Source organism: Phoxinus phoxinus (genome assembly GCF_949152265.1).
Source record: "Phoxinus phoxinus genome assembly, chromosome: 24".
NCBI classification, from domain to species: domain Eukaryota; kingdom Metazoa; phylum Chordata; class Actinopteri; order Cypriniformes; family Leuciscidae; genus Phoxinus; species Phoxinus phoxinus.
Window position 1 is genome coordinate 9,105,196 of NC_136899.1, and position 262,543 is coordinate 9,367,738.

Below are 262,543 nucleotides of genomic sequence, written 5' to 3' on the forward strand. Positions count from 1 at the left end.
ATTTAAGCAAAAGCTGCTGATTTGAGAAATTACAAGTATGAAGACATGAGGCAGATTTAGATAAACATTTCAGTCACTTATAATGAATGCATGCACAACACATTTGAAATGGTTTAGAGAAATGGCTGATGAAATTTAAATGAGATTAGATCAGCTCACGCTGGTGGTCCTCACCTGTTCTGGGCCGTCTGGAGTGGTTGATCATATTCAACGTATCCTTCAATAACCCGCAGTCCATCTGCCCCCAGCATATGGGCCCAGGGGGACTCCTGTTACCACACTCCTCCAATGTTACACAAGAGCAATTAGTTAGTCCAATTGTGTGCAAAAGTAGTTAACAACTGAAAGCTTTCGGGTTTTCTTTTTTTAGTGGTTGAAATATATACATGGCGACATTTGGTGAGAAACATTATACTTTATAAATGTTGTGGCAGAACTAATAGACAAGGTTCCCACACTTTTAGGCCATGACTTTCCCAATACTTTTCTAGTCTGTCATTATACTGGAGGGACATGTCTCCCCTACTTCTTGTGAAATAATCACTTTAGAAATAAAACATTATACCCGGCCACATGGTCTTTAAGACCAAGAAATAGTCTTTACAGTCGCTTTGGGCTGCATGAACATGCAACCAGTAAGTGGTAATCTGCTATGGGTAGCACTCACTTACTTTCAGTTGGGACTACATCAACTAATTAATATTCATGAACCAAGCTGATAAGGTATTCAATCTGTATTTAAAAAGAAGTTATAATAATTTTATGGATATTGCACTTGCAAAGTGAAATTTATAACAATTTTTTTTTTTTTATCTGAACAAATAGAAAACATTTTAACACTGAAATAAGATTCTTTGCATTAAGAGTGCATCATAAGCAAACTATCACGAACCAATAATACACCACATTTTTTGACATTTATTAATCTAGGTTAGTGTTAATTTATTCACTGTTAATTATGTTCATTAATTTATGCCTACTGAAATGCTAAAAAATATTTACTATTAAAATTGTCTTTTACTTTGTTTAAGATTTTATTTATTTCTATGTATTATCCAGCCCTAGAAATCTCATTGTCTATGTTCATTTCCAGTTTTTCCATGATTGTGAGAAGCCTGAATAGAATGCAAGAGACTCTGAAACAAAGACATCAGGGCTAAATAATGATACCTACATCCTCATATTGGCCTCTTCCCTTATTTTTAAGTTTCCCTGAATAAATCCCCATGAAACTGATGTGCCCACCCATCCACCCCTATCTGTATACAGGCCTCCTCTTCCACCTCACTGGTATGAAACAATGTCTACATTCACACAATGTACAGGGGGGTCGAGGCATACAGTGTGTGTATGTGTGAAGGGAAGCCACCATGCAGCAGTTTCAGCGAGGTCAAGTCTTCCTGGCCTCTGGTTCAGCTTTGGTTCCAGGTCTGCTGCGCTGGACCAAAACTCCCCACCTGTGTTTGTCATTTCTGTCAGCAGCCCCTGAGGCATGGCGTCTGGAATGTGCCACCACGCCCCTTGTTTCTTCGGGTCAGTTTGGGTCTGTATACTTATTCTCCAATCTTGGGGCCACGGGAGGCTTGTCTGCTTGAGGGTACAGAGGGAGAAAAATTAACCAGAACCACAAGTTAAGAGACCAACACGAAGAAAAAAAAAGAATCTGAAACCTGCAGTCCTTTTTTTTAGGTTCCACCTTGGTGGATAAACACAGTGCTCACATCACTAACATCCCTGTCACTGCCAAGGACAAAACTCTCATGAGAAACAAGCTAGGACATTTGGAAGAGAATAGAGCGAGACTGTTTGCTAATAAGGGTGTGTTAGCCAGATTTTACAATTCTGCTTTCCCCTCCATTATCTTTATCTGAAAAGGACAAAGGTGTACATAGAATCTTCAAAGCACAGTACAGCTCTTAATGTGGAGTTTGTCAAGGCCAAACTGGATCAGAGACATCAATAATGGCAGTGTTTTAAACCAAAGACAAATCTTTTCATGAACTGAGGCATAATGCAGTTGCCACTCAAATAGAGGACAAAGAGTGCTATAAACTATGTTAGCCTCAAACTGCGTTTAACCTTCCCACAGACAAGTTTAACGTGCAACTGAAAAAGAGATTGTTCAAACATTGTTGTTATGTCAGATATATCATCATCTGAATCCACAGCTGTTTATTGTGTTAACAGGTAGATCAGGTAGCATCTTTATTTGCTTACGAGGAGGGAGAGGCACAGAAACGTATGTGAACTGAGAAAATACTTTGTTTACCAAGGATTGGGAATTCAGAACAAGTAATTATTCAAAACTGGTTTTATTTGTTTAAATACTGAACGCAAATGATTTTCCTAATGTCAATGGAGATATAAAGCAACATATTGATATATAAATTTACAATTATGAGATTAAGATAAATTCACAGTGTGTGGTATTTATGGCTAAATCCCAGTTTCAAGAAATTGTCACAGTTTGTAAGCATAAAGTTGCAATTATGGGAAATACAATCAAACCTCTTTTTTATCTTTTATCTTTTTTTTTTTTTGCTGTCTTGGGAATTTAGAGGTTTTTAGAATAGAGGGTTTGTATCTTTGATCAAAATATGGTCTGTGGAGAACTGCTTTAAAAGATGTTCTCACTTTGTTTTACAAAATTAATAAATATGACAAAAATCCAACATCACCATTCTAAAAGCCCATTACATTTCCAGAGGGGACCATGAGGTTCGAAAATATCGCGAAACATGGTTACGGTATGCCTACATTTTTAAACGGCCCCACTCACTCAACAGAAATCCCTTATTCCTGTACTTAGCGCTCGCTGAGAGGCTTTGTCTTATTAATACATCCTGACCCGCGGATGCATTTCAGATTTTCAGATTTGCGAACCGAACACGGTGATGGCTCACGGAGTCACGTGACACAGCTTTACACCCCATTGTGACCTCTGGTAGAAGGTGAGATATAAGGCTTACATTTAATACCTGAATGTGAGCAAATCTTGGTAAGTGGTCTGCCTTAAGTTTGTTTACATCCACAGACCACAGTATCAACCAGTATCACATCCAGGTCCATAACCACCATTGATGGAGACACAGTATAATAAAGAAAGAATAAGTGATTACATCATCATTCTATGGGTTGTTTGCATGAATATGAGTGCTTATTACATGGATGGACACATTTAACTTATTATGCACAAATCGCTGTTACTTGCTGTAGGCCTATTGCTTTTTTTAGATGTACTTACCAAATCAAGATCAATGACTTCTGCTTAGATGAAAGACAAAAGACTTGGGTGTACACACATTTCACACTCACACTGGCCTTTGTGTGCGTATATCTTTACAGACATACAGCAGACTATCATCTAGGGCCACTTTGCAGGGATTAGTGATAATTCCCATTTCGTCTAGTGATCCTCTTCCAGTCAGTCAGTAATTCCTAGGTCCCGGGGTTTTGGGCCCAATAATCACTTTTATGATGTGTTTCCAAACGTAAGATGGATGACAGACGGGTACTTGCATCTAGCAGTCTGGTAAGATACAGACAGCCTCTTAATAATTTCGAGATGGTTCTCAATGAGTTACTCATTTGGCCCTCATTGGACTACATATGAAAAATAAGACACTTTTGTAATCAGCTTAACTTGAGCTCTCTATACCAAATTTCCATATTGTAGGCTACTATCTGTTCTAAATAGTATATCAGATTAGAATTAGTATGTCCCAAATCATAATATGCTGATAATTGGAATGAGCTTATAGTCTTGTTTGACCTAGAAAAATAATCCCAAATAATATAATAAATATAAAATAATAAAAATTGTCCTAAATAATAATTTGATAGACATTTAGGCAACAGGTATTAACTATATTCATGTATAGTTTTATTATATAGCATACTAAGTTTGTAGTAATTAAGATTTGTGTGTGTTTTTGTTATGTTAACCAAGGCTACATGTATTTGATAGAACATTGTGAAATATTATTACAATTTAAAGAACCTTTTTCTTTTTGAATATATTTTTTAAAAATATGATCAATTTAATGCATCCTTGCTGAATGAAAAATTCTCTGTTAAATCTTACTTACCTCAAACTGTTTTTAACATTGCTAATATTAAGAAATGTTTCTTGCGCACCAAATCAGCATATTAGAATGTGTGAAGGAGACTGGAGTAATGATCCTGAAAATCCAGCTTTTAAAATATAATCAGATTGTAAAGTTCTTTTAAATTGTAATAATCCTTCAGAATATTAGTTTTTACTGTCTATTTGATCAAACAAATGCAGCCTTGGTGAGCATAAAATATTTAGTTAAAAATTAACAATCACAACAATTATTACATATATTCTTACACATGTAGTTTATAATCTGCAGTTGCTTATTTTGTTTGTGACAATGACAGATTGCTGTAGATTCACTTAGATTAGTAGCCGTAATGATTTATTGTATTCTCATATAATCACTTATAAGTAAATATGACCTTTGACCTGCTCTTTGACATCACATTAACCTTTTGAGTTTCTCCTAACTAACCCCCCCCCACAATCGACCAGACCGCACATGGGACACTTGTGTGTAGGGCATCTCTGTAGTCATACTTCATTCTGGACAGCATCTATCTTTTCACCCTTCAAGATAACAAGTGACATGGAACAAAAGTTGAGTCTGAACACATGAAAAAAAAAATCACAAGTCTATCAGCTCTTTATTTAATCTTTTCTTCTTAGTGCTATTGACATCCTTTAAAAAATGAACAAACAAACAAAAAAATATTTCTTTTAAAATGTAGATGATGACTGAAATAACATTTAAATTGACAGATATAACAATGAATTTAGTAAGGGATCCACCTCTGAATTCCTTCTTTTCCATTTATCTCTTTGATGGCACATGAGTGCAGTGCCATCACGTAGAGTAAACAAATGCGCACATGGGCGCGCACACACACACACACACACACACACACACACACACACACACACACACGCACACACGCACACACACACACATCAGCAAACATACTTCATCTTTCTCAGTACTGAATATACAAATATTATATTATCCTGCTTAATTCCTTAATTCTCAAAAATCAAGTCCTCAAGTGTTCTTAGCAGGTCATTCTGGCCACTCCAAACTCCAAGGTGACCACGGTTGGCTCATTCTTGGGACCGAAGGACCCTGGCAGATCTCCATAACCATTCTCTGTGGCACTGCTGCCCTCTACAGTCCGTTCTCCTCCAGTACTGGCCGGAGGATCCTCCAGAGCCTCCTCTCCAAACACCTCCTCGTCTTCCTCCTGCTGTACTTCCTTCCGACTGAGAAGAGGAGCTCCCAGAATGAGGGACCGAGGCCGGGGAGGGAGACTGCGCTCGGTTGGGGGTGTTTTGGGCTTCAGTGGAGACGTGCTCACCCCGAACTTCTGCAGCTTCTGTGGAAACACAGAGAAACAGGAGAGTGAAGAATGAGGGGGGTAAAACTCCTTTATAATAATAATAACATTGTTATTTATATTATATATAATTAATATTATACATTATTACAATTATTATATTATTACTGTTGCTGTAATAATAAGTAAACAATTAAATTATTATTACTTTTAAAATAATAATAACATTGTTATTTATATTATATATTATTGTTATTAAAAAATATTTCATTAATTATTACAATTATTATATTATTATTGTTTCAGTAATACTAAATTAAACATAATGAAATAATTATTACTTTTATAATACCAAAAACATTGTTATTTATATTATATATTATTAATATTATATATTATTAATATAAATGTAATATTTTTTTTAAATTAATATATGATTATTGTCTAACCATTATAATTAAATTAAAATAAACAGTACAACACTTAATATATTAAACAATTATTATTAATAATTAGTATTATACATTATAATACGTTTTATAATTCTTTATTCTATAATTCTTCATGAGATCATTTAATGGTTTAATTCATTTTTATATTAATTAAATTTTATGAATTAAACAGCTCATAAGCATACTTTATCATTAGAAAAAACGGAACGTGTAAGTGTTATGCAATAATTAAAGACATTTCGCCCTACATAGCACCTTTTTGCCTTTATAGAAAATAGAGCCTTTTCTTCTAAGAGATGTTAAGATGTTAAGACAATATAACATGTTACTTCACTCTGTACAACAACTGTACTTCACTCATTTTTATCCTTCAGAGGAAACTTAGTGGTAATTGCAACACACAAATCCATGACGACTACTTTTTCATGGGAAGCGAGCGTTCAAGGCTTAATTTTTATCCGGTAACCAAATTCCTGAGGTAAACTCACAGTCTTCAGGGCTTGCACTGTGGCCTCAAGCTCTCGGTTGTTTTCCTTCAAGGTGAGGACTTGTTTGAGAATGGACTGCCGAGGGTGCATGGAACGGTCATACTGATGGTACATGTTTCTCCAGAACCTGCAAAACAAACCGGTTACTGATTAAACCGTTGCAGAGTCTAAATAAAGGAGGAGTCTTTAATAAAGAGAAGTGGTTAGTCATTTGTACTTGAAGTGGTAGGCTTGGGTGGATGGCTCCAAAACCGGGTGTGATTCTGCAAAGCTCGGGCTGTACAGTGGGTTCAAGTAGAGCTGCTTTTCATTTAGCAGGTGAGCCCATAATGAATATGTCCTCTCCTTCAACCTTTAATGATAGACAAATGCATTAAGGGCTTTGAGATGACGGGAAGGAAAGGAATTCAGGTGTGTTTGACTCACTGAAGGTCCTCTCTCTGTCGTTGGTTGTTGCCCAGGAAGTTGCCAAACTGGCAGGAATGGATGTGCTCGTGGATCTGAATGAGGAACCACTCACTGAACTCGAAAGCCTGAGGAAACTGTTCAGTCAGCTGCCATACGCACTCCAGGAACTGCGTGAATATGGGCGACACCTCTTTAGGGTCGATGTACAATTGATCGCACCTACGGGGAAACGGAAGGCAAGGTTATTCTTATTTCAGACTCTTCAAGCAACTAAAGTCAAGAACCAAACTAAGAATCATGCTAACCTGTCTGCAAACTTATGTCCAAAGGAAATCCAGTCTTTTTCAATAAGTACCTGAGAACAAGAGGAAGATATATTAGAAGGTGAAAAAAGACGAACGATAATGTCAGCTTGAACACACAAAAGGCTCCTACCATGAAACCTTTAATGGTACGATAGTTCGGATCCATCAATAGAGAGCCTAGAGCGCAGACCTGAGCCGTCCGATCCCATCCATCAGAGCAGTGCACTAGGACACTAGCGCCTTCCACAGTCACAGCCTGGTATAACACAACATTTATGACAAATCTGCTGACAAATCCTATTATTAGGCGCATATTCAAGTGTTCGTGCGGAGCATGGAAGCTAAAGTATTAGTGTGCTTACTGCATGACATGGAAAAAAACTTAAAACAGGCAACTCCTTCATTTATGCTCATACGCATAAGAGTAATACGTCATTAGAAAGTGTAAAGGACAATTACTTTTATTTCTGTAAACTCCTAATAACAACAAAATGTAAAATAAACAAAACAAACAGGGTGCACTTTCTGCCGTCTCGTTCTCTGTGAACTAGATCACGTCACAAAAATGACCCGAAACTCATGGTACTTGCCTCACAGACATGAGAAAATCTACAGAAAGCTTGAAATGTCTACTTTTAAACAAATACTGTAATTCGTATGAAAGGTGCAGTTCTCTCTAAAGACGCGTTCACTATACAGCAGAGATGAGTCAGCATCGTCAACTTCAGAAAACTCCGAAAACTAAAGTTTATTTACAACAAATTAAAATGTCTCCTTGCTATTTTTTCCAACACATTCATAATCATTACTTTTCCCAGTGCTTTGCGGCAAGCTTTATGTGTGTGCTTGAGCGCAAAATAGGCCCATTAGGGTTTAGTATAAAAATGTAAGTAATTAAATTAATAGAAACGTGCGATTAGTCGACTAATGGAATAAATTAACGACTACTAGTTGATTAGAAAAATCTTTAGTCAAGGGCAGCCCTAATGAATACTGAAGAACCAGCAGCAAAATACCACATAAAAAGAGTTTTACCTTGGCAAGGAATATTGCTGCATCCATTATGGCTTTGATATGACGCAACCATCCACTGTTTTCCAGTCCGACCAGATAATCTGGCATTGAAAGGGAGCGCGTTCCCACCACTATGAAAGATACAAATAACAGAGATGTTGACGATCCACAAAATGAGATGAGGATGAACCAAAAATTCATACTTCAGCATCTCAGACCTTCCAGAAGCTTCTGCAAACTTCCCCTCATCACATGGATGTTCTCAATGCCCACAAACTGGAAGCGGATATTAGAGTAGTTGTCTTCATTCTCATAGCCTTTCCCTGCCGCACGATTCGCCAATGCGTTTAACTACGAAAAAAAAAAAAAAACAGTGCTTAAGGAACCTGTTATCATCAAGGAACTGGCTTGAAGAACAATAAAACTCCATGACGTTCTACCTTAGGCCGTGTGTCCATCACGTATATATATCGGCTGTTGTGATTGGCCTTGCTGATGGCCTGAAGCATGTGCTCGTCCTCCAAACAGCGAGCGCTGAAGCCGGAGAGAGGCTGACTGCACCGACACACTGCCGCCTGGAGACATGACACAAACAAATATAAATGTTCACCATCCTGGAGAACAATATAAAAGCAGAGTAAATAAGTTTACAAAGCCAGTGCAGATGCTGGGAAGAAGCCACTGGCATACAGCCCTGATTTGCCAGTAAAACTACTGTTTAACTTAATCAGAAGCCTCTGTGTGCCGACAAGCCATTACCCGTTTACCATCTCATTCCTCTTATCTAACACAGCAGAAGCAACTAATGGTCATTACAATGTCAACAGAGACTATTTTCTTAATGATTGACAAAGGCCTAATATTCTTCATATATCAGCCACTGGCTTCCTTTTCTCATTAGTAGAGAATAAACCATTCTTACCTTCTTCTCCTGGTAGAAGTATGTAAGAACAGGAAAACGGCCTTTGCTTCTGAACTTGGAGCTTCCGACTATAATGGGTTTACTGGCCGTAATGGGTACGTATAAGTCTCTTGGATATGTCTTACACACCTAAGCACAGAATGTATAGTCAGACACATTTACAATACACAAAAGAAACAATTACTGCATTTTAAACACTGAAGTACCAGTCAAAACTATGGGCACACTTCATTGAATTTATGTTTCTCTTGATCTAAAGACTTATGCTTAAATGCTTAGTTAGTTCAAAAGTGTTATTTTAGTATTGTTTATATACTTAATTCAGTATTTATTCATATTTTGAAAAAGATTTTATTTTTTATATTTCTGTTTAGCTTTAATTTATTTAATTTTTATTTCAGTTTTGGTTTTTGCTATTTTAGTAGTGTCTTAAGACTTTTCGTACCATGAATGAATCACTGAATCATTCACTCAAACGATTTGTTAATAAACAGAGCCATTCCACGACTAAAGCACATCAGATTCATTTACAAATAAAACGCTACTAACTCATATTGGCTTGGCCTGGGGTTTGTTTATCTGACTAAATCCTAGTTTTATTCCAACTACATTACTGTAATACTAGTCTTGAAGGACACTACGCTCTAATTTAGGTTGCTTGACAGACTCACGGGAACCAAGTATAGATCAAACACATCCTGAATCAGATTCAACAATGCTGGTTTAAAGAACTAGAAAGTGACGTTGAATTGTTTCACAAATTAACTCTCACATCAAACCTTGTACTCCCTGTTAACATCGGTCATTTGCCACTGGTCACATGGCACACCCATCCGTTCAAACTCAGCTGCGAGGTCTATGAGTTGCCAGCCCTCCTCTCTCTGTTGGTCATTCTGCTTTGGGTTGTAGGAGAACGCGTACAGCTCATCATATGACACTGGAGTACAAAAAAAAAGATTCAACTTAAAACTTTACAAAAGGTGAAAATGAAAGTCATACTATTCAGGAGACCATCTGGAGTTCGTACTGATGCGCACATGTTGACCTCGAGCATGACCACCATACCTGTCATCCGGTCACTGAACAGAGGGTGACCAGGACTTAATGGTCTCCTCTCAGGAAACTCTTTCAATATGCAGTCTATTTATTTTTGATGAGGGCAGACATGTGAGTTTACCCACCTGGTCTCAGTAGCCTGAGCAGAGAGCTGTAGATGTCATGGCAGTCACGCTCTCTAGGAATCACAAAGTGGACAAGACGGAAGTTCCGGCACTGAATGAGGAGCGGGCAGCCACTGGTTGTGAGCGACAGTTTCTCCACGGAGGCGATGTGATGGTGCAGGATCTGAACACACAAAAGGTGCGTTTAAGTAAGGTCGGAAAGATCGTATTTATGAGTTGAACGCACATAAACGTCACCACAAAGTCGTAATTATGAGTAGGAAGCTCAGGATTTTCTTTAAGCCCAGAGTTTACGAGTTGAGGGCGTATCAGTGAGAAATGTGGATACTTGGGTATTTAGAAGTGACATTGTCAGGCTTTTTTATTTACAACAAAACATGCTAACTGGTAAATATAATAACATTGTAATATAATATGCAACACAGTTAATAGTGGCTTAATTAATTAATTAAAAACAAAAAAAGCAAAACACGTGACCCGATGCACATTCTTTGTTCTTCTAGAAGTAGAGTATAAAAACCTTGATCTATTTTGGTGTAGTTAATCAAGAGAAGGTACATCGCCATCTTTCTCCAATGAAAGTGTTTTGAACGCACCTGTCGTCGTAAACATGACTTCCCAAATCATTACCAACTTTCCAGGAGGACTTGAACTTATCAATACATGCTAAATGCATTTAAAAAAATTCAACTATAGAGAAAGGATTTGGACAGTTAAGCTACATTAAAAAAATATTAAACACCATTGCATTAATTACAGCACTTTTCATGTAAAGTAGGCATGTATTGATAATTCTGGCCGATATCATTTTTAAAACTGATAAATTGCATTCAATATTAAAATTCAATACTATTTTGTCTAAATAAATAAAAACTAAAATAAATCCATTTAAATGCTACATGTGAATTTAGACATCAAAACATTATAATACACAGTATATGAAAAATTGAGTCTTTACTAAAGACTTTAACAGTGTAATTAAAGAGTGAATTAAACTCTTCTGTTTTTAAGGTTACACTTTATTTTAAGGTGCCATTGTTGCAGTTTATTTATATATTTAAGTACTGAGTAATATTAAGCAACTATATGTACTTACTATAGGGATAGGGTAGGATTAGGATTTGGTTGAGGGTTAGTTGCATGTAATTATGCATAATTGAATGTTACTACTATGGTAAGTACATGTAACATATGTAACAAGGACACTGTAAAATAAAGAGTTACCGTTTTAAAATATTAAAGGAATAGTTCACTTAAAAATTATTTACTCACCCTCAAATTGTTTAATCCAAACCTGTATACATTTCTTTCTTCTGCTGAACACAAAGGAAGATATTTTGAAGAATTTCGGTAACCAAACTATGGAAGTCAACTGTTTGATTTCTGACATTCTTCAAAATATCTTCTTTTGTGTTTCATACAGGTTTGAAACAACTTGAGGTGAGTAAATGATGACAGAAGAATTTTCATTTTTTCAACACTTTGAGTGTTAGATGAAGGCAAAGGCAATCTAAATGTAAAAATAGATTAATGAGCATACAAAATTATGATATAAAATATTGTTTAATGCAGATAATTTTAAAATGTCAAATATCGCCTGATAACAAATATATTGTGCAAAACATTTTTACAGAAATAAGCTTGTTATGATTAAAATGACAAAACATTCATATATTCACTGTTTAAAATGAAAAAGTATTTGTGGTTGTCAAACACCAGGGAACGTGTTATTGTGATGAACTATCTAAATACTGCATTACTACATCAACTAATCTCAAAAATGGTCTGGATCCTTTTTTTTTTTTTAACATGTTGAAACATCCTTTTTATTCTTCTTCCTCTTCTGCTGTTCCTCTATCGTTAAGACGAATGTAATGTGCATGACCAGGAGAATTCACTGCACACACGATTACCATATTCAACTAACTACACAGCAGTTCGGAAGGTCAAAATCAAGGTCAAAAGCATTTCCATTTGCACCGTGACTCAGGGTGCTGTTGTCATTGATCACTGAAGTGTGTTATATAATGCATAATGCATAAGGACCAGAAGGCAGTACTACAAACAGACAGAGAGACGTTTTGTCAGAGCTAGTCTTGAGAATGAAGAAGCAACACATGAGGATGCAGACTGTCATGTAAACATCTGTTACTCCAACCAGTCAGCTAGTTTTTAAAAAGTCCTGGAACAAAGTCTCTAAAAATGTGCTACTGAGGCCAGATCTCATCTGCTCGTAAACTTAAATGAGATCAAGGATGCCCCTGTAAACACGGGCTAAAACTGCTTGTATAAACAGAATTTAATATATACCTAATTATGCATTGCGTATATAACCTCAAACAATTTGTACTATAGTTTTCTGGAAAAAAAGTCTGCATTATTCGATTAAAAAACAAAACAATAAAAACGTTACAATTTACGTGTCTATTTTCATATATTTTTTTTAATGTAATTTATTCCTGTGATGGCAAAGCTGAAGAAATCAGAAATCTTTCTAATACTGATTTGGAGCTCAATAAACATTTCTTATTATTATTTTCATAAACAGTTGTGCTACTTAATATTTTTGTGGAAACCCTAATACATTTATTTAATTAAGAAATTGATTTATTTAAGAAAAATTATAATCATACTGACACCACACATGCTGTCTGTTTATATATATATATATATACACACACGCACACACACACGAGTGCAGTCAAATAAATTCATCGCATCTAACATAAGTTTTTGTTTACATAATATATGCGTGTGTGTGTGTGTGTGAGACAGTGTGTGTGTATATGTATACACTGTACATACACAGACACACGCATATATATAATATATATAAATATAATATATACACACATATATATTAAATAAACACAAACATTTACGTTAGGTGCGATTAATCGATTTCACGCACATATTATATGAGTTGTTATATACACACACATACAAATATATTACCGGTATTTATATATATATATATATAATACATTTTAAATTAAGTTAAGTAATCCAATGCTTGCCTGAACAATTGCTAGCGTATTCTATTCTGTGTTGATATGCAGTTACTAGTTTGTTATGGGTGGTTGGTTACTTACTGGCCCAAATCAAAAGAACCTTCTCAAAGTCTTGCAGGTAATCTATGGGACTGTTTCACAAGTTTTATCATCATTCAGGCAAAAATCGTAAGTTCAATCAATTAGATAACTAATAGCCTAAAAGCAATAACCTCTCAAGAGTGTATTATAATAATAAACTTTGTTTGTCAGTGTTAGCACCTGCTCCGACCTGCGTCCCGTCCGGAGAAGATGGTGAGATACGGATATTCATCTTGCGATACACGCTCACACACTGAGAAAGACAGATCAGTGGCTCAGACTCAGTGGCAGATCACGTCTTGAGCTATGTGGGTCATTGGTATTCATGTCCTCTCCTGGCCTCCCCTACACTCTCGTATTCGCTTGGCCTTAAGGGCGAGTTTAGCCCACAGGTTTCCACAGCAACAATGCCTACCGCCAACATGAAGAACTAGTAACCTCATTCCCATGATCTAATTCACTATTATCCTGTACACAAAAAGAGTGGCTTAGTTGTACTATACACCCAAGCTAAACCCTGCCGGACACACAGGAATTCTTTATCACATCATGACAGATCGTTTAGAGACGGTTAAGGGTGGCTGTTCATACCCATATCTCCTGGGCACTGGCCGAATTACTCTCCACGAAGATCAGATGTGTGGCAGTCAGATGCAGGGTTCCTGTGACAGACTTGTTGCTAAAGCGATCCAGCAGCTTCACTTGTTCTACCTGTGGAAGAAAGAAAAACAGTTAACTTTTTGAATTCTTTGAGATTAACTGTGAAAGAGTGAAGTCAAAATATCTTCCACCATGTAAATCATGAGCAATTTAGGCATACTCCAAAATGAATGGCAGGACCAAGCAGAATCCACTGATGTTTATCACATTTTCTGCATATTTAATTTTAGGGACAACATGGCAAAATCTGTTAAACTGAGCCAGCTTGTAGCTTAAAGTATAATAAAATTACGAAAATGCAAAGAGTGGGGAATTTGTGTTCATGTGTGTCGCATTATATATATATATATATATATCACATAATTTTTAAGCTGATAAACCATCAGTACAACAGACTCCTAGTCATTACAGTTAAAGGGTTAGATCACCCAAAAATTCAGTAAATTCTGTCAAGACTTTTAAAGCATGAAAGTGGAAGGACATAAAGCTCTCCGATTTCATCAAAAAGATCTTCATTTGTGTTCAGAAGATGACCAGTCTTACAGGTTTGGAACGACATGACATGAGAGTGAGTAATTAATGAATCTAAATAATTTTCTTTTTTGGGTGAACTAGCTACCCCTCTAAATAACTTTGTATTATGTTAACATCACACTAACTGGATATTAACAATATCCTCTTGGCCGAAATCATACACAAATCATACAATCAAATCTACCACGTATTTTGACATACAGTAAGACAGGAAACATGATTAGAGAATCCATTTAGTAAAAATTAAAAATAATAAAATGCCTGCTGAGACACTGAACACAGACATCAATAGACATCCATTCATATTATCTAAAACTACTGTTTATTACAATTAGGTCTGGCTGTTTCCCGGCAACTGGTCTGCAGCTAAGCAACACACTTTCTGTGATTGCAATAAAATCTGCAGACATCACAAAACAAACAGCGAGTGAGATTTTTAAGAGGAATTTGACAAAAGTGTAGAAACTTTAAACAGTTGTTTATACTGTAGTTCAGATATCAAACGCAAAAATCAGACATATTCTACATGAGTGGGATGAGATAACTTTACAGACAGAGATATACAGTATCAGTCAAAAGTTTGGAAACATTGCTATTTTTAACGTTTTTGAAAGAAATCTCTTGTGCTCATCAAGCCTGCATTTATTTGATCAAAAACACAGAAAAAAACATTTTAAAATAATGTTTTTCAATTTTGAATATACTTTAAAAATATTCATTTATTTCTGTGACGCAAAGCTGAATTTTCAGCATCATTACTCCAGTCTTCCAGAATTTATTCTAATTTGCGGATTTATTATTAATGTCGGAAACAGGTGTGTTGCTTATTATGTTTTTTTTTTTTTTATAACCTGTGATACTTTTACAGGATTCTTTGCTGTACTTTTTATTCATCATTTATTTGAAATAGAATATTTTGTAACAATATACACTATAATTTTTTTCTTTCTTTTTTGAAAGAAATTAATACTTCTATTCTGCAAGGATATGTTAAATTGATAAAAAAGGTGATAAATATATTATATATATATATATATATATATATATATATATGGAAAAGGAGAAAAAGATACAGTTCAGTAAACTGACACTAAAGTTACTGTAGTACTAAAGTGATACATTTGGTCACAACAACAAAAAAGACAATAGAGTTACAAAGAAAGCTGTTTTGGGAGCATACAAATGCAGAATCAGCCTCTAAGGCCTAAAGCTGTCAGGACAATCCAGTTCTGCACAGCTTTTGAAATCTGTCAAAATGGCCACATAGGCAAAGAACATCCACATACGGATCACCGGTAACATTGTTAGATTCAAGTGCATTCGTCTCAAATAAGGCCAGAAGATATAAATGACCAGAAACACTGATGAGAGCCGCGCGGCATATTTATATAATGAAACCACGTTTAGATACATAGATACATAAATTCAATGACATTTAACAAGTGTTTGTGACTTTGAAATCATGACTGATTCTGCCATACCAGGACAGATCTCGCAGAATTCTTGTATTTAGTCAATTCTACCTTTGGTGTGCGGATGTGCTCCATGATGCCGCTGTTTTTCGCCTGGTCAGCACAAGGAATGGATGACAATATCCAAAATAGCTGCGTTCACACATCGGATGAATGAGTGAAGAATAAATCCTTTACGTTTGAAGCCACGTTCAAAACATCTCTTCAACTAGCAGCTAACAGTTTCTGCTGCTCTACTCAGCACTTCCTTCATGGGGCGTGTCTGTGTGAAAAACAGACGGGTGCATTCTGGGAAATGTAGTTTTATAACCTCTATGTAAGGTCAACAAGTTACCATTTATCCTTATAATTAGAGAAAGGGGTTTCAATCTTTTAGATGCCACCTACCCCCAAAATAAAAGTACCCCCTAAAATTTGTTAAGGAGCTATATATTTTAATGTATAATTTATACTCTGAAATATTTATATTATAAATCATTTTTTTCTATTAACTACTAATTTTACTACTGTTAGATTTATTTTTGTTTATTTTATATTTTTTTCCTTTAAACGTTTGTTTACTTAATATTTGTATTGTATTTTTGTTTAATTTTTAATTAATTGTTTATTTAGCTTTAGCTTTATTTAATACTTTAAAAAAATATATACTTTTCCACTAACCACCTTGGATCCCAAATTCCTTGTATTATATCTAGAATTCCCTCCATTTGATTTATCCATATATATATATATATTTTTTTTTATTCATTAAAAAGATTAGCGACACTGTCATGATTTGGGTGAATCACTGAATCATTCACTCGAATTATTCTTTAACCATTTTTTCCCCTCACCATCAGCAACAAAGCAGATTTATTGTTTTCATTAATTTCTGTTAGATTCTGTGAATATTTTAATTGCTTTTTGCATGTTGTGTTGTGCTATTTGTGTAATCATAATTCTTGCACAAGGTTCATTTAAAAGATTAATTCGCGAATGCAACATCACTAAAATATCATCAGGACTAAAAAGTATTTTGACATTTGCTGTAATAAATTGTGACAATATGCCTGTAAAGGTGGACAGAATAAGAGAAAGTTAATTCAACACATCATCACACTGCATTTAAAATGCACCTGCATGGACTCTCCAAGCCAGTAGGTGGCAATCAGACGGCGTAGCAAATAATGTTTGAACTTTACAGTAAAACCAAAGAAACAGAAGAAGAGAGGAGCTTTTGCGCGGAAACACGAAGCAGCAACATTTTCAATATTTAGAAACTCATAACGTTTGTCGTTTTAAAAAACAACAAAGTAGGCCTTGGCCACCTAGTCTTTTATTTCTATTTTCTCCATACGCTTCAGAATGTTGTGCTAGTTGCCTTTATTATGTTGCGTATGTCCTAGGTAGTGTGTTTAGGGCCTCCACGAGGTCGGACCCGATTGATTTGATTGTTAAGTTTTGGGGATTTAAGTCCAGAATGTCCGGCTTTAACTTCGGCAGTACCCTCGGGTCCAGCGCCACCGGCGGGGGCTTCTCTTTTGGAGCTCCGACCAGGTATGACCATGTCAGCTTTCAACATTGTGCTCAGTTTAAACGAGTTATGCTCAACTAACTATGTGTAAAACATCAACACGTATTAACTTGAATTGGCTGGTCAATTACAATTTGGTGTTTACAATGCAAGCTCACAAGTAAGAATTGGTTCCACTGGCGTACAAAAAAAGTGTATTTCCTAAATGGTTCTCTAAATGTTTCCCTAAATGTATTGTTTAACGTTAAATGTTTAAAACACAGAAGTTCTGTAATCAAATTCTGTCATTGTCAAACTCTATAGCTGTTAGCTTAAAGTCAACGAGTTATTTAGTTTGTCTCCTTTTGTGTTCATCAACAGATTTAGAAGAATGTATAGGCTACACACATACACGCATCTCTCTCTCTCTCTCTCTCTCTCTCTCTCTCTCTCTCTCTCTCTCTCTCTCTCTCTCTCTCTCTCTCTCTCTCACACATTTATACACACACGATTTGAGTGATCTGTCGCTTTAAGGTGCAGGTATATATTTAATACCATTAAGTAACAGTTGTAATACAAATGTTTAAAATGTCTGATATATCCTTTTCCAGCACACCTGCTGCAGGCACGGGTGGATTCACACTCGGAGGTTTTGGCACGCCGTCCTCCGCACCGGCCGCTACTAGTACCACCTCCACACTGGGATTTGGGTCCAGTGTATTTGCACAGAAACCAACAACTGGATTCTCCTTTAACACACCTGCCTCAGGTTGCTGGCTGCTCTTATTACATAAACACTGATTTACTTAACATTGTTCTAATTTGGTAGCTTAATTCTAAATTCTTTAATTCACCATCTTTTTAACACTTTTAGGAGCTGCTCCTTCCACTACTGGCCTTACTTTAGGTAAGCAGTTCTTCAAGAAAATAACTAGAAATGTAATCATTTATATATCACTTTATTCCGTTGCTTTTTTATATCACTTTATTCCAGTGGATCTCAACCTTTCTGACTTCAATGCTGCCCTCCCAAATTGTCAACAGCAATATTATTTTAAATATAAAATGTAATTAATATTTAAAACAAAAATGTGTGTATTTTTTTTACTCACTATTTCTAAACTCTTTATAACTGAAGCATTTTTAATTAGATTGTTAGTTTTAACCCTGTGAGAAACCTTTTTTTTATTCAGTTAACTCTTTTGAAGAAATGTTTTACTTTTAAACCATATACAGTTTGAGTTTTTAGCAAAAATATTTTTTTCTCACCATGAAAATAGCCATAGAAGCTGGCATGATGTTAAAAAACAAACAAACTCACTGTTTCTAAAATATTGTAGAGCTTGGCACATCTAGTAGATATTTGTTACAGGAAGTGAGACTGGAATTGCTGATGACTTATTGATGTATTTTATAATCGATTCTTTCTTTTAGGAGACAATAACTTTATATGTCATGTACTGAAAAGGGGATTCTGTTAAATAAAATCTCTTCCTTTGTTGTGGACTTTGACCTTTGGAACCTTGCAGATCTTTTTTAATGCTCAAACAGCAACATTACATGCTACCTAAAGTTAAAAAAATAAAATAAAAGCATAATAGGACGCATTCAATATTCAAAAACTCATAATAGGGGCACTTTAAAAATAGGCTTCCTCATATTCTGGGTTTCCAAGACTGTTTGAACCCTGGTTCTTCAAAGAAAAACTTATTGTTGAAGGGAGAATATAAATTAGAAATATCTTGATTTTTATATTAACTTATTTTATTTCTACTTTTGTCTGATTTTAAATCATCATAAAGCCCCTTGGACATTTGCTGAGGCCCCCTGTTTGAGAACCACCGGTTTAGTCTGTCAGTCATGCTTTACTCATTTTTACTTTTTGTTTTTTGCCTGTCCTTAGGGAGTCTTACCACCTCTACTGCTGGATCCACTGGGTTCAGCCTGGGTTTCGGCAAGCCAGCGGCCTCTGCTGCACCATTCTCTCTGACCACCACCACCTCTGCACCTCCAGGCACAGGCCTGACTCTGGGCTCCGTCCTCTCCTCCACAGCCCCTCAGACCAGCTCCACTGGCTTCTCCCTTAACTTGGGAGGAGCAACCACCACTTCATCTGCACCTGCCCCGGGTTTTTCCTTTAGTTCCAGTCTCTTTTCCAACCCTACCTTGACAGGTCAGTCTTTTTTCGCTCTGTGATCATGTTATATTCAGTTTAAACTAGTATTTTTGCTCTCTTACTTATTTATTGTGTGTTTCAGGGTTGGGACAGTCTACATTAGGTGGAGCTCTGAGTCTGGGTGGTTTAGTCTCTTCCTCTATCGCAGCCACCTCTGTCCAAGCACCCAATCTCGGCCTGGGTGGAGTGGACTTCAGCACTTCCTCTGAAAAGAATACTGACAAATTATCCAGTACTAGACCAGAGTAAGAACCACACCACAATAACCTTTTGACTCATCATAGGGTATTATATTATTGTCCTTACCCTGCTGTTTATCTCTACAGGGACAGCAAAGCCCTCAAAGAGGAAAACCTCCCAGGTCCGATTTGTCAAGATGTGGATAACTTTCAGTGAGTTCACCACTTTTTGGGCTGATCGCAAGTTGATCTGGTGCTTAGTCACGATGAAATCAAAGTTAACAATTCATATTTTTTAATGAAATATTGCATTTTATATAAATTGTTGTTTATTTTAACAAAAATTACTCCTTCCTACCTGCATGACTTCTTTTCTCTGATGATGTTTTTGACAATAGTTAACCTAATATTAGTTTTTGCTGAAGTATCAATAACTGAGATTTCAATGATATTTAAAATGTACTCATATCGTGAAATAAGACTGATCATATCGCCCAACAATAATCGTGTTAAATAATTGTGATTTCAATATTGGCCAAAAATAATCGTGATTATAATTTTTTGCCATAATCGAGCAGCCCTAAGTGATTATATTTAATTTATGCAGTGAAGACTGTAGTGTTATTTTTCCATTTGATTATTCATTTTTGGCACTTTTTTTTTTCATTTGAATCTTTTTCCTATTGTATTTGTGTGCTTGTAATTTGTTTATTATATCTTATTTATCTATGCCTATTCACTCCCCTACAAAACCAACCCAAATCAATCTAGAATGATTACCGGTAATTATTTCCAAAGAGATCTGTTCATCTGGTGAAACTGTTTTCATATCACAATATATCACAGAAAAACAAAATATCGCAATGTCAGTTTTTTCCAATATTGTGCAGCCCTAATCACAACTTCTGTTTCATGCAAACTTTAATATCTGTTGTTTCTCAGGAAGTTTGTCAAGGAACAGAAGCAAGTCCAGGAAGAGATCAGCAGAATGTCCTCTAAAGCCATTGTCAAAGTGCAGGAGGACATCAAGACGCTCCGACAGCTCCTCTCTGTCTGTGCCAGCGGGCTGCAGAGAAATTCACTCTCCATAGACAAACTGAAGTTGGAAACTTCTCAGGTTAGACAAATATCCTTTAGACCATTGCAAACAGTTCAGCTAAGCATTGTTCAATCTTGTAATCCATCTTTTTCTTCATCCAGGAATTGAAGAATGCTGATATCGCACTTCGCACCCAGAAGACCCCTCCTGGACTCCAACATGAAAACACAGCACCGTCTGAGTGAGTGAATTACTGTGCTTCTACTACTGAAGACCATTGATGACAGTAAAAGTTGCTTACTATTAATTCTCCACCAACGTGCTATCCATCTCTCCCTCCAGTTATTTCCGGTCTCTGGTGGAGCAATTTGAGGTGCAGTTACAGCAGTACCGTCAGCAGATTGAAGAACTCGAGAATCATCTGACCACCCAGAGCAGTGGCTCCCACATCACACCTCAAGGTCTTAATCTGCACTATGCTATCTGTCAACTAAATAAAACACTGCCCACATTCACACTTGTATCCTAGTGACTTTATGATGTCATCTATCATGTAGATTTGTCCTTGGCCATGCAGAGACTCTACCAGACTTTTGTTGCACTTGCTGCACAGTTGCATGCAGTTCATGAGAATGTTAAGGTAAGTTTCTTATATGGGACAATTTAATATTGAAAATATATATATTTAATTTAAATATAAACACACAGTACTGTTCAAAAAAAGGTCACTAAGATTTGTTTCATGTTTTTGAAAGTCTGTTCACCAAGGCTGCTTTTGTTTGATAAAAAATATTGTGAAATTTGTGGAAACAGTAGCTACGTTTAATCCTAATCTGATTGAAATCGGGCTAGTAGCACAGTTGGAATAAAAAAAGTCTCCTCAAATTTAATTCGGTTTGTTAAGGGTGGTTTAAACCTTTAAATCTAATCCGATCAAGAGAACATGTAAACAATTGATCGGATTGAAAACCGTAACTGGAAACTGGAATGTAAACGTAGCTAGTGATACATTTTCTGAAGAGTCTTTGTTGAATAGGAAGTTCATCATTTATTTGAAACATAAATATTTTATATCATAAATTATTTTACTGTCATTTAATGCTTAAAGGTATTATTTACTTTTCAAAAACAACTTTGACCCCAAACTTTTAAATGGTTGTCTATTATACACATTCTTTAGAATAAACTGCACTAATAACTCAAGCACAGTAATTTATCAATACATATAGATGTCATGATAGAATTAAAGCAGAATTATTGTGTTTGAAAAAGTATTTTCCCTTGTTCTCTGTAGACTCTCAAACATCAGTACCTGGGCTACAGGCGAGCCTTCCTCGATGACTCCTCTGACGTGTTCGAGTCGAAGCGTGTTGCCGGCAAGAAATGGCAGAGCTCTCTGCATGTCACCACAGGCCCCGCCCCCTTCGGCAGCGTTCCCAACGCAGCAGCCGTTGCCATGGCTGCCACTCTCACTCAGCAGCAGCAGCCGGCTCCAGGTCTGACCGCCTTCAAGTTCTAGACATCTTGACCTCTAGACTGATAGAATGACGAGGGAAGGGATGAATAGAAAGATGAGGGAGGGGGGAAATGTCGGAGGAAGGCAGAGCAGACAAAAGAATTCAAGAATAAACCGTAAATTCAGTCAGTGCCATGTCTGTTTTTATTTTATATATTTTTAAACTGTCTCTCTTGTAGATATGGAGCAACAGGGTTATTTTAACATACATCAGGGTTCTTTTAACATGCATCATGTGACTACGTGTGCCAACTAGTGTTGTGAGATTTTAGATGCTGACTGTCTTGCCCACTTCCATTTTCTTTTACTCTCTTTTCCTCTTTCAAGAAAAAAAACAAGATGTAAACCTGTAGCATCAAATGCTATTTTGATACAGCCCATAAGTTTTACCCATAGTTAAATGGGCACATTCCAAATCAAGTAAAGGTTTAGAAGGGGGGTTGCCATCTTGAGGTGGTCTGTTTGTGTTTTGGAGGGACGAGTGGTACCGAACGTCATCGGATTTGATATCTGATATTCCAACAGCACTAATGTAGCCACACTACAAGCCAAGCTCTTAGTAGAGTAGACTCATACCCGCTACGCACGGATTGAAACACTTTTATAATTATCAACTAAACCTATATTCCATGGAAGATATGAAAGTTGATATTTTGAAGTGCCAACATACACTTTTCTGCCAACACAACAGCTGTGGCTAAGGCATTCTGAGCAATATGTTGTTTTTAGATGGCGATATACAGATACAAGCTGTGTAATTCTGTTAAAAAGGAACAAGCTTATGCAGGAAAGAGATAGGCGTACCTCAGGACAGGAACACATTTAGTTCTTTCTATATTTTTCTCAGTTGGTGGCATTCTACTGCTAACATGCATTTTGTTAGCTGCATACAAAGCTCTTCTTGAATAATGTTCATAATTAATAGTTTTAAAGGAAAGCTTTTTGCATGACCTTCCACATCTCATCTGCGATCGATAGGTTTAAATACAGAAAACGCGCATTGTAACTCCTTGATCTGTCAGAACAGCAATTAGGTACTTGTTTGGTTTATTGACGATGTCAGGCGGTTTTATTCCCTAATATATACATTCACTTTCTTTTTGTGGTTGTGGTGATTTGAATTAACTGGATTTCCGTGAGGTTTGCTTTGCATATGCATTTGTAGATATGTATCAAGGGAGTGTGTAAGCTACTGACTCGGAGGTGCATTAAGGTCATTTACTGTTTCATTCGACAGCTCAGTGAATATGACACAATTTGTGTGTGTATTTTATTCTTGATTGAAGTTTCCTTTGCTTTGGTGACACCCTCGATCCTTCTGTAACCATGGTTGCATTTGTGGTTTCCATGGAGACTTGCTGGCAATAATAGCAGATTGGAGGTGTGAGAGATAGTGTTGGATGTTCCACTTCCAATGTCACAGAATCTGGGTTCTCAGTCTATTGAGAAGAATCAAGTTACAGACATTTTTTTATTTGTGATTTTACTAGAAATAAGTCGACAAAAGGGCTTAATCAGTGTGATGCATTAACCAAAATCATTTGACTGAAAACTTGACTGTTCCTCATTCACATTTTGTCGTTTTCCCAATATATAGATTTTTTTTTAATGGACGTTGCCTTTGTGCCTAAGAAGGTCTAGGCTGTTGTGATTTTGCATATTATATTAATTGTAAATATGTAGTGCGCTAAACCAATGGCATGGCTTATTTAGTTGCACAGTGTATATATACACAGCACTAGTTGTGAGAGATAATTATTTGTATTTCCTTATAGAATCAGCCCAATCATAAATGGCTATAAGACACAGAGAAAAGTCTGATAAAGATCAAAATCGTACACAAACGCTAGTTGTTGTTCATACTGTAAAAAGTGATCAGTTGACTTAACGTAAAAAAAAGCAAGGAAACCAGTTGCCTTAAAATTAAATGAACTTCATGAGTGATTAAATAAACTAGCCTAAGTTATGTGACAATTCCACAGCTTAATTTTACAATTCCGCATGAAGTTTATTTACTTGATAATAAGGCAACTGTTTTCCTCACTTTTAGTAAAGTCAACTGTTCCTTTTACAGTGCATGGTCTCACTTTATTTAAGGGCTACAGCGTTCAAGCCTTCAGTTTGAGTGAACTTGCTGCTTTATGGGACCGTTGAGGGTCCACGGTGAAGGATTGTGCCAAACTTCAGTATTCAGAACTGCCGTTTTTGTGATTCTCAGCCTTTTGGTGGCTCAAAGCTGCTATTTCATGCTTGAATCCATCTTTCTCTACCATGGCTGTCATAACTTAAAGGTCTGAGTAATAGTAGAGGTGGTAATGCCTTTTCTAACACAGTTTCGAATAACTTTTCTTACTAAAGCGACACACTTTCCACTTTGTGGGAAAGATGTGAGAGTCAGATCAGATAGTCCGCTTATAGACATCCTCTACAGGCCATTGTGAAATTTTAGAGGCTTACAGGCTTTCTTTTGCTTTTAATTGCCAATCTACTATACAAACAAATGATCTTACTGCATGTCATGGTTTTAAAAACGCTTTTAGGAAGTTGTGGCTTTTGTGTGTTGGTACTTTATCAAAGCTCTTACACAGGATGTCTGTTTATAGACATGTCTGAATCTCGGTATACGTTTCCATTCCTTGGAACAAATATGGGGCTTATTATTTTGGTTGTTTACAAATAGTATCATAGTGAATTCTATAATCTAACTTATAATTTGATTTCTTAATTTTGTTTTGTTTTGATTATGCTTGTTGATGCATATGAAATTGTGTGCCTTTTGGATACAGCATTTAGTCCTAACCATTGTTTGAAATGCATTTTTGGCACAGGTTGGCTTTAATCGTTTTGAACAGTGTTAATGCCATAGCTACTACTAGGAATCAGTTTGTGCTCAATTGTCTGTCATGTTTAATGTAATTTGAATTGACAATAAATCAGTTTTTTTTATAAAAAAAAGCCCTTGTCTTTGTTTCTTTTTGACTGATAAATTATTGATATTTGTCAATGAATTGGATAAAAAGACTGCATTTGAGATGCTGATTTATCACATCTCTAAATTAAAAATGTAATCAAATTTAAACCAGCTAAAAGGAAACGAGACAGGAGCACATTTTATGCATTAAGTAGCAGCAGGTTCAGCAGAACTAGTTTAGGAAAAAGTAACTTTTGTCCCAAATTAAGTTATTTAGTTAATCCATCAAAATAAGAACACAAGTGTTGCTCCAAGGTAAGTAAAATCGAAACTAGAAGCGGATTAGTGCGTAAATTGAAAAAAGATTGAAATCGCAACCAGTAGCGGCTATTTTTTTATATTGTAGTTTGCATTTGCTCCATCATAATGTGCAGTAATTCAGATGATGCTTTTGTGTAGCTCTTATTTGTTAATTAAAAACCACACTGTGCCACTTCCTTTCAATAAGGACTGTGTCCAAAAGATGCTTTCAAAGCATGTGCTTCTCTCACAAGGCTGTGATTCATTTTTTTTTTTTTTTTTTTTGCTCATTGATAATATGGATCTGATATATGAGAGTGCATGAGAGTAAGTTCCTCTGCTCTCTTTCTTTGTCCCAGGACCTCAGGCGCCCTTGGGGGCCAGTTTTGGCACTCCATTTTCCTCGGGTATTGGCACTAGCATGGGCTCATCAAGCCTCGGAGGTACTTCCTGTAATATACCTCTCCTCTCCCTTTCCATCTCTACACTCTTCACAAGTCTTTCACTCTCATTCAGTCTTTAAAGGGATAATTCACCCCAAAATGAAAATCCTTATTGTTTATTCACCCTCATGCTACACTGAACAATGACAGTTCATAGTGAGCTTTGCTGTTAAGCGCCAAAATAATACAAAATACTGCATAAAGCGACATAAATATGGTCCATGCACTTTATTTAAGGTCCTTGCACACAGTCCGAAGTTTTCGTATGCGTTTTTTCGTATTTGTCATTCGGTGGCTCAGTATTGACAAAACACCTTTCAAAATGTTTGCTATGGATGTGAAAAATGCACACACAAAAAGTAGAACCTGGTCCAAAATGTATGACTGCCGAAAGTTTCGAAGGCAATGTGTAAACCTGATTGACAACGTGAGGTATTTATTTTTAAAATGCAAAAAACTTTGGGGCGACAATTTCTGACTCTGTGCAAGGACCTTAAGTCTTCTGAAGTTATACAATAACTTTGTGTACAGTTATTTACTGATAATCTTCCCCTCCAGTTTTCTGTTATCTCAAGAATTGCCGTGACGGTCATTATTGAGGCAATGCATGAGTAAATTCGGTCTTTAGAGTTAGTTCTTTTAGTGAGAGATGGTGTGTCCTGTTCACAAATTGTAGTAAACTATTAAATCACTTGAGGGAAAGATTGTCTTACATTTTGGTCTAAAAAAAAAAAAAAAAAAAACCTTCTGAACATGTTGAATATAGTGCGTAAGTAATTTAGACAAGTCTTGATATGCAAGCATGATCTATAGTGTTTTATTGCAAAAACGGGTTTTAATTTACTTTGAATAAATGTCAAAAAAATTTACTGAGTGCACAATTCCTTCAAGGATGTCAGGACTCTTGTTTTGTCGTAATAATGCAAAGATGATTAGGTTATATATAGAAACTTGTATTTTTCATATTTCCTTCATGTTTTTCCTTCATGATTTTTTTTTTTAGTTAATCTCAAATATAACTCATCATTCATTCCTAGCCCCCATTCCCCTGCCCTATGACTGCGAGGTTATCTCTGGTGTATATGTAGTAGTAACGCCTAAATGCCCCCCCTCTGTCTCTCGGCAGCGTTTGGTAGCGGCCCTGGGTTTGGGGGCGCAACAGGAGGTTTGTCGTTCGGGTTTTCCTCTAGCAAGCCATCTGGAGGGAGCCTGAGCGCAGGTGTGTTTGTTAGCACCCTCCTCCCTCTTCTCCGCTTTCATCAACACTAACCATTACCAACAGCTCCCCCTTAAATCTAATCTCCCTTTTCCCCCAGAATGCATTAACATCATGCTGCTTAAGGGCAAGCACTGCATATCAGAGAAACTGAAATGTAAAATTTGCATGGTTTAACTGCAGTCATGTGGCTTGCTTAAATGTCCAGTAATGCTTGTCGTAATCAGTAAAAGTTGATCTTTTTTTTTACCGCTCTCATTTTAAACTCTATTTCTTTATCAGGGTTTGGAACATCTAACACCTCGGGCTTCAACTTCAGTAACCCAGGCATCAATGCATCGGCTGGGTTGACCTTTGGCGTTTCCAACACACAAACTCCTGGATTTGGGGCAGGTGGGCCACTGCTACAGCTCAAAAAACCACCAGCGGGAAACAAGAGGGGCAAGAGATAAAACAGCAAGTTGTTGTGGGGTAAAGGGAAATGTCACGAGGTAAAGATGATGTGTCTCTCAGATCTTTATTTTTATATATATATATGTGTGTGTGTGTGCATACATGTTTTCTCTGTTGAATGCCATTAAAGGATTTGTTCGGCTCTCCCTTTTACCCTTGTGACTGCTGTGTTCTCTTGTTTACCATTTTCCGATGAATTGCATAAGAGCTAACAGATGCACAGAACACCCGTGAAGGAATTTTGATGTAGATGCTCTTGGTATTGAAGATACTTTTGAACTAAGTTTACCTGTGTCAGTGGCTTTATTTTAAACCACATGCGCTGTGATTGTAAATGTCAACCCATTCTATTAAGATGACCTATGTAATCGGTTTCCTGGTTAATTGTACCAAATAGATGTCAACCTGTATAAGAATGTTAAGTTTGTATACCCCATTTTTGTTTGTCTCTTTGTTACCAAATAGTGAAAAAAATTCTGACTTTGTGCAAACATGTATTTTTCGACAAGTTTGTGTTATTAAAAGAAGCGACAATTATATTGTTTTGAGTCTCTTTTTGTATGCATCAGCAGTGTGTATGAAGAATGCATTTGGTAATTGCTGTGTATATATTACAAATTGTTTATAAGATATATATGTAGTGTAAGTGTATTCATATTTTTACTCATTTTACTAATAATTAAGTACGTGTGCATTTGAAAAGGCAATACTCCAATTTCTGTTTTGACTGTTCTGTCTGACTTGTTCTGGACTTTAACCTAGCCTAAAATGCTTCCATACACGCAAAAACACTGCCCATGCCAAGCGCGTGAAATTTACAAAAATTACGTGTGATAGAAATTTGAGGCTGAATCCGAAATCACCCCCATACTCTCAAATAGGGCGCTTTTGTAGTGGTGTACGAAACCATAGTGGACGTTAAGTGCATTCATTAAATCCCACATTGCACCGCAATAACGTGCGTAGTACAACCAATGTACGCTCGACGGCTGTCCGAATTCGCTCACTCGTTTTAATTCACTCCTTCAAGTGAACAGTACTGGACTAATGTAGGGAATAGTGAATGACTTTGGATTCAGATTAATATAGTCGTGCGGAACTGCGGATGTTGCTTGGTAAACTTCCCGGGCGTCGAGGTATGTAACCTTATCAATATTAAGCAGCGAGCCATTTAATTCGCCAGTAGACTGGCACCCGCTTAGCAACGTCTGGTTTACAGCCAATCAGATAGGTCTACTGGGTTAATGTCGTGCAACGTCATGAATATTCATAAGTCAGTCGTTACCGTAGTACTGCAAAGTTGAGGCGGCGCAAAGGCGGAGCCGAACCGCCGATGTTGGTGGGGCACGGAGAAGGGTATTCCTGCACAACGGGAGTGGCTGCAGTTTCAGGACCCCAGTTTTAGGACCCCAGTTTTAGGACCCTAGTTTATTGTGACAGCGCCACCTACAGAACTGGATTACCAAAAACACAAATTTAACCCCTTTCGCGGCAAAGATAAAAGATCACATTGTTGATCACAACAGATTGTTGTTCAACATTCATTACTCGTTAAAACATCACACTCTTACTTATTTTATCTGGACAAACTGAGCATCATTAGAAAGATTTAAGACTCGATAGTGTTTATGATAAAACTCAAACAGCGAACACAGAGATCTGGGTCTCCTCTTCCTGATTTGCGTCAGTAATGTACGCAAGTCTCATTCGCTGTACAGCTGTCAATCATCTCACGTTCAACGTGACAATAATCCTGCCCTTCTGCATGACGCGGTCCTGTTATCCGTGATAACAAAGCTAAGACACATCTCTTCACCTGAAACAAGAAGCTAATAAATGCACGATTTCGAGTATATGTGGTTTGTGTGTGATTTTCGTGCAATTTTGGGTATTTTCATATGAATTAAGAATGTTTACAGTATTGCCAAGCAAGGTGTAGCCATTAGCTGCATATAAATTGCTTTATTATACCATATTTCAACATCTTTTTATGACTTAAAACCATTTTAAACCGCGACCGGAATATGGTACAAATATCCTATCTTACTCGATGGTGGTTTAAGTGAGCTTTAAGTAAAAGTTTAATATTAATCTTTTAAATTGTGTCGTGTAGCTTGATGCTACTTGCTCTATTCCATAATCTTATTTGTTAAAATATATATATATTTTCTAATGAGACTTAGGATCAAGGTGGATCTTGATGTACAAACTAAACCACCTGGATCCTAGAACTGCGGTCCTGAAACAGCAGCCGCCGCTATATCATCCAGTTCGGTAGGTGGCGCTGTCACAAAAAACTAGGGTCCTAAAACTGCGGTCCTAAAACTGGGGTCCTAAAACTGCAGCCTCCGGTTGTGCAGGAATATACTACTGGGGGCACGGGTGGACGGATAACATCATCCCTCCCTTTCCCGTCTTTTGTAGTCAAGGAAGAAGAAAAATGGCGCCTACACATGTACTGAGATGCTGCCAGAGGGGTCTGGCGTGGATACCGGTGATATTTATTGCCTTAGTTGTGTGCTGGTCGTATTATGCCTACGTGGTGGAGCTGTGTATATGTAAGTGCGCTTTATTTTCCACACCAGGCGGGCACACGCCTACCGGAAGTCACTGAACTGAAACCTCAATGAATGATTTGTTTACATAAACTGGCTTATTGATTTCAAACTGGAAACAAAACAACAAGACTTATGGTTTTAATGTGGTTTTGGAACATATATATTGTGCGGTGTAGCGTTCGGTAGTGTTTGTGGACACTAAGATGACTAAGTTACCTTATTTGTTTAATTTACAGTTCATTTGAATGTAAATATTTATGTTAAATAGCCAAACAGTATAGAAAAAAATATATATATATATATATTCCCTAGTGTTACAGTAGGAAACCCATAAATATTTCTTCACGCGTCCCTGTTTATTCAATGTCCAGAGCAGACATCAGACACCAGGTTGTTGAGTTTCTAACTGAAATAATAGCACACATTGTATTTTCAATATGGACAAGCTGCTTATTATAAGTTTATAAGTAGACATGTTCAGAAGTCCCTGACAGAGTCAAGCCTCAAGTCTTCTGTCACATGTCCAATTGAAGTATGTTGTAAATCCATATCTCAACAATGTTCATAGAAGCAGAAGTGTGATTAATAAGGCAGATGTGCCATGACATGAGTCACAATTCTGCTAAACAGTTTCTTTCTCTCTGTTTTTATTTTCTCTGCAGTAACTATTCCAAGCATTGGCGAAAAATGTGAGTAAAACTTTTACCCGAGGAATAATGTACAATCATGATGTTTCATCACTTTTGAGGTGTATATGACCTGTATATATATATATGGTCTTTACCAATCAGAATCAAGTATTCCAAAGAGCCTAGTGAAAATCTTCTTAAATTCACGCACCAAATAACTATTCTGTGTTTTTAAGAGTTACAGATATTTGTATGTATGTATGTTTATAAAAGTACAAAGCCACTTTGGCACAGCTGTCAGGCTTCGTTCGGTCCGTGCTTGTGCTGACTTGCCCTTCAGCACAGTCAGACTGCATTAGTAATCACAAACGCCTAAAGAGACTGATTTATACTCCGACTGTTTCTGGCATGCTTCTCAGCAGGCAGTCTTGTTGTTAATAACTGTATACTGTTTATTCCTTTCAGGCATCTACCTGGTTGTGTTTCACCTGTCATTCGTCATGTTTGTGTGGTCGTACTGGAAAACCATCTTTACAAGACCAGCAAACCCTTCCAAAGAGGTACAGCAAGTATAAAACAAACAGTTGTGTATTTGTTTTGGACATTCAGTCCATGGCAACCAACATGCCACATATTAACATCATGTTAATGTTATTTCAGCCATTATAAATAAATGCACAAAATATGTATTTGTTTCTATGGAGTGTGCTTTTTATGTATCATTTTACACACTGTTGTTGTTTAAAATGGAATATGCTGCTGATATATCACACAATGAGCGGATTGTATTGTATTGTATTGTGTCTTAGTTCTGTCTACCTAAATCTGAGAAGGAACAGTATGAGAAGGAACAGCGTCCAGAGACTCAGCAGGAGATCCTGAAGAGAGTGGCCACCAGCCTGCCCCTCTACACCCGCACCGGGGCAGGAGGTTAGAGACTGACTTTACACCCTCAAACGCATAGAATATTTAACCAAATATGACCCACTAGCTTCTACCTCAAGGGCACGAGTACTAGATTTTGTCAAACACAGGCTTAGCTTCTTTTCTTTTTCTTTTTTTTTTGAGTGAGACGTGTTTTTATTTTTAAATGATGTACTTTAATAATTTAATTGTCAACAGTGATTAACTTTAAACTATCTGCACAAACAGCCTGTTTAAGTTTTTAGTTTAGCTGGCAATCAATTTGATAGGCATCCAAGATTACCACCCTAGTTAAGTGTAAATGATCAGTATTTATAGGCCTACATCGATTCATTAATTATGGAACTCTTTAAAGTTTTACCAGTTTTACAATAGAATGTATGTCAAATTTCAAATAAAATGGTCTTGTATGGACTTTATTGTAAACTTTAAAAAAAAAAACGTCTGTCTTTCTGTCCGTCTGTCTATCTGTCCGATCTCATAACTGATTATGCTCGCAGTTCATTTTGGTAGAAATACAATAAGAAACTGAAGAAAAAACACAATATAATGTAATTTTAATATTATATCTTTTTTTGTTATTATAATTTTATTTCAGTACTGTAACAGCCACAATAGATTGTTATGAGAAGTTTTTCAGCATGAATCAGCAGTGTGTGAAGCTTCAAGATTTTCTGTAATTTCTTGTTGTTTTCTTGTTCTTTTTCTGATGTCAGTCAGGACAGTTAATAAAGTGCCTATCCTCTAATTTCTGACATAATTGTATCATATTTGAGGGTTGTTTGTTGGTTGTTTGCTCACTCAAAGCCACTTTAAGACCATCTCTGGCTCACTCCGCAGATCTGAAATCCCTCTGAATCTATCTTTTATTATTATCTATTTATTGTTATTTTTGTTTCCGGTATAATCTGTTCATTATTATTTTATTACCTATTTATTATTACCTTTTTTATTATTATTAATACATTTTTACCTTTTGTTATTTTGCCATAAAAAACAGAAACTGGCATGATTTTTTTCCCCCCCCTCTTCTTGTAGCTATCCGGTACTGTGACCGCTGCCAGATCATCAAGCCAGACAGATGTCATCATTGTTCTGCGTGTGACATGTAAGTTACTGTAGTGCCTCATGGTCAGTTCTGAAGGCATTTCATTTCAATTTGTGTAATTTTAGCGACTTCTTCCTTCTAAATGCTTGTACTTGTTTCTGACAGGTGTGTGCTGAAGATGGATCATCACTGTCCGTGGTGAGTGAGATACAAGTTGTTGACACTGAAATTTAATTAGTAGCTAACATCTCTCTTTCCCTCCATTATCCACAGGGTAAATAACTGTGTGGGTTTCTCCAACTACAAGTTCTTCATCCTGTTCCTGACCTACTCGCTTGTTTACTGCTTATTCATCGCAGCCTCTGTCCTCCAATACTTCATTAAGTTCTGGACAGTGAGTAGATCCCTCACCTTTCATCATACTCATTCGTGTACCCTTCCTTGTACGTAAAAGTTTTGATTGTCATATGTGGGATGGATATGTGATCTCGGCGGTTTCCTCCATGTGCAAGTCATGCATCAGTTTATTTCCTATCTACCAACCTTGTCCACTCTGTCACCCTCATACTACTGTTGTGCTGTCCTTTCTATTTCATCTGCTTGTTTTACTTACACTACTCAGGTTAAAATCAGCTAAATAAATTAATACTTATATTTAGCAAAGATGCGTTAAATTGATTAAAAGTGACATTGAAGACATTTTAAATGTTACAAAAGATTTATATTTAAAATAAATGCTGTTCTTTTGAACTGTCTGTTCATCAAAATCCTAAAAAAAAAATCATGGTTTCCACAGAAATATTAAGAAGCCCAGATATTTTCAACATTGATAAATATGAAATGTTTCTTTAGCAGCAAATCAGCATATTAGAATGATTTCTGAAGGATCATGTGACACTGAAGACTGGAGTAATGATGCGGAAAATACAGCTTTGCCATCACAGGAATAAATACATTTTTTAATAGATTAAAATAGAAAATGGTTATTTTAAATTGTAATACAATATTACTGTATTCAAGTAAATCCAGCCTTGTTGAGCATAAAATACTTATTTTATAAGCATAAAAAAAAATCATAATAATGTCAAACTTTTGAACAGTAGTGTATATGTTTCGACAAGCACTTGTACGCTGCTTTAAACCCTTCTTCTCGTCAGCTTTTGCTCTCCTGCTGTGTTCTTCCTGTGTCTAACAGTCTGTCTCTGTTTGCAATAAGCTTTGCCGGAGGAAATCGGCAGAGAATTGTCCAAAGGTAATCCCTCACAGTGTTTAGTAAACGTGCCATTGAGTTACGTTGACTGTTTTTTGTCGTTTTATCCCCGTGACCCTAACGTACCCGTCAGGTTGTGTCGGAGTGACATGTTGCCCATGTCTTGCTCGTTGTTGATCTCTGTCTCACAGCTCTCCTTTCTCTCTCCCCCCTCTCTCAGAATGACCTGCCAGAGTCTCACGCCAAATTCCATGTCTTGTTTCTCTTTTTTGTGGCGGCCATGTTCTGCATCAGCATTCTTTCACTCTTCACTTACCACTTGTGGCTTGTGGGAAAAAACAGGTCCACCATAGGTAACACACCTGACCATACTCACTTCTCTGTATCTTTGTCTACATGTACTGGTGTAGATAGATTCACGTTTCTAACAAAGCTGTCATGCCTGTGTAGACAATTTGCTCAATGTAGTTACCATAGCAACAACAGTAGGCCTGCTGTGCACAAGCAAAACCTTGTTCAGATTTATTTCGGTAAACTGGTCTTTCAAATTTCCATGTGTTGACCAAATCAATCAAGCAGTCTTTGAAGCAATTTCCTGCTTGTTTTCCCATCAGCCCCTGTAATTTATAGCATAAATCCACTCAGTCAGCTTCAGTCACAAGAGCTAAATGATTTCATGTTGTGATTTTTCATGCATTTACTCTGCGTTCAAAAGTTTGGAATGGGTAAGATTTTAAAAAATGTTTTTGAAAGAAGTGTCATATGTTCACCAAGGCTGCATTTATTTGATCAAAAATACAGTAAGAACCGTATTATTGTGAAATATTATTACAATTTAATAGAACTGTTTTCTATTTTAATATATTTTAAAAATGTAATTTATTCCTGTGATGCAAAGCTCAATTGTCAGCATCATCACTCCAGTCTTCAGTCACATGATCTAATATGAAGATTTGGTTCTTATTATTTTATTATTACCAGTGTTGAAAACAGTTGTGCTGCCTTTTTGGTGAAAACTGTGATACGTTTTATTCAGGATTATTTGATGAATAGAAAGTTCAAAAGAAAAGCCTTTATTTGAAATAAAAATCTTATGTAACATTTTACCATCACATTTGTTACATCCTTGCTAAATAAAAGTAGTAATTTATTTATTTATTTTTTAAACCTTACTGACCCCAAACTTTTGAACGGCATTTTAAACCTTTTTTGGATTGTTCTTTATGTTCAGAAGCGTTCAGAGCCCCGGTCTTCAGAAACGGCCCTGATAAAAGTGGATTTTCCCTGGGCTTCAGCAAGAACATTGCTCAGGTGTTTGGGGACCAGAAGAAATACTGGCTACTTCCTGTCTTTACCAGGTGAATTTGAATATTAATGTTTGTTTAGTGCTGCTTGCTAAGGCAATATTTTGGCTCATACATGGGGTCATGGCTTTGAAAAACAGGATTACATTTTGGTGCTTTTTTGTTTTTACACTTTGGTACTACAGTGCTACCACATAGCACATAGCAACACATTACAAACCACTCTGAATACCTTAGTAACCACATAGCAAAGCCCTGGTAACCACTCACAACACCTTAGCGTCCTACACTACCGTTGAAAAGTTTGAGGTTAGTAAGAATTGTTTGTTGTTTTTTCTTTTGAAATAAGTACATTTATTCAGCAAGTACAGATTCAATCCTGAATAAAATATGTCACTGTGTCCACAAAATATTAAGCAGGACAGCTGTTTTGAACATTAATAATAAGAAATGTTTACTGAGCACCAAATTAGCATATTAGAATGATTTCTGAAGGATCATGTGACACTGAAGACTGGAGTAATGATGCTGAAAATAAATTACATTCAAATAGAAAATAGTTTTTTTAATTTGCCATAATATTTCACAATATTGCTGTTTTTACTGTATTTTTTTATCAAATTAATGCAGCCTTGGTGAGCATAAGAATTCTTTCAAAAATCTTCTTACCAAAGTATCCTTAAAATCAAGTTCAATATTGTAATATTTGACTTGTAGAGATAAAGTATACTTTTCTCTGTTATAGTCAAGGAGACGGCCTTTCTTTTCCTACACGGTTGGTCACTGTTGATCCAGAACAGCCCACTGAATGTCCCCAGCCTGGCGGGTTGGACAAATGGTGAGGTGCCGTTTCCTCTCCCACCATTGAGTGGCAGTGTTTGTGGAAAACCAACCAAAAAAGGATGAATACAATAGCGGTAACTCTCAGTGTGGTTCATTCCCACAGTGCTGTAGAAGGACCTGCTGAGCAAACCAGCCCTCTTAGTGAATCCCAAAACCACCTGTTAGGCAAGGATTACCACAGTGAAGAAGATCATAAAGAGAGAGATTTCTTAAAGTCTGGTACGTTGCATTTTTTTGCTTCATTCTAGCAGGCCTAAGTGGAAAAATTGTTGACAATATCCTTCATCTTGCCTTTCAGATGAAAGTGAGGCCATCACTATCTCTATTGAGAGCGAGTCATAGCTAGGTAAGGGTATTTCACACTAAGCATTGATATATAATATATGCAATATATGCTACACTACATTTTTAAAAGTTTAGTGTCAAGGCCTGTTTAAACAAAGAAGATATTACTATAACGATAAAGATATAGTTATAAAAATTATTCTAAATATAAAAGAATAGCAGAGTTCACACCACAACTATAACGATAACAGCACCGAGAAATGTCATGGTTGGAATCAATTTCAGAACTTTTTTTTTTTTTGATAAATGATAAAAACAACCAATCAGAATCCACCCTATTTTAGAGCTGGGACATTTAAAAGCGGCAGATGACAAAACTGAATAAACAGAACAATATCATGCACAGGTGTGGATTCTAATATAGATATCTTGTTATCATTCTTGGTGCCAACGGGCCTTTAGTAAAAATTTTTTTAAAAGAAATATATACTTTTATTCAACTTTTATGCATCAAATTGATCAAAAGTAAAGACTTATAATTGTATGTTATTTCTGTTTCAAATAAACACTGTTCTTTTAAACTTTCTATTCATCAGAGAATCCTGAACAAAAATGTATCACAGTTTACACAGCAATTGATAATAATAATTTTTTTTACTTGATTTCTGAAGGATCATGTGACACTGAAGACTGAAGTAATGATACTTTGCCATCACAGGAATAAATGGCATTTTAAAATATATTACAATAGAAACCGATTGTAATATTATTTCACAATATTACGTTTATAAAAATATTAGCACAATTTATTAATGTATTTTTGATCAAATAAATGTAGCCTTGCTAAGCATAACTGATGTCATTTCCTTCCCTAGGACTGAAGCTGGTGAGGGATGAGTCCTCAGCGGTTTCGTGCCTTTGACTCCCAGTACTGTTGAGGAGAATCACAGCCATCAAAGCTGATGCCTTAAACAGCTCTTTTTCTCTGAAAGCTCCTGAACACTTTCCACTTCCCATTGCTTACGGAGCATCCCAAATCTGTGCTGTACATCATGTCTATAAAATGACTCCCAGTCCCAATTCAACTATAGTAGCTGCACTCTTTTAACAAAGATTTGCACGCATGTCTTTTCGCATCCATCGTTTTTTTTGCACAGTAAACCGTTTTGTTGCTCAGGTCTGCAAAGACCCCACAAGACATGCAGATTTCACTTGTGAATTGATACAGGCGAGACAGATTTTTCTCTTTCTGTTCCCCAAGTGTTTACCAGGAAATGCACCACATCTGGAACCAACTGCTGTTTACGTGAAGCGTGTTTTTTATTTTTTATTTTTCTGGATCCGTGCCAAGTAACTGGTCTGACTGAGCGCCACAGAGTGTCACCGGCTGGACACGATGGCACGATGGCTCATTCGCACTTTTAAATTCATCACTAAAGAGTTTTTTTGTTTTTGGAATATACTTTCTTTTTTTTTTTACTTCATTGACGTTCATCTAAGATATAAACACACGTGTTCACAAAGTGCGACAGAGTGTGACCAGGCAGAGGACGCCTGCAAAAGACCCTTTTTGTGTATTCTTAAGCTGCTCCACTTGTATGGTGACTATTATTTTCTTTTGCCAGTCTTGAGATGATTCTGGTGTGAAATGTTGTGCACACGTCGGCCACTTTACGTATGCCAAATAAAGGGCTTATTACCAGAGCTCTGAACTCAACAGGAGTGTTTACAAAATGTGAGTAATACCTCTCTGCTCTTGCAGTGTAGCCAGTGTCACTTTGGAAACCAAATGAAAATCTTTGTAGGTTCCTCCTGCAGTATCAGAACTGGCCAGCAGGCGGCATTTACACTGCTTGATATTGTATTGCGCGGTCAGTGGTCTTTGGTATTGTATCACCAGATTTTTGTTCTCAATCCTCGATTAAAGGGTTAGTTCACACAAAAATGATATTTCTGTCATTAATTACTCGCCCTCGTGTCGTGGGTGTTTCCTTTGTTGATCTTCGGAACATGAATTAAGATATTTTTCATATGAAATCCAAAAGCTTTACACAAAAAGTGGTTATGATGTTGCTGTCTATAGGGGGTCAGAAAGCTCTCGGATTTCATCAAAAATATCTTAATTTGTGTTTCGAAGATCAACAAAGGAAACACCCACGACACGAGGGTGAGTAATTAATGACAGAAATTAATTTTTTTTGTGAACTAACCCTTTAAATTATGTTTTTACCTTTTTTCCTCCCCTTATATTTTATACATAAGCTTTGTGAATAGCTCTTCTTCAGATTCAAAATGCAAATTTTTTTTTTAGCCATTTTTGCAAAGCTGTAAAAGTGAAACTTTTTTTTCTCTATTTATATTTGTCGCAAGTTAGCATTTGTTAACTTTGGTCCAGCGTGGAATAATAATTGTGTCCGTCGGCTGTGACTGTAGCGTGAGCTAACGTGGAACTGATGTGTGGAAATCCAGATGTGTTTTATGTATCGCAGTATAGCTTCATTTGTGTTCTGACGTATCTAAAGAAATGACAAATCAAGACATTCATGCGAACACGCATTAGAGTGCCACTGTTCTGGAGTGTGTGTTGTTAATGAGGGTGAATCAAGTAAATAAACCAGTAAAAAGAGATTTTATTATGGAACGATGTACTGTTTCAAATCTGGAATGGCTTCTGGTAAGTATTACCAGATGAAGGGTTTGGTTTTTGAAGAGATCTTTGACTGTTTATGTGTTGAGAAAATCTAAGTTTGTCATCATTTTTACCATCAGTGACTACACATTGAAGATTGCTACTGGTTTTGAAGTAATGTTTTATGTGAAATAAATGGTATAGCTGTTTTGTGATCTTAAGGAATGCATATAGTGGTACAGAATGGGTTTAGAGATTGTTTTTGTCTTTTAAACAGCTTTCTTATAGGTATGAATTACACAGCCTTGATGAAATTAAAAAAGATGTTTTATGGTGTATCTCAGTTCTGTTTCAAAGCATGGCCCTAAAGCCATTTTTTATTTTATTTACAGAAAAAAAGTGCTGTCTTTCATTACATTTTATACTTTATTAATAAGTTACAAGTAAACATGAAGCCATAATGAAATTATTATAGAATATTTGTTGGTGTCTTTGTACCATTTTCTTTATTTCTGTTTCAATCAGATAAAAAACTGAAGCATTGTGCTTCAATGCATGGCAAACACAGCTACATATTTGATCTACTGATGTGAAAGTCTGGATTAAATGTTTTAAAATGCATATGGTACAGATAATGTAAAAAGAAATACATATTTTTTAATTTTGTGAACAAAGTACATATATGTAACAAGTAACAATAAATGTCAATTTTGTAAAAATCAAAACTGTGTTTCTGCAACATTTATACTCTACAGATTTGACTTGAGTTCCGTGGAAAAATGCCATTAATCTGATAGATAAAACGATGGAAGTTTATGAGTTGTTCTCATTAATAATCAAACGTGTGTGTGTGTTGGTTTCAAGGGCTGTTCTCAACCCTGAACTCTGTCCAGCTCATTAGCACTGAGGCCATTCAACTCTTGCAAATCACAAGTTAAACATACTATTCTCACACTCCTTTTGAGTTTAACCATCTTTGTAAAAATGCGTGTGTGTTGTCAGACTTTTATGTGAACTTTGGTCTGTCTGATCTTGTAACATAAACCCTCCCAGTTAAATGCTTGTATAACAAACGTTCTCAAGTCACAGTTTAGTTTCGCTATTGTACTATAGGCTACTACTCTAGTCTTTTTTTAAGTGAATTAAGTGCCTATCCGCAACATTTCCCGCATATTTTGTTCACTCACTTCTCTGGCTCACTCACTTCGCATATATGATAAAATCATCCCGCAGAAGCCATTCACGTGTGCTTGTGTGACACCATTGCGCATGCGCAGTGTAGTCGGATGAAAGAGTCGCATTTTCATTGGTCAGTGATCCATCACTATTTCCCCCGTGTATGGGCAGTCCCGCCCCTTTAACAAGTGCTGGGATTTCTCTACACAGTCTACTACAGAACCAATCTGCTTTCTCCTCAGTTTATTGGTTTCACGCATGCTGAAACCAACAGGTGTTTCGGGCAGTGGGGTTTGCACGGATTACAGTTTGCACTGGCTCTTATAAACAAACGGTGACTGAAGATGGACAACTCAAATTTCACACTTTTTGATCCGAGATGCAGACAAGATGCTCCGTTCTCTATCGATGTCATTATGCGTAAGTATATATGTGTTGCTTTTCCTTAAAGTTGCTCCCTGATGTTTATTTCCGTAACACGGAATGTGTTTTAGGACAGCTGTCAATTATAAAGTTGCTTTCACTGGATAGTTTTGTTGTTGATAGTGTAGATGCGTAAAGATTAACTATATTTTACTTAATTTCCGTATATCCACCATTCTGCCGTATTCACCATTTATCAAAAAGACAGTTTCTGGATTTTTTTTAGACCATTTTAAGAAGACTATTACTAATATTTGTATTAATATTATTATTAATAATACATACAATTATATATTTTAGTAACTCTAGGTGATAACTATGGAGAAATTCTAGTCTCCATTTTTACATAAATTACAGTGGTCATAGGCCTATTTTAATATTTTTCTTGAACCTGGAATATTTTCATATTTTAATATTTGTGAGATAATAAACTCTTCTATGATAGTACAACAATGTAGCCTATAATCAACCATACGAATATTGTGGAATATTATTTTTTGATGTATTCAACAAAGTTAAGTTAAGATATTTTGTTCATTATTACAGTTACTTTTGAATTTGACATTTGAGGGCTACACCCATAATTATTCAGATAAAATTGTCGATTGATAAATGGTTGTAAAAAAAACTCAACTAGGTAAAAAAAAAATGCCCCTGAAAACACAAGTTAATATCTTACGCTGCTTCCCACTCATTGTTGATAAGAAGTGATTATCCTGAGGTTCAGTGCACTTCGTACACATAGCATGATAATGTTGAATGGCACTAATGTGGATTCTTTCCAGGTGTCACCCTCAACTACTGTAGACTATACTGTAGCTACGTGTGTCAAACTCGCATTCTTGTTTTAATAGTTCTCATCTTTACTTAAACTTGCAATCGAGGTTTAGGTTTCTGGAGTAACAGCAGTGATTGTAAATGTAAGGGTTGATTTGTCATCATGTACGGTGTACATTCACAATTGTTAGGCAGATGTGCTCTTGTTAAAATGACTTGCAGGAAAGTGCATGAATGCTTTAGCAACACAAATTAGATAATGAAACTTCACATCTGTGAACAACAGAATAAAAATGTTGACGCCTGGTCTGTGTTAAACTACACAGCAGTAATGTGTAAACAAGAACTGCTCATTGCCACGGAGCACAACATTTGGGTGTGTGTGTGTGTGTGTGTGTGTGTGTTTGAGAAAGCTGTGTAACCGTTATTCCTGAAATTCTAAGGAAAACCCTGACTAGATTTCTCTAGCTTCATTCTGATTGAAAACACATGGATAGTTAGGAAGTGATGTATATGGTTTCAAAAGGATATAGTGGTTTTAAAAGAGTTTGGACATTTTTTTAATTGTTTACCTCTATAAGACTAGAGTTGTCCTTTTACTCCATCCGATGTGCCTTTTATTTTATTGCTTCAATTGGTCCAAATAGTTGAAATAGTCTTTAAAGACCTAGTAAAGTGGGACAACTAAACTTAATATTGTATCATTATATGTATATTTTTCCACTATTAAACAATACGCATTAAGTACTGCTATTTACGAGTGCTGTCAAATTGATTAATTGCATCAAACATAAAAGTTGATATATGTATATATATATATATATATATATATATGGATATGTGTGTGTGTGTGTTTATATATATATATACAATCTATCACACACACATATTATGTATTTACAAACTTTTAATCACGATTAATTGATTTGACAGCTCTACTATTTATATAATATTTTAGTATGTATCAGTATTTTGAATTGGCTTTTACTTTTTTTTAGTTTTCATTTTAGTTTAAGTTTTAAAGGGATAGTTCACCCAAAAATGAAAATTTTGTCATCACTTACTCCCTCAAATTGTTCCAAACCTGTATGAGTTTATTTCTGCTGTTGAACACAAAATAAGATATTTTAAGGAGTTTTACAGGTAGTAAATAACCAGACAGACACTGACTTCCATAGTAGGAAAAAATGACTATAGAAATCAATGGCTACTGTCAACTGTCTGGTTACCAAGTTTCCAACATTCTTTAAAATATCTTCTTCTTTTTTTTTGGTGAACTATCCCTTTAACAATTTTGTTTTTGTCATTTTTATTAGTTTTAGTCATTTTAGTACTACAACTTAAGTTTTTCAAGTGTACGTTTTTCATCTAATACTTAGATTCCACCAAACCTACAACCCTACAACAAATACTAAGTTAGTGACGAGTAATGATTTAGCCATTTGGATCATATTTTTAAAATAACAAATAATTGTTAAGTGTCCCTAAATGATCCCCATATGTCAGATATGGAAGCTTGTTTCACTTCAAAGTAAACAGAAAAAAACGAAAAAAAAACGTTAGAAATAAATTTGTAAATACAAGAAATGAAGTGTATTGTGTTTATAGTTACTTTCCAACGCTGTGGACCAACCCGTGTTTGTGCTTGTGTTTCTCAGAGTTGGATATATTTGGCATAGTCCTCTTCTCTGTGCTGACTTTAATGGCCACGGTGTCTATGCTGGTTTTCCTTGAAGAATGCATCTACATCTATAAGAAAGTACCGCCAAATAAGAAAAGCATAATCATCTGGGTAACCGGAGCAGCACCAGTGAGTTCAATAATTTGTCCTATCCGTTATGTCCCTCCCTGTTTTCTGGTGTGTTTTTTTTAAAATAAATCTTTCCTAATAACTCCTAATAAGAACTAACATGTCAAATATGAGATGTATCTGTAAACCCAGATGGAAACTGAGGCAATGGTACGTTTAGTAATGTCTAGTGCGTGACTGCCTAGATGAGTGATTATGAGTCTCAAGTTCATCTTGGCTTCTGAGGCATTATGTTTATCTCTCTGTTTTTCAGGTCATTGCTACCATGTCTTGTTTGGGCATGTGGGTTCCAAGGGCCACGATGTTCACTGATATGACATCAGCCACGTGAGTTCACCATTAGTGCTCTACTTTTGTCCGGTGTAGTAACTGTAATTCTGTAAACCATTAGTAACTGTAATTCAGTTTTGTTTTTTACTTTTTGTTTCACACACAAAAGCAGCAAGTTATAACATTAACATATATCTCTGACTCAATTGGCAGATACTTTGCAGTTGTGGTCTTCAAGTTCCTGATTCTCATGATTGAAGAGGTCGGAGGGGACGATGCTTTTCTCAGGCGCTGCAAGAAACAGTCGTTTAAGATCAGCACAGGACCTTGTTGCTGCTGCTGCCCATGCCTGCCTAATGTCCCCATCACACGGTAATCAAACCTTAAAGTGTGCTTGCCGTCAGACCCAGGAGGATTTTACCTGTGCAGAAATCACTACCACAATGCTATGCTGCTAGGTGGTTGCTAGGGTGTTGCTAGGGCATTCTAAGTGTTCTAGGAGTGCATTGCTTTTGGGTTTTGGAGTTGGAGTTGCATGGGTTTTTTGGCTGGTTGCTAGGTGATCGTTTATTGGCCCAAATCAAAATAGCCAATCCTGAAGTATCTATGACAGTGGTTCTTAACCTAGGGCCCAGACTTAGAATTATTTAACAAATCTTTAAAACTCCATGGGCGTTTTTTTATAATGAATTAATTTTTCTAGTTATGCAAGGCTCTAAAATATTTAATCAGGTAAAAATGTTTTTAAAATTTTACAATGAAAATTAGAACACCTCTAATAATTTGGTAAATTCTTAGTAGTCTGAATTTTTTAATAGTTGCTGAATTGCACCTCTTTCTTACTAACAAACATTGAAATTAGCATCTGAAATTTTGGTCAGTGTGCCATTAATTGCCCATATCTTCGACTGAATGTCAACAGGATGAGTGAACCTCTGGCCATTCAACTCTTCTGCAAATATGAGGTCTTTATCATGCTTAGTGCATAACTTAAAATGGGCACCTCTGGGCCATTGCACCCTTTGCTATCTGGAAGAAAGGAGTAGTCTGTGGCTCCTGGAACCATTGGCTTTACTCTATATCAGTGTTATGCAAGACTTCCAATATCAAACTCAACATAAACAGTCGAATGCAATATAATCCTACTTCATGAGATACCTGTGGGTGGGATCATGTGACCTGGAATTTAACAGATTTTTTTTTTTTAAACTGTGCCTTGATTTTTCAGACGATCTCTGTTTATATTGAAACTGGGGTCCTACCAGTTTGCGCTCCTGAAGTTAGTCTTCACCATCCTCTCTATAGTCCTTTGGACGAATGGCAACTTTAATTTATCTGATGTAAGTATTGACTGTGCAAGTATTTCAATAGCTATTTTTGTTTATGAACTTGAGAAAGACGTGCAGAGTGACTCTATCTCTGTTCTTTAGGTTTCGGCAACTGGAGGAGCCATATGGATAAACTCGTTTGTAGGCGTTCTCACCATTATTGCTCTTTGGCCAGTTGCAATCATGTTCATGCATGTGCGAGAGGCTTTACGCACTCTAAAAATTATCCCTAAATATGCCATGTATCAGGTTTGTGTGTGTTTTGTACTTATTCCTTATATTTTAGAACATCATTGATCTTCAGTATTGCTAGAATTAATTAGGGCTGGGTTAATTGAGGGCTTGTCTCTCTGTAGGCAAGGGCGTAGGAAAATTCAACTGCAGTAGCCACCGTTCCACCTGAAGAGGGCAGCACTCAGACATTTTTACACCTTATATTGTAGAATTAAAACACTTTATACCCAAATGTCAAAAAAATTACTTGCATCAATGAACAGCATTAATAAAGCCCCAGTCTTACTGATCATTAACTAAAAAAAGTTGTTTTAGGGCTTAGTTACCCTTTAAAGGTACTTTGTTATTAACCGCTAGAGCGCCGAAAGTTCGCAAAATCTGTGTTTTACTTTTAGTCTATGCTGTTTTCAGTTAATGAATGAACAGAACATGTAGCAGGCCTGCTATCCAATAATTCGCAATAAGCTTTGTTACTTTTGATATGAAACGAAGTCCCAGATTTCAAATTCTGCCCATTTCATAACGAAACCGGCACTCTTTAATGTGGCGTGACAGACCGTTGACAGCCACCATTTAAATAAATTAATTGGAGTAGATACATAATCATGTAGTTATAAAGTTAGTATTATAACTTTATTATTATAAAAACTTCCTTGCGTGTAATTTAAGTGTTCGTATAGGTAATATACCTTCAATATTAGTAGTACCTGACTCCCTGTATCCTTGAGAAAATTGGCCTTGTATTGTACCTGATAGTGATATTTGTCCAAATAAATCAAATCAAATCGTGAGATTTGTGTCAGTACCCAGCCCTAGAATAAATGTTGCCCATGATTCATCAATTATATCTGCCCGTAGTTGGTGTTGATTCTTAGCCAGCTGCAAACTGCCATCATTAACATACTGGCAATGAACGGGACTATTGCCTGCGCACCACCCTACACCTCCCAGACCCGTGGATACTGTGAGTACCGCCATGTTGCAGAACATAACACAACAATCCTCTTAAATTATCATAGAGCACATGACTTAAAGGGATAGTTCACCCCTAAATTAAAATTGCAATAGTAAAAAAGAGAAAGAGAAGTTTAGCAGAATGAGCTGCTCTATTAATGAAAGTGGATGGGGACCCCCAGGGGTTATCAAGGCCCCAAAAACATCATACAACTTTCATAAAAGTAATACCCTCAATTTCTTTTCACAGTGATGAGTCAGCAGCTGTTGATCGTGGAGATGTTCATCATCACGCTAGTGACTCGTGTTTTATATAGACGCCCATATGACCCCATACCAGATGCGGACGGTGTTGAGGAGACAAAGACTGCCCTAACCGCAAAATATGTTGTCTGAGAATAACAGACTGTTGTGTGTGAATGAGATTGTGTTATATATTTGGGGCTTGTTGGGGGGGAAAAGTAATGTCAACAATGATGGTCATTAACTTTGTATTTTCTATATGCATGTACATGCTATTTCTAATATTTTGGTAGATATGTTTTATATTGAGGTTACTAGGCAGTGGAATTTGACTGTAGAGTCAACCATGACTTTGAGGGCCCTGGTATTGATGTTTACACTTTGTATTGGGTGCATCAATCTGGAGATTTACATCAAGTTTCTGTTCTTATTTGGAATGCTTGGTCTGTTTATTGGACCACAAAGCATAATAAATCTGTGAGTCACGGTGCACATTCCTGAGATGAAGTGAGATAAAGTCATCTCTATTGCATAATGATATGCTGCATAAAAGACTTTTGGAATTGTATAAAGGTCAGGATGTGTTTATGTTGCTAAATTGTATGTCGATATATATTACCCTTGTAAAATCTGTCACTGCATATTGTTGAATACAGATTTTTTTACAGTATTAATGTTATTTGTCTGTTGTTGTTGTTGTTAAATAAAAACTATAAAAAAGTTAGAAACAAAGCTGAAATAAAAAAATTATATTAAATGAAAAACTTAAAAAACTTAAATGACTAAAACTGAAATAATAAATTAACGATATACATATATAAATATATATATTTATAAATTAATCATGTCAAAAACATAACAAAATTACATAAATCGAAAAAATGAAAATAAAAACTAATTCAAAATGTTAATAAATACTATGAGTAGCCTAACGTTATAACCTCTTATATACTGTCTATGGTTATAACTTACTGTAAGTAGCGAAGCGGACGGGTCTTGAATCAGCCTGCAGGGGTTGTATTCACTATAACAAGCGCCTCGCTATTCATCATTACCCCGCTTATTACATGGCTACCTACCAAATAAATCAATAATTTGACACAAAATATTGATTTAAATAGGAGTTTATTGATTTAAAATATTGCTTCCGTTAAAGAACACCGTGTCCATGGCAACGCTCCGTTTTTCATGGCAACGGTGTGTTATACACATAGACTGTAAAAAAATAGGTTATACAGCGGTCTGTTATCAATAAATGATAACAGACCGCATTCTACAATAGAATTTAACCAAGCCATGTAATAAACTAAAATAACACTTTTGTCTGCACACGCAACAATAAATGTAAATGCAACCTTTGGCCTTCAGTTGGTCAGACTGGGAGACCAGCTTAACCATTCTAAATCAGCTAGCTAGACCATGCTGTTTTTTTTAAATATATTTATATATAAATATATTTTAAAATATATTGAAAATATATTTTAAACACACACAGAATGTAAATACACATCAATTCAATTTTCAACAACAACAACTTGTACCCGCTGTTCTGCAACCTAACTGCCAACAAAGAGGTGTGGAAAATAAATAGACCAATCATAAAGCACCGTCTTTTTCCGGGCTCTTCTCAGCAAATCACAGTGATCGCTGTTTAAATCATGGTTGGTTGTGTGTTCGCTGCTTCGCTCTTGTCTACGTGCTGTTTAGCGCAACCTTTATATACTGTCTATGAGCGCAACAGTGGCCGTGCTAAAAAAAACACAAGACACTGACATTTAATGCAGTGGCCTGTTATACTAATAATAATATGAAACGGAGGTAAATATTCGGATACGGATGTTGCTGTCAGCTCTACGTTACTCTTTGGACGACCCCTGCCATGATCTCAATATAAAGAACAGCCTTGCCTCGGTCGTTTCACAGTTTCCCTCACAATGAGACTGTACGCATTTCTTCTGAATAACCATTTACCAAAGATAGAATATTATTCAAGGTTTTCACCATCGCCCTTGTCAATTAAACAGTTTCTGGAATTTGGTAAGTGCGAGCGCATCCATCACATGCACACTGACAGACACTGACAGCGGAACTATTCAGCATGATTATGTCGATCGTCTCATACATTGTTTTTATAAACGATTTTATTTTATAATCATTGTGTTTAGTGTTAATCTGTCCTGATTGTAAATGCGACAAATGACGTGATCTGGTAGACACGAACTTCGAAAACAATCGACGTTTGTATTTTGTATTAGTGAGGTAACTTAACGTAAGGTTAATGGTTCTGTTTTTATGACTATGCAAGGCATGTCACCTAATGACTTACAAAGTTTTTTTTTTTAACACAGAGATTGTTTGGTTTGCCATGTAGGCCTATGCCTAGAAAATTTGCCAACTCTATGCCCTTATTTAATGTATGTTATTTGCTAACGTCATAAACTTGTTTGCATACTATAATGATATTAAATAATTGTCCGTTAATCTAACAGTATTCATTCTAAGCAAAAGGGGGATGCTTTTGGTTTACAATATTGGTATACAAAATGCTTTTGCAAACAATATTCAGTGTGTGATATGAATACAATTGTCTACACCTAGGTGAGTCAAACGCAAAAATTAGTCATAATAAATAGTTTTACTCATTTACTCATATATTATTCCAAACTGTATGACTTTCTTTTTTTCGCGGGTCAATACAACTTTTAACAATCACATTAATTGCACATAATGGACTGTCATAATGGCATGTGTCAGAAGAAATGCTAATGCAACCAGTATAATTATGATATTAGTTACAACCTTGAATAAATTATTATAGGGATAATGAGTTAAATGATTATAGGGATAGTTAAACCTGCTTGTGATGTTTCAATTAAACCTATTGGTGCACTATGAAGGAGTGAATATTTGCCACATAAATTAAGTCACTAAGTTTTATTTGTATAGCACTTTTCACAAAGAAAATTGTATCAATGTATCAAAGCAGCTTTACAAAAAATCGGCAAATCGTTAAATATGGAAGTTGTGATAGTCTTTTATGCGCTATTGTGACGGTATGTCTTGTTTGTGGTATTTTAATATCTTCATTACTTATAGTTGCCTTTTCCGGTGTAGATTTCATTTTGCGATGACATAAACAATCAAGCAGTTGCTATTTAGTATACCGTTTAAATGGCTTTTTTTTTTGGCTTATGTTCAGTCTGATTAATGAGTTGTTTTTCAATCCTATGCAGGTTTCTCAGGTTTCATGTGTGGATGATAAAGCATTTTTTTGTTGCTTTTCCCTCCTGCATTCGCAGTTGTTTACGTTTCTGGTTGCCTGATTTTCAGGTAGGGATAATGCATGTGAGAAGACGTCTTACATGTTCCTGCGGAAGGAGCTGCCGGTGCGCTTGGCTAACACTATGAGAGAGGTCAATCTGCTGCCTGACAAGCTCCTCAGTCAACCTTCAGTCAAACTGGTGCAGAAATGGTGAGTATAAATGAGTTTGAAGCGGAGTACATGCTTAATTGAAGCCTGTCCTGAGCTGTGCCAATCTCTCCACAGGTACTTGCAAAGTTTTTTAGAACTTCTAGAGTTTGAGAAAAGGAAGCCAGAAGACCCACATGCCCTGAATGAGTGAGTAGGACTTGTGTTTTTTTAGCTTTTTGTGAGACATCTAGATGGTCTTGTTTTTCAGGCTGTTGCACGGCATGCTATTATATTTCATGCGAGGTGAATTCAGGCTAGAGTTTACAACTGAGTAATACAATTGGTAACTGAAAGCCACCCTGACAGAGCAAATATGCACGCTGGGTCAGCGAAAAACAGAGAAAGAATCCTAATCGCATACCATTTCTACATACAATGGCATTTATTATTGATACAGACCACTGTAAAAGATCTGAATAATGGACGATCTGTGAAGACATCGTCGACTAGACTGCCATCGGCACAGATCCTCATCGAAGATCAAGCGAACCAGTCCTCTGCACAGACTCTATGGCCAGCTTCAACTCCTCCCTCCATATGCTGGCGTGATATTCTGGATGATACCAATCCTCAATCTGACTTGTGTGAAACAGCCTGGAATTAAACCACATCAATATTATTGACTTTGAAATCAGTTTTCTCCAGATCTGCTTTATAGATGAAACTGAACTCATTCCATCATTTTACAACAGTTATTGAACTAAACTGAATTAACACTGAACCGATTAACTGAATAATGGCTGTTTAACTATTCTGTGTTTCTGTATAACAAAATGTGTTTTCTAATCTTCTGTACCTAAAGCTTCTTGGAGACTCTTATTGAGATCAGGAATAGACACAATGATGTGGTCCCGACCATGGCCCAGGGTGTGATCGAATATAAGGAGAAGTTTGGCTTCGATCCGTTCGTCAGCTCCAACATCCAGTACTTTTTGGACCGTTTTTACACTAACCGAATCTCCTTTCGCATGCTCATAAACCAGCACAGTACGTCATCCAAAAAAAAAAGACAGTCACCACATATTGGACAACAGCTTTATCGTAATTGCTTTTCTCTTTATTACAGCTCTCCTTTTTGGCAATGACATCAACCCAGCCCATCCCAAACACATTGGCAGTATTGATCCCAACTGCAATGTTGCAGAGGTGGTGACTGGCAAGTTTGCTTTTATTTAATTTTTTGTTCTGTTACACACCGTTCAAAAGTTTGACGTCAGTACGATTGAAAAATAAAAAATAATTATATTTTATTCAGCAAGGGCATATTAAATTGATCAAAAGTGACAGTTAAGACAACTATGTTACAAAATAATTATATTTCAAATAAATGCCGTTCATTTGAACTTTCTATTCATCAAAGAATCCTGAACAAAAAAATTTATGTTTCTACAAAAGTATTCAACAGCACAACTGTTTTCAACATTTATAATAATAAGAAAGTGAGCAGCAAATTAGCATATTAAAATGATTTCTAAAGGATCATGTGACACTGAAGAGCATTAAGAGACTTCTTTCTCTACCAAACCTCAAACTTTTCAGCAATAGTGTAGAAAATGCTTGGAATCTTTAGTTTGGATTTTGTTCCCTACTAATCAAATGCGATGTTGTTTTCAGATGCTTACGAGACCGCCAAGATGGTGTGTGAGCAATATTATCAAGCTGCCCCTGAATTGAAGACAGAGGAATTCAATGGTGGTACTTTTTCTTTTTATTCTCTCTCAAAACTCAATACATCATGTTTGTTTCAGAGTTCATTCATTTCTAATTCATGTAACTCAATTTCTGGAGTTAGCATTTCTCAAAAATGCTATAAATATTTAACTTTTCTGTGCAGCCAAGGCTCCTCAAAAACCCATCCAGGCTGTGTATGTTCCCTCCCACCTATTCCACATGCTGTTTGAATTGTTTAAGGTATGTTTCTAAAACTTGCACACACATGCATATTGAATTTGATACATCAAAGTGCTTGCATCTGCTACGCAATTCAGATTTCAGCAGCCCTCATCTTTGTGCTTTTCCCGAGGCCCTGACGTATTGCTGTAACAGCTTGTGTTTGTGTTTTCAGAACGCAATGCGGGCCACCAATGAGCTCCACGAGGGTAGTAAAGAGGGTCTTCCTCTTATAAAAGCAAAAGTGACCCTGGGGAAGGAAGATCTCTCTGTGAAGGTCAGTTTGTTTGCGAGCCTACACGTACAAATGACGTGCCTTGATCCTAAACTTCCTGTTATTTTCATCATAGATCAGTGACAGGGGAGGGGGCGTGGCTTTACGGAAGATTGACAGGCTGTTCAACTACACCTACTCGACTGCACCAACACCCAGTATGGACTCTAAACGCGTGCCATTGGTAAAAAAGAAGTGTGGCTACAGTATTCTTACAGCATCGTGTCATCACTTAGTTACCCTTATGTGTATACGAACCGCCAGTTTAACTTTTTATGAGATTGTGGAACACAAATGGAGACATTTAGCAGAATGTTAACGCTGCTCTTGGGCTTTCAAACTCTAAAAGGACACAAAACACCATGTATTGAAAATTAATTTAAATTGTCCTTTGAAGTCAAGCAGAGCCAGATTTAAGTTGTTATTTGTCAAAAGTCTTCCATTCCACCGCCACACTTAAAGGGATAGTTCACCTAAAAATGTTATGTTGTTCCAAACCTGCATGAGTTTCTTTCTTCTGTTAAACACAAAAGAAAAAATGTATAGAATGTTGGTAACCAGACAGCTGGTGGGCACCCATTGTGGGGAAAAAAATACTATGGAAGTCTTTGGGTGCCATCAACTGTCTGGTTAACATTCTTTAAAAAAAATCTTTTGTATTTAATAAAAGAAAGAAACTGTTTGGAACAACATGAGGGTGAGTACATAATGACGAACTTTTCATTTTTGTGTTAACTATCCCTTTAAATCTATTTTGTTCATCCACATATTCAACCTTGCTATGTCACAGTCATTCGAGTGACAAGGACTCAAACCTGGCATTTTTATATTTTAATATAATTTCAGTCTGTTCCTCAATGAAAGCTATTGTATTATTCCAGTACCAGTGTTGAAAGAAAGTAAGCCATAATGGTTTGGAACGACTTGAGGGTGAGTAAACGATGACACGATTTTAGGTGAATCATCGAACTTTAACCTTGAACAGCAGCTCTGAATGTAGCATGGTCCTCTGTAACCTGATCTCCATGCGTCTGCAGGCTGGTTTTGGACATGGTTTGCCTATATCCAGACTGTACGCCCGCTACTTTCAAGGAGACCTGAAACTGTACTCGATGGAAGGCGTGGGGACCGATGCCGTCATCTACTTGAAGGTAACAACAGCAGCTCTCAATTTGCACTTTAGTTAATCGTTTCACTGATAGGTTTTCAATGACATCCACCCCATCACCTTCTCTGACCAGGCCCTCTCCAGTGAATCATTTGAGCGTCTGCCCGTCTTTAACAAATCTGCTTGGCGGCACTACCAAGGAGGCCCAGGAGCGGATGACTGGAGCAACCCGAGCAAAGAGCCCAGAGATACCTCAAAATACAAGGCCAAAAGATAATTGCACTCACCCCATCCGTGTCCCACTGCACCCATTACAGACCTTTCCGTCTTTAGTCTAGCTTCAGTTGCCATGGCAACATCACATCGATGCTGAGTGTTCTATACTTGTTAGCATTTCCAGAGCAGAACGTCTGATGATGCAAGTGTCATTGAGTCTCTGCTCCTTCCTCCTTTGTGCAGCTACAGACGTAAGACACAGAGTCTCGATTAAGCGTCTTCCAGGGCGGTGAGAGGAAAGGGTGAGCATTTGTGTCCAGGGTGTAAGATAGTTTTTTTTTTAATTGTGCCGCACAGTAGCTCGCCTGTTTCATTTTCTATAGCAGTCAGAGAAGGAAGCCTGGAGTTTGAGATGGTCAAAAAAGAGCATTTCTTTCACTGCCATTCAAAAATGTGCAGGCAATAGAGAGAGGGAGGGAGAGAGAGAGAGTTTGTCCTCAGTTTCTGTGGCTTCCACTTTGATTTTCTTGGCTGTGAACTAATGGAGAACACTTTTGAAAAGGCTGAGGAGAAACTCAAAATCTCATGAAATCTCAAACTTGTTGAGGTTATTTTTCACCCCAAAATAAAAGAAAGAAAAATGTATATTTTGCATAAAGAAAATGAAGTTTTGTAGTACAATTAGTATACTACTGTTATTATACTATAATTATACTATAATACTTTGTAGTACAATAATGTAGTATATTTAAATAGTAATTTAAGTTGTTATATTGCATTATATATATATATATTATAAATAATATACATAAATATATGTTATAAATATAAGTAAAGATAACTACATACATAAATAACATAAGTAATACATATATTATTATGTGTAAATGTATATATTAGTGCTGTCAAATAGATTAATCGAAATGTATAATGTGTATATTTTTAGTTTGATGTGATTTATGTGATTAATCGATTTGACAGCATTATATATATATACACACAGTAATATATGTCCTAGTTATGTTTATATATTTATTTATAATAAAATATATACAGTCATATATTTATAATTTTTTTTGTTATTTAATTAAATGTATGCTGATTTTAATTGAAAAATGCAATTGTATAACTGTAGTGAGAATTTGAGGAGGAACATGTGGTTAGTTCTCCTGAAAAATATTACAATGCAAACAATTTCAGTGGTCCTAAAAATAATTTTCTTAATGCAAAATCGTTCTTAATTTTATTTTATTTTTTTAAATGTGCGCAGGACATTTCCTGGTTAGATGCGTCCAAATGTTTTTGGGGTCAGGGAGTATGCTGATGAACTGATGTTTCCAAGCATGCAGGAATGCACTTTTAAACAAATCAATGTAGTTTCAAACATGTATTTATTTATTTATTTGACCCCAATTTATTTAGCTTTTCCCCCCCCCAAGACTCTGAGCTGGGCCTCGGTCTTTAAGTGCGAGTAACAGAAGTACATCTCCTATATTCACTTATAGATCAACAATACAGAGCTTCCTAATGTAAATGCTGAGAGACTGTGATAAACTTTAAAGAAGAATGCACCACAATAGCCTATTATAGCATTAGTGCGATTATTTGTCTTGTAAAAGCAGATACTGCTTTCACGACATTATAGCCCCTGCATGGTGATATTTGATAGTTGATAGAAAGATATTTGCTTGCAGACTTCGATGGACCAGAAAGTTTAGATGTTTAGATTTCAGCAGCAATGTGATCGAGAGAGAAAGTGCATAGCTAGGTATAAACTCATAGATGTAACTCCATGAAATGGCTGACTTTTGGTTTAGATTTTTAGCTACATTTATTTTTATTATACCACTACCTCTCAGTCATTTCTTGTTTTCTAGAGAACCTCATCTTAAAATAATTCCTGACGTGTATACGATTTGGGACCGTTTGAGTGCAGTGATTCTTTGACATTAGATGAAATACAGGGCAGCTTGTCTGGTTTACAGGAACCAATGCTTAACTACAAGCGTAACTTTGCCCAGGCTAGTGAGTTAGTCTGTTACCCTGTCATTGATCACTTGAAAGATTCTTTTGTACGCACAAGTATATTTAGGCGAACCTGAATGATATTTCAATAGGATGAACTTTGTGTTTTTACTGCAACACTCCAGGATGAATCTCACGAAACCGGTCAGTGCACCACGTCTGAATCATATTTTATCCTAAAAAAAAATCTTCTGCATAAGAAAAATAAATCCTATTTTTACAATGAGATTTCTGTGCATTACAGTACTTGAGAATTGAGGAATAAATTCTCATGATAATAGTATTACGTTTCAAAAGACCTTAATGGTCCTAAAGTAAGCTTTCCTCTTTAATCAAAATGTAATTTTATTTTTGGATTTTGAGATGATAAAATATGATTTTCCCCATGATGTTGTTTTTTACAGAGCAGACCGATTGTATATCCGTCAGCTGATGTTCTGTTTCTGTTCCACATGTCATAATCTTTTCATAGAAATCCCACAAAACCATCTACATGTCTTAATGCTGGTTTGTGATGTCCTCAAGGGAACTTTTTTTTCCCCAAGTGCATACAGTACCTTATATTTTCTCGTTATTGAAGCGTAGATTTCAGTATTTATTTAAATATGTTTTTAAAATGATTTGTTAGTTTTTATGTTTAAGTTAATAAAGAATGCACTTTGATGCCTTGAATTCAGAGCGTTCAGAAGAGCAGACTGAAGTATGCAAGCATTTTCCTGTGAAACCAAGCCTTGTCGTCGTCAAGCTCAAAGTCTTTGATTTTGCTAGTATACTCTCGTTTATGCATGCGTAAGGTCTGTTCATGCACAACACATTAGGAAAAACATTTACCTACAATGAAATATCTTAGATGATATTCTAGTGTTGACATACAACCATCTTGTATCTGCATAATGGACATTTTTGTGTGACTATTGTTGTTTTTAGCTTGTTTTATTGTTCTTTTCAAGTAAAACACTCCTTTTAGATAAATGCTGTTTGAAACAAAATACAAAATGTGTTAGATGATTTTGTGTGAGGCTGACATTCACACATAAATCATCACGATGAAGATATTGATCTATTGACATTCCATCTGAAGTACTTGTATAAAAGAAGAACAATAAAGAGATCTTCCAGTACTATCATTCATTTTGTGTACTTGAATTTGTAATGAATCTCGTAGCTGGCAATTGTTGTTCTCAGTTTATTATTTACATTTTATGCTAGTTTTAATGTAAAAGAAAACATATACAAACCAAATAAAGACTTTTTTTTTTACAAAGTACAGATTATGTAAATTGACGTGGCTCTTGCATACATATAATGGCATAACTAGACAAGACGGGAGGAATTACATGTAAATTGAGCTGCACAGATTAATGTGATATCCCTCATTTTCATGATTTTTTTTTTTTTCATTTTATTACCATTTATCTAAAAGCTACTAGACCTTTTGGCTGTATTATTCTTAAGACAATTCTTGATCGTACCACAACATGTGCAAAGAAATTGCTTTATTTTGTGGTAAAAGCTGCAGTAACACAAGTTAATGACTGTTAATGAGAATTAAACACATTCATGCACAGACAATTTAGTGAATGCTAGCGGCCTCCTCATTGGTGCACTGATACATATTCATGAGGTGGATCAGACATTTTTCTTGAAAACAAGGAACAGGGATTGGTGTATTTACAGTATGTTACAGTAGGGCAGTCCTGAGCAATAGACGACAGAATCAGTCCTCATCCTTTTAAACATTTGGGGCGAATTCACTAAAGTTGTGGCACTTTTGCTCAGTGTCAGTCTATTTCACCAACCGCACTTTTTTTGGCCACTACTCTTGTCATTAACCTAATTAAAGTAAACTTAAAATAAGCAAATAACAATGTTTTCTTGTTATAGCTGATAGCTGATACTAACTCTATACTTAATTTTGTATGTTTTATTTCTATACTATATTTTGTCTAAATAAAAAACTAAACTAACATTATAATGTACAGTATGACAAATAGACATTTATTTTGAGATTTGCTCAAGATCAAGTTATTAAATTATGATTGCATTAAATATGAAATTTAAGTGTGTGTTAGACAATGACAAAGGTAATTTCAATTTAAAAACACACAATTAAATATCCAATAAATTCTAATATCATCCAAACAAATGTTATACTGATATCCCTGTTGATTTGCATTCATGTTTAGGGATTTGGGTGCGAAACCCTCACACGTCCTGTTCAAATGTGGCCACAATTTATTCAGTGAATCCCCCCCCCCTCTGTTTACTAAATCTCCTCTCAGGATCTGTTCAGGGCTGCAATGGCTTTTTTTGCTGTAATACCAGCACAACTAAACAGGACTTCAACAACCCTGCGCTGTGTACAGTACTTTAAAATTTTCTCATGAGGGTAGTTGACCTGTCATTGCTGCCAGTGTGTGTTATGTGTGTGACGTGTGAATGGGTAAAGTGCAGTCTATTCTGTGTGTGATGGGCCACTTTTCACTTCTCATCCTCGTCTCCCTCGCTCATGCTGCTGATGGAGGCTGAAGCACCCTTCGGGGACGAGGGCGGTGAGGTTCTGGGCATGGCCCAGCGGGAGGGGGGTGACGGGGAGCGGGATGGGGAAAATTCCCTTGGTGGGCTGTTGCTGGGCGAACCGCGCGGAGATAACGCCTGGATCATTCGTCCACTACGATCCTGAAACATCTGCTTCTGGAAAAATGAAAAGGTCATACTATATACATATACACCATTCAAAAGTTTAGGGTCAGCAGGTTTTTTTATTTTTTATTAAAGAAATTAGTTAGAATGATTTCTGAAGGATCATGTGACACTGAAGACTGGAGTAATGATGCTGAAAAATCAGCATTTTAAATATAATAAAATAGAAAGCAGTTCTTTTACATTTAAATAGCATTTCAGTTTTTACTATATTTTTGATTAAATAAATGATCCCCGTGTGAGCACAAGAGTCTTCATTCAAAACCATTTCACATTTTTACTGACCCCTTTTGAACGGTAAAGTGTGTGTATATATATATATATATACACACAAATAAATACATATTTGCTTACCCATGTCCCATCTGGGCCAAATAGCTCCAGGAAGTTCCCGATGAACTCTCGTGATTTCTCCTCCCACTTCTGGATAAGATCATGGCTCTTCTCTTCCACTCTATATACAAAGTGCTTGGACTTCTCCTCCACCGTCCGCACTTTCTCTTTCATCTTGTCCACCTGATTCTGCAGACGGTACTTTTTTTCCTGTCCAGAAACAGTTCAGCGTCAGTTCAGCAATGGCATTCAAAACACACTTTACTTTTGTAATGTTTCGTACTTCAAAGAAAATTTTTATTTTCAATGAGAACGTTTTATTGATTTTAATTATGGACCAAATTATGCAACACTGTGTAATGAAATGTTTTTGGTCTATTTTTGTATCTTTTTTTTTTCAAAACTATTTAAACATTCATATTCTCACTATATTTATATTTTCAGTATAGTGACCCAAATACATCCCTCTATGATGATCATGTTTAAATTTATTTATGAATTAAAATGTATTTAGATATATATATATTTTAGTTCAGGTTGTAACATGCTGTGATTTGACCCTAAAAAAATGTTTCTCTAAAAAATGGTTAAGAAAAATATGTTGATTCATTTATTTCTGAAATTAATGTTTTATTTATTAAAATAAACTGAAATTGGATTCAACATTTAAATACATTAAGTTCACTTTCTTACATTAATATAACTGACATTCAGTTCTTTAGCGGTGTAGCCCCTCTGCAAGTTGCGTCTAGCGTACACGTCATAGTCTCTCACTATCCGGGTGATCAGGTCGGACGTTGAGATCCCTTCGGTCCTTTTAGTGGGCACAAACATACCTGAGACACTCACACATGTTAGACCTGGTCTGAAGCACAAACATACACATGCTCTCAAGTGACGAATGCTTTTCTTTACCTGCCTCCTTAATATGCTTGTACACGTCCTCAGATCCAGCAGAGGAGTATGGGATGTCATCATGTGCCACAAAGTCAATCTAGAGAATAGGAACCAGAGGGTTAATCACAGGGAATTATGGGTACGGTACTGTGCTTAAGATTTGACTAACCTTGTGTTTTTCTAAAAAATCTGGGGTAAGAGTCCAGGGCGCATCACGCAAAATCTCATCGACGTAGCGGCAGTGTCTCAACGCCTCGTACCGCTCGTCTTCTGTCATTACGGTGAAACCCTTGAACTTGTGAGTGAGTTCATCACTGCATACTTAACATACACACACACAAACACACACAGATACATATTTCATCAGTTTAGGACCACATGATTCTTAATTCAACATCTCCTACAGAATACTGGATCAGTAAATTAAGTGTGTCTGTACCTCCAACTATAAGGTAGGCGTTTGGGAACAGATTCTTAGCCTGCATCAGGGCGCGAGCGTGTCCAGAATGAAAAAGATCGAAGATGCCATCTGCATAGATTCGCACCGGCCGGTCCACTGAGAATGGGAAATTCAAGACACGTTTAGAAATTATTACAAAATTTCCTGAACATACACAACAAAATTGGTTTATACATTAACGTTCAGAAGTTTTGGGTCACCAAGTTTATTTATTTTTTAAAGAAATAAATACTTATTCAGCAAGGATGCATTAAACTGATGATAAGTACCAGTAAAGACATTTAGGCCCGGTTTCACAGACATGGCTTAGATTAAGCCAGGATTAGGCCTCAGTTCAATTAGGGCGTTTAAGTGGCTTTTATAAACGTGCCTTAGAAAAAACCTTACTGGTGTGCATATTGAGACAAAACAATGACATATTTTAAGATAAGTGCAAGTTGCTTTCAGTTAAAACAGCTCAAATATGCATCTTAGTCTGGGACTAGGCTTAAGCCTTGTCTGTGAAACCGGGGGCAAGAATGTTACAAAATATTTATTTCTCAAATAAATGCTGTTATTCTGAACTTTGAATTCATCAAAGTATCCTGAAAAAAATATTAAGCAGCATAAACTTTTTCAACTGATAATAATAAGAAATGTTTTTGAGCAGCAAATCAGCATATTAGAATGATTTCTGAAGGATCATGTGACACTAAAGACTGGAGTAATGATGCTGAAAATTCAGCTTTGCCATCACAGGAATTGAAATAAAATATATTTAAATAGAAAACAGTTATTTACATTGTTACTATGTTTACTGTAATTTTGATCAAATAAATGTAGCCTTAGTGAGCATAAAAGACTTAATAAAATAATTTTTTTTAAATTATTGACCCCAAAGTTTGAACGGTAATAACCGCCTTTAAGATGGTCATGTTCAACTTTTTCCTCAGTTTTACCTTCCACAAACTTAGTTAAAATAGTCCTTAAGGGCATCCACAACCTTTCACCCCTTCTCCTTTGGTCTCTTCTTCACTGTAGCCGAGCTCAGTTATCACTGCCCAGCAGAACTGTGGTGTGTGTGAGCTTTGTGACTGTGAGAATCTGGGTCACACAATGAACAGGGAATCCCTGAATCTAGTCTCGCTATGTCTGATCCCAGTGGTGGGCTATTCTACAAGCACTGCATTTTCCTCTGCCACTGATATGGGATCAGTTTAAGTAGCTTAACATATCAATGTTTGATAGGATTAGTGAAAAGGGTCCAAAATATAAAAGTAAACTTGTTCTTTTCCAGAAAATAACTTTTAAATGTTTTTTTTGCATGTGTGTGTACACTTACACATTTATCAATTTTTTTGTCACTTTTTAGTAAATCAACTACCACAGGTCTTAGACTTAAAGCCTTACTTGTCTTTGGATTGTGTCAATAATTATGCATTCATATACATATATATATATATACTGTACATACATACATACATATATGTGTGTGTATGCATGTATGCATGTTTGTGTATATATATATATACATACATATAGCTTAGGTTTCACCGTTAATATTCTTGCAATTATACAATAAATCAAGATATAATGGATGAAGTTATGCACTTTAATAAAGTTAAGTTTTAGTTACTATTTAAGAGCTTGAGATAGCATATTTCTGAGTGTGTTACACCAGTTACTACTTCATAACATAAGCATATTCATTTTCTTAGGTTATAGCATAACAGGACATATTACAAAAGCATTTTTTTTAACTAGTGTGTATCGTTTTGTAATGATAAATAAAGTGTGAAGAGAGAAATTACAGACTGACCGGGCGTTCCGAGTCGAGCTTGCTCTACAGTCAGCTTCTCATGTGGCGCCCGACACTTACAACTCGTCTCGGGGGTAAATAAGGCTGGCTCTATAAGAGTCTGAAGAGAAGAATGAAGAACATATTGATTTGAGAGAAATTATGAGAAATATATGGACATTGTAGCTTACCAAATAAAATACTGTTTAGGTTAAACAAGCCTAGATCCTGCTGACTTGACATCCTATTTAATCTTCTCAAAAATGTTTCTCTTTTTGTACTAATACAGGTTATTATCTGACGTATTGATTTCAAGACAATCTGTGTAACAGTGTAACGCAGAATATTGATTTGTCCAGTAGAGGCTTCTCTGATATCGTTGACTAAAGACAAATCATTCGTCCACAGCAGCACAGAGTGGGGGAGATAGACACAGACAGATATTTCAATCTATTCAAACCTCCTAGAGGCTTATTGCATAAACAGAGAACAAAAGGTCTGCAGAGACTGTGACAACACATGGCATTTCAATGTATAGCAAGGCAGCAGGGATACACTTCATTTTTTGGCATCTTTCAGTTTAAATGTGGGGAAGAATGGGGTTAGTTATATTGAATATTGGCTAAAAATGAAATGAAAATGGAATTTAAAAAATATGAAATATTATCGTGTTAAAAACATTGTCCACTTCAAGTCTGTATTATATTAATAGCTGGAGCATATGCATATATAATATTTACTGAATAATTCATGAAAAAAATTAAATAAAACGTAACATACAAAAATATCAAATTGTTTTATTTTGCTCACTTTTTTACCCAACATCTAGCAAACTATTTAATATTTATTTAAAAATATTTTATTTAAAACTTTTTTTTAAAGTATTCTAATTTAAGACAGATTTGAATTTGATCTTTTGAAACAAATGTTATATTTATTGGGTTTTTGTTTAATAAAAACATTGACCACTTCAAGTCTGTATTATATTAATAATATTATATTATAATTCATTTTATATTTTGATATATTACATAAAATATATTGTTAGACAATGGGGTTCTGCCTAATAAAAACATCATCCACTTCAAGTCTTACATTATATTGTATTTTATATATTATATTATACATCAATTATTTAATGTTTTTATAATATAATCTTTAATAATATATATAATAATTTCAAATATAATGTTTTCTATTTGGGATTTTGCTTCATTTAAAGAGTAAAATAAACATCATTAAAAACAACAAAATGAAAAAGAAAAATATCAAACCATTAAATTGCGTTTTTTGGAGTTCACTTGTTTATTTCTCAACAGTACATTTCTAAAAAAAAATTTGCATTATTCTAATTTAAGACCATTTTGACCTTGGTGTTGAAATCCAATACAAAACCTTTGCTACAGAATTGTTTTTATTTATGAAATCAAGAGATATCAAGTTTATAGTCTATAGGCCTTTGACTTAAAACTTTGTAGTTACAGAGATATTATCCTAATGCCAACCTTCTAGTGTGACAACTAGCCCCGATCTGTTTCCATAAATGTGGGCGGAGCCAGCAGATGCTGCTTAAATAAATACTAGGCAAACACATTACAGAAATGTTAAAGAATATTTTCTGTTTTAACCTTCCATTAACTTTTAGGACCTTTGGGACAATGGTGACCATCTGTCCTTTCAGGAAATCCCCAGTGAGAGCTTCTTCCTGCCGGTCAACAGGAAACAGCTGGTACATATGCATTTACATTTTACAATGAAGATATGCAATGTAGGAGTGATATGGAGGAAAGATCTCCATGGAGCAATGCATGATTCATTCCCATAGCAACGGAGACGGTGCTTCGAAGGATGCTGGGTACCTTTCCCAGAATTCTATACAAGGTGAAGAGGAGGAGCAACATCACAAAAGGGCAACCTGCAGATAAATGCCATCTGGATGGTGTCTGTAACATTAGCCCTGCAGCATCCAACCAAAGTGTTGGCACTCTCACTAAAAAAAACAACATCTGCTAGATGCAAAGGATTAAAAGAGCTGATAGCAGCATTATGACATGGCATTAGCACAAACACACACACAGTCAGTACAAAACACCTCACTTTAACTGCAGTTTCACAAGCTCAGCGTCACCCAGACAGCAGGACAATAAAAAGGGCAGATGAAAACAAAGAAAAAGTGATCCAGCCTCCTTTCAACGTTTCACGGATGCCCTCGACGACAACAAAACGCATATATCTCACCGTTCGTGGCAGTGGACAGGTATGTTCCAGCTCCTCCATGATTTCTGGAGGGTCCAAGCCAAACAGGATGTGACTCCACCTGTACCTGACTCAGCATCAGTCTGGAGGCGCTTTTCTAGCCGTTAGCCGAGCCTCGGTCAGGGATGCTCTACTCTCCAGCCTGTGTCTAGATCCCGCCCACTCGCTCTTCTCTTCCTCTCAGCCCCTCCCTGCGCACACACACACACACACAGGACCTCTATGATGGCACAACAACAACAAGGAAGAGAGTCTGTTGATGAGGGCAGTGGCAAGTGTGGGGAGGACCAATCAGCAAACATGCCCTCCTACCTAATTTACATACGAGAGTGTGATTGGCTGAGCTGGCTATAGCACCATCACTGTGAACCCACTGCTGAGTATCTCTGAGTGCTCTTCATCTTGCTTCCTCATTGTGGTGGATCACAAAGGCTTGCTGAAAGAGACAACAATACAGTTAAGTTGGGATAGTAACATAGATTTCTCATCTGATCCCCATTTATCAGCCCTTAAGTGTAAGGCATTTGTAGCAATTTGTAGTCATTTTTCTTTTCATACCATTAAAAACAACCATGCAGTTATATTTTAGATTTAAAAATAAAGATATTTTATATTTATTAGAACGATTTTGTTTGCTTTACTCTAACATAGCATTAAATTAAGTTTGCTAACATAGTTTCAATCATAGGTTTAACCATTTTAAGCCATGCAAAACAAAGACCTTAGCTGAATTTTTTTATACATTTTGTGTAGTTCGGAAAACATTTACTACTTGAATTTGATCATATTTTTATATGCAGATTCGCAATTATTTTTTCAAAAACAGGAAAAATATATAAAACAATTAAATGATTGATGATTATAGATAATAACCTAATAATATAGTTTATTATAATATTTATTGTAATATAAATATATTTATGGTAATCTAATTAATATACAATGATTGAACAGTCATCTATTAAAGCTTATTACCGTTCTGTGCTATTTTTGTTTATTTATTAAATTGCTTTAATTTAATGTTTAATTTTTTTTTCATAAAATGGGGATTTAATAGATTACATACTATACATCACACACACACACACACACACACACACACACACACACACACACACACACACACACACACACACACACACACACACACACACACACGAGCATGAAGAATAATTTTCATACATGAAGTGCTAGAGGAAACTTTACAGAGTGCTTGACTCTTGCATCATCAATACAAGATTTTGACCAAACATTTATGCAATGTTGTGATGTCATTTCCATCAAGAGTTGCATAAATTTTTGGTCAAGATCTTGTATTGACGATGCAAGAGTCAAGCACTCTGTAAAGTTTCCTCTAGCACTTCATGTGTGAAAATGATTCTAATCTTCATGCTCCTTCCCAACCATTCTTTCACAATTTGAGCCTGATGAATCTTGACATTGTCATCCTGGAATATGGCCATGATGTGTCTTCATAAATTTCCAAACATATAACATGCTAGAAACATAATAATCAATAATGATCCAATCATAGAATCTTAAGCATTTGCCTAATCCAAAAAGCGACTTTTTTTTTTTTTTTTTGGCCAGACAGCATATCTAATAAACCCGCAAAATACTGGTATTATGTTTTGTTTTTCACTGGGATTTATTTCCAGTTCAGAAAACATTTTGAGAACTGTTCAGTTGTTATCCACTTGGTGGCACCATTGTTTCAATTTTCTTTTTACAATCTATGGTTTGAACATGGCACAAAGTGGTTATTTAAAATAGTTACAAGATGCTACCGCATAAAACAAGGGTTGGAAATCGGACATTCAGTATTTGTTCACATTTTCCCATACAGCTTTCATCCAACAAAACTGATCATTCAGTTTCTTAAAATTAGTTGACAATGTTTCATGATAAACAGGATCAAGAGAATAACAGTAGCTCCATTCAGCACAAACTTTTCCTCTGACAGCCTTTTCCCTGAACATGTCCTGTGTGCATCTCTCCATTGAGTGCCAGTGTTGCTTTCATTCGGTCTACTCATTCAGTAGGTCATTATTTCAGTCACAGGACAGAACAGAAGTGCTTTGAAGAACCACCCCCTGTGTGGTCCAGGAGAGCTGGCGAGAGATTCGATATCCTCTTATGTGTTTTCTGTGAGCTCCTCTCCTCATCAGCATGAAGACAGAGTCTCATTTTCCTCTTAGACTGGGGGTATGTATGTACTTTTGACTGCTGTATCCCCAGAGACTCAGAGGGCAACAGTACTGTGAATAACACTTCCATCGGTCGGGCCGTAGCTAATAGATTCAACTCTCACGGCTTGTGAAGCAGCTGCGCTCCAGCTCAAAAAGGTTATCGGTCTGTGTCATAATCAAATAGAGAATAAACAGGAAGATCCTTGACAAAGAGAAGAGACTCTTCCCTCCAAGGCGTTGAGAGGGTCTGGCAAAAAAAAAACACTTCCTTTTTGAGACAATTGCAATGTGATATAAGTGTGCTGATTCAAGGTTAAGGATGTTCTTTTATCTCTCTTGAATACTGAGATTCCCCTGAGAATTGTTTGACGTAATCTGCCTAAGTAACTTCTTTTTAAGTGACATTAATTTCATTCTGGCCTTGCAAACAAACTAATTAATTTTTCATTTTCACAGACATGCAAAATAATACACTGCAAGGGAAATGCATGCTTATTTACTTCCTAATCAATTTAAATGTTAATCAGCATCCACTGTAGCATCCTTGCTAAATGAGTACATTCATGCAAGACACACCTTAGGAACATTTCATGCTAAAACATTTCATATTAGTTTTAAAAGAATAGTTCACTGGAGAAAAGAAAATCATTATTTATTCATAAGCATGAACATAAGTATGAAGATATTTTTTAATAATCAATGAGTTACTATGCTAGAATTCGATTAGCTATTTAGACAAACTTCTCATTGTTTGTATCACTTGTCTTTTTTTTTTTTTGCAAGCTCCTCCAGACTGACTGTCGGTCTGGGCTGCGTAGCCTGCGTTTCACAAAAGCATCATGACTACGGTAGGTTGATCGTAGAGACCATTGGTTGCTGGCAATGGCTAGACATCGTTCTGCCAGTAGGTGGCGGAGTGATGGTGCATTGAATCATTCACAAAACCGATTCGCTCAAAGTGTGCAGAGTGATGTCATCCAAATTATTGAAGTGAGAGACTAAGTTTTGAATACCTATCTTCTAAATGCGAATTTTGGCATTATTTTGGAGCACACTAGCTTATAGACAACAGTAAGGCTATCAAATTCATATTAAAAGCCAAAAAAAAAAAAAAAATCTAATTTGTTAGCCGTTGGCTAGCGTTTGTTAGCGTGTGCAATTCATGGATCTGCACTTCGGATTCTAACGGTAAAAAGATCATCCGGGATGATTATCTTTGAAATGCTTATCACAACATACTACGATTTGTGACACTAATAGTTCGACTAATGTCGAATACTATTTATTTATTTAGTAACTTACGGATAGTATGCGAATTTTGACGCAGTGTTGTTCGGAGAGGCGCAACGGTCTCTTCTGTTGTAGTTTTGTTTGGAACTGTGTTCGTCGGAGCAGCAAAGAGTCGAAGCAACTGCCGATATTGACGGTATCTTAAACGTAAGTAGCTCAATTACAACAACTTTTTAACGAGCCATTTTTATGGAAATATCACTCACCTCTGGTGGTAGTGGGTTGTAGAGTGGAAATAAGGAGGTTGTGCCGAGTGCCTGATGCGTTCATGGCACGCAGAACTATTTAAACATAATTTCTCGAATTCACTTAACAAGTGCAGTGCGCATAACTTGCATTTACATAATTTTGGCACGAGGCAGGTCTCTGTTTCCTGTTTTCTCTGTTTACCACTTTCAGCGGCTTTCCTCGCTAACAGCACGGGAAAACATGCACCTGCCCTGTGTAACTTAGCCTAACGTTAGTCCGATAACGACTCACGAACAAATTACTCGTCCCTAAAACCCTTTTTTACTGAGGCACCAGCATAGACTGTAAAAAAAATACAGGCCCCAGGGGCACCAGGCACGGGCGAGCCCCAGTGAAATATTAGTAACTTAGGCTAATGAGTAAAAAAAAATAATTCCCCCTGATAGTACTTCATAAATTAAAAACAGTTTAAAATAAAAATGTTCAATGCGCAGGTAGTTCCAGTCAGTAAATCACCGTTCTAATCGGAGATTGTTTGTACACAGTCTGCACTATGCACACATAAAAACGATGATGGAGCAGAAGCTTTTTATTAACGCAGCCAGTGACTTTTAGTAATAAAAAAACCTTTGCTACTGAATCGCTACATTATATTTTTCAGTAATGAGGGGTAACATTGTTGTTGTTACGTTTGCATAAACGTAGGTTCATTATGGACCCTTTTCACATTTCCGGGTTTCTCGGAAGCGGTAGTCGTCATACTTGGGTCAACTTCTGTAGCGGTGAATGAGAGACTACATCAAATATATTGTTTGTGTTCCCATTTGGTCAAATAGCAAAAGAAAAAAATCCACAATAGTGTTTTTAAAACTTACAAAAAAGAGGAAACAAATTGAGAGTGATTGATTATAATGGTTGTTATAGAAGAGAGAAAGATGTAAATTTGACCATCGCTCCCACAGCAGTGTTAACTAGGTTTTTTTTAGGGGGGTTTTGATGCAAAGGTAATATAATACAAAGTATAGTGTTTATGGATATAGCCTACATTAAAAAAAAAAAAATGAAAATATAAAAACCTTGCCGTATTTATGATGTTGATGACTGTTAAAATGCGTCATCAGTCTGTGAAAGGGGTCTATTTCTATTTGTAGGAAAATGCTGAAGACGGAGGTAATTCACACACATCTCTCTCTCTCTCTCTCTCTCTCTCTCTCTCTCTCTCTCTCTCTCTCTCTCTCTCTCTCTCTCTCTCTCTCTCTCTCTCTCTCTCTCTCTCTCTCTCTCTCTTCTCAATAATTAATTCAAATAAATGATCAAATTAACAAATTATCACCCTACGTTGTTATACCTGTCGGTGTCATTTAAAGTGGCCAGAATAGACCTAACGAGTTGTAACTGACGAAAGTGACGGAAGTGAATCAATCAAAACTAACTTTAGCTGGAAAATATCTTTATTCAAGAACCGCTATAAAGCCAAAACAATCCGTTATCTTAAATTATCCGTTTATCACTGCAAAGCTGCTTTGAAACAATCTACATTGTTAAAAGCGCTATATAAATGAAGATGACGAAAATAACCCAGATTTTTTTCACCCATCCAGTCAAATATTGCACTGCAACATCAACAGCTTTAACTTGTTGTTAACTTGGCAAATGACCACGGTATAAGCAGGATAATCCACTGCTAGCTGTGTGTTAAACCATTTGAATGCACTCCGCTTCGCAACTACCCATATTCACTTCGCAACGGGTGGTTATTCGCCTCCACTTGGGCATTAAAATTGTTTAATGCACCACTAGTGGTGGATTATCCCTTATGTATTCCTTTAAAATGTCTTCTTTTTTTGACAATGCAGTTATGTGGGAGACTATTGCAGGAAAAATCTGGAGAAAGCTGATGTCAGAGTATTATGATGTGAATTCATGCTGACATGCATGTCAACAATAGAGTGCCTTGATTCCCATTGTTTTGTCAGACCTATGTATAGCTATTCAGGCAATATATATTTAGAGTGAAAAAGCTTAAGCCACAAGGGCTTTCTCAGTTTGAAAAACGCTGCGTGAAACGCGCTCAGGACAATTGATGTAGTTATGGATCACAGCTAGTTGCAATAAACTAATTAACTTGCCCGATATAGAGCCTTTGAAATAAAATTCATGTCACAGCAGGAGCAATTTCCTGACTATTAGGGCCTGATCATCACACATGCTCTGTGTGATAATAAAGCCTAATTATGTCCGACATCTGGCTTGCATAGTTAAGAATTTTCATATGATAAAACGACAAACAAAGCATCACATACTATTTGTTTGATGAGGACCCCAAAGCTACACAGCATCCATCTATTCGTTTACTTTAGATAGCTTACAGGTGTGTGCAGAATCTTGTTACAGCACCCAAAGCTGTGATTCTGGATTTAACAATGTCAACAGATCACCGAATGGCACCGTTTTATTTTGGGCATCACTAATTACACCCGGTATTGAAGGCTTCCTGTGAAAGTCAAGCTTCTGACAGCTATGGAAATGAGAATAGGAATGACGCTCTCGTGTTTGCCTGCAGGTAGTGTGACTGCGAGAATTTTAATGAGAGGCGAGCGCAATATTAACAGTCGCAAACCGTTTTTGTTTAGGTCCTCGTGTGAAGTCCCATCTTCTGTTGTTCCAGCAGTTTCCATCACTGCTGGTTGTTTGATGACGCACGCAAAGAAGTTGGTTATCGCGAAGGGTTATTGAGTGCTTGTTTTGTAATCGGAGCACGCATGTGTTTTGTTTAGTGAATTTATTTGTTATTGCAGTCTTTGAGTTACCAAGATGTGAAGACGAATCACTGTTAAATTTCCCTAAGGCTTTCCGAGCGTTATTTTATCGGATGTATCATGGCCTTAAAGTTCAGTAATATTTCCGCAGCAAAACATGATCAGTTTTGAGAACGCACATGTAGGCTACCTGAAGGTCACGCTGTCATTGTGTCGGTGGTGGGAGTGATCAGGCTCTCCCTGTAACACTTTCTGACTGGTTGCACCTTCGGTGATCCATGAATCATGAAACGGGAGAGACCGACATTTCCTAAATGGAAGGTAAAGTGTTGTTGTGTTGGCCATCCACTTCTCAGGGAGATTGCTGTTGACCTGTCACAAACAGAGGGCATGATGGGCAGAGAAGGGAAGCTAACAAAAGGGCAATGATTTCATGCCCATCTGACTTAATCCAAGTGACCATATAAAGAAAGACGCTCAGTTGGTCGTGTTCTTGTATTTTTAGTCCAGTGTTATATAAATGAAACAGACCCACTTTGCCTGGGACATCCAATTATGTGGAATCACATGGAGGGAAAACTGTGTCAGGAGGAAGTCCACAGACCGTGATTTCCCGCTGAATCATATTTGTCCCGTCGACTAAGGGGATTCATTGGAGCAACCGGTTCAAGGTGTCACAAAAATAATGTTTTTAATAAAGAGTCACATTACAAACACTTGGCCATCAAACATGAACATGAGCAATGATTTTTTTTTTGTCTAAATTGCTTATGAATGCATTGTTGCATTGAATTGAACGTGACAATTTACATAAGAATGGTTATACAAATAAATCCCATTTATTTAATAAAAATAATAAACTGGATCGGAGGGTCACATTATTTAACTCAGCATATTGTGTAATGAGAGAAACTATCTTTTTATTCTGAAAAGTTTTTATCAAGATGTGTCCATTCACAACCAATTTCTGACATCATACAGTATTTAAAGGAGTGACATCATTTTTGACCACATGGTTAAAATGTGTTTCAGAATATTTGTAGTAACCTTGATTTAGTAGTAGGCTAACCTTTTTTTTAAAAAAATCCCCAAAATACCACAAATTTACACCGTTCCCAGAATATAAATTCAGAAAAAAAGCAGATTCCACTTGCTTAGCTAAAAAAACAACTTGTATGGTCAAAAATGCATAACTAAAATTATATAACAATGATATGAATGATATAATAACAAAGCAATATATTTTCCTTTGTGATTAGAGGTTACTCTATACATTTATTTATTTGATATGAAATGGTTTTCCATATAAAACCACTCTGGAAAAATGAAAATAACATCTGAATCCTTCCTAAGAAAGACTGATAACCACTTCAATACATAGCTCCAGTCTTCCCTCACATGATGATGTGATGTTGCGTGTTTCGTAGGGTATTCTCACATGATCAGATATGAGATGGAAGAGACTCTGGCCACATTTGCCATGGCTAACATTCTGCACGATCTGGCTGGTATCCTAGAAAATCCCAGCATGCGAGCTTGCGTCCTTGAAATTACATTCCAAGGTTTTTCTAATAATTTTTTCATCCATCCAGGACATGCTGCTACAGCAGGAAGTCATGCGCTTCCATGCTGTGGCCTGGACTAACTATAAAGGCAAGCCGCATTAATCGCAGAGGTCATCCCTAACCCCTCCACCATTCAAGGCCTCATTAAAAAAACAGTGACATCATTCACCAAGCTCAATATTTTAGCCACAAGACAAATTGTCACTTTTTTCCTACTTTTCTCTGTTCTCAAACACTGTGACTAATCTCCACAGTGTCAATAAACCTGAGAAATCAGACTATTATTACCCAAGCTTGTCAAAAAGCTCAGGGCTAAATTCTTTTTATATTCTCATAATCTCAGCCAGAGTGCAAGACAAAATGGAAATATCATGCATGCAAATATTCGGTGTTTGCCTCTGGGAACAGAGCCCACAGAAATTCCCTTTGAAGTGCCAAACGTGCTGATCCAAAGATCCAGGCAGGAGGTCATAAGCTCTCTTTATTAATTGCTCTTTAATTGGAGTATGACCAGGTTGTAATTTGACCAATGAAATATAATTAAACAGTGATGTAGTTACAGCATCTAACAGCAGGGGATAAACCATAGGGCTAAACGGACTATGCTAACCAAACAAACCCTGAGCTGTAAAGTGTGTAGCTGTGTATTTGTGCCAAACAATCACCAATAATAATAAATTAAAAAAAAATAATAATAAAAAAAGTTTTTTTCTTAGAATACCATTAATAATTGATTGCAACAAAACTATTACAATTAATTTGTTTCTTTAATTACAATGGTTCCGGATCATTTTGAATCGGAGTTCGGACATATCAAAAATAGATTTGCAGTTCAGTGCGGGAACTTGGTAACGTCTCTGAATGAGTCAATGACTGAGTGAAGCTGATGTAAATATAAATATAATACTTTCATTTAAAGGGGTGGTGGATTATTTCACTTTTTTAACTTTAGTTAGTGTGTAATGCTGCTGTTTGAGCTTTAACAACATCTGCAAAGTTACGAAGCTCAAAGTTCAAAGCAAAGGGAGATATTTGCTTTTAAAGAAATTGCTTTTTAGGGACTACACGACATTCCTCCAGGGTTAGTGACATCACCAACCCTAGAATTAACATAATCCCCCACCCCCTGAACAAGATTTATAAATTATCAAGACAGAATATGCTAATCAATGACTAGAAGATAAATACACATAAGCTACATAAATTCATCAACTAACCATTCAGAAATGTCCTGTTGCATTCTGTTCAATGCATCTCAAGCTGTTGTAGCTCCGCCCTCTGTGCCAGCAGCTCATTTGCATTTAAAGGAACAGACACAAAACGGTGCGTTTTTGCTCACTCTCAAAAAGGGACAATTTTACCATGCTATATAAAAATATCTGTTGGGTATTTTGAGCTAAAACTTCACATACACACTCTGGGGACATCAAAGACTTATTTTACATCTTGTGAAAAGGGCATTATACCACCCCTTAAAAAAAAAAATGAGTGTACATTTCTAACACTTCTATTACCATGTTATATTTTCACTCCGCAATAAATTTTAGGGGAGTTTCTAATACAGCTGCTGTAGGAGTTACTCTAAATTTGACGTCTTTCACTCTTCTCTATTTTTTTTTTCAATGAGAAACTGAGAATGCAAAAATAATATTTTCTGCAATGTCCCATGTACCTCTAAAGAAGTTAGCGACCATTTTAGTTGCTGACTCCTAATATTAAACACTTAGTTAGCGTCTTGTTAGTGGGCAAAAAGATCTGATTGAGTTGTGCGCAATTATGCGAAGATGTCATTTTAACTCAATGGATCTAAATGAGAGGTTGGGCGGTTTGAGAGTTTTAAACATCTAATTGGTCGTCAGCACACCCTCTTCTGACACTATGTGAACTGACAGAGTACGACCGCTGGGAACAGGCAAATCTGAAAGAAATTACTTCTCACCAAATCTGCATTTGACAAGTGACAAATTAGCCTTTTGAGAGATGTTCTGAGGCCATTACAGCGGTTCTCGTATCCCAAGGGGCTGCTTACAAAGTGACGTTCACCCTACACTACATCCAAATTTGTGCAAAGCTGCTTCAAGTATGGAGACAGTTTGATTGTGACTTTTCATTAAGTCATTGCAGTCCTAATGAAAAAAAAAAACTCTTTTCATGTATAAACAACCTTTGAGGGTTTGAAAAGTGCAGTATTTCAACTCTTGTTAGACCATCTGTTAATTTATGTGATGACTTGAAAGTGACTAACATCAGAAAAAAAAAAAATTCAAAGTGTGAAAGACTGTTGATACCTCATCAGCAAGCTAATTTTAAGGCAGAAGCCCGTATGGAGTTGAGCCCAAAGAATTTTAACCCTTTGCAGCGAGAATGATCTATTTTAACACGCTTACCGAGCTAATTAAACAGCATATTTTTCACAAAACTCCCACACAGCTGGAGTTTGGTTACATGGACTGGCGACACCCCTGCAAACGCAGTGCTATGTGACAAGCCTGACCTTTTTCAATTTCTTTGTGCTCTCCAACATGTCAGGCACGCACCTGCCTGCATGTAAACGCGATTATGTGCTACTGAGTACGTAGAAAGAATCCCTCTGAACGACTCGCAGTTTCTTGATATAAAAACACAGTTAATACCAGTCAGAGTTCAGTAGTCAGTAGTCAAATCGCTCACACAATGCAGCAATTATTCCCAGTGGCTGCCAAGCGTTATTGTCGCACTTCCATGTCACCTGTGATATTCTGGCACCAAATATTCCAGATCAGTTGCTGGCAGTGATTAATGTAAGGTGTAATGCTCTTGGCTGAGACAAGCCGCCACATTTGCTAACTTGCTGAACCGTCTGTTTCATTGAGCATGAAAGCTTCCGAACTGTGTAAAATCCAGTGCCACTCTGGTTTGCCATAAATAATTTAAATTATGTGTACGCAAGACATCCTGCTATGCAAATGACACCTTCAACTTATTTCATTTTTCAAAATTAGATTAGAGAGCTAAAAACAGAAATCGGGTGCTGCGAGCTTCACTTTTGTGGAATGCGTAGCCCTTTAATGCCTCACCTTTATATCTAAGAATAGTTGAAGATCACACATTATTTAATTAGCTGGTGTTTCCTGGTTGCAGTGATAATTGATAATAAAAAGTGGTCACTGAAGCTCTCAAAGAATGGGAGATGCCATACAGTATGTATTAAATCTTAGAAAGCATCACTTTTACTGTTGCTCATATGATTAAGCTACAAATTATGCTGCCGTTGCAGAGTGTTATTTTAGTATTATTTATACTATTATTTATATACAACTTGTGGCACTATGTAACAACTAACCTTGATTGTGGCTTCTTTTTTTTTCAGAAAATGTAAAAATCTAGTTTAATAATATAATTTATTAATGTGAATGCCTCTCATTAAAAAGTCTCCAGCCTGGCTGCACTTGTTTGTTCCTGCTTTAAATGGTCAAAGCCCATACAATTTGTGATTGGGAAAAGTTGGGGGTTCTTAAACCTCTTGGTGCAGTTAGAGAATAAAGAGCTGTCCTGCCAGCAGACCTGCAATTAAAACAAGGGGAAGTCACTAGGATAATTTGGAATATGTCTCAAATCAGATTTTCTGTTGTAATGTTGAGTGCTAAAGAAGAGTTTTGGATGAACGGCAAACTGACCCCTGCCATGGTTCTGTTTTATAATTGGCTTCCAACTAAATTAAGCTCAAGTTTAGAAAAAGTCACTTAAAGATTGTCATCCCAGATATGGCAGGAAGATAACATCAAGTGCTGAAAAGGTCTCGGGCTGTCTCTCCTGCTGCAAATGACCTTATGATTCAGTAAACCCATAACAACAAAAAAAGAGCAGTGAAATCTTTGAGGGATAAATAAATTCACCACAGCTTCAATTACCCCAGACAACATGTGATAAATTTAGTGCTCGATAATAGTTGATATGTTTTGAATAATCATGTCATATAATGCAGTCACCCCAAAAAGTAATTTGTACATTTAAGCCATATTATAAAATGAATGTCTTTCTTTGCATTATATCTCTTTTGCTCACAGAGGCTGCATTTGATAAAAAATACTGTAATTTATGTTTTCTATTTTAATATATTTAAATTTTTTATTAATTCCTGTGATGCAAAGCTTAATTTTTAGGTGCCATTACTCCAGTCTTCAGTGTCACATGTTGCTTCAGAAATCATTCTAATATACTGATTTGCTGCTTAAAAAACATTCCTTATAATTATCAATGTTGAAAACAGTTGTGTTGTCTAATAATTTTGTGGAAACCCTGTACCATGATTACACGATTCTTTGGTGAATGAAAAGTTGAAAAGAACACCATTTATTTCAAATTTAAACTTAACTCTTTCCGCGCCAGCATTTTTTGAAAAGAATTGCCAGACAGCGCCAGCATTTTTGATAATTTCTACAAAAGTTTTGTGGCCCCCAGAATATTTTGTTGTATGAATATCTGAACATGCAATATATCAAAAGAACAAAAAGTTCCAGCTTCAAGCATACTTCATGCATACTTTTTTTTTATTAACAGTTGGTTGTGGGTAAGTTTCATAAAAAAGCACAATTTTGAGCAAAAAGCTGAGAAAATCAAAGACTATGTCTGGGTCGGATTCAGAACGATGATAAAAACATAGAATAGATCGAGTCCATCGAACACCCCCAAAGCTTGCACTGTCCTATAGTTCGTAAGTCGACATTTCAGTCAGTGACGTAAGGCAGTTTTGATTTATATGATGTTTAATGTTGATGATCGTGGTATTTTACATATGCATAATTACATATGATATCGGTTGTTACTTGTTTCTGCTGTGTTTTGATCCAGAGATTCTGTACTCTTTCAGAAGATGCGTACAGTGCTCCCTACTGTTTAACAGTGTATGACTTCTGTATCCTGTATCGCTATTCTTTATCAAAGTAATTTATCACTAAAATGTTTTACAATTCTTCATCAAAACAAATTGAACATTTTAAATTCACAATTACAACTTATTATGAGCAATACAAATTTCCACCATGAATCTTTAATTGACACACCCCCAGCTCAGAAATTGGGCTTATTGAGTTTCATCTGCTCTCATCCCGTAATAAGATCATCCAGCACAACTTAATTGCATCTTAATTCTGCTCCTGTCCTTGGCTTATTATAATAATATCATTGTGCAATATTCTGACAGTCGTACTGTTAAACTTATTTTTTCAACTGAAATGCGTCTTTGTATTGAAAGCAGCAGTTGCACACGATGCATCATGTTCTTCTGTCCAACCACACCAGCCTGTAGACGTACTTAACACATTCTTTGGCATTACAGCAAGAAGACAATGAACTGATCTCCAGGTGTCGGTGACGTTACGATGGGCGGCGAGCGACGTTTCGAGGATGGGGTGATTAATGCTCTGTCAAGGGTTCAGGAGAGAACGTGGTGATGGCTGCGGCATCTGATTTGCATATCTACTCTAAATAAAAGCTGGTGAGTCATTGCTTTGAAGAGTGTTGAGAGGCTCCATGTGTCAACTCCTGTTGTGCTTTATAGATACCATTATGAGCTCCTGGGAAAGCCACTGCGGTGGATTCACGTTTACATTGTTGCACTGCTCTAGAGGTGGTTGGCAGCAATGGCCAGGGGCAAAGCATGCTTGATTTCTCTCTGGCTTCTTCATTCTGGGTTGTGGGATGACTGCTTTTAAACTTCAGGTTGAAATAAACATCACAGCTCACCTGTTTTTCTGTTAGTTTAGATCATTTAAAACTGAAAGGAATGTTTGCATTTTGGGCTGAACTATCCCTTTAAGAGAATCAAATTAAGGAAACCTGATGTTATATTGGAAAACAGTGTATGTACAGTCCAGTAGTCCTGTGGCAATATACTGTGTTTCTTGCCCATGAGTCATGACTTCACTTCCGCTATTGTTCTTTTGAGTCTTTCCTCGATATTGCCAACGGAGTCGTTTAGGTTGCAGCTCACTGAACGGAGATAATCATGAGAAATCGACAACCTAAACTTTAATTACTCTGCAGCTCTATAAAACTTGATGCACATTGAAGCAGAGCTCTAAAAACCAAACTTCTACAAGACAACTTCCGAGACTTGACTGCTTGAAAAGTAAAGGCTTTTTTAGATACAAGGCAATTCACCAGGAGGCGTGGATTCACCAATCACGAAAGCTGGAGTGGAATTTTGTTCCTCCTTGTACATGGCACATGAAACAAATGTCGCATTATGATGCACACGTACAGCTTTTCCTCAGGGCAAGAATATGCAGAGGTGTTTTCTGTCCCATGAGCATGGGAATAAAGCCGTGCAATTCTTTGGCTTACAAATTTCTGGAATATATGGAATAAATGAAACTATTTTAGGGCCGTTTTGAACGTGAGCTTGATTTAAATTCTTCTAACATCAAATCAAATCTGGTCCCTACAGACCAAAGCATCATGAATACATCTCTTTTTCCAACTACGTCAGAATATGAAAACGGTTCTTCAGGAAGAATTACAAGGACACACAAAGCGTACTTTTCTGTCATTTCAGTACTTTGTGGAAAGATTTTTAAAGCAGCCAGTCTGTTCTCTGAGAACACATTGACCTGTCGAGTTTAAAAAAAAGGGGAATTGGAGCAAAGATCCTTTTCGAAAAGTTACTTTGTACTGAATTTTAGATTTATTTATTTTTTGATTTTGAAAGTCAGTTTCTGTATAGAAACATAGTGGACCAGTAGCAGGGCATGTTGTCACAATGACAACCTGTATTAAACAGGCTATTAAATGGCTTTCAGCAATAATAATGAATATTAATTGATCTCAAAACTATACATACATGTAGGTGAAAATTATAATATACAGGTGAAAATCGAAAAATGTGAATATCGTGCAAAAGTTACTTTATTTCAGTAATTCAACTTAAAAGGTGAAACCAATATATTATATAGACTCATTACATGCAAATATTTCAAGCCTTTATTTGTTATAATTTTTTATCTTTATTTGTTACAACTTATGAAAACCTTTTCCCAATATTCTAATTTTGAATTGGGGGTTTTCATAAGCTGTAAGCCATAATCATCAAAATTATAACAAATAAAGGCTTGAAATATCTCACTTTGCATGCAATGAGTCTAGCCTATATAATATATTAGTTTCACCTTCAAAGTTGAATTACTGAAATAAATGAACTTTTGCACGATATTCAAATTTTTCGAGTTTCACCTGTATAGCCTATGCCTATACAATCTTAAAGTCAATACATTGTAAAGTATTCAAGATTTTAAATTTATAATTAGTAGATATGTATAAGAATTTTATTGTATAAAATTACAGCATTTGTGACAAGTCAACCTGCCTTGTGTGACAACTAGCCCTCCCCCCCCCCTTATTTTTAAAATCATAGTCTAATTAATATATGCATCTGCTAAGTTTTTATTATAAATTAATAGTTCAGGTTTTTCTAATTCAAATGGATTATTATTGCTCATTAATGCGTGTTGTGACATGTTTGCACTAAATGCAATAAACAACATCTCCATTAATTGCTCTAATGAACTGCTAATGTGCAGCGTGAAAATACAATTACGACAAAACCGAGCTTCTTGTTTTTACATCGGCAACACGCCGTCCTCGCTCAGTAATGACATAAACCGATATAATAAAGCTTAAGGTGTGTGCTTCAGAGAGAATGCCGGCTCTCCTGAGACGCTGGAGACTTTCTCAATTTTTAGACACGTCAAAGGAAAATTCAATCCACTGTATTTATTTCCTTCATTTTCAGAGACTGGAGGAGATTCTTTTTAGCGGATCGACATTTTTATTGATTCAGTGCCATATTCTGTCCTCATTTCAGAGAGAACATCAAGCTGTGTTTTTTCCCCTCTTGATGTTAAAAGTTGGAAGGAGGCCTGGAGAGGGAACACTTTTTAAGCCTAAACTATAAAGATACGTGCGCCACTCCCTTGAGAGAAGCTGACTCATCCGATGAGCGCCTGTAACTCACATATCGATAAATTCCACTGCACCATCGCATGGCATCTCCTTCTAATTGATCACGGACATCTGTTGTCATTCAGTCCCAAACAAGATGTCAGCTTTGTTGACTGCAATCACTTACGCTGATGACTTCTCTCAACAAGTGAAAAATAAACAGTACACTTACTGCAATGAGAGGTTGGCCGAGCATCTCAATATCTTCGCCTCTCCGCGCCCTTAAATTAAGCTTCTTTTTCTTTTGCTAAGAGGTGTCTTCTGATTTATGTTCACATAGAATTGACTGATGATGAATGACCATGTGTCTGTGTAAATCAACAACGTTTAATTAAGCAAATTCAGAGGTGTCTCTCAACATTGGTTTCGGATAGGAATTCATTTTTGTACATCCCCTGCCTCGAGCGCGTGAATGAAACATGATTTGACTGCGAAGAGTCGTTTGACGCACAGCGGAGCTTTACGTACGTTCTTTTTGCACAATTAGCAACTTTAATGATGGTGATTAATTAACAGGGTAAATCAAACTGATTGATGGGTGCAATCCTCTGATTCAGTCTGAGATTCGCAGAGAGAGCTCAAAGTATCAACCTTGGAGCTAATGAACACCAATTAGTGCAGTGGATGACTTTGGTACGCCTTTGTTTAGGCTCGCACTCGCGGTCCCTAATGAAAAAAGTACAACCGTGTTTTGAAATATCCACATAATGATGTGGATGGAGATGACCAAGGAGACCTTTTCACACACCAATTAGACAATTCTTTAATGGCATTGTTCTAAGAATTCTTTTTTTAGCCTTCCACATTCATCTATAGGAAGTGAAACTTTTGCCCGAGGTAATTATTCCTCTGGATTTTTAAAGCTGGATGTGTACTCTCTGTGACTTATTATGAAATTTCACAGTTTTAAGTTGACGTTTCTCAGATGGTATTTCTGTGCATCGTAGCATCGCTGCTTGATTATCTGCTCTGAGGGATGCACACTTCTGCATTCATCGGAAAGATGCAATTGGCCACTGATTATGTAAATAACACAATGCTGAATAAAGCATGAAGATGTTTTACTGATCAGTCACGTGGACTCCATGTGCTTATATGCCCATTAAATTGATAGTTCACCCGAAAATGAAAATTCAGTCATTACGTACTCACTGTCATGTCGTTCCAAATCTGTACAAGTTTCTTTCTTCTGTGGAACGAAATATATACAAGAGATATATCCAGAAGATTTTTTGAAAAATGTCTGGGGGGTTTTTGTCAGTGAAAGTCAATAGTGTCAATTGTTGTATTGGACCCTATTGACTCGTACACTGTAAAAAGATGCTACAGCAAAAAACCTAATTGGTTACATGTAAGTTATCTTATCATATAAGGTGAAAAACTGTAAATGTTTTAACATTGCATTATATGTAATTTTACTGTAAAATACAAGCACATTTAGTTTTAGCAAGTAAATATATTAATTATTATAATTTATTTTGCATTGGTGGACACAGTACTGTATACACACATAAAGTACTTGAGTAAAAGTATTGAGATATTTTATTCAAAAACTGTTTCCCCAACTGCCTTCCTGACTCTGATATCAGTTTTTCACCCTTGACCATAAATGGCTGATATCTACACTTTATGGCAAAATATGTTCCTTATCCCAATATTCCACTGACTCTCAAGGAGCGCTTTACCATTTCCTAGAATCAGTACAGTACAGTACAGTATGTTTTGGACTTGCCCGGTGATAATATTGTTCTGACATTTTTAAAACTCTTTTGCAGACATTCAAAACTATTGTCCCTAACCCCCTTAAATGCTCTGTTTGGGTTCTTCACGTTTCTGATTATACCTACTACAACGGGCCGTGTTATTACCCTTACAACATTGCCATATGTGCCATTCTCCTCAAATGGAAACACTCTTCCCCACCAACGCATGAGTAGTGAATATGAGAGGTATTACAGTGCATCCAATTTAAAAAATTGAGATCCTCTCTGAAGGGATCCTTGAGCTCTTTTCATATGACCTGGAACCCTTTACTTGCTTTTATTGATGGTCTTATTAATGGGCCAGATAATAAAGTGGACAGGACCTGCTGATTAGAGGGCTCTGGAGAGAGGTTTGATCTTCTGTCCTAATGTATTATTTATTTACTTGTTTATTTTTCTTTTCTTTTTCCCTTTTTCGTATGTAGCTGGGATGAAGGGGGTTTGACTGTTTTGTGTACTACTACTTAATATATTTTTCTTGTCAGGTGCCTTGTTTTATTGTGTAACAGTTGCCATATCTTTTATAAGTCTTCAATAAAAAGATGTGGAATATAGAAATCACCAATGAAGTGAGAACGTTTTTGGTCAAGCTCTTGCAAGAACAGTTTGGAAATGTGCATAATCATGTTAGACAACACACTGGGATGAAAAGCCATAAGAATGGAGTGGAGTAAATATGGTGTGTGTGTGTGTGTGTGTGTGTGTGTGTGTGTGTGTGTGTGTGTGTGTGTGTGTGTGTGTGTGTGTGTGTGTGTGTGTGTGTGTGTGTGTGTGTGTGTGTGTGTGTGTGTGTGTGTGTGTGTGTGTGTGTGTGTGTGGGGGGGGGGGCATTGACAGGGCAAAGCTGTACGCTCTGTGTGGTCACGGAGGAAAAGGCCACAAGTCATTGATTCTGTGTCACTGAAACATGATCAAGGATCGTCCAGAAACATTCCCACGGGATCGAATGCCCTATCTGGAGAAGACACCAAATGAGTTGAACGGTGGTCACATTTGCTTAATGATAAATCAAGAGAAGTCGGGATATTTGATATTCATGCATGTTCTGTTTTAAGGTTTACAAAATAAACACATTTTGTTTTTCACCCTAAATTATGAAGGTGTTGTGTTGAAAAGCCTTTAAATGCGATCAATTACTACTAACACATACTTTAAAAAGTGACTGTGCAGTGTGCAACTACTTCTACCTGACCTGACCCTTAAAATTGCTTTCATTGGTGTTACTTAATGTAGCCTGATTGATTCAGCCGTATTGAATAATGTATTTGAGTTGAATAAAACTTATATATTTATGTTACCTAACAAAAAAGAGTGACGTTTTTCTTACGAAACTGCCCTGAACAAAACGTGTTTTACAGTGCAATGCCATGTCTCCAAAGCATTTTATTTTAAAAGCTGCTGCACAAAAGAAAATTAAGTACACTTTGGTTAAAATATTCATGGAATTGCACTTAGGTAGTGCAGTTAGTTGGCAAGGTCCTTCAGTAAACAATCATTGCGTGCAGTACAAGATTTGACCTGCTTGATATGATTTTAATAATATGTTGATGCATTTTCAGGTTTACTAATAACCATATTCTGCAGTATCTAAATTATAAATTTATAAACTGAAATGCCTGTAAATAACATACACTTTTTGCATACTTTTTATTGGGGTGCTTACAGACATATTTAATGCTGCAAGCTCTTCTTTAAATCTTAAACTCCTTATAACAAATTCAGAGGGGCTGGAAGCCAGCAGCAAGCCCTAAAGGTATTCTTAAGAAAAAAAAGGCACCTTGACGTACAAAGAGACAAAAAGCTATGATGTGTTTTGTTTCAACAGGGATTTTTAAAGTGATGCTTCACCCCATATGTTGTCAAACTCCAATTAAGTTGGAGATCACGATTTCTGTCCATGACAAATCTTAAATTGGGATTCACAGTTTAATGTCATCAGGGATATTATAAGTTCACATACATTTTTTTGCTCTGATGTTTTCTTCTAGTGTTCCCAGAGGAGTGGGTCTTCAGATGCTTCTTGAAGATTGCAATGGATTCTGCTGTTCAGGTGAAGTTTATTCCAACTAAGGATGCTAACGATTAATCGGCGATTGGTTAATTGTCAATAATAACTGAATCGATAAAAAGGTAATCTCTCACATACGCAAACATGCAGCAGACACAAGAAAAATGACGCGAGCACGCCGTACCTGTCAATCTGAGCTATTAAACAAATCCAAACACGCTCCAGCTGTAAAACAGTTTCCGATTGGTCTCTACACATCGTCCCTAACGACTATACCCGAGATCCAGTTTCCTTTAGCCAAGCAGCTTGTCATGTCACTCTGTGAACTACGCATTGTCTTATGTTGTGTTTGGGCTCATTTGAGACCACCTGCTCTAAAAAAAGAAATGCAATCTACTATGGTTTACTAATGTTTTGCGAAGTTACAAACCAAAACGTGGCACAAAAGCATCATATGTATAGCCTGTTAACGGGCCTCGGCAGGCGCTATTTCATACAAATACTTGGTATAATTTGGTTTCTGACTGAAACCAACGCCTGTTGTATTCTGACCTTTTCAACGATATAGTCTATCTGTTATGTAATATGATTTTACAGTTCACATTTACATAGCTTATTTTTTCACGGATAGAGCACTTCTAATATGTACAGTAAGCAAATTTAAAAGCTCTTGCTAAGTGATGGTCATATTTGCTATAATCACTGTAAAGCCAAGCTTCTTTTTGTGTTGGTCAAGCCAGTGGTTGTTGAGTAACATGATAACTAGCGCCAGTCACTTTGGATTTAAGAAGTTAAAGGGTTAGTTCACCCAAAAACGAAAATTGAGCTTCTGGGTTGTACGTCAGAACACAGGCTCACTATTGGCCGACGCTGGTCATGTGTGATGCTGGCCAATAGTAAGCCTACGTTTTGACGTACAACCCAGAAGCGCTGCGCTGTTACACTACGTGAACTCACTCAGAGGCCCAACAGAAGAAAATGAATAGTTGAATAAAGTCATTATTTTTGTCTCGTCACTTGATAAACTTATGGTTGAGCCACTCTAGTCACTTGGACTATTTTAATGATGTTTTACTAACTTTCTGGGCTGGCAAGTTTCAATTACAATAGAAGCCTATGGAGGAGTGAGACAGCTCTCAGATTTAATCAAAAATATCTTAATAATTTGTGTTCCAAAGATGAACGGGGTGGAACAACATGAGGGTGAGTATTTGACAGAATTTTCATTTTTGGGTGAACTAACCCTTTAAGGTTAATGATTAATCGATTATTGATTGTTAATTTTAATAATGATCGATTATGGGAATGTCAATGTACATCCTTAATGCACTTTTTAATAGCAAATTGGTAGTATTATAAAATAACCCTCACTTGCATAGAAAAAGAGGCATGTTTACTTTGAAACTGATGATAATGATGATGGTATTTCAGCACAATTCCGGCACATTCAGTGTTTGGTGACACTGGATAGTTGGTGGTTTGTGAATATGATAAGGTTTTTGCAACCGGTGTAACTGTTTAGTGAATACACCTGTTTGTTTCTATCCTCCGATCTCCTGCTAAAAGTAAAAATGTTAGTATTAAAGACAAGAAGGACCTGAGGACTTAAGTTTACAGGATATCTCAGCTTTATAAAGATGTCAGTGCAGTTGACTTAAAAGTATGATTGATTCTCATGCCAAACCCAAAGTCTTCTCATGAGGGCTACTCATGTCATGTCATATCAATCACATCACAAACAAGTAGAGAATGTGTTGGCAGAACTGTCAGAAAAAGGTAAAAGACAGGGATCCTACACTGTCTGTGACGGGTACTCAAAACTGGAAGAGTTTAATAAAACCAGAAAGGGACAAGTGCAATAAAGCATGGCATTTCTGGAAGAATATCTGTGCTTTCTCATTATCTCAAGGTGATTCAACAACAAAGGCCAGCAGTGAAGAGTGTGAAAAGTTACATTTGAACTTTGAAAAATATTTGGTTCATTCAGAGTAAGTTTAAAAGGAATTTCTACAAAATAATGCCCTGAATATGTATTTGGGCAAGTGTTCTGTCAAATTAAATATTATACGAGCAGTTTTATGTCATTTTATCTGTATTTATTTTATATTTATTTATTGGAATATTACATTTATTTACAATATTTGCAAAATTGTCTAAATGCATCAGTGATTTTCCCCCCTAGCAGTGTTATGACTGCTTTTAAAAAAGATATATAAACCATTCAAAATAACAGTGCGTAAAATAGCAAGATAGAACTCATCATTCATGAGTAAAATAACTACTGCACATTGTATTCATATTTGCTGTAAACTAATACATTTCTTAATGAACAGACCTGTGGGTGGCAGAACAAAAGATACATTTCAGTTCTTGTGTAAGACACACTGTTCAGCTTTTGAATTTTAAATCAAGACAATCCTTTGTTCCTTCCCCATAGGCATATGCCTTCGCAAAATATCCATCAATTTAACAAAGCGTCCCATCGCAGAACAACACGCTTCAAATTATCAATTGAAAACTTAATTAGGCCCAGAAATGCAAAGTAACAAATCAAAGATGCATGCGGAGCAGAGGAGACCATCACCTCTCACTCACTCATGAATAAATAAGCCAGATGATATTTTGCTCATGATAGACGTTGTGTGTGATTTTGGCTTCTCTGTGCTGATCCAGTTGGATTTAGAGTATCGTGGCCCGAGGAGGTCATCTGACCTCATCTGCTCTCCCTGTCAGGCAAGAGCTCCTTGTATTTTAAGAGACCTAATGGACTCGCTGCTGCCAATGAAATGTCCAAATAGAGCAGATTTTGCGTGCACCTAAAGGACGGTCGCCTGATGGGGTTGCAGTAACATGATTTTGGAGCTCTCCATTTTTATTTTTATAACTTTCCACTGGTTGGACTATAATCCTGGATGACATTTACAAACCCATGAGCAATTGGATTTTAACAAGCTTATTAAAACTTATATGGTACAGCTGATGAATTCAGACGGTCAGACAATGAAGTCTCCGCCGTATTTGCATTATGATTCAATTCATTTGAGATTTAAGACTAGCACAGTCTTTATATTGTTGGCAGTGAAGTGTGCAACAACTGGACACTTTGCTATCCCATAAGCCCACCAGAGCTGAGGGGGCCATCGGATAATAAAAAACAGTGCACTGTGAGCCAGGGAGATCTTTTCAAGTGGCATTCAAAAATCATTAGTCGAGAAGCGAGCTCTTCATCAGATTCAGTACGCACTATGATAGTATACAGACAATTATTCCATAAAAAATATTGAACATAATATTGATTTACAGTTATTGATTTTACTTTTCGATAAATTAAAATATATATTAAAGACATAAATATATATGTATGTTAAGTAAAAGTGCCATAGGCAAATATTTAAATATTAATATTAAATAAAATAAAACGTTTATATAAAATATGAATGTTTTATTTTTAATGATTTTAAATAATAAATAAAGTGCTATAGGTGCGACAAAAGTTCAATGATTGACATTCAAGAAGTAAGTTCAAATTCAGTAAATACTATAAATGTATACAGGATTTCGGACACTAAAATTGGATAGTACAGTTTAGTCTTTCACTTAACATCAGTATGGTGTCTATAAACATCTGAGTGTGCTGTCTTTAAACATCTCTGCATGGCACCATTAATAATACGTGTCTGAAATCCAGGAGGGAGCCAATATTGTGAGTTTTAGGTTCAATTAAAGACACCAATTCATATCAGCAAACACCCCATTGAGAAGACCGATGAGCCTTTCTATTGAGTCAGGCCACAGTCTATTTGAAGCAGGGAGATCAGCAGGCTCTCTGAGCCTCTTTATACTCGTTTCTAGTATACTGACAACCTTTATTGATATCTCCTCGCAGTTGACCAGAATAGACTATATCTGTTGATGACGGTGCGCAGCTTAACGGCGTCATTGTTAACAGCGCTTCCGTAATCCGATGCAATTACAAGGATGAAAGTAAAGTGTTTTATGTAGATGAGAGGAACATATGAGGTAAAGAGTTGAATGAACTTTTTGTTACGCTTATCAAGAGCTAGATTTAATGGTTCAGTTACTCTTTGATGCGTGTCAGTCTTTAGAGCCTCTGGTAAACAGCATATGCCTTCTGATTCTCATTAGTCAACAGACACCGGTGGAAACCACATTCAGCGCGTGTATGGATTCAGTGTGATGGGCCTACGGCACTTCCTGTGTTTCGTCACGTGGCATGTTTTGTGATCCACTTACAGACGTTGATTTGAAATCGTAGTGACATCGATGACCACAAGCGAATCTGCGAATTGTACAGCGAGGTGGTACGTTGGATTTTGCGTCAGAAAGCAGCCGCATGTCATGATGGGACTTGACACCGGGCCCGAAGGGAGACGGAAAATTGCTCTACTTTATTTTGCGGAGAAACGCTTAAGCTTTTGACCTCATCATTTGTTTGAATGCTTCATACAATCAGTCAGAATGAAAACTCCCACGCAGTGGAACAAGTATTCAGTCTAAAACATCAATGAATGTCAGGATTTGCTTCATAAAGGTGTTTTGTCTAACTTTTTGGATCACACAGACGGCTGCGCAACGTGGGGCAAATATAATAATAATTAATTTACCGAGTGAATCACCGGCGTAAATTTAAGTGGATTAGGGACTAGGTGCTTTGAGGAGCTGGAAATAGAACCAAGATGTCTGCCACCTTCTTCATCTGTCAGCTTTATCGTAGATGGATGCAGTCATTATCCATAATAACGTTATTCTTGGGATGAATCCACTCTTCTTGTTAACCGTCAGCCTTTTTCCCTTGAGCCTTCCCCATCCCACATATCATAAATGTAATGGCACTTTCCACAAATAGGGTGCAAATTGGCGCCCCATAACTTTTTTTAAAAATTGCACAAATCCCATGCTTTTATTGTAAGAACTATTGGATGCGATAAGCATGAAATGTTGACTAAATATCTGTATCACTCCTTAGAATGGTGGTTTTGGTGATTTATTTTATTTCACGATTATATCCAAAAATGTAAATCCCACAACAATGTCCTAATTTTGATCTAATATGTTGAATTGATATGAATTTTATTGTAGTTTTTTAAAATATAGAATAAAACACTGAATACACTGGAGGATTTCACAATTATTTACAGAGAAATGGCAAGGGACGATGAATTTTGATGTAGAAAGAGTGATATTGTATTTTCTTGTAAAACTAATAATATTTAATTTACAACTTTGAAAAATATTTTTTGTTGAATATTTAGTTCTTAGGTTAACAGCTAGCATCTTCTGAAGGGTAAGCACCTCTTTTCACTGCCATTTGTAGAGAGAAAAAGAAAGCAATAGAGTTCAACCGTTCCCGCCCACTTTTCCTCCTGGTTCCGGAAGTATTTTTTCCATAAATTTTTCCCCATAGGTCTTTCTTTTTAAGTCTGCGTTTAAGAGGTGTAAGCCATGAACCAAGCCAATCAGCTACAAGGTGAATCATAACATTAGAAGCAAAAAAAAACGTTTTCAACAATTGGACAAAATGACAAAGGTAAACACTGTGTAAAGAACTACAATCCCATGAAGCATTGTGAACAGCATAATCAAATTAAAACCGATAGGGAAATATAAAACTTCTCATGTACACATGTTGATTACATATAAACAATATATTTTACATTTCTTGCAAAATATGCATATGAATACAAATATTGAAGTATTTTAAGAGCTTAGAGAGATTAACTTGGTGTAATATGCAGTGCTTAAAGGGGTCATATTATGCTGTTCCACTTTTTCAACTTTAGTTAGTGTGTAATGTTGCTGTTTGAGTATAAAAAAGTTCTGCAAGGTGACAAAGCTCAAAGTCCAAAGGGAGATATTTTATTTAACAGAATCCCCTTTTTAAGAACTACAAAGAACGACTCTTCTGGACTACAACGCGATTTTTCCGGATCTTATGAAGTCACAATAGTATCATCCAAGAGACGCTGTTTTTTCCACAACATTTCTAAAACTCATTTGTTTGACCTTCCTAATGCCGACGAACTTGGTTACAACTTATTTTTAACACTGTTCATGTTCTCTGTTCAACATTATTACCACAACGTTTATGCTGCACATTTGATGAAGAACAGCTTGTTCTCTGTTGCTTTTGTAAGCTCTCGCTTTTGTAAGACAAAATGACAAAAAAATATACCACTCTGAAACGTCCCGTGAAATCCGTGCTCGCAAAGCCTGTGCATGAAATGTGTTCTGCACAGGCCTCTTGTTTGTTAACATTGTCAGGGTCTAAATTGGGCTTGAATTGGTTCGAAATTACACTAGAGCAGAACTCACTGTTACACTAAAAAATGCTGGGTTGTTTCAACCCAATTTCGGGTAAAATATGGACAAACCCAAACATTGGGTTAAAAATGTAATGTAAAAATTTAACCCAACGGCTGGGTTTGTCCATATTTTACCCAAAATTGGGTTGAAACAACCCAGCATTTTTTAGAGTGTATGGAGGGGCGGGACATTTCCCGAACACACATTAAGAGCTAACCAATCACAGCACATTTCATATTTTGGAAGGAGGGGCTTCATCGAAATCGGATGTTTGAGTCAGACTTGGGAGAGAGGTGCTGTAATATGTAAAATAATGTGTTTTTTGAACAATCAAGCATGACAACATATTACACCTCAAAAACAAAATCAAGACTTCGTAAAAGGGCATAATAGGACCCCTTTAATGAAAGTGGGTGGAGCTACAGAGTTATTTTTGAACATGTTGCTTTTCTCGACTCACTGATTGGTGTAATTTTCTGTAAACAGCATCATGGGTAATGTTGCTTTTCACTAGGAATTCTGCTGTTAAATATGATTATATAAGCTGATAATCTGAATTATCGCAGGCTGACGGTTTCGAAAAAAGCAAATACCATGGATTAACAGCCTCGTAGCTGGAGTTTTAACTTCCGTAACCCGACTGTTGCACTCTATTTTAGACCTCGTTTTATCCTATCCTTCCTATGCCTAATAATTACTTCTATTTTTGCATGTTTCTTTAGTGGATAACCCACATGACTGGATGAAACGACAAAGCATCAATGTGGAATTTCCATTCAAATCTATTGGGAAATAAGTATCCTCTGTTTCATTACATGTTAGCATGTATTGTCTAGAAGCTGATTGGGATGCCATCTGATTGGCATTCTGAAAGCAGGTGTGAAGGGGCTTGAGCCAAGTGTTCCATCTCCCAGCCTCCCTCATGGCCAGAGCAGAGAGAGGGGGGAGGACAGCACTTGACAGCAGTGACTGCGAGAGTGACGTGGTCCTGCCGCTGCGCATCTGTAATCGCCGGGACCCAAAGCTCTGTCTGTGCTGTCTGGATAAGTGACACCCACTAGATAGAACATTGCCCGAAGTTTACCACGCCTGCGTGGCTGTGTCTGCAACAATTTAACAACCTGCGGTTTAGCGTGACGTATTTGATGATGATTTTAAGGAGGGAACAACCTGGACTGTGACCAAGGAATTGACTACTGCAGTTACACCACATTAAAATGCATCTGAGATGAATAAGCAATAAGCAGAGATCACAATGTAACCGAATATTCAAAACCAGTTAATGACCTACATTGGTCAAAAACGCTGCATTTAAAGGGATAGTTCACCCAAAAATTAACATTCTGTCATCATTTATTAGCCTAACCCTCAAGTTGTTCCAAACCTGGAAGACTTATTTTTCTTCTGCTGAACACAAAAAATATAGTTTGAAAAAATGTTGGTAACAAAACAGTTGATGGCTTCCAGTTCCATAGAAAATACTATGGAATAAAATGGGGCCCATCAACTGTTTGGTTGCAGACATTCTTCAAAATATCTTCTTCTGTGTTCAGCAGTAGAAAGAAATTCATTCAGGTTTGGAACAATATATTTTTGCGATTAACTATCCCTTTAAGTAAAGATTATGAATTCATAGCAGAAAATAATAAAAGTATTCAATACGAATTGATCAGTGTTTGTATTATTCAAGTCAGTTGACGTTTGTCTCGCGCACACCAAATAGGCCAATTTGGCGCCAATTATAGTTAACTGTCTTAAGGCATTTTAAACTAAACACTAAACACTTTTGTAATATATTTGTGATATGTAAACTTGTAATAAAGTGTGAAATGAAAACAATACTAATGTTTTGTCGACGTACCATCCCATAGTGATCATAACGGGAAGCACTCAAGCAGCGGATTGTTGCCATGGTTACTTAGTCATTCGAACGGGACTTTTCTTTCCTACATCTTTTTAGTGCATTCTGCTTTACTTGAAATTTAACTTTTATGGAACTTGGGTTAAATAAACTATGTAGCCTACTTTTAAGACACTCATCTTAAACTTTTGTCTTGACTTCCTTTGGGGGTTCAAGTGGAGCCTCTTAATTCGAACAAAGTGTTTTATAGCCCATATTTTTCAAGGTAATCTTACAAAATAGTTAGAAGACATCGTCTTACATTTCATTCATTAAAAAGAAGAAAATATAAATATAAAGGATCATAAATACCGTTGTTTTATGCATCTTCTCTCATACACAGACATACACTCAATGACACACATACACACACACACCGGCTCGATGACTCATTCAAACCGAAAACTGTTCACTTACGTTCATTCAAGTCCGCTCTCTCTCTCCTCTGCGCAGACGCAAGCTACTTAATGCGTGACACTTGTCGCTGACCGTGCCTATATAAATGCAAACTCCAGCCTTCCTTTGAAGAAGTCCTAAAAGTAACTTGATAGGCAACAACTGGAAGAGCACCTCGCAAAGTTCAAAAACCATCCAAGGATATACCAATTACGCACAGGTACGCAACATCTTGTTTAAAATAAGACAGTTTGTATTGAGGTAGCTTAAACTTTAGCAAATTACATGTTACACTGGTAATCTTTATTATAATCAGTTTTGTATTGCTATGGATGCGTCCTCGTGTTTTGCGCACAATGAGGCACCCATCTATCCAATTTTAAGGCGCGCGTAAATGCCCAAGTGGACTTCAAAATATACAATTGTGCAATTTAAATGTTCAGTAAGGTCTCTTTAAAAAAAATAAAACCATCATGAATGTCATGAATTGAGCTTTGTCTCAGAGTGCGCAAACAGTTTTTGAAAAGTTGAATTCGTGCGCATAATTGACTCACTTCTCCCACAGATTCTCCTCGCCACTTTTTGACATGAAGCTCAATTTTCTCGTCACCACCGTGGCTCTGCTCGTTGCCTTTCCACCGCCGTATGAATGTAGAGCTATCGAAAGCAGCTCCAACCAGCCAGCAACGGACCCCGATGGAGAGCGACAGTCCCCGCCGGTTTTGGCACGCTTAGGGGAGGAGTACTTCATCCGGCTCGGTAACAGAAACCAGAATTCTCCCCGATTCCCAGCCGACATCTTCTCCGAGACATCCCAGTACTCCAAAAGAGCACTGCAGCTCCAGTTAACGCAGCGTCTGTTGGAGGGGAAAGTTGGAAACATCGGCCGTTTGGATGGCAGTTACGCGCTCCGGGCGCTCGACTCAATGGAGAGAGAGCGCAGGTCGGAGGAGCCACCGATTTCCCTGGATCTGACCTTTCATCTGCTACGAGAAGTACTGGAGATGGCCAGAGCCGAGCAAATGGCCCAGCAAGCTCACAGCAACCGCAAAATGATGGAAATATTCGGGAAGTAACATGAGCAAACCCATCAGCCAAAGATATTTTTACATTTAGCACAAACATGAATATTCTGTACCATAGTGCTGCTTTTCCATCATGATCTATTTATACCGGTGACTTATTTATTTGTAGATATTTCAACGAAGGCGAATAGAGTACAGTAGGTGTATATGAATCAAAGTGTTCAGAAGCGCAAAACTGTCATCACTCTCCATCAATGTTATTGTATAAGTGATCATTCAAAACTGTAGATAAAGAAAACGTTTGGGTTTCTTTAAAAAAAAAAAAACAACAACAATATTTTCCAGTACTGCATTATTTTATCTGACAGACTTGAGTTTCATTGTAACATACAGTACATTGTTTAAGTTTGTTAATAAACTAATGAGCAACCATTAATTTTTGTTGTGCAAGAGAATGTCTTATATTTATATTTTTCAATAAAAATTTGAAAGCCAGTTTGACACCTCTTGTCTAGATTATTGACATGGAAAAAGTTATTAAAAAAATCTATATTTCACAATCACTACATGTATACATATTTATAAATACAATCATGTTATCAATAAAACTGCAAATCTTATTATGGTATTAAGGATCAATGAATGAGTGAGATCATTGACATGTATCTTGTCATATTTAAAATACCCCAAGAATTGAATCCATTATTTCAGTAACAATTAAAAGGGTAAATGTGACCATACAACACTAGAAGGTTCATTTTTACCACCTACCTTCAGATATCCTAGTAATTAAAAACAGCTAAAAAACAAGTCATAAACACATAACCTCAGAGTATATTGCACATACACACTGAATTATTAATCAACATACTTGCTTGCAATATACTTAATTTTTCAAAAAGGACATTGAATTCTATCTGGATTTGGCAGCATGTCTCCAAAAAAATAAATTCACTTTATTTGGACAAAATGTTACTGGATTAAAAAAAAAAACAGTAGCCATGCATATTATGAAAAAGAACACTGTTTAGATTGCAGTATAAACACTGGTGCTGACTGAAATGTTTCACACCAGACCAAACAACTGACGTGTGGTGACTCATTCCATCTATGCTGCAACTAGAAAAACCATGGGTGTAGAGTTTCACTGAACCATGTCCTAAATTTGATGGTTGAAGCACATCTATATCGATCAAAACTCAGATGCGAACTAAGAACATTTCCGTTCGCTTAAACCTCATGTTTTATGCAGCACCACAAAAAGATCCACTCTTTGCCAGAGGTGGAATCCACACATGTTTTGGGGTTGTGCTCCCTGGGCCTCATTATGTTCGTCGTAGACGTTCTCTGTGTGAATCCAGCCGCAGATGCACATCCTGTCACTGATCATCCTCCACTGGGCCAGAATATATGGATTACACAATGTCCTGGCATTGTTATTTCAGCCCGACCGCCGAGACGTGTGAACAACACTTGTTTACTCTTCGCCTGCAAAACCAGGGGTAGACGATCCTGTGAGCGATGAGATGTGGAGATTACTTTCACGCCTAGCTATGGATGTTCCTTCAAGTAGACCGGGCGTCTACTGTATGTGTGATAAACCAATGCTTTCAGTCCAAATTGAACTGACTTGAATGTTGGTTTAAATGAAATATGCTACAAATGATCCCACTACATAAGCGTAACCTTTTATTCGTCGTTGACATTAATATGAAATCCAGAACATTTATAGCAAATCATAACTCAAATACCACTGCTGTGCCAACGTGAACACTCCCTAGGCAGTAAACAACACCACAAATCTTGGAAGGGTTTCTTAAGTCGTCTACATTTATATTTAGTCATGTACTGACTTATCTAAAGCAGTAACTGAAACGAAAACAAACAAAAAAACAGTACCAGCATCTGAAATTCACTGGTTTGTGAGTGTTATGAAGAGGTCGCAAAAAGATCGTAAATGTGTGTTGGCATGTGCACTGTGTGAAGTTAGGATGATGTGGCGGGTGTGCGTGCGCTCAGGGGTTGTGGGGGCAGAAGGGTTTCATTCAACTGGCCCAGTGAGTCGGCATCTCCCGAGGCTGTCTGCCCTGCCCGGCCGTCCACATCGATGCCCACATCATCCTCGTCCTCCTCTTCATCATCATCATCATCTGCAAAAGATGAGAGTATAAAGGGTCATTCACACAGAACACGTTTTTGCATTCCACTGTGCTGCTTTTCCATTGATCGTCTATGCAAACATGCTCTATTTTGTAAACACGGACGCATTTTCTTTTGCGGCGTCTCTCGCATAAACGCATTCTAAAAATGCGGCGCTCAAGATAAAAGAAGTTCAACGTTTCCTTTGTAACCGCAAAAACATGTTCTAGTAGTTTCAAATGGAAAATTTCAATTCTCTCAACACATTCTCAAGTGTGAAGATACCATCAACCCCATACTGATGATCATATACAGATCATATACAGACTGACAGTTTTTAGCACCATCCAGGTGGATTTTGTATAAAATTGGCTTTCAAATCTGATTAATACACTGAAAAAGCCAGGGAGGCTTTTGAACTGGTTGCCCATTGAGTTGCAATTTGAAAACATGCTTAGAGAGACTTCTGAATGGCACATGAAAACGTTATTTTCATACAGTAATCAGTTCAACAAGCTAACTTGATTTAAACCCACGTGTTGATAGTCAAAAGTTAATGAGCATTTTAGGCGAGCCGTACCTCTGGCGAAGTCGATATTGCGTAGGGCCATGCACTCTTTCTTGAAGCTCACAGAGTAAAGATCCGTGTTCTCATAGCCGCGCTCAACTCTCTCCAGGTGCGAGGTATTCGATGCCTCTGCAATTCTTGCAAACAAGAAACCAATTCAGGGGATGTACAAAACGTGAAATACGCATTAACGTTGCAGAAAGGATCAACACTTACTTTTGAAAGAGGGGTTTGGAACTCTGAATGGCATGTATGAGAGAGAAAGAAGTTTATTTTACGACAAGATAACGTAAAAATTATGTATAAAATATATTGAATTTCTACAGGGTTCCCACTCATCAATTTTCATGATCTTGTTCATTGCTGGCATAGATTTTCATGCCATTCATAGATTTAAATAATTATGCTTAATAGTGTACGAATGATTCGAATAAGCAGACAGAATGATATTTTCACACTAGCTTGGGGGCAAGTTTTTTCTCTCGAAACATTTACAAATATTTCAGAGCAAAGCAAAACTAGGAAATAGTATATTTCTCATTTCCATAAATTTTCTAGGCTTTAAAAAATTACGATTTGTTTTTAAATATTCTAAAAAAAGAGAGAGAGAAAGTTTTCCATTATTGTGGTAACCGTGTTTCTATAATTAATCTTAAAGGACCTGTAAGAAAACAGCCATCTCAGGTTCTTCCAGTGTCTGTGTTCCTGTCTCCATGATTTTGGTCATGGTCTCCAGATGATCTCCATACTTCCTTGTAAGGCCACGTATGTAATTCAGTTTCTCTTCCTGTTCAGCATTCACTTTCAGGTTCATCTCTCTCTTCCTGTCCTCCAGGATAGTGTACAAGTGGTCAAACTTTTCGCACACATTGGACTTCTGTCGACTGCCATTTTCCTGTAAATATACAAATAATATACAGGTAAATATGAATGTGTCCCTTAAAAAAAAACACATGTCCCTTAGAGTCGAAACAACATTCATATTTATAAATGTACAGTATATAATAGATCAAAGTATATGTATATTATGTACACAACTGTTCAAACGTGTTAGTGTTACTTTTAATCAGCATAAAAGTTATCTAAAGTTACACTTCTTTTGAACATTTTATACTTTCCAAGAATCCTGAAAAAGGGTATCATGGTTTCCACAATAATATTAAGCAGCACAACTGTTTTCAACATTGATAATAATAAGAATGTTTCTTGAGAAGCAAACCAGCATAATAGAATGATTTCTGAAGGATCATGTGACACTGAAGACTGGAGTAATAATGCCCGAAAATGCAGCTTTGCCATCACAGGAATAAATTATTATTATTATTTTATATATATATATATAGAAATAGAAGCCAGTAATAATATTTAACAATATTACTGTTTTCTTCTTCTTCAAATAAATGCAGCCATGGTGAGCATAAGAGACTTCTTTCAAAATCTTACCAACCACTTTTGAGTGCTAGTGTACAGTATATAATGTATCTATATGTAATCAGTCCTTCTAAACCCACTCCGAGTGGGATCCGAACCGTCTCCAGAGTGGGCCGCTCGCGCGCTTCTTGAGGACAGGGGAGTGAGGTTTACAAGCACAGATCTTACTGGCCTACTTCCATTACACTCATCCCCCTAAACCTCACTCCCATCCGGGTCACGGCACCAAATGTAACCGGTCCTATTCGACCCGCTCCAAGCGGGATTCAAACCGGGGTCTCCAGTGTGCGAGGTTGGCGCGCTTATAAGGACACTAAAGACCGCAGCTTCTAGCATCAGTCGCTAGCGTGCCTCGTGAGGCTAGGGGGGTGATGTTTACACACACAGCTCTTACCGGCCTCTGTCTGTTACATATAGCATAATCTGTGCATATAATTGTACTAAAGAACGTCACTTCATGGATACTATTGGGTGATTGGAACACACCTTCAGTGTGTAACTATGGCTCATCATAGTTTTTTTAAAGATTAAGGTTTGAAACTTTCACCTTGCAAATCAATAGTTTGACAACCTGTTTATTTCCTTCGACCGCATCTAACCCTCAACCTTGCTCACAATGACTTTCTGTCAGAGGAGCCATATGCTCAAGAGAGACGGCTCATTTCTGCTTGCTTGTCAATCATGGAGCCTCTGTGAACGCAACTGTGAGGTCTGGAGAGAATCCAGCTTCCTGCCTGCCTGCTCGTCCATGCCAAGAGCGCGTGTATCTTTTGTCAGAGGAAGCGTTCTTACGTTCCTCATCAATAATCCTGTTCTTATGCCAGGCTTTTGGGAGGGAGAAGCCCCCACACAGGGAGACTAACCTCTATGGTTCTGCAGGTCTCCTCCAACTGACTGATGATGCCTTGGATTCTGTCATTATTGCCCACCATCATTGATATTCCATCCGTGAGCTCTGTCTGGAGATGAGGACGTGGGTAAGCATATTAACACACACACACACACACTGTAAAAATATATGCTGCGCAGACAAACGCATGCACGCTGACGCAAATTCTGTCGTACTTATGCAGACAATCATAAATATTAATAGATTTTTTACCTTTTGCGTCTGGTAAATACTGTTAAGAGGGGCCACTTCACAGTCCTTATGGGAGCCGAACACTTTACACATTGAACAAGTGGGGACGCTGCAGGTCAGACAGTATATGTTGATTTTCTCGTCCTCATGGATCTCACACATCGGCTGGTCATCCTTCCTCTCAGGAGACGATCTGCTGCTGTGGAGAATTACAGATCCATGAGTATCAATGTCTGATATCTGAGGTTAACACACAACAAGTCAGAGTTTTACTTTTCAAAGGTTTGAAACCTCTCGGCATTGCCTCAGATAAGGACAGGAGTTCATAACAACGCTTACTGAAATAACTAGGGTTCACAAGGCCATATTGAAGGCCTGTGATGTGTGTCAGTATGCTAGGAGACTAAACACTGAGCAGTGGACCTAAAAATAAGTTTGCTGCCCTTAGCCTTCTGACCTGTCTGAGTCACAGGTCTTGGAAGTCACATGGACACCGAGGAATCTGTCTGTACACACTGACAGACACTGACTGAATTATAAAGCTATAAAAGACAAACCTCTTATCCAAAACAAGCTATTTTTGAATTCATAAAGTGAAACGCTTAAGTGCTATGCAAAGTGACGGGGCGGTAGATAACTTAATAGTTCAACCCTGGGGAATTTCATTCTTAAAAGCATGTCTGCTCTTATTTTGAGTTTCTTCAGGTTTCTTAATTTCATGCACTTTACTAAAAGGATAAAGGATTATTACACTGTAGCCTGCAATTATTACTTTAAACAGCTGTTTTAAACTCAAAAAATGTGTTTGCTGTTATGAATTAATATTTAGGTTGATTCAATATACCTTTTTCAGTATTCCTCAACAAAAGAGGTACCTATGAAAGCCCATTTCCACCACATGAGAGAAAAAAAAAATCATTCTGTAGTAATTCATGATTATGACAAGGCCATAATTATTACATAAAAGTCTAAATGAATTATGAGATAAGAAGTCAAAATTCAGACAAATAAAGATTGACGAAAATACTTTTTAATGTCATAATTTCGCTGTTTTAATGTCATAATTATGACTTATTTCATTATTATGACTTTTTATGTCAATTTCAACTTTTTGTTATAATTTCAACTTTTTGTCTCATAATTATATATTTTTGTCTCGGTTTCACAGACAGGGTTTAGATTAAGCCTTAGTTAAATTAGGACAAGTAGCTTTTAAATCGTGCCTTAGAAAAAAAACATTACTGATGTGCATCTTGAAACAAAACAAAATCACTGGCATATTTTAAGACATGCCAGAGCCAGTTGCTTTCAGTTAAAACAGCTCAAACATTAATTTTAGCCTGGGACTAGCTTAAACCTTGTCTGTGAAACCGAGTGTTTATGTCATCACTGTGATTTATTTACCAAACTGAAAATGACTCGTGGTTCAAGAGTCATTTGTGCACTCTGTAACGATTCAACCTACTTCATTCTGTATTACACAAGGGATCTTGTTAAACCACATGGACATCCTATTAGAGCTTCCTGAGGTGTCCGTTTCCCAGATCTAACCTGATGTACTCCTGTTTGTACATGTCAATGATGTTTTCCACCAAAAGGTTTCTCTGCAGACCGTAGACACCATGGCGGTCCAGCACAACTTCATGCCTGCAGGATGGACACCTGAAACGGCCCCCGGATGTCACGGAGCCTCCTCTGGTGGGAAGGTATGGATTTGAGGACTGTATGGGGAGTGTGTAAAGGACAGCAAATTAAGGAAACATTAAAAATAAAAATAATATTTGACTGTTTATTGAAAATATTTTAGCTTTCTGTGTAAGGTACATCCCAAAAAAAGCCAATTTGTTTCAAAATAAGTGAATGAGCAGTAGCAACACTGATAACTAATGTTAAAACTACAGAAATATAAATTATAATACAAATCACAGTTAATATTTTAAAATGTTCAAAATAATTTATGAAAACATCCACACCGTTAAAACAATGTATTAAGTTTTAAAAAATAATTTTTGTGTGATAAATGATGTTGACAAACAAAAAAAAATATTGAAACTGTACCTGGAAAATGTCATTAGCACATTTCCGGCAGAGATTGTGTTGACAAGGAAGAATCACAACCGGTTTCGTGAACATTTCCAGACAAATGGGACAAATAAGTTGCTTCTCCAAGCTGTCCATCCTGATTTGACGAGGAACGGCTCCAATGAAGTTGAGAATGAGACTGTTGTTGATCGAGGAAATTAAATCGTCCCAATTCTTGTGAACGGGGTGAACTCAGGCCCTCGCCATTGCCCAACCGCCTGTCTGTACCCTCTGTAATGAGGCTTGGCATTCCCCCACGCCAGGGCCCAAACAGCGAGCGCTGTTTTTAGAAGCCGCACGTCAGAGGATGCCATGTTTACTTGGCCATATATGAAAATGATACTGTTGACTGTTGCATCTCTTATTAAACGTAACAGGGAACTCATAGAAACATCGAATTTAAACATATTTAATATGTTTAAAAAAAAGACATAATTCAACTTAAATATAAATGTAATTTTAGTACTGGAATGCTAATAGGTTATGACAGACGTGTAATGAAAACATGCTATTCAATGCATCATGCAGTAATTTAGTAGCCTATGCCAAGTGCCAAGAAAAAAAAAACATAACGCAACATTTTTAAACGTTGTTATAGACTTTACAATATACCTTTTAACATAATTCAGGTAAGATAATATTTACAGTACAATGATGGCAACGCTGTTAGATAAAAGGTCTGGAGAATGCGGGCATCGATCCCGCTACCTCTCGCATGCTAAGCGAGCGCTCTACCATTTGAGCTAATTCCCCATATGATACAATGCTACGGCTAGGTCCAAGAAAATGACGAAACTGCTGCGAGTGCGAATATCTGGATTGAGTTTACTTGACAGATTACTTCTATTATGTGGTAATAACATAGGGTAATAGCATACTGTCTATGGGTAATAGTTTACCATCATCATGTATCAATGTATTTAAATGTTGCACTTTCGTGATAGTATTTGTAGGCTGATGTTGAACATGGTTAGCCTACATTATTTTTGCCTTTCAGTTTTGTTAGATGATCCCTTTTAGTCTAGAAATGACACATTGTAAAAAATTAACGACGCAAACCACTGCATTATTTCCTGGGCTTCTTTTACAGAAATGTACATTTGAGTAAACTGATTTTCAGTTAAAAAGATCTTATCTGTTATATCTAGCGTAGCCAGAATAGAGATGCGTGTGCATAAGAAAAGCTGTGTGTGCCAAATTTGTTGTCAGATTAATGTAAAAAAAAAAAACACACACAAAAAAAAAAACAACGACTAACTTTAAAGTTATCATCACTAACTTTACAGAATAGACTGGGCTGATGTGTAAAACTATACTCAGTCTAGCCACATAACCATAATACTTCTAGCTATATAAAATATAACGCAGGGCTCGCTTGTCCAAATCGGCCATTCACTTGTCCAAGTAGAAAATGCGCTTGTCCAGAAAAAAAAAAGATTTTTGTGTGTGTTGTAGGTTAAATATAATTTATTCTGAAACAATATTCTCATCAGTGTTCAGTCAGCTTTGACATTTAAATCTGCATATTCATGATATTTTAACCTTTAAAAAGGGCATTTTTCCCTGATCGTTTTAAATATATGCTTAATCTTTCATTTTAAATTCTTACATTTGATCAATAAATTAATTAGAATAAGACACTATGGCTGTTAACAATCAAATTAAATAATTTACACAGACAAATTACTACTGCATTAAATAATATTATGAGATTGTTTCAAATAGTTTTGGAATATACAAATATGTAATATCGGAAAGAATGATACTCTCATCCTGGTCACAAACTTTTCAACCTTCTCCCTTCTGGTAGACGATATAAGGCACTGTATGCCAGAACCACCCGACACAAAGTCAGCTTCTATCCCCAAGCAGTCACTTTGCTGAATACTCAGAAACTGCCCTTACCCTTGTACTGGACATAGTCAACCAATATTATTCTATTCATCTACCTCATGCAAACTTCAATCTTTCTATTGAATGCACTAATTCATATATTATCATTGTACAGACCTGCACTGCTCTATTTTACTTTACTTAAAATTCCAAGACAATACTGATATTGCACTATCCCCCTCCTGCACTTTGTAATCTACACTGTATTGTCAGCACTAAATATACTAGTATTCTGTTTTTAACATACATTTCCTACTCTCTGTTTATATGTCAAGTGAGTGTTGTTGACTGTTGCAGTCAATGAGTGTTGTAATTTGAGAGCCTTGTTTTTGTTACCAAGTCAAATTTCTAGTTAATTGTCTCTGCAAACATGGCCAATAAAGCTGATTCTGATACTTTGGAATACGAAACTAAACCACCAGTAGGTGGCGGCAGGTGACCATCTTAATAAGTGAGTCATTGAGCCATTTATTCAAACGATTCGTTCAAACGGCTGATTCGTTCAGGATTGAGGCAGTTTAATTGGTCGTTGAATCTTTGACTCAACCGATTCGTTCAAGACGCTGAATCATTCAATGAAAACACGGTTATGTGTTCCGGTAAGATGCGTTTGGTTCTGCTATTATCTTTGTTTGGAACTATTTTCGCTGCTGAAATAGAAGAAAACAACAATCAATATTGTGTCTAAAATGTAAGTGACTTAATATTAATTACTTTGAACTATCATATGAAATCTGTCACATTTTCAATCGTGAACTCTCGGTCCTGTGATGTGCTTAACTCAACTGTATCATATTTCATATGTTATAACAGTTAAATATAAAAACTCATGAATTTTTTGCCGCTTTTATGTTCACTTAGTTTCTTTGTGTGAGCCGCGCTCATTTGTTTCCATTTCTCCTCATGAGGCGCCGCGCGAGCCTCAACTATAGACAGTATAAGGGCCTCAACAGCACAACCGTGGCACCGTCAGCGGCTGTTTACGGATTGGTTGGCAGTCCGAATGTCGGCAGATTTTTTTTTTTTACGATAATAATTCAAAAATTAAATACAATTTTAAACTAACAAATATTGTAAGTAAACAACAACAACAGCCCAAGTTTAGATTTTTTTATTAAGTCCTTAAGAAAAATAATTCTGCAACTATTTTTCCATGTAATCATTTAGAATTCAGTAACAGTCTGTATGTTTGACTACAAAACCCGGAGATCGAACCCCATATAACGGGTTCCTTCGATAGCTCAGTTGGTAGAGCGGAGGACTGTAGAGGTTTCACTGTAATCCTTAGGTCGCTGGTTCGAATCCGGCTCGAAGGAAACAAAGTTTTTCATTTTTGAAAATAGTAGCCTACTTTTGTTTTGTATTTACACTCAGTGGAGTTGCAGTGGATAAAATATTCGTTCAATTGCAAATCAAAATCAAGTCAAAACCTCTGAAAGACAGACCAAAGGTCTCTGTGCACATTATTATATTGCATGAAGATTTTTTGAAACAAGAAAGACCCCAATCTATATTCAAGCTATATAAATATCTGCATTCTTATTTTGAAAACCTATACGACATACATTTATTATTTAAAGGAAACCATTCATCATTTTTTTAATCACATTATCTCTTTTAATTGCACATTAAGCATAAGAATAATAATATCTGTTATTTACAGACAGCAAATGACTAAACTATGCTTAAGAAGGTGAGTATTTTTTGCTTTCTCTGTCCTAAAATAAGCAGTATATTGTAAAATACATCGATATATTCAAAAAGAATTTTAAAATTAGTATCTATCAATAACTCGTTTGCATTTAGGTGTATGTTCTGTGTCCATCACCGATCAGCTGGGTCTTCTCACTAGCATTGGTTGGCTGCAGCACAATCGGAGTGTCGCCATCTGAAAACAAAATACAAAATAAATCACAGGTAAAAGAGGTCACTTATGATCATCAATATGGATTAAACAAGAGGTTACTCTGTCTAATGTAATGCCATTTCACACTCCTAATTGAACTTCCTGCTGAAATGAAAAGTGTTTTGTACGCTTCAAGGACGTCCCAGCAATCTGCCGTTAGCCTGCCCCTGCTGGCTGCACTTTTATGACCTCATCGAGCTGGCGCTGTAACACTGGTTTGAAGGGCAGCCCACTGTCCACTGACTTACCTAATGCTGAAAAAATAAGATTCTAAGACCACATGGGTGGATTTTTAGAGACTACCTGAGCAGGATATGACTTGGGCATGACTTGCACTGCACTAATATAAATGCTATAAAACAGGTGCCTGCACGCTATCATGGAGTTTCCGCAACAGACTAAAAAAGAAAAATGTAATTGCAACTTTTTAGCTCACAATTCTGACTTTTTTTTTTCTTGAAATTGCAACTTTATATCTTACGATTTGGACTTTATAACTTGCATTTGTGAGTTTATCCCCCGGTTTTCAAGACTTAAGCATGTTCGATTAAAATGCATGTTCGAGCAGTTTGATCTAAAAGCAACTTCAAATCTTAAAATAAGTCATAGCCATTGTTTTGTTTCAAGAATTCATACCAATAATATTTTTTTCGAATGCACATTTATAAAAGTCCTAATTTCACTAAGGCCTAATCCTGGCTTAATCTAAGCCTTGTCTGTAAAACTAGCAAAATATCTAAATAATAATAATAAGGATAATAAAAAAAGAATTGAGAGATATAAACTCTGACTTTATAACTTGCAATTCTGACTTTTTGGGGGGAATTGTGAGATTTAAAAATTGAAAAAAAGTAAATTTATAAAAAGATATAAACTAGCACCTGAGAAAAAAGGTCAGAATTGCAAATTATAACCTTGGAATTGTGAAAAAATATTGTCATATTTTACAATTTCAAGTTTATTAGTCGGAATTCTAACTTTAATTTTTCTAGAATTGTGAGATATAAAAGTCGCAAGTTATTAAGTCCATACTGTGAGATTTAAACTCAGTTTGTATGAACTCACTATTAAAAAAAAACGTCATTGCGACTATTTCTCTCACGATTCTGACTTTTTTTGCAACTTTATTTATTGCGAATTCATATCTTGAGAGTTTATATAAACTTGTGAAAAAAAGTCAGAATTGTGAGATAAAAAGTTGCAATAACCTTTTATTTTTTACCAATATTTTTTATTCCGTGGTGGAAACAAGTTTCCATACACTATACTTTATTAATATTAAAAAGCAGGATATTGTGCCCTTTGTGTTCTCAGGTTGTTTATGTGAATGCAAGTCAACTAAAACTAAAAGTGTATTTTTACATGGAAGACAAAAAGGCATTTGTATCATTACCATCTTGCATGCCACCTTTGAAATGCAAGGAAAGAAAACATTGTTTATTTTTATTGTGAGAATGCTATAAAAAACTAGTATGCAAACACACTTTGAGAAATGACTCAGACGGCAATTATCACTTTTGTGAGGGACTACAGCACAAGATGTATAAAAAAAAAAAACCTCCTACAGCTCACTGGCAGAGGAATCTGCCATTTTATCCAAACATCTGGCTCAGAAGTATCAATTCTATTTATTTTTGGGTGACTTATTACGTTAAAAGCTCTTCCCTCAGCAGATAAGCCATGATCTGCTACATCAAAGCCTATTTTTCTGTTTAAATATTTCTTGAAGTTTTTTAATTACCGGTAGTAAATTATCAAATAAAGCTTTTTTAAAATTATTATAGGAAGATTTAGTTGCATAATATCATATTTGAAGTCTTTATGAAGTCTTTCCGCTTTCCATAGAAGAATCTATTTTGAAGATTACCAGCAGTACATTCACAATTAAGACATGAAGAAGATGTGGTTATCGAGAACTAAATGTGATGCTGTTTTAATCATTTTTATCCACTTTTTTTTTCTGGCTGTAGAGTGACTGAGGATTGTTCTGTACTCGTATACCATTTCAAAACTGAGTGTGACCACCTGAAGAACACATCTAAAGTGTTTGCGCATGTCCTTTTACCTCTCTCGTTGTCCGTACGGATCTGCTCCTCCAGGTCTTCAGGAGACACATAGCACTCAGTGTCCTCTTCTCCAGGTGTGTGCGGTTTGCACTTTCCACAACAGCAGTTGAAACAGCAGCACAGACAACAACAGAAATAGCAACCTGTCAGCAAGCCGCAGATGGCAAACAGACCCTATAAATGAGAATGTTCAAAATCAGACAGGCACACAGCGGCATGGTTTAGTTCAGATAAAAATGCATTCAAAATATCTACATTACAGTGTCCATATTATATAATATTATGTTACAAAGTTATACAAGTATATATATACATATATATGTGTGTGTATGAAGTTACACAACTTATAATAGCAATATTTATTAAGCCAAGTTTTTAAAAAAAAAATATTACAGTAGATACATGTAGTTTAGTAGTATTTCTCGGTAAACACATAATTATGCTGTAACAGAATACTATAATGTAAATATAAAATATATCTTTAAAGTCAGTAGTTGCATTTGCATAAACAATATTTAAAAGTACCCCTGAGGTGAAAATCAAGCTTTTAATGTTGTTTATATGTCTATGTGGTGTTTTTAATGTGCTTTAAGACAAACCATGTGCAAATTCATAAGTAACACCATTGCTGAGTAATTTCTCCTTAAAACTGCAGTGAAACAAAGACCGTCTCAGAAAAACGGTTTGAAATCGCTGGTGTTTCTGACGTCACAAACTACCTTGCAACAACGTCAACGTGTGATCGTCAACGAGTGGATCTCTGAGCTGGTGAGTGAGTGGAGGCGGGGCCTATTTGCATATTCATAGAACAGTAGAGTTACATTTAAGCTATTTTTTTTAAGGCATTAAGTAGGACTTTTTTTTTTTTCAGTGATCAAAGGAGTTTTAAGGGATATAATTATTGACTACAGGGGGAATTTAATTAAGGTACATCTTATTTTTGTTCCAGCATTAAAAGTCACCATGAATTTTTTTTTTTTTTATGGAATAGTGCACTATTTATTATAAATCTTTATCCGCGCACATCTTTTTTATTTTTTTATTTGCGTGCCCTCATAATCTTTAATCAAAATAACTTGCAATGACACCTTCTCGGATTGCATGTTTTTTGACATGAGGGCGGGATCAACCTGTCACTCACACGACATCACAGCAATAGTGAACCACAAAGATCGAACGATCCAATCAATTCCTGATGGATAAAATCAAGTCCCGCCTACATTTTTTTTGTCCGAGAAGCCGCTTCACTCGGATTTACGTCACAAAGAAGAAGATTGCTTATTTTACATTCTAATATTATTTCTATTCCATCTTTTAAAGTAAAAAATTACTATAAATAATGTACAAATATTTGAACATGGTTTCAAGTATATACAGTAAAAAATGCAAGAATAAAAGAGACAATAGCAACAACAACAACAACAAAAAAATTGGCAGCAAAAATATTATCTATTTAATATGACTAATAGTATTGTTTACATGATATATAATTAAAATAATTGATTGTGTAGATTACACCAACAAGATAATTTTTTAAGTATCAGGTCATATAATAATAGCTCCTTAAAAGTAAAAAAAAAAATCTGTATAGAAATAAGACTGATACCGCACCTTTGCCCACCAGCTGGAGAGCATGAAGTACGTGTTCACATTCTCCTCCCCGAACTGCTGCGACACATACAGACCCAGGGAGCCGTACTTGTCATAAATGTTCCTCTTAGTGACGTCAGACAGCACCGCATGGGCATTGTTGAGCTCTTTAAATTTGTCAGTGGCATCGGGGTTCTCGGGGTTCTTGTCAGGATGATATTTCAAAGCGAGCTTCCTAAAAAATAAAAAAGTTGAGGACATTTTAAAGATGAACATTTTCCTTGAAACATGCAATGCAAAAAGCATAACTGACCTGAGGATCATAAAGACATTTTAGGAATGAAACTGAAGAGCATATGTAAAATCGGGAAATATATTTAAATGACCTCAGAAATACAATGTGCCCTTTGTATGCACCTAATGAAAGTGGCATACAACAACCGTTAGTTTATAAAAGGAAACGCAAATACTTTTGGTCTCACACACAGTGAGAGAAGACTCATTACCATGTGGCCAGTTTAAAATGCTGTCTGTCTGTTTGATGATCTCAGCAGGGTGTGATCTTTAGCGGCTAGCTGTCTTCTGCGCGCGCTGCTTGACCTGTCTGTGTGTCGGCAAGACCGCAGACCCCATTAGCGCCTCGGCACACGAGGGGTGGTGAAGAGAGGAACGTCACCAAGGTTGACATTTTTTCCCATTAGAACCAGCAGTGCATTGCAAGTGTCTCTGTCTCTGACTCAGTTCAGGTCTGCGCTGAATGAATGCCAGCATGTCCAAACTCTGCGCAACACTTTTCAAAACTCTCTGCAGCAACAAGGAAGAGTTTGACATTTTATAATGCTGTGAAATGCAATATCCTTCAGCTCCAAATGGTTGTGGATGATCGAATATCAAACTATAAATATTTATAGTAGTTTGTAAAAGCCAGAGAGCAGTATAATATTAATACCATTTCAAAATAGCCAAGAGTTTGAATCTTAAAAACATTACATGAACATAGTCTCTATTTTTTTTTTTACATCTTTTGTTGTTGCTGAACCAAAAAAATTAATGTATAATTTATAATTCTCCGAGCACGCTCGCTTGTTAATTTTTGATTAAGCCAATGCCGCCTGCAAGAGTTGTGATGATTATATATTCATTAACAGCAAACAAGTGCTGTTAAAATGCTAACCATTTAAATGCCTCCTTGAACAACGTGTAAATTAGAGCAATTAGATTCTATGATTGTTGGAACATCAGTATGGCGTTTGAAACACACTTGTCTAATGAAGCTCTCCTACTTCATGTTTTAGTGTACAAGATACAGAAGAAGCTGTGCAGCCACAGACATGGGGAAAAAAAAAATTCATTCATTCATATACAGTATATATATTCTCTTATAAGTATGGAAAAATTTATTCTTTTAATATTTTATTTCCCCTGCAGCATTACGTTATGTGCAGTTTTTATAACCAATAAGTGAAGGCTACAAGTTATGATATTAAACGTCAAGATATTACTCTCAAATTCAAGGCTGTCGCGTTTCCATGCCGCTATCTAACTTATAGTGGAGAATCATTCATGCACTACACACGTCGTGAACATGCTCTCGTATGTGAGATTATTTCGTCATTCCTGATCCCAGTAAAATAAAGGATGCCATCTGTTCAGCATAATGAATATTTCAGTTTTGTGGAAGTCATATTATATTCATGCAGCTCCAGTGCAACTGATGGCTGAGATTATAGAGGAACGTGTCGCAGTTTGGCACTTTCTCCATCTTTTGCTCCCTCGTTCACCCCCGTCTTCCTACATGCAGTATCTGAACTTCTTACCTAGCAACCAGAACCCAAAGTAAGTGCATCTCGGGACAAATAAGAGTGTGAATCACGTCTTACCGGTAGGATCTCTTGATGTCATCATGGGTGCTGCTCTTGTCGAGGCCAAGAACCTGGTACAGAGCCTCTCCTGATGTGGACAGGGCCCGTTGCCTTTGCTCAGCCATGATCTTAAACCATTACCTTAACATCAAAAGAACAAATCAACCATCAATAAATTGTTTAAGACAGGAGGTCAGGTCCGGTTCTCCTGTGTGGTGAACAAGATACAAATGACGTTTGGTTTGAGACTTACAACGTCACTCTTTCCACAACAACCCAGACCTGGTTGACTTTTTGTTTACATAAGTTTGCAAGCAATCCCTCTCTTTGTAAGAAAAGACTTCCATTGAAAGGTTATTGCAGAGAATATATACCTGTCTGTCCAAAACAACCTCAAACCCCCACTCCTTTCCCACATCTTTCATAATGAGCCTTCATTGAATATTAAATAGTTCTAAAAAATTATACAGCCTTCATATTTCTGTTGAGCTTTACATTGCCTGACTGCTAAAACGTGAGAAGTAAAAATGGGGCAATCAGAGCAAAGCTGCTCTTAATCCCAAAGAAGATCATTCGTTTTCTTACCTGTTAACAGACTCCAAACCTAAATCCTTCCCCAGGGCAGGTATACAGGCTAATGGAGTCAGGTTCCTTCTCTGAAGGTGAGTAGATTACTGAGGAGATAAATTATACATGGAACTAGTCATGAGCTCAGGTAACTTTAGGCCAGTTTAACATGGTTACCAACCAGGTGCATTAGGTTTCAGCGCCTGGTGTTCGATGGAAGATGTTTGATGACCATTTGACCACTGTCTGGTTTCTGAGTATGGACACACACTACCTGCCATAAATTACTTTTAAACCTCCATGCTTGAGGACTGAGTAGGATAAAAATGTTAGGTTTCGTGTCTATACGGTTGAATCAGCTAGACTAGTCTTGCATTGTGTGCGTGCATGAATGTGCTTTACGCATTTCCTTTCTGAAGCAAGTTCGCCATCTTGCGGCGCCTTTCTGCAAACGCAGTGACGTCCAAATGCACACACACACACACACACACACAAAAGAAAACTACTTTACTCGTACAAAAAATGTATAACAGGGGTCTTATAATTAGTTTGGTCTCAAGTTATAAAAAGTAATCTGAATTATAAGCATAACCGCAACATGAACTCACGTCAGAAGATGTGCGCATGCGCTGCTCAACTATTAAAGGGTTTTTGAGGGATGACAAACTTCATTTTTGGATGAACCATCCTACAAGTGTATCAACACCTACAAGTGTACATTTTGAAGAGTAAACATGACATAGAAGGTTAGCTAATTCAACTTTATTTAAACTGGATATGGTACTAATCAAATTGCACTTCCAAAAGTCATACATTTGTGAGGGGGAAAAAAACATTATACATGGAGTGACTACGTTAACTAGAATGAGCAGACATGAGAAAATATAGCAAAGAAACGAATGATACGACAAATCAAAGGAAAAATAAACAGGTGTGCAAGCGGCTAGGTTACAAAAAAAAATTATTCTCTGTGCCTTTCCAAAAAAACATTAAAGGGATACTCCACTTTTTTTGGAAACAGGCTCATTTTACAGCTCCCCCAGAGTTAAACAGTTGAGTTTTACCGTTTTCGAATCCATTCAGCCGAACTCCGGTTCTGACGGTACCACTTTTAGCATAGCTTAGATCATTGATTCTAATGGGACCATTAGCATTTCTTTCCAAATGACCAACGAGTTTCAATATTTTTCCTATTTAAAACTTGACTCTTCTGTAGTTAAACCGTGTACTAAGATCGACGGAAAATGAAAAGTTGCGATTTTACAAGCCTATATGGCTAGGAACTACTCTCATTCCGGCGTAAGAATCAAGGAACTGTGCGGCCGTACCATGGGTGCAGCAGGCGTAATGATATGACGAAGCACTTGCCGTCAACAAACCAACGTGACAACCTGCTTGCACAGGGAGCGTGCTTTGTAGCATGGAGACATTTGTGAGAGACGATTTAGAGAACATCTAAACAGACCCGAACACCATACAATGGTTAATTAAACTATACGCTGACAGTGACAGTGGGAAATCCATATTTACCTTTTGAATGTTGAGCGCGTTATTAACTTTTGAATAAAAGCTGACGCGGGACAAAATGCCCGATTTCCCAACGCGTTGAACTGAGCAATGCCATTGTGCCATTTTAATAGGCTACTTTTAAACGCATATAATGTCAGTTTTATGTATTTGCTGAGAGGGGGCGGGGTTTTTGTTGGGAAAGTCGGAGAGACGCACACTTTGATTAGACTGGATAAACACATGCAGCATCTTAATTGTTAAGAAAATGAAACGAAATAAATGAATAAATCAGCCTTTATTAAAAAACACTAGGCGATATCATACAGCATTCAGAAAAATGCGCACCCCTAGTTCCGTCTATGGCCCATATGACGCTACGATGAGCATTTACTAGCTACTTTAAAAAAAAAAACGCGGATCGGGTACAATATTTTCTTTCTTTTTTTTCCCGGTCCGAGTTGCGGACGGGTTAGTTGAAAACGTCGGTCGGGTGCGGGTTGTTTATACATTGACCCGCGCATCGCTGGTACTTACAGCCATGGGTGATGATGATGATGCACTTGGACCTGTCTGTACATTGAAGATTGTTGGGATGGCTGTATCCTTAGACGCTGTACCGTACTGTCCGTGTTTTCTTTATAGTCATCTGGTCCAAAATGCTTTCAGCAAACACGCCATTTTTTGATAGATTCTATCGGTGTTTTTAGATCAATGTTCAGAGCACCATTGATTTTTTTAGTTTCTTTTTGTTCGTTGGTATTCGGTGTAACATTACGGTAGAATATACCTTCGCCTTACTATCACAGCCCTTTACTACGCACAGAACCATGACTAATCGCACAGGAAACCTAATTTGCCGCCTAAAAACTACACAAACTTAGTCCCGGTCATGTTGGAAGTTACCGAGCTGCGGACTATTTTCAGGTGCTTCGTCATATCATTACGCCTGCTGCACCCATGGTACGGCCGCACAGTTCCTTGATTCTTACGCCGGAATGAGAGTAGTTCCTAGCCATATAGGCTTGGAAAATCGCAACTTTTCATTTTCCGTCGATCTTAGTACACGGTTTAACTACAGAAGAGTCAAGTTTTAAATAGGAAAAATATTGAAACTCGTTGGTCATTTGGAAAGAAATGCTAATGGTCCCATCAGAATCAATGATCTATGCTAAGCTATGCTAAAAGTGGTACCGTCAGAACCGGAGTTCGGCTGAATGGATTCGAAAACGGTAAAAGTCAACTGTTTAACTCTGGGGGAGCTGTAAAATGAGCCTATTTCCCAAAAAAGTGGAGTATCCCTTTAACGTGCAACAAGTAGGCTACGCGTTAAGTCGTTGCCTGTTCAATGAGTGCTGAAATCAATTGCTCATCGTTAAAGTAATTTTGGCTTCATTATGGCTAATAACTTTTGGGTTTAAGTTTAATATTTGTCATACCTGACCAAAAGATGTTCAAATAAATGTCACATTAGACAAGGAAGTTGTAGGTTGTGTTTGAATAATTACGTATCTTTTTAGCTGAGGTAAATTAAACACAATTCTCACGTATCCTTGCTTGATGTGGATGAGTGAGATGACCCATCGGGCGGTTCAAATTTAAAAGGCTGATTTTCGCGCTTCAGGGCAGGGACTGTCCAGACACCATAGGCACAATGGCCCTGAACGGTGGTTCAATGTTAACATTGTGACTGTGACAACGCTGTAACAACCTTCACCACACAACGTAGTTATAACAACCCTTTGGCCATGTTGTTTAAACGTTGTTAGAAGGTTGGTTACGTTGTGCCAACGTTCTGTGTTTGCTGGGTAGGTCTTCAATTGATCGACTCTGACCATTTTTTATGTTTTAAAACATTTTATGTAAATATAGGCTACATTTTTCATTGAATAAGTAAATGCATTTCTAGAACGATACTTAAAGGGCTGGTAAAATGACCTTTTCACAAGATGTCCCCATAGTGTGTGTGTGTGTGTGGAGGTTTAGCACAAAATACCCCACAGATATTTTATATAGTATGTTAAAGTTGTCATTTTTTGAGGGTTTGCAAAAACGCACTGTTTTGTGCCTGGCCCCTTAAATGCAAATGAGCTGCTGCAGAGGGTGGGGTTTCAAGAGCTTGTGTGTGTTAGCAGCTGTGATTACCTCACGCAGACACACTAAAATGACAGAAACTGTTCTGCCTTTAATGTTAAAACGGAGTCAGACAAAGATGGAGAGACTCAAGAAGAAGTGACAACATGTAGAATGCAATCGGATGTCTCTGAATGGTTATTTAGTTGATGAATTTATGTTGCTGATGTGGAGTTAACTATCTTCAATTAAGATATTCTGTCATGGTAATCTATAAATCGCTCGTATGCACACAGAGTGACTTTCTATTGCATGTGAAAAGATGGATGCTAAAGTTTGAGCTGACTCACAAACGTACTCTTATACAACAACTGTTCCTTTTCTCAACAAAGACTGCGTGTTCCCGGGGGAGGGGTTTATGTACATTTTAGGGTTGGTGATGTCACTCATAGATATACATAATTAAGGCCTTTATTATGAATATCTATGATGTCACTAACCTGGGAGGAATGTCATGTAGTCCCTACCAGCCATTTGTTGTAGTCCTTTTAAAAAAAACAGCAAATATCTCCCTTTGCTTTGAAATTTGAGCGTTGTAACTGCAGATGTTGTTTAAGCTCAAACAGCTACATTACACACTAACTAAAGTTAGAAAAGTGAAATCATACTCAACCACTCCTTTATAGAGTAGGCCTACAAAATTTGTACTAAAGATATCCTTGAACATTAATTTTGTAACTCTATAGGGATACAAAAAATTAAAATGATTAGAACAGAGATGATGCCAAACATAACACCAATTTATTCACTGAGCTATATTTTATCCACACATTTTTTGTTGTTGTATTGCGAGGGACCACATTCTATATTTTAAAAGCCAGCTATATATTTGCATGTAGCCTATAAAGACCCAATTTATACAGGGAAAAATGAACATCATAAATATTAGAAAATATTTAGTTTCTATTGTTACGTTATTACTTTTTTCTACTTACTATAGTACTGTACTATTAGATGTAATGTTTACTTATTTATTTAAAAATATATTTTAATAATTGTTATAATTGTTATTAGTTTGATTTTTTCTCTACATTTTTACACTCCCTTGCGGAGCCCTGAAAATCCCTGTTGTGAAGCAAAAAAAATCTAGCACTTATCTTGTATCACCACAAGATGGCATATGAGCACAAATTTTTATTCTACTTAATGAGAAAAAAAGTTACTTTTCTATAACACTCCTTTTACTCACCCTTTTAAAAATGTAAAATGCTAAACGATTTCATATTCCTACATCTTTTTTAATTATGCATAGACGTTTTATGGAAAATATGACAAAACTAATCACATATTCCCAATGCCAAACACATGCAGCAGTCAAAATCATCAGTGGGCCGACTGACGTCAACCAGCAGTATGGAATTATGAGCTCCCCTTGTTTATGATCTCCTGATCGCTGCTCGTGTTGCAAGTGGATACGAGTCTCGAGGGGAATTAAGCAGGTGTGCTGCTCGCCACCCCTCATCATTGTCTCCTCGGGAGGCTGTTCCTGCAAAGCACGTCTGCCTGGGGAATGGCATTTGTGGCAAATTAAGCCTCAGAAGCAAACCATTAATGAAATGATTGCCCCTCAGTCAGGAAATGTGAGACTCCCAAATGAGCAGCACGCTGGGCCACCGGTAGTGGACGGGAAGCAGTCCTTGACACTGATTAAACGGTATTGTAAAAGTAAATGAATGAACAGATCCGCTAATAACTACACTGGCAGATAGGCATGATGCCAGACGTCTTATCTTAAGTGTGTTGTTTGCTTTCTCTGTTTGGTCCCGATGTTTAATTCTTTCTAGCAAAATTTTTGATTTAAAGAGTGAAGGAATGAAAGGGATACTTCACCCAAAAATTTAAATTGTGTCATTACTTATTCCCCCTCATGTTGTTCCAAACCTGTATAAGTTTCTTTCTTCTTTTGAACACAAAAGAAGATATTTTGACGGCACCCATTGACTTCCTGGTAGGAAAAAAATACTATGGAAGTCAATGGGTGCCGTCAACTGTCTGGTTACAACATTCTTTAAAATATCTTTTGTGATCAACAGGAGAAAGAAACTCATACAGGTTTGGAATAACATGAGGGTGAGTAAATGATGACACATTTTTGGGCGAAGTATCCCTTTAAGCACTTTCATGTACACTCTTAAAAATAAACGGTCTTTATTGGCATCAATAGATCAAGAAGAACCTTTAATCTTTCCATTGCACAAAAGGTTCTAGTGGGGAAAAAAAGGTTCTTCAGAGTATTAAAAAAATGGTTCTTCAATTGCATCATACACAAACCTCCCTTTGGAACCTTTATTTTTAAGAGTGTAGCGACCACATAGATCACACTAGAACATATATCAACATTAGTTATATCAACAATGCATTTTTTTCTAGAAAAATAATAATAATTTAAATTTCAATGCTTTTATATCATATTTCTAAGAAGTTCACCGGCGTAAAGCAATCTGGTAATCTGTGTGCTTTGGCACCGTTTATTCAGGATGCCTAGAAACGGATTAGGACTGCATGGTGTTGGGTTTGGTTCTGTCGAATTGTATTGTGAGCGACGGGGAGGGGGTGGGATGGAGCAATTATACTCACTACTGGCATATGGCCTCTGTTGCCATGGCACAGTTCACTATTGTGCCCCTGGTCTCCAGCAACTCGAGTTAAAACATTTGCTAACATTGCAAAAGCTTTACGACTTAAATTGATGAATTAAAGAGAGTGAGTCGAACTTGCACAGATTATTTCCCCTCTATAGGTAAAAATAGGCACTACTTATGTGATTGCAAAAGAAAGGATAACTGTACAAAATGGCATAACATGTATTACTACACTATTTGGCCCACACAATCACCACGAGGGTGAATTTCAGTTGGTAAACGTAAGTTTCTGCTTATTCACTTTAATAGTTTTATTGAAACTGGAACAAGCCTTAGTTCATGATGATGACTTTGAAGTGCGTTTCCATGCAAATTGTACCTCAGCACACAATGTGATACTTAGAGACTGCTATTGACTAGTGTTGTCATGCAATTACCTGGTAATGCCTGAGAGCACTCTTATTGTTTAAACTTACAAGGTTCTCTAGGAAGCCTCACACAAAAATTAAAATTATGCCATAATTTACTTAACCTCAAGCCATCAGGTATATATGACTTTCTTCTTTCAGCCAAACACAATCGGATTTATATATATAAAAAATCCTGGTTCTTCCCAGCTTTATAATGGGAGTAAATGGTACCATTTTCTCAAGCCCAAAGCGCATCCATCCATTATAAAAGTAATCCATACAGCTCCAGGGGGTTAATAAAGAGCTTCTGAAGTGAAGCAATGCGTTTTTGTAAAAAAAAAAAAAAAAAAATCCATATTTATAACTTTAATAACTGGCTTCCAGTAACGGCTGTACGCAAGTCTAGTTCAGGTGTAGAGTGACCTCTGATCCGGCGTATGGATAAACATGTAGGCGCAGAAATCAAAACACCGGGCACGAATTAGAAGTCTAAAACGAGAATTTATAAAGATAAATGTCGGAGGAGTTTGAGTTTGTTGCCCAGCCCTATTAGTTTGAATCGCGAGAGGCGTATTCTCACCTAAACTTATGCTATGCCTACGTCATATGCCGGAACTACTTTCTTGTGAAAGTGCGGATAGACGTTACCGGAAGCTAGTGATTACAGTTAAAAAAGTTATAGCCTAATTATGGATTTTTTTTTTTTTTACCAAATCACTTTGCTTTGCTTCAGAAGGCCTTTATTAACCCACTGGAGCCGTATGGATGGATGCACTTTTTTGGCCTTCACATTTATTTTTACCATTCACTCCTATTATAAAGCTTGGAAGACCCAGGATAATTAAAAACAATATATATATATATCTCTGTGTTTGGCTGAAAGAAGAAAGTCATATACCTGGGATGGCTTGAGGGTGAGTAAATTATTATTTTTGGGTGAACTAACCCTTTAAGCAAACAAAATCTAAAGGCAAAACTGGAAGAAAGAAGCAAGTTTATTTGTATATCACATACATCTGCTATTTATAGGTACTATAACATATAGCCTAAATATGACATTTAGTTAACTGGATTATATACTTTTTATTGGCAGGTTTATATACCCTGCTGGGCCTAAGATGGGTTTTAGCTGGTCTCCCGGTGTGGTTTTAGGCACCCTTTAGTCAGTTGGTCTTGGTGATCAGCTAACCAGCTGAACACTAGCTTGATCAGGTTATGAAAGCAACTTAGGTTGGTTTAAGATATGTTTATTAGCAGGGTCCTTTAAATTGTTTTAAAAAGAAGAAGAAGAAAAAAACGTTTACTCATGAGTTTTATTATTGAGAGAAGTTAACAGTGGCTCATTGCTCACGAATAACTGGATGACTCATACAGAGAAAAGGTAATCACTGGCAATGATGTAGACCGGCTGCAGGGCAAACCCCGTTGTAGTGGAATACCCTTGTTGAGGTCCGTACAGTCACTGAACGAGTGCATAAATGATTCTTGAAAGCATCGCCAATGAGATTCGCCGTCTCAATAGCGCTGTACGATTTAGTCCAATGGGAAGCGGCCTTACATGAACTGCTGCACGCCTATTGGCTCATGAAGACGAGGACGTTTTGCGAACGCTTTCTGTACAACCCCATCTCTTTCGCAGGTGGTGCATGTTCGGAAACAGCTTACAATGTTCAGGACGATCTGAGACTGTCGTATGTAATCCTTGTAATTTATTTCACGTTTTGCGTTTTCTTTTTGACACTGACCGAACAGCATGTGCCAACACACGCACGGCGTAGTCGCGGGGCGTGTTTTTATTGCACCCAGGCCACTTTTTTCTGGTTGATATACAGTGCTGCATTGAGTGTGTGTTGAATTACGGGTGCTATCTGTGTGTCTGCACTGAGGAAAAAAGACAGAGCGAGAATAAATGTTCATGCACCGCAAAGCTTGAATGAAATCCGTCGTTAAACGGATACAACTTCACGTACATTTATTGACATATATTCGCAGGATCTCTCTGTTTTCTACAAGCATCGGGATGTGAAGTGGTCATGCCTTTTGTTTTAATTTGGGAGACGAGACTGCGGAGCCATTTGCACGATGATGATGATGATGATTCACGACTGGACGGAGTTTAAAAAATGAGGAAGCATTTTTTTCTAAAGATACTAAAAAGATAGAGGAGAGGCCTCGTCGTTCCGCAGGCCGTGATCTGTGCATGGGAAAAGGGAGAAGAAAGGAAGAAAACGAGCCTGATGAATAAAAATCGAGTGAAATGGAGCACGAGACACGCGCGTGGGGAAATATGGACCATATCAATAACGACGGCGGTGTGCGCGAGAACCAGATAGATCCGAACAAAATGAAGCACTTCGCCTCTTGAGCATTTAAACTGATATTTTTTTATTTGCAATTTAAAAGAGAGGGGATTCCCGTGCTTTTTGAGAGTTGCAAACAGCGCTCAAGTTCCATGCAAGTTCTCCCCTCCGCCTTCTTTTGATTTCTTTGATTTGACTACTTTTTTCAGCGGGTTTGAATTATTTTTGATCCGGATCCATAGCGTTGATATTATTCAATGGAATTATGTTATCAGTTACCGGTTTTGCCTCTAGACAGGCCGGTTCCCAAACATGTTCTCAGCCGGAGGGGAGCCATTAGTTTCAGCTCCAGTTCCTCTTTATTCGGAGCCCCCGACCCGAGGCAGCTGTCACAGGTAAAGAACAAAACATTTGGGCTGTGTGTCAACCTAGCGAGCTGTCTACCTAGAGAATCAGACGCGCGTTCCGAACGTTCGTTCGAATCATCTTGGAGCATAACAAATATTCGAATGTTCGGAACGTTCAAACGATGCTCATATTTTTCCTGTGTAACGTTAGTAGTAGTAGTAGGAATTTGTCAATTAATGTTACGAATTCGATTCGTTAATGGTTCAACTAACGATTCTGCTAGTATTCTTTGAAGAAATATTTTGGAAAAAGTGTAATTCATGCTGCTTTTACTGCTTTGTCATCAAATGACTCTTATGAATGGTAATACGTTTCATTCGTTCATAAAATATTGTCAATATCTTTGGCTACTCGTTGTCATATATCAACTAGTCAGTAACAGTCTCTGATGCCTTAAGTACAACAGAATTCGTTTTTTTTTTCCGAGGCGAAATCGCCTATTCAGCAACGGCTCCGACTGATTCTTAAGTAGGCTACTTTTGATTCAAAAAAAGAACCGGATCACAAGAGTCATTCTTTTGGGAATTGGACTGCTCTAGTCATACTGTATGTTTCACGATGCAGATTTAGGAAACGTAGACTATTTCAGCAAAGTGTAGGCTACCTTGCAAAGTGCACATTCGTGGACCATTAACGCAACCGAACGTCATTACAATTGATCCAGTTGTGGTATTTTTAATAAAGCAACTGATTCTCTGCGCTCAACCCTACAGTATGTAGGCAGCTCACAAGGTTTTGAGACGAGGCCCAATTTCTATTTCTATGCTTAATTATTCTTGTACTTGTTCAGGGTCTTGATTTATTTACTCAGATTCTCAGATGTCCGCAAGTGTCAGGGCTTGACAAGAGACCGCGTTATTTTCCCTAATTGTCTGTTGTCGCTGTCATACTGCGGTGTTGGCAACACAAAATATGTTTTGTTGTCCCTTTGGGCCACATGCTGACAGTCTTTTCAGGCTGAAAGTGTGTCACACTCCCCCTCACACACACAATGTTTGAATTTGTTGGGGATTCTCTTGGACAGCCCTCTTGCAACTTGTTACTCCGTGTCCATTGGGGAGATTGTATATGTTTCTCTGCTTTTAACCATGTAAAGCCTGATGTATTAAATAATAGTGTTGTATATATATATATATATATATATATATATATATTAAAACTGGAACAGTTTATAGAACCTATAGACAAAATAATAATAAAAGACCTCAAATATACACACAAAATTAATATATAAAAATAACGTTTTTTATGGTTTGTATCATATTTGCATTGGCCTGCATGACCCAGTATGATATAGTGAGAATATGGATCTCTCACTCTCAAAGTCATATATATGCAATCTGGTGCAGATGTTACGTATATGGCTAAAAAAAAGTAATATGAAATTCTGATGCAGTGATGATTGAGAGATGCAAATAAACAATCCTCAAACACCGGCTCTATCATATTTGAGACACGGCCTACATTTTAACATTATTTTCCAAAAAAGACAGTGAAAGAAACCTTGCTTCAGTCGAGTAAATGTTCAATTTAAAACATGTCTAACAACTTAAGTTATACAAAACCATTAAAGATTTCACAACCAAGATACACAAGTACTAAAATGACACTAAAGGGTCTATGAACTATCAATCAGAGGGCAAAAGGCATAGATGGTGTGCAAAAGGTTTTTTCAGCAGTTTTAATTATGTTAATAAATAATGCATGTATCAAATATGATACAGTAGGCTTTATATGGTTATAGCATTTCATCTTTCAACCATGTTAAAATGGGTATAATAAAGTATTTCTTGCTTTTTAAAATTGGTAGTATGTGATGAAACTGAAAACAGTTGCTTGCACATTGAGTAATACAATGCTATCATGTGAGATATATAGTATAAAGGCAGTGCATGTATAAGCGATGCTTTTAACATGAACTGTAGTCTTTAGCGGCCTGTACTTAATCTTTAATAAGAGATAATGCATATCTCCAGGTCAAAGGATTGTTACTCACTGTACTTGATAAATTTACTAGTCTTGCAGCAAGCTCACACAGTGGGAGATAACATGCTTCGCCAGTGAAAGAAGCCCTGCAGGGCTCCGAGGCCTAGAATTTAAGATGTAGTCAGTCAATAATAAGGGTCATGTCACCAAGCAACCGCTTGTATTGAGAGTTAGATTAGATAACCCCTCTGTCCAGTGTATTGCCTCAACTGCCCCTGGTTGTCTGATGCTATCAGTATCTCTAAAGTCAAACATATGCAAATGTATTTGGCTGCTGCTTTTCTAGTCAAACTTGCAACTGCTGAATGTTTTGGATTATGACGAACGACAGTGTCCACATTATATCATAGATTTTCTGACTTGCTCTCTATCATAACAGGTGTTTTGCCAGCAGACAAATGGTTTCCCTGGGTTTTTAATAAAATTTCAGGTCCATTGGGAGTTTGACCCAGAATGCATTGAGACCTATTTGCCTCTCTTAATGGCATTGCTTTGGCAAGCTTTGTGCAAAAAGCATTTGTCTCTTATCCCTGTCTGTTAGGCTGCATGCATGAAAGCCCAGCAGCTACAACCGCCTTCTCTAAAAACACAATGCCTGACTAAGTGCCTCCCAGAGAGCTTGCTCTAAAACCCAGCAAAGCTCTGCCTGGATTTTCGCTGGAATTTCATCCGTGGGTGGAATGTGGGATAGACCCGGAGCGGCTGTTGGCCCTCAGTCTTGACAAGTCCAGGCCTTTGTGCTCCCTCCGTATGGAAGGGACTCATATTCTGGATTTCTGTAGTGAGGAATAAGCTGGTAACATTCGCCAGCCTGTTCTTTGCCCAGCTTTCAGTGCAGCGGCTTAGAGCAACATTATCATGAAAGGATGACATCAGCACAGTGTAGCACAGCTTTCCACCAAGTTAGGGTCACTATTTCTGGTCCTGTCAATGTCATACGTATTTTCATTTGAAATCATTCTAGACCCTGTGAAATTGCTTGACATGCTCCGTTTTCTTTCTTGAGTTGTTGTAGGCTTTAGTAACGTGATGTTACATTCATTGCCATTACTCGTTGGCCATTAAAGGGCATTTTATTGCAATACGATTTTTTCTACAGTATACATTCGATGCAAATAATAGCCTAACAGTTAGGAACGAAAATGTTTATTGTTGTTATTTATTATTAGTATATATTTTAAGTCTAGTCAATTAATAATAACAGTAGAAATATGAAGTATTAATATTATCAATATTAATATAAATAATCATCATAAGTGGCAAAAAATATGTATTTTTTATATTTTATGCAAATAACTACAGTAAAAATTAGAAACTAAAATAATAATTATTAGTATACATTTTATGCAGTTAAAATAATAATATAATTATTATTATTGAAATCAATTTTAATATAATTTTAAAAGGCATTGTGTAACATTTTACAATATATTTAATGTGCTATTATATTATTGTACTTTATATTTAATGCAAACAAATACAATAGTAATAATTACAAAAATGAAATGTATTATTATTACTACTAGTAGTAGTTGTAGTCGGGGGTGGGTGATATGGCAAAAATATTATCAGGCAGGATTACGATCCACAATCTTATCACAATTCTTTTTCATGTAGAGTTTGTAAGACTATTTTGCAAGAAAGTACAGCTAATTTAGTTTAATAAAAATAAAATAAAATAAAAAACACTTTAAAATGAGCCTATTAAAAAAATAGCCTTACAATGTAACAAAAGAAAAGTAAATAATTTAGGACAAAATAGGAGTGGGCGATCGATACGACCAAATTCTTATTATTATTTTATCTTTTTTTTTAAACAAGAACAAAGATGCAAATGACAAATAATAGGACATTCAATATAATACACAAATTAAATAAAGAGTGCATTAATATTTTCAGCTACAGTAGATGTATTTACTGTAACTAGCATTTAAGTAAGAAATTGAATAAACAAATGTAAAAATAAAACACTAGACTTCACTGTATGAATTAAATGTACACTGATTCTTATTAAAGCTACTAAAGTTACTCAGTCAAGAGTGATTTTTCTCTTTGTCTTTTGTTGTTTGATTAACATTGGCACAGACAGCAGCAGATTTATTAGGCGGCTGTCACTTTAAGACCGAATGCACGGATCTGAATTGATACACCTCTGAACTTTGTGCATTCTCTTAAGATATAGACGACTGTTTTTGTAAACCTTGAGTGTATTTGACAATTGAAACGCATTTAGACGTAAAACGCAAAAGAGAACTTAGTTCAGTACTCACACGTATAGTGACAGACTTTTAGTGTGTCCGTGCTTTGGATTTTCGTGCTCAAAGCTTATGTCAGAACAGCGTGCAAATAAAACGCTTAACTGCCAAGGATTTAATACGTATGCAAATAATACATTTTCGTTTGTCATGTGAGCATAACCCTACTGGCTATTGCTAAACATGTAATCTTGAACAGTATATACTAGGGCTGAACGATACATCGAATTTTCATCGTCATCGCGATATGAACTCCCGCGATGAACACATCGCAACAGATAGCCTGACACGATGAATAATGCCTGGTTCAGATTAGCACTAACTTACACGTTTTTGACTCCTAAAATCTTGTCGTGGACAAGAAACATGTCAGACTACACGTTGCTTTCCGACCAGTCATCGCGTGCCGTCACACACACACATTCACTCGCACGCACGCACAGACACACACACTCACTGTCCCTCGCTCACTCACGCACACACACACACGCTCACTGGCGCACACACACACTCACTGTTGCACTCACGTCTCGCCTCGCTCACATATATTTAACCCGTCGTGGAGGACCGTTAAATAATTAAACATGCTATAGTCTTTCTGTCGTGAAGCATCGCAGACGCGACGTAGGTTGTCGCCCACTATGACACACTATACGAGATGAAACGATCGAATCTTGCGTCCAGACGCCCGTTGTCTTTATTACGAATCTCCACGACACCCATACGTCAAACGGATCTTGCCAAAATCGCATTAAAATCGTGTATTCTGAACCAGGCAGGTAATAAACGTTTGACCTATCACGCAAAGAACCTATTAAAGCACTAAGATATGGAAACAGTATAGTTAACAATCACATTTATCGCAAGTCATATCGTCATCGCAATATTAAACAATGTTATCGCACATCGCAGCTTTTCCTCATATCGTGCAGCCCTAGTATATACTTAAATTAATTTGTTCAATTTTTAGAAGTATACCATCAGCAATATGGATGGCATCAAAACAGACTAAAAGCTACACAACTCAATTTTATTTTCATGGTTTTAAAGCTCCAAACAGTTTGTCCTGTGCCAAAACCATGTTGGGCCGTTCAAACAGAATAACGTTGAAAGCCACAACGTTCTTTTTACTAAAATTAGTTTCTGCACAGATAAGGGAGAGTGTCATCAGCTTTAAAGCCTGTCGTTCAACAGATTGCTGAATGTCACAAACGGTGCCTCAGAGTTGGAGCAGTAATGTTTCAGAAGGTTATATGCACACTTTGCAGCCTTGTAGAGGCAGGGCAATTATCTTTTTGTAAACACTGAGTTTTTGTGTTTGTGCAGTCATAAAACATAAGTGACTGTTGCAGCGCTTGTGTGTGTAGCTGCCCCTCGCTGCTGTGTTTGTTAGGCTTCCATTGCAGAGGGAGGTAGTTAAGCATGTGCCTGGACTCAGGGGGCAGTGGTTTGGGCTCCAGCCAACATCACAGATGGCCAGGATCTCGCGCTCTCTATCGTCATTCTTCTCTTCACTCTTTTTCCCCTCTCAACTTCTCCCACACTTGTTTTTCTCAAACGCGCTTTTTGTAAATGAACAAAACGAACGTCTTCCCAAAAGCTGAGGGTGTTGCGTTGTGTTATCAGTCACACAGTCTATGTGTTACACATGAATGCGCCTGAAAGAACAAAGACCTGGGAAAGAAAAAAACGCCGTTCTCATTTTGTTTAGTGTTGCAACATGTGTTTTCAAGAATCTCGTGCCAGATTATGACGTGCTTTCTAGCAGGTTAAGGCAGCTGTACGGCGCATGTGAATGTTTCCCTCCCGTGTCTCTGATGTGCGTGCGCTCGTGAATCACACACTTCTTCATGTGCTGCATTACTTTACTGCGTCAATGACTTATCAGCAGGTCGACAGCATGTTTTTGCCATTTAGGCAGAGCAGCCTGTTCCCGAGCGCCATGTGAAGCATTGCGGCTCTCCGGTGTGTCCTCTATATCTGTGGGCTCTCGCTGACACCATTGGCATCTAGTTTGCGAGTGGAGAGCCAAAGGTAGATCACATCATTGTGTGTGTGTGTGTGTGTAGCTGGAAGGCCGACATGCTTGCTTGAAGTGCATTTGTTGGAGGTCATATCAGCCGTGTTTGGTGGTGCAGACAGAGGAGGAGTTTTTTTTTTTGGAAGGAGTTTGTTTGTCTCACTCATGCGATAAGGTTTTTTTTTGTGCCATGTTGTTAGACTGACGTAGTTTCAGGATGTGGTAAGAATGTGGAGGGAGCTGTTCGGTTTTCAGTATTTCACAACTTGCTGCTGGTGTGTGTAAATGTGTGAGAGTAACCCTTGCACTGCCGAGAGTGCTTTCACATTCACCATTAACATTCAGTTGCTTTTGTTTAAAGTTTTTGGTTAATGGTTTTTTTTGCTAGTTTTTTGCCGTTCAGGTCAGTGAGTTTTAAAAGATGCTTTTTGAATGCAGGCACATCAGGGTGGCGGATCTTGTGCATTAAAGTATTGTGTTTATTTAGAAGTGGCGCAAATCTCCACCCTTGTTGACAGGCTTTCAGCGTCTCAAAGATTTTCTTCTGCCTCCTTGATGTCATTTCCCTTACGTATGGGGCTCTGAGATATGTAGTTTGGGTGGATGTTTGGGTGGCATTTCTACGAAAATGTACAGCACACTGTACTTTCTTGTGCAATTCTTATTTATGATGTCACTCATTACTCCAAATTAGAATAATGGTTGTAGGTTTTTCTATAAGAAGTTCAATTTAAGTGTTTTATATCTGTATAATATAAGATATATTTAATTTAAATGTAAAAAATAATAATATTGAATTACATATATTTATGTTGATTATTAATCGATTAATATATAAATAAAAAACTCTTTGATCATATTTATTATGGGTGGATGTTCGGGAAGCATTTTTGAAAAAACGATCCCTTGCGTTGTGCTCTGCTCTGGTTTGGTTTGTCGACTCCATTGTTGCCTCAACGCCATGACCATTGAATGTCATGTCACAATATAACACTGATTCACTTCCTGTCACATTAATCCTCGTTACACCACAAACCGAAAAAGAGAGACTACTGGATGTGACATTGAGAACACTGAGATCTGTTACACAACGCGTTGAGAAGTTTAACTCTATAGTAGGGAAAGGCAACCACATGATGTTTCGCATTCTGTCTACTGGTATTGCTTAATAGTTCACACGAAAATGTCATAATTTACTCGCCACCATTTTGTTCCAAAACTGTATGGCATTATTCCTTCTGCAGAACTCAAAATATGGAATTTTGAAGACTTTCAACAAAAAATATTGTCATACAATAAATGTCATTGGGGCCCTAAACAACTTTGGACCCCATTGACGTTCATTGTATGAAAAAAAAAAAAAGATTTCTAGAAGGAAGTCCTACATATTTGGAACAGCATGAAGTGCGTGCAGGTGTACTTAAGTAATACGTTAGTTTATGTTGCGACCTGACCAGCTCTATAACCTGTGCAGTAAAAACAGCGTTTATGGCTTGGCACTTACAGGAATGTGCACTACCGTTATCCAGCATTTCACAGCATGGTGCTATAACTCATGAGGACGCTTTGAATTTATGAGCCCTCTCCGAGGCCTGTTCCTTTAATCTGAGTGAGTTTAGAAGTACAATGTCGGATAAGGTTTAATGGGAATCAGTCTGGCTTCCTCTTTTGTTTCCTTGTACTGTCATGAACCCACTCCCTTTTTGTTTTTCTCGGCCGCAATTAGACATGAGGAAGAAATAAGTTGACTATAAACTGACCGTTATCGCTTTTGGAAAAATTGGAAACGTGCTGGGGGAGAAAAGAAAAAAACACCGCAACCCTGTGGCACACCCGAGATGACCTTATGCTGGCCTTTGTTTAATTTCAAACGAGTTGCATCAATATGAAATAAAACCTGTGAATCATATTTAAGCAAAGAAAATTTGATTCCATAATAAGTAGACATTTACACCTGTCAGGGACCATGGGACCATAGTGTCAAAACATGTGGATTATTTCATACAAGGACTTTAATTCAAGTTTGATATAAACACATTTTATTAACATTGTTCCATTAAAATTGAGCAGTCTGTTCTTGAGTAATTACTTAAAATTCTAAATGGTATAATGGTTGTAGATGATAGTAATTTTTCCATTGATATACATTTATTTTGAGAGATTAGGGCTGCGCGATTAATCGTATTTAAATCGCGATAACGATATCTGCCTCTCTCGATTCATTTTAAATAATCGTCGCTATATTTCCCTACTCGTTATAACTTATTTATCCTGAAAACGCCTTTTTTTTTTTTAGACATTTGCGTCAAGTCAAGACTAGCGTTGATGTTTGTAGTTGCCAGATGTAAATAGCTTAAATCCCCCAAAAAGAGCTTTTCTCTAACATGTTCTGCCCGGTGTTTTACTTAATCTGTGCAATCTGGCAACCCTACGCACACTCGCTCTACACTGAGGAAAAAGCACTGATGATCTGAAAACAAACATGCACTGGAGTTTAGCGATCTCCACAGCGATATTCTAACATGAAATTGCCCTACAGCCAATCTGTTACTTCACAAACCAAGTTTGTGTGAGTAAATCTGCCAATTAAACCTTCAGCGATTTATTTGGGAAAAATCAAAACATGGATCTCCCGTTTATTGTTTGGGATTAGGTTGGTAACGAACGCACGAAATGGCCGTTAGGCCTATTAGATTACCACTTTTGATAATTATGCAATTTATATACAAGTCTCTTCTCTTTCTCTATAATTCATGAAATGAGAATTATCGTGATTATCAGTTTAACCGTTATCTTGAGCCCTATAAGAGATTCACAAATTTTCACCCAAAAAGCATCTCAGACAGGAAGATTGTAAATGTGGTGCAGATAAGAGCTGATCGACAACAACTGTATTTAGACTTTGTGTGGCAGTCCTTGGAACAGAATCAAGATCACTCAGTAATGTTGAAAGGGGTTTTCTGTCCGAACAGGCTGTATTACTTTGACAAAAATGAAGCCAAGTATATAAACCCCTGACTCCCCTCATGACGTGCTGTCAGGGTTTTTTGTTTGGAGCTGAGAGCACAGGGTCAGGAACAGGAGCCTCATGAGGACCACGTCATGCTCTCCATCATTACACTTCCTGTGTTTGACTCAGGAATCCACAGCTGCGATGGCCCCTCTCTCAAGCGCTTGGCTCTTTTGCTCTCGAATGCAAATACGCACATCGTCAGCTGTGCTGTTTATTAGACATGTGACCCAGCGCGCAACTCCCATGTCATTGATCTCACATTTACATGAGTGCCAGTAAGTCTGTACTGGGAGAAACATTCAAAGCAGAGAGGATGTTGGGTTTTGGACACAGCGGTGGGGTTTTCCCGGGATGTTTAAATAGGAATGATATTCGATTGCGGTGCTCATTCCATGCATGCTATCAGCAGGGTCGAATGTGTCTCACTTCTACGAAACGGGGCCATTAGTGTCTTTGAGATGCAAGGAAAGTCTGTTTTCTGTGACTGTGGTTTGCGGGGGTTCAGCTCATCCAACTCTATTCGTTCTGCTATTTATGGAAATGCTTCTCCGCAGATAAATGTGGTGATGTCACTGCTAAGAGAGGCCAACTTTGGTCTGAGAGAGGGAGCTTGTGTTACACCTGTTCGTAAAATGAGTCCAAGCCACACTTAAAATCCAAAAACTTAAATCATTATGCTTTTGTCTCGTGCTTAATAGATTCACATTATTTTGGTAAATGACTCTATTATTCATTAAGGTCAACATGAAATGCTTTTTGCAACACATTTTATTATTGTATTGTGAATATTCAACCAAAAAGTTGGTTGGGACTTTTTTTGTGTGTGTGAAAATGAGAGCCTTGCACATATTTTGGGGGGCAGGTACTGACTTTGTTTGAATGAGTCATTGAATCATTGACTCGCCTGATTAGTTAAAAAACGGTGAATCATTCAAGAACGAAACAAGAGTTGCTAAGATATGCAACTTTTCTGCTTTCTTTTAATAATTGTCATTGGCAAAATACAGCACAAACAGTCAGAATTGACAACGTTGTCTCAAAATCGTCAATTTATATAATTAATGTATTGTTTATTTGAACTGTTATATAAAATTAATATCACATTTTGCAATCGTGCTGATATTCGAGAAAATAGCCGTATTGCTCATTTGATATTGCTTAAATATATTATGTTATAATTAAACAAAATACAAGACCTCATACGAAGGCAATTCATCTTGAAATTTGGTGGCATTTTTTTTACGTCAACGCCAATGGAGTGCTATTGTCTATTAAGTTAGGCTGGCAGTATTGAGATGTTTTAAAATTGTAATAGGTTTAATAGGTTGGTTTAATTTCACAGTGGTGACAAACATTGCCAAAGTTTAGGACCAACACAATCGTTACCTGACAATAAACAAACACAGAGTAATGTAGCCTGTTATTTGATTTAATGCAGCCAGGTTCTTATGAGAGGTGAGTCCTTGAGGACTGCAAATGAAAATGAATATGCTTCATGATAGTGAGCACATCTTTGATTACAAGGTGGCTGAGAAGTTTAGAAAATAAAGCATACAGTCTGCTCTCTGCACCGCTGATAAGGAGACTCGAACATGCTCTCCTGCTGCCAGCCCCTCCCATCATGTGCGTCAGTGGCTCTGCTGGTCTGGTTGGTTGTTGCTAGGTGGCTGTGTGTGAGTGTGTATGAGAGAGAGAAAGAGACATTTAGGGCTAACACGGACAGTTCGTTTAAGTGTGTGTGTGTACAACTAAGACAGCTGCACTAAGCTCAGCACACATTCTGTCTGGGCCTTGAGCTGGTCTCCGGTCATCTACAGTCGTGCACACATGCGAACACACGTACGCAAATCCATACACCCACACACTGACATACACTGCAACACCTGCACGAAAACTGACATAGAGACTATGATCCACAGTTTTCGCAAGGTCCAATGGGAATAGCTCTGGTTTGGTCTATAATCACGGTTCTTGTCAGATGGATTTTTTCTAAGGTAGGTTTGGGTGGGTTTCCTTGTTGGCTCAGCTTTTATTACACGATAACCTTTGACAACTGTTCGTCTGTTTTTTGAAACAAAAACCAACTGTGAATAGCCCCAAACTCTTCGTCTAGAAATTGAAGTGAATCAAGTTAAGATGCAGATCGTGACTTACAGAACTTCACTTCAGTTACTTGCGTGGGGCTCGCTTATCAAGTGATTATAAGTCAGTGAGGAAACCCCACCGAAATGCATACAAACCCTATCGCCATGGCTCAAGCCATAGCAGTCACCTTGGGCAGAGCAAATTAATTGTTTGGTTTTGAGTATTTGAGTTGCAGAATGTCTTACTCTTGCTTATACCACCATGAACATCTTGTGTAGACTAATCAAAACTATTTAGGCTTTTGAAGTTTAATTCTGATATGGTAAAATGTGTTATTTTGTTTCAGAAATAAACACGGAGGCAATGCTTGCAATGTGATATACATAGTTTTTTTTTTTTAGTTGTGTCCAAAGGGAGAGAACTTTTGCAACTTTAACAATTAACAAATGTCACCTTTAATTTGTCATTTGATAACTTGTTAAAGTTGCAATAAAACAGAAGTAGAGACAGATATTTTCTTCTGTATTGTGATGGACAAATGAAACGGATTATCGAAAAAGATGTAGGGTCAGGAGTCGGGACTTGGCGTTTCCATCGGTTGTTGATTGGATAATGGCAGATCTGGATGTGAGCGTGGGGTTGATTGTAAGAAAGGGGTGGGGCTTAAGCAAACAAAATGATTGGAGAAGTCCAGCTAACATCAAGTTTGTTGAAACAAGTCTGATTCACTGGGAGACAGATTTATGAGATTTTGATTAAGATTTTGATTTTGCATGGATGAATCATTCACATTGAGATTTACAACATTAGAAAATAAATAGGGTAATTTTTTTATTTATCTTTAACTACATCCTACCTATTGCACAGTGGATTATTCAATATTTTGGCTAATTACACTTTCATCTCAAAATGTACTATATCTGCTCTATTTTACCATATTTAAAATTATTTTCCTCCAAATTATGTGCTGAAGTTGACTACCTGACTAACCTAAGTGGAGGCGAAACTGTTACAGTTTGTGTAGTTCATTCTCATGTAGTTGCGTCTTGATTTATAGACATCTACACATGTTGGTCTATTTTAATAAATTAAAAAGTTCATCTTGAACTGTGTTTTTCTCAGGCGATCCATGCTGTAAACAAAGAGGAACAAAGTGCTTAATAATTGTCCCACTGCCTTTTCCTGGATTAGTTTAAAGGAAGTGGTGATGGTGTTTTCCCCTGTTTGAAGGCCTCAGTCGAACCTCCAGCGAGAGACGGCGGTGTGGAACTGAGTCCGCTGTGGTTGTGGCGTGTTACTGTGAAGTCTCTTGGTGAATTGATTGGGCTCCATCCCTCTTCGCACAAGCCTTTAACTTGTTTCGCATCCAAACGCTGTGTCAATAATTGGCTTGTAGGCCTGCTAACCTGTTCAAATAGACCCCTCAAAGCATTGCTAAAATTCCTCAAGAGCTTCATAAAAGGTGGCAATCGTGCCTTTTACCACCATCAAAGCAGTCCTTAGGTTAGCTGTAGCAAGAAGTACGTATATTTATTAGCTTTTGTACACACAGATTTGATAAATGGTGGTAATCAAGTGGAGTTGGTAACATAAAAGTTGAAGGATAACTTCCAAGCAATAGATGTTATAAAGTTGGCAGTTTCTGAGTAATCTTTGTTATCATACTGTGGTTCTTTTGAGCAGGACATCTGGTTGCCCAAATGGAACGATTAGCTGTAGTTGCACTACAGTCACTATAATCATTTTAGTTGCTTTGGAATAATAAAATTATTTCTTGAGTAATTGGATTAGTAGCGACTTGCAATGAAAGGGAAGTTGCAAAAAAAAAAAATTGTATTGTGATGTATATCCGAGCCTAACGTATGGAAGCTTATTTCCACCACTGAAAAAAAAAAAAAAAGATAATTGTGACTTTTATTTTCAGAAATGTGATAAACTAGAAATTTCGTGTTATAAAGTCAGAATTGACCTTTCGCAAAGACCCGCCCCCTTTAGTTACTGTCGCTATGTCCGACAAGCTACGCCACACCATGTTCTCACGTAGAGAAAAATACATCGCGGAGCAGAGAGGACACTGACAACGCTCTGACAGACAGGACAGAGCAGGTTACTTTTCGGTTACTTTTGATATGAAACATATTAAACAAAGTCTCACCTTTCAAATTTGGTCATTTAAAAAAATAAATTTAAACAATAAATACCATTTTGTGGCTCTTTAATGTGTCTGACAGATCACTGTTAGGCCTCAGTTAAAGCTGTTTGTGAACCGATCATCTCTTCCTTCTAGTTAATTTATAGCATCAAATAATCATGAGAGAACATAAGAAGGAATGTTGTTTTAACCGCGGAAAGGCGTCAGTACACTCCGTTTTTCAAGTTCAAATCCTCCAATGTTAATCTACCATCTCTCCTGACTGCTTTGTCGGACAAAATGGCGGATGGCGAAGTATGATTGGCCAGATCACCTGTCAATCAAGCTCCCTGCGAAGGGTCAATTGCGAGACATAAACTCGTAATTCTGACCTTTTTTATTTCTCGCAATTGCGAGTTTATATCTAAATTCTGAGGGGAAAAAAAGTCAGAATTGTGAAATGTAAACTTGCAATTGTGAGAAAAAAAAAGTCAGAATTGTGGAAAAAAACACGCAATTATCTTTTAAGTTTTTTTCCGTGGTGGAAACAAGCTTCCATAGTAACAGGTTATCGAAAAAGAAAAACTTTTGGGCAGCTACTTTTTTCCTTTGTTTGTTGTTGATTGGATATTTAGACGTGGCTGTTGCACCAAAAAAGAATGCGAGCTTGCAGTTGATTGTAGAAAAGGGCCTGGGAATTAAGCAGGGATAAATGATTTGAGAAATTCGGCATATGACACCAGAGAGAAGTCTGATGTTTCCTGGAAGATCGAGTTTTGATATTTTAATTAACAAGGTAAAAAAAGTATACATGGATAAATTTGTTCACAATAAAATCTATAACATGCATTTACAAAGTTGATGGGGTGAATCTTTATTTTATACCGAATGATACCAATACATTAAATAATGTTTGATAACTGTCATGGTCCTGATATATTTTGCATTTCTACATGAAAAATCTTTACAATAACAGTGGATCAGAGAATGCTGAAAGTGTAGTTGGAACTTAAAATGGCACGTCAAACGTTTGACAGTTACATATTAAAACTACGCAAATGGTGACAGCAGTTGTTTGTCCACATTGTGAAACCAAACATATCACAATAATCCATCTTGTAAACGGGAGAGTTAACACGCCCAGGATTCATTCTAGAGATAAAACACGAAATGTTTTGCTTTTACGTAATTGTAGATAAATGGCAGATGTTCTCAGATCTCATTTTCTTGACTGCTTGTCCAGTCATGTGCTTGTTTGTTTTATTACGATTAGATTGAAGCCCATTCATTTGCTTTGCAAAAGGCTAGTATCACGGAGAAGTAGGCGCGACGACAATGCATTTTAGAGGCACAAGATGTTGATCGTCTAAATAGTTTAGTTGAACATGATGTCTCAATGAGGTATTTAAGAAAGTTCATTGAATGACACATAAAAGAATGAATTGTTGAACAAACTAGCTGGATGGGTTTGAGTTTCAGGTTGGCCTCAGGCAATGGAGAGTCTTGTGTCAGACAGACGCGACAGTGTTTAGGCGGCTTTTTGAAACCAATTATAAATTAGGCAACATAATATGGTTCAGTGCAGATTTTTGTGGCTAATATGTAATACATATATTTGAAAGAAACTAGTAATATAATTAAAAGTCTTTAATGTACAGAAGCATAAAATCTAGGCTCTGGTATTATACTTCTGCCCAGTTATTTGTTTAAAACATTTTAGATTATACATTTTTGCTCAAAAAATCTAGACTGAGGTGCATTGTGGGCTACAATATGTACTTTTAAAATGTATTTTAGACACTGTAAGAGTTAAAAAGTGAAAGGATGGTCATTAACCCTTTAACAGACTATTTTCTTTAAACATGTTTTTTATATATATATATAGTTTTTATTTTCCATTTTATTCAATTATCCATTTTTATTTTTCTCTCTCTATATATGAATGCTGATATACCTTAATTATGCTGGTATTCTGTTGATCTGTAAACTCACCTAAACTATTTTCTTTTTAGATCTGCTTTACAGCAGAATGGAATTCTGTTTGCATCATTGAAAAATTATATTCCGGTTATTCCTGTAAAGCTGCTTTGAAACCGTCTCTATTGTATAAAGCTATATATAAAGGTGACTTATTTAAATAATAATAATTATTCATATTAATCATGTATTTACAAAAAAATTTTTTAATTGAGCTAGTTATTTAACTACTCTCAAAATATAATTGAGTAAATTGTCCATGAAAGGAAGAGTGAAGACTGTATTATTTATTTTACAGTCTATGGTGAGACTGACTTTTTAAAAAAAATGTGTCTGTTGTGAGCTTAATTCAGGAAATTGTTCTGATATAGATTTGAAGTCAGCTTTTCTGAAATATCTTTGTCATTTTTGCTAAACTCCCAATTGTATTATAATTGTTTGCTCTTCTAGCCTGCTAGCTGAAAGTCAGCAAAACAGCACAGACTGTCACGCCTCGCTGGCGTACAAGCGGCATTGGCCTCTCCAAGAAATCAAACTCCTCCGTTCCTGCTCCATGTCCGGCTGCGCTGATGCCGCTCGTGTGCTGAGCCCATATGGGCACGGCTGGGTGGTTTGTCATGCCCTGCTCAGCTCACTGGTGGAAATTACTCACACGCAAAAACACCAAGTAATGTGTGTAAACACTGAGCTTGTTGATACTAAAATACTGCCGTGGCAATAGCGGATGACTCGAGGCTTGTTTTTCACCGGCCTGATGGTGGTTATTGCAGAAAGGGGATGTCAAAGTGTCGTATGAGGGTTACTGCAAGGTACAGTTGTTTTTGTAGCCTGTATATTCACTTAGCAGTTTTACAGTTCATCTGTTCCACTGGTTATTAACTTAACTCAAAGCACTGACATCAGTTAAGGCCTGTTTGCCTCGCAAACTGCAGACTAGCCTCCAGCAACACTAATACCCTGACCGAATAGTGCTGCCTGGAGCTTACCAGACCCTCTGTTTTTAATTTTTAATAAATGCATTTTGCCACAGGATTACATGAGCATATTGTGCTAAAATCATCTTTGTAGTTGCTTCTCGCAGTCATGTGTAGGGTTTTAATGGCTCCATGCCATTGGTGTGATACTGTGTGCATGTGATTATAGTATTTAAAAAAAAAAAAGTTTTATATAGGCTAAAACGTGTGTGTGTGTGTATATATATATATATATATATATATATATATATATATATATAATTTTTTTCTTTTTTTTTCACTTTTGAAATCAAGCTGAATGTCGATTAGAATATGCATTTTTGGTGTGGTATTAAATCTCTCTCTCTCGGTCTCTCTGATGTTTGACATTTTTCATGTACTAAGATATTTTTGTATAAGTATTTTGGTAAATTTAGCTGTTTCTTAATATGTATGATTATTGATTCATATTAGTGAGAATATTTAAATGTTTTTTTCTATTCCTTTAGTAAAAACAGTGGGATTTTGACTAATACAAATAACAACATTATTTGATTTATTTATTAGCTTTTGTATATATTATTTAAAATATATTTTTACTTGCAAAATATGTTGAATGCACTTGGCAACAGTTGCTGTTTGATTGAAACAATTGGACAGAAAACCTGAATATAAACGTTGAGATGTATCGTCGCATAGATGTAAGGTTCTTCAGCTACATCTTCCAGTTTTAGTGACAGTCCTAGTTTTGTGCATTTGCAGTTTTATTGGGCAGAGGCTCGAGGCGCGGGAGGGCTGTTAATGGATAAAAATCAAGTATGCAAATTGGTTCAGTCCATTGACGTCAGAAACTGAATTGTATGCCATCTGGGGACACCCTGACCAGCCATCTAAAAGCTGCGCTGAAGTGCTTGTCTTTGTCTGCGTATGCACGGGTTCTTTTTGGGTATATGGCGGCACAAGATGTGCCAGGTCTTGTGTTTTCACAGTGAACCTTTCTCCTTTTCATCTTCGCTTAAAGGATCTTATTTATGCATGTGTTTTTTTGAGTTCACATGGATGAGTACTTGCCAGAGACAAAGGAAATATGACATATTCAGAAAGGTTGACGTATTCATCAAGTCCTCTCTTTCTCTCACAAAGGGTTTTATTACAAGCCCTTATGCTGTCCTCTAGTTGTGCTTTGTGCTAGCAGTGCCTGTAACATCTTAAAAGATAAACCTGTGCTACCTTTCAGAAACGACAAGTACGAAAACTACGCGTTCGGCACACAAAGGCCTCTTTGGAGTACTGTGGGCAGGGAATGCTCCGCCCACCCCTCTCAGGCGGCCAATCACGCTCGCATCTGCATAATGAGCAGTGGTGCGAGTGTCTGTTCATGAATTAATCTCTGAATGGCCCTGTATGGCAGTGTAATGAACAGGAGAACAGATTACACTGGACAGATGATGCACGCTTAATTCAGTGAAGCAAGCTTCTCCGCTCCAGCTTCCTCTTGCTGCTGGGAAATTGCAGCGTGAGTGTGTGTGTGTGTGTGCACTGGAGGCTGGGCTGGTAACAGAGTTGAGCTCACGTTTAACCCTCCAGCATGTGCGTTTCCCTCACGTGATTATAGTAAGATTGAGTCACAGATTGGCCAATCACTCATATCAGAGGCTTTTAGAGATATAGGGCAACTATCACACCCTATTTTTACACTGAGATTACGTTTGCTGCCGTCTAATTTCCCCTTAAAGTTCCTAAATACACCTAAGAATTTAGTAACATGGCAAATAGCAGCAAATAAAATGTTAGGAAAAAATCCAAATGAAAATCATACTATTTTTCATACTGTATGTTTTAATGTTGTATTTCATTTAATTTATGCTGTTTTTAGTCAATTTATTTATACAAAATAATACACTATTTTAATATCAGCCATTGATCAGTGTTTATAAAATAATTAGTGGATTATCAATATCGGTGTGTCCCTATGTGTGTCCAATAGCATGTATTGTAGATATTTATGACTGAAATGTTGGGGTTACGGCGCTGGTTAATAAATTATTACCAGTCTTATACCATGATATTTCATTTTTCATCAGGAAGTTTGGATTGTTTATCTGTGTGCTGTTTCTTGCATTGACATTGACATTAAATCGGTTTAGAAATGTATAATATAAAAGCATATTTACATGGGATTTTTTTTAACGAAAATTTAAGGTGCGTCATATGGTTTCAAAGAACAGCAAAATATGACAAAAATGTATAAAAGAAAATAAACAATAGCTGATTTTCTTTCTTGAAGTTGTGGTGGTGTTATTTGAGCCTCATTTGAATATACACTGCTGAGCATTTGGCTTTTATATTAGTTTTTTCCCACGTGTTTGAGTAAATGCAAATACTGACGTTCATCTGCATCTCTTCCCCCACAGAGACGCGGAGCAATCTCCTATGACAGCTCTGATCAAACCGCTCTGTATATTCGCATGCTAGGTAAGCACCATCTTCCCTGTCTAATACAAACACACACACACACACACACACTCAACCTGTAAACAAATGCAGACACAGGGTAGATGTACCACTCTGCACTGGAAGTTACCGAGCGCAGCACATTATACAGCAGATTGTGTAACAGAGGGGATGAGGAGCCTCAAACATCAGTCAAAAAGCCTCTGATAATCTCGTCATTACATCCCAGCTTAAGTCATTCCTCAACTGGGAATTGCTTAGTGTTTCCCTGAAATTTTCTTTGATTTAATACTTATCAAACCCTGGCTCTGCCTGATTGCTGACCCTGGGGACCCCTGGAGGTTATAGGACAGCACTGAGAGATCTGAAAGGGCCTGATGTTTAAAAGCTGCATATGAACAAACTGCAAATCGAAAAAACGTTTATGTAATCCAATGTCAGATTAACCTATGAAGCATTTTAGGTTTATGCTTGTAGCCATTGTTTAATGTGTGGCAATTTTGATTTCAAGTAAATCCATCTCGTTTTTAAGGATATTTAGACATTTTATGGGAAAACTAGACAAAGATACTGTTAAAAGAGTAGTTATATTGCAGTATATCATCACACTTATCGGCACAGGTGACTTTTAGTATTGTGAATGGACGGCAAAATGCATGTGGAAATAACTTCAAGAAGTAAATGGGGTGGGAAATGAAACGGAAGTAAACTGCACATATTTCTGCATTTATATATCACCTGGAATCAATTTTTATTACTATTTTTATGTTACTTTTGTTTTTGTTTTATTGGTAATTATTGTATATCACCTAGTTATTGGATATATTTTAAATGAAGTTTTCCTAATAGATTATGGCACAAATATGCAAGCCTTCAAGAGCACTTTCTCTTTAACTGTGCATGTCGGAGAGTTGCCGTGTGCATGTCGTGTTTATTTTTATTTTTTTAAAAGGATAGTTCACCCCTAACATGACAAATCTCTCATGATTTACTCACACTCATGCCATCCCTGATGTATATGACCGACTTTCTTCAGATAAACACAAATTAAGATTTTAAGGAAAATAATTAATCTGTGTCCATGTATTAGTTTGGCGAATTAATGAAATAATTATTGGCGAATGTAAGAATACTAATTTTAAACTATACACCATTTCCAGCCATTTGTCCTAGGCGTGTTTACAAGTTCAGTTTGACATAAATGTAGTGCGTTGTGAAGTTACGTGTTGCAACGTCACATGTTTTTTGTTCGTCTTTGAACACTATGACAGTAGACTGGTGATGATTTCTAGTATTCTTACACATTTCGCTTCAAAAGACATTGATTCATCCACTGAGGTTGTATGGATTACCGTCACGATCGCCATATTGTTTTCTAAGCATCAACCGAGCGACACCCATTCAATGGCATAATGTTTATCAGAAAGTTATATACATCAGGGATGGCATGAGGGTGAGTAAAAGTGAACTATCCCTTTAACAATGTTATATAGATTTATAATAACAATGTATTGGCCATAATATAAGAATAATTATCTGAATTTCAGTATCTGTGCATCCCTAATAAATCTTAAAAACTGTGTGTACAGTACACCAAATGTGTTCTGTGCGATTCATCCTCGAGCAATTACCCTTTTGGGATAAAATGATACACATCACGCCAGAATGCGGTGGTTTCACATACATTAAATCCGATTGACTTGCGTTTACACAATCAGACTAGTTCATCATGTCCGAGTTTACCACTTCCGTATGGCTGCTTTGCTTTCTGTCACTGTAACATGAATTAGCGATTCACTAGAACATCATAACAACCTGGAGTATCTACACGTTCAGTAACATCAGCATGTAGCCAAAAACCCAGTAAAGCTAACCCTGACCTAATATTTGATCGTAATTTCTTTTTTTGTTTTGTTTTTAAGCTGTGACAAACAAAACAATCAAACCCTCATTCGTGTTTACACCAGGTATGAACCAACACATCTCACCTCCAGGAGAGACAAACCCCCCCCCTGCTCACTCGCTTTCACGGCCTATCCCTTTAATAACTCTTCCACACCACTCCTCCTTAAAGACCTGCATCAGTGGGCACAGTCTAATCGGTGGCATTTCTCACGTTAAAATGTCTTCTAATTATATTTGTGGGTCAGGAGATGAGTTCTGGTTGCGTACGAGAGGTTTGGCGCAAAACAAGAGCGCACTTTTGGTTCCATAATTTGGATGTGGTCTTGCTTCCTCGACCTCTGCGGCTTTTCTTCTGCATGTCCGAATAGCTTCCGTTTGTTTTTTTATTTGTTTTTATTTAAATGTCTGATTCGCCTGTTGCATGTGTGCAATTGTGCTACACACTTGTAAGGTCGGTCCGTATCTATTACTGTTTTTTTGTTTGTTTGTTTTCTGTTTCTTTTAAAACTCATGTTTGTCTTATTCATTTTAATAGTGTTTTTTATGTAATTGTAATTCACAGTTTTGGTATTTTGATAGGGGCTTGTGTAATATTCAAACAGCTGTTTTCAAGTAAGTGAATATACTGGTGGGAGGCTGTTTTATTATTTGTTTGACTTATTTACACGTTGACTACTTTTTTTTACTGCACATGAACTCCAATCAGTAGTGACTGACATGTCGGAGGCTGCCATTACTCAGTAAAAGTTTATGCGTCCCCCCTCCTTCTCCCTCTCCATGCAAATACACACACACACAGCCAGAGTTTGATGAAAAGGCCTATTGAATGACTTTTTAACAGATGTGACTTTAGAGCTTTGGCCAGCCTCGTTGAAGTCCCTCTGATTTCCTCTCCATTCTGTCCTGGGCTGAAGCACAAGCTTGTCTTTCTTCCATGCGTCCTCCTTTGCTCCTAGCCGTCTGAATACTAATGCATAAGTCCCTCTGGCATGGCGATGCATGGTCTGTCCTTCCCTTTTCCCCATCCATCAGCGGTGTGTGTATGTCTGTGTCTCTGTCCCCCAGTAGTCAGGCCTGTAACCTGCTGTATGTTGTGTTTGCAAACAAATCTCTTGAGGACCTGTGTGTTGATGCCTTCTAGGAGATGTGAGAGTGAGAAGTCAGGTAGGCTTTGAACCTGAACGAAGAGGCTCGCACCCATACCTGGGCGTCGATTTCCGCACTTTGCACTGTAAGTACCAAATTAAGACCGTCCAGCACATGCACACATTCCTACCTCTGTGGAGCAAAGAGATACGGGGACGCTTTGTTCTGAAAGTATTCCTTTTCTCCATAGGTATTTGAAAGTGTTTGAAGCTTTAAACCAGCTCTGAAATTACAAATTAAAGAATGGGCTACTCATCCCATAACACACTGCACATGAGTAAAGTGAATAGTTTGAGCTCTTTTGAGTGAACGTTTATTCTAATTCTGAACTATATATCGCATAGAAAAGCGTGCAAAGAGCGGTCCCTATAATCACTTAATCACTAAAAAGCTGTCACTTATCTTAGTTCATCATGATGATGGGATCTCACGAAGTTTCGTTTATAATAAAGGAAGGTGTCTACATTGCACAATGAATCTCTTATTTACATAATGTCAACACTTTGTTATAATGGTAGAATTTGCGAGTGTGCAGAATAGGGCTGCAACTAACGGATTATTTTAATAATCGATTAATCTGTCAATTATTTTTTCGATGAATCGGACAAAACAACCCTTTATTCAAAAACAGAACTGACAGTGCAAATTCACAGTGCAAAACAGGATGCTCCTTGAACATCCCTGAGCTGTTAAAGTAATAATAATTAAAAAAACAAATGGACTAACACAAAAAACATACCACATGTATGCTTTACATCTGCCAAATATATAGGCTTTTTAAAATAAAGTGCACAAAAAGATGTATATTTTTGTTTAAAGGGACCTGAGCTGTCAGAACAATAAAGTCGGATAATAGGTAATAATAAAAGCAATAATAATAATTATAACAGAAGATAATATCTCTAGTCTATCCTAATATTTATTATAAATACAATGTATATAAAATATAAATACAATATAAAATATTCTAAAAAACAAAGGATTGACCGCCTCGTATTTTGCAGCTCATCCTTTCCGAGCATATAGTGAAGTTTCATTTAGAGTAAAGAATGAAAAATTCAGTGCTGCAAATTGTGGAAAAAATATTCCCCTTGTAGTGGTACTTGGGACAGACAAGAAAGTGTTTGCATCTTCTTTCTATCTAATTCAAATCAGTCTGCTAATTTAGTGGTAAGAATTAAAAAAATGTTTTATATATATTGTCCATTTATCGAACTTCTATGCCTCTTATGTAGTCATTTATATATTACTATGTACCAATTTACTAATGCTCGGACACACTCGGTCTCTCTTGCGTGCAGACACACTTGGTCTCTCTGAACACACTTGGTCTCTCTGCGCACACTGTCGCTCGCGCGCAAACACCCTCGGTCTCTCTCGCGTGCTCTCGGACACACTCGGCCTCTCTCGCGCAGTGTGTGGCTTGCTCGCGGATTTCGCTTCTGTCCAGTCCGGCGCCTCATAGCTCTGCTCCGCGCTCAACTAATTTTTTTTTATATATATACTCAAACATCTCTGCGTCACGCGGCACAACAAACTGATAATGAAATTCGTTGCCAAGTCTTTTAATAATAGATTTTTATCGAATATTTGATCGAATATTCATGTTCATACTAAAAGCTAAAAAACTTAAAAAAATGTATTTCAGGGGGCCTTTAAACACCAGTGATTTGGCCATTGCGTTAAAAAAAATTAACAAATACTTTACAGTGATTGGCTACATTGCTCAACGTTGCAAAAACACGTAAATAGAAACCTTTGACGCTCTCCAGAGCGCAAAACACAGATACGCACTGGATCGTTTGCCAAATCGCCGATATGCTATTATTACGGCGAAACTGATCCTAGACCAGCAGATAATAATATGTTTCTTTTTTATAGCGCCTTTCAAGAACCCAAGGTCGCTTCACAAAATAATACAAACAGTTGACAGACAAAGAGACAAGCAATCTGCTTATTATAACAATCAAACGAGCAGAAAAGCAGATGGAGACAACCAACATGAGCAGCTTTTCCCTCTAAAGGCAATCAGAAGCAGCAGCAGGCAGTGGTTTGACCGAGAAAATGCCACGTTAGGCTCAAGTCCGTGGCCAAGGGAAGGCTAAGCCTTGCACACGCAGCTCTCGTGGTGCATATGTCCCTCTGTCTGTGTTGATACTAGGTGAGCTGTATTTAGGAGAATGTACACTGGGCACAGGGAAAGATTTATTGCTCTTTTGTGATGGTGAAATGAAACACTGTTTTAAAGAGACTCTTCGGACTGTTCTTGCCTTTTGTGTTTCGGTCAGGCGTGACCTCTCGTAGGCTGCCCGAGCAACACAATCGCAACGATAGCAACCAAACTTTAAAATAGCAGGGGTTCCAGTCATGGGGGTTGGGCTGGGGCGGTGATTTTGACAGGAACCAAAGCAAAATACACTAAATGCTAAGAGGCAGTTTCAGCCTAATTATTGAAGATGCTAATAATTCAGCTTAACTATTGAGGATCCGGTGTCTTGCATCATGGAATTTCCATGTTCTCTTTTTTGCGTGTGTGTGTGTGTGTGTAGCCCGTGCTGAGTCAGCAGGGTCGATTCCAGCTCGGAGAATCCGGAGGCTCTTCAGTTTCCAGCGACACCTGCTTTCGTCCCGTCTGCTACGAGGAGCGCCACACCTCAACACCCTCCATATCCTGGATGAGGACTACTGCGGTCAGGCCAAGGTATGGGATCACAAACACACAGTGCTAAAAACTCAATGCGTCCGAAATCGCATACTGTCTGAGGAGGTACTACATTTGAATTTGAACTTACTTCGCGACCATTCAAAAAAAAGTATGTTCTATATAGTATGAATCCACCATGTTGTTAGTCACATGACCTACCTTCATCAGCTGCATAGCTTCATTAGATTTCACCAATTCTCTCTTGTGGCCGGGATAATGAAGTGTCCGTCGAATGCGTGCTTCAGAATATTGTTGGAAGTAGTAGGAGGTCATTGGGTACTTTTCACCTACTGGTTTTCATATAGGGAAGTATTAAATTTCAGATGCAGTGAGTGACTCAAGTTTATCCTGAATATTCAATATTTGTAGTGTTTTTAAAATAACTTCTTGATTTTTCATCTGTGCTCACTGTAATCTTCTCACAGTGTATGCTTGAAAAGGTTGGAACCTGGAATTTTGACATATTCCTCTTTGACAGACTTACAAATGGTAAATATTTTGATTCTGAAGAACCTTAATTTCTGTGTGCGTGCGTGCGTGTGTGTGTGCGTGCGTGTGTGTCTGTTGTGCTTTCCCTCCACTATAGCAAACAGTATACACTTTTAGTGTAAATACTTAACTTTTTGTTGTGAACACTGCCACCTTCTGGTTGAATAATGCATGTGCAATATTGAGGATGAAGCATTGCCTTGCTCAAGTCCTCATTCCTCTTGTGCCGTTTGTTGTTTTTAAAGGAAACAGTCTTGTCTTCTTGACATTTCATTTGCTGAACCAGTATGGCCTCATCGAGCTCTTCCAGTTAGACATGGTTAAAGTGCGTCGATTTCTAGGTAAGTTATCTTTAAATAAAATGTAAAGGTTATGTTCTAGGAAAAACATCTGAACTACTTAAAACAGCAGAAGGATATTAAAAAGATTTTATATTTTTCATTAAAATTGCTAATACAAAGTCCTTCCATACTTTGAACAAACTTGGGTTGGCTGTGACCTCCACCGTTTATACTTATTATTATTTTCTTCCAACTAATGAAATGTGTTGTTGATAATTGTCATCATCGATTTAAGTGAAATGCTACTGACATGTACTAATCTTGCTGAATTACTTTAATAAAACGTTGTCCTCTGGTTTCAAGTTCTGGTTCAAGAAGACTACCACAATCAAAACCCTTACCATAATGCAGTCCATGCTGCTGATGTCACCCAGGCCATGCACTGTTACCTGAGAGAACCCAAGGTGATTGTCCTTTTATTAAATGTACCATTATTCCCGTGTTACATTACTGTACTTACGGTTGTCTCTGTGTGTCCGTATCCACAGCTCGCCCAGTCCCTCACATCATTCGACATCCTCTTAGGGTTGCTGGCAGCGGCCACACACGATCTGGACCACCCTGGAGTCAACCAGCCTTTCCTCATCAAAACCAACCATTACCTTGCAGCTTTGTACCGGGTTAGAGCACCATCCAATGGGATTTAAGCATATCATTAGCTCCACAATCCTCTTTATGTTCTAAGTAAATGACTGTATTTGTAAATATTTCAAAGTGGATCAGCACTGACGTGTGTGTGTGTGTCGCTCTGTAGAATACCTCAGTTCTGGAGAACCATCACTGGAGGTCTGCAGTGGGTCTGCTCAGAGAGACCGATCTCTTTTCACATCTTCCTGCTGAGGACAGGTCAGTCTCAGCATTTCTTGGCCTAGAGCTTCTTACACCACTAACAAGCCATCTTTTTTCCATTTCCGTCGTCTTTTTGACCCCTAGAGTATAAAAGATGCTTTTTGTTGCTGTCTCTTTAAGACTTGTAAATGGCTTCTGTTACTTCTGATTGACTGACTTTAATTGGTCTCTTACAGTCTGGGTATAGAGAGGCAGCTGGGGTCACTGATTCTGGCCACAGATATCAGCCGACAGAATGACTACCTGTCCCGGTTCAGGACACATCTGGATGAGAACAGCCTGTGTTTAGGACAATCTTCTCATCGGCATTTCTCTCTACAGGTGGGAATTTGGTATTCAATATCCATTTCAATAAAATAAATAAAACCGTTTATATATATTTCTATGTACAATTGATATGCCATAATGGCTTTTAGAATACATTTGAGATGTTTGCGTTAAAGGAATTGATACATTCTCCGAAAACAAGTCATAATATCTTAATTGATTATTGCAAATAATACCTGGGTTGCACTTTACGGTAACTACAATAAGGTTTAATTTGTTAATATTAGTTAACTACATCAGTTAACATGAACTAACCATGCATAATATTTCTGAAGCATTTATTAATCATAGTTCATGTTAATCTTAACATTTACTAATACATGATTCAAATCAAATGTTCTGTCGGTTAACATTGGTTAATGAACGTGAACTTACATGAAGCAACAGAAAACATTGTATTTTTATTTACTAATGTTAACAAAGATTAATAAGTATTGTAACTAATGTATTGCTCATTGTTGGGTAATATTAGTTAATGCATTAACTAACCTTAACTAATGGAACCTTATTGTAAAAGGTTGCTTTTAAGAGGAGTTAAATCCAATTACGGTAGTTAACATGAACTCATAATGAAAATGTATCCTAAAATATTGATTATTTTAGTTAATATTAATTTCAACATTTATCAACCTGAGCTGAGATAAACTAACAATGAACAGCTGTATTTTTTTAATTATGTAAAAAAAATTATAAATACTTATTAGTAGTGTTACCAAAATCTTTCATTTGACTGAGGACCATTATCTTTTAAATATTATTTTTGAAATGAGTGAATATTTATTTTTATTTTTTATATAAATTTGAGTTTTAGTTACTATAGTGCTATTTTGATGTACTTGAAGTTGTGATGTGATTAGATCTGTGTGAGTCCCATTTTAAGCAAAAGGGGCTGCGCACCATATTTTTAAATAAAGACAGACACTTTTAGGCACTTAAAAACAAATCCACGTGTGTTTGTGTTCCAGATGGCCCTGAAGTGTGCAGATATCTGTAACCCGTGTAGACCGTGGGAGCTCAGCAAACAGTGGAGTGAGAAGGTCACAGAGGAATTTTTCCACCAAGGTACCCAGTACTCATGATGACCAAACTCTCTGCTTTTGCTACTAGATCACTGTGTTCAAAAGTTAATCTTTGTGCTTTGGCATTGTCTTCTTATTTAGGTGACATTGAAAAGAAGCATAAACTTGAAATCAGTCCACTGTGTGACAGTGAAGCCAACACCATAGCCAGTGTTCAAATCGGTAAGAACCGGAACAATCATTTATGTGATTTCAGTGCTCACCCTGAATTTGGGAGGAAGAGAATAGTAATACAAATAATATAATATATTCAGCAATGTGATTTATTTTTTTATTATTATTATTTTACTGAAAAGTATGACCCATGTGAATTGCATAAATCTAATAAAAAAATACATGGTTGGAGGTGTTTACTGTACGGGACAGAAAAAAGCCAGACAGTGTTGAAACAGTGTTACTTTCCAGTTGCCTGGTTTTTAATTAATTTTGTCAATGTATGGTTGTGAGAATGTGATATGTTTGTGCAAACATTAAATCACAATGGTTGTCATATTTTATAAATATATAGTACGTCTCAGAGTAAAGCACTGCACTGTTCATTTTCAGATTCGATTCACAGTAAATACAATAGCTCAAAATAAAAGCTCAATGGTTTAGCAAAGAAGTTAAGAATGAACCGTAAATGTTAGTATTGTAATTTTACTGTTCTGTAAAGTAGAATAAAAATATATTAACAGACAATAATAATGACATTTAAATTAATACTCTTTTTTTAAACATGTATTTAATATAATAATATTATTATAAAATATTTTTTTTATTTTACAGTACAAAAATATGTATTATTGCAATAGTAAGATATTTATTTAATTAAAATCTTTAAAATTATAATAATTGCATGTTGGTGGGTTGGTTTAGCTGATCACATGCCTGTATATTTTATATATTGATTTAATGCAAAACCCTTGTTTTTTTCAGGCACTGGTCAATTGAGATTTTGTTCAATTTATTTGTTTTATTACACTTTATTTATTTTCATGTGTAGATTTTAATTACTTTTAAGAAGTATTTTCTGGAAATGAGTCAGAAAGCTCAGTAGCATTTACACCGACTTTCCAGTTTTATTTCTGTCTGTATTCTAAGGGTTTTTATCTAAGGTTACAGAGGGTATAATACATATATGACAGTATTATTTGATTTATAGAGTGATAAAAATAGATATCCTAAAATAATCTAAAATATATATAAAAAATGCATTTGTGTGAAAATGATGTAGTTATATTACAATATATTTATTTATTTCTAAGGTCTGGCTGATCTAGTGATCTCTGCCTCTGATTCTTTTTCTGACGCCAGGTTTCATGACATACGTGGTGGAGCCTCTGTTTGCAGAGTGGGCGCGTTTTTCAGACACGCGGCTCTCTCAGACCATGCTCGGTCATTTGGGCCTGAACAAGGCCAGTTGGAGTGCCATGGAGCCCGAGGCGTCAGGGAGCTCCGAGGAGGGGGAGTCGGAGCCGACCCGAGCCACCGAAGAGCCCAGTTCCAGAGCCTTATCTCAGGGAAGCCAAGAGTCATGACACCCCAACAGGAAGAACACCTCTACTGCCCTCAGCCAAACATCTTGCGTCACATTTGAGTTGCTCGCCACCCATCTCCAACCAACCACTGATGATTTGTTTTCTTCTTTTCATTTGTTTGTGGATTTAATTTATTTAATTTTAAATTTAATTTACCCTTTCGACATAGAGCAATACATAGATACCTCATTTTGGCTACTGCTGCGTTTTTTGTTTCCTTTTTAATTATTGTGGTTTATTTATTTAACCTTATTTTTTATTTTCCTTTTCTTTTGGGTGTTACTAATTCAGCTCCAATGCTTTGATTAAAGACTGTAAGGGAATGTGGGGTAGGAAGGAACCCCCTCCTATGGCTTTAAAGTGCCATTTTGAAACAATGAATTGCTCTGAAAGTCATTTGAAACACCTTGAGTATTTATAGGAGAGGTTTTTACAACTGCACCAAGAGACAATGTGTGTGAAACTGAATGCGTGCGAGCGTGTGTGTGAGCGTGTGCTTCTGCAAATCAATCTTCCTCCTTGTGTACAAAAATACAAATGTGAAGAGCCCAGTCGTTTTGCTGCCTCTGAAGACTGTTTACACATGTTGTTTTTTTAACTGAATCATGTTAGTTCTGTGATTTATTGCCTTTTAAGCACAGATGTGAAGAACCACTTGTACATTTTGTTCGAAACCTACTGCTGATGATCAACAAAATCTGTCAGACTGCAACCCCGCCGTTGTGACGCATCAGATGCCATACGAATGCCATTTGTGCGCCATTGCACCTCTCTCCCTTGTATTTCAGACAGCGCCCCCGTGTTGAAGGAACGTCACTCCGTGAAAGGTGGCAGAGATGAACCTTTTCGACCATGGAAGAAGGATCTTGTCACAGGACATGTAGCTGAACGGACTCTCCATGGATTTCACTGACCTGCTTATTGGGAGAAACAAGGAAGTACAGGTGCCTTTTGTAGGTAGCCACCACCCTCTTTCTCTTTCTCCTCTGTATTTTGTAAAGGAAGATAAGAAGTCCTTCTCAGAATGTCTCAAAGCCACTCTCGTCTCTTCGGAAGACTGCTTACACAATGCCTTAAAACTATGCACAAAGCTAAGTGACCAAACCAGCTGTCATTTTTATTTTAAACCCATCACATTGTCCATTTAGTGCACTGTCTGACCCTTTGCCTTTCGTCGTGGACTTAATTTTTTTTATTATTATTATATATATATACACAGTATGGAGGAGAGTTGGTTTAATTTGATTTTTAACATTGAACATTCCATTTTTGTGTATGGTTTTGGATTCTGTACAGAATGGACAGTTTTGTGCTTCTCTTTATATTCGGAAAGAGAAGAGGTGCTTTATTTTAGGTGATTTGTATTTTTGTTGTAAGTGCTGTAAGACTGTTGATTTAAGAAAAAAACTGTTTACAGTTTGTTGTAACAGCCATTTTGGGGAGACGACCTATGTGTCAAGCCATTTTGTAAAGGCTTTGCCGTATAACCTTTTGATACATACTTGTTGCAGTTGCATTTTTGATGAATAAATCTTCACAAAATGTTTCTCTACCGGATGGCATGAGCTCATGCTGTTCTGTACAAACCAGACTCAATCATGTGTTTAATATGCTGTGGTTGAAATTTAGCCCAATGGAAACACCATTACACAAATGACAAGACCAATTGTTTAAGGTTTATTTAAGAACTGAAAGCCCATTCATAATGGTTCTGTTGTGTGAAATGATAAAACCAACCATTTGGATTATCACAATCTATAATGAAACAAAATGTACTGCTCCTATTTTACCCAAAAATGAAAATGCCATCACCCTCAAGTTGTTCCCAACCTGTACGAGTTTCTTTTGCTGAACACAAAAGATATTTTAAGAATGTTTGTAACCAAACAGTAGATGGTCCCATTGACTTCCATAGTATTTCTTTCCCATCTGTGGAATGGGGGTTCATCAACTTTTTGGTTTCAAACATTTTTCAAATTATCTTCTTTTGTGTTCAAAAGACAAAAGAAAAACATACAAGTTTGGAATAACTTGAGGGTTACAGAATTTTAGGTGAACTATCCCTTTAAATTCAGTATAAATCCTTGAAATGAGAAACCTTGTATTGTAATATAATGCACTGTTTTTTTTGGCAAATCTGCTAGACTTGGTCAAACGTGCAAAAGAACAAACCTTTTAAAAGGTACAAACACTGTCACAATTCTGATAATACACTAAATTATGATTAAATGGCAATAGACTTGTTATACATACTATCCTGTGCATTGGTTTCAAATGAAGCAAAACTACATTATTCAAGTGATTTGGTTAAATAACAATGTTCCAAAAATAATAAATTACAGCCTAAAAAGGCTTTTTAAATAAGCTCTCAACATTAGAGAGCAAATACTACTGATGGCACCACCTAAGCCTCATTTATGATCACAAAATGTGCTTCATAATTGCTATAGTGGTAGCAGCATGGCAGAAAAAAGCTGATGTCAGAAATGAGTGATTTTCCAGCAATTATGAATTGTACCTTTGAAGTAGAAAGAACTGTGCAAACAGATGTTAAAAATACACAAACTACTTATAAAAAAACAATCCATACACTTTCGTTAACATTATCCCTTCAAACAAGAGGAATTCAACAATGTTGAACTCAAAATCCAAATAAAAACAGATAAAAACAAACAAAAAACATGTTTCCATGTAACTGGCATTAATGATGTAACTGACTGGCACAACATGTACTGAGAGATGAACTTTTCAAAGTGCAAACTTACAAAAATATCAATAGGGAAACCAGATTGACCGCGTAGTGTTTTAGCATGTGTGCCTGCTCTCTTAAAAGTGAACACGAGCTAAATTTAAGAGCTAACAAGAAAAGTTAGCTAAATTAAGAGTCATCAGGTTAACTCCATTAACCCAAAGCGAAGAAACGTGGCTCATCCTAGAACAGTTTCTTCTTTCCAGTTGATTTCAACATGTGCTGTCCAAACTGCAAAAGAAACGGCACAAAATCATTACAGCATTAAGACTGCGTACGTCAGAAAGATTTCAAGTGATTTCTCTTACCAGCGGAGTTTCTACATGGGTCTTATTCTCAGGGGCCGGCAAGTTAAAGCTGCCGTCACATTCGCTGTCGCTACGATAGCGGTGAGCGAACTTGCGTTTCAGGGCCTCTGCGATTAACGTTACAGCGTCTGTGGGCTCAACTGGTTTGGGTTTCGTGTGGCCGTCCTCTTGATGACTGCGAACGAAAGGACAAATTAACCCCATTGGTAAGCTGTATATATCACAGACCAAAACAAACAGTAATACTCGCCTCTTAACTGAGCGCAGCTTCACTTTCCCCATGTCTTTCAGCACATCTAGCATGCTGGGAAGCTCTGGCTTTTTGGGTTCTGAGTCCAGTACCGTGTTCTGCCCCGTTTTTTTCCCACGGCGCTCTCGGATGAGGTCAATGGCGGAATAACTTCTCTGCATGCCAGGGACAGGACATGGAGGAGGAGGAGGAGGAGCCATTGGTGGAGCTTGGGGTACAGGGGGACCACCTGGCGCTGGAGCTGAAATTATGCAAAAATTGCAACTTAAAATAAGTAAACACTACTAATACCAAAGTATTTACTTTGCAGAATTTTACATCTATATACTTCAAATATATATGAGGTCAGAGACTCACTAAGCAAGTATGCAAATGCTAGACCAGCAATGCACGCAAGTAAGCATGTGGCCAAAAGTATTGGCATTGACAAATTTTGTGTTACATAAAGTTTGCCTAGATTATTGTGCAGAGTGACAGGATTTATTTTAAATAATTGCAAAAAGCTTTAGTGGCCCTAAAAACTTTTTTTTTTTGGCCCTGGAACAAAATGAGCAGCCAACATCATGTCACTAGTCATATCAGCACATGGAAAGTGTGAACAAGCACTAGTCAGGTAAAATCACCATCATTCTGATTGGAACGGCTGCACATGCTCTGCAAATGCACAGGCATTATTATAGCAATACTCAAGGGGGCGATAGTTAATGTTAAATGTGCTATTCAGTTGCACATATATAAATATGTTGTACTAGTCTCGACATATTTCAAAAGCTTGTGTTGCATTTGTATTGACAAGTCATGTATATCTGGGCACAACCAACCAGTGTTGTAATTATTAACTAAAACTATTAAAAATCATTTTCACAAACTATATGGCAACTAACTGAAACAAGTTGAAGCACTAAAATGACTACAACTGAAATGATAGTAAAGCTAAACAGAAATATATATATATATATATTTCTGTTTAGCTTTACTATAATATATATATATTAAAAAATGGGATGTAAACTTTAAATGTATATAAAAAAGCTAAAATAAAAAGCTTTTTCAACATATTAATAAATACTATAATACTATATAAATTATGCTAAAGTAACACTACAACTTTTTATTTTTTTAAAAGTGACATGACGTGAAGGCCAAGTATGGAGTAAACCATACTCGGAATTTGTCCTCTGCATTTAACCCATCCAAGTTAGTGCACACATTAGCAGTAATGAACACACGCACTGCAAACCATGGACACACACATCCAATAACTGCCCATCTAACCTGTGGATTGAGCGCTTTGCTCCTGTGCCTGAACTATCAGTGCGATCTGCGCTCTGAGTTTGGCCAGCTCAGTCTCCAGAACGCCGATCTTCTGAATGGCTTCATCATTGATGACCGTCTGGCTCTGTGGCGCAGGTTCAGCCTGGTGCAAGCTGGGTAACGACCGCTGGCGTCTCAGGGGCCTGCGGTGCTGAGAGCGAAAAAACAGCCCAGAATCCGCCTCAAACCTGCAGGACACAGATACGTACATGATAAACACCACACATCAACATTTATATGTTTCCTTAATTCAATTAAAAAATGCTTTTCACCTATTTCTGCCAGTGCTATCGCCCTCTTCTCTTTCAATCCAGCCCACATCAGCGAGTGTGGCCACAAGGCCATTTGGCCCATTAGAATGGTTGAGGAAACCCACTCCTGAGGTGAACGGATGAAGCTACGCGGCCCAAAGACGTTTAATAATTACAACACCTGCTTCAAGTCTCACAACAAAGACAAACAAACCCTCACAGACACTCAAACCATGTCAGAACTACAACAGCAGAGCAAGCGGCACATGTTTTTACAGCACGGTAATGTAAATAGCACCAGGGAAACCGGTTTAAATATCACCTAGCAATAAACAAAGTGCTGAATGAGCAATTAGTACATTACAGTGTCATTCAACTCTTTATGAAGAGGAAATCTGTATTATATGTTATTGGTTCCAAGCATTTTATTTAAAAAAAATCAGCACTTCAAGCTTTTTAAAAGAGCCCTTGGCCTAGAATTTTCAAGAATGAACCTGAGAACTGACCTAAAGCAGACATGTTGCATTCCTGACATACAGGACAGCTGGAAGGAAGGGCAGAGAAGAGAGAAACAGAGACAGTAATACAAGTTTCAAGGTGGGTTTAATGTCATCATACTTGTAATTTTTAAAAGTTATGCAAGTGGGAAAAGGATAGATTAGATATTGTGAGCTGCCAGTCCCTGTGATTCTTCAGTGTTTATTGTCAGCACAATAATGGAATAAAGCAGAGAAGAGGCCAGAAATGTGATGGTATGGGAGAACTGAAAAATGAAAAGCTGGAGACTTTAAGAAGGTCAAAGATGGAGGAGGGTGTTGGAGATTTTGAGATGCAAAACTACAGTAAAGATGGGAATCGCAAAGAGAAATATATATATATATAAATAAATATAGCTGCAAGCAGCGATTACGGGCCCAAGCCGGTGGCACCGCCACCCTGGTGCCTTTAGTTACACTAAAGGCACCGGGCTGGCGCTGCCCCCGGCTTGGGCCCTCCATCGCTGCTTGCAGCTATATTTATTTATATATATATATATAAGCCGCCACCCCGTTGCCTTTCGGGTTCCTGTGCACGACGGGCAATAACGTAACCCGCTTTGACTGTCGAGAGGGCAATATAGCCCTATGTATCACTCGATTTTATTTAACCAAATGTTTTTTTAACAAAATATGTTATTTATCTGATTCATCCAACCCTATACTGCACTCTTTTACTAATACTATATTATATTTCATCGTTTTCATGTCTTGCCCTCAAACATATCTGTTTAATCTGCTTATTTTTAAGTTACACATAATACATTGATTGAAAAAGAAACTCAAACTTTTTGTTTATGGTAATATTATTTGATACAGAAAGAAATAATAGAGTAATGAGACTGTGGGAGTGAGGGGAGGGTAATGACAGCCAAAGGGAGACAGAGACAGATAAGTTTTGAAACTAAAAAAATGACATCCTAACTTTGATAATGTTTAAATATACATAAAAATGCAGCATATCATTAATTGAAATTAGTGTACTTTAAAAAACTTGTTTAAAATAAAAAACACATTTATACATAGTATAAAACACTAGATGGCACAATTGTTCATAGTCTTTCTGCTCCCCTCCCCACACACACAGACAGGGGGGCTGTCTATGTGTGTGTGTGCCCTCCCTCCCCTCCCCACACAGACACACACACACAGACACACACACACACTCACACACACACACACACACACACACACACACACACACACACAGAATGGCTGGGGGAACTCTGTCAGAGAGAGGCAGAGAGAGACAAAACCACATTCAAACCAAAATATCTGACTCCCTGTTGGTCGGAGCTAATGACTGTAAATCAGAAAGTTGTCCGGCTCGATGTGCACAATATACATACCAAGTTTTGTGACTGTAGGTAAAACTAACCCCCCCACTTTTGTCAAAAGTAACACACTTCCTGCTGCCAGTTGGTGGCGCTATAACTTTGACTCACATTAGTTACATCCATGTGATCGCTCTCTTACAACAAACACGCTACTGAAGTTTCATCAAGATCAATTCATGTATGAAGACGTTATAACACATCGTGTTTCTCTTTTCTCGCCATAATTTCGTTTCCTCGCCACGACCAAACTGTTCGAGATATCAAAAATCCGTCAGCAATTTAGTATCCTCAATGTCTTGACGTCATGCTGACCGAGTTTGGTTGCGATTGGATGAATTTTCTAGAAAGAGTGTTTCAAATTCCAGGGGCATGCGTTTTCATACCACCCACAATAGCCGACTTCCTGTTGGGCTGGCGTAAAACTTAGAGCACGAAAGTTGTTCGGCCCGATGAGATCTAAATGTGTACCGAGTTTCATATTATTACATGCAAGCGTGTTTGATATACGGACAAGTGTTTGAATCCCATTCCAGGGGGCGCTGTCGAGCCCCCCTGCCACGCCCGGGTACCAGCTTCAGCCGCGGGTTCTGACCTGTGTGCAAAATTTCAAGAGTTTTCGAGCACGTTAAGGGCCCCAAAAGTGCCCGAGATTTTGCACACAGCAGAGAAAGGGTTAAACTAAACTAGCCCCCCTCCTCACACACACACACATACACAGATCCCCCCTCCCCTCCCCACCCCACACAGACAGACACACACACACAGAATGCCAGAGAGACAGAGAGAGACACAATTCACATTCAAACCACAATATCTGACTTTCTGTTGGTCGGAGCTAATGACTGTAAATTAGAAAGTTGTTCGGCTTGATAAGATCAAAACACACGCTGAGTTTTGTAACTGTAGGTAAAACTATAACTAAGTTATAACACACTTTATGCATCCTTTTTTAATCATAAATTCGTTTCCTCGCCACCGCCAAACCGTTCGAGATATCAAAAATCCGTCCGCAATTTAGCATCCTCCATGTCTTGACTTCATGCACACCGAGTTTCGTGGTCATCGGATGAATTCTCTGGGAGAAGTGTTTCAAATGCCAGAACATGCGTTTCCATACAGCCCATAATAGCCGACTTCCTGTTGGACTGGCGTAAAACTTAGAGCACGAAAGTTGTTCGGCCCGATGAGATCTATATGTGTACCGAGTTTCATATTATTACATGCAAGCGTGTTTGATATATGGACATGTTTTTGAATCCCATTCCAGGGGGCGCTGCTGAGCCCCCCAGCCACGCCCGGGTCCCAGCTTCAGTCCGGCTCTAATGGCCGCGGGTTCTGACATTTGTGCAAAGTTTCAAGAGTTTTTGAGCACGTTAAGGCCCCCAAAAGTGCCCAAAAGGTAGTAAAATAATAATAATAATAAAGAAGAAGAAGAAGAATAATAAATAATAATCCTAAGAAAAACAATAGGGCCTTCGCCTTTTCAAGGCTTGGGCCCTAATAATGGAATAAAATGAACTACCTAGTACCTGCACATACAAAAATAGAAACTGTAAATATTTGAAAAATAAGATGTGTGCAAAAAATACACTAAAAGTCTGTAGACATAATTTCAATCACCTGTTGAAATCATTACAAAACATTTGAGATATTATTTTACTTATGATTGACATTTGAATGAACAAAAACTGATGCTTTACCTGAAATTGGACACGAGCACAAGGCGCCAATGGAAGATTTGTGGCAATTCTTCTGACAATACTCCGGGATGACCCATAAGGCTTTGATGATGATGATAAAGCCTAAGAGAGACATAAAGAAAATCATTTATCTATAAGAATGAGAGATTAGCCAAAGCTGTACATATGATTCCATGCACTTACCAGATCCATTTCTATCCGTCTATGATTTCCACTCATCTTGTGATTTAGTTACAGATCTATCTCATCATCAAGGATATGTGCTAGGTCATCTTCAGATCAGAACCTAAACAAAAACAATGTTTTACGCTCATACATTTTTATTTATTTTAAATTATCTCATCTTTAATACAGTACAGTGGTTTCCACTCATAAAAACATTATGATCCCTGTAAACAAGGGTTGCCCAATCCTGTTCCTGGAGTTTTACTTTTCTGCAAAGTTCAGTTCTAATTTCTCTAACCCAGATCAAACACAAGATCTTCAGGACAGGAGCATCTTGTACAAACGAGTCTCCATTCCTACTTTCCTAAACAGTTTCTATGTGGCAAACAGCTATTGTTCACCTTGACATTTGCCAGGGAACAAAACTGAATTACTGCATTTTCTAGTTGTTATTTCCTGCACGAGAGTATTTGTCACTAACAGACAGCACACACAGAGGGCAAGTGAACTGTCTGCAAAACTTTATTACAGTTAATCAAATGCGCTAAAAAACCCACGCGTTATTGTTTCAGCGTTGTATTAAACGCGCTCTTAGTTATTTACAAAAATTGTCGGGATTCTTAATAGGACATTACAGGGAAATATCGATGTCTTACCAAGTAAACCGTAATGTAACAGACCTTTCTAGAGGACCTTTCTGGCTGTGCTATGCTAACGCTGTCCAGACTCCAGACCCAATCCAGCGGCGGTAACCTATGTTTTTCCCATGGTTTTTCCCAGGTTTTTCCACGGTATGGGAGCACTGGCATGCTTAGAGGGGCGGGTTTTTACAGTATTGGCCAATAGGCATTGAGAATATTCCAACAATGGGTGGGTCCTAGAAGTATTGAGGCAACCACTGGTTTAAAATGGTGGATAGGCAATTGCACTGGCCAATCATGACATTGTGATGACTCACATACACGAGTCATGCATGTGTAACCAGTGTGTATGGACTCGGAGTACTGGGATGACTTTATTTTAAAACTGTGTGGTGTTTGGTTGAATATGGGATAGGTGAATTGAATTGAATAGGTCTTTTAAAACCTTTAGTTGTATACAATAGTATTAAACATTAATATTATGTATTTGTTGCTAGTCCGTTGTTTTATGTCTGAATATAAAATGCGTGTACTTGGAAGATTTTTTTTTACACGTTTGCCCAGATGTCAGCGTCATTTCATATAGGAATTTTCAACCGGCTTCCAAGTGGTGCTCAGTCACTGCAGAACCAAATGATGTCATGTACTGTGAAGAAAGTATGCATTTTAGTAAGGCCCAATATAAATATATTCAGTTGCTTCTTATTCGTTGTATTCCTACTACACAAAAATAACAGCAGCCAAACAAACAAATATTTTAGTAAGCTTTAGTTCTGATTTGTTGATCTGTAATGCACAGTTATTATGAAATATGAATATCTATCTTAGTAAAACCCTCTCTAATTGGTCAAGAACGGATGATGTCACAGTCCATATCCTCCAATCAGTCTGTCTTATTCCAGGAAGTGTTGTACAGGGTGTTAAAGCTCCGCAGATAATGGCCAAATATTCCTGACCAGAACAGCTGTCATAAAGACTTTTAACCATATTCACTCTCGTCGTTATTATACGAGCTACATCCAGTTTCGTGTCCATCAGCAGTTCATTTGTTGGGATCCTTTGACTGGACAGGATCATCTGAAGCGAGGAGCCGTCCTGGGCGTGTTTGCTGTAAGGTTATGCGTGGACAACAGTGCCACAACACACACAAGGTTAACAAGATAGAGACCACGAACATCAGAAATTAATACACTGATTGTACATTTATCATTATTATTTGGCTACATATCTGTGAATATTTATAAATGACCCGATAGAAGTAACGTTAGATTCTGCCTTTCTCTGTCTTGCGTGCTGTCATTGTTTTTGTTCATAGAAAGACATTCAGATCCACCTGTATTGATGTCTGTAGACTAAATATGAATGAGCAATCAGCGCCAAATGTTTGCTTTTACATGCCGTTTTATATCCCATATGAGAATTCAAGAGTGTCATTGTCTTGTGATGCCGTGTCAATGTTAGCCGGTTAGCACAGGCCCCGTTAAAGGCCTCGTTATGCTATCATACATGAATATCATGGGCCATTTAGTGAACTATGAAAGGTATAACGTTAAATAAGCCACGTGTATAAAGATAATCAGTAAATCAATGCTAAGGTGTCGCGAAACAAAAATGCATGTTGACTGACTGACGTCAGGCAGTATAACGTATCTCCGGTTCCTATTATTATTTTTTTAAATCATATATTTAAAATATATAAAAAAGCGTATTTTTTAAAGTATTAAGCAGACTGAAAATTTTGTAATTCAAGTTAAACCAGCTTTTATGTTATGTTATTATTATCATACACCTTAGTGTGCTTTCTGCCATTAATAAAGAGTTCCATTGTATCAGAAATGAACTAATTGTGTTTTTATCCCCCCCCCTCAGCTCAGATCAGTGTATTTTCTGTGCATGGCCCTTGGTGTGGGAGCACCATGAGTGGGGAGCCGGATGCCTTGGCTGTGGTGAATCAGCTGAGGGACTTAGCTGCTGACCCCCTCAACAGGCGAGTTATTGTTGAAGATCATGGCTGCTTGCCTGGCCTCATCCTCTTCCTCGACCACCCCAACCCACAAGTCGTCTACTCTGCACTCTTGGTAAGATCCTGTCTGTAAGACATTTGCAGTCAAGAATGGTGCAGACATTCTTGCCATAGTGACCTATAAGATGCTTTCTGCCATGTTAGTATAGTAGGTAAGGGTTCATATCAGGAACTCAAATGTAGTTTCAACGTTATGCTATAATAATCATGAATATTTTGTGTAATTTTGGTTTGTGTCGATATTCTCTAATAAACAGCAATGTTTCCACATTTCTTGGAAATCTGATGAATGGTTTGTTATAGTGTGCCCTGCAGTAAGCAGTCTCCGCTAGATTCAGTTTCATATTCAGACATCTCAATATAAAGCATAATAGGTTGCAATTACGATTTTAAAACTCCCTTATACCCCCAGTCATTTTTAAATGTCCCAGTTGTTGATATCAAGGTATTAATATCAGCCAATCAGATCACTCAAAGCACACCCAGCTGTCCAGATGCATGACACATGACTGCCACCTATTTGTAACCAATGATAATAATAATAATAAAAAGGATATGATTGTATACATAACAATACTAATATTATACTGATAAAATGGCTTATTGTTAATAATAATAATAATAACAATATTATTATTATTATTAACTCCAATAACATGTATATCAATAACAATCTGTAACTAATATTGTGGTTTATTATTATTGTACTCAGTTTAGAATAATATTTAATATTATTGTTATGTATATAATAATTTATTATTATTAATAAACTCAAACTTGTACAAATAATAATAATAATTTGTTCCTAATATAGCGGTTATTTTTATTATTAGATATTTAAACACTATTATTATAAAAATGATTATAAAATATAATAACGTTATTATTATTATTATTAAACTCAAATAGTCTGACATCAGTTGTTTGATAAAGGCACTCATATCAACCAATCAGATTACTCCATGCCCTCCCAGCTGTCCAAAGACAGTCACATGACTGCCACCTGCTGTCCAATACTGTCACAAAGCTTACAAACTTCTACAGGAAGTGTTTCCTCCCTTCTTCTGTAAGACAGACCCCACTGTATGTTTAACCTCTTTCAGAAGGACATCACACGTGTGAAGACATTTGGAGAATATTTGAATAACACACACACACACACACACACACACACACACACACACACACACACACACACACACACACACACACAGTAACTGACCCGAGTAGTCCTGGTGTTGTGTTAATGGATTTGTTATCACAGCGGTGCCTGGCGGTATGCCTCTGTAATGGCCCTACGTGACCCTTAATGGCTCTGTGTCCTTCCAGGCGGTGCGCTACCTGGCAGAATGCCATGCCAACAGGGAGAAGATGAAGGGCGAGCTGGGAATGATGCTGAGCCTGCAGAACGTCATGCAGAAGTAAGTCGCTCCCATCATCCTGCCACAAAACATGAAGGCAACCTGAGCTCGCTTTGCACTTTCCGCAGAAAACCTCATCCTGCAGCTTTAGTTGAAGTGAATGTGTGAGGTGGGCAGATTTTAAGAGCACGAGAGGTCGTACTGTCATACGCGGGTTTGTCTGTTTTGAAACTAAATGGGAGCGATGATGCGATCTTGCTGTTTAAGCGTAACGCGAACTGTCAAGCAACCTGATTTGGCGCACGATTGCATTTGCTTTGCTCGCCATCGGTTGATGTCCAGCAGAGGTCAGTCTAAGAGAGAAAAGAAAATCATACGTACCACCATTGACATTGAGTTCATGTTCAGTGCCCATATTCAGAATATTTGATCAATTTCAGAATCAGTTATTATACATTTACCTGACAAGAAAGGGAAATGACATCATAACTCAGGGTTCAACAGTAAGGATGGCCAGTGTGAGCGAGTTTAGGGCCTGTTGACATCTTTGTGACTTGCTCTATCCAGGCCAGTGTTGCATTTTCTGTACTTCTTACACTCATCAATTATGCAAAAGAAAAATTATATCCATTGCAAACTGTTGTATTTTTTTTTTTACTTTGAGAATAAGGAAAACACAATTGTCTTTCAAATATATTTATGAATTTATAGCTGTCATTTAGTTACATCATAGCTGTCAATAAAAACCTTTCACAAAGTTGTTTTTTTAATTGAATTTGAATCAAATTGTTTGTTTTACCTTTTTGTCTATAAAAATGTAGTATTTGCTACTTTTATATTATTATTATTACAAGTATAATGTTTTGAAAGAAGTCTCTTATGCTCATTTGATTAAAAAATGCAGTACAAAAGTCATATTTTGAAATATTGTATAGATTAAAAAAAAAACATTATTCCTGTGATGTCAAAGCTGAATTTTCCAGTCATTACTCCAGTCTACAGTGTCGCATGATCCTGAAGTAATCCTTCAGGAATAATTCTAATATGCTGATTTGGTGCTTAAGAAAAAACATGTTCAGGATTATGTATGTATGTATGTATGTATGTATGTATTATATGTGATGTGATTGGGCCATGTATTATTATATGTGATGTGATTGGGCCAGTGAAAAATGTAAAAAGTGGCAAGGCAAATCTGATCTAGTACAGGGAAAAAAATCTGTATTGTTGAGCTTTGTTAGATTATGCTTGAGAAAACAGGGTTTCTTTTTCTCAGGGTTTCTTTTACCTCACATGTCAAACAATACTAACATAGATGGCAGCTGATGCTTTAAATATTCATACAACTGTGTGTTTTTTGCACCCCAAGGCTAACTATAGAGGCGCAATATCCAAGTACATGTATATATTCACTGCAGTTCGGGCTTATTTCGAGTGCGAAAGTCTGCAGGCTTTTAGACGGCGAGTGCCTTCTGTTTACATGGAGCCTCACAGACAGAAGTGCCGATGGTTGGCAGAGAGCTGCCTATCCTTCTCTCAGGGCGACTCCCTGCCCGCCCCCTTCCATTCACCAGTCACTTCAGTTAGCACAGATGCCATCAAGGAGTGCCCTGCAGTTCCACAAGCTGCCCGTCACTATTTCCGGCACAACGACTTTGGGTAGAGGTTGTGTATCGCCCCAAGTCTGTGAAATTTTATGGCTAGAGGAAGTGAAGAAATCCTTCATCACCCCCTGATGAGACGACAGAGCTCAGAACTAAGCTATGCTAATGCTTGTATTTGTTTTTATGAGGAACATTTTCTGACTTTTTTTTTTGTAATTTCCAAGACCTATATGTGAATGTGCTGTTATTGGCTGCAGAAGTTGATCAACCTGCTTTTGACGGAGGATGTTCCCTCAGGTGTACATGGCTTGGAGGCCTGGCAGCTCAGATATGCCAGTGAGCAGATGCCCGTTCCTGTAACTCTGCATGAATGATGGCAGAGTTGCATCTCCCCCATTAGCGCCTGTAGGGCAAATCAAGATTCTGATGTCACGCCCGATCTAAAATGATGTCGATGAACTGCTGTTTTTTTTAACCTCATTAAATGAGCAGGTCACTTGTCTATAGTTAGCCACCAAGAAACAGACTGGCTAAATAGAAAATGTTATTAACTTTCCATTTGTTTTCATTCTTGTTCTGTATTTAAAGCCGTTTTGTCCCTCAATCCATAGGGGAGAGTGGGGTAAGATGCGCCGAGGGGTAACCTCAGTGTGCATAATTTATGTGACGGTATATTTAGCAAGGGACTATCATCTAAAGCTGCCTATGGATGAGAGATGCACGTGAGAATATTAGCCATTTTTACGACATAATGTTTTTATTAGCAAATTTATACGTTTAGTTAATCTAGGATTTAACCCTTTTTTCTAAAAATGTAAAATTAAATATTCTGAATATTAAAGTTTTATGGATGCTTTAAAAATTCTGCAGCACAATAAGACTATTATAATATAAGAGTAATACAAATATTATTGTTGTACTTTTTTTGCATTTTTTTTTTTTCAGATTTTATTTGAAATATAACTCATTCACATATATCTCGCTATTTGTCATAGTACCTAACTTTTCTTTAGTATTATTATTTAATATTTTATTATTTGTTACTCTGAGCTTGTTATAGACAATTTCAGTTGATGACAGACATCCTTTTATCCTATTATTTTTACATGTAATTTCCTCTTGCCCTAATGGGCAAATTTGCAATTTCCCACTCCTATTATGAATTATTATATATTTTTTTCTCTAGAGTACTACTTGTGTACAGTATATGTTGCACATCAATCTCTTAATTTTCAAGTGTACTTTATATTGAATATGCAGTTATATTTAGTTGTGATATTAAATCATACGGAATGCACGGCTCTAGATGAATCACAGTGTTGTTTCAGTATTAAAGGTTAGTTGTTTCAAGCTCTTTTCTGTATCCCTCATGTGTGCAGATTACCCCCCGCACAGATCTATGTCGTGTCCCCTTGTCTGCCGGAGTGGTGACCTTTTCAAAGATCAGCACTGACAAGCACTGAATTGTATAATACGTGCTCTTTTTAAAAGACTAGACGAGCATATTTGCTCAATTATTTCTTTGTTCATCGAAAGTGTCCATTATTGTTAATCGTTCATCTGTTGTGAATCCTACAGTGAACTGTGATGTGTTTGTGTAGGGGCACGTCGCCAGGCGAGACGAAGCTGCTAGCCTCCGAGATCTACGAGATCCTGCAGAACTCCAGCAGTGCGGAGGCCGAACAGGCGGGAGCGTCCGCCTCGTGCCGAAGAAAAGCTCAGTTTTTCCTGGGCGCCACGAACAAACGGGCCAAAACGGTGGTGCTTCAGATCGACGGGCTTGATGATTCGGTAACTGCGCTCAAACAACTTGTACTGTAACCCGTTTAATCGCAGTGTATGGAGATTCAGATGTTTGCACAATTTGACACACTGTATCTGTTTATGTCAGACTCGGAGGAGTCTTTGTGAAGAGGCACTGCTAAAGATCAAAGGAGTCATCAGCTTTACCTTCCAAATGGCTGTGAAGAGATGCGTGGTGAGGATCCGCTCAGACCTGAAGGCCGAGGTGAGGTCACAATCTAGCAGAAACAATATGACCGTTTACAGACTACTTAGGAATGCCTGTGAAAAATGAAACTAGTGTTGCCTTGATTGAGAATATTGTTTGTTTTTATTCAAATAAAAAAATGGTTAGATGTCTTGTATTTTTAATGCTGTTTTTACTGTGTCACATAACAAATAAATGCAGCCTTGGCGGGCATAAGTGACTTTTCAAAAATATGTATATTTTAATACATTTAAAATGCCAGGTTCCTGTGATGTAAAAAAGAATAATAAATCAATTGGACCAGTTCACTGAAACGAACAGTTCGAAGGAAACGATTCTGAAGAAACGAATCACACTTTATGGATCAGAGATGCTGTTAGAAAACCCATTCCAGCATTCTCATGCAATTCTTTTCATTCCCCAGGCCTTGGGAACTGCTATAGCTTCAACCAAAGTGATGAAGGCACAGCAGGTAATGAGAGGGGAAGACGGATCGGAGGTGAGTAAAACAAACAAACGCATCTAAAAATGGATAGTTGAACCAAATAGGAGTATCTTCATGTCACTTTTTGGGCTAGACAGCCTCCTTTTCCTGGAAAAAAACAAAACTATCTCCTTATGCATTCCATGTAAAATCAAATGAGTTTCGAATGACATAAGAGAGTAAATATAACAGTGTTGAGGTTAGGATGAGCTATCCCTTTCTCAAGCTGCGTTAAGTTTTGTTGACCAGCTCTACCTGAGGATGTTAGCCGATGCTGTCCTCAAAACCGTGAGAAAGCCGAGGGTTATGCAGCTTGTCATGTGGAGCTGGTGCTGTCTCTCTGATAGGGTGAACCATGCGATTCCTCCCCTTCAGAAGAGTTACTCATTTTCCCCTCATCACATGATCACTCAGGATGTCCCTCTCCCCCTGAAACCTTGCGTCAGAGGGCCCTGGAGACTCGCACGCATACACACTCTAGCATGCAGTGTGTGGTCATTAAAGAAAGATGTGTCCTCTCTGGTTGAATTGGAAGGGCGATCTCTACCTGCAGCGGCACAGTCATGACCTCCGGTGGCCGTCAGCCCTGCGGTCTGCAACACTGCTTTACCACACACTTCCTTTAACAACCAGCAGGTGGCGCAGTTGGTTGACATATCGACTTGTTGATCAAACTTTTTCTGCTTGAACAGGCACAAAGAGAAAGCTACATAGTAGGGCTAGTGATATAACAAAAAAATTAAATGTCTTAACCTTTTGAACCTTATGATGGTATTTGAGCTGTATTTTTAAATAATGGTAATAATTTTGACCAAACAGCCATTCTTTAGTAGATTCAAAATGTTTAAAAAACCCTGTGGTGAAAGTCAGGCGTTTAATGTTTAAATGTTTTTTTTTTTTTATATCCTTTAAGACTAACCATGTGCAAATTCATAAGGCAACACCATTGCTGAGTATTTCTCCTTAAAACTGCAGTGAAAAATACAGTTTTAAATCGCTCATGTTCTCTACGTCACAAATATGTTGTAACCAATCCCGTCATGAGGGGGGTGGGCTTTAGCATATCATTAACTGCTGCTAAGCCGGGAAGTCTCAAGAGAAGCCAGTTTATCTCTGTATATTATTTTTGTTGATGTGAAAAATGCAATTAGCAATATAGCTATACTATTTGGATGAGCCGTGTATGTATATTACAATGTTTTGATGAGCTATGCCTTTCTCCACTGACGTTCTTAGTTGTTCAAAGCGTTTCTAAGGATACTGATTGTTAGAAGGCAGCTGACTTGACTCTGAGGGGGCGAACGTGAACATGGTTTGTGTAACATTAGTTTGACGTCGTCAAGTAAAAGGCTAATCATGAATTACCGTTATGTGTCCGACGTGTTCGAGAGCGATACATAAAACACATTACCATTCTGATACATCAACTTGTTGACGAGCCTGTATTATGCCCTCTTCCACTTCTTCTGAATCAGTTTCTGGTTCAAATATATATGGCTGAATTTAACCAGTTGCCATTGTGCAGCGTTTACTACAGTATTTAACTGAGTGGACCAGGTATTCTGAGCTGGTGTGAGTGAGTGGAGGCAGGGACTAATTTGCATATTCATGGATCTGTGTGTACTAAATGAGTTGCATTCAAGCTATTTTAAGGCATGAATTTTATTTTCACTGGATTTAAAAATAATAATAATTTTGGTTATCAAAGATTAGTTTTAAGGGATAAAATTGACCACGGGGGACATTTTATAAGTAAAATATTGTTAGGTTTTCCTCACAGTTTTTCACTAAATTAAAGAATTGTATGTAATAATAACATTTATTATGATGGTTATCCATATTATTATTATTATTATTTTATCATATGCACCAATATTTTTTGTATTTAAACATTTCAATGCATTAAAAATGCCACAAGGGCTTTTTTGAATATTTTAGTGATTCAAAATAAGTAGTTGAATCAATGTTTTTAACCAATGTAATGTAATAGTTGACTCAAAGAATAGGAAAGAATTGACAATTCTTCCTAACTCTAGAGCTATTTTAATGAGGATATAAAAAACCCTGTTTAATTGCTTTACAAGGGGTTTTTTTTTTTTTGAGACAGGAAGTTGGGGAAGACTGTACCTTTTTTTTGTATAAACACTACTGTTCAAAAGTTTGGGATCAGTCTCTTCTGCTCAAGTCTCCATTTATTTTCTTAATAATATTATTAATAAGTTCTACTAATTATTATTATTATTATATTGCTTACTATTTTTGTGGAAACTGATGCATTTTCAGGATTACTAGATGAATGGAAAGAAAAAAACTACTATTTCAAATAAATATCACTTTGCTATCAGTTTAATGCATCCTAGCTGAATAAAGGTGTATATAAAGAAAATCTTTTGAATGGTAGTGTATCTTAATGTTATATAACCTACAAAATGTGGAATATTTGTAGAATATTTTGTACTTAAGTATTTGCTCTGCTCTAATAGTTCGTTATATTGGAAAAACGTTTTCTGAGATGGTTAGCAGTCTGTGTTGTTTTGCCTACTCATTTATTTGCTTGTGTTTTTGTTGCTTGCATATTTAATTCCATTTTGTATTGCTTGCTAGCTTAGCAATTAAAACAAAATGGGTCATTGTTCCCATCATTCTCTTTTCCCTCTCATCCAGATTGTAATCCCATTCCAAGAGGACTCTGATGTGGTGGTCGAGCAGAACATGAATCTGCCGGATTATCTGCCCGAGGAGGAGAGCCCGTCTCAGGAGCAGCACAAGGCTGTGACGCGACTGGGCTCGGTGCAAGATGGCGTGACCTGGCTAAGCACGGCCGCCAACTTCCTGTCCCGCTCATTTTACTGGTGACCCGACGACTCCCCGCATGCCTTCCTCTTTACAGCCTGCAGACTGCCGAGCGCATCTCGCAATAAACTTATAACCGTGTTCCAACTTTATAAAAACACCATGACAGGCGGCTGTAAATGGTACGCGATCCTGCTCCCGAAACTCACGTTAGCGCTGCATACGCACCACACGAGACACTAAAACCTGAGAGCAACTGGGAGAAGTTCACAGAAAGAGTTTTGTGTGTATCTGCTCTCTCTTACTCACTACTTTTTTTTCTTCTTTTTTTTTTTGGTTGGGAGAAGGTGTTCGAAAGATTCCCCCAGATCCTCCTTGCGGGTCCGTGTCTGTTGAGACTAAACAACGGCCCGGGGGTTTCGCTGGGTGGGTCGTACCTTGAGGTTTTCTACATTTCTATGAATTTGGGTGTTTTCTGATGTGTTCTAACCCCTCATCTCAGCTTTCTTGTACATTTTAAACAACTACTTTTTTCCCCAATTATTTAATAATCCTTATGTTATTATTCATCAGCACTTTTCAAAGCATGCTGTATTTTTGATGCCTTTTTTTGAACCCCTTTCCTTCTGTGTGTGCCTCTACTACGTAGCTTGTTGATGTGATTCATTGTCATGGTTTTAAATCATCTTTTTTTGCTTCGGCTGAACATCTAAAGCCTTCTCAAGACGTGCATTTTTTTTTTTTTTTTTTTTTAAAGGTTTGAATTTGAAATGCGTAGTGATGGTTCCTGATTTCACATGAAACATCATTAAAACACCAGCGCTGGCTGGTGTGTAGTAATAATAATTAACGGTTTAATGTCTCCAGTAAAGGGAAGTCACCACGAAATGGCTGTTACTATGTGTGTAATACTAACCTTTTTTGTGTGTGTTGTTTGTTACAGCATGTGCCAAACACCAGATAACCTTCGGTACACTACTAAAATATGTTGTAAAGTAGCTCTGACCCTTTAGGAACTGATATTATAAGGTTGTCTTTTTAATTTTTTTTACTTTAAGCGTCAATTCAGTTTTCCATTATGCCATACTGACCATTTATAAATGTTTTTTTTTCTTTTTTCTGTGTATTCCTAAATACCATAAATCTGAATGTTTTTTTTCAGGGCCTTTCATACACATGATCATTTCAGTGTGGGTTCACCTGCTAGCCAAATGCATGATCCGGTCAAATCTGACGGGATATGTGCCTGTCACCTCTGCATGACCATCACCCCTCGCCCCTTTCTCCGAGATCTTCCTGACCCATGCTGTCTTTAAACGGTTAGACGATCGACTGACCTCACGTATCGCATTTAGGATGTATACGTTCTCCGCAACTGATGGTCTTGTGTACGTCACCATTGCGTTCAGTGTAGGGCGTTTCGATATCAAAATGAGTCTACACAAAACCAATACATCCCTTTTCTAAATGTAACTTGTTCTATTGAAATCGATTTCATTTTTTACCTTATTATGCTGGAAAACTTTGGTTGTTGTGAAACATCAGTGTTTGCACACTTTTGTATTTTTTCCTAATCAGCAGTGACTTCTTTTTTTTTTTACTCGTATCATGTCTGTTCACATTAAGGATTTGTTATAAGCAGCATTAGTGTACAGCATTGAATCTCCACACACAGTGCCGTGCTTCTAGTTGGGTGCAAGATGAGAGAGAGGCCATCAGTGTTATATTTATGAACAAAGTCCAAATTGAAATGAGGTTTGCATTTTCTGTACTTTTATTTCCCTCCTCTTGCACTGTACATCATCATCATCATCCTCCTTGAAGCGTTTAAAGCTACTGTTCACTGTTATTCCCGGAACGCAGAACCAGAGCCCATGGTAGATTTTAGTAGCTTCTCATGTACAGGGCATATCCGCTGTTATATACAGAGAGTTTTAGGACACACAATTCTTGGCTGTTCACAGTAATGACAAGGATTATTAAATAGATAAAATAAAATTGGTTTGTTGTGTTTTGTTTTCACTGTAAATTGCATTTCATTAGGTTTGGTGACACCAATTTGCTACTATCAACTTGCTTGCTGTTTTTTTTCTTTTCTTTTCGATTAAAGCTGGATGCTCACGGACAAGAAGCAGCGCCTGAGAATCTGATAATTGAGTCCGTTTTCTGTGAAAGCTTCTTACCGTGAATTACTACAATGGCTTTTAGGTTTCTAATGTTGATTTACCATAACAAATCATTTTGACTCATGCCTCAGTTTGTAGAAAAAAAATTGCTTTTACAGTAATGGGGCAAAGCATTTTAGAACTGTGTATTTTTCATATATTGCTTATATCGGTGTGTCTGTGTGTGAATTTTGAAATGTGAAAAATAAGGTTTTGTTTCAAGTTAGTCTGTGTATAACTCATTGTCTGTTCAATCGAACAGTTATTAATATCATTTAAACTACCATTCATAAGTTTGTGGTCTGTCATACGTCTCATATGCTCACCAAGGCTGCATTTATTCAGTCAAAAATACAGTATTGTGGTGAAATATTACCATTTGAAATATCTTTTCTGTTTTGTTTTAAAATGTAATTTATTCCTGTGATCAAAGCTGAATTTTCAGCATCATCAGTCTTCAATGTCACATGATCCTTCAGAAATTATTCTAATATTCAGATTTGGTGCTCACGAAACATTTCAGTTGTGCTGCTTAAAATGTAAAAAAAAAAAAAAAAAAAATGTTCAGGATTCTTTTAGGAATTGAACAGCATTTACTTAAAATAGCTTTTTTGTAATAATGTGGTGTTAGATCACAGAGCTTTGTCAGGGAAATCAACAAGTCAGTCCAATTGTAGATTCGTTGAAACAATAGCAGCATATCAGGGTTGTGTTTAGGGAGATATCGGGGCAAAGTTTTGCTTTGCTCTTCCAACAGGCCTTGCAGAGAGAAAGCCGCAGGAAACCTCATCAATCATCACCATGCACCTTTTCCAACATACACACACCTTCATCTCCGAAAGACCCCCATGGCACTATCGTGATGTGAAGTGGGTCAGCTACTGCAACTGGGCCACAGGCCTAGAAAACATGCATATGGCTACCATACTGTGCTCGTATGGCAGGTTTAGCTGGGGGTAATTGTGTCAGTACTATAGGCTTTCAAAAGCCAGAGCTACGCACGCAATGTGAGACCTCTCCAAGCCTCTGGTGAAATGTCTGACACTTTTATTACAGTAAATGTGTCAGTCCTGACACTAGGAGGCGCTGGGTTGCTATGATTTTCTTTCAGTGAAGTGCGGCTTCCTAACTAAATGATCACAGTTAAGGACAAAGTGCATGTTTTGCCTTGTCATGTGCTTAAGTGTGTGATGACAGCTTTATGAGGGCCGTGTGCAAGTGTTTATTGAGACTAAGACCCATTCTGATAACCGCTTTACATGTCGACTCCTTTCCACCTTATGAATTTCCTGTCACTGTTTGCGACCAACAAGCCTAAAGGATCCGGTTTCATTTTATTTTGATGGACCCTTTTGAAAATTCTGTTGACTATAAGTAACGTTGCACCTGCACGTCTACTAACTCTCATTATAGTATTAGTAGAGTATTAGTAGACTGTTAGGGTTAGAATGAGTTGACATGTACTTGCAAAGTTATTAAGCAGACAGTCTACTAATAAGTTAGTTACTTAGTCGACAGAATTTTCAAAAGGGATCATCAAAATAAAGTGTTACCAAAGATCCTAATGGGATAAAAAAAAAATGATAAAAAAAAATCGACAAATCAAATAAGATTCTGGTCTATAAAAAGTGCTTTTCAGGTAACCTAAAAAAATGCTTCTCATGGTAACATTATTTTATGGTATGGACTAGAATAATATTCTAGTCAAAAATGTTATGTTATGTGATCAAATCATCCTGGCAAATTTAACAAACAATCATAGTTATTTAGATCAAGTAGAAATGTTGAGGAATATTTTAGTTACCTTTTTAGTCAATCTATATATATAATACAATATAATATGATATAATATTTAGTCTATATAAAAGTCCCACTTACACAATAATGTTTTGAGAATTATAGTTTTCAAAGATCCTTTGGAGATTTTTTAAAAATCCTAAAAGTATAATTATGAGAAAAAATTCCATTGTCAAACCTGTACATTATTTTAAAGATAAGACATTATTTTATTTTAGAACTATTAAATATAAAAATAAACTTTTTTTATATTTAGAAATATATATAATATGAAACATGTGAGAATAAAAAGGGAAAGAGCTTTGATACAATTTCAGCTGTTGGCAGTTAGGTAAACAGGAAGTGCCACGTTTTCAGCAACCTATATGGTCATTCCGACTATATGAGTTCATAATATTCACTTTAATGTCTAACTTATGAGTTGGCTAACATGACACAATAGGCCTATTTCATGCTTTATTGCTTTATTTTATGTCAAATAGGTCTCAACGGATGGGACAGTAAATTTAGGCACTTTCTGATTTGTTGTTTTTAAATACACGTGGCTAAATGTCATCCCATTCCCAAAAATATCAATGGAAGAATATACACAATGACACATCATAAAGTGTCCCGCTTACATTCATACATTCACTGAACTTGCTTCATAAATACGATACTGATAGATGTAGAAAACAACCAGAAAAGCTCTCTATATTGTTATTTAAGACTCATGCAATGTACAGTATAAGCACATTTAAATAACTGAAGTTTTTCATTGTTTCACATTTGACTGAAAAACCAACTGTCATTAAGACCTTTAAACTCACCTTGAAGACAAATACGGTGATGCTGTGAACTCCACTAAAACATGTTTTAATTTATTGAGTATTACAGATGCATCTCTTCCATCCTCTTACTAGGCAGTTCATTTTATTTGAAGAGGGAAGCTGATAAAAGCAATGGCTCCAAACCTTCCTGGCTCTGAAAGATATCGACCACAGCTCAGTATTTGTGCATAAATGTGTCGTTACTATCATGAGCAGTATTTGCATTGTTAATCTGCCTGTGGCCGGCGGACTGATTGTGTGCTGATGGGAGAGAAAGGTGCATCTTATTGCCCAGGCAGTTTGGCGATTTTATTCGAGGTTCAGCTCCCAGTCAATGGGATCGGCCGTAAATTACATTCTATGTGCTGGAAAATGATATGACACCCGTAATTTATGTCAAATAACTTTTTGAGGATGTGAAAGTGTGTGTGTAATCAGCGCTGGTGCTGATACTGGAGATTTAATTGAAACATTTTTCTTTCCCTGAAAGGCTGATGGAATGGCGTCTTGTGTAATGTTCTCTAATGTTTCGTTTTAAATCTAGGGTCATCACCTGGCTGGGAGAAGGTCATAGATTCACAGATTTAGGAATGAGACCAGCTTATACATACATTTATCTCCAGAAATCAGTGAGGTTAGATGCAACAAGACAAAAACATGGCAGGTCTAAATATGGGTCTTTTGGTCCCTCGAATTATCGATTGCTATTTTCTATGTGTTTATGAGGCAGTCTGTTTCTTATTTCTTTTAAAGGAATTAGCAAGCTTAAAACAATACTCTTTGTTAAATAAATAAAAAAAGCAATCTATGCACACTGTTGATTGTTGATTACCACTAAAAATTATTTCGAATCATCTCTCAGTTTGTCAAAACCTCCAAAAACATACATAAACACACATACAATGGAAGTCTATGAGACAAGACATTCTGTAGTGTTTAAAAGCATACATTTTAAGCTAGTATTTTTTGGTTAAAGTACTTACAAGTCTTCAGTAAAACAATTTTATCATTTGATCTGTAACGTTGTTTAAATTGTCCGTCGAAGGTGGACTCAGTGGATGTAATGGAAGTAGCTTTTCTTACGATGGCCGAGAGTGCTCAACGTGCTGCAACACCAGCAAATTAAGAAAACATCTTCATAAGTTTGACAACGCATGTGCTGCAAATACTCGCAATGCAACCAAATACAGAAACACGCTACAAATACTCACAACGCAACCAACAACCAAAACGCGCTGCAAATACTCACAATGCACATTCGATCAGGATGATAAAATAAACAAAAAAACTCACCTTTCAGGTCAGATTATTTCTATCAGTTGCAGCGAGTTGAGCTTTGTGCTAATTTCAGTGTGTTTCTGGATGCATTGCTAGTACTTGCAGCATGTTTCTGTTAGTTGTGTTGCGAGTATTTGCAGAGTGTTTCTGTATTTGGTTGTGTTGCAAGTATTTGGAACGTGTTTCTGTATTTAGTTGTGTTGCGAGTATTTGCAGAGTGTTTCTGTATTTAGATGTGTTGCGAGTATTTGCAGAGTGTTTCTGTATTTAGTTGTGTTGCGAGTATTTGCAGAGTGTTTCTGTATTTAGTTGTGTTGCAAGTATTTGCAGAGTGTTTCTGTATTTGGTTTCTGTGCGAGTATTTGCAGCGTGTTTCTGTATTTAGTTGTGTTGCGAGTATTTGCAGCGTGTTTCTCTATTTGGTTTTGTTGCAAGTATTTGAAACGTGTTTTCTGTATTGGTTGCATTGTGAGTATTTGCAGAGCGTTTCTGTATTTTGTTGCGTTGTGACTTGTGAGTATTTGCAGTGTGTTTCTGTTTTTAGTTGCATTGCGAGTATTTGCATTGGGTTTCTGTATTTGGTTGCGTTGTAAGTATTTGCAGCGCGTTTCTGTATTTTGTTGCGTTGTGACTTGTGAGTATTTGCAGTGTGTTTCTGTTTTTAGTTGCATTGCGAGTATTTGCATTGGGTTTCTGTATTTGGTTGCGTTGTGAGTATTTACAACGCACTTCTATATTTTCCTCTGTTGTAAGTAGTTGCAGCGTGTTGAGCTCTCACGGCCAAAGTATTTTCTTTCTTATCCTGATGAACATTAGAGTGTAATGGATTATCACAAAAGAAAAAATTGTAGGGCGTTGCACACAAAAAGGAATGCAAGCTTGCAGTCCATTGTAGCCTGGGAAAACCCAGACCACTCTCAGTTGTAACTGAGTAAGGGTCTGGCAAAGCTCCATAGACAATTCATTTCCACAGGGGCGTCACCAACGAACGTCGGATAAAACTAAAACCAATCAGAGCGATGAATGACATGACGTATGCAGAGCGACGGAGAAACATCTCGAGACTCTCAGCAATTCTCTGTTTGTGTTAATGAAAATTACAATTTTAAATCGCTTGAAACAGACGCGATAGCTGATTCGAACGAGTGATGTTGTGATGTTCCACGGCGGCATCCATCTTTGTAATGTACAAAATCTGCGTGACCGTCTCTGCTCTGTCGTCATCGTGTAAAGCCCGCCCCAACGTTTATGATTGGTGCCGCGATTTCGACGGATTGGAAATGGGTTTCAATGGGCTCTTTGCCAGACCCACTTGCAGAGCAAATCTAAATTTGCCGGAAGTGGTCTGGGTTTTCCCAGGCTAAGTCCATTGTGGAGTGGTGAGGTTAAAGTGGACTAAATGAATGGAGAAGCAGCATACGTCACCAGTCAGAAATCTGCCATTTTCACCAGAAGATCAAGTTCTTGATTAAACATTATGAGGTCAAAAGATGTAAAAACAATCATGGATAAATCGTTCGCAATAAGATATACAATATCAGTCCACTAGGCGGCCATCTTGTGAATGTCCCCAGATCTATTTAGCCTAGTCTTTATTTAAAAAGACCCTGGTTGTAAGCCTAAACTTGACCTAAACTGTAAACTTGTCCCTCAAATCTGATTGGTTGATTGGAATGTTGATCCAGGATCATGTTGTAGATGGTGAAATTGCATTTACCTTCCATTCTTATAGCTGCCATATTGAGTGTTATGATTTCTTAAATTTGTACAAGTGGTTTGTCTCCTCCTCTTACTATGTCTTTGTGTAATATCATTATGTCTTGATGTTATTGGTACACTTTCAAAACACGGAAAATTCGGTGCTATGTCGGCCACTAGATGTGCATTACTATACAAAACAAGGTTGATAATTCCAATAAATATCATCAATAGAGTTAAAATTTATCCCAGAATGTCATGGAGCATAACACTTTTACATAGAATAGCTTCTGTTTAAGGCTCCCTGTGCGTGTGATCTTGCGTCTGCCCCCCTTGGGCTGATGAAATGTGTGAGCACAGGAGATGATAATAATTGTGTCCATAGCTCATTACAGCTCCCAGATGATTTGAAGCCGTCGGGAGAGCACTGTCCTCTAACACCGCCACGGCCGCGCGGCACCGCTGACTTCAGCCGCTGATTGGTGGGATGAAATATTGCTGGAGAAAATTAAAAGGTCCCCGTGTCAAAATAATTCATGACATGCATATCTTCCGGCCTGATGAAATAGCTGATATCTGGATTAGAAGGATAATAAAAGCGATCAGGCTACAGTTAAACTATTTCGGCGGCAGAGGCGTTCATTTTGTCAATGTCAAGCGCGGAGGATCGCGGGGTCAAGTTCTGAGTGTGGAGGAGGAAGAGTGTGTGTGTGTGTGTGTCTCAGACAGTGACGTAAAATCTGTATATGCTGCGGGTCACTCAATATCCCACCTGCGATTTGAATATCTCCTATAATTGTCCTAAAACGTCCCATCAGTGGATCTGCCGGACGCCATTACGGCTCCACAATATGGTGTGACATTCAAATTCCCCCCAAATGACAGGTTATTAGAAGCGGGGAGCAGGCGGCATGTAATTAAGCACCATAACTTTGACCTGTAATGTGAAGTGATGGCAGGATTGTAATAGGTGGAGGCACTATGTTAAAACAATGCAGGGAAGAGAGCGGATCACTGGGGATTATTTGCTTCTGATTCTCCTTGGGTTTATCTTCGTAACGGGCTGTCAAAAAGATGCCCAGACGGCGCTGAGATTTCTGACCGTTTACTTCAGAGGTTACGGGCCACAATTCACAGCAGTTATGATCACTTTGGACGTGATGCTCGCTCTGCCTCGAGCTAAGCTGACGATATATGATTCAATTGAATTTTTTAAGGTGCAGTCATGTGAAATTTAATTCTCCTACAAGGATGAAAAGACTTGCCACAACCACCTTTTACTGTGGTAATGATCGCCCTGTCTATTGTGTGCACATCGCTGACTTTTTTTCAGAGGAGAAATGGTCTAAAGACGTGTAAGATAAATCAAGTTTTAAAGAGAGTGATATAAATCTTTTTATAGTGAGATTTTATGTCCACAGCATCGGTGGCAAGCGAAACGCGATGCAGGGTCTTTAAAGAGAAACTGCTCGCTCAGAACTGACTAAAGTAGCAGAAATAAAAGTTGTTGGACTGTTAATGCAACAGAATCATGTCGGTGAATCTGGCTCTAGGCCTCTACATCCATTTCACTTGTTTGGCTTCAATGTTAAAATCACTTAAAATCATTGAGCTGGATGTGTCACCCCCAATCTTCAGAACTGTGGTCCATCAATGTGGGTTTTCAGTGACTGATTTTTAAACATTACCATTTGGTCGACGCTATCTTGAATATTTGGTTTGTGGAACTTTGTCAAAAATACACTAAAAAATGCTGGGTTGTTTTAACCCAATGTTGGGTCAAATATGGACAAACCCAAACTTTGGATCAAAAATGCAATTTAAAAATGTAACCCAATAGCTGGGTTTGTCCATATTTGACCCAAAATTGGGTTAAAACAACCCAGCATTTTTTTAGTGTGGTCATATAGTTTGGATTATCAATATTTAGTCAATAGATTAGTAAAAAAAAAGTATTGTATAGGAGAAATTGTAAAATGGTACAATACGAAATGTGTTAATTGCTTCACCTTAACTGTAATTTTATTGTAAAATACTGCAGAATGTATGGCTTTGGGAGTAGAAAGTATGAATTTAATTAGAATTTACACTATATATAGAATAAGAAAGTACATTTACATTATATCATTAGTAAAATTGTTTCTTTGTAAGTACAAATATGAGAAACTTACATTCCCAGAAGTCCCTGCATGAAGTATCATTTGATTGTGTATTTTTTAAAAGGTTTTTGTGGTCAGTTATGAGCATTATGGTGTTTTATGTCACATTTCATGTTTTTTTTGTATTTTGCAAGAATTTTGTTTTTACAGTGCATGTGTAGCCTACTTGTTTTTATCCACCTCTCTCTTTTTAAAACAGAAGTATAAAGACTTAAACTAATCTGAAAACCAGCGTCATGCTAATACAGTAATAATCCAATCAGAGACAGATTTATGTTGGCCTGTACAGTCAGTTGCTACCCGAAGACAAATTTAAATAGTGAGAGAAAACAATGTGTGATTTTCAAGCATATCTCCTATATGCCATCAGAACAGGCTCGCGCTGGCTTCGTTTCCGGCCTCGTCCTTTTTGAAGAGCAACTGGACGTTTTGATGAGCAATAGAACCCATCTGCTCCTTAAATTCCTCCAACTGGTGTGTGAATATGACGTAAACTATATGTTCAGCGAGAACCCTCGTCCTTCTGTTACCTGGACTTCGCTCTGGGAAAGTATCACAGATTTTCTGCGCTTTTGGCCGCATCCGTACGAATTTGTACCTTCGTCGGCCCGACCCCACAACTGTCCCTCGCGAAGGCGAGCTGGATGCGCAAGCGTGTTAATTCAACACGCAAAAGGCTTGTCTATTGTGTGATAGCAGGAAGACTGCTGAACAGAAGGTCCGCTGTCTCTCCACACTCGCCGTGCGAACCCACCCTCACCCCCTTTCATAACCATGGCAGATGGCTCCCGATGAATCCTTCATAATCATGTCAGGACGGCTCCTCCAATCCCAATTCATCTCTTTAAACACATTTCAGCAGACAGAGAATTACACAAAAGATAAAAGCGGCCACCGGTCGACAAAGACAAACAAACATCCGCTTGGCGAGCAAGTGTTCCTATTCCGTAATACCTTTTAATCAAACGTGGTGTTGGGCTGCTCGCGTTGGGCCTTGGGAAATGAGTCCCGATGCGGGTTGAAGACGGATTTTTCCACATAAAATATTGACTTTTGCATTCTTTTGTCTGCTAATGTCAGACTCGGCCCATGTAACGTTGTTAATTGTGGTTCAGGTGAGGTTTGTCTCACCTCATTTCAAGGTCATGCACCACTAAGGCCATTTTCTTGACTCAAAGGGCACGTAATTTCACAGCAGTGTACTCCTCATTAATCCCTCCTGAGTGGGTGCTTGGGAAGTTCCAGATCACAGATTTGTTTTGCTCTTGTTTTCTGACTCACTGCGTCTCACGGCTCCACCGAAACATTAACCCCTGCACCACACCCCACTAAACACACACACACACACACACACACACACGCCGACAACAATTACAAAGAGGCTCTTTTCGCTAATGTTCCTTGTTTGTGGATGAGTTACTTTGGAGGATGTGGAAATATTGACGATCTGGCCTCGTGGAAATTCAAAGATTTGCTTCCAAAACGTTTGTTTTTTATAATGGTCGAGTTTTCTAGTGGTTTTATAATTATATTTTATAAGTCAGGGTGTCATGTTGTCTAGGTGTTGTAAGTTTAGAGAAATTAAATAATAATAATAATATAAATTTGATTTATATAATAGATGCATCTAACAGTACAGTGCTATAGGGAGCAGAATACATTTTAATAATGTAACAATAGAACTGAAATATTTTGCATATTATCTTTATCCTTGAAAATACAGCTGCTTTTTACATCTATTAAAAATATGATCATATTTGGGGGTCTGTGGCATCTAAAAGATTGAAAACTCCTGTCCTAACCCTCTCAGAAACCTTTTTTTGCATTTTTAGATTTTTTATTAAGACATTATCTTGTTTTTTTGTTTTTACAATTTCTACTAAAAGGCTTCTCCTCACCATAGGTGTTTTAAGGTTTGACTAGGCAAAAAAAACTACATTTGGACTTAATTATGCTTATTATTTATTTATTTTTGGCATGATTTTCATTGTGCTTTGTATACAGTACGTGTACACATGACAATAAACTACTTAAAAAATGTTTTTGTATGTAAATCTCACTGTACGTCTAGGATAAATGCTATTGTCTGAGCTCAGTATCAACATTTTGTTGCCAAATATATTTTTCAGCATTTGTGTGTGTGTGTGTTAACATAGTCCAGCAATTTTCACTTTTCATTCCTTTTCATTCCTTTCCGCTAAACTTTTGTTGATTCATGAATAATTTATGAGGAAAACTGAAGCTCTTTCATCAACATGAAATAACAATTTGCAAATTTATGGAAACCACTAATTACTTGCCTTATTTGCCGTGACTATGATATTAAATATTCATAAATGTGTGATTATTTCTCTGATTTGTCTGTGGTTTGTTTTCAGACACCATTTTCAGTAAATGAGATGCTTTGCTGCAAAAAAAAGAAGAAAAAAAAAGAAAAGAAGCAGAAGCAGAATACAAATGTTTTGATTCACGTCTTTCACACTGAACTTGTCTAAAACAAAACAAAATTAACCTTTACCCTTCATGTCACATAATCCGAAGATGGTTTTAAAGCCAACACTGATCTTTTACAAAGCCGTCACAAAATTGATCCTTCATCTAGATGGGGATCTGAGTACCTTAGTCCACTAACCGGAGTTGACAGCATTTTGTAGTAAGTTCTTTATCTCAAAGGGTTTATCTGATCTCTCAGTAATGGTGAGATGTTGGATCCCAGCTGGGACTCTCAAACGAGCCCCCCGTCACTGCATCTGAAGGTAATCCCGGCGTTTAACCTTAAATTTACGACTTTGTTATATCAGAATTAATTACTGATAGTTCCAACAAACTGAAATGGTGCTGACGAAAACACTAAGCGCAGGCAATTTAGCTCTATTTGCACATTAATTTGGGCCCACCTGTGATGCTCACTGTGCTGAGTAGCTACATCAGTTTTCATTACGCCTCACGCCGAGTGGTTTTAGTTGAATTACAGTATTAATTATCGAATTCACAAGGTATGAGGATGACTAACGCTCCTCCGCAGACACCTGTGAAAGTTCTCCGTTCCTCCAGGAGACGGTTCGTCTGTATCCTTGGCATAACCTTCAAAAAAAAAAAAAAAAAATGATAATGAGAGCTGTCATGTTCATCCAGATAACATTTGGGCTGTTTTTTAGATGAACCATGTAAATGTCAAATCAAAAGATCTGAAACAAGCTGAACTTGTAAAGTAAACTCGTTCTGATCGGGTCAGTCTGTCCAGTTTCTTTGGTGGGTCGAGGTCGGGAATCAAAGAGGGCCGTCATTTAGCCCTTGGCTGGATTTTCATGTTGTAAAGTGCTGTATTAATCATAATCGCACAACACCATTAGACTATGTCATTCTATTACAGAAATCACATTATCATACATTTCATTAATTAAAGTCTAACCCAGTCAACCTCCTCGGAGAGGTGCCACCTCCAGAGGGGAAATGCAGAAGGGATAAGTAGTTGAGAGTGGAGGGCAGAGGGCAAAGGTCACTCCACTCTCCAACATGACATAAAAGGGGTGCGATATTTGCATGTACAGGGCTTTTGAGGCACCTCTGGCAGGCAGGTTTCGATGGGTTCCTCTCCTGATGAGTGTCCTCCAAATGCGGCTAACAGCAGGGAGATTGGAGGAACAGGTGAAGGCACAATTACATCCTGGGCTAGGCGTAACATAGGACAACAAGGCTCAGACAACTCCTCTGTTTCTCGGTGGCCCCCCAAATTAACATAGAGTGGCTTGGATGAGTGGTACCTGTCATGGACACCAGTGTGATGAGGCTTAAAAGTGTGCCTCTTTCTAGAATGCCCTCCATGCCCCCCATTTATTGCACCAAGATTGCCATTTTCTCAAGTACACAAACAACTGCAATTATCACAGGTAGCTCGCACTTTACACAGCCCTTGTAAACACATGCACCTTCATGCAAAACTAAAATTGAGTAAATTTGCACATACAGTCCAGTGAAAACTAAAAACTCTGTGTGGCTCATTAGGCCTATAGTGAGTGGAGGAATGTGAAAATGAAGGCTTGTGTTTGCCAACAGTTTTTGAGTGTTTATCCAAAAACGATTTTGTAATAGATGCGACTGTACTCTAAATGTTAACACCATAGTGTGGCAGCAGTGTTAGGTTCATATAATGAGCATCCGAACAGCAGCAGAAAAGATCACAATTAAAAATATTAAATATGAACCGCCATAACTCACTAATTATGAGGAAAAATAGGAAAAAATATCACTATAATCTTTTTGTTAAAACATTATTATGTTAAACAATTGAGGTGTTCCACTTCAGAACTTAGAGCTGAATGTTCTTTATAATGATCCACAAATTTGGGTGTTTAAGAGTACGTTTACACAACAACGATGTCAAGCATACCAGATGTGTGCCGGATCTGGGTTTTTCCGGAAATGTTATGTCGAGTTTATTAACGACAACGCTGTCAAAACGATCCTGATTCACACGGATCCACGAAGCGACTAAAAACGCTGTATTATACATGCCAGACCAGTAGTTGGCGATGTCACTTTAAAGAAACACTCCGCGCCTATAGACTGAACACGTAATACGCATGATGCATTTTCACAAATGTGCATTTTTGTAGTTTACACAGAGACAATAACGGTATAGTTTTAAAAAACGCATAAAAAGCTTTCCGGTTTTAGTTGAACTTAATTGTCCATCCAGATACATATTAACTGCACCTGGAATACTTGCCTCTGATTGGTCAATATCAGCATTCACTCCAGATACTTATAATTATTATAAACTCATCTGGATAATGCGGTATAAACCGTTCCTGCGTTTAATATCACACCTCGGTCTTTCTCAAACGCGATTTCGGCAGATTTCGGTATACTGCATTCAGCTTCTTCTTCTGTTGCTTGCTTGGCTAAGTGTGGGCACAGTTACAGGACAATGGCCAAACATAGGACGATGGCCAATATAACCACACTTGTAGTGTAACGGCAGATATATAGGCGATCAGACACGCAGGCAGACAGACAGGCAGTGTTGGTGTCTGCCATCTCTCTGGGCCTGATTAGCATGTGTACTGTATGTTCTCGAATCTCTCGCGCTGCAGTGTTGACCTGTGCTGTCATATCCCTGATTACCTCCCTGATTCACTTTCCTTGTTCAGTAATGTGCAATCAATCATAATCAATTAGCCAAAATGTTGAATCATTAAAACCATTATCATTAATTAAAACAATTATCACTTTCTGCCAATGCTTCATTGCCACTGTTGTCTAACGTGTCTGCAGCCCACCAGTCTCTCTCTCTCTCTCTCTCTCTCTCTCTCTCTCTCTGCTCTGATACTTTGAAGGGAATGACTTTCTTTTGCTAGGAATCATACTGATGATCTGTTTTAATCTTTATCAAATGGCAGTGGGCTTTATTTAATACAAATTTAAATACATAATCACTTACAGCTTACTACTCATCTTTGAATGACAAAAGGCAATGATTATGATGTACATTTAAGAATTCTTATATTTGAAAATGATTAAAACTGATATTAAAAATAGTATTTTCTGCTATTAAGTTTTGTACATTTGTATTATTATATAACAACTTTTTCTTCTACACAATTTCTTGCCATTAATTTAGCTTAGAGTGTTTGGGAAAACTGTTCAACAACAATTATTATTTTTGCAATTCCATTTGTTAATGTTTGTGGCACAGACATTACACACTTCAGCTTTTAATGCTATTCTTTTGCTTCCTTGCAAGCACTGGTACTTCAGGAACCCAAATCTATCTTTTTATATATACACAATAAAAATGTGTCCTATAATATTGGCACTCTGTAAAAATATGATCAATACGTTATGACAACATATGTTTCTACATCGCTTTAACTCATCAAAATAAGTTAAGCAATATTAGAACTTATTTTTATACAAGATTCAACTAATCTTTTAAGTCAGTGTAATGTAATTTAAGTTGCAATGACTTCAACATCCAAGTTGATTGTACTTAAAAATTTAACGCAGCAACTTTTTTTTTTTACATTGCACAACAATGACTAATTGACATTGAACACCATGATGTTGCGCTGTCAGGCGGTGTATCATCTTCAATAAGCGAACGTTACAGCACTAGTTCCGCTCTCTCACGCTTGACTCCTTTTCTGCTGTTGATGCGCTTCCGAATTTTGCAGGACTATGTGAGAGATGCCGGTAATGATGTGTAAACATCCAAAAGGCACACTGCACAGAAGCCCTGAGGGCAGAAAAGAGGAAAGAGAGAGTCATCCGAGAGCAGGAATGGCGGTAATTCCATCCTTTCACATGACTGTCAGTACGCTTATCCTCTCTGCTCCGGATTTAAACCTGGAATAGACCTGTCATGTTAAAACTCTCAATAATTGCTCATGGCAAATTTTCCTTGAACGTACCCAGGGGCCGCGCGCTCGCGTACGTACCCCTGTCGACCGCGTCTCCAGTCAAGCTCACCCGTGAGATTGAGGTCTCTGCACAGCACTGCTCAGGGGAATCTGGGACATCATTTAATGCTACGGTGCTAAAGCAGGCGTCTCATTGGGGTCACATCGCACCCTCGAAATGGAAATTGACCCGAATGTGGCGGGGGATCCCACACGCAGCACCGTTAAATCACTCTGTCATGACTGAACTTCCACTAAGGGCCACACTGCAAGGGTCCATGCGTCCTCAGATAACACATGCGCAGGGGACTGGACATCGGAGATGCTGTGTCTGTCGTGGAAAGGAAGAGAGGAAGACAGCAAAACCAGACCTGGAGATATGAGAGGTCTGGAAACACGAGGCGCTCCGCTGAGGAGCTGCATATGAAACGCACCTGATTACATTACCAGAAACGGTCTGCAGGAATGAATGTAATTGTAGCTCATTACAAGCTCTGGAGTGTGACGTGGTTAAAAAAGATTACATTTTGTCATACACAGAACTCTCCTAAACTCGGTCCGAAGCCTTTGTATCAAACACAGCAATGAAAAAACAAATGTAATGTAAATAGCATAACACAAGAACAACACTCCCATTAACCGATTATGGTTTGACCGTTAGGGCTGTCACGCGTGTTTCCCAAGTGGGACAACATCCTTTGTTATTCCTGAGACATTCCTATCATTCCATACTCTTATGATCCGATTGGTTGATGGGAATGTTGTTCCAAGAACAGCAACTTGTGCAAATCACTGTGTGCTTTGTGTGATAGGAGAGACTGAGGAGGGTTGTAACACTTTTTGCTTTAATGTCTGTAACTGTTTTTTTTTCAGCAACTAGTTAATACTGAGAATTAGACCCTAAACTAAAGTGTTACCCTCGTTTTTTTTTTTTTTTCTAATAGTACAATCTTATTTATTATTATAATTATTATATATACAATTTAAACTAAAAAAAAAACTAAAAAACATGCGTAATTGAAAAATTAAGTTATGTGGAATTGACTTATGAGCAAGTTCACATAACTTAATTTTTTTCAACTATATGCACAGTTTATTTACTTAATAATTTTAAGGCAACAGGTTTCCTCACTTTTTAAAGTTACATTTAAAATTAAATTCAAATACATAACTGACATTTATGTGCAATGATGGCTAATTTGGTTTGTTTTTAGTGGGTCCAGTAGAAGTAAATGAAATCTCATCTGCTCAGACATGATATTTCTTGATTTATTCATTAATTTTTACTATGAATGTTTTGATTAAATGTTATACATCAAATTAAATAAGAGAATCTGTTGAATCAGATGATTCACATTTGTCATTTAACAGGCATCACAATATCAAATAAATATATTTAAAAAAAAGAAAAAAAAAAGACTTCCTTTTAGGATGTCATGCATAATTTTTGACTAAGTTCTAAGTGGTTAACTGACTGTTATAACTCACCCAGTATAACAATCATAGTCTCTCCTATAAGCAGCAATATCTGCATGGTGTATGATAAATACAATGAATTTGAAAAACTGTGATGCGCGAATGATATCACATAGCTCGTTTGTATGCATGATGGATGTATCCTGCTCATCTACCCAGACTGTTTGTGCTTAAAGGCTCTCATTGGTGTAAAAAAAAAACAAGGCAGGCTGTGCTGGCTGTCGTGTCATAAAGGATGCAGGACGAGAACGCAGACATGATTTCATGGCTAATGATTCCCGCGCTAATATCACTATGGGCAGCAGAGAGGATAACCAAGTTGAGCTGTCTTAGCTCAAATGATTCAATTAGGCCAGCTGTCCCCATTTGTCATGGCCCAACTCGCTTTTAGATTACCTTCCAAGAGTGCATACGTGCCTCCGCATTGGACATACACAGTCTAACAATTTCTAAACGAAAGAGAAAGAAAAGGAAGGAAACTAATAAATAAATAAATGAAAATTCTCAGATTACAGTAAGCACATAAAGGCAATTATTGGTAATAAATGTGACCTTTTGTTTCAAGCCAAGCTTGATGGCAAACGCTCGGTGTGAAATAGAGGGAAATCCCTGAAGCATGTCACATTGATTGGCAGGACAGAGATGGTCCTGCTATGCTTGAGAGAGACTACAGATGAGCACATGAATGGGGTAAATCATTAAAGCAATCGGGTCAAAAGCACATGAAAATAATACAATTCAAGTGCAAATGCTGACATTTCTAGTAAGACTGCTTATTGGCATTTAGGTTCATTTTGAACTATTTATAGTATTACAACAGCCTTATCAATTATTACAGTGATGGTCAGGTTATGTTATGTTATGTTATGTTATGTTATGTATGTTATACCAGATGTACAAGATTCGAGCCACATCCATGCGTACCAGATGTGGGCCGGATCTGGGCCAACACTATGACTATGCTATCTGGAGCATTTATTAAGATGAATAAATGCTGTATAGAAGTATTGTTCGTTTTGTTAACTAATATAGTTAAATAATGAAACCTTATTCTAAACTGTTACCGTAATTTCCTTTACGAATGCTGAAAGTGCAGCATGTTGCATCACTTCATTTTATTGAGAGTGATCTTTCACTTCTAAATATTCTCTTTTCTTAAAAAAAAAAGAAGGTAAAAAAGGAGAAAAGCGAATAATTTTAAATGCATTAGGCTATATGTATTTTGTGGAAAATATGTTAGCAAGCACACCTAATGTACTTTGACTGTAGTCATACAGGTTAAAGGACAAGTGCGTTGTACCTTATTTGGAGTCATCTCCGCGTTTTTATGTTGTTTTTAAGCTGTGTTAAATCACTTGTAGTCAGCATGTGCAGATAAACATGATAAGATGATAAACATGACAAACATATCACATGGGAAGGACCATGGTTCCTAGTATTAGAGCAGACCATGTATTTGGAGACATGGCTGAGAATAGGGACATATACTTATTACAGTAATTCAGAAAGGAAATCAACAGCCAGGAAAAGAGGGGGTCACACTTATCCATGTGAATTCACTCATTCACAGCAGCAAACATTCATTAATGCAATTTCCATCTATTTTGTCAGTCTTGTAGCCCACAATGCTAACAAGGGGTTTGGAAAATGAGGACTGTGGGCCTTGAATAAAAACAAGCACTTAAATCCTGGCCTGAATCACAGGAAATTAACAATGCTCAGACACATCGGAGCCGCTCTTGACCTTCAAGCCATCATTATTAGAGGCGCGCTAATAGAACAGTTGTCAGTTTACAGTTGTCAAACCAACAAATAACAAGAAAGTAAATAGCTTACAGATGATATTACTGATGGAAGATTTGGCTTTACAAACCTCAAGCATCAGTTAGCTGGCAGTAGGAAATAATAAAGCCCCTTTCCTTGCCATTGTTATTTGTGATCTTCAAGATTCAGCTTTCGTGTTAATTTTTTTACAAGTATGAAATGTTTTGACCAGTGTTTAAGAATTGGCTCCACTCTCAATTGTTGGAATTTAAATGGAATTGGACATGTCCCACATAACAGAATTTAATCTATCTATCTATCTATCTATCTATATCCATCCATCCATCTATATCGTTTTAAGGTATTAAAAACAAATGTGGTAAAAATCTATATCTAAATATTGATGTTTGGATCTTTATTTTTTCACAGTCAAGAAAATCGTGTTTCTTGAAATTATGTTGATTGTATGACTTATGATAATAGGTAATTAGTAAAAACTAAACATAAACTAGTTACATGAATTACTTTGAATTATAATGCGATCTTAATTCTACTTCCTGAAATTCAATTTTACATCCTGTGATGGCTAATCAAATTCAGTTGAGTTCTGAATTACAACCCATTATAGTTTCTTTTCAGCCTGTTTATCTCGGCACATTATAAACATTGTTTTTAACGAAATAAACCATCAGAGACAGTTTAGCCTGCTTACGGTTGCATTTGAGTTGACATTACGGCTTTGACTTTCCTGCGCCACCCAGCATGACGTTCTCTCTCCACATTCTGTTTAAAGGTCAAAGATTATCACCTCATTCAAAGCCCATTCGAACATTCATCTTTTGATGAAACGTCCCCGTGTTCAGAGCGTTCCCGGTGACTCGTGTCCCCTCCTGCTAGCGCCGTGCTTTGTTTAGCTGAAGATGCTGGCACTCGGCCTGTCCCTCCCTACCTGCATTAGAGGGCTGAGGCCATGCCAAAACACAATTTGGACTGTCTCCAGCACTTCATTGGAAAGTAATGGTTTTCACTGAACTGAGTTATGACCAGCTGTTTGCAGACAGTCTGTGACATACTGATAGACCAGAACACCGTATGTTGCTTTCCAAATCAAATGATACAAGGAGTGTGACAGAGTGGTGAAACATCTGTCATTAGCAATTTTCAGCACGCTCCACTAATTCTGGACAAAATATGGGTAATGAAGTTACCGCAGGAAACTTCAAATACTGTCAGCGCAACAAGGCTGTAAGAAACTGGTGCTCACGAAGGCTTATAATCGAATTCATTTGTTGTAAGACATACAGACGGAGCGATAATTGTTTTTGATCATCATATTTTAAAATGCAAATCTCAAATGTTCCTCTTTAATCAAAGAACAAAAATCAAGGACAGGCGGGAGATTTGTTCCTTGTACCAAGACACCCTCCCTTGTAGTTCTCGGCATCAGTGGGGCATCTGAGCGAGGGCCACAAAGGTTTGACGCGTCTGAGCGTCATTGCTCACTCGACCTAGAAGCATGAATCCAGTCTAGCTTGTTCTCTGTGATCTACAGAAAAGACGTCCTGCTGTTACAGAGGACCAAATTTAAAGCGTTTTATCTTGCCAGCTGCAAGACCGCCATATGCAATTTCACATTTGCCCTTTATACAGTCGTTCTCCCAATACTGACTCTCATTTCAGCTTGGTTTTAGTGATGGTTAATAGAAGATCTGTGGATTATGTTTTGGACAGTTCCTAAAGTTGCCAACCAAAGTTGCCAATAATGCATAATTTCAGCTATAGTGTTTTCCTCACACTTTTTTTTACTACAATAGTCATTCAATCATGCGCTATTATTGTTTTTGAAAGAAGTTTTTAATTCCCACCCAGGCTGCATTTATTTGATCAAAAACAGTAAAACTGTAATATTGTGAAACCTGCATTTTTCACAGGATTATTTGAATAGAAAGCTGCAAAACAGCATTTATTAACAGCATTATTATTTATCTTTTGTAAATTACAGTACTTTACTGTCACTTTTTATCAATTTAATGCATCTTTGCTGAATATATATATATATCTTTTTTTTATCTTACTTACCCAAAACCTTTGAACAGAAGTGTATCATCAGATGCACCCTCCCCTAATAGCATTTAAAAATATAGAAATATATTGTTAGTGGCTTTGTATGTCAGTCAGATGGTGTCTTCCTGTGTAAGTGGGCGGTTCTTGGCAAGAATAAGCTGTAAAGTGGAGCATCATTTATATTAGTAGTCAGAAGTCTGGCTATGTGAGACAAGCAGTAATGCAGCTAAATAGTCTTTCTACCTATGACGTGACATGATCCATTATTACTCTATTTTCTCAGGATGAGGAGTGATATCTAAAACCACATTTTCTGTTTTAGCTTTAACAGCACTTATATACCCACCTGAACGACATCATAAATATACACTATACCGGTCAAAAGTTTCGAAACATTACGTTTATTTGAAATGTTTTTTGAAGTCTCTTAATCTCACCAAGGCTGCATTTATTTGATCAAAAATACAGTAAAAACAGTAATACTGTAAAATATTATTATGATTTAATAATTAATAATAACAGCGGATTTCTGTTGTTATGTATTTTGTTATGACAGTTTTAGCTGCATTCACACTGCCATTAAAAAGATTGGGGTAAGCAAAGGCACATTCAATTGTTTAAAAAAATGACAGTTAAGACATTTATAAAATTAATAAATATTACAAAAACGTTCTATTAAAAAAAATGCTGTTCTTTTGAACTTTCTATTCATCGAAGAATCCCGTAAAAAAAATCAGTATGTATGTATGTATGTATGTATGTATGTATGTATGTATGTATGTATGTATGTATGTATGTATGTATGTATGCATGCATGCATGCATGCATGCATGTATGCATGTATGTATGTATGTATGTATGTATGTATGTATGTATATATATATATATATATATATATATATATATATATATATATATATATATATTTATTAGGATAGGATTGGACAAAACACTTGCAATGTTCTTACAGCAGCTTCAAGGATTTGTCTTTCCAAATCATTGTCAGAGTAAGACATGTTGAAGCAGGGTGGGCGTAATGAAGCGCTCCAGAGATCACTGCACAAACAAGGGGCCCGTTTTGGCAAAGCTTGGCAGCAGAAGGGCTATAAAATGATATGTGTTAATTTTGTGTTAATTATTATGGGTGCCACATGTTAAGCAGAATGTTCTACCATTGCAGAAGTTAGAAAAATCCACACGGATAATTGTGGCTGAGTGAATGTGGAAGGGAACAGTTGGACTCAGTGATTATAAAGCTGTACCGCTATAAAGAGTCCTGCCCCAGATCTGATGCCCTATTTTACCTTTTGTAATGATGCATCTCATGTGACACGTGAGGTGAATTACTGGCAGGACTGAACTGACGATAATCACCCGAAATTCTCCAGGGAGGGGGCGGCTCCTCCTGGAAAGCACAGAACTCATTAATATGCAGAGTCCCACGATTCTTACTTTTTTCCTACTGTCAATTGTTTAAAGCAGCGCAGCATCATTTTTCATTTAGACAAACTATATCAACAAAAGATGTCTACTAATTCAGTTATATATTAATTAATATAATCCAAACAGTCAAAAAGAGCAATGATGTTGCACAATGCAGACTTGAAATGGATTGAAATCGTTTCATAATTTTGAATTGAAATGGAAAAATTTAATATAATATAGGTACAATTATTTTATTTTAGGCTATAAATTTACAGTATTTTCTATATTTGAATAATTTCAAGCTCCCACGACCATAGTTTTAGATGGAATGCTTATATTAAAGCTGTCATTAAAGCAATGTGGAGGAAATGTTTTCTTCAATGTGACATTAACATGATTTCTAATTGAATGAACTCTATAGGATTGTCTCAGTCAGAACAACTGAGTTTGCATGCTCATTGGCTTGGCTAACAAGTTGTTGAACATAGAACAAATGAGCAATGAACAAACACATTTGACTTGATTTGCGTTTCAGTGCAATATTTTCCACTTGATTTCCCCAGATTCAAAGATCCATGAATGCTACTGGTACATCGCACTACCCTCTTTACAAACCGAAGTAGAAGGCATTCAACGTTCCTCCCTTTCTCCGCTGGGTTTCGGGTGCCCCCTCAAGCATGCTGTCATTGATAACTGCTACAAGCTCGGCAGAGCTTGGCTGGGATGCTCTTGGCAGAGCTGTGCTTTTTGCTTAGAAATATCACACTCCATCATGTTGCATGAAAAGCTTTGTTTTTCTCCCGATGACCTTCTCCCACTCCTCTGCCTCCTCCGTCCATCTGTCCATTTGTCCATAATGACAGAGGATGGACAGTTTCTGTCCCTCAGAAACAAGAAGTTCCTGTGCTGCAGCATGTGAGGAGGCTAATTCAGTTAGTTCAGTTGGTCTGATTCGGTGTTGATGTCATTTTAAGAGGTGTTGCCTTGAGCAGCAGTTATTAGTCATGTGTCATGCATTGTTATAGATTAATATCATCCAAAACATTTTTAAAAAAGGCACAAAGTTGGAGCCATAACCTAGCGGTTAGCCTGCTTTAGGAATGCACATTTATAATGCAATGCAATCATTTTTTTATTTTTTATTGAAATGCAGCAATTTTTCGTCTTACTGTAATGTCTACATCATGTGTTCCCAAATGGGGGTTTGTGAATCCCTGGGGACTTGTGAGGGAAGTGCAGGGGGTTCGTGAGTAGATGAAAAGCTAATCATTATTTAAATTGAATGTCAAATTAAAATAAAGAAATTGGGCAGCACAATTAATTGAAATAAAACTGAAATTGCAATATAATTTATTAATATTATTAATATTCATATTTGATATATGTATTTTTTTTTTTGGAAAGATGTGCAACCCTATATATAAAGATTTTTAAAGTGAAAACAATCTAAATAAAATGCTTACCAATAATGTTTTTCTCTAATAGATTAGAGCAACGTGAACATGTGAAGGTATTATATTGGCATAGGCCACAGCCATTACATATTTACCGTAAAACAGTAGTATCTTATACTAAACCTAAACTAATCTTGACAAACTATATATCATTTGAAAGCTTACAATCTCTAGTTTACATATTTGGTGACAAGTTTACATATTTGGTTAAGTTACTGAAATATCACCTTTAATTTTCAGGAGTTATTTCAAGTAAATATTTTACGTATAAAGCCCAAAGTATACTTCGGCCGCACTGTTCGCATGACATAAGTTTCGTCCCGTGGGCCCGTGGTTCAATTTCACTAACCTCCTCCTCATTCATTTTTTAAAGTTCGACATCAACCTTGTTAGCATTCCTCAATCAATTAATTATAGAAATGGGAAATGTATAGGGAAATGGGAAACAAGCTCTGAAGAGGACTGTAATAATGGTATAAAACACCAGCTCAAACTGAACCCTTCCAAGCTCCAAAGGGTAACAAAATATGATTTATTTTATTCTTCTTTAATTGTTACTTTAATATCAGGAGAGTTTTACATGATCACGACAGGTAGAGATCAATCCGTGTTAAATATAGATCCGGGTCGCTAAAGACCCGAAAATGTAATAATGATTGGCGAAACATTCATGCATTTAAGGGTTAAAGCAGCTTTTACGGGAAAACATTTTTTTTTGTAATCCGATGCCCTGTATTTCTCAAGGATGAACTGAGATGGCACAGGAGCACGTCGTAGCAGGTCATGAGGCGGCGGGAATGAGTGCAGCGCTGATGTGACATGCACACATTTCTGTCAGAATAGTGAATGCCCCCCCTGCTGAAATCTACTGACATTGATTTGTAAGCATAATGGCTGATTATAGGATGGGTGACAGATAAATTTTATCAAAATTAAGGCACAATTAAACATTTCATCTTCCTAATTACTGGCTGTAGATTTGGCCTGATGACCATGTGCTGTAGGAAATCAGCAACCATCACATATTTTAATGGGACACAGCTGTCCTGCGGCCTAGTAATATCTGCACACAGCCCTGGAAATGTAATTTATGAGGGGGGGAAAAAGAATAAATTGACAGTGGATCAGGTTTCAGAATTGAAATCTTTTAGAAAGTTTTTATTAATTGTTGATTGCACTTTATGAATGTGGTTGTTTTTAAAGAGTCTTAAAGGTATACTAATTTTCCCCCTCAATTTTTTTTTTAAATTGTACCCTTAAATGAATAATATTTTAAGTAAATATTTAAAACCATGCACTTATATGTGACAAACTAAAAGCGGTTTTCTTCTAGGTTGCCACTTCGTGGACGCCATTGAAATCAGATGATCAGCCTATATTTATTTTATCTCTTTCACTCATATAACAAATTATTTATGCTTATTTATGGCTGAAAATAGCTCATTTCTATGAACCAAATTATTGCTTTTGCTTCACCCACGCCACTTTTTTTTCAGTAAGTCTATGACATCTGCCATATTATAACAATTCATATTTTAATTTAAAATCTCAATTTTTGCTGTATTTCAATAAAATGTTTAGTTAAGTTGTAAAGTACATAATTATGGCCAATGCAAAGAAACACAGATTGTTTGATGGCTTGTAATCATATTTGAAAAATCCAAATCTCTGCCCTGCACATTCCACAGGCTTCCTAAAGCAGACAAAGAAGAGATTCTCATCCTGAATTTCACAGGCTTGGAAAGGCTTGTGGGGTTCACACTGAAGTAATCAGCCTTTCTGCTCTGTCTGTGCCAAAGAATTAGCCTGGGAAATTCACCAAAATGTGGGAACAGCTTGGGAACAGATTGATGCAGAGGGGTGAGAGAGACCAGAGAGGCTTAGACTGTATGTGTGCACCATGAGCCCATTCCAGAGCAAATATATGGAAAAGCTTCTCCTAAGTAACTCAGCTTCTCGGAGCAAGGCTGTCATGCTCTCTGGTGTGAAGGGTCTTGAGTCATTGTGCCGGCCGGCCGGCCGGCCTGCTCTGATTAGCAGGTTTGCTTATCAAATCTTAACTTATCTTTTTTATAAAGTAGATTTTTAGATTCACTGAAAAAATATGTGTTCTGCTTGCCCTGGCAAAGTTTCGCCAAAAAAATGTCAGGATGTGGTATGCCAGAATGTTGCTCTGCTGTTGCTAGGGTGCTTTGAGTGGTTGCTAGGGGGTTGTCTAAAGATTCCGAACCAAACTTTCTGGTTCCTAGAAGGGGTTAGAATCCCTATGTAATTCTATTTTATAACTCACCAGTCTGTTTGCTTAGAAAATCACAGCTCTTCTCAACAGACTGCATGATTTGAGATATCATTCACGTCCATAGCACATAAAAATAGATAGATTATGCACATACTGTAAATGTAATAAGTGTGTTTACGGTACACTGTAAAAAAAAATTGCTGCGATTATTTATCACAACTTAAAATCCAACATTGTTTCAACTTTAAAAAGTATGTTCATGCTTAACTTAAAATATTAAGTTTAGTTAACGTTAGTTTAGTTTAGTTAAGTTGGATATTTAAGTTATTTTAAGTTGTTATAACTAATCGCAGCCACATTTTTTACTGTTCAAATACAATTATTATTATTTTATTTATTAATCTAGTATTTTTAAATGCCACAAGCATGCACCCACTACAAAATCTATGACATGCAAATTGGCTTTTACTGTAAAGTTAGGCTACTGTAATCACATGTAAATGGAACACACTTTTAGTGTTTAGTACTATTTTAGTATTTATTCCATTTTTATTTGTACACATTCATTGCTTATTAAAAACCTACTCTGAATCAACTCGTGCCAAAAGATTTGTGAGCAGTCTCAGCCACCAGAAGTTAATTTCGTTGCTGTTTTCTGGGTGACATCCTCAGTCTGGTATGGTTCTGTTGCTGCAATGTGCTCATGCCAGTTTCCATGGCCACCCACAGATCTGAACTTGGTCCCAGTTCAGGTAAACATGGTACCCTAAAGGGGCAGTTGACCCTCTTTCATGGGGTGGTTATTTTTGGGTCATATTAATGTATTAATATATTAATTTAAATATAATACTTTAAGAAAATGCGAAAATGCATTAATATATTAACATCAAAATGGACATATTTAAATGTAAGAAAACGTAGTTTCCTTTGAAATTTCGTTCAAAGTTAGTGTAAATTGTATGATAGTGATTGATGCTGTCTAGCTATGGTGAGACTTTGTTTTAGGGGCATGGATGAGCATAGGAAGATAAAATGGCTTTTTTGAGTGTGCACATTTGTGACCACAGGCTCGTGTCACTGTGAGCACTGTGCTGTAGCCTGACAAGGGCTCTCATGCTCACAGATAGCCGGCTGTTGTCCTAAACAACGCAACATATTGCCACATTGCCCTGGGACAGGGAATCAGGAACAGCAAAGAACAATGACATGCACAAGGTCTCCACACTGTTTATTCCCTCTGAGCTGAGCCAAACAGGACGTTACTTGAAAATGAAACGAACCAATTAAAGTAGCTTAGGTTTATGAGGCTGTCAAGTGCCACTCTGTTTGCTGTCAAAACACATACAGTTGCAGTTTCTTACGATAAGGTTACACTCGGTGTCTCAAAACTTTAGAAGCATAAATCAGATGTTTGTTGTTGTTATTAGGATTATTAGATATTATATATATATATATGTAAATGTATATATATTATAACCCGGCTTAAGCTAGTCCCAGACTAAAATGCATGTTTGAGCTGTCTTAACTTAAAGCAAATTGCACTGATATCTTAAAATATTATGTCAGTGCCATTGTTTTGTCTCAAGATGCACATCAGTAATGTTTTTTTCTAAGGCACATTTATAAAAGATACTTAAATGTTCTAATTGAACTAATTGAACTAAGGCCCAATCCTGGCTAAATCTAAGCCCTGTCTGTGAAAGTATACATCAAATTAACCTACAAGTAACTAACTGATTTTGGCCGGTCCTGGCATATTATATTATATTTCATTTTCTTTTAATGTTTATTTGATGTTTATTGACAAAAAGCAAAACATCACACAATCCCATTTTGTACTCCTATTTGTGAGAAGTGCCAATACTTGTTGTAAAGAGGTGTTTCTCACATTTTTCATATTATCAGCCTGCATACTAAATATTATATGCCATTTTTGACATTTTAAGATATTTGCTGACCAGTTTCTTCTGATCTTCTCTTAAGACTCGAGAACCCTCTCAAAGTCTGCTTTCTGATGTGACGTGACATTGGCATGCCAGATGTGTGTATACCGTCCGTCTAAGAATTGGACTGCTCAGTGTGAAATTGTCTAATTTGCTTCGCTGAATGGTATTGCAAATGAACTGAGTTCTAAACAAGCATGAAAAATATGCATTGATGTTACACATGTCTTATTTTCTTTCTGCACATTGTCCTTTACCCTCCTGGTCATCTTCTACATATGTCTGGGTTTGGAACACATACTGCCTGCCATAATTTCATACCAGGCTGAGTCTGTTTTGAATGCGGCGCTTTTATGCCCAATGACTTTTACTAAAAGAGGCAGACATTAAGCCATCTGTGTGAGAGAAACTCATTTTTAAATGTTTAGATTTTTTTTTTCTCCATGCAAAATATCATCAATTTATCTTCAATCAGAGAATGTTGTGAGATTTCCCCTTGTAATATCCACAACAGAATTACCACATTCTTTAATATAGTGGTCATGATGTTTTGCAATTTTATCTGTGATAATTAAACTATTTTGCTATTTATATTTGCTATTCTGCAAGTTACCAAAGGCCATGTTAGACAGTAGTAGGGGTGAGCGATATACCACTAGACACAATGAACCGGTAGAGACTTTAGACTATCGCTACATGTCTGAGAGATGTTTTCTGAGCGCGTTCCCGTGTTTATAGAGCGCGTGAGTACTGAACCGATTTATTTTTGTTGCCTCATTGGGGTTCAACGGTTAAATACATATAATGATGTGTCAAAAGGCCCATCTTTGCAAGTATTCTCGTAAACACAATCATTTATGTCTCAAGTGAACCTAAACAGTTGAGAAAGAAAATGCACGTGTAATGGGATCTGTGTATTCAGTCTTAAAGTGACAGTAGCCTAATAAACCTGCTGTCATCAAACAACAAAAAAAATAGAAAATCTGTCAATGCTCTAGTCTGTATCACTTTTGTCTTACTATAATAAGAATAAAATTATATATTTAATTTACAGTGAAGAAATGCAGTTTTTTTTATACATTTGTTTTCTTTATATAAAGGATAATAGTTCTTATTTTTAGTGCTTGAAGTTTTTCAGGTAGGTCCCTTTCTTTGTTCTGTAGTTTGTTGTACAATTTTTTGTAATTAGTTTCTTTGTTCTTATTTTATCACTGACTGTTTACTTGTCTGCAGTAAACTTGAGGGTTTTTTTCCCCATAGGCAAGTAGTTTTTTGTGTGAAATTGGTGATAAGAATTATGAGATTTCAATGGTTTAAAAAATTTGGATGATATAAAAACCTTATTTACAGCAAAAATAACTATTGTGATATATATCGTCATGAAATAAAATTACTCATATCGTGATATAAGATTTTGTTTATATCGCCCACCCCTATTAGACAGGGCAAAACATTCATTCCCATAATAACCAACCGGCTTGATATGCCAACTTTTGATGTCACAGTTTCCATGGCAACTGATATCAACACGGATCCTCAGGATTTTGCAAAGCCTTCAACAACTCTCATTATTTCCAGACGAAAACAAAGCGCGCAAACGCGCGTTCCCGTGTTTACCTTCATATTAAACGGCGTGAGCGCATTGTTGTTTATTTTTTATTAGCGTCGCGCGCAGGATGCTGACAGCTGAAGAAGACTGTATTTGGGGAGGAACAGCATGGCTGCAGAGAGGAGTGGGGATCCTGAGGGAGGCCTAATGGTTCCACTCCTTCCTGCACAGAGATAAAGACTCATAATAACCGTGTATACCCACCATCTGGCTCTGTGCATGTGGTCCTTATGGAAGAGAAAGCAGTGCAATCTGTAAACGATCAGGAGCCATAGCACTCCCCCCAGAGAGACCGCCATGCAATCAAGGTGACAGATGGCATAGCTACTGCTGTGGCCGCATGGAGGAGATCAAAATCACCTTCAATAAACTCTGACTAGAATGGGCACGAGCCTCTCCAAAAGTCAGTTTGTCAGTCAAACTGTGGCAGCTTGCTGCATCGGGGGTGAGATGCACTGACCGCCGCCCCTGTTTTCCATATTTTCCGTCTGACTGGTTTTGAACTGTGATCTTTCTCTAGCTGTCCACGCTGCTCGTGGCGATGTGGGCGAGCCAGGTCCATTGTTTTTTTGAGGGGAAAATTAGGTACATGATGTCACAGATATGGGGAACGGGTTGGCTGGTGGTGTATGGGTCATCTAATAAAATTTGAGTTGGAATACTTGCCAACCCAGTGCACATTACTACTATTTTTATGATATATTGTTGCCGTCACATGACCTAATGCATGTTTAATTCACAAAGTGCTGTCCAGTTATTTATTTATTTTTAATTGTAAATTATTTTGCAATATATTTTTAATCAAATGTTGTGTATGATATAAAATAAATTACTTTTTAAATATTAAAATGATGTGCTCTTTATTACTTTAATATTATTAACACATACACATGTATATGAATAATATATATATTTAAATAATAAATGTTAATAACATTAAAATATACAGTTATATATATATATATATATATATATATATATATATATATATATATATATATATAATTACTATTTAAAAACATTTAAAAAAAATATCTTTTAAAAAAAATATACAGACTATATAAAATAGTTGAAAATAAATGATACTGTTTGCAGTCTGATCAAATAATGGTTAGAAAAGAGAATATGGTAAGTATTATTTCCGGCTCATTTACCGCATAGAAATGTAAGGTCAAATTGAGTGCATTGTATTATAGGATCCTGCATGCAGCTCTGTATATTGCACATATTAGAAATTATGACTGGTCATTCAGAACACCTGCATACTATACAATGTATACATACTTATACTATAAATATTTTCTGTATATCAGTTTTTCAGTTATATATGCTAAGTTGCTAACATATTGTAAACATACAAACCTAGACATGCCTGTTTGGTCTTTACATTCATGGTTTGAAAATGAAAATGTAGGGCAATAATCAACAGCTAATGCGTCTGATTTCCTCGCTCAGCTTGGGAGACTGGTGAATAATTATGCTGCATGGTCTCTATAGCCCTGCTTTGGCTCGGTGTCTCTTAGTGAGCCTGGTGAGCAAATTTGCGAGGGAGAATTATTTCACACGTCTTCTTCTTCTAAGCCACAGCTCATGTCAGTGATGTGAGAAAAACAGCCTGACTTTCCAAGCTCTTTTTTTCTGCTCTACTGCAAAAAGTTCAAAATGGAAACACCATCTGTTAAATCCATGCAAAAGCCAATCAAATGTTTTCTTGATTGGATATGTCATATCTGATCTTGAGGTCACAAGGTTTGACTGTAGCATTCACAAAATGCAATATAAATTAATACATAAGGGCTTTTTTTTTTTACTTTAACATAATAAACATGTACAAATATACAGTAACCCAAGAATATTTGGACACTTAAATCACACTTAAAATGTATGAATTTCATTACATTAGATACAAAAAATATATATATTTTAGAAATATGTTACTTTAGTATATATAAATAAATATACAATATATAAAACAAATATAGACAATATACTATATATATATACATACAGTGCTATGCATAAGTTTAGACACCCATGCTTCAGTTGCCTAAAAAGAGGAATAAAAAATCATCTTTTGGAAATTGATCTTAATGCCTTAATTAAAAAAATTAGCACAAATCCAACCTTTAAGGACACAATTTTCTTTGTGAATGAATAATGTATCGTAAATAAATAAATGTTCTTCCTTAAAATACAGGGTGCATAAGTCAGCACACCCCTGTGTTAAATTCCCATAGAGGAAGGCAGATTTTTATTTTCAAAAGCCAGTAATTTCATGGACCCAGGATACTATGCATCCTGATAAAGTTCCCTTGGCCTTTGGAATTAAAATAGCCCCACATCATCACATACCCTTCACCATACCTAGAGATTGGCGGGGTACTTTCCATAAGATCATCTCTCAATGCAAATCAAACCAGCTAGGCTAACTGAATAAAACCATGCCAATCTCTAGGCATCCTCTTTTTAGGCAACTTTATGCATGGGTGTCTACACTTATGCATACTGTAAATATATCTGCAAATAAGTTATACTACTTTTTTCAAAAGTAGCATTTCTGAGACATTTTTGCCATGACATTTAACCAGCTGGTGTAAAGGTGATTTTATTGCTCTATGTCCGTGTGTCAATAGACATGTTCCACTAAAGTTTGACAAATAGGCCTATGTCTAAATACTTTTTGTCTTCATTTTGAACATTAGTATATATATTTATCATTTTAAATCTAACTTTTGTGACATGTTTTGCTTGAAAAGTTGCACTGTCACACAGTAACTATACATTTAAGTGAGTAATTTTAAGTTACATGTATTTAGAATTGGTCTGATTTGTTGTAGGGTTAGTCGCGTAACCATTGTTACCACAATGACATTTAAACATTTTTCATGTAACCAAAGTGTTCAAACTGAAGGTGCAAACTATCACTCATGAAATATTTTCAAACCGTACTTTGAATAACAATGAAGATTAGGGTCTTAAAACCCCATTTTTATGTATATCTCCATCTATATTATAAAGTCTATATACCCTCTTTAACTAATATGAAGAGTTGGCCACTTATGAAAGGTTCCTTTGTCCTTTCACCCATCCCTCATAGAGCACTCACTTAGTTAATTGGTGCTCTTATTTGATTAATTGGAAAAATTCCATTGTACTCTCCACAGCGCCTTGTTTTATGGAGGTGTCTCTCCACATTTTCAATCATCCACTTTTAAACATTTTTACAAATGTTAAATATGTGCACTTGAGTCAGTAATTAGATCAATTAAGTTAATTGAAACCTTAAGCTCCATTAAAATCAAGAGAGATTTTTACGACTTTAATTTGTCACTTTAGCCTTGGCAAGATAGTGTCTTGAGGACTTTTTTTTTTTTTCTGCATCAAAAGTCCCGGTCACGGTTCTGTTTCTGATGATTTCATTATTTATCTAGCACGAGCGAATGAAAAGAGAGCTTGTTAAAGCTAACAAGTCTTTTCACGATAATCATTCTGAATGGTGACTGCAGAGGTCACCTGTTTGTTTTGGCTGTCAGGTTGCATTTCCACATCCTCTTATTCAACATGACACAGACAGCAGTGTGAGTGTAGACTGTGACATTTCGCTCCTTTCCTGTCAGCTGAGGAAGACCTGCGCTCGCTGATAATTGTGTCTCTCTAAGTGGCAGCTAAAGCTCTGCGTGCCATTTTCAAAATGTGGAATGTGCTCATCGGACATTTGGCAATTAAATGCATCTTAATAATGTATCATCTTAATCATCTTAATCGTGATATGGGGCTAGTTGGCACTCCTTTTACCTTAGTGAATATATTTCACGGTAAGTTTTATAAAAGAAAATATATAAGCACATACTTTTAAAGCTTTTCATAATTATTGACAAAAAAGTACATCTTAAATATCAAAATATTTTTGTGAAAACCATGATAGGTAGCAGCATTTATTTTCAATATATATTTATATTATATATATATATATATTTTATTATTGCCTCTTTTTTGCTTATATTTTTATTTTTTGAACCATGCTTGTTTGGGATTTCTAAACACATGCTGAATGTCACAGTACCAGCGAACGAAAGCAGCCATTAAGACGTATTACTGCGGTTATGATAATCACAGCTCAGTTATGCCTCACAGATATACTTTAGAAGAGTTACTAGACAACCGTGTTGTCCTCCATTCCAGAATTAATGCCAGATAGATATTAAAAGAGGAGGGGAGAAGCAGATGATCTTGATGCTAATGGTGGCTTTGGGGCTCAGTGATTGGGTTAAATCATCTTGATTCATTAGTAATCTCAAACAGCCTACATTGCATTGTCAAATAAAGTCTTTCATTTGAGCTTGCCCTGATTGATGCCTGTATTTCACACTGATTGGAAAAAAGCATAATGTGGTTGTCTGTCTATCTATAGATGTCGATATATTATATCTGTCTGTCTGTCTGTCTGTCTGTCTGTCTGTCTGTCTGTCTGTCTGTCTGTCTGTCTGTCTATCTGTCTGTCTATCTACCGTTCTATCCATCCATCCATCCATCTCAGATCGTCTGTCTATCTATCTATCGGCGTCCCTCTGACTGCACTGTACATGAGTGACAGGTGTCACCTCAGAGACTGTGACCTGTATGCGTGAGATAGAGCGGTTCGGTGGAACAGTGTGTGCAGAGGAGTTCTTCCACTCCGCTTTGCTTTGCTTCACCTGACAGCGCTGCCACGTATTGTCAGATGGCATCAACAGATGACTGACAAAAGAGCCTCTCCACTGCAGACAGATCTGCCACCGTCTGTGGAGGGGAGGGTGACATGGAGTCCACTTGCAAGAGTTGCGCATAACGCTCCCGTGTTCCACATTTGAGGAGTATGTGAGCCAAATGGCACATTTATGAGATTTACTCTCTAAAATGACTTAATAACTATTTATTTAAATGATTTAAAAAAAAAAGTTTGTTTAAATAAAATAATAAATATCCACTTGTGAATAAAATTCACAATTTGACTTTATAAACTCAGTTGTGCTGGAGTTAATATAGTCAGCCCTGTGTAGCAGATGGCTAGTCCTGCTAGATCAAAATGGCGTTTCATTCCTAGACTTGGAATTGTGGAAGGACCCTCCTGTTTCCAAACTCACTGTGCCCGACACAAATCGAGGTGCTCGGCATAAACAACACTGTCACTTTAATATTTGCCCTTTTGGTGACGGTGCCCATAAACCTGACTCCATTCCAACAGCTTGATTTCACAAATGGAAAAACAGCATCTGTTTTCCTGCAGCTTCACATATGGCTGTGATTGTTGCTCATATGAGATGAGGCAGGTAGGCCGGGCGGCGGGGGTCCCAGAGCATAGCATGCAGCTCTGGGGACCCGGCTGGGGTCTTCTGTGAGCGGCGCTCGGTCCCTGGCCAGATGAACCTGCATTGACAATGAGGCCAGACAGAGTAAGTCATAGCGTCAGGGTTCCTGCAGGCGCCTCACCCGGTGGCTTGGAGCAGATTACCAGATGATCATTGATAAAGCCAAACAAACAACTACTTTGTTTGGTTAATTGATCTTTCCATATTTCCTGAATTGTTTGGGAATCTATGATTTGTATGGTCTATAAGATTGAGATGGAATGGTGGAAACAAAATTGATTAATATTATATTGATTAACATTATAATATTGTTTTCTATTCACTTTTTAATATCTGTTCTAAAGAAGTTTTTTTCCCTTTTTAAGCTAAAGTTGAGATGTTCAGACGAATGGATGGATAGATAAACAGACGGACAGATCTATCTATCTATCTATCTATCTATCTATCTATCTATCTATCTATCTATCTATCTATCTATCTATCTATCTATCTATCTATCTATCTATCTATCATGTTGATATAGTATCTATCTGTCTGTCTGTCTGTCTGTCTGTCTGTCTGTCTGTCTGTCTGTCTGTCTGTCTGTCTATCTATCTATCTATCTATCTATCTATCATGTTGATATAGTATCTATCTGTCTGTCTGTCTGTCTATCTATCTATCATGTTGATATAGTATCTGTCTGTCTGTCTGTCTGTCTATCTATCCATCCATCCATCTGTCTATCTATAGATGTCAATATATTATCTATGTATCTGCCTATCTGTCTGTCTGTCTATCTATTTGTCTCTCTATCTATCTATCTATCTATCTATCTATCTATCTATCTATCTATCTATCTATCTATCTATCTATCCGTCTGTCTATAGATGTCAATATATTATCCATGTCTCTGTCTGTCTATGTCGATATAGTATCTATCTGTCTATCTATCTATAGATGTCGATATATAATCTATGTATCTGTCTGTCTGTCTGTCTATTTATTTATCTATGCCAATATATTATCCATCCATCCATCCATCTCTATCTATCTGTTTGTTTATCTGTCTGTCTGTCTGTCTGTCTGTCTGTTTGTCTTCCTAGATGGGTAGTTAGATCTGGTCTGTTCTTATATGATTACACATCACCTGTCATAATCAAGGACCCTGCTGCTGCACAGCCTTCAGAGGGTCACTGGGGAATCTGTGACCGCTCAGCAGATAGTGATTTCAGAGCCACACAGACTTGCTTTGTTCTTATGCAAATACAACCCAGCCTCACTATGATCTACTGCTAAACACGTTACGCATGCACAAGAACACACATAAACACAAACACTGGTGTGTACATAGTCATTCATTATTGAATGTACACAAACTCAAGCGCTGACGCTCAGCAAATGATTAAATAGTCTCAAACTCCCGCTTTCGGCATCAAGCACATCTGATCAGGGGGAAAAAAAGAGAAAAAGTACTGGTAATGATTGCTAATTGCCTTGTTAGTATGAAAACAAAGCTGTACTTTTTTTGCTTCAAGGGCTAAATTACCAGCAAATAAGCGAGTGGAAGGAATTGCGTGAAGGAAGCTGGTTTCACACGAGCATCTGCAAATGCAGCTGGTGTGCGATCTGGCTCCTCCTCCTCCTTTGGAGAATGCCAGACGAGACCTTACAAGCATCTCAACTGTGAGCAGCGTGATGTGACATTACAAAACTAGGTCGCTCGCATTATAATCAACAAAGTTGTATCTATCTGGGAAATAATGGAAATGATTTAGTTTTGTCACTGACAGTAGAATTCACTATGCAAGTGAGGCCCTGTCCCATGATGCACTTGGTGCGGAGCCAAGGCCTTCTCTTTTTACATGAAGCATTTTGCGTCTCAATTGCTGTTTTAGGTTAATAGTCACTGTCACTCATGTTGCCTCAAATCTCAAACTTATTGAAAAAAGATCACCAATTCATAAAAAAAACAAAAACAGTTTTTTTCACTACCAGTGCAAAATTGCCTAAATTGTGAACACCCGGTTCTGCATTAAATGAAGCGTGCACACAAAAAAAGTTGCTGCCTTAAATTTTTAAGTACAATCAACCTGGATATTTAAGTCATTTCAACTTAAATGACATTAAACAGACATTAAAAAATGTGTTGAATCTTGTATAACTTTAACTAATTAACTTATGTTGATGAGTTAAAGCAATGTAAAAACATATGTTGTCATAACTTATGTATCTTTTTTTTTTTTTTTACAGTGCAGTGTAGACAACTTTGTCGAGAGCAAACTAGTTTTGTAGCATGGTTTGCTTGCAGTTTAGACATGAGTTGCTAACAATGAATCCTCTTATCAGCTTATCTAATATAAAAAAGTGAAACTGACAGCGCATTTTTCCTTTTTACGATTGTAAGCTGTTCCCCACCACCTTTTGTTTTGTTTTTCATAGAAATGTACCGAGATGCATCTATTTTTCCTTTTTTCCTCGGTTTTCCGCTGATATAGGATGCTGAGACATGGGACCTGAAGATTAAAGTTTATGAATGCACAATAATGATGCCTACATCTGGATATTTTCCTTTTTCTCCTGGAAACAATATTTCAGATGCAGTTAACATGATTAAAAGAGAGAGAGAGAGACAGTGAGGGAAAACACAGATCTATTCCTTGGAGAAATGCATGTTTATACCAGCAGTCACCTGTCACAGCGGAGCCCAAATGAGATTCAGCAGCCTATTGTCCCAATCAGCATTTTCCTTCGTTCTAAATGCTCCCCAGAGACAATCATTATTACATGACATGCTCTTCATCGTGGATAAACGGTGCTTAGTGTGCCAGGCCCGTCTGGGGTAGATGGACAGCTCTGGACCCGAAAAATGAAAGGGCCTGCAGCTTCATTGACATTTTAATCAAAAACAGTTAGCGAGGAATCACTTGCTTGTGGGAGGGCTTTGTATTCAAGCATATTCTCAAAATTCACTGGCTGCATCACGCAACCTTCTGACAAGCAATTTACCTGCTGTCAGTGGGATTGTGGGTGTCACCAGCAGGGCTACCTGTTGTGACGGGTCTTTCTGAAGCTGGGCACAGAAAAAAAGAAGAGAATAAAAGGGGAACATGGTGGTCAAAACGTCTGGGACACAGCATGGAGTCGCAAGCAGATTGGGGGATCATAGATGGCCTAGATTGACTTTAATGGGAGGGAGGATATTCAATTAAACTATTTGATTTTCTGAGAAGAACCAGAATGTTTCTGCCTTGCCATCACAAAAATAATATTTCTAGACCCTTTCTCATACCATGTAGGTTACAGAAAGAAGAATTATTTTAAGCCTGTTAAATGACCAAAAACTTCAATACAGCATTTGCATTTGAATTTGGCTGAGAAAGTTATATTATTGTGGCAGAAATTTTATTGAAAGTACATACAGGTCAGGGGACATGATTAATTGTGTTAAACTTGAATCATTGAATATGTGATTACTATTATTATTATACATTATTATAGTACATTATTAAGTGATAAGTATGAATTATTATTTTACACTTATGTCTCTAGAGATGAAGAAGCTTTTATATTGTTCGCAGAGTTGGCTCCCGATGCAATTGATAATCTTTCATATTTTAAGGTCAGTTTTTTCCTGTGCTGCAGGAACAAGCATTAAGATGTGTTATGTTCTTAAGATCTCATGAGACTCTCAGCATCATTCATTTACTTGCTCGTTGTTTGGCACCATTTTCACTTGTCACCGTTTCAATAATCAGGCTGGGAAATATGCATTTCCAACTGTGCAACGGTCCAACCAAGTATTTACATAAATGTTGAACGAACAATTTCCACCTCATGAAGGTTATTTTGACTCCTTTTGTCAGATTTAATGTCCTCCGTGAGTTGGAATGTGCAGACGATATTAGGCACGCAAAATGATAACATTAGCATTTCTGTTAAATAATTCATAGTGTTCTGAAGCCCCTGAGTAAGTTTAAACATTGCAGACAACAATCCTCAAACCCGATCCCATACAACTAATTGTTAAATACACTCCATTGGGTTTTAAAGATGTTGTCACAGACTTTTCATTAAACATTAATGTGCAATCCCAGTGATTTCATGCTATCCAATTTTTATATCTCCCTTTTAATGGCACTCTCCGAAAAGCATTAAACTCATCATAAATCGCTTAGTAATAATGATGGTGAGGAAAAATCCTGTTTCTAGCCTGTCAAAAGTTGATCTATGTTGAGAGGTGCAGAGTCTTGATTCCAGCTCTAATGAATTACACCCTGACACCAGGTGACAAAACAATCTGATACTGAAATAGAGATATTCTGAATTTCATCCACCCCTTCCAAGTTACAAAACTTTATTTAGCTACAAAATTTACAAAAATTAAGCAACAACATACTGTCAGGCCAAAAAAAACGTGTTATTTCGTGAGATCACCCCAAATGAGTAGCCTATTATGGTTATAAATTGAGATTTGGTTCTTATATCATTTTTTTTTTTAAAACAGAAATTTATTTTTGGTTTCATATGCCATATGCTCATTGCACTAAAATACTCTAGAGGCACCACTTTTTGAATCTGCATCGCAAATCTAAAAACCTGGTTGTTTTTAGTGAATCAGAACATAGCACGACCAGTGTATTCTTATTCCCAAATGAATGATTCTTATGAGTCAGTTGTTTTTAGTGAATCAAAAACATACTGCATGACCAGTGGAGTTCAGTAAATCAAAACTGAAATCGCATAGGCCTACTTTCTGAGTAGGTACATCTTTTGAATTACATGAAAGTTAAAAAATCATGTTCCATATACTATGAGTGTGTATAGTATGAATTAAATCCGAAATACTACATTTTCCATGCTGTCATTGTCATGTGACCTACAGTACCAGCATCAGTTGTATCACTTCACTCCCCCGTGGCCTCATGGTATAGTAAAGTGTCCATTAGATGAACTTCAGAGTCTCGCAGAAAGTATTAGTCTATACTTTTCGCCTCCTGTTTTATAAATACTGTGAATTCATACATACTACACTTTTCACATACTGTTTTTTCGGCTACTAGGCAAGTGTGTATATCCGGATGCAGGTCTACATCGCGAACAGTATATTATGAATCCTGTATACTCTGAGCCGATTCTTTTTAGTGAATCAAACACATACAGACTAGTGTAGTCCGAATTACTCTTAGTGAATCAGTCACGTACAGCTTGCAAGTTACTGTTTTATTGTACTTAAAGTCCCACTGTAGTCAATCCTTTTATCCCTTAAAACTCATCTTTGATCACCAAAATTACATATTTAAGCGTTTTTTCCTTCGAAAAAAATATTCATGTCTTAAAATAGCTTGAATGTACCGCTACACCCAGTTGCCTCATTTAGTATACGCGGTTCTATGAATATGCTAATTAGCCCCGCCCCCACTCACAGCTCTGAGATCCACACGTTGACGTGATTGGTTACAAGTTGTGACGTCAGAAACACCAGCGATTTCAAACCGCGTTTTTGAGACCGTCTTTGCTTCACCGCAGTTTAAAGGAGAAAATATTCAGCTATGGTGTTTTCAGCTACAGCTATTTTCACCACATGGGGACTTTGAGGCTTGTGAGACTTAAAATCACTCACTGACTGCAATAGAACTGCATATTTTTTCAAATAAATGTAATGCTTAAAAATAATTTTAAATAAAAATTAATGGAACTGTTATCATTTAGAGGAACCAGAATTGCTCAACTCTTTATGATTCCTTTCCCTAGTTATGATTTTCTAGTATAACATGAAAAAATCTAGTAAACTTACTATTAGGGGCCGTTTACACGACACCGTTATCAACACACACAAAAAAAATGAAAACTTTGTATGCATTTTTGCCCCAAAACAGACTTTTGGGGCCCTGAAAATGCAACCTTTGAAAACGGGTTCAAAGTGCAAGTTTTCGAAACCGATACCATTTCGAAATCGTAAATTATAAAAATGCATCTCTGTGAAAACAGTGTCGTCATGCGCATGCGTATTATGTGTTCAGGCGCGTAGTTTTTCTTTACAAAGGTACATCGCCAACTACTGGCATGGCAGCATAATACAGCTACAGCGTTTTTAGTCGTTTTGGCAGATCCGTGTGAACGGGGATCGTTTGGAAAATGCTGTCATCTGTACGGGAAAAAAGCACAGACAAAACTTAGTACATAGTTTACGTGTAAACGTGCATTAGTTTGCTACTGCTCTGTCTGTATGATATTATTTCCCTGAAATAGAGGCGAAGCATGGCCTGACAGCTGCCTAATTTACTTGTGTCACCAGGGTGACTTAATTGAGCAGCAGTCCTTCTGACAGCACGCACACAGACGGCACAAGAAAGGTGGTGGTGTCTGCTTTTTTGATGCACACAGAACAACCAAGGTCACTTTAATTAACTGCCAAATTGCTATTTAAATGATGATACTGATCACTCACTTTGCAATATAGGAAAGCTACTTGCTGTCATGGTAATTTAGTGCCATAGGGGGAACGGACGTCTCATGTCCTGCCACGTAGCAGGTTTTATGTCTCTGTGCTCAATATTTATTTGCAGGAGATGCACTCCTCGGGAGGATTTCAATTAGACACCTCTGACGGTTTCGTTTTTTTTGTGATCCCTTTGTTTTGCATGCTAAAACAAAGCACCTGATTGCATACTGAGATTGAAAAAACCAAACTGTTTCCTCCGATGTAATTCCCTTGCTAATGGACACAAGGTTACTGTGAATCACTGTGCGCATTTAGTTGCTAATTGGACCAGGGATGTGAACATGTCCCTAAAATAGTCTACATTTGGACTATATGAACATATTACATCAACAAATGCCTTTCTCAAACAGTACTCACACATGAGAGCCTGGCTGGAGACCACCAGACTAGGATCCAGGCCGTTTGAGATTTATTCTAGTCAGTCTCCACCCCATTACCATTAGCGTCCATCTGGCACTGTAGCCGTGTGCAGGACTCCTAAAGGTTACTCATTTACATACAGTAAATGCTCCACCAATAATTGCGGCCCTTTAATCAGTTAGCAACTAGCTTGTGAGCTGTATGGCCAATCCCTACAGTGAAATAAAACTCAGATTGAAGAAGGGAACAGGAAATGAAGTCCTGAAATGTCATCACAACAGCTCTGTCTTTCAGTTAAACAGTGCATAATTTTGTCATATATTACGATGGGTGATCAGAACCTGATTTATTGTTGTAATCATTTGCCATATGGCACAAACTGTGTTCCCCCCTTATAGTCAAATAAGAGGAGATTATAAGATGAGGTCATAACCTTCTGCACAGCATAAAATGAATCTCAGTCTGCTTGGAAAAACTAAAAGGCCAAAAAATTATGCAAATATATTTATCTGTTGACAACGCAGGCCTCTTATGTTTACAGCTCTTTAAAATATGAAACCCCCTCAAGAAATGCTTAGCAACATCTATAAACTAAATGTGATTTCTGTCAGAAAATCAGTGTTGAGGAAGCTGTAGCAGGAAGCCCATTTACACCACATAAGTAAACGGTTTGGCAAACGATAATTATGACATAAAAAGTCAAAATTATGACATAAAATGTCATGATTATACAAGTTAATTATAAAAATATATATATAATTACATATGATTTACCAAATTACGTATGTAGCAGAAATACAAACTACAATCTACTCATTAACTCTTATGTCAAACTAACTTTTATGAAAAATGTTGTTAGAGACACAAGCTAACAAAATATATCTGACTAACTACATTGAAGCTAAATAAGAGGGCAATATATTAAAATATATAAACAATTAGGATTTCAGTTAGAGTGAAGCATCTAAACTCAAAATACAACAAAAAAACTGAAAAACTTTAAAAATCTATATTAAATGACACGGGGACATTTGCGCAGGGAGGTTTGAATGAATCAGTTCAATGAAATTAATCAGTTTTTCCAATTCTGAATGAATATATATATATATATATCATATATTCATATGGAGACATTCTAGTGAGTGTGCTTATTACTATAGTGTGACAAAACAGTAAACATTTTAGAGTGGCCTTTTGTGGCCAGCCTAAGGCACACCTGTGCAATCATGCTGTCTAATCAGCATCTTGATATGCCACACCTGTGAGGTGGATGGATTATCTCGGCAAAGGAGAAATGCTCACTAATCCAGATTTAGACAGATTTGTGAACAATATTTGAGAGAAATAGACCTTTTGTCTTAGATCTTTGAGTTCAGCTCATGAAAAATGGGGGCAAAACCACAATTGTTGCGTTTATAATTTTTTTCAGTGTATGTTGGTTGTCTTAGTGATCGTGTCACCACCCCGGAACTTCCTTCCATCTTCCCACGGTTTACTAATTAAAGCACATGAAGAAAAAATATTAGTATTCATATATTTAAATGCCCATTGTGGCTGATTTTAATAGCTTACAGCTTCTCTTTGATGGTTTTCTGATGTAAACGTGATGCGTCATGATGAAAAAAGATGGCATGATTGAGCTGCCGCAGCGGGCTCGTGTGAGTGGCAGGTGGTTGGCAGGTCAGGCCCTCTCTGTTGAGTCTGGCCGGCTTCAGCACACTCACCTGTCATCTCAGGTGAAGTCCGCTGCACATCTAAGAGCAGAGGCAGTAGGGCGGCTAAAGAGCCCAGATTTGACTTTAACATAAAGCAGGTCTCTATTTGTCTAGTGTCTGAATAATATGTGGATTATATGTTATCTGAGATATTGTGCAGTCAGCAAACAAAAATTGTCCAATATTTTAAATATAAAATTAAATTCTATATATACTCACCCTCATGTAATTCAAAACCAGTATCGGTGCGAACAAAATAATTTGTCTTTTCCTAACACAAACCTACACCTTATAAAGAATTGAACTATTAGTCATGTACCACTTTATGGTAAGCTTGAAAGCCCTGTACAATTATTAAAAATGTCTCCTTTTGTGCTCCACTAATGAAAGAAAGTCATATGTTGTCAACTACATGAAGGTGAGTAAATAATGTCAGAATATTAGGAATAAAAATAATTTTATGCTCTCTTTTTTGCTTTATAACTGCCATAATTTTAATTATTTTAATGAATTTTACATAGATGTTGATCTGACTTGTACAAACTCACAAAGGCCATAAATGTGTATCAAAAATTAAATTGTAGACATTTTTCACATTTCTGGTAATGTAAGAAGTGGAACATAGTTGTGTAAACTTAAATAGTTGTCAACGGGAGACCAAAGCAAATGTTTTTTTTTGTATTCCCATTTTCTCTTATAGTCCACCATAGTGATTTCATGACTTTCCAAAACAGAAAAAAAATTAGATGGATTACAGAAGTATGTAAAATTGACCATAACTCCCTCAGCCATTGTATTAGAAACACACTTGCAGCATTGTTAACTGTCACGTCTTAGGTTGTGTTCTTAATTGATTTGTTTCCAGTTCAGTTTCATGACTTTCCTTTGTCTCGGTTACTTTGTTTCCATGGTTTTTGACTTGCCCTCATGTGTCTCACCTGTGTCTAGTTAATTATCCTGTTTAGTCCCGAGGGTTTCTTTGTAGCACTCATTTTCAGTTGTTCTTTGTCACTTCTTGTCGTGGCTTTGGTGGTTGTTTTCTGGTGTTTTGTTCCTCTGCTATAACTGTGAAAATCCATCATCAGTCAGTGAAAAGAGTTCATTGACATTTAAGCAATTTTAAGCATTTAAAAAAAAAATTAAGCAAAGTAACTTACAATATAGTGCACAAATCACATTACTGCCACATACTCAGCCTACTAAGTATACATAATACTAAATGACAAAGATGAAGCTCATACGCTATCATACTTTTCACACATTACTGTACTGGATGTACCGAACTGGTATCACTGTATGGCAAGCCCATGCAAGTCATATTTGGTGAGTCTCTGTTAGCATTTATGGTTTTTATTCTGGCTTCTAGTATTTTATCATGGATGCAACAATTAACATATTCTAGATATAGGGCACAACAACCCATATTATTCGACCACTAATCTGAATTTTGTTTCTCCCTCAATGTTTTCACCTCTAAATTCTGCTTCACTTAGATCCTCTTTAGATCCTTTCCAAATGTTGTTTAAATATCATACAACGCCCTCATTTAAACAGCAATGCTCAAATGTTAAGGTGTATTCAGAAAATTAGCACCAAGTGAATACGACTATCTAAGGTTAGAACAAGTGGTGCCTGAGATTTAACTAAATGTGAAGTACATCACATTCATTATCATAAACTACAGTAAGGAGGCACCATAATTAGGCCAAATCTGCTCTGACATCTTTCTGCTTCAACTCGCCGGCTTCTGTCCTCCAAGACAGCAGCAGATTTAACATTACGTTACAACTCTTTCACCATTAATCCTGGAACTGATGGGAAAAGCTAAAGATTCTTGCTTCAGACACATACACACAAACACACATCTCTCTCAGACATGTCAAGGGAAATCGGGAACTGGCTACACATACATGCCACATTTTTTTTTCTGTCTGTTTCAAAAGAATGTCCTGACAAGTATCGTGGGCCATGTGTCCATCAAAGTCAGTCTGATACAGGGAGCGAAGACTAAGGAATGATGGGAAGGTGGAGCAGTTCCTGACTCAGCCTGACCAGAGCACAGCAGACCTAAACACTGCAGCTGGTTTCTAAAGCGAATCATTTAAGGGAAAAGAATAAAACAAGAAAAATAATTAACTGTTTTGAATGTAAATATATATATATATATATATATATATATATATATATATATATATATATATATATATATATATATATATATATTGTAAATAGAAATTGTATTGTAATATTCTAAAAATTATATTATTATAGTTTTTATTGCATTTTTTTTTCATGATGTACGTCTAGAAAAAATAAAAGTGAATCAATCAGAAGAGTGAATATTTATATGTACGCACATAGTTAACTTCTTAGGATACGATGTAGCATCAAACATTTCTTTAAAATCATGATTTCACATTAATTAGAAAAATAAGTAAATTCTAAATTAATTAGTGAAAATACCCCTGCCCCCCCTCCCAACTCCATGCAGGAAATGTGTTTTCATCTATATGTTGCCTGTTTAAAAGCTGTGTATCAATGACTCATTGCTGCAGGTGATTTCTGTCCCCCAGGCGTCGAGGGGTGAACATCAAAAAATTGCATCTGCATTTTAAATATTATGATTTTCATTGTCACATTAAAAAGCATTTGCCTGTGTGTCCTCCATGTAGATCGCTAAAGTGTGCCTTGGGAGTCTAGGCCCTGTCGGAGAGATTTGCATCAAGGCATCGCTGGTGTCCCACATCTCTCTATGGAGAGCGGCACGCATCAATCTAGAATCAACAAACAGCTCAGCTAATTAATAGTTGCACCATGAGGGAGAGCTTTTGAACAATGTTGACTGGTCCTTGCCTCCAGACCCACGACACTAAAAGCTACTGCTGGATTCCCGAGGATAGGTGACCTAGAGGTTGCTCCAAGGCTCTCTTTGAATGCACATGTTTGTGGGTTTGAATTTTTGAGAGGTTTGAATTTGAATCCTACAGGAGGTGTCCCCTAATTACTTTTAAATTACCGTTTATTCACAGCGCCTACCTGCTGAGCGGCAGGCTACCAGTTATTATTTATGTGTAACTGTGTTTAATGCAATAAATATTTAGATAGCTAAAAATCATTTTGGCAGACCAACCTTCACAGTTTGATGTAGACTTGTTTTATTATAAGTGACTAAAAAAACTGAGTAGGATTAATTGATTAGATGTTTATGCTGAAAACAAGGTCTGGTTGCACTTTATTTTACAGTATGTGCACTTAAGTGTACTTACCTAAGAAAGTACTGGTTAATATAAGGTAGCTATACATGGGTATAGGTTTATTGGTAGGTTCAGGGTTAGTACCTAGTTATTAACCTGTTATTAATAACTGGGTAATGCTGTTAACTCGCTGGTAGTTGGTGCAGATTGCTGCTGCTAGATTGCTGATGGGTGTTACACCAAAAACGTAAACACCAGCATATAAACACCCAAGTAATGGTGCATTCAAGTCCTCCTGGGAAGTTCGTACGCACGATGTGGGAAGTCATGTTTACGACGGCCGGTGCGTTCAAGTCACTTTCGTCGGAGTAAGATGGTGTAAGAGTACTTTCTCTTAATTAATTAGACAAAAATACGGTAAGGTTCTTAAAGGTTCTCGTTCTAGAAAAAAAATAACAAATATTTGCATAAGGTGTGCTTTGGTTTTTTATGCTTTTAGTTAATTTATGAAGCCACTGCAAACTTTATTGTTACATATTACATTGTTATTTTATAATGCTATCATATTCTGTGCAGGCGATTAGCTTACTGCGCTGTAAATAGAAAAGCCTGCCAATATCACTGATAAATACCTTTAAGTATTGTGGTATTCCGCCATGTTTCTCAGTGACACGCCCACAACTCGTAAATATCGGGGCTTAGAGAAAATCCCGAGCTCCCCACTTGTATTTACGACATTGTGGTGGCGTTCATGTGCGTTCAACTCGTAAATACGATCAATACGAGTTGACTTGAACGCACCATAACATAGTAACATATTCTGGGGGTCTTGATCCACTTCCAAACAAACTCTGGTGCGGTTTGACTGAAATATGAATGCAACACGGACCAAAGACATCTAAAGGACCAAAAACAGGATGTGATGTATCTTGATGTGTATACATTGATATGTGGAGGAATTGCCGACGCTATTTTTACCCCTTTACACATTTTATAAGGTGCTTGTGAGTTAAAATACCACCTCATATTCATTTTAATGTAGAATCTTATTTCATTTTAACTAATGTATTTCTTTTCATTTCTTTCTTTTGATGTATTTCTTATGAAACTTTTCTATGATTGCTATTCTTTTTAAATATTTTTTTTCTGTAAAGCTCTTTAAATTACCACCGTGTATGAAATAAACTTGCCTTGCTTACAAATATAAACACACACCTTAAATGGAGACCAGACGGTGTCAAGCTCAAAAAAGCTCTATAAAAGAAATCCAAATGATTCATAAACTACATTCCTAGTCTTCTGCAGCCATACAGTATAATAGCTTTAAGTGGCATGAGTATATACAAGTTTTGAAGAGTAAATAGTATTTTAGATAGTATTTTAATATTAGGTGAACTATCACTTTAAGTACAATGAATGCCAAAGTCCTGTTTATTTGTTCATTTGGGATGAGTGAGGATATTTAGTCACCTTTTGTGTAGGCATGCTTGCAAACTGCTCTCGTGAAAGGTGCCCTCCCACCATCCCACCCCAAACACAAGGCCCCATCTGCTTAGAGAATGCCACAACATTTATCAAAGCACAGATGATAATGGCCTTGGCATCCTCATTACGAGCGCAGAGTAATCTTCATTTGTACACGGCCATGACAATGAGACGTGCATGGCGTTGGATACACAAACAGCTTAATATCTTCTAGTTTTCCATTGGTTTATGGCATGATGAAAAACAAAAATGCTATTTTAACAATATTTCGTGTGAAGCTGATAGAGCTCAAGTCAGTCATTTTTGCACCACAAGCGTCACCGAATGTTATTGCAAAAAACAGCTGTGTTCTGATTCGCAGGGTTTCTATGCAGTGCTCACTGTGCCCTATAGAGTGCAATAGTGCCCGCCCACTTTTCAGCAGCGTCGGTTCCGGAAGTATTTCTCCCATAGGGATTTAAAAAGAAAAAATCTGTTTTAAAGCATTAGAAGCCATGAACCTAGCCAACCAGCTAACTGGTGTATCGCAACATTACCACATTTTATTTTAAGCAAAATAGTTTTTGAACATCAGAGAAAAAGGCAAAGGTACTGACTGTGTACTTGACGGTTTCAGAGAAAGAGAGAACTACAATCCCATGAAGCATTGCGAATGACATAATTTAATTAGCAACTATTAATTTAAAGTTGTTGATTATATCTTTTGAAACAATTATATTTAAGTTTATTGCAAAATAATGCATATAAATACAAATATTTAAGTATTCTGACAGCATAGCAAGACCGACTTTTTACATCATCTGCAGTGCATAGTGGGAGAGGCAAGATTCCCTGCAAGATCTTTGTGTGTGATTTCCTTGCTGTGGTTCTCTGATTGGTGGAACTTTCTATGGTGGAATACCCTGTGAAGTCTACTTAGTCAAATGGAACGCAACTAGGGCCAGATTTACAAAACAGGGCAAATTAGCGTGAGCGCAATTCCAAAAAAAGTATGTGGGAGAGGAAAGTTCTGCGTGTGATCTACTGTGCAAATTAAAGAACATAGATGGATCATTTCCATAATGACCAACAGTACCAAGAGCAGTGCAAATTAGCATCTGGTTAAGACATGCTTTTTTGGGGGCAGTAAATAATGGCGCAAACACCAGTAATTTGACTAGCGCAAACCTTAGTAAATCACCTTGCATGATTAATTTATATACTCTCCTCCCATAAATTTTGCGTCTGAAAGGGAAAATCCTACCAATGCATATGAAAAAGGTCCACCACAAAAATGACCCTGTCCACGTCCTTTCAGCGCTCATTTTTCACTGAGTGTCCTTAGTAAGTAGTTTTTAACGCCAAAAAATTGTTTGCGCTGGCACAAGCTGTTAGTAAATCTGGCCCGTAGTGTGTTTCAACAGGTTTTCTCCATATTCCATTGGTCAGACTAACAGATAGCCCCACCCCAAACTCACGGCATTGGCATAGCTAATGCTCAATCATACAATACATTGTTTTTTTCATTGTCATTATAAATACAAATATATATTAGTTTAGGAATATATAAAAAAAAAATATATAAAACAAATAATGTTAAAATCACATTCTACTTATACTCTCTATCTATTAATACAAACAGAATAACACTGTTTAAAGATTCCATGTACACTTAAGGTTGAATATGCACCCCAAAAAATCAGATGTGCAAAAGGGGGACAAGCACGATTTCGTGCCCCTGCTTGGCAGGAACACGCAGGCGGCCACTTCCCTTTATGTGGGTCACACACGGTTCCCAGCTGTTTGAAAGAGTCAGCTGTGCCACTACTGCGCCCACCAACATCTGCTCCACAAAAACAATCTCCAGCTTTTAGCACTCAAATGGAGGTTACACCATATGCCAGCCAGCCACTTAGTTTATGCCAGGGGAGCCAGGCTTGCACTCGTCTCAGCAACAATGAGGAGACGAGAGAAAACGGGTGATGTGACTGCAGCCTCACATGCTCTGTGCGGCTCCATCAGGCCATCAAGGATGTGCCATGTGCATCTGTTCAAGGTGTTGGCAGCGGTGCCTGCTGAATATTAATGCCTCTAAACAACGGTTTATCTGCAAGGTCTGCTCCAAGGTCTGTTCAAGTTTTTCCTGGGCGCGTGTGGCATGCACGACAGGTAAACACGCAGGCGCTGAATGTAATCAGACTGCGGGCAATAAGCGCTGTCACCGCACGTGTGTGGATTTGCGACTCTCTGCGGGCTGGAGGTGTTTGTGTTGGCGTGGAGAAAATGTCAACACATCTGTTAAAAGAGCTCGGTGCCGTATTTGAGATTTGAGGTGACTTATGTAATTGGCTCTTAACTTTTGACCCTTTAATTGTGATGAGTTTAAATGGCAGAAATATTGAAAGTATTCTGGACTGTTTTGTTAACTGAGACAGCCGATTCATTGAAAAGATCCGACACAAATAAATAAACATTCAGTTATCAAACTTCTCTCACGAACATGAACTTGTAACATGTAACTTATGCCCCTCTAGCGGTTAAAAAACAAAACCGTATGTATTTTTCGGAGCAACATTGTTTTGGTTGTGCTTCGGCTCTGCATTCAAAACATTCACTACTAGACTTAAAAGATATAACCACTTCAGATGAAAATGATCTTTAAGCTGACTTGTTGAAGACGTTACTATAGCTATACCCATTAATAGACACGGTACTTCCTTGAAAATAAATTCCAGCAAACATAATGAAATGACCCTTCACAATAGAAAAAGCTTTACAATGAACTCTGTTAGAGAGCTACATATGAAAATGTATCTGTTCAATAAAATACATGACCAACCTGTTGAGAAATAAAAGCACCTCCGCATCACTTTTACAAAATTTCAAATCCCTTCTCCGAAAAGCCAAGCCAATGTTGATTCTTGTTTTATTACGAGCTCGGTCACGTTCTTTTTTTGCCAGCACTCTCCTCTGTTCGCTTTTTTTTTTCTTCAAAGAAAAAAAATCTGACGTGAGATACTTTTTATTTCGTAAAAAAACGAACAACGTTACGAAAATAACGTTAGAATAATGACACTGACATATAGCCTGACAATATCTCATCTGACAGAGCAGATACTGAATCATTCAGGACAATGCGTTTTTCAGGACAAAATAGTCAACAGCTTTCACGCACGTCTTTCAAAATAAATGTCTTGCATCAGAGAAAAACATTTAGAATTACGTTTTTTTGACTGCACACTCCGCCACCCACTCAAAACGGTCTTGCGACCCACCAGTTGAGAAACACGGACACGAACTACTTTTAAACTAAATCTTTCTTCTAAAAACATGACAGTGCTATGTGTTCATAAGAGCATGTGACCGAATAATTGCACTTTAACTTTGCTTCACTATTCAGCGAAAAAAAAGGCAGAGCATGTGATATGCAATCTACCCATTAAGACCAATTAAGAAAACCGGTCTGAATTGTATCTGCTGTAACACAGCTCAGTACACAGAGAGGTGATAATGACGTTTTAATTAAATATGGGAGGAAAAGGTCCCAAAATGAAGCTTACAGCTAACCAAGCAGCAGCCATTTGGTAACTGTGCACACAAGGCCCTGTTAATGTCTCCAGCCTCTGTCTGCACATGTGGCTCTCTTGGTTTCCTTCAAGATAAAAGCTCATCATTAATCAGAGTTAAGTGAGAAAATAAAGGTCCTTACAGCTGTAGGTTAGAAGAACCCAGATTCTAATCGTTTATTTGTGCCAAAGCACATTTTAGTTATGTCTCATCCCATCAGAGAACTGCTCCAGTTTTATTTAGCAGTTAAGTTTTTTTAAATTCCCATTTAAATGCTCTATTTCTTTCCTTGTAAGAAAGAAATGCATGGATTTATAACATAACAGATGTAAAGAGACTTGGAGCTAAGGTGGGAGGGAATCATGGGAGTTTGTCCTTGTGGCAGTGCAGGTGAGAAATCGATTGCTTTGGACTGGGCCGGGTGAACAGATGAGATTGTGAGGTCAGGTTGGCGCTGTGTGCTGGAGGTCATGGTTTGTGAGGTGTTTAATAGTGACGTGCAAGTCGCACAAGGGAATCTTCAGACGGAAGGTGAAAGTTCAGAGGAGGTGTATGAAATCAAAGTGACCGCTCACATATATCAAACCCTGAATAGGGCGGTACAAGAGTGTTCATAGAATAACGGCTGAATGGAAATGTAATAAAATGGTTACTGCGCAAATAATGCAAGAAATCTGGAGAGTAGAAATCTGTACAGACTACATAACTAAAAACAATAAAACAGCTGAATGACTTGAATCACTTATGTATCAACAAAATCGAAAGATTTTTTTTTTTAGTCATTAAAGGTACACAGTCATTTTTCTGAAAATTTAAAAGGGTTTTACACATAAATTAATGGTGCTTTTGAAAAATATGTCTACCTAGCTAACAAGGAACGTACTCATAACTTTATCTAACATTCTGGCAATGTTTTCTCAAAATTATCTGGTCTTTAATAATGTTCTCAAAATGTTAACACAAAAATTGTATTTATACATTGTTCACAGAGCATTTTTCCCCCTGAAATATTTTTTAAATGTTACTTGCGTAAGTAACATTCCCATGTCGTTTTAAGAATGCTAAAATAGATGTTTCCTTAAAGGTAGCTACACTCTTAGTTGTGGATCCTCGTTTCCTTTCCTCACGTCTTAGCCGTAGGATGTGAGGGAAGGATGCAAGGAAAGAAAATGAGGATAGAGGAATCGAAGGAGATCTTATGGTCATTGGAATATTCTTGATCATGATTGCGCTCAAGGGATCTGCCCTTGTGAGATTTGTGGTTTATTTAAACAGCAAAGTAGAAATGTAGTCTAAATTTAAATTATTATGACAATAGGGGAGGAGAATTTATACGTGTGTCAGGTTTTTCGACAATAAAGACTTCCGCATAGAACACACCTGTGCATCCTCGCTCATACAGTAGCTCCTCTGGAAGCTTCCTCATTCCTCGTTTCTCACCTTCTCCACCGTGCGATTAGAGAATTGAGATGTCCTTCAAGATGGTTTTCTTAGATCGGTTTCCGGACCACGGGCTAGAGGGAAGAAACAAGGAAGCATCAGATTGAGAAGCATGTAGCCTAAATGTTGGCCTTCAAGCAATTAATAAACAAAACTGCGGAACAACATTGTTTTGGTTGCGCTTCAGCTCTGCATCGGATGAATAGGTTATCCTACTGCTCAAAAAATAATCACAGGCTTAACAGATACAACCAGTTTAGATGAAAGGATATCATTAGACGTTAGCTAACCCATTAATATAGACAGTACTTCCTTAAAAAAAAAAAAAAACACGATACTTCCTTGAAAATAAATTCCAGCATAACAAATACACTGAAATTACCCTTCACAATAGAAAAAGCTTTACATTGATATACCTCTCACCTGTTGAGTAATAAAAACACCTTCTCATGTCACTTTTACAACATTTAAAATATCTCAGTTCTCGCCAAGCCAAAAGCCAAGTCAATTTGTATTCTTGCTCTATTTCGATCTCTGTCATGTTCTCTTTTTGCCAGCAGACTCTCCTTTGATCGTCTTTTTTTAAACGATTGATTCCCTGGAGGTTTCCATGTTAATCGCTCATTGTGACAACTAACCCATGCCACTCCCACACCATACACAATAAATAGGCTGTTCGACTTGAACCGGCGCTGCACAGACCGATCGGTTTATGACATCAAAGTACCGCGAGAGCTTATAGAAAGTAGACGGCTCTTTATACTTTTGAATTGCTCTCGCGGTACTTTGATGCCATAAACCGATCGATCTGTGCAGCGCCGGCTCAAGTCCGACTTCAAGTTCAAGTCGGAACAATAACACATGCACCGAAAATTAGGCAGCTGCTTGTTGCCTCACTGCCTTATTAGGTAATTACTTTGTAGGCAGCGTTTGCGCACGATATAGCCTACCTCACGAAATTATGTTTTATTAACAAAGTTCGGGAGGTGCACGTTCAAATGATCTACCCAATCAGTACGATGAGGCATAGCCGACTCACCTCTGTTCCTCGACAGTCTTTTCTGCATCCCTCCACAAAGTCCCACGACTCGCTCTCGGCTAACGTTACTTTCTATCCCAGGACTGGAGTTACACATTCTCAGGTTCGGGCCACATTCCGAGCTCGAAGCCTTTGCCCAAATACGCATATTTTTTTACTCATTAATTATTTAAGTGTGAAACAGATTTCGGACAGACTTGAGGCAACGTAGCTACCAGTTTAATGATCCACAGCGAAATAGAGCGAGCTTATAAAGTTATCAAGGAAATATTTTATTACTACAATAGTAATTTCTTGCTAGCCTAGAAATAACATCAGCAGTGGAAAACGTTGGTCAAAAATGTACATTTACACACAAACTGACCACCAGCCGCAATTTTCAGACGCCATCTTTTTTTTTAGCTCCACTGTCATAGAATGGAAGTTGGAACCATTGGAACGCTTAGGATTGTGGGATATCAAAGGCAGCGAAGGTGCCCTCAAAAAGCTATCAACTGAAGGTATCTCAGTAGACAGGAAGTGAAGCTAACATTGGATTCGACGTGCCTTGATGCCCTCACCTTGAAATGCATGCTCCGAAGGCAACATTTGTAAGCTTTCGGATGCTGTGGTTACTTGATGCTATGAGAGATTAAAAGAGATGTTTTTGTCTTGTAAAATATTCTGGTTCAAATGAACTCGAGAAATAGAGCATTTTGCATAACAATCTCCCCTCTTCAACTGGGATGACACACTGAACATGTAGCCTACCTCAGATGTTCTGCAATATACACTCCAGGTCATTTTGATCATAAGACTGTATATTATTTAGCCTATATCTATTTTCAAAAACGAAGCATTAGACTTGAAAGTACATTTTTATAGGTCACAGAAAATACTTTCAGAGAAATGTATTAATTCTTGCCAATGTTTTTCATTCTGTAATCTTGTAAAGAGATTTCAGACAACATCTTAATCTGCTTTGAATGCAGGGTGATGGAATAAAGCCCTTATTTATTGCTCCAAAATATTTTGTTTACTCCTTTTGTCAAGATATATTCAGTTTTTCAATTTCACACATTAATCTGATCACACTTTTAAAGGCGTATCATCCTCAAGCGAATGAAGCTGTTTTGTATGCATTTCCAGTTACAGTCAGAGGAGGGCGCTGTTAAAGAAGAAGCCGTGACTTGTTTTCAGTAGTTTACAGAAAAAGAGCCCAGAGCATTTATTAGTCTGGCTGAAACAGTAGCAATAAAAATTAAGTGCTCTTGATGCAATCCTATTCTCCAAACTACATATTAAAATTCATATTTTTGTTGTATTTGTAATTCATATTCACAGAAATGTCAGCATGTTGTTTTATCTGCTCTTCATCTGTTTATGATAAACAACATGGACAAATAAGCTATGTGATTATGCAAATAGTACAATGATTATGTTAATTTGGGCAGAAAGGTCTAGAAAGCTGTGATGAAGTTTTCACATTATTATTAAGATGATCTGAACCAGTTATATCAAATTCAATTTGCATGTTTTCAGTTTTTTTTAAATAGAGATTAATTATATTTGATCTTTTAACAAAATACCTTTTTAATTCATTATTATTAGTTTAATACAGATTTAATGTTTAGGTTTTCAACTACTAACCATGCATTCGTTTTTTTTTTTTATATGCAGTTGTTTAAATATCTAACACTGATAAAATATCTTTTTAATTTGTGGCTCAATTGAAAAGCTAGAAATGTCACTAGTTTATTTTTCAGGTTTTTATTGTGAAATTTGTGTTTAGCAACTCATGACAGGGAAGTGATAGAAATAAAATGTAATTTTAGTAATGTACATATTTAAACTTCCATTAAAACTTCAGACTTCAGCAAGAATCTAATATTAAACATCCAGATGCTTCTGGAGCAGGAACGTTTGACATGTAGCTGTCACGTTCATCTTTAATTTAGACCAAGAATCACAGACACGTTCTATTGTCACTAAGTTTGCGCAAAGCCATTTTCACACCGCTCTGATTTATTGGCTAACCAAATGTATGTGATCCTGCGCGTCAAATGTGAGGCGCATCAACCCGATACCCAAATACATTGCCAAAGCTGGAAATGGAGCTCAATGCCACGCGTCATTGACTTTAATGGTCAGTGCCTCAAAGCTGTGCGCCGACAATGGCTTTAATCTCCCCTCAGCTCTGCTCCTGATCCCAAAGATGTTCCAGGAGGATGCTGAAGGTGCCTGTAGGTGCAGTTAGGGTGGCATGTGTAGCACTCGCTCTGTAGGACGGTGCTCTCGGCGGGCACCGCGGGGCAGGACCTGGTGCTGTCGGATGCAGGCTGGGGCTTGGTGGCACTGCCATCTGCTGTGGAGCGAGGCATGCTGATGAAAGATTCAGGGCCTGAGACTCACTCATCTGTTATCGATTATGCTGCAGATGTGGAAGCATCCCACTTGGAGACTGTGACAAAACCCTGCCAGATTCAAACATACAGCTATGACACTTGCCATTCATAAACCATGCATCGCTGTTGATAGGATATTAGATCAGAATTTCATGTTTTGTAAAGGAAAAGTAAATATAAATGCTCTGGAGGGACAGGAAATGGAAAAAGCATTCTGAGGCACTTATGTGTGAATAGGGCCAATCCATAACTGTTAAAATACTCTGTTTCAATAGTATAGTCGTAGTCAGACGTAAACAATATGCAACTTAGTTAACATCATTTTGGTGTGAAAACATTGCTTTTCTGTGCAAAGTTATATGCAATTTGGTTAACATGACAACGGAATACTATAAATCTTAAAACCCATACAGCTTTGAAACATTACTACAGATCAAATAATACACAAGCTTTAACAGAAGAATTAATATACGTGCTTTTATAAAAATTATACATTTCTGCTCCAGCAAAAAATTGTCCTCATGCACATCAATTGCATGCAACTTTTTTTTGTGCTTTTTCTGAAAACGAGGGACTAGTCGAAATTATTTTTTTGTGGCACAAATGACTTGTATTTAACTTGGAATATTCCATAAACGCTGATATATTTATGCAAGATAAATGCTTAAAGACAGCACAGCACAAAGCTATGACGTTTCCGCATGCTATTATAGTACCAGTTAAACATACAACAGTTACAGTATCTCAACAGGGTTTTGATTGATTAAGTGGTGTGTCGTGAAGCATCCGTTTGTTATTGGCTGGTAAAACCTTTATTCTCAGACCAGCTTTTATTTGACCTTTGTTTATTCTTGGTTTATTTCTGCAGCTGTGAACCTCGCTTTCCACGAGACTGAAAAAAATGTATGTAAATGTGTTGGTGAGGTTGAAAAAGTGAAATGAAGCAGCCCGTATTTTTAAACCAGTCGTGCACACCGAAAAAAGCAAGAACCATCCTCTTCCAAAGAGCAGGGGTGACCTCAATAATTAAAGGACAATTTTCAAATGCAATTCTAATTTTCTACTAGACTGAAAAGCTTTATTATCCAATGGCTGACAAAAAAAAACCCTCCCCTGAATAGTCTCGACTCTTGGGCTTTCACTAAACTGGTCATGAATGCACAAACCATCTGTTTTTCTGGACGTTTGTCAGCGTGAGCGTGGCAGAGGCAGCTGCCAGAGTGGCACTGGACTGAATGATGAACCACACAACCTTTGTTTGCCGTGCGCTGGGCTTTGTGTGGCTTGGAGCTGTCCAGTCGTTCCTACGGGCCTTTCTTTGCCTTCCCCCCGGCCTCCCACCTCTGTGCGCACCAGTAACCACGAAGGAGCAGAGGAGAGGAGAGGAGAGGATGGACACTGGCTGCATTGTAGCTGCGAGGAGGGATTTGGGGTATTGTGCGCCTTCCAATCTGTAGCGCAGTGGGCGAAGATGTCGAGAGCCAAAGAAGCTGTGTGTGTGTGCCAGTGGGGCAGGGGAGAGGTGAGAGCAGCCAGAGGGGCTGAGAGACACAGAAACAGAGAGTGAGATAGGAGAGAGAGAGAGAGAGAGAGAGAGAAAGAGAGAGAGAGAGAGAGAGAGAGAGAGAGAGAGAGAGAGAGAGAGAGAGAGAGAGAGAGAGAGAGAGAGAGAGAGAGAGAGAGAGAGAGAGAGAGAGAGAGAGAGGAGACAGACAGAGCGGAGGGGCCCCTCTAGAATATTACACACTTAAAATATAATCATGTCCTGGCAGTCGGGACACAATCTGTCTGCATATTTTCAAATTAAAAAAAGGCCAGCGTCGGGCAGCCCCGGCATATTGGAGCATAATTTGATTCTTATCATGTGTGTTGCACATCTCACTGTCTTTGTAGTTTATTTATTTGTGATCTTGTCGTGTTGTTTAGGAGATTGCTTTCGAACTTATTTATTTTCTTCTTTTTATTTCACTTGTGTGAAATATCACTTTCATTTTGTATCCACGTCGACTAATAAGTGCCCCCTTGTACTGGCCATCGTTGTGACCTAATTGCATAAATTTGCCTCTCTGGTACACTTGACCAGAAAAAAAAAAAAAAAGGCAATCTGTGATTTGAGGAGACAAGATCAACCTGTCTGAGCAGTCTGGGAGAAATAATCTGCTCTATTTCTGAGCAACCTTAAATTATAATAAAAAGATTAGCAACTAACATATCCTCTGTTATGAAGATTAAACATAGTAGACTAAATTCTATATATTATATAAACGATAGATAGATAGATAGATAGATAGATAGATAGATAGATAGATAGATAGATAGATAGATAGATAGATAGATAGATAGATTTCTCTCTCTGTGATATATATAATGTAGATACACAACTGTCATAATGATCACAAACATTTTTTTTTATTCAATATTTAGAGAGTAAAATGCTTGATTTTACACTTTCCACCAAGGAGTGAGTGACACCTAAATAGCGTAATGGACGTCTCGGTCTGATGGGAAGAATTTGGATGGATGGACGTTTGGTTGAGCTTGTGAAGTCTTTCCTGATTAGCAGTCTATTGTGTCTCATCACTGAGCTTCAATAATTTCTTGTTCCTGCTCATTGGGTTTCAGCCTCATTAGGAAGCAGGCTAATAACTCAGAAGGAATCTATTTAATTGTTGTAAAAGATTGTGGTGATTTTCTTCTTCTTCTGTACAATCAACATGGCTGCATGTTCTGTTGCGAAATAGAAAGAAAATCCATTAACGTTATCAATCATCCGATATTTTAGCGTTCCAGTGAATGCTCCTGCAACCCATAGCAAAAACAAAAAAAGCCCTGTTTACAGTGGCCTACATAATTGTGCAGGGCCGCTGCTGGTAAAGGAAGGTTTTAGCAGGAAACAGTTGTGCGCTTTCACACAGCGGTCAGAGCACGGCGGGTTTCTTTAGCCCGAGGGGCTGTAGGCACCCAGCACCGATGCTATGAGCTTCTCTCCCTCTGAGCGGCGTGTCATGAGTCAGACCCGATTACCGATGACGGCTTTGTGATGTGGGCAAATTGTCACTAAGGGCAGATCTGGAGCTCCGGCTCTCTCGCTGCACTCGGAAGTGAAAGTCAAAGCACCAGAGACCTTGTTAGAGCTAATTCTGTACTCCTGTCTGCGAGACGAACCGCGCTAGTGTTGCATGCTTTGCCGTGCATAACAAAGACGTGAATACTGTGAACTATTTTCTGTAAATAACTGTAAATTCTTAGACTTAGAAACAGGTGCGTGGTTTTCGGCGTGAAACTGTTAGTCTTGTATTGTGAGACATTCATTGTGATTCAAATCTGCAATAGACTGTGAGTCACTCATTGGGGATGTGGTGCTTTGTCTCTAACTTTAAAACCGCACAATAGACTGTGGTTATTGAGTAGCCCTCTTTTTTTAACGGTTAGTGGGCCGTGTTAGCCTGAGCATATAAGCTTTTGACTTCAGTTGGGGCCAGAGAAACATATGGAGAGCTAAATAAAATTGAGATCAAGCACAATGATCCCTGCAAATCCTTTGTTATGCCACGTCCCCCTGTGAAAGACAGTGGGAGGAGAAGGGAGTTAGATACTTATAATGAGCTCATGAGGCATGAGCAAATGAATGTATAGCTCGATAATCTGGCCTTCTTTTAAGGCAGGGGAAGTGCGGCACTGCTTGGGGAATTCTCTGAGCCCCTTTTCTCTAAGTTTGACGGTTGAGGGTTTTGAAGCCTCATTGGCCGCCCCGTGTTGTCCTGTAATCAATGACAGTGACACTTGACAGATTGTCCAAGCTTGCGTCCTTTGTTGCAGATTGGTGAAGTGAAAAGGCTTGGGAAGTAGCCAATGAATAAAGATGTTTAAAGCCAATAAATAAAGCTTATAAGGCTATCGGTGTGAGCAGAACAGGGAATAGCTTTCTTTCACACCAGAAAAAAAAAAAAAATCTGCCACCTTTGAAGGACTTGTGAAGCCCAAGGCGTCTCATTGCTCAATCAAACAGATTAAGTCAGTCAGACAAGCAGCAATCTGTCCTTTTCAATAAAGTTACTTTTGTCATGTGGAATCGCACAGGCTCAAGTACATCCAATATTTTTCATATATTTATATTTGATATTTATTATATACACTGTGAAAAATGATTGTGATTTTAAAGGAAAAGGACTGTAAAAATGCTACGGTGAAAAACTGTTAATTGGTTAACAGAACATTTTTGTAAGTGAAAAAGCATTTACCGTAAAAAAAGAAGTAAATTGACATTCCCACAATTCCCTGCGTGACACTTCACATTTGATGTATTTTTGTTGAAATATATGTTTCTTCATAGTTTTCTTTTTTTCTCTAATCAGTTATGTACATTAGGGTTTTATGTTACATTTAATGTTGTTAAATTAATGTTTATTGCATTTAAAAAATGTCATATGTTGTTACCATGATGGTGTTTAGTGTTTGTGTGAATGCCACTGTGCAGTTTCTATATAGTAGTATTAACCTTCTTGTGGAAAAGCTACTTGTAATGAACTTTAATTCATCTTGTGATTCTCATCACCACTGTGATTGGTGGTTGTCAATGAATTACATTGGTAAACAACAGATAATAGTACTTCAAAAGGTTGGTAATTTAACATTAAATCAGATAATGAAATGTGTTTTTTACTGTAAATTTAAAACCCAAAATGTTGCTAGGCCTACTGTATTTTTTACGGTAAATTTCTGGCAACCCCAGCTGCCGATTTTTTATTTACAGTTTATGTTTTATATATATATATATATATATATATATATATATATATATATATATATATATATATATATATATATATATATATATATATAATTATTATTAAAATAATAAATGTTGTACATTTTGTAATCTTAATATAAAGCGAGTGCAAAATACTGTAGCAGTCCCCACAGTCACTCAATACGATTTGCTGTTTACTAATAGCAGCATGTTGTCTTTTAAAGCGGTTGCGACCCAGTAATGAGGACATCTGTTTTCATATGGTGCTTGACGCATAGCACCAGAAATTTGATGTCATCCTGTCCAAACTTGTACATGGCTGGCAGATACCATTAGATTCTCTGATTGGTTCTGACAAGTCACTGACAGCTCTGGAGGTGAGGAGGGCGCATGACAAAGGGCAAGAAAAGGCTGAGTGGATGTCAGCTGGAGTCCACTACTGCACGCTACTCCTCACAACCCCCAACGCCCAGCCTCTGTATCTCATCGCCCCCCATTCCTGACCTCTGTGGCCTCGAATCGACACAAGCCCGTCAGCACTGTCACAACCCCCTACATGAAGCCATGTTGTGAGGCCCCGCCCACTTTAATATCAAAACCACGCCCACTTGCCAATACCTCTGGACAACTGTTCTCTCAGAATACTGAAAATTCTTCATTCACAGCTTTTTCACAGGTGTGCGATGACCTTAAAACATTTTGTGAGGGCATTTGTTATGTACGGTAATTTGATGCGGATTGACGCTTGCTGTGATATTCTCTGGAAAAAGGTTGTTATGCAAGTAAATACCATTAGTCAATTTTAGCAGGCAGACATAGCTAATCTATTTTGTTATTTAATCATAGTTTACCATCCTGGAATCTCTTAGATTGTCTACTTTTGTGTTCCAAGATTCACAAATGCTTCGTTTCCCAGATTGGCTCTGGCTTTGGCAACATCTTGCCAATTCATGCACACATTTTTTGGCCATTTTTTACGCTAAACTTGGCAAATGGCAATACTCTGTAAATTAATAGCATAGTGGCCATGTGTAGTTTAAAATAAATGAACCTTTATTTATGTCTCTAATATTTTTCAGTATAGAGCGATTTTAAGAGCCTTTCCCTTCAAAATCTTTATTTTATTTTATATATATCTATATCTATATCTATATATATATATCTATATATATATATATGCTTCTTCATCCACTTCATTTCCACCATTGCACTCGGATAACCCCAAAACCTTAGCTTTCAAACTGTGATTTTTTCACTCGGATAACAGAATATATATTAAGAAATCACTTCTTTTTTTAAACCTTCATGTTGGTGTTACAAAGATTTGAAGCCATTTTATATCAAACATGATGCACGATTACAGATTTTATTAGAAGAAAAAGAAAGAAACCCTCTGCCACATGCATCAAGGGCCAAAACATAGGGCTACTGTGTCTCCTGACATAATGTGTTGAGCAGATTTTTGGCTTTCAATTATCGTTAGCACCTTTTTTTGTCCCCTTGTCAAACATTAAATTGTCCTGTAAAAAGATGATTCACAAGAAAGAAAGAAAAACTTGACTTTCTGATGAATTCCACAGCATCCCAAACAATTCAGATGCTATTTTAAGTTTTAGTGTTTGTGGTAAATACATTAAAAAGGTATTATAATAGTTTGATTTATTTAGTCACTAGCACAGATGCTATTTTGTAACTGAACATTTCAATTTTGGGTTTTAAACACGCATATTGCACAAACACATATATTACCCAATCTTAAAACAACAGTATTATCACAGAGGTGAAACCCCTATGTTTGTACATTTCAGTATTTATTATTCTACATAAAATAAAATAAATAAAATATGAAATTTCATTAAAATATATATTTTTAATTCCACATGCAGTCAAAGAATTAAGGCACCATTCACACGAAGAATGATAATTATAAAGATAACTATATTAGTGTCCACACCTATGCATGATATTCTGTTTTTTCCAAGCACGTGCTGCATTTTTGTCGTCTGCTGCTTTAAATGCTTGAATGCTTAAATGCAGGAGGGATTCTGATTGGCTGTCAATGTTTTTCTCCTCCATCAGCTTGACAAAATCGTTCTGAAAGTGATTCCAACGACATCGTTTCACTGTGTAGTTATTGTTATAGTTGTGGTGTGGTGTGGACTCTGCTGCTCTTTTACATTTAGAACAATTTTTAGAACTATATCTTTATCGCTATAGTCATCGTCCATGGTGTGAATGCGTCTTTAGATTATATAATATGCTGTTAATTATGAATTCTGTACAGATTTAAGCACAGCATGCTAACAGAGATTTGAAATGCATAATGTGTTTACAGTATCATACTATAGTTGAGAAGTTCAGTTCAGCGGGGCCATCTGAGGGGAAACATGGCCCTGTAAGCAGCCTTACTGATGCACACTCGACCCTCAAATCTCTCTAGCATGTCAGTCTGGGTATACACTAACCTGCCATGTTTCATTTGACCTGTGGTGGTGAGATTGCCATCTCAGTGCTACAGGGGCATCCTTCCCTCCCTGCTGTGTCGGGATACATAAATGACCCTGGCCTCATCAGATAATAACAGCCTTTACAATTATAATAACAGACTCTGAATATGATCATGTCCTGACCCCTTTTGTTAGTGTTTTATGTTATTATCATAATTAGTGGTAATTTATAGCACTATTATTTTTGCTTTTTTATTATTTTTGAGTTATCAGTTTATGCATTCATTGCTAGCGCCATGCTAAGTGTTTGAGCAACAGGAAACTTCAGTGTGTAATTCGTACAGCACTGTTTGTGCTACGGACATATACTGTACATGAACTGCTATTACTTTCTGATGCGATTGGACTAATGTCTGGTACACATTGTACGATTTTGGGCTGTATCAGATGAAAGATGACCAATCGTGGTGATTTCTGTGGTCGTGGATCTCAAATGGTGCTGTACAGTGAGAGAGATTCAAAGACGGTCGTTGTCACTGTCTTGTGACCAAAGATAGCCTGCGATCATTTTCTGACAGAGTCAGAAATCTAGCATGATCATCTCACAGTGTGTTTGCTGCTACAACCTATACGTCCACTGACTAACCAATTAAACTGCAACATGAAATGGCGCATTGATCAACGCTATGGCGCTAAAACGTAATACTACTTACCTGTACCCTTAAAGGAACACTCCGACTTTTTGGGACTTTAGCCTATTCACCTTATCCCCCAGAGTTAGATAAGTCCATACATACCTTTTTCACCTCCGTGCGTGCTATAAGTCTGTTTGACGCACCCACCGCTAGCCTAGCTTAGCACAAAGACTGGATGTGAATGGTTGCAGCTAGCATACTAATCCAAATAAGTGACAAAATAAAACAAACATTTTCCTATTTACATGCTGTGATTTGTATAGTCACAGAGTGTACAAAAAACAAAGTCACATGAGACACAGACATATTTTAACCGTATAAATACTGGGAACTATATTCTCTGAAGGCGAAGCACTGCTACTTGGGCGGAGTGATAACCGCAGCACCTGAGACGCGCCCCGTTGTTTCTTCTGTCAACAAAACCACGTGAGTGACTCTAGCTCCGCTCAAGTGTTACTGGGACGACAGAGCGCGTTCGAGGCAACAATACTAACATTACAGGGGATACATGGAGCCCGTAAACAACTGCAATAGTAGTTACCACCCTATTCAGATAATAGTGTCACTAACGTTACATTAGATCTAAGTTAGCTAATGGCACTGTTACAGTAACGTTAGGCTAAACATTTAAAAATATAACGGAACACTTACGATCGATGGGATGGCTGTATCTTTCAGCACACGTTTCATGGTCCTTGTGGCAAATTCAATTTTTTGAAAATAGTCGTCCTCAGTGAAATGTACCGAGCAAACATAATGTCCCTTGATAATCTCATTAGGTGTGTTTTGATCAATATCCAGAGCAAGTAGCCATTTCTTCATCCGGTCAGCGTTTTTAGTTGGAATTCTATGAAACATCATGGTATTACCTGGTCTCCCCTGTTTATTGTCACAGTTCTATACAATACAGCGAAAATCCATGATTGTAAACTACGCTTTTACTATTTATAAATTGCTGACTCTGTTACCCAAACTTTGAACGAACTCTCTGCTCCTCACCACGGCGCGTCTCAGGTGCTGCGGTTATCACTCCGCCCAAGTAGCAGTGCTTCGCCTTCAGAGAATATAGTTCCCAGTATTTATACGGTTAAAATATGTCTGTGTCTCATGTGACTTTGTTTTTTGTACACTCTGTGACTATACAAATCACAACATGTAAATAGGAAAATGTTTGCGTTATTTTGTCACTTATTTGGATTAGTATGCTAGCTGCAACCATTTACATCCAGTCTTTGTGCTAAGCTAGGCTAGCGGTGGGTGTGTCAAACAGACTTATAGCACGCACGGAGATGAAAAAGGTATGTATGGACTTATCTAACTCTGGGGGATAAGGTGAATAGGCTAAAGTCCCAAAAAGTTGGAGTGTTCCTTTAAACTCCACTTACAAAATTGTCATGCCAAGTTGGCTTCTTTTCCCTAGCCATGACTGTGTTCACATTCTCCTCTTTCGCCTACTCCTCTATTTTTGAGCACAGATATAAACCACAATTGCCAAATTGTGATTCATCTTGGTCTACTTGTTTACCACTAGCGCATGCTGATGACGTTTTAGTCTCTATACTAACTTGTGTCGTAGTCTACGATTCAATATCGTACCCAAGTTTATTAGATTCATGTCATACATTTGTCATACATACTCAGATTCTAGTCAGAATATGCGTCTGATACTGCTTCATTGGGCTGTGATTCTGGGGCGTGTTTCAACCGAACCAGGAAAGAAAATCCTCTGCACTCAATTGGATAGACCTACAACCAATCAGAGCGATTTCAACAAATTGTTAACAAATTCAACCCAAGCACTCTTTTGTGATGTGGATGATTACGTTACTGTTGATCATCTGTCCATCATCGTATAAAGCCCGCCCTGACAATTTGATTGGTCTAAACAGCTCTGGTTCGAGCATAGTTGGTCCACAACAGATCAAGTCCAGACAAGTTCAGCTGGCATCCAGGCTAATACATTTGTAATGATCTTATAGGATTGGCGAAATCGCAGTCTGTAGCAGGCATAAGGATCAAACAGCCAATATATAAAATTGATAATAACCCATAATGAAAAGTTTTATTAACAATTAATCAGTGTGCACTGTTATCACAACAAAAACAATTGACTGCATACACACATGCACTGTGTAAATACATATATAGGCTATATATATATATATAAAAGCTGCTGCCTTCAATTTTTAAGTATAATCAAATTTGCTGTACAAAGTTTTTTCTTTTGTTGCATTTGGTTAAATCTTTCATATTGCATACAGTATTTTAGTGTTCAAACAATACCTTTTCATTTTACAGAGATTTGTTGAGGTTTCACTACCCCATAGCGTCTGCTCAACACACCTGAGACGGGTTGAATCACAGGAAATGTCCTGTTATGGTGCTTTTGCTGCACATTTTCTTTGTCAAAAGAGCAGTGATGTCTCAGAAGCCGCAGGCCATGCCAAGATCTGCCAGTTCGGGCCATGACATGACCACCTCAAGACCTGTAATGCCAAACTTTAAAAGAGTATGTCACTGCAAATATGAATATGATCGTGATTTGTACATGCATCTTCAGTCTGACAGATGGACAACCTTTGATTTGTTTGCCTGCCAACCAGATACAAAATGATTATATCTAATCCAGCCTGACCACGGCTGACCACAAAAAGGGTTTTCAATGAGAAACATGTGTTTTCATGATTACAGTTTGACCTGTGGCATTTTGTTTTAACGAAGCGACATGCTAATAATGAGGATGTTGAATACCCAACGAGACGGGCTTATTTTACATGCCGCCTGGTTCGCATTCTATCGGCAGTTTCCTTCATGACATTGCGGTTTTACAGTCAATCACCCCTGAATTTAAAGCTTATTCTTATCTTAATGTAAATTAAGGAGAGCTGGAAGCAGCATTGCTGCAAACGCTCCTGTGTTCTGTTTAGCCATTGATACAAAAGCATTGATTCTCTAGTGCGGTTCTTGCCATGAAAATTATAATATGGAACAGAGATTAGAGGGAAATTATTATAGCCAGAAGGCATTTACCCAGAGATGGTGGGCAGAGAGGAAGAAAAAGCCCTCAACCCAAGAATAATGATAATCCATTTGGTTGGGCACGCGTGGTATTATTGCTGTACATTATGTATGTTCCATTTATACTACACACGCCACAGCCATGCTGACAGATAGGTAATTACTCTCTGCGCCAATGAACACTTATCAGCCCCACTGCTGTTTATTGCCAAAATGAAGAGCACTTGTCTGTCAAGGTCACTGCTTTGTACGTCCTCTTTAATAGTTCTTTCTTCACAGTTGTTGAACTTTGCATGCGAGCACTTTAAGTGGCGGTGCCCTTACGAGAGCTCAGAGCTGAGTCTTCCTCTCTCGAGGGAGATCTTGCTTTATTAATCACTGTGTCAAGGCTCTACGGAGATTTACTAAAGACCACATAAAAAGAAGGGGGAAAATTGGGTTTGTGTAAAGCTCTTGTCGAGGTAGAGATATCAAAAATATATATTTATTTGTACATTTAAATGTGTGTGCGAACAAATTGTATCATTTTGAAGCAAGTTGCAAAAGGAAACATTAAAAATAAAAATAAATAAAAACGTTTTAATTGTAATTGTGATTTCATGCCTTGGAAAGTTGTAGAAATTAACAAAATATGCAAAGTCATGGGACGGTTAAAGTATTAGTTCACCCAAAAATTCTGACATTTTTATTTATCCTCATGTCGTAAGACTTTCGGAACACAAATGAAAATCATTTTAATGAAATCTGAGAGCTTTCTGTTCCTCCATTGACAGCCATATGCAACTTTCAAGCCCCAGAAAGGTTTTAAAGACATTATTAAAGTAATCCACGTGAACATTTTTTCTAATGTTCTATCTGCTCTTTTCAGCATGTTGAAAACGAACAGATTTTTACAGCCATGCTCCAAAAATAACAAAAGATTCAGGTCTTATGAAGTCATACAATTACTTTGTTTATGTCACGATTTCCCCTGTTTTCGAGGACTCTTATTTTGATTTTCTGTTGTCTAGCTGTTTCTGGGTTTTATTTCCTGTTTGTCTTTGTATCCATAGTTACCCTTGTTAGTCTCCATAGTAATTAATTACCCACACCTGTTCCTTGTTAACCTCTTGTTATCCTTTGAAAAGCTGTTGCAGTTTCCATGTTGGATTGTCATAAAATGTTGTATAAAAATATTAAAGCTAATTGTAGATGAACCCATTCTTTTTCGTGTGTGTGTGTGTGTGTGTGTGTGTGTGTGCGCGTGCGTGTCATTCAAACAAAATAATATACAAAGTTTGTTGAGACTTAGGGGCCATTTACATGACACCGTTTTCACTAAAAACTGAAAACTTTTAATGCGTTTTGGCTGTTCATTTACACGTCAACGGGGTTTTGGGGGCGTAAAAACAGGGTTCAAAGTGCACGTTTTAACGATACCGTTATCGTCTCTGTGTAAATTACAAAAGAAATCAGTCAATAGGCACATAGTAGTGTTTCTTTACAAAGTGACATCGCTAACTACTGGCCTGGCATGTATAATACAGCGGTTTTAGTCGTTTTCGTAGACCCTTGTGAACGGGGATCGTTTTGACAACGTTTTCGTCAGTATGCGAAAAACGCGAAGGAATTTTTTCCCAGTTTTTTCCCATCATGTGAATATACACTCTAAAATTGCTGGGTTGTTTCAACCCATGTTTGGGTCAAATACGGATAAACCCAACCATTACATATAAAAAAAAAAAAATTAAACCAACAGTTAGATTTGTCCATATTTGAGGCAAACATGGGTTGAAACAACCCAGCATTTTGTACCCTCAGATGAGAATGTCATAAAAGCAATGCTTTGGTAATGCAGGATAAAAGTCTCTATGCAACGCTTCCCTTATGAAGCCGCCTGGTTGTGTACGATAAGTTCAGCTGACAGGAACCAAAGAGCCTGTTCCTATCTTAAGGGGCAATAGTAATGCATGAATGCCTTTGTTACTCCAGTTAACACTAAAATTACAAGTAACCCATAGTGCAGGGCTTGCTGTGGCCTTGGGATAAAAACATATTTTTGTTGCCTGGGCCCCTTATTGCCTAAAGCTGCAGATTTTTGCCATGTGAAGCCCGGAGATTCTGCCCTGTCTCATATCAGTAGTGTGGAGACATGTGTACGCTATACGTATTCAGACTGTTTAGGTAGTTTGGTGTGCCCCGTGGTAACTGTCTGCTGTAGTTTATCTTGTGTTTGAATATCAGTGCTGTAATATTGCTCACTTCATTACCATTTCAATTAGTTTGCTCACACTCCCTCAAAGGAAATGTTTTCAGTATTAGGTCAGACATTTTCTATCAGATTGGTTTAATATTTAATATAATAAGTTTGACATACGTTTTAAAGCAAAACCTGATTAAAAATTTGAATGAGTTTGTCTTTGATATGAAGTCTCAAGTGTCATCCATTAAAGATTTGATATGGGACTTGATCATATTTACTGATGTTTCAAGCCTCTTCGAAGCCTTCTGTGTATGGACAGATTAGATTGAAGAAATGAACAGTTCTTTCTACTCCCTCTGACGCGAGGCTGACAGGAGTCACTTTGATACACTTTTGGAGCTGGGATTTTTCTATCAGTTGTGTGTGGGGTTTTTTTCCCGGGGCTTCATCTTTGCAGACGTTGTGAGCTGTCATTTCGTTACTCCCTGTGACACGCTTGACACTCACAGGTTATGACAAGTGCTGGACATCAGCCTCAGCGCAGACCCAACTGATAATATTTCTTTAGGTGAAAAGCCACAATGTGTAAACATAGATGTGTAAATTCTCCCCGTTTCCACTTTTTTGCAGGAAGAAAATGATTGTGGAAAATGAAAAATATTTGATTAGTTTGAAACTTTGATTGAGATAAGATTGAAAAGCTAAAAAAAGAATACGCTAAATATGTGGGATTGTTGTAGTCTGGACATTAAACAGTCTTTAAATCTAGCCAAAGTTTTATGGAAATATCAACTGGGTAGTTAGGGTTAGACACTTATTTTTTCCTTATTTAACACACAAATTTTCCTCAAGTTTCTTTCTAAAAAGGACTTTACCCTGTCTCATTTTTTTATATCCTCTACCTGACCTCTATTGCTTTTAAGGTTGTTGTGAAATATTTTCTGAATATATCCTTTTTTTTTTGTAGCCTTGAGGCACATTTTCACAGTTCTGTGTAGACGAGACACCTACAAACGGCCTGTTGTTGGTTGCGGCACAACTCTAATACACTGTCTTGGTCACCTAACCAACAAAAATGCTTGAAAAGCCACAATATATGATTAAACAGAAACAGTATAAAATAATATTTTAATGTGTTATTTACTAAATGTATATAACACATTAAAATACTGTTTGCAACCATATGTGCATGTACACACACACACACACACACACAGACACACAGACACACGTTTTAAATAAAAAACATACTGTGTGCATTTTTAAAGAATGTCTTGACAAATAGTCTGTTCTGTGTTAGCTGAGGTTGTTCAGTGGGGTGTCAGAGAGAGTGTGTGCTCATGGTATTGATAGAGGTGGAGAGTATGTGATGGGCTTCAGATCTGTTGGCATATGACCTTCAGGGCTGCCGCTGATGCCGGTCCGGGGCGCAGAACTGAGCCCACGTCGCACTTCACAGCTAGAGAGGGAATCTTGTCACCACGCACCACTCCAGGCCAGCCTCGCCACAAACTCACACACACGTCTCTAAATTCATCCATCACCACGGAAACCGCCACAGGCTTCAGTTCCCTCACAAAGACAGTTTTGACTGGAGTGCTAAGAGCCAAGATGCACAGAGTCAAAATGCCAGAGATTTTACATGCCAAATTAAAAAGGGGACAAATGCTGATTTGGAACACTTAATGAGATGAAGCGATAGGAGAAGACATGCTTGCGTATACTCGGGGAGAAACGTCTCACTGATCTAATCTCTCTCCATCTCTTTTTTAAGAAGGCATATTTATAGACAGATTGTTTTTCGCAGATATGTCTTTTTTTATTCATTTCCATTGCTCTCTTTTAAAAATGTTCAAAATATTTATGAAAGAAGTCTCTTATGCTCACCAGGGCATTGCATTTATTTGATCAAATGTACTGTAAAACAGTAATATTGTGAAATCTTATAGCAATTTAAAATAACTGTTTTCTATTTGAATATATTTTGAAATGTAATTTATTCCTGTGATGGCAAATCCTAATTTTCAGCATCATTACTCCAGAGATCATCGTAATATGCTGATTTGGTGCTCAAGTAACATTTCTCATTATTATCAATAAGAAAACAGTTACGCTGCTTAATATTTGTGTGGAAACTGTGATCATTTTTTTTTCAGGATTCTTTGTTGAATAGAAAGGAACAGCATTCATTCATTCATTTATGTAACATAGAAGTCACTTCTGATCAATTTAATGCATCCTTGCTGAACAAACTTGTTAATTTCTATATGTATATTATATACAGTATATGTAGACCATGCATTGACACCTTTACCTCTAATCTACCTTCATGTTTTTATGTAGCCTTGAGAAAGATCCCCTTTCAAAATAAATGTTACTGAATTCTAATTTTACCTTGAACTTTCACATTTTGTCCAGCGTTTCATTTTCACAGCTAGGAGCACTTAGGGTGTGGTCCTAGCTTTGTTTACTTCATGGAGTGAACTGTAAGTAGCCATTATTATCATTATTTTGCATCTGCAATCGCTCAAGAAACAGCTGTTGGATTTGAGCACAATGCAAAGTGGCAGAGCCTGGAGTTGTTCTTGTTCATTCGGCTAACTACGCTTTGACGTGATGAATTCTGGCAGGGTTTTGTGCTGAATTCCACATCTTTGACAAGCATCAGTGCCACTGACCAGCAGTCATGCTATTGCCATGTTTGAAGGGGAAAGAGGAGGGGAAATGTGGAAATTCTCCACCTTCTGCTGTGGGTGCCACTGGATCACTGCCTGCTGCCAAATCTCATCCACGTCATTGGCTTGTCAGCAGGTCCCTTGGTCCTGGGGTCAGCCCAACATCTGGCCCCTCTGCCTCGTCCTTTAAGGACTGTCACTGGGCAGCATCTGTTTATAGACACTGGTCCCATACCCTCCCAGACTGCGGCCAGGAACCGATTCAGTCACCTCCATGGTGTCAACACATCTGCGTGAAGTAAATGTGTCTGCTCACACATTGTCCCCATATTAGCGTCATTTACAAAAATTAATTATGTTCATTAAGGCCCTTTTTAAACTGTGTTTGAGTTGGGGGTATTTGGGGAAGGCCACTATTGATAATATTACACAAATGCTTTTACGCTTTTTCTAGCTTTTTCGCTAGCAGTGGTTAAACATGTTGCTTTTAAAACTCGTAGTTCTTAAATTTGGACATTTTTAATTAAATTTATGTTCCAAACAATCAATAAGTTACCATAAATATCATGCTGGAGCAAGCAGATACGTGTTGCATTTGTAATTTTATCAAATGCATAAATTAACATTTCTGTTGACTAACCAGTGATTTGATGAATATATTTGGCGTTTCTTTAATTTTTGTTAATCGTTTATCTCTTTAAAAAGCTATTTTAGCAGAAAAGCCATTAGTACACATCATAATTAGTATTTACTAGATTGTATGCCATATTTCAGAAAAGATATTCTTCTCAATTCAGCAGATTCCCAAGTGTGACAACTTGCCCCGCTAATGAGGCATGTTGTCATGAATTTCTTTTCTTTCTTTTTTTTGTATGCCAAGGCTTTAAGGTAAGCATCTGTAAAGAATTACTTTACATTAAGCTCAGCCTGAGAACCAATTACTTAAGTAAAAAGTGTGAGAATTCACTCTGGTACCCCATCCCATTTATGCTTTAGGCCTACTTGCTCTTAGCTCATGCATTAAAAAGATTTAAATAATGCTTCATATGTAGTACAGTTGCGTATCAGAGAACATTTCAATACTAGTCTTCTCAAAGACTTTTTTGTTTGGATATCTGTTCTTATCCTTTGCCCACCACCATCAAAACACCAGTCACATGACTGTTTGTTAGTCACAAAGCAAAGTTTCCGTTTGTGGTAAGCTGGGAGCGCCACGGCCTCAGAAGGGTCATGGCAGAAATTATTGAACACAGGTTGAGTGACAGAGGGAGCTGGCTCAGGGATCAAGCAGATGTTGCAATCATAAAGAAATACACAAGTCCTGAATTAAATATGAGGCCTTAAGGCACAGAAAACACAGACCTGAAAACACATGGATTATTGCTGTTCTACTGGCTTTTTCGATGCAACAGGACCATAGATTGATTGTAGCGCGTCACAAATGCAAGGAAATCCCTGTGAACATAAACGCATTGGATTATCCGAAATAACTGTAGTTATGTCTAATGCCGTCATCTCTTAATGTGTCAGTCCTGAAGAACACTTCATTTCTGGCGAGTAGACAGCTGTTCTCAACATATTGCAAATTCATTATTCAAATGGCTGGGATCCCTGAACAGACCCTTTTATGTCAAAGGGTTTTAAAGCATTTACTTTGCATGCACAGAGATGAAATTTGTAAAAAGGCAAAGAACTTGACAGAATCTCCTCAGAACATGATTTTACCAGGAAATGATTTGTTAACCAATCATTTCTCTATGTTGCAACATGTTTGAAGAGGCCGTGTTGTGGGATCTGTGAATATTTTAGAGTAAATCTGCTGGGCGATTCCAGAGTATTTAAAAAAAACAGATAAATGCCAAATCTTTCTTGAAATATAGCCATAAAGTATTTACAACTATAACTAATATAATCCTAGCTTATTTTTTCACAAAAGGTAAAATCATTTACTCACCTTTTTAATTTAATTTCATAAAAAAAAGAAAAAAATAATTCTTTTGTGGAACACAAAATATATTTTGAAAAACTTAATCTAAAAATATATAAATGAATGGTGATTAAAACAACATTGGATCACATTGACTTTCATTTTATAGACCAAAAAACAACAACAACAAAACAAATGTCTTACTCTGTATTCCAAGTCATACAGGTTTGAAACAACATTAGAGTAAATGATGACAGAATTTACATTTTTAAGTGAAATACCCCTTTTAGTGCATTAATTAAGAACAAGCAAACAATAGTGAGTCATACATTTTTTTAATTAAAATAGTAAAAAAATAAGGAAGAGTTCAGCCTTACACACAAATTTTTTCATAGTAATACAAAGTCCATACCAGTGTAATTTAGCGGATTTACAATATATTTCAGCTGTGTTATTGATATCAAGACAACATTACCAAATCTGCAAATATATATGCCAGTATGAAGCTTTTTTTTACATTTGGTTAATGTTTCAGAATGATTAAAGTTTTATTGCTTTCCTCGTAACGGGACCTTTTAGTAAAGCTGACATTTGCATGATAATTTCGCATGACAAAATACAATTCTCTCAATGGTACTCTCCCATTTAGCCAACAATACAAGTGTGGCAGTGATTCTCAACCAGTGGCCTCAGCAAACTGGCCATATACATTTATATATTGTTATTATAATGGCTATAAATAATATTTTGTGAAGATTAGACATTTTACAAGAATATACCATTTCAGTCTTTCTACTTCAAAATTTAATTCAATGTTTACTTGCTGTTTCTTTGCAATTATTTGGGTTTACTTGCTATTTCTGAGGACAAAATGTTTCCACACTACATTTTTTAATGTAGATATTACAATAATATAACTTAATTGAATTGCTAAAAAACTTATAATCAAGATGTAAACTGCATTTATATTTCTTTTTTCCCCCTTCTTCCCTAAATAACTTTTTTTTAACAAAGTTCTTGAATGTCTGGAATTATAAAGTGAATTGTTGTTCATTTATAAATCGACACTTATAATAATAAAAAAGCGTTGTCATAATTACAGCAGAAATCCCAGAGGAAATATCTGATCTAATTTCGGCGGCTTTTATATATTGTGTTGGACAACAGGGGGCCTTCGAGTTGAAAAGGTTGAGAACTACTGATCTATTAGCAAGACTATATACATTCAGAGTCAATGGCCTTTTGCCAATGTGGCCAAGCAGTCAACTCTGCCTCCATATCAGATAAACATTGTCAACAATGTCAGGGTCAGAGCCAGATGGGTGATGTAAGAATCGACACACTCCCTGAAATCACATTTGCTTTGCAAAGAAGGGAAGTTACAGAAGAAAACAATGGCGCTGTGAATTCTTGGCAGCGGGTTGAGAGGCGCCATTGACAAAAGCAAATGTGATTAAATTTTACTGGGATGGCTAGAGTCTCCGCGATCATCAGTGAGCTCGGGCTAAAGAGAGATGACACATAAATTACTCTGCCTCTTTGCCTCTAATGGGACTCGTCACTGTGGGGAAGTATCTTGCACACAGAGCAAATGACAGAAATGTTCACAGCTAATAGACTAACAATTTGCCAAAGCATCTCCATCGTTAGGATAGGAATCACAGAGAGGCGAGGTGATCATCTCCTCTAGATGGGCTTTTTCGGAAAACCTCAGCATTGCTGGGATTGAAATGTTGAATTATGACATGCTGACATTTAGTCAAGACACCGAAAAGTCCGATTTTGGATGGAAATGAGAAGAAATGTGATATTTCCGTCGTCTTGCATTTGTAACCAAAGAGCAAACCTCTGAATATGTGTGTCTGTCCGAGCCGGTCTATGTTTTGGCGTGTTATTGCATGTCGGCAGTGTCTGGGAAAGGAGTCTAACTTGCGTCTCTGTGTGGACAGACCCCTGGGGAGTGACATTTTCCACAGGCGGACACAGGGCAGCCGTGTGACTGTTTGACTCTCTCAGTAGTCAAGCACCACATCTAATGCCACACACCTCTTCCACTCAGTCGACATGCTCTCAGCTGACACTTCACTGAGCACAAATCGCTTCTACCACGGGTTTGTTTAAAATGTTACCTGAGCATGATGGGTAGACCGGGTCTTAATGGGTGAGAAAATAATTATCTTAAAAACGTTTTTTAGGATTGTAATGTTCAGAATTTATAGGTTATAGTTTCTTCAACTATGGGAACTTTTGGACAGCCTCTTAAAACACGTTTCTACGGAGCCCCTAAGGGGACATGGTGATGGAAAAAATAGGAGATGGGAGAAAAATATATATTTCGCTCACAAAAGTTTTGAGTTCCCCCGAAAAGCTTTTCGAAAAACGCTAAACATTTTGCAAATGTTTTATTCACATTTTTAAAAATGATTTTAAAATGAATGTTTATTTATTTAACCACACATCACATGTCTCTCACACTATATGCCCTTGGTAAACAAGTATACTATCTTTTTTTGCAAAAATGTTAAGAGTGGTAAAAATTAAACGACAACTGTGGGACACTTTTTTTTTCTAATCCCTTTTAATTTAAGGCAATTTTAATATGACCTTCAGAAGAATAATATAAAAAATAATTTATTTTTTTGTATCATATTTTATACAACTGTAGCTTCAATCCAAATGGTGATTTTAACAACTGTGTGTCTGTGTGAGAAAGCAACCGTGAAGAAATCTGTGTGTGTGTTTTAGTGTGTCTTATAAGGTTAACAGCGGTGTGTAAATTCCTGGGCAGCATGAGATATAGACTTGTGATCCTCTGATCTCTGATTATGTCTGAGCCTGTAAATATCATGTGATTAATCAAGAGGGCTTGTTCTGCACACGGCTTCCTCAGTCACCTTCACAGCTGGGAGACCAGCTCTGCCTTGTTTGCACGGATTTGTTTCAGTCCCGTCTGCCCGCAGCTTATTTCATTTAATAGACCTTAAATCTGCTGCGCTCTTTACTGTCTCTGTGTTTCTGTTTTCTCCGGTGGCTTGAGACGCACAATTTATACCACGTCACATGTATTTTATGCTGTTCTTTTTATGGTATTTAAGCACATCACACCTTGAATGTGTCTTCAACCTCTACAACCATGAGGTTTTGTCACAGGACATTTGCTCTGCGTTCGTTTCACAAACACATTCAGAGGTTGTGAACATATAAGGGGAAATGTATTTCTCTTGTGTGCATGTGATAACGGTTCAGCTTGTATGAAAAGTGGATTTGCTAACAAAAACTTTTGTCATTTTGACAATGTCGGGCTTTTATTGTGAAATCAGTGTCTTTTATTTTGAAATTCCCAGGCCATGTGCTTTGTTTGCTAATTGTTAGCATGTGTATAGGTTGTGTCCTTCCTAGGGACGTTTACACAACAACAGATTTTTCACGTACAGACGAACATTGTCAAAAAGATCCCCGTTAACACGGAACCACAAAAAAAACTTAAATCGCTGTATTATGCTGCCAGGCCAGTACACTCTTAAAAATAAAGGTTCTTAAACGGTTCTTTGTTGGGGTATATGGTTCCATGAAGAACCTTTAACATCCAAGGACCATTTCCATTGCACAAAAAGTTCTTTGTAGCGCTAAAAGGTTATTTCAATTATAAAAGGGTTCTTCACCATCAATCACCATCAAAACGATTACAGCATATATTTTAAAAATAGGTTCTTCATGGAACCTTTCAGTGAAAAGTTCTTTGAGGAACCAATAAAGGTTCTTCTATGGCATCGCTGTGAAACCTCCTTTTTGGTTCTTCATTGCACCTTTATTTTTAAGAGTGTAGTTAGCGAGGTCACTTTGTAAAGAAAAACTATGTGCATATAGACAGAACACAGACATACTGTACGTGCATATTAAAGACATAGTGCATGAACACGTAATACGCATGCACATGATGTCACCGTTTTCACAAATTCGTGACAATAACATTATAATTTTCAAAAGTTTGCGTTTTCAGGCCCCTAAAACGCAGTTGTCATGTAAATGAACGGCAAAAAAACATTCAAAAATCTGTTTTCCGTCGTGTAAACAGCCCTCTTGGCCTGGCTGCCTAGTAGAGAGTGAATGACTAAACAGGCAACAGTTTTGTTTGAAGGTACCAACTGTAGAAACTAATAATGTTAAAGAAATTAAACAAATAATTTTTTTTATGTAAATGTCAACAATGCTTATTTCTTGGTAGAAATAGAATCATAGGTGGGAAAAATATGGAATTTGGGTCACACTCACGTAGTGACGTAGTTACATGTTACTACTTACTATAGAAATGACAGTAGGCTAAATTATGTATAATATTAAAAGTAACTAACCCTAAACCAAACCCTATCTGTAACTCTATAGTAACTCATGTGGTTAATTAATATTACTCAGTACTTATCTGTGTAAGTACAACTAGAGCACCTTAAAATAAAGCGTAACTGGAATTTATATACTCTCAACAGCCAACTCGCACACACAGGATTATGGGATATCATCGTCAAGAAGGATACATTGATGCTGCCTTGAATAATCGACCAAACTGATGTGATGTAATGCAATTGTTTCCTTTCTGGCATCATCTGGTGCCATTTTGAGTCATCATAATAATCATTGTAGTACTCAAGATGCATTTTCATCAAGTTATGCTTTAGAGCAGATGTTTGAGTAGCACTTTATTTCACAGTCCTGTTTTGCATGTACATACTACTTATTGTAGTTACTTATTACAATAACAGGGGTAATAACCTACACCTAAACCTAATCTTACCCCATGTAGTGAGCTTATATTACTCAGTACTTTCTTGGTAAGTACACTGTTAGTACATTTTAAGTGCAAGTACTGTAAAATTAATTAGATGTTTGTTACTTTTTTTGTTACTTATTTTTTCATAGTTCACACATGCAGTTTTTAAACAGAGTGAAGTAGCTTGAAGCCAAGTAACACTAATGTGGCTTTTAAGTGAAGTCAGAAATGTTGTATGACCAAGAAAAGTTGTATTTAAATGTGCGAAACGTAGACGTCTAGACTTGTGTCGTTGTGATGTTGGAAGGAGCGTGTCGATGTGAAAAATGGGGGCAAATGTCTGTTATGAATGGTAAACAATGATTTGCATTCAAAATTAATGATTTTAGAGGTTGTTTAACTTTTTCATGCTGTATTTCAGCAATATTATGGTGCCATGTAAGAGCATAAAAACAACAAATGTTAAGTTAATTACTCGCCTAATGTTAAATAAATGTGATAGAATGTGGTGAATGTGGCTTGAAATGTGGATTTTATTGTCTTCAATTCAGAAGTAGTAGAACATAGTTTTTGTCGATCATCCATTGTTTTGTTAAGGTTACTTCCGTATTGTTTTTCCAAAATGCATGGCTTATCACAACGAGGAACACCCACCTTGAGGAGCTTCCCAGGCACACTCGAAGGCTTGACCTCTTAGAAACATGCATACGCAGAGGCAAAAGTCTCCTTTCTGCATTTTCAAAAGCGTTTGTCAAATACCCTGTCATCTCCTACTGCCGTTATCTACCAATTACCCCTTTTCAAACCAGTTCACTTGGAAAACGCAGTCGGATGTCGCGGGTACTCAACATGGACTCGAAGAGGGTGAGTGATTCGGCTGATTGCTGAAACCTCAATGATTGTCATTCTAAGATGGTGTAAGGGACATATATGTCAGCTTAATCAAGACATTAAACCTAGCGCCCGTCCGCCAGGACGCGAAGCCCTGACCTGTCTGAGAAAATAGTTCTCTAATTGGTTTTGTGTGGTGGTACAGCATTCCCGTTCCCGCCCAACCGTCATCCCCACACACTCCCAGTGCACATCACTGTCAGCGAGCTCGGAAAATCTCCTTAACAAGCTCCACGTTACATAAACACTCCTTTTTATTGAAGCTTTAAGTGAGACACTCAAGGAGAGGTTGCATTTTCATATCCAAGACGAGGCCAGATGAGTGAACACGGTGGGAAAAACAACAACCGCTAACCTGGGAATGCATCCAAACCTTAGCTATGCTAATTTTGTCAGTATCACAGCTTGACCATGGAAAGATGGAATTAAGTTCTTCAGCAATTTGAAAGGGGCGTGAGGGTGGATGACAGGCCTGGTGAAATATGCCACGCGCTGCCCTTCTTCAGGTTAAGATCAGGGAGAAAATGCAAATTCACTGGATGTGCCTGTAGAGGTCATGAGCCATTCTATTTATCAGCCGACCTCTCGACAATGAACAAATACTACTACCGTTATTGTTTAGACATCATATATGTTATACTTGTGACATATAGTATTTTTGCTAATGTTGTTTAACAACAAGGTGCAATTGATAAATCTCATCATAAACAGATTACTTTATGATATAAGCATGCAAATTATTTTGCATGTTCTTCACGTTAAAAAAAGTTGCTGTCTTAAATTAAGTAGTCAACTTGAATGTTTAAGTCAAGTAAAAAAACTTATTTTTAAGAGTTACAGCAATGTAAAAAACATAACTTATTGATCATGTAATTTTTTACAGTGTAAGAAAATGTTGTATGTTTCTATTTTGAAAATGTTGCAGTGGTGTTTTGTAAAGTATATGGCTGCTTTTTTAGCTCTGTATATTTATTTACATTATTTACACACACTCATTTACTTTTTTACATTGTTTACTTATAAATAATACATTACGCAAGTCAATTTTTATACAGGTAAATAAGCAAAAAGTAAATTAGTATACAATTAAATAAGATATATATTATTGATACTTATACTTTTTACATATTTGTTTACTTATATATAAAAACGTACATGTAAATTTACGGCTGTAAATTTGTTAAAAAACGTACTTTATTCTAATTGATAGTATATTCTCTATAATTTACTTTATTTAGACATACCCTTTTACTTTTTTACATAAAATGCAAAAAGTAAATGAGTATTTATGTACTTATATAATTATTACTTGTATACTTATATATTTTATTCTTTACTGTATTAGTATGCTAGTATATGTACTGAGATTTTATATTAACCAGCAGTATGCTGATAATTAATGATTAAATTCAAGCCTTGTGTCAAGGTTCTGATGTCTATTCAGAAACTAAAAGTAAGGCTCTCTTCTAGATCAATTCCATATGCAAATATCATATTGGCAGAGTTATTTATTTATTCAATCTAAAATATGCATGACTTTAGACACAGTCATTAGTTCCTCAATGAATTGTTATATTTTATTTAGCCTAATCATGTCTGACTACACTCCTTAAATAGCTGAACGGTTTTTAGGTTAATGCATGCAAACACACTGATTGAGATATGCAACTTTTATTTATATATTCAGATAATAGGTTGTTGAGACATCATTTAAAACAAGCATTAGAGAGCACTCATGTTGAGCATTCAGCATGCTTTATTTTTAATCTGGCTCATTACTGATGATAAATTACATCTTAATTATAATGATAAACATCCTGTGTAAATGAATGAGGTGTATCTGACAGGAGGACTAATTTGCTAATAACTATCACCCTGTGAATAAATGATGACGCCTCTCATTTTGCTTTACACATTAGTCATGTCTCTTTTGTATTCCTCGGTCTTACTATCTTTTTTTATAGATCTTTAGGAATACAATATGATAGGCTTAATATTTAATATTTATTATAATTAAAGACAAGCATGCAGGTCTACTTTATTTTCTTAGCTTGTCATCTTACACCTCAAATGTATGTTTTTTATATTTATTTAAATTCCTGGAATTTATATCAACTCGTTATACACTGTAAAAAAATTATATAAATATGATCAATAAGTTATGACAACATGTTTTTACATTGCTTTAACTCATCAAAATAAGTTAAGCAATTTTCAAACATGTTTATAAGTTATAAGATTCAACTCGATTTTTTAAGTCAGTTTAATGTGATTTAAGTTTAAATGACTTAAATATCCAAGTTCATTGTACTTAATTTAAGGCAGCAACTTTTTTTACAGTGTATAGTGTTGTGGTCAAACTGGGAATAAAATCAGTTAAAGTACAATGTCTCAGACTTTTGTAATGCTTCAATAATACTTTTCACGCAGCTTTTAAACCCGGGTTGTTGTCATTCTAAACCCCGCTTTTAAGCCCAGGTAAAAAAAAACGTTACACACTTGTAATTTAGAAGCAGGGTTACCCGTGGCTATGAAACATGGTGATGAAGAAGAGACCATTTCATTCTTACCTTTATAGTCCGAAAAGTCCATTCAGTATAAACTTGATCGTACATTCAACAACACGAGGATGCGCAATGCCAGAGCATTTATGTAAAAGGCATGCTCCGTTCATCCAATCAAAGACACTGACACTGCAAATACAAATAAGCATGTTAGGAATACATCAGGTGAAATGTCAGTTTATGAATACCCATTAATTGTTAACCCTGGGTAAATTATGAGCAGTGTGAAACGTGAAAAAAGATAACCTAGAATTGTGTTTACCCATGGCTTAGAATGGCCCAGGGTTAACAATTTCAAGTGTAAAAAGCCCTAATCAGACAGAAGTCCTCCACGCAAAATGTTCATGTCACTCTATTGACAAGCTTAAGTGTTCAGATAAGCCTTGATTCATTGCACTACGCCTCGGAGCAAATCACAGCCGAACGACTCGATGGTGAGCTAAACCTCTCCAGTGATAAACATTAACATGAGGCGAGCAGACAGAGAGCTCATCCATTAAAATATACAGCTCTGGTTGCTTCACAAGAGACCGCTCATAAGACAGGACAAGGGTGGGTGACCTTGAAGCATTAACTATTCCTGCTAATTGACTAATAATAAAATGTTTTTATTGTGCAAAAAAAAAAAAGCCTTAAGGATAATTGAAATTCGCTCCACTTTGTGGTAGGTCTGGATTTTTGCTGAGGCTGTAAAACATGACTCTTAATTGGCATAATGAAAGAGATTACAGTGATGGCTGTGATTACTGTCCTCCGTTTCTGGAGCCTCCGCTCTGTCAAACTTTACATTGAAACCAGACTCATTAAGCTGCAAATTACAGCACACAAACCTATTGGTCCTCATTAGCATTGACTGATCCTTGTCTGGGTGGACACCCGCACATTTTTTAATTAGCTACACCTCACATCCAATCAGTTTAATAACAGGTGTTAATTTTCGATTTCCTCTTTTCTTTCTCCTTTCATCGATGTTGATTGTGTAATAGAAATGGGTGTCTTAGATTACATGATCCATACGACCTGTCTTGTAGTACTAAAGTAGTTTGCCAACTTATTTGACTCAAGTACCTTTATCAAATGTGTTAATATTAACTCTGGATAACAGGGTTGTGCACCACTCAGAATTGAATTGACAATGCCTTTTAAATTCCATTTAGTTGCGGTAGCAAACAGAATGCAGCATTACAATTGGAATTTGAAGATGGCTGAATTAAAATGAACTGAAATTCATATATTTGATTTTTATGTTATTTAATTGATATGTAGTTTATTTATTTTATGATATTTCATATTTACAGTACTGGGTAGATTTCTTACAAATTGTAGTCGGTTACTTATTCCAAAATACATGACAAATAATGTAATCCATTACATTACACATTTAAGATAGTATCATCTCCTTACTTTTTGATTACTTTTATATTACTTTTGACCTAACTCATTAATTACATTAATTTGAATAGGACAATCTTGTACCATTTTGCAATAAAAAAAACATATTCCATTTTTTAATATCACCAACATGAAGTGCATTAAACATTACATTACGTCAGTGTTTCCCTGACTGGGGTTCGTGAGTTTAATTAAAAGCTATTAATTAATAGCTAGAAAAAGAAAAAAAAAAAAAAAAAATTTTTTATAATAAAAACAATCAAAAAATAAAACACTTACTAAAAAAGATAAAATATTTTATTTGTTTATCTGCATGTCATGTGACCATTAATCAACATCAGAGAACATGTTTTTTTCATTTTATTATTGGCATATATATATATATATATATATATATATATATATATATATATATATATATATATATATATATTACAAAACAAAATATTTCCCCCATGTACCCACTGCATACACATATCTAAGCTATTGTGGTTTCAAATCTTTCATAAATCAAGATTCTAGCCAGGTTAAAGAAGGTAAGTGGAGCTGTTCTGATTAAACTTACAGGAGTATCAGACAAGTTTTGTCATGTTATCATGTATTCTGCTACATGAAAACTGTGGCGCTGGCTCTGCCCTGAAGGCATACAGTCACAATGCATCAATCTCAGCTGAAGTTTTGCTTGCATGCCTGCAAATATAAATTCTGCAACTGTGTCTAAATTTGTGTGGTTTCTGTTGTGTACATTTTAAGATTTTACTGTGCATAAATGACCAGTATTTTAAATTTACATCCCTTTTGGCGATACATCCCCATGCAGCACGATGCAAACTAAAATTCAGGCTGTGGTCTATGCTGCGCTGTGCCATATATAACGGGGACTGACGGGTCTTCTGATAGGGTGTCAGTTTGGCTGTGTGTTAATGTTAAGTTGCCGGGCCATGCTCCCAGACTCATTACAGCACATTTAGTCCTCTGAGCACAAGGGAACTGCTCACGTGCACATTATGACAAAGAGATCTGTTTTGATATTAGGTCTAATACTGAATTTTACAAATAAACCATAACAGTTCAGCCTACACTCTTAAAAATAAAGGTTCTTTATTCCATGAAGAACCTTTCACAACCATGGAACCTATTCTTTGGATTATTAAAAATGTTCTTTACATTAAGGTCTGAAGAACTAAATGGTTATTTATTTTAAGAACTGTTGACTGAAAGGTTCTTTGGGGAGCGAAAAAAATTGTTTCTGTTGCATCACTACAAAAAATAAAAACCTTTTGGTACCTTTATTTTTAAGATTGTCGATTATGGTACTGAATGCTTCTAGTGTTCATGCTAGCGATCATGTGAATGGCAGGACAGCTGGTCTGATACTGAAAAAGGCATCAGTGTTGGGCAGTGCAGATTCCCTAGACAGCAAAATCCTTGGCAGATTGTGTATAGTTATCACTGAGAACCTTGATAAATGGTCATTCTCTCTTTAGATAGACCTGTACAACAAGACCACCTAGGACCACTGATAGTAATCAATAACAGTAAATAAACTGCTTGATGCCTTCCGGCTTAGATTTATCATAACATGTTGTGAATCAGGAAGCACACGGACATCTAGAATACCAGCCATCATCAATCATCCCTTACCCAGCAGAATAATTGTTAGCATGTGGATGTCAATAGTTTAAAGATGCTGTTAACACAGCAAGATTAAGTGTCGTATCACTTCAGTGACTTGTGAAGTGTTGTACATTTTCATGGTAACACTTTACAATATGGTCTCATTTCTTGACATGTATTCGTTAACATGATCAATTTTACAGCATTTATGATGCTTTGTTAATGTTAGTTCATAAAATTCATTGTTTGTTCATGTTAGTACACATGCATTGAAGAACAAATAGCAATTTTTTATTAGTACTAAATAAATATATTCGTAACTTTACATGTAGAAATGAACACAAACTAAGTTAATAAGTTAAAATAATAAATGCTGTAGAAGTATTGTTCTTTGTTAGTTTGTGTTTACTAATGTAAGGTAGGCAATTAATTTCAGACAGGTTAGCAATAGCAAGCTAGCTTGGAAAGCAAAAGATCCCATCCACCCTTCAAAGCTTCTCCAAAGCCACGCCTCCTTTAAAACGCATGATCGCCATAGACCAACGCTACTTTTGCGTCATCGAAGGGTAACGCCCCTTTTTGGGGGAAAACAAACGGATTCCCCTGAGAAGAGAACTCGCTCTAGATCTGCAAAATGTTTCTTAAAAAACAAAAATGGCACAAACATACCATGCCGTTGGCATACTCTTTGCCGGCCGAGGACCGTGAGCAGTATTTAAAGAGTAAGTAGCCTATTTTTTTTGTCATTAACACACTCACAGTATGACAAACTAACGTTAGACGACGAGGCCATGTCAAAAGGAGTCGGTGGTTTACTTGGATCATATTTCACTTGATTTATTTTAAGCTATTGACATAGTTTTGTTATCTAATAGCTATACTAGTTAGAAAGACGAAACTGCTAGCAGCTAACGTTAAAGTTACGTGATTAACGTTAGCTCTCACTAGGCACGCTACCTTGGCTGTTAACTGATTTTACAGTTGAAATAGTGGCAGGCTAGGAAAGTGGACTTGGCTGGTTTCTGCTCGTGTCACTAATTCAACCCCCCAAACTATGTGTATTTAACATGAAGTAGTGTACTTGCTAGTTACTGGCTTTAATTTCGTTATCATACCAACTAAACTGCTGCTAGCAGCTTCGTCTTTCTAACGTTAACTAGTAACGTTAACAACGTTAGCTAGTCGACAACAAAACTATGTCAATAGCTTAAATCAAGTGAAATATGATCCAAGTAAACCACCGACTCCTCTAGACATCGTCTAGTTTGTCATACTGTGAGTGTGTTAATGACAAAAAAAATAGGCTAACGTTATTTGGTGATTCCACGAGACAGTGGAAGATGTCTGAAACTCTGAATAGTCCATATCTGGCCACTGCGTGGGGTCATTAATCCAGTTTTCGACCATTTCAAAGGGACACCTCTGTATCCCCATATCCAGTAGCTTCTTTAAATACCGCTCACGGTCCTCAGCCGGCAAAGAGTGTGTATATTTGTGCCATTTTTGCTGTCAAGAAACTTATTAGAGCGAGTTCTGTTCTCAGGGGAATCCGTTTGTTTTCCCCCAAAAAGGGGCGTTACCCTTCGATGACGCAAAAGTAGCGTTGGTCTATAGACAGCAAACAGCGGCGTTTGCAAAGCGTCACGAGACCAGAGACGGTTAAATTACCTCATGTTTTAAAGCACATAACATTACAATAATAATGAACGTAAACAACTTACAGAGCTAAAGTTGTACTACCTGACTGCTGCATATTCATTTAGCTATTGATAGTGTTGACATAGAAACGCATAAATCCAAGTCTGAGGACGTGAACAGCTCCAGGTAAATCGTCACGGGTTTATTAATTAACGTTACTGTTACAACATGAAGTGAACGCAGCATAACAAGCTCGTTGTTTTGGTTCAGGAGGAACTGTAAAAGGCAGCTGCTGTTCGTTCGTTACGTTTGCGGTGATTGTGTCCACAACTCTGCATAGGAACGCATTGATGACGTGTGGTGTTTACGCGCGGAGGACTCGATGATGTTGACAGGCAGGACCCCGGGTAGGACATCTTATAATGGCATTCGGATCGAATGCACCATTTTTTGCCCTCTGACTTCCATAGAAGATATATGTACATGTTTTAATATTTAGACCACTTATATTAATGATTGCTATCAGGATGTGAAGAGAGTTTCAACCAGGCCTATAACAAAAAAAAGTGTTTATAAAACAAATTCTTAACTTTAATTAGGAGTTTATTCAATTCAATTCAATTCAAGTTTATTTGTATAGCGCTTTTCACAATACACATTGTTTCAAAGCAGCTTTACAGAAAATGCATTTCAAAAATATACACACAAAATACAGTTAGTTAATCATGAAATTTAGGGCATAACATATCGCCGGCGTTGGGTCGTCTCTTCACAGGCGTCGAGTCGTCTCATCACAGGCGTTGGGTTATCTGAAGTCTCCATGAGAGGCTGGATACATAACTGGAGCTGACGAACTCTATTTGAGTTATCTCGGGACAGGCGTCCCGAGATAACAACAAAAAAGGCAGATGGGAAATAATTAGCGTAGCTGCTGTTCATAATATGAATGCGTTTGATCTGATTTAACTGTAGTATAAAAGGTATGAGATGCATCATGTGAATGCTTGGCTAAAGAGATGCGTCTTTAATCTAGTTTTAAACTGGGAGAGCGAGTCTGAGCCTCGGACAATATCAGGAAGGCTATTCCAGAGTTTAGGAGCTAGATGTGAAAACGCCCTCCCTCCTTTAGTGGACTTAGTTATCCTAGGTACGACCAGAAGCCTCGAATTTAGCGATCTTAAAGAGCGCGATGGAATATATGGCGATAGAAGATCTCTTAAATACACAGGAGCTAAACCATTTAGGGCTTTATATGTCAGTAACAATACTTTGTAATTGATACGGAACTTAATAGGTAACCAGTGTAGAGATGATAAAATTGGTGTTATATGATCATATTTTCTTGACTTAGTAAGAACTCTAGCAGCTGCATTTTGGACTAACTGTAGCTTGTTTACGGAGGATGCAGGACAACCAGCTAATAAAGCATTACAGTAATCTAGTCTCGAGGTCATGAATGCATGAACTAACTTTTCTGCATCAGAAACTGATAGCATATTACGTAGCTTAGCAATGTTTCTAAGGTGGAAAAAGGCTGTTCTTGTGACATTTGAAATATGATTTTCAAAAGACAAGTTGCGGTCTAGTATAACACCCAGGTCTTTTACTGTAGAGGATAAAGTAACAGGACGTCCATCTAGATTAAGGTTGTATTGTAAGAGGTTTTGTGGGCAGTTTTTTGGACCAATCAGTAATACCTCCGTTTTATCTGAATTTAATAGAAGAAAATTACACGTCATCCAATATTTTATATCTTTAACACACTCTGTCATTTTAGATAATTTAGTGTTATCATCTGGTCTAGATGAAATATATAATTGAGTGTCATCGGCATAACAGTGGAAACTTATTCCATGTTTTCTTATAATATTACCAAGTGGCAGCATATAAATTGAGAATAGCAGGGGGCCTAATACAGATCCCTGCGGCACTCCATAATTTACTGACGTTATCTTTGATTTTTCCCCATTTAAATGGACAAAATGGTAACGGTCTGATAGGTACGATCTAAACCAGCTTAATGCCTGTCCCTGAACACCAGTGTAATTTTGAAGTCGATCTAAGAGTATTTTATGATCTATAGTGTCAAACGCAGCACTAAGATCGAGTAAAACTAGTATTGAGATACAGCCTTGGTCAGAAGCTAAAAGTAAATCATTTGTAATTTTAACCAGCGCAGTTTCTGTGCTATGATATGGCCTGAATCCTGACTGAAACTTTTCATAGATATCGTTTTCTTGCAAGAAAGAGCACAATTGAGCGGACACAACTTTTTCTAGTATTTTAGACATAAATGGAAGATTTGAAATGGGTCTGTAATTTGCTAGGTTATTTGGATCTAATTGTGGTTTTTTAATAAGAGGTTTTATAACTGCCAGCTTGAATGTTTTTGGAACATGTCCTAAAGATAGAGACGAGTTAATAATATTGAGAAGAGGCTCTTCCACTACAGGTAACACTTCTTTCAGTAGTTTAGTGGGTATTGGATCTAATAAACATGTTGTTGGTTTAGATGCAGTGATAAGTTTATTTAGCTCTTCCTGTCCTATAGTTGTAAAGCTCTGTAGTTGTTCTTGAGGGGCAATAATTGAGGCTGAATCATAAGACGCTGTCAAAGATTGTACATTTACAATTGTGTTTCTGATGCTTTCTATTTTCTCAGTGAAGAAATTCATGAAATCATTACTATTAAAATGTAACGGAATATTTTGTTCAGGTGATGTCTGTTTATTTGTTAATCTAGCCACAGTGTTAAATAAAAACCTTGGATTGTTTTTGTTATTTTCTATTAGTTTGCGGAGATGCTCAGCCCTGGCTGCTTTTAGAGCCTTTTTATAACGTGACATACTGTCTTTCCACGCGATTCTAAAGACCTCTAAATTAGTTTGTTTCCATTTGCGCTCTAAGTTACGAGTTTATTGAGGGAAAACTCCTAGTTATTGGTGAATATGTGTTCCCTAACTAAAGTGTTGCCAAAAGTTTAAGTTTCTATTTCATTCCATTTCATATTTAACAAAAGAAAAATAATTATATGGTTTTGGTTTTTAGTTAACAATAATAACCCTGCATAGTAGGTCTACATTTGTTAAATGAATGTGACAAAAAGAAAGACTGTTTTTGTAGTTTGCTCTACATGATGCTTGATGTCATTTGAAGCTAGAAGATCTTGGCCTGGTTTCACAGACATGGCTTAGATTAAGCTAGGATTAGGTCTTAGTTCAATTAGGACATTTAAATATCTTTTATAAACATGCCTTAGACAAGACAAAACAATGGCACTGACATTACATATTTTAAGATGTGCCAGTGCAAGTTGCTTTCAGTTGAAACAGCTCAAACATGAATTCTAGTCTGGGACTAGGCTTAAGCCTCGTATGTGAAACCGGGGGCTAGACCTAGTATTGATTAACAGCTTCAGAATTCAATAATTATCAGTTATTATCATCCGTATCAATGCGTCTATCTACATCACATTCCATTATATGTCATTTATGGATTTATTGGTGTTTGACTGAATAAATTGTGCACTCAGAGGGAGGGGAGGGACTGTGTTTATGGCTGATCCCTTGACATGCCCTAAATTGCCTTGTTTGCTCAGCACATGCACTGAAACAGATGCTGCTTCACTGCGCTGGGTCATTCACTCCATCTCCTGGTGCTTAGTGGAAAACCTCCTTACTTACTTTCGTCCTCTCGCACACAACTACGCTTTAGTTTGTTCATTTATGCACTACTGTTAATGCAAAAGCAACCATTTTTGTACATGTGAGCTGCGTTGTCGTTACAAAACCGCTACGTTTAAGAAGCAAGCCATTCAAAATGAATTAATCTACTTTGGCTGGGGCTAATGTGACTGCCATCATTTACTAATTATCGTCTGGCTTTCCGAAAACCTGTGTTAACTGAGGGACCACCCCACCCCCCGGAGAGGAGGTGGTGTGTGCAGACATGTCATTCGGAGCTTTGTTACGAAGGTCTGTGCTCCCTGGCCTAGATTATTATGATTAAGATCCACCTAGCAGATGACTGTCCCATTGTCACCTTCATTACGGCACTGGATCTGGAAGGGCACATGTGTTGTGCCAGTTCATCGTGCCACCAAACAAATGCTTATTGTTTTGCTGTCCTCTGATGGCTTTCTCTGTGTCATTACTGATTTTTTTATATATACATTTTCACATCTTTACCCATAATGCACATCTAACCTCTGCTGATTATAGTAAGAAAGGCGATCCAGCAGAATGCGCATGGGCTTACAGGACGTCACATTGGATCATGACACAGTCGCTGGTAAACTAACCACGATCCCATCTCTTCTGACAAATGTATGAAGAGGCAAAAGGCTAAGCAATTGCCGTAAAGCCCACAAATGAAATATCCTGATGCTGAATGTCTTCTTTTGTGCACTGACAGGGTGGCACGTACAGTATCTCATGCACATTTAGGTATACACAGTGTATTTGCAGTCGTATCGGTGACTTAAAAAAAAATCTTGGCAGTGTTGGTAAAATATATGTTAAATAGGGCTACGTAGATTAGATTAAAAAAAATGTTTTTAATTAAATATGAATGTGTATTTTATTAAGTAAATTAATATGATTAAGTATTAATAATTTATTAAGTTAAATAAATAAATAAACTGATTCATTCATAAAATGTATTGTTAATAATAATTTAAAACGTTTACCCCTGTTCTGTTTTATTCTTTCTTGTGTTCGTGGAAGTTTTTTTTTTTAACTTTTACATTTTTTTAAAAGTTGAAAAAGAAAGTTGGACAGTACTTATTTTTAAGTGCTTGACAGCAGTGTTATTTTAGCATCAAGATATTGTTATAAGTTTTTACTAATGTTTTCTGGTAACTGATCTAGTTAGTTTATGAGTGATTTTTTATATTATCTGACTTGATGGAAATTTTATAGTTTTAGTCATTTTGTTTTGTGTTTTTGTCATTTATTTTATTATTATTTAAAATATATCTATAAAGGTTTTATGAATTTGTATTTCAGTTTTAGTAGGCCTACATCAAGTTAAAATAATTATTTCGATTTCAATTACCAAGATTATTTTTTAAATATAGATTTAGTTCATGATAATATCCCGCATAGTGGGCCTATACATTTATTAAAAAAATAGTTGTGTAGCTGCACCGGTTTTAAAATTAGAAAAAAAATTGTCACTCTAAATGATGCTTGATGTCATTTGAAGCACATATACCGTAGATCTGGACTTTTATACTGATTATCTGCTCCAAAATATTGTATCGGCCATCGTTATCGTATCGGCCATATCAGTGTATGCCTATCTATACATCATATTCCGTTACATGTCTTTTGTGGATCTATTGGTGGCTGCTACAGATTATTAAGCAGATGAAGCTAAGGCTTTTGTGGTCAGACCTTCGGATTCTGTGGAGAGAAGTCAGCTTTGATTACAAACTAAGTGCCGTGCTGCCAGACGGGGGAGGGTCTACATGCTGATATGCATTCTATCAGAATGATTCATGCAAATTATGCACATTATTCCTGCAGGAATTTCCACTGAAACTGCCTGGAGAAATTGCCGGAAATTAGCCATAAAATTCACTGTGTCTGGAGTGCAAGGTGAAGGCCACTAGGAAGCCAAGGACACTGGGCTTGTAGTTATTCCGCACGTGTGTGTGTGTGTAGTGTGTGTGGTAACCTGGTGTTTAGTCCATGTGGCGTTCGTGGATGCGAATACACAGCGTAGTGTTCATTAGAGGATTTTCCTTTACTAACGCACTGATGAGAATTTCAGTCACATGTCTGATAATGAGGCTGTGAGATGATGAGAAGCGTAATGTCCATGAGTGTTACACTAAAATGAATCCCCAGCTGCTCATTCATTGTGTCCCGCACGCACCCCTTCTTGTTAGTTCCTGTTGTAGCATTCATTCATGTTATCTTGCAACAGATTATGATCTTATTTGGCAGACTGATCAGTTAACGTCTTCATTAACAGGTTTGTTTTTCAGCACCTGCATTAAGATTGGTTTACTGTATGTGAAATAAATGAACAGTTGATTTGTGATAAAAGAGTTTTAAAGATATGAGTTGATTCAGAGTTTGAATGTATCTCCAAACAATAGAAATGAAACTTTCATGTTCTGGTTGGCAACTAAGAGCCCCCATGGCGCCTGTTGTTATCACAAAAAATACCATTTGTCTTATTTGAATGCTCTGTCTCATGGTATATTTTTTGTCATTTTTTTTGTATTTGATGTAATAAGACATTTTAAAACACACACACACACACACACACACACACACAAATATATATCGTTATTGAAGTGTGTGTGTGTGTGTGTGTGTGTGTGTGTGTGTGTGTGTGTGTGTGTGT

At 37.1% G+C, this 262,543-nt stretch overlaps 12 protein-coding genes across 52 annotated transcripts; 7 read left to right on the top strand and 5 right to left on the bottom strand.

Moving 5' to 3' along the window:
* Positions 1-4,695: 4,695 nt before the first annotated feature.
* On the bottom strand, positions 4,696-16,232 carry mtmr6 (myotubularin related protein 6). The gene is made up of 14 exons (XM_079601094.1): positions 15,971-16,232; positions 13,845-13,964; positions 10,162-10,324; positions 9,760-9,917; positions 8,981-9,109; positions 8,499-8,633; positions 8,277-8,409; positions 8,080-8,189; positions 7,175-7,300; positions 7,045-7,094; positions 6,758-6,958; positions 6,549-6,683; positions 6,332-6,458; positions 4,696-5,430 (listed from the first exon to the last, which is right to left on the bottom strand). The coding sequence occupies exons 1-14, from the start codon at positions 15,992-15,994 to the stop codon at positions 5,110-5,112; spliced, it is 1,932 nt and encodes a 643-aa protein (XP_079457220.1). The 5' UTR covers positions 15,995-16,232; the 3' UTR covers positions 4,696-5,109.
* A 795-nt stretch (positions 16,233-17,027) lies between these two features.
* On the top strand, positions 17,028-28,249 carry nup58 (nucleoporin 58). Of its 3 annotated transcripts, XM_079601171.1 has the most exons (14): positions 17,028-17,455; positions 18,023-18,180; positions 18,286-18,318; positions 19,315-19,584; positions 19,670-19,832; positions 19,914-19,979; positions 20,709-20,883; positions 20,967-21,046; positions 21,148-21,266; positions 21,363-21,445; positions 22,100-22,301; positions 25,892-25,975; positions 27,102-27,194; positions 27,474-28,183. In XM_079601171.1, the coding sequence occupies exons 1-14, from the start codon at positions 17,379-17,381 to the stop codon at positions 27,641-27,643; spliced, it is 1,773 nt and encodes a 590-aa protein (XP_079457297.1). In that variant the 5' UTR covers positions 17,028-17,378; the 3' UTR covers positions 27,644-28,183. The 3 variants fall into 3 exon arrangements, with proteins under 3 accessions (XP_079457297.1, XP_079457298.1, XP_079457299.1); XM_079601172.1 differs by lacking the exon at positions 27,102-27,194 and having other exon boundaries at positions 27,474-28,249; XM_079601173.1 differs by lacking the exons at positions 25,892-25,975; positions 27,102-27,194 and having other exon boundaries at positions 27,474-28,175.
* Positions 28,250-28,971: 722 nt separating this feature from the next.
* zdhhc20b (zDHHC palmitoyltransferase 20b) lies at positions 28,972-39,795 on the top strand. Of its 3 annotated transcripts, XM_079601517.1 has the most exons (15): positions 28,972-28,985; positions 30,018-30,202; positions 30,865-30,891; positions 31,297-31,391; positions 31,641-31,761; positions 32,794-32,863; positions 32,969-33,001; positions 33,077-33,197; positions 34,020-34,055; positions 34,234-34,366; positions 35,245-35,371; positions 36,063-36,155; positions 36,264-36,379; positions 36,459-36,506; positions 37,321-39,795. In XM_079601517.1, the coding sequence occupies exons 1-14, from the start codon at positions 28,978-28,980 to the stop codon at positions 36,500-36,502; spliced, it is 1,209 nt and encodes a 402-aa protein (XP_079457643.1). In that variant the 5' UTR covers positions 28,972-28,977; the 3' UTR covers positions 36,503-36,506; positions 37,321-39,795. The 3 variants fall into 3 exon arrangements, with proteins under 3 accessions (XP_079457643.1, XP_079457641.1, XP_079457642.1); XM_079601515.1 differs by lacking the exon at positions 34,020-34,055; XM_079601516.1 differs by lacking the exons at positions 28,972-28,985; positions 34,020-34,055 and having other exon boundaries at positions 29,934-30,202.
* A 525-nt stretch (positions 39,796-40,320) lies between these two features.
* slc51a (solute carrier family 51 member A) lies at positions 40,321-47,025 on the top strand. Its single transcript, XM_079601435.1, has 8 exons — positions 40,321-40,670; positions 43,109-43,260; positions 43,514-43,587; positions 43,744-43,902; positions 44,759-44,870; positions 44,961-45,107; positions 45,951-46,056; positions 46,297-47,025. The coding sequence occupies exons 1-8, from the start codon at positions 40,595-40,597 to the stop codon at positions 46,440-46,442; spliced, it is 972 nt and encodes a 323-aa protein (XP_079457561.1). The 5' UTR covers positions 40,321-40,594; the 3' UTR covers positions 46,443-47,025.
* Positions 47,026-47,916: 891 nt separating this feature from the next.
* pdk3a (pyruvate dehydrogenase kinase, isozyme 3a) lies at positions 47,917-53,939 on the top strand. Of its 2 annotated transcripts, none has more exons than XM_079601547.1 (11): positions 47,917-48,326; positions 49,620-49,761; positions 49,837-49,908; positions 50,564-50,748; positions 50,828-50,917; positions 51,376-51,456; positions 51,596-51,672; positions 51,827-51,928; positions 52,002-52,109; positions 52,963-53,076; positions 53,167-53,939. In XM_079601547.1, exons 1-11 carry the CDS (start codon positions 48,224-48,226, stop codon positions 53,308-53,310), a joined length of 1,218 nt encoding a protein of 405 aa, XP_079457673.1. In that variant the 5' UTR covers positions 47,917-48,223; the 3' UTR covers positions 53,311-53,939. The 2 variants fall into 2 exon arrangements, with proteins under 2 accessions (XP_079457673.1, XP_079457674.1); XM_079601548.1 differs by having other exon boundaries at positions 51,376-51,453.
* A 1,882-nt stretch (positions 53,940-55,821) lies between these two features.
* pcyt1ba (phosphate cytidylyltransferase 1B, choline a) lies at positions 55,822-68,071 on the bottom strand. Of its 4 annotated transcripts, none has more exons than XM_079601554.1 (10): positions 67,386-68,071; positions 64,013-64,136; positions 63,683-63,891; positions 61,466-61,565; positions 59,647-59,763; positions 59,377-59,528; positions 59,226-59,304; positions 59,019-59,146; positions 58,332-58,520; positions 55,822-57,968 (listed from the first exon to the last, which is right to left on the bottom strand). In XM_079601554.1, the coding sequence occupies exons 3-10, from the start codon at positions 63,719-63,721 to the stop codon at positions 57,756-57,758; spliced, it is 1,017 nt and encodes a 338-aa protein (XP_079457680.1). In that variant the 5' UTR covers positions 63,722-63,891; positions 64,013-64,136; positions 67,386-68,071; the 3' UTR covers positions 55,822-57,755. The 4 variants fall into 4 exon arrangements, with proteins under 4 accessions (XP_079457680.1, XP_079457679.1, XP_079457677.1 ...); XM_079601553.1 differs by having other exon boundaries at positions 55,822-57,965; positions 59,004-59,146; XM_079601551.1 differs by having other exon boundaries at positions 59,004-59,146.
* crhb (corticotropin releasing hormone b) lies at positions 66,856-93,579 on the top strand. 2 transcript variants are annotated; one of them, XM_079601562.1, is made up of 5 exons: positions 66,856-67,326; positions 77,010-77,168; positions 83,421-83,482; positions 90,487-92,280; positions 92,626-93,579. In XM_079601562.1, the coding sequence occupies exon 5, from the start codon at positions 92,648-92,650 to the stop codon at positions 93,134-93,136; it is 489 nt and encodes a 162-aa protein (XP_079457688.1). In that variant the 5' UTR covers positions 66,856-67,326; positions 77,010-77,168; positions 83,421-83,482; positions 90,487-92,280; positions 92,626-92,647; the 3' UTR covers positions 93,137-93,579. The 2 variants fall into 2 exon arrangements, with proteins under 2 accessions (XP_079457688.1, XP_079457689.1); XM_079601563.1 differs by having other exon boundaries at positions 92,118-92,280.
* Positions 93,580-94,751: 1,172 nt separating this feature from the next.
* trim55b (tripartite motif containing 55b) lies at positions 94,752-101,122 on the bottom strand. 2 transcript variants are annotated; one of them, XM_079601549.1, is made up of 8 exons: positions 100,363-101,122; positions 99,856-100,025; positions 98,326-98,503; positions 98,087-98,182; positions 96,454-96,687; positions 96,009-96,031; positions 95,805-95,929; positions 94,752-95,235 (listed from the first exon to the last, which is right to left on the bottom strand). In XM_079601549.1, exons 1-8 carry the CDS (start codon positions 100,480-100,482, stop codon positions 95,072-95,074), a joined length of 1,110 nt encoding a protein of 369 aa, XP_079457675.1. In that variant the 5' UTR covers positions 100,483-101,122; the 3' UTR covers positions 94,752-95,071. The 2 variants fall into 2 exon arrangements, with proteins under 2 accessions (XP_079457675.1, XP_079457676.1); XM_079601550.1 differs by having other exon boundaries at positions 98,326-98,500; positions 100,363-100,642.
* Positions 101,123-103,419: 2,297 nt separating this feature from the next.
* On the bottom strand, positions 103,420-111,910 carry dnajc5b (DnaJ (Hsp40) homolog, subfamily C, member 5 beta). Of its 7 annotated transcripts, none has more exons than XM_079601302.1 (6): positions 111,801-111,910; positions 110,289-110,377; positions 109,722-109,844; positions 107,863-108,076; positions 106,251-106,425; positions 103,420-104,167 (listed from the first exon to the last, which is right to left on the bottom strand). In XM_079601302.1, exons 3-6 carry the CDS (start codon positions 109,826-109,828, stop codon positions 104,082-104,084), a joined length of 582 nt encoding a protein of 193 aa, XP_079457428.1. In that variant the 5' UTR covers positions 109,829-109,844; positions 110,289-110,377; positions 111,801-111,910; the 3' UTR covers positions 103,420-104,081. The 7 variants fall into 7 exon arrangements, with proteins under 7 accessions (XP_079457428.1, XP_079457430.1, XP_079457427.1 ...); XM_079601304.1 differs by lacking the exon at positions 111,801-111,910 and adding an exon at positions 111,335-111,655; XM_079601301.1 differs by lacking the exon at positions 111,801-111,910 and adding an exon at positions 110,448-110,905 and having other exon boundaries at positions 110,289-110,359.
* Positions 111,911-118,504: 6,594 nt separating this feature from the next.
* Positions 118,505-150,338, top strand: pde7a (phosphodiesterase 7A). 23 transcript variants are annotated; one of them, XM_079601524.1, is made up of 15 exons: positions 118,531-119,596; positions 138,444-138,504; positions 140,406-140,450; positions 140,968-141,000; positions 141,530-141,619; positions 144,084-144,235; positions 144,664-144,727; positions 144,973-145,068; positions 145,372-145,472; positions 145,557-145,688; positions 145,823-145,914; positions 146,094-146,238; positions 147,210-147,306; positions 147,405-147,485; positions 148,620-150,338. In XM_079601524.1, exons 1-15 carry the CDS (start codon positions 119,459-119,461, stop codon positions 148,841-148,843), a joined length of 1,551 nt encoding a protein of 516 aa, XP_079457650.1. In that variant the 5' UTR covers positions 118,531-119,458; the 3' UTR covers positions 148,844-150,338. The 23 variants fall into 23 exon arrangements, with proteins under 23 accessions (XP_079457670.1, XP_079457666.1, XP_079457650.1 ...); XM_079601535.1 differs by having other exon boundaries at positions 141,533-141,619; XM_079601530.1 differs by lacking the exon at positions 118,531-119,596 and adding an exon at positions 125,753-125,884.
* Positions 149,093-158,440, bottom strand: mtfr1 (mitochondrial fission regulator 1). 2 transcript variants are annotated; one of them, XM_079601558.1, is made up of 8 exons: positions 158,134-158,440; positions 157,472-157,574; positions 157,289-157,390; positions 153,737-153,861; positions 153,426-153,652; positions 152,151-152,391; positions 151,901-152,075; positions 149,093-151,823 (listed from the first exon to the last, which is right to left on the bottom strand). In XM_079601558.1, exons 2-8 carry the CDS (start codon positions 157,505-157,507, stop codon positions 151,776-151,778), a joined length of 954 nt encoding a protein of 317 aa, XP_079457684.1. In that variant the 5' UTR covers positions 157,508-157,574; positions 158,134-158,440; the 3' UTR covers positions 149,093-151,775. The 2 variants fall into 2 exon arrangements, with proteins under 2 accessions (XP_079457684.1, XP_079457685.1); XM_079601559.1 differs by having other exon boundaries at positions 158,110-158,439.
* Positions 158,441-158,748: 308 nt separating this feature from the next.
* On the top strand, positions 158,749-171,049 carry armc1 (armadillo repeat containing 1). Of its 2 annotated transcripts, XR_013796303.1 has the most exons (8): positions 158,749-159,204; positions 159,964-160,172; positions 161,447-161,538; positions 164,684-164,873; positions 164,974-165,090; positions 165,497-165,571; positions 168,221-168,531; positions 168,697-171,049. XR_013796303.1 is itself a non-coding variant. In XM_079601560.1 (7 exons), the coding sequence occupies exons 2-7, from the start codon at positions 160,011-160,013 to the stop codon at positions 168,410-168,412; spliced, it is 828 nt and encodes a 275-aa protein (XP_079457686.1). In that variant the 5' UTR covers positions 158,750-159,204; positions 159,964-160,010; the 3' UTR covers positions 168,413-171,049. The 2 variants fall into 2 exon arrangements, 1 of the variants encoding a protein (XP_079457686.1); XM_079601560.1 differs by having other exon boundaries at positions 158,750-159,204; positions 168,221-171,049.
* Positions 171,050-262,543: the final 91,494 nt, after the last annotated feature.

Bases quoted from the DNA above. Each gene is read 5' to 3' on its own strand.
- nup58 (XM_079601171.1), top strand. From the start codon at position 17,379: ATGTCCGGCTTTAACTTCGGCAGTACCCTCGGGTCCAGCGCCACCGGC. The intron at 19,585-19,669 runs GTCAGTCTTTTT...TGTGTGTTTCAG, and splicing joins TTCCAACCCTACCTTGACAG to GGTTGGGACAGTCTACATTA. The intron at 22,302-25,891 runs GTCTGACCGCCT...TCTTTGTCCCAG, and splicing joins GCAGCAGCAGCCGGCTCCAG to GACCTCAGGCGCCCTTGGGG.
- pde7a (XM_079601524.1), top strand. From the start codon at position 119,459: ATGGAATTATGTTATCAGTTACCGGTTTTGCCTCTAGACAGGCCGGTT. The intron at 119,597-138,443 runs GTAAAGAACAAA...CTTCCCCCACAG, and splicing joins ACCCGAGGCAGCTGTCACAG to AGACGCGGAGCAATCTCCTA. The intron at 144,236-144,663 runs GTATGGGATCAC...ATCTTCTCACAG, and splicing joins ACTACTGCGGTCAGGCCAAG to TGTATGCTTGAAAAGGTTGG.
- pdk3a (XM_079601547.1), top strand. From the start codon at position 48,224: ATGAGACTGTACGCATTTCTTCTGAATAACCATTTACCAAAGATAGAA. The intron at 48,327-49,619 runs GTAAGTGCGAGC...CCTGATTTTCAG, and splicing joins TAAACAGTTTCTGGAATTTG to GTAGGGATAATGCATGTGAG. The intron at 52,110-52,962 runs GTAAAAAAGAAG...ATGCGTCTGCAG, and splicing joins ACTCTAAACGCGTGCCATTG to GCTGGTTTTGGACATGGTTT.
- dnajc5b (XM_079601302.1), bottom strand. From the start codon at position 109,828: ATGGCTGAGCAAAGGCAACGGGCCCTGTCCACATCAGGAGAGGCTCTG. The intron at 106,426-107,862 runs GTGCGGTATCAG...TCTCATTTATAG, and splicing joins TCTCCAGCTGGTGGGCAAAG to GGTCTGTTTGCCATCTGCGG. The intron at 104,168-106,250 runs GTAAAAGGACAT...TTTTGTTTTCAG, and splicing joins CCGTACGGACAACGAGAGAG to ATGGCGACACTCCGATTGTG.
- zdhhc20b (XM_079601517.1), top strand. The intron at 33,002-33,076 runs GTGAGTGAGATA...CATTATCCACAG, and splicing joins ATGGATCATCACTGTCCGTG to GGTAAATAACTGTGTGGGTT. The intron at 34,056-34,233 runs GTAATCCCTCAC...CCCCTCTCTCAG, and splicing joins CGGCAGAGAATTGTCCAAAG to AATGACCTGCCAGAGTCTCA.
- trim55b (XM_079601549.1), bottom strand. From the start codon at position 100,482: ATGGACAGCTTGGAGAAGCAACTTATTTGTCCCATTTGTCTGGAAATG. The intron at 98,504-99,855 runs GTTAGATCTGGG...AATTCTCCACAG, and splicing joins TACAAACAGGAGTACATCAG to CAGCAGATCGTCTCCTGAGA. The intron at 95,236-95,804 runs GTACGGCTCGCC...CATCTTTTGCAG, and splicing joins CAATATCGACTTCGCCAGAG to ATGATGATGATGATGAAGAG.
- pcyt1ba (XM_079601551.1), bottom strand. From the start codon at position 63,721: ATGGAGGAGCTGGAACATACCTGTCCACTGCCACGAACG. The intron at 59,764-61,465 runs GTCAGTCTGTAA...TCCCATTCTCAG, and splicing joins AGCTCGACTCGGAACGCCCG to TGGACCGGCCGGTGCGAATC. The intron at 59,305-59,376 runs GTTAGTCAAATC...CCTATTCTCTAG, and splicing joins ATTTTTTAGAAAAACACAAG to ATTGACTTTGTGGCACATGA.
- mtfr1 (XM_079601558.1), bottom strand. From the start codon at position 157,507: ATGAGTGGAAATCATAGACGGATAGAAATGGATCTG. The intron at 153,862-157,288 runs GTAAAGCATCAG...TGGGCCGCGTAG, and splicing joins GTGCTCGTGTCCAATTTCAG to CTTCATCCGTTCACCTCAGG. The intron at 153,653-153,736 runs GTGAAAAGCATT...TGTGTCCTGCAG, and splicing joins GATAGCACTGGCAGAAATAG to GTTTGAGGCGGATTCTGGGC.
- mtmr6 (XM_079601094.1), bottom strand. From the start codon at position 15,994: ATGGAGCACATCCGCACACCAAAG. The intron at 9,918-10,161 runs GTGGGTAAACTC...TTTGTACTCCAG, and splicing joins GCTCAGGCTACTGAGACCAG to TGTCATATGATGAGCTGTAC. The intron at 6,459-6,548 runs GTACAAATGACT...TTTGTTTTGCAG, and splicing joins ACCCAAGCCTACCACTTCAA to GTTCTGGAGAAACATGTACC.
- crhb (XM_079601562.1), top strand. From the start codon at position 92,648: ATGAAGCTCAATTTTCTCGTCACCACCGTGGCTCTGCTCGTTGCCTTT.
- slc51a (XM_079601435.1), top strand. From the start codon at position 40,595: ATGGACAACTCAAATTTCACACTTTTTGATCCGAGATGCAGACAAGAT. The intron at 43,903-44,758 runs GTAATCAAACCT...TTGATTTTTCAG, and splicing joins CCTAATGTCCCCATCACACG to ACGATCTCTGTTTATATTGA. The intron at 46,057-46,296 runs GTGAGTACCGCC...TTCTTTTCACAG, and splicing joins CTCCCAGACCCGTGGATACT to TGATGAGTCAGCAGCTGTTG.
- armc1 (XM_079601560.1), top strand. From the start codon at position 160,011: ATGAGTGGGGAGCCGGATGCCTTGGCTGTGGTGAATCAGCTGAGGGAC. The intron at 160,173-161,446 runs GTAAGATCCTGT...GTGTCCTTCCAG, and splicing joins TCGTCTACTCTGCACTCTTG to GCGGTGCGCTACCTGGCAGA. The intron at 164,874-164,973 runs GTAACTGCGCTC...TGTTTATGTCAG, and splicing joins TCGACGGGCTTGATGATTCG to ACTCGGAGGAGTCTTTGTGA.